The sequence below is a fragment of the Cornus florida genome, unplaced genomic scaffold (assembly GCF_030987335.1).
Source record: "Cornus florida cultivar Cherokee Brave unplaced genomic scaffold, ASM3098733v1 CherokeeBrave_3.0.0_Hap2_Chr11, whole genome shotgun sequence".
Lineage (NCBI taxonomy): Eukaryota > Viridiplantae > Streptophyta > Magnoliopsida > Cornales > Cornaceae > Cornus > Cornus florida.
This window is the reverse complement of record NW_026775581.1, coordinates 108,122,109-108,410,466: the sequence shown is the minus strand read 5'-3', so window position 1 is coordinate 108,410,466 and position 288,358 is coordinate 108,122,109. Positions and strand designations below refer to the sequence as shown.

Sequence of the window (288,358 nt, the reverse complement as noted above, 5' to 3'; positions counted from 1 at the left end):
CTCTAATATGTGGAGCAACATCCCCTCTGATCTCCTAGCAAATGTCTTCTCCTTCCTCCCGCCAGACTCTTTAGCACGTGCCAGGTCAGTTTGCCGCTTTTGGCACACGTGTGCCGACATTTATACCTCATACCCAGCCCCACCGGGGAGGCGGCGCCACCCAGCTTGGTTCATAGCCCTGCCCACGCGCAGCCGTGGACTCTTTTGCTATGCTTACAATCCGATCAGCGACAATTGGCACGTGCTCTCTCTCGAATTTGTTCCTGGCACGGTCCGGCCTATTGCTCAAATTGCTGGCCTCGTGCTCTTTAGACCCACAAGCACCACAGCCCTCCAATTAGCCATATGCAACCCTTTTACTAGGCAATACAGGCCCCTCCCAATCCTAAATATCACAAGGACCAATCCTGTTGTGGGCGTGATTGAGTTGGACCCGGCCCAACATGGTCCAATTCCTTACTTTAGGGTCTATGTGGCCGGAGGGACGTCTGAAGCGCCAAGTGGAGGAGCATCATACGAGCCCACATTGGAAATGTACGATTCGCAGCATGACACGTGGCAAATGATCGGATCCATGCCGGTGGAGTTCGCGGTGAGGCTAACGGTCTGGACCCCCAATGAGAGTGTGTACTCCAATGGGGTCCTATATTGGGTGACCTCGGCCCGGGCCTACACCGTAATGGGCTTTGAGATTGGGACAAACAAGTGGACCGAAGTGAGCGTGCCATTGGCGGACCTGCTCGAGTTTGCCACGTTGGTACTGAGAAATGGGAAGTTGACACTTGTCGGTGGCACGAGTGGTAGAGATGCGTGCATATGGCAGCTTGGTGATGGTGACACTTGGAGGTTAATTGACAAGGTGCCAGTTGAATTAGGGTTGAGATTTTTATGTGGGAAGGGGAGCTGGGGTAACACAAAATGTGTGGGTATTGATGGGGTAGTGTGTTTGTATAGAGTCCTTGGGTCAGGAATGATTCTTTGGAGAGAAGCAGTTGATAAAGGCAAGTGGGAATGGTTTTGGGTTGAAGGGTGTTTTTCCATGAAAGGCAAACAAGTTCAAAGTTTTCCAATCAAAGGAGTGCTTCTTCACCCAAATCTCTCCCCTTCATGTATTCTTAATTAATGCCACAAAGTTTCACTTGTTTTCCAACTCCATGCTATGAAAATTACATTTATGGACATGCCAGCCACAACAAATTTGAACAATCAATTAAGTTGATTATTGGAGCATCAAACAATAATTGAGATACATATCATCCAATGTTACAAAATATTCAAGATTGGATATTCCCACTTTTTTCACTTCCTGAGAGGAAGTGTGAATCAACAATTACATTTTCTTCTTACATTACAAATTATTAAATTATATGGATGAACAAGAACAACAATTTAGACAGTGAAAAAACAGTTGAGTGAGGCCAATACTGTTAGTGTTGCTATGTCAATCATATTGGACCATCAGTATGTTGTTTAACAATAATTCAGTTAGCAGTGAGCTCCTCCATCAAGCCCTAATGATGATGGGCAAATGAAAATATTAGAATTATTCAACAGATACATATAGTGTGAATTGAACATAAAAGTTAAAGATTTACTACCACCTGAGAGATGTATGGCTCGGCATCAGTTCGCCGGAGAAAGAGAATCGCATAGCGAGTAAGTACGGCATTCTGATCACTGAGCGCCACATGACCAATATCATCAAGGACTCTCACCTTGATATAGGGATCTTTGGGTGGCACCATATCCTTGCAAATGCACACGGAGACTTGACAATTTAGTTGTTTGGTCAAAAATACCAAATCATGCATAATAGTTGAGAATTTTGATATGATCCAGATTTATTTAACCAGGTTTTACAATACATGAAGTAAAAATGATTACCCAGTTCAATCCTGATATATCAAATGTGATAGGAAGGGGGTGACTGTTACCATATTCGAGTTCATTTTCTCAATGCTTGGTGGACTAAGCTTTTACCACCGCACAAAGCAATGGCAACCTATTCCATTATACTAACTAATGCACAAAATACATGTTCATATACCTAATAACACATAGTTAGCAATTTTCAACTTATTCTGAATACTTCTTCAATGGAAACACATGCTTGTTATTTAATCTAACACGCATTGGTTTACCAATGGGCCAATGGTATAACACCCTACCATCAAAGAGGAGGGGAAGGTTTCGAGCCCTGGCATGGGCAATGTGTGTGAATACTTTACCTAATAAAAAATAAATAAACATCCATTGGTTTCCATGGCCCATCCCCTCTCCCAATTGAATTTTTTCCACTTGATTAAAACCTCACAATTCCAAATTCCTAAACTAATGAAATTTGCAAATGTCAAAAATACAATGCATTCAGGAACTATCCTGTCTCACATATATTCACAAGCAAGAGTAGAGTGACTACCTGAACTGTTCCTTTTAAAAAGAACAGCAAATAGGGGGAAAATTAAAAACCATGTCAACCTTGTGAAAGGCTGACGTTCAGATGTAAACCTTCTAGCAAAGTTGAATAACGTGGAAGAGAGTGAAAAAGACAATTACCAAGGCCAGATCAAGATCCATTTCTGATCCATATGATTTTATTGTTCCAGAATGATTCTTGGAATATTCTTTTTCTGAGCTGCTGAGCTTCTCTTGAATTTCTTCAGGAAGTGGAGGTTCAATTGTCCATCCCAAACTTCGGATAACTTCTGCTCTATTAGACCTAATACCTCAAAGAAAGAGCCATATAAACTGATTTAAGATGATGTTTCCAGACAAAAGTACAAGCTATGAAATTTACTCAAGGAAACAATAATTTAGTAGGTGGATAGATAATTACACATAAGCCATAAGGCAGCGCTTATTGCGGACTAAAGAAAGGTGATGGATGAGTGCCCCAAAGTGGTCTGCATTTCTAGCTGTTTGGTTGTCTGATCCCCCTTCTTGAACTTTGCTATCATTATATCAAGTTAATAAGTCACGAAAGAAGTGATAACATTCAATGAAGCCTGGCAATTATAACCTATGTTACATGGACTCTTGAAGTAGGTGAAGTATCCGTGTCGGACACACATTACACGGACATGGGTATGGGATATGCGTAACACTTTTGGTTGGACATGCACCTATAAAGTATATCTTATAATTCAATGTTATTTTATTATTGTTTCAAATTGAGTGGAACGCTGATATTGGACATCATGCTAAATAAAGACATTATTTTGGTCTAAAAAATAGAATAAAAATATTAAATAGTATGAATATTTAGTAGTGTCCCTGTGTCCTTTTGTCTTCGGATTTGAATTTTGATACATCTGACGCTTGGATATGGACCCACACCCGACACACGTACCCAAGTCCATGTAACATAGATTATAACCTCTATACATATACACGCATACTTACATAAATACATATATACACAGACCCAGGATAGAAATAATGGCAAACTAAACTTCTATACCACCAACCCCAGGCAATTAGGCATCGTGAGTTGGGTAACACTCAAGTCATGCTAATATTTTGTTAGACACTGTTTACCTTCAGAGAAAATGAAAAGAAAGAACAAAATATTGGACTTAGTATTTATACAGGAAAGTCTTTGCCTGATCATTCAGGAGTGAAAAAAAAAAAATTCAACCAATCAAGTATGGGTTTCACAACAAATGCACGAGGCTACATGTCTTAAGAAAATATGTAATAAAACGGCAATGCTTCATAGATTGAACCAATTACCATGTTTGGCATTGCACTATCTGGCATTAGTGAATGGTCAAAACTGAACCATAAGTGACTGCACAAAATTAAATCATTACTGTCTTTTCATGTGCCTCATGATTTTTGCCTTCTTGGTAGGGACTTCCCAAGTTTAGCATTGTGGCAAAGGTAACATATATGAAGAGAGCCATTAAGGGTCATACCTAGTGCTTCGTTGGGAAAGGTACACAAGAAATACACGTAATCTTTGGCATTATTTGCACAAGGTAGATGCTCTCAAAATTCAATCCTACAATCTCACATTTGATATAGCCCAAGAGAGATTAGATTGTCAAGTTAATGCTATAAAAATAGTACCTCAGTTGGGGTAATGTCACTGCTAGAAGCTAAAACATCAATCTTACTCAAAAGTATTTCCCAAAAGGTATGAAAATGGCAATTTTTTTTTCCCCCCAGAAAATGGCAGTTTAACAGCTGGGCTTGTTTATGCAAATTTTGGTATTGTAGTTCTCATGCTTGATAATTATTTTTATGGGGTTTTAAATTGAAGACTTCTGTAAAGGGCCTAGCTAGTATTTATTTTATATATATAAAGAAAAACAAAGAACAGCCAAGGCTTAGGAAGCATACAGCAAATAACAACAAAGAGGTTACCTCAGCAGGGCTTGCAGCTGAAGGAAATGAAAATTACATTCTTCAATTGCTTGAGCAAACAGGTTGGTCTACAAGAGCAGAGAATCTAAAATCAAATAACAAGATTTGATGCACCTCAACAATGATAGACAAAAGCTTAACTACCCAAGTTCAATAATCATGTGCTTTCTATTTGTCTCTACAATTTAATGAGCACAATTTGATGCGGTTTCTCTCTTAACGACACTAAAATATTCTATTCTGTACAAAAATCGAAGAAAATAAACAAACCCACCAGATGTGTTTCTGGGTGATGCACTGTGGAAGGAAGACATTCTATCATGTTCAACCACCTCATCATTCTCATTACCCACAAATAAATTCAGATAAACCAATAAAATAAAAATAAAAATAACCAACAATGCAGGGTAAGCTAATATCACTATATCAAACTGTAACAGGCGGACGACTAACATTGAAAGCAGCCAGTTGCCCAGGTTCACTGCTCGAAAGTTCTTTTACCAACTCACACGCCTTCTTCCCATACATCTCCTAAAAGGTCGCCTTTCTTAGACAGCTGCAATCACATAAAACAAACAGATGAACCACAATAATACACAATATTTAAAAAATAACAAAAAGCACATACAGATGCATAATGTAAGCATTATTCAGGACTCCTTAGATTGGGAACTGTATATTGCAAAGGAGCATGGATCTGACAAAATTGCAAACAAAGAAGAAGAAAATGTTAAGATGTCAATGCAAATAACTAGATCAGAAAGTGATTTTAAAGGGTGACTGAGAAAGTGGAAAAAACTGGGAGAACAGAAACTAATATCTTATGCTGGTCAATCGGGAGTTTTGGCAGGTTCTGCATGATGGGAAATGCAGAACCTGATAAATATTGTACGCCTTAGCCCAACTTCGCAGATCCAACTTCCCGAAGGTGGTGATTTGAGGGCTTGTTCCCGACCCGAGTTTTTTGGGGGTAATTTTTGTATATTTCGCGCTCATTATGTTGCCCTAGTGTGAGGATATTTATTCATTTCGAACTCTGTATTTGGTGTCGTTTTCTCACATAATGAAATCCCTGCAACCCGGTGGACGTAATGCTAAATTTTGGGGTGAACCACGTAAAATCTGTGTTATTGCTTGTGTGTTTGATCTGTGTTCTGTTAATTTTTGCAACACCGCGAAAGTGTCAAAAATTAATCCCAAAAAGTGACAATGAAACTAGTACTATTGGCCCATTGGGTGTTGTCTTTTAATTTTTGTAATTTGCTTTGTCCCGAAGTAGAGTGAAAGTTTATCTCAGTAGGAAGACCCAGAGGGGGGGTGAGTAGGTCTAGTTTGCTTGTTTGATTGATTTTAAATTATTTTCAAATATTAATAAAGTTAGCACACAATAAAAAAAATAAAAATAGAGAAAAGTAAAAGTGATAGGCGAATCAAACTACGAAGACTAGTTGTATCAGGCGAACCAATTCACTATATTTGAAAACTAGTACAATGAGTTCCAGTGTTTTTGGAACTACTCTCACAAGTCATTGATTCTCAAGTGCCTTTGGAATTGCCTGCCATTGCTTTAACTCCTAATAGTGTGCTCCAACTCTAGTGCCTTTGGAATTACACAAAACGGTGCAAAGATTTAAATGAAGTCCACTGCTCTAATCTAACTAAATAACTCCGTAGCAAAGCTGACGATACCACCGATCTGATATAGAACACCATACTAACACTCAATGTAAATGTGTCTGCTCAAATCAAAGAAATAAATCTCACAAAAAACTTAGCTTGGTTTTCTCAAAACCAGCAAAATTCTCAATAGAAGCCCAAGACAAGTTGAAAAAATTACTAAAATTTGGATTGCTTTGTTAAATAACGGTGAACAAATTTGCATATTTAAATGGAACATTTTCATGTATCACACAACATGCTATATAACATTTTGTGTGTTGTCTCTGAATTAAAAGATATTAAACATTACATTGTTAAGTGAGTTCAACCTCATGATTTATGCTATACATGAGCTAGACATTAGCAACTGGCTATTCCACTTATTCTCCACACATACCCACTGAAAAGTCCACACTACCACTATGCATTTTATGGGCATAGAGTACACCGTTAGTAGTCTTGAGTGGCTTTTAGCTTGGAGGTAGTACATGATTCAAATGATAACACGTGTTGTATCCATGCTTTAACCAATGTTCTCAACTTAATTTATTGACAGTTACACAACCAGCATGTTTAAATAATACAAACTGAATAAAGTAAAGAGGTGTAACCAGTATGTTTTAATAATACAAACTAAAAAAGTAAAGAAGTGTATCAAGATCATATTATATGAGCACAGGTCAAATATCAGAGGCTAGTGCTGGCCATTCCATTATACATTCAAGATTATATCTTAGATCATATAATGTACATGTCACCGTGTCTAAGTTTGTACAATGAAATACCTTCATGATTTAAAAAAACAAGTCATGGACAGTAACTAGAAAGGATGGCCAATTTCAAAATGGATATACAAGTTCTAAAGAAATTACTCGTCTTTCTTAAGTGAGCTTGAACTTATAATGTTAGGTAGAGGAGTCTTCCTAACATTTCAGTGAGTTTTATAATTATTTTAGAAATGATAATGAAACATTATTCCATATGAAAATTCTGCTCACAAGGCATTTCAAAAACAGTGATCATTAAACAAAGATATCCAAAGATGGTGATCAATGGCTGTTTAACTTGTATGCATCTAATAGTGCCTTACTTACCTCATTTTCCTATTAATCATCTTACTAGGATAGGCCACACATTTTGAATACTTGTTATTTAAATTTGGTGAGATGCTAGTATATAAATCCTCGGAGTTTCAGTACGGCAAAATTGTCCTTTTGAGAGTTCCTTTATAACCCTCAAATTCTGTATGCTTAGATTTAGATGGCTTGGCTTCCCTTTAACTTCAAATGCTAATACACCTCTGACAATTGGTTAGTGATTTGGGTAAGAAAGAGAATAGTACTTTAGAATGGCAAGGCATGTGATTTTCTCGTTTGTAGTAATATAGTTAAGTATATAGAATTAATCAACTCCATTGTCATGCCAAAACAGTAACTGGAAATGCAATTATCAATGTCAATTTACATTAATAACTAGGAATTTATTTATCAAAAAAATAATAATAATAACTAGGAATTATCAATTCCTGAACAAAAGTTCAAGAAGAAAGAAGAGACAGACTGCTTACCAGTTACGACTAGTAAATGAACAAGTTAATCCCACGAACAATCCAAGCAGCACAAAGTTCGCCGGATGACACGAGTGATAGTATACAACGAGCACAAAACTGCAACATATTCAACCCCAAATAAAAGCAACTTAAAAATATGCATAGCAATTAAAATTAAAAATTAAAAAAAAAAAAAAAAAAAAAAAAAAAAAAAAAAAAAAACTCCCAAAACTTTTGCCCAGAATCTAACTGAGATGTATACACCAGAAAATCAAAATGGTAGCAATGTAGCCCTATCAACTGGCATGTCACCTAAATTAGTCAACTTGCATCAATTTAATGAGTTACAAATACTTCTCAATTTCAAACCCCCAATTGAAGGTATCAAACCCTAAATTCCAGTTTGAATCTAAACCCTAACTCATATACACATACACATATAAATAAAAGCATATATAGTATATGCATAAACACACATTTACATGTATAGATAAATAAATACATAAATGTTACTGTATTGAGGCATGAAAGAGGAATAAACAGCCTAATTGAGGAAAGAGACTAAGAAATATTGAGAAATGAACCTGAGTAACTGTGACCAAAGGAAAGAGAGAGACTAAGCAACGAGCGGTCGTTCCAAAATTCTGTGACCGTGAACTAGCCCTGTAGATCCAGTAAAATAGAGACCGCGACTGTGACGGGAATCAGTTTGACGGTGAGAGGTTCGACGGAGACACAGGTAGAGAGACAAAGGAGTGTGCCGCTGAGGGTTCACCGCCTTGAATATGATAGAGAACCAGAGAGGAAAATAAACACTAAAGCAAGGCCGTGTTACCTTTCAAAATTAGGGGCGCGAATGGGCTTTTACAGTGGCGGGAATGTTTGGTTGCAATGAAATATGAGCCGGCAATATTTCAAATCAAATTATTGAATTACTTATAATTGGGTAAAGTCCATCTGATAATTAAGGAGGCACGTGATCCATGTGCCTTGGTCAAAATTTAGAATACCATATATACCCTTATGAGAGTTTTAGAACAATATTGACCATTATATATAATTATATATATATTCATCTTATATATACATTCGAACCAGAAAACCCCAAATTAGAAACTAACCTTCAAAGCACCAAATTCTAAGCTCCTATTGGGATGCTAAGAATATATTTAGAAAAGGAAAGTTGAAAATTTGATTGGGTTGTGATTTTCTTCTTTTGTTTTTTCTATGCAAGGTTGGATTAGTTTTTGAGAGTTTATGATCTTATATACATACATATATTATATATACACACACAAACACAAAGAATCTACTTAACCAGGGAAAAAAAAAAGAATTGGGTGCGTTTGTGATCTTATATACATACATATATTATATATATATACACACACAAACACATACCAAATTCTTTTAACTTCCCTTTTCTTTCTCTACAAAAACCCAATTGTAATCACACACAGAATCAATACACAAATATTCATACACAATAAGGGGTTGCCGGTCATGTATCAATTCAGAATCTTCAACGTCGGGAAAGGTCCGGCCCAAATTCGAAGAAACAGAGGAGCAAGATGAACAAGAAGAGGAGCAACCCCTCGTCGCCACTGGCCTCCACCGCGGTCCACAAGCCACAAATCAATCTGAATTCCTACCCTAGTTCACTGCCAGACTACTTTAATCGATCTTTTTAAGCTTTCTTCTTCTACCAACACTTTATAATTTGGCATTTTTCAGGGGAGGATTGTTGGTCGAATTAAAAACGAAGCTATGAACAGATAAAGGCGTAGATATGGAAAAAAGTAACAGGAGCCAACTCAATGAAAATCGAACTGTAAGAGAGAGGGAGAGAGAAAATAAGTCGTGTTGCTTGAATTTTTGTTTTTATCTTTACAAAATAGTGAGTACATCCATTAGGTTGCGCATTTTATGAAAATTGAAAATGATAAAATAATTATAAAATGGATTTAGGACTAGGAAGTTAATTATATTATATAAAAAATTATAATAAATGGGGCTAATTCTATAAAACTCTGCTTTTAAATTTTGATTATAAACTCTCAATTTATTTCAGAAAACTCTCCTATATTTTAAAAAGTGATCAAATTATTTTAACATTCCTGTCCGATCCGTTAATTCAGCTATGGTCAAATTTAAAATTATTTTTTTAAAAATTATAAAAATATCCTTTAATTATATTTTTAACCCTCCCTCTCTCTCTCTAAATTATTTTTAGTTTTAAAATTAACATTAAATAATAAAATTAAATTTGTTATTTTACATCGGGGTTAACGAGTAAGACATAGGTATTAGAATAATTTGATCACTTTTTAAAATATAAGGAAGTTTCTGAAATTGGAAGTTTATTATCAAAATTTTAAAGTAACAAAAGTTTATGAAATTAGCCTTAATAAATAATTTGATTTGATCCGATACAATCTTAAAAAATCTCAAACTGTAAGGTCGGGTTTGATTTTCTAATCCACCGTTTTTTTTCAAACCCTGCTTGCTAGGCTGCTACCACCACCAGCCGAAAAGCAGAAATGATTTTGTCCAGGTTTTTTTAATTTATACCCATTATTTTTCTAATTGGCTCATCATGATGCTGATGATATATGATGATGAAAATATTGACATTGAACAAATTGATCTTTGATTATGTCTATTGACTTTTATTAAATTAAAAAGTCAATAATGGATGGCTGGTAATAATTGGAGGAGTCAGATTCCTAAAGTTTCATGATCGTTGACTGCTTGTCACTGAGAAATTACTGTACTATTGCAGACCACCATTTATTTTGTTTCTCGCAACAATTGTGCCTAGTTCAATGCAAGTGTTGCTTGAAAAACCAGTCATATGATTTGTCCACTTATTTTCTCCGGTTAAACCATTCTTGATATGTAAATGAAAGAAGTATTAAGAAATTAAATACAATTTGAAGTTACGTTGTATATGAGGTAAAACAAAAAAAACAAAAAAAAAATATCATTGTATTTGGTCCAAATTCCAATTAATATGAATGAAAATTTAAATTATTTTTTTTTTTTTTTAATTCTAAATTTAAAGTGTTGATTTCGCATTACTAAATAGCATTTTTCAAACTGAACCTAAATAAACTCAAACACTTGACTTTTTCCCGGACTAACGTCCATTAGTGCGTGTTTGTTCCAATCGGATACACAAGGGCCTCGTGGCCCGTGAGTGTGCTCGAAAGTCTACATTTGGTTACAAACTTACAAATTACAACATCTATTATTATTAAAAAAAAAAACATGTATTAAAATAAGGTGGGATTGTGCCAAGGAGGACCGAAGCAGGTCAGAAGAAACGTGGGTCAAGTACCAACTCAGTGACTCACATGCAAAACAAAACACCAGTCAAGCCATAACTCGGTGACTCACCACAAACAAAACAAAACACAAGTCAGTCAGGTAACAAAAATAAAAAAATAAAATATTTATCTCTAAGGGTTCTATAAATTAAACATCTACTATCAATAAACATGTCATATTAATTTTAAGCATTTTATAAATGATAAAATTACTAACAATTTTTGTTTTCCAAAAAAGGTATTTCCAAAAATTTTATGCGTGATTTAATTAAATAAAAATTTATATTTTGTGTCCATCGTACAACATCAGCTCTTGAATCTTGAAGATTGAACAATAGAATTTAACAGTTAATATTGTGAGGTGGTCGATTGCATTTATTAGTACTTGTTAGCTGATAAATTATGGGCCGCTACATATCAACATTATTATTGTTAAAAATAAAATAAATAAAAATATTATTATTACTCATTTTGTCACATATTGAATGACATTATAAGTTTAGACGAGGACATGCAATTAATTCATTATTTCTCTATAAGATTATTAAGTTATCAATTTATGTTTAAATACGTATGTGTATGTGTATGTGTATGTGTATGTGTATGTTTTAGGACAAAATTATTAGAGTTTGTGGTTAGTTGTCAGAAGGAATGGAGGGATAGAAAGATTCGAACATGAAATACTAGGAGTAACTAACTATTTAGATAACATATTTGTTTAAATATGTAGATTATAAAGTTATAATATTTTAAAATTTTAAAAAATAATTATGAAAAGACAATATATTTTGCTTTCACTTTTCATAACTAATTCGAGACAATGGAACTACTAATGTGGTATTATTATTATTAGCATGGTACTACTAATATGGTAGTATTATTATTGTCCTCCTCCAACAAAAAGAAAAAAATTTTAAAAAGTAAAAGAAAGATTGACTCAGCCTTTGTTACTCTTATCTTCCAAGCTCTTTCCATGTATAATATAAAATATACAGCGAAAAGTCTACACAACAATAAAAAGGGTAATCGCATTACACATAAAGTTCATAAAGACTGCGGATCCCTAGAGGAAGATCTAGAGAGAGAGAGAGAGTTTTAGAGAGAGAAGGTGATGGCCGGACTACAGAGATCTACATCATCATTCAGGAGGCAAGGCTCATCAGGCCTGGTGTGGGATGATAAGCTTCTGGCCGCTGAAGTGAAGAAAGCAGAACAAGAGAAACAACAACGACGACAAGAAGAAGAAGAACAGAAAAAAGAGGCCAAGCCTTCCACAACCGTCGGATCAATCAGCACACTGGATCGGAGCCGATCCAACGGTGGGGAACGCGCGTTCCGCACCGACAAGGTGTCGCCGGCGATCGAGCCGCCGTCTCCGAAGGTTTCCGCATGTGGGTTTTGCAGTGCTTTTGGGAAACCAGACAAGACCCGTCGTCGACCCAAATCCGGCAGGCGCAGAACATGATAAGTCGGAGTTTTTACGTTGCCGGAGGTGGAATTTACAGGTGACCACGTGTACGGAGATTCGTGGTCATTGACCGTGATACGTGAATTAGCTGTAACTGTTTGTTAATGGGTTATTTTTAAGTTCTCTCAAAGAATTTTGAATCTAAGAACAAACCATTAACGTTTTCTGTTTTTATTGTTTTTATGTCCATGATTTTTTTGTTCCTGAGGAGATTTTAGAGATAGAGATGGTTTTGTGGAAGTAATTTTATGTGTTAATTTGGTTTTTTTGGGTTCTTGAGGAGAATTTGTTGTACAAAAGAAAATCTAATCTCCATTCTGAAACTCTCTATTTCATGATTATGCAATAAGAAATTTGTATTTACCATCTAGACAAATAAATCCTATAAATTTCCTTCATATGACTAATAAGTCTTTCTTTTTAGGATTAATTACAATATCATCTTGCTGACAATTATACACAATTTAGTTGTTATTTAAACGAAACACCCCTTAGGTTTTATAAAGCAAACAAACACACTCAAACTTGGTGAATTGACATTATTGTCTCTTGATGCATTCAATTATCAATTTATCCAATACAATTTTTCTTTTTATTAACCAAAATACCCTACTAATAAACCAAAGCCACCACCATCCACTCCTAAATGAACCCACCACCACACTATCACACTCCACAATGCACAGAACCTACCGTCAATGTTCAAGATTCTTGCCGTCTTTGCTCACCGGACATAACATCCTCAGTCGAACCTGTCTTCCTCCTTATCGGACTCTTCTTTGCACAGCCGTTCTGCCGCCACCAGATCTTCCTCTCTAGCCGTCTTAATTTGCTAGCCAGAATCCGAGCTCTTTGGATAAACTACTCAAAACTTCATGAATTCGAAGAATTAAACTGAGAACAAGTTTCAAAATACATTCATGCATTCAATATATATATATATATTAGGAAAAGGCAAATGCGATATAAAATTTTTATAACTTATAAAATTTTTGTTTTCATATTGATTAATAAAAATTTATTTTATATTAATAAATAAATACTGAAATATTTTGAAATTGGTGATAGGGTTTAAGTTTCGTAAATTAATAAATTTTTTTATTTTTTATTAAATAATAATTTTTTATTTTAATAATGAAATATTTGAGTTTTGCAAAGTAACAAATTTTTTTAGGTAATTTGTAATTTGAATTTTATTAGATAATTTGAAATTTAGTATAATTTTTAATTTACACTAGAAATTCAATTATATTAATTTTTAATTAAATTTTAAAATAGAAATTCAATTATACTAATTATACATTAGATTGAAATTGATATAAAATTTTATTATACGGAGTTTGTGGTTTTTGGAAGACCCTAAGTTATATTTTATTTTATTTAAATATGTAATTTGTGGTACAATTTTATAGAAATTATTTTATTTTATTTAGATATATCTTTGTAAAATTAGATTTTCTTTTATTAAAAAATTCATAAAAAATAGATAATACAAGGGTTATATACTTATATGTGATAGAATTCTCTTTTTGTATTAATTAATAAATATTTTTTATATTAAAAAATAAATACTGAAATGTTTAATTTTTTTAACATTTATATTTTATTTATATGTATTATTATATTATTATGTATTTCCTTTAAATATATCCTTCTCTAATGTGATAGAGTTATAGAAATTGTTTTGTTTTCTTTAAATATATCCTTCTTTAATTAGATTTTATTTTATTTAAAAACTCATAATAAATAGATAAATACAGGTTATATGTTTTATAAAAACTATTTAAATATAACCTTATCTAATGTGATAGAGTTTCACTGCAAATAAAATAGGTAATTTGTGATAGAATTTTATATAAATTATTTATTTTCTTTAAATATATATATCCTTGTCTAATTAGATTTTTTATTTATTAAAAACCTCATAATAAAAGATAATTTGTGGTAGAGTTTTAGAAAAATTATTTTATTTTTTATACCAATTAATAATTCTTGTCTAGTTATATTATATTTTATTAAAAAATTCATAATAAATACATAAATAGGTAATTTATATTAGAATTTTATATAAACCCTTTAAAAAAAATATTTTATTTTATTTACATATATCGTTGTCTAATTAGATTTCCTTTATCCAAAAACTCACAATAAATAGATAAAAACAAGTTATATGTGATATAGTTTTAAAGAAAATAAAATAGATAATTTGTGATAGAGCTTTATAGAAATTATTATATTTTCTGAAAATCTATTTATAATAAATAAATAAATAGGTAATTTGTGTTACAGTTTAATAGAAATTCTTTAAAAAACACTTTTTATATCAATTAATAAATATTTTTTTATATTAATAATTCTTGTCTAATTGGATTTCCTTTTATTAAAAAACTCATAATAAATGGATAAATAGGCAATTTGTGTTAGAGTTTTATAGAAACTCTTTTCAAACCTCTTTTTATATTAATTAATAAATATTTTTTTTTATCTTAATAATGCTTGTCTAATTACATTTTATTTTATTAAAAAAACTTATAATAAATAGATAAATAGGTAATTGTGATATAGTTTTATAGAAACTCTTTTAAAAACTCTTTTTATATCAATTAATAAATAATAATTTGTATTAATAATATTTGTCTAATTAGATCTCCTTTTTTTAAAAAATAGTTAATAAATATATAAATAGAAAATTTGAGTTAAAATTTTATAGAAACTCTTTAAATATTATATCTTTGTCTACTGTGATAGAGTTTTATTGAAAATAAAATTTATGATTTGTGATAGAGTTTTATAAAAATTATTTTATTTTCTTTAAATATATCCTTGTTTAATTAGATTTAATTTTATTAAGAAACTCATAATAAAAGTTAATTTGTGGTAGAGTTTTAGAAAAATTGTTGTATTTTAAATATCAATAAATAAATATTTTTTATATTAATAATTCTAGTCTAATTAGATTTTATTTTATTAAAAAATTCATATTAACAAATAGATAAATAAACTAACTTAAATTTTATTAGATATCTTTTAGAGTTTGATAGACATTTTTTTATTTTTATAAAAACTCTTTGCATATCAATTAATAAATATTTTTTATATAAATAAATGAATACTGAAATACTCAAACTCTTTGCACATTTATTATTTTATTTTCTTTAAATATATCCTTGTCTAATTAAATTTAATTTTATTAAGACACTCATAATAAAAGTTAATTTGTGGTAGAGTTTTAGAAAAATTTATTTTATTTTATATATCAATTAATAAGTATTTTTTATATTAATAAATCTTGTCTAATTCAATTTTCTTTTATTAAAAAATTCATAATAATAAATAGATAAATAGGTTAATTTAAATTTTATTAGATAGATTTTGGAGTTTGATAGAGCTTTTTTAAAAAAAAAAATTAAAAAAAAATACTTTTCATATCAATTAATAAATATATATTTTTATAAATAGATACTTAAATACTGAAACTCTTTGCACATTTAATAGTTGTATAGATAAAATCTTTTTTACATTAATTAATAAATATTTTTTTATGTAATTATATAAATACCGAAACACTTTGGTAGATCTTCTGTATTTTACTCTGAAAATTAGATTTTTTTTTTATTAAAAAATTGTGATTTGTAATACGTGTTAGAGTATTATAGAAAATATTTTTAAACTCTTTTTACATGAATTAATAAATATTTTTATATTTTAATAATTCCTACCTAATTAGATTAGCTTTTATTAAAAAAAAAAACTCATAATAAAAGGTAATTTGTGGTAGAATTTTAGAAATTTTATTTTATTTTTTATATTAATTAAAAATATTTTTTATATTAATAATTCTTGTCTGCTTAGATTTTCTTTTATTAAAAAACACATAATAAATAAATAGTTAGTTTGTGTTAGAGTTTAATATAAACTCTTTTAAAAACTCTTTTATATCAATTAATAAATATTTTTTATTTTAATAATTATTGTCTAATTACATTTATTTCGTTAAAAAACTAATAATAAATAGATAAATAGGTAATTTGTGTTACGGTTTTTTAAAAACTCTTTTAAAACCTCTTTTTATATCAGTTAATAAATAATTTTTTATATTAATAATAGTTGTTTAATTAGGTTTCTTTTTATTAAAAAACTCATAATAAATAGATAAACCGGTAATTTGTGTTCGAGTTTTATAGAAAATCTGTTGATAGAGTTTTATGGAAAATAAAATGGATAATTTGTAATAAAGTTTTATAGAAATTATTTAATTTTCTATAAATATAAACTTGTCTAATTAGATTTAATTTTATTAAGAAATTCATAGTAGAGTTAAATAAAAATTGTTTTCTTTTATATATCAATTAATAAATATTTTTATATTAATAATTCTTGTCTAATTAGATTTATTTTATTAAAAAATTGATAATAATAAATAGATAAATAGGTTAACTTAAATTTTATTATGTAGATTTTAGTGTTTTATCGTATTATTTAATAAATATTTTTTTTACATAAATAAATAAATATTGAAACTTTTTACTCATAATTGATAAAAACTCTTTCTATATCAGTTAATAAATATTTTTTTATATAAATATTGAAATACTCAAACTCTTTGATAGAGCTTCTGTATTTTACTCTGGAATTTAACTCTTTTTATATCAATTAATAAATATTTTTTTATATAAATAAATAAATACTGAAATTCTTTCGCAGAACTTCTGTATTTTACTCTGGAATTATAGATTTATAAAATTCTCAATTTCTGTACCCCTTCCTCCTTCCTCCATGTCTCTATATATAGGCTTATTTGATGAATAAGATAATGACATGTGTCATTTTCTGATAATAACATAATCATAACTGGGCCGGGCCGGTTATATTGTGATAATTATCCATAAAAAATAACAAAAAATAAGAGTTTTATATAGAATATGATTGATTTTATTAGGTAATTTTTAAATTTTTATAAAAACTATAATTATCTATTAAAAAAACTAAAAATAAGAGTTTTATATATAATTTGATTGATTTTATTAGGTAATTTTTAGATTTTTATAAAAACTATAATTATCCATTAAAAAAAACTAAAAATAAGTGTTTTATATAGAATGTGATTGGTTTTATTAGGTAATTAGAGTTTATTTTATTAAAATACTTGTAATAAATAAATACATAGGTAATTTGTGTTAAAGTTTAATATAAACTCTTTTAAAAACTCTTTTTCATATTAATTAATAAATATTTTTTATTTTAATAATTATTCTCTAATTAGATTTACTTTTAGTAAAAAAAACTCAAAATAAATAGATAAATAAGTAATTTGTGTTTTAAAAACCTCATTTTGTATCAGTTAATAAATAATTTTTTATATTAATAATACTTGTCTAATTAGGTTTCCTTTTATTAAAAAACCCATGATAAATTGGTAATTTGTATTAGAGTTTTATACAAACTCTTTAAATATATCTTTGTTGATAGAGTTTTATTGATAATAAAATAGGTAATTTGTAATAGAGTTTTATTGAATTTATTTTATTTTCTTCAAATATATACTTGTCTAATTAGTTTTAATTTTATTAAGATACTCATAATAAAAGCTAATTTGTGTTAGAGTTTTATAAAATTATTTTATTTTATATATCAATTAATAAATATTTTTTATATTAATAAATCTTGTCTAATTAGATTTTCTTTTATTAAAAATGGATAATAGTAAATAGATAAATAGGTTAATTTAAATTTTATTATGTAGATTTTACTGTTTTATAATTTTTTTTTAGTAAAAACTCTTTTCATATCATTTAATAAATATTTTTTTATATAAATAAATAATAAAACTCTTTACACATCTAATAATAATATAAATAAAAACTCTTTTTATATAAATAAATATATAATGAAAACTCTTGACAGAGCTTTTGTATTTTACTTTGAAATTTAACTCAATTAATAATTTTTTTTTATATATAAATAAATAAATACTAAAACTCCTTGGCAGAGCTTTTGTATTTTACTCTGGAATTCTGAATTTTTAGAATTCTCAATTTATACCTCTTCCTCCTTCCTCCATACCTCTATTTATAGGCTTATTGGATGAATAGGATGATAACATATATCCTTTTCTGATGATGACATATGTCATTTTCTGATAATGACATAATCATAATTAGGCCGGGCCGGTTATATTGTGATAATTATCTATAAAAAAATAACTACAAATAAGAGTTTTATATAGAATGTGATTGATTTTATTAGGTAATTTTTAGAGTTTTATAGAAACTATAATTATCCATAAAAAATAACTAAAAAAAAGAGTTTTATATAGAATGTGATTGATTTTATTAGGTAATTTTTAAAGTTTTATAGAAACTATTTTTACAAAAACTATTTTTATATCAATTAATAAATTTTTTTTTATATATATAAATAAGTACTGAAACACTTTGCACATTTAATATATATATATATATATCCCACAAAATCACACATTAACAGAACTGGAAAATGAACCAAATAAAATCGAAGGATTAATTGATGAAAACCCAAAACCCAAAAAAAAAAAAAATCAAAGATGGATGGATCAAAGCTCTGTTTTCTCCAACTTAAATTCGAGCTCTCGTTGCCACTGGATCGCCTTTTTGCCGTCTTCCGTGAGCGGAAGAGATAGCCAGAGCACACCTTGATTGAGCTCCGCCTTGATTTAGTCCATATCGCACAGCAATGGACACCCCGAAATGGTGCCATTGTAGAGGTTTCCTTCGTACCATGCTTGGGTTCGTTCTTACACTTTATGGCAAACACTACATCTTTTTTCTTGTCGACCCAAAGATCCAAATCCTTTGATCCTAAACCAAGCAGGTCAAGCCTGATCCAATAGGACTCCTCTCTCACCAGTTTAATTTCGTATGGCTGCATCGGCCCAATCTCATCATCACTCGCTCCTATATAAATCAATCAACACAATCAATCACACATATATATATGTACTGTATATGAATATATATCTATGTCTATAGATTGTAAAGGAAACAGTAATAATTTTACACAGATCATACTGGTTCGAAGAGGAATAGTATGAGAATATTTATGCAACCTTGTTGTTTGGAGCTGAGGCCGGCGTGGGACTCCGAATCGGAGTCGGAACTGCTTTTCCGAACAGGGTCTGTGCAAAGTGAACGAGAAACGAAGGGAGTGACCATCGGAGGTGAGAGATGTCGGCGGAGGAGTTTCGTCAGGCCAATGGCGGTGGTGAGAATCGGATTTGGCTTTGGAATCGCTCGCAGAAAGAGAGACGGTGTGAAGTGAACGAGCGGTGAATGGAGCGACGTCCATATGAGGAGAGCGCTGTGAGGGTAGGAGCTTCGTCAGATCAACGGCGCTGGGGACATAGGAGTTGGCTACGGAAGCGCTTGCCGGAAAAGAGAAGACGCTGTGAAGTGAACGAGTAGGGAAAGTGACACAGTCCGCTGCTATCACTCCATCTCAGCCGACCTCACCGAAGCCCCAAGCTCACCGCCGTGAGTCATTCATGGCCAAATCAGCCGACTTCCCCACAGCCGTACTGAGCCCATCACTGTCCCGCCGCACGTCCACCGCTGTTCCGTGCTCTTTGCCGCGAATTGTCCATAGCCGATTCCAACCAGTCGTCGCTCACCGCCACAAGATAAGGAGAGGGTTTTTATTGGAAACCCTAAATAGTGAGTGATGACAGGTGTGGGTGAAATCAAATGGGTGTTTTTCTTAGGTTGTCTTGGATTAGGTGACGGTGATTGAAAAATGGGGAGGAAGGAGGCGGTGAGATCGTGGAAGGGTGGAACTTACGGTGGTGTAGAGATAATGGGAGGCGAGATATAATGGTGTATATATATAAGGGCAAAAGTTGACTTTTCATGAACTCTGATATTTTATCATAAAAATGAATTAAACATTGAAGGGCAATCTCGTCTTTTACAATGTTTTAAGGGCTTTTTTGGAACAAAATTTTCACAGAGGGTGTCTTTGTTTAAAAAATGACTAAGTTGTATATGACCGTCAATATGGCAAACCTTAGGGGGTGTCGTTGTAATTAACCCTTCTTTTTAATTAGGGGGTTACAAAAAAACTCATGTAACCGTGAAAATCAAATCGAAGCATGGGCTTCAGTTCTGAAAATCTGGAACCGTGGGTTATGGTTCCCATTTTAGACTCGTGAGAACTGTCAAAACCAGAACTGTATATATATATATATATATATATATATATATATATATATATATATATATTCCACCTTACATAATACAAATACATACGCATGTGCAATTATTACATAACATGCGGTCTACCGGTCCAAAAAAACTCAAAAACTCTCACGTTTCCCATCTAAACCTAAATCTAACCTCTCAATGCTCTCATCTTGTGGTACCCCCGGATTTTCAGATGCGGGTTGGCCAGGCCCATGCCCGATTACCCGAGGATATTAAACCAATTAGCAGTTAACCGAACACAGAATACAATTAAGGAAACATGAATAAATAAAAATTTGCTGAAAAGAAACTAGACTGATAAACCAAAAACTGAAACCTCAGAATAAAATTAAATTAATAAAAAATTATTCTAATACATCCAAATTCTCCATTTCTAATACAACTTGGGAATCCATCTGGTGGACTCCTAATAAAATCATCACTGAGAAATGAACCACCGAAAAAGAATCCAATGCTAAACCATGCAGGAACCGCCTACGTCGTCGGAAGAATGAGAAGTTGTCTTTGCTCAGCACGAACAAGATCTAAGACCTGGAACCGTCCGTTACCTGAAAAAATAATAGTGGGTCAGGCCCACGAACAAGTTCTATCCTAACTACAATCCAAATAGAGACTCGATACGCAGATACATCCTAGATGTCTCAAACATATCTATATAGTCCGTAAATAGATATATATATATATATATATATATATATATATATATATATATATATTTCCACACTATAGGACTCTCACTAACTATGCTGAGGGTCTCAACGTGAATACTCATAAATGTGAAAAAAAAAATGCAAGGCAATCAAGTGTCTGTTCAACTTATTTGATTAACCATATATTCTATGAATTATAACTTTTTGCTTTATATATTTTTTTTTAGGTACATTTTTTTTTTTGCATTATATTTAATTGCATTGTCTCCATCACTTCCTATTTTGCATCTAATTATTGAATGCGGAATAATTGAATATTTCTTTTGGATTGAATGCTGAATTTTTGTTCACAATAGATCTTCTATTTGTGTGTTATTGATAATTTTTTTTTTTAAGTAGTTGCTCAAATTCTTGACTGAATTTTATTTTGAGATAATTTTAAATTTGTATTTAATTAACATTATTAAAAATGGATCATTTCCCTATTTTTCTTAAGGGGAACATTTCAATAATTTCAAAGCTTGAGATGTCTTCCACAAACTTAATCTTATTTTAAGGAAGGGGACCATGAGCTTTGATTTTTTATTTATTAAAATTTTTTTTTCGGGGTGAATAGAGATATCTAGTCTTCTGGCTCACTATGGGCTTGTTTATGGATACTTGGTGTGCTTGAGTAATTGACATTGCTCTCTCTTCAGTGGTAACAGATTAATTAAATGGGTTATTTGTAAAAAATAAGTCAATTTAATATTATGTTGATTGCTAGTGGTATCCTAAAAATGGAACAAATATTTGTCTAACCTAGTTTTGTTTGAAGAGAGAGAGAGAGAGATACAGAAGGAAAGGGAAAAAGAAAAAGATGTTTATAGACTCTAGAGCTTTATAGATTTGTTAAGAGAGAGAAAGAGAGGGTGGGTGTATTCGAGTGCGATGGGTGGTGGAAGATGGGAATAATCACGGGGGAGTAAAGTGGTTGTATAAGTTATTCGATATTTTGAATTAAAGGGGATAAAAAAAAAATAATGGCAAAGTTGTCTTTTCAAATATTTTTTACGGTGTCAATGACGAAAAAGTGAAATTGGACTTAAGTGATAGTAATTTTCGAAAGATATTTCAATATGATATTTGGTCAAACCTAAAGTGGTGTCAGTGAAATTAACCTTTAATTTATTTATAATAAATTAACCCTTAATTTATTTATAATTTTTATACTAAGGGTTGGTATAAAATTAATTAGAAAATAAAATTATGCTATTATTATAATGATTTTTATATCATATATACCATTATTTCACTACTTTGTCATAATAGTATTTATATTATTTTTAAGATTGTAGATTTGTATTACAAATGTATCCCAAATAATAAATTTTTTATTTATTTATGGACACGTATATGAAGTGTCGGACATGCATTTAAGGAGTGTCCGAGTAGTGTCGGTGTGTACGACTCCTTCTTTAAAGTATTCCTACTTCTTAAATTTATATACACACATATAAAATAGGATTTATTAAGCTTAAATTTATCTATCTTTTAATGAGAAAAAAGTAGAACTGTAATTTTCCTATGAATTTTCCAACTAAATGAACAAAATACACTGCTCTAAAAATCTGGAACCGGGTGGAGCATTTATGGCCTTATCTCTACCACTCTTGACAACAATGCCACATAAGAAATTATAAACTTAAATTACTAATTACTAAACTCAAATAACAATGGAATCAAACTTGTAACTTATCCAACTCGTTCCACATTTAATATTTTCAACTGTGATGATATATTTTCATTGTTCGATTCAGTCCCAAGTACTCAGCACTGCTTGGAGCTCCAAAGCTTGATTTGATGACTTGCTTCTCAAATCCATCAACAAACAATTTGGTCTTTTGCTCATATCTTTACCTTCTCTATTAGAAAAATTATACTCTTCGCGAGAAGAGAATGTGATTTAAATCTCATCTAAATTCATTTAAGAAGCGTCATCACTCTATTTGATCTCTCCCTGTCAAGTCACTCCAGGTAACGCATGTGTCCAAGTATCTAACACCATGCCACTCCAGATGAAGTATCTGTGCTAAGAGAAACTCATTTTCCCGTTGGTAGACTGCAAACTAAGCACACGAGGGAATGATGGGATTATAATTTATAAAGGAGTAAAAGGAGGACAGAGTACCCTTAATGCTTTTACAATTTTGGTCTAACCCCTCTCAACGGATGGTTTAAGTTTTTTTTTTTTTTTTTTTTTTTTTGATAAAAGATGGTTTAAGTTTTTTTTGACGCTTTTGAAGTTTCAAAAATGTGCATCGACACTTATTTACCTTATGAAATTACCTTTAAACTCATTGACTTGTCAACAACTCTATTTAATTTATAAAATTACAAATTTAACCTCCTAACTAAATTTAATGCATCAAAAGAATTTTTTCATTTATTATATACATATAGATATAGTTTATATATAACAATACTTATAGTACCGTAACCACCACCATATCATAGAAAAAAAAAAAATAATAATAATAATATTATTATTTTTTTAAAAAACCAAATAACTGTACATTACTATTAACCACCACAATAGAAAGAAAGAAAGAAAAAAATTAAATTAAAAATAGCTGGCCAACCCACACTTATAACCAGTAACAACCCATAAATTAATTAATGAAAGAATCCGAAACACATTTATGAGTATAAAATTTTATGAATGTGCCAAATATGAGGGCAAGAATCTCTGCAGTAAAAATTCCTGCCGTAATAATGCGATAGTTAACAAAGGACATCTTACGGGGTCGTTTTGTATATAATGAACGGACCATAGTTGCGTGTAAATACTGTATCTTTTGTATAAATGCATGGGGCCTACCAAAAAGGCCTTGATTGGGTGTTGAAGTTCTCGGACATGTTATTTATTGGAAAACAGAAGACGTCCATCGCATTTTCGGGGGAGCCGTAATTGGTGGTCAGAAGCATGTAAAAAGCGAATAGAGGGTGCAATGCATGTCCTCAAAGTCCAATTATGATCAGATTTAGACAAAATTTGATCAACTTAGATCGAGCACAGTTCATTTTTTTTTACATACCGTATAAAAAAAACCTTGCACCTTTTTTTGAAATAGCCAGAGCAATTTTACGATTTCATTAAGACTCGCCATCTAATCATCCACGTACATCTGTGTGTAAGAAACCAATGTTTTATTTAGGTTAAAAAAAAATCATCTAAAAATCAAGTTAATATATGGTTAGATTCGGGTTAAATTACTTATAAGCTTAACAAATTCTAAAACTTAATGTAGATATCTAAAAAATTACTATTAAAAAAAGTATTAATATAGAATAAATTAAAATTTAAACAAAAAACAGTTGAAAAGAAAACAATGATTATAATTTAAAATATAAATATAATTATAAAAAAAAAATTGAATTCGGATCGGCTCAGTGACTCAGACTGTGGGTCTTAAATGTAAAAATTAAGAAGACGAAATAAAACTAAATTAATAATGCGTCCAAAAAGTCTAAACTTAATTAAAAATCTGGTAAAAAAGTCTAAACCAAATTCCTAAATAGAGATATATCTCCACAAACCAAAAAGCAAAATGATAGAACATGGGTAAGCTTAGATCTTCCAGTGTTTCTTTTCACTCAATTTGTATGAGCATTTGTACGATTTATGGTATATTTTTGTCATCAAATCTCATCACTGTGCAAGGATTTGATTCTTTGCTTCAGCTCCCACGATCTGGGGCTTCTAGAGACCGACCCAGATCAAAGAAAGCTCTCTATGTCGATGATTTTGGTGCAAAAGGCGATGGGTTCAGTGATGACACTAAGGTACAACAAACCCAACAAGTTATGAGAGTAATCGTTCTACTTCACTGTTCTGTATCTGTTGTATCTATACATGTGTGTGTTGCAGTGTGTGCGCGTTTCATTCCTCAGCTGTTTATTATGTTTGTTTTTGATAATATATGTGATGGTATAGCTGCTTTATCTGGATGCATCACGAATTGGACAATGTTAATGGGTGATTTTGTAATGCATGTCATATTTTTCCTTTCTTTTTTCTTTAATTTTTTCTTGCAAGTACTAATGTGTGTTATAGAAAAGGTAAGTTAATTGATATCCAGAATTTTTGAACTTCGATATAATTAATTTCACCATCATGTGTATGTATGAAAATTACATTCTTGGAAATATCATGTTTTGGAATTCCGTAAGTACTCGTTAGTCGTTAAGGGTTGATGAGAATTATTTCCAAGCTTTGATAAGTTTTGAGTGTGAAGGAACATTAAGAATTGTGGAAATGCAAATTGGATAAAAAAAATGATATATATATATATAAATATGTATTCCCCTTTTTGTCCTATATGGTGTATATCCCCCAACAACCCAAAAAAAAAAAAAGGGTCAATTCATTTGATTATCAGTCTAATATTAATTCTATGAAGGAAAATTCATCAAATAAAATAAATTGAGGCCACCCCATGTGGCACATGAGTATATTCTTCAAAAGATTTGGAAGACAGAGGAATACAAAGGAAGATTTTTAATCTTAAACTGTTTTGATTTCGAATGGTTAGAGGTTGCTAAGAGTAAAATTCGGGAAGTAGAACCGATTGTATGGGAAATACTTCAGTAAGTTATGCAGGGGCATCCTACTCTTCATAGATTGTTTTTCCTTTTCTTTCTTTCTTTTCTGCTACCCAAATGAAGATATTAAAGCTTCTAGCATTTTCTTTTTTCTTCGAATTAAGACCTGTTGATGTTCCATGAGTACTAACTCAGTTATGACCAAATAAGTACTCGTGTAAATCTTTTCTATTTGTTACCATTTGAGTGAGATAAGTTTTGTGAACATCTTTATGGGAACAAGGCAGGCACCATGATCATGTATATGTTCACTAACTGAGAAACTTACTGAAAAAAGAAAACAGTCTCCTGATATCATTGTGCTTCAATGCATTCAGGCTTTTGCAGATGCTTGGAAGACAGCCTGTTCTTTCTCTTCACGGTCAAAAATCGTGGTTCCATTGGGAAGCACCTATCTGGTCCGACCAACTAATTTTGCCGGGCCTTGCCGATCGAGGGTTACTCTGAGGGTATGGGACAAGCATTAACAGTTGCTCATAACTCTATTGACAGCACACTTTTACTTAATAATTGATCTTTCCTTCTTTTATACAATCTGTAAAATTATTGCATTTAAGTCACTTTCCTATTGCATTTTTGTAGATCTCTGGTACTATTGTTGCTCCCAAAGATCCTAGTTATTGGGATGGTTTGAATCCAAGAAAATGGCTCTATTTCCATGGGGTGAACCACCTCACAGTAGAAGGTGGAGGAACTGTTAACGGGATGGGGCAGGAGTGGTGGGCTCATTCTTGCAAGATCAATAGAACAAATGTATTTCTATCTTCCATCCATGTACATATATATTCATGTTACTAAGAATTTTTCCCTCTCATTCTGATATCTAAAATTGGCTTCAAACCTTTATCTTGGCAGCCATGTCATCATGCTCCAACGGTCAGTGCTGTTTTCTCCTTGGATCCATGTAGTTAATTTCATAAATTTTATTTATCTCATAGTCTTCTGTGTTATGATCCTAATGCTATCACTTCTAGGAATGGTTCTCGGTCATAATATGGTACATATGGTAAATTTGTTACATTGCAGGCTGTTACTTTTCATAGATGCAATTATTTGAAAGTCAGGAATCTTTTGATGGTAGATAGTCAACAAATGAACATGGCATTCACTAATTGTGTTAGGGTTGCGGCATCCCGTCTCAGAGTAGTAGCACCTGCAGTTAGTCCTAATACTGACGGGATCCACATAAGCTCATGCAATCGCGTTGAAGTCAAAGGCAGCATTATCAGAACAGGTTGGTTGTCGATAAACGTGTTTAATATTTTCTGTTCTTACTCTTCCTATCAATTAAAATCATATACTAAATGTATTTTATACTTTGTTTTTTGGCTGGAAAGTGGGAGGGTTTCATAAAGCATAAATCAAGAATTGTTTACGAGTTTATGAAAGGCTCATACTCCTGCAATGTGCATAATGGAATTTGGACAAAACATGATACACTTACAAACCACTATTTAGTGGTCCAAATAAATTGTGTCTGATTTCTTTCCTTAATTTTCTCATTACAAGACAAAACATAGAAAGTTAGGAAAGAAAATACTTTTAGGAGAAAAATAAGAGGAAGGGATTGACATGTTTGTGGCGCAGTTTGTGTTATGCTTTTTATGTAAGTTCCAGAAAGTAAATAAATGTATTTAAGAATTTTAGTGATACTAACCATCATTATTCATCTATTTGTTAAATGAAAATTCCATTCTCACACTGCGAAGTTTGGACTTTGTAGTATACTAGCCTACCACCATTTTACCACATCATGTGCTGCATTTTGTTTGTGTTTCTTTTGCTTAAAAGAATTATCCAAGTATTCAAAAAACGCAATGCTGCATCGGGGAAGAAAGGAATTCATATATCTAGCTATTATTGTTAACTTCTGTCAATGCATATCAAACATTTGATTCCTAAAGATATTACTGCAAGTTTGCCTCTAATTTAACCTAGGGATTAAAATTGGTTGAGTTGATTGGGGATGCATGTATTGATGGTGATACAAAGTTACCTCAGCCTGAACCTGGATTTATTTTCCAAGCTTGGCAATTTGTTAAACAAACCTAGCCTAATGAAAAAGTAAAAAATTTAGGGGCATTTGGATTTCTTTGGAAGTTAGGACTCATGGGTGGGTTTGAGGAAGGGAATTAATATTTCTTGAAATTTATAAGATTCCATGTGAGGAAGGTAGAGTGGGTGCATTTGCAGTAAGTTAGTCTAAGGTTGTAATTCTGAAGGTGAGATTCTCAGATCTCATTCGGGGTATGTATGATAAGGATTTTAGGGTGTTGGAATGATTGAGGTGATCAGAGAGTGAGTTATGTTGAATATTAGGTTCTATAATGGAGGTTCAAACTGGGACTGTTAGGAAATTTAGTCATGTTATTGACTTCAAGGTGTTGTGTGTGTTTTTGATAATTTCCGTGAACAAGACGTGGTTGTAATGTTTGAGTCATTTTATGTATGAGTCAATCAGTTGGTCTGCTGATCAAAATGATTTTCATGTGATGTGTCAAAAAATAAGTTAATGAGGATCGCATGAAAATTTCATGGCGAATGCATGGTGTGTACATTCGATGGTCTTGATCAACTTGGTCACACATTCCACTGAATTCTGTGTCCTTACCCCAGGGGATGACTGCATTTCTATAGTTGGCAATTCTTCGAGGATTCGCATCCAAAATATTGCATGTGGACCGGGCCATGGTATAAGGTAACAATATGTTTCACCTTCGTTGGATTATTATCATCTATATCAAATTCTTCACTAATTATAATCTATATTTGGTAGTATTGGAAGCTTGGGAAAATCAAAATCTTTAGTTCAAGTGCATGATATAAATGTAAATGGAGCATATCTGTCCAATACTGATAATGGGGTGAGGATCAAAACGTGGCAGGTAATCTTCTTCATGACTTTATCTCTCTGAGCACGTGCGTGCCCGGACTAAATGCTACTCAATAAGCCTCTTTCCCAACTATTTTGAACTGTTTATCCGAATTCTTAATCATTCATTTTCCTTATACATACAAGTGAGTTTATCGTTACCAAACCCTTTTTAATGTCTTCATCAGGGAGGCAGTGGTTTTACTACCAATATAACTTTTCAGAATGTGTGGATGAAAAATGTCTCCAATCCAATTATAATAGACCAGTATTACTGTGATTCGCGGCGGCCATGTGAAAACAAGGTATGGGACTTTTTGTGCTCTAGGTGGATAAAATTTATTGGCTTTTCTCTTGTATTGGTGGTTGTGTATCAAGTGTTTGGTGGAAGGTGGTTAGATTGTCTTTGGTGCAACAGAATCAATAATTGCTTTTAGGAATCCCCATTTCTGTCTGTTTGAAGGACAAGGAAATAATTACTTTTCACAGTAAATGTTTAACTTCATCTATTGAAGGAAAATGGCTCTCGCTCCTTCAAGAGAACTGAGACTTAACATCCCATAATATTCATAGCAGATAGCACCAGCCCATGTAGGCACATCGAAACAATCTGAATAAATAAAAGTCCTGTGCCAATATTTTTTAAAATTTATACCGCGTGCAGATTTGTCAGTAAAGTTGTCCAAATTGAACATTTAATAATATATGTTACTGCAATGGAAATTTTAACATCCATTGTCCTATGATAATGCAGACTCTAGCTGTTAGAGTTGAGAGTATATCGTTCATTGGCATCAAAGGAACTTCAGCAACAGAGGAAGCAGTAAGATTTGCTTGCAGTGACAGCTTCCCTTGTAAAAGATTATATTTAGAAGACATTCATCTTGAATCATACTCTGGGGGAATTACAAGATCTTTTTGTTGGCAAGCCAGTGGTTCAACTTCGGGTTTGATATATCCCCCTCATTGTTTCTCTAATGATGAAAACTTCATCAGGCAGAAAGTTTTCTCTAGCTCTGTTCTTCAGTCCATTTGAAGATTCTTCATGGTTGCTATTTATATTTGGAAAAACCAAGTTCCCGGAGCACGTCCGCTGCAGCTATAGTGCAGGGCTTGACCTCCAATGGTGACCGTGTATAATTGAGTACAACTAAACGAAAAAAATCATCAAAATTATAGTATTGGGTTGTATTTTATTGTTGTATATAGTTTCACGTGTATATTGATTGCAGATTGTGGGTGTTTATGGATGTGTATAAGTGTGTATATATTGGATGTTAAACTATACTTCTATGCGGGTATGCAACCAATTAATTCCGTGTACAGCATTTAAAAACAATAAACCTTGGTTTTGTTTTACCTGGTATTCTACAATAAGCACTTCATGTCTCTAACTGCAGAGAGAGTAATCAGATTGAAACTAACAGAGCTGCTAAACTTCTTAAACATCTATTGCTTCTTACCAAGGATTGATATGCTTACACTCTCAGTACAGTTTGATTATTCTTCCATTTGTAAGATGAGATGATGACAAGGTTGGCTGCAAGTACACTTACCAGTGACTGGTATGCTTATCTGCCCGAGCAATGAGCAAAAATGTCACACACAACTTATAATCAAACTTGAAGAGAAATAAAGGGAAACTGCATATTGTGAAAAAAAATTATCTCGATAATCATTTATGAAGTTGGTAGTAGTACATCATCATACTCAAATTTGGATGTCATTACTAAGAAGAACTAGTATGTATTGGAAAATGAAGCTCAATGTCGAATAAATTCAAAACAACACTCCATGTAATGCAGCTTAATTGCTTGAAAACATCTGCAATGTTTAAACATCTGTCATCCGCAAGAACTGGTGGAATATCCTAAAATGAATGCAAATCTTCCGGTAATTTAGGGAGGAAAAATCCCAAATTAACAAAATACCCAATTGCTGCCGGAAGCAATTTCAAGCTTTTGTTCCATTGCATCTCGAGCACCTTTCTAGAGGTTTATGACTGATAAATCTTATTTAAGACCATCAGCTACTGAACACCCAGGTTGGGACACCCAGTGGCAAGAGGCAAACCCAAGTTCTCAACGGTCCTGAATGTTCTTGGGGTCATCTTGTCAACATAGAGAGTTCCATCCAGATGATCACACTCGTGCTGTAAAATGCGAGCCTGCCATCCTGAAGCATTAATTTTAATGGACTGGCCATAACGATCCAAACCTGTTACCTCGACCTCTAGGTATCTTTCCACCACTGCTCTGAATCCATCAACACTGCACAATACATGACAATATTAAGATGATCATAAACTTTCTCAATAATTTGCAAGTTGTCAACATCATGATCAAGATTTGAACCTAAGTTTTAAATGCTTGAAGATTGTGTTCACAGTTCTAGTCATTACCAATCCACTTCATTTTAGACAGCAAAACTCCATCCTTACCCTTACTGGAGAGGGAGAGGGAGAGGAGGGGGGTGGTGGTGGAACCTTCATAACTCTTGTCCTCCGGCACCGTTAGGGGGAAAAAAGAAGGGACGGTTACGAATATGTAGAATGATTTGGAGTTTTTACAGAGTGGAACCATGCAGTACAAGATAGGAGAGAGATAGAGAACGAGGCCTTCTTCAAGCAAGACAAGCTCAAATTTCCAATAATTTCTTTTTGGTTTCTACCAGAATGTAATTGATACATGAAAAGATATGAATGCATGGTCATGAAATAAAAGAAATAGTTCAAAGAAGTAAGCTTTTACTCAAAAATTACAATAAGAAGTTCACTATCTCAAAATCTTTTCTTTGAATAACTGGTATATGTTTCATTATTATATGGAACATAAATCTATTACAAGTATGGTGGCAACAGAGTAGGAGTTAATATTACTGTGTTTTGTATCTCTGCCAAGCATTCAAGGACAACAAAAACCAAATGGAAATGATATCATATGCCTCAATTTTTCTAGATCATCCGATACCACAATCCATTCTTTAAAAATGGAACCAGTAACTAAGTCATGGAGTCGTTACAAGAATTCAAAAATGATAATATGTACAGGGAATAATACAAAATCATTTGAAATGCTATGTAAGGTAAAACAAGACAACTTTACTTGAGGGCAGTGCAAATGCCCCTTAAGTCAATTTTACTAAAAATAATTGAACACAAAGCTCCTCCACGAGAGCATCAATATTAGTCATACCATTTTTGTATTAAGGGCATTTTTAGTTCATAATTTAGGTCGTTTACAATCTATACATGCATTGTGCATCCAAATTAAAGAAAATGTGTTAGGCTGTTGTTGTAGAGCTCCTCCCGTCTTGTTAGCTTCACTTCATTTAGCAAACATTTTTTAGGGTAAGATTGAATTGCACCTGAACCAGTAAAATGAATTGCGATAAGCCCTACATCCACCGGTCAAACCCAATTTCTATGACAGTTGTTTAGGACCGTACATTAAAACTATATGACCTAATTTGTTTTCTCCAAGATTTAAAAGTTCCATCTAACAAAGTAAATCTAGCACATGGAAAAGCAACATTGGACAGCCAATTACACGATTTCAGTACCAATACACTTCTGTTGCTTACTACTTGGAAAGTGGAAATGTGATTGAACGCAGTCAATCTGCTCATTGATCATTTCATGAAACATCAATCTCATATTAAGTTACTGTTAAAAGAAAATGTAAAACTTTGTTGGGCAAACTACATACATATTTACTACATATGTAATGATAATAATTGTACTTGAGTTGATCGCATTATCTAGTTTCTACTCTCTAGTGATCTTCCATGTAAATGAGCATAGACAAGTGGTAAACAACGGAGGTACAACACATTCGTGACATAATAAAGGAATCCAACATCAAGAACAATTGCATGTGTCTTACCTTAAGCACCCTTCAAAAAATAGTGCACTTTTGTTACCCTTCTTTTTAAGCTTTGGATTCAGAATAACCTGCATTCGAAAAACAACAGATATGGTAATATTAGAACAAAATCTTTTGTTCTTAAAAGATGAGATGTATCATTTTGATGTTCTATTTCTCCGCATCTCAACATACCAAAAGATCAAAAGGACGCCGATCCTGTGCATTAGTCTCTTCCTTTGGTGCATAGCTAATATATTCTTTTGTGTCTTCCAGAACAATTATCTGTTACAGGTTGTAAGAGCAAACAGTTATCAAAGATGTTGAATTATTATTACTTTTCAAATTGGCGTTTGTTAATATTGTGCAATGCAGGATAGTTGGTCAAATTTACTTGGGGAAAAACACTTCGCAATCAAGTAAGATCACCATTAGCATCATGACAAGCATTTGCTACTAAGAAATCCAAGAGAACTTTGTAAATAAATGAAATGAGGACTTAGAAAGAGTGAGATTATTCTTATTTATTTCTTAACCAAAATTTAAATGGAGCTATATATATATATATATATAGATACATTGCTCACTTTGTAGTTTGTAAATAAATGAAATTAGGACTCAGAAAGAGTGACATTATCCTTATTTATTTCTTACTCAATTTAAATGGAGCAACAAAAAAAAAAAAAAAAAAAAAAGTATTTTTGATACATTGCTAATTATAAAAAATGTATGTATGTATATGTAACATCTGTTTCTTTCAAGATGAAACACACCTTCAATGGGATTCCAATTTGAGGAGCAGCAAGACCTACCCCAGGTGCCTTCCTCATTACCATCACCATATCATCTATGATCTTCTGAATCCTCTCCGACCCAATTTCATCAGGTGAGACATCTCGGGCCGGCTCGTGAAGAACCGGGTCGCCGGCTTTCACAATCTCCGGCAAGATTTGCTTCTTCTCTCCCAAACCCAGAAGCCAACCGGCCCGAGCAGTTGAAGAAGAACTGTGACTTCTTCTGGTACTGAAGTCAAGAGTGTAGGCGGGTTTCGGGTAAGAAATCTGGGGTTTGAAGATGGGTTTTCGAGTTTGATGGAATTTGATTACTGGGGTTGTCCAAAATGGCGGATTTGTGACGGTTCTGTAGCATTTTCCGGCGAGAGGTACCGGAAAGAGACGAGTTGTGAACCGTTGAACGCCCTCCATCGCCCACCATGTCCTGTTTCTGTACTGAAAGATATAATCAGAAAGACAATACCAAATTACGAGACTGCCACTTTGCCATTCGGAGTGTTTACACCTAGAAAGGAATTTTTTAAAAGAAGTTTTGATGATAGAAAAACGAAATTTTGAAGTAATTTTTTAATTATTTACTGTATAATATTTGTCTACCAAATTAAAATAAAAGATCCGACGAAAAAAACAATTAAAATAAAAGAAATTCTGATTTTTCTACCAAATTAAAATAAAAGATCCGAAAAAAAAAAAATTTAAAATTAAAGAAATTCTGATTTTTTATTTGAAAGCGGTACTCCGGAGTCCGAACCGCTTTGCATATTATTCGTGTAAGTAGTTTTCAAAATGTTTTAATTGTATTGACATTTAAAACAAAGAACAGGAGGTGCCCATTTTTTATAAAATAAAACAATAAACAAAATCCTCATTATTTAATACCACGATGAATCAGGATTCTCTCTATCTCCGGTAATTTATTTCCTCATTTTTAAAAGTGAGAGTGCATCCAACATTTTTCTACGGTGTATTTTAATATTTTTTTATGATGAATTTTAAGCACGATTGACATGATAATTTCTAGGTCACTTATTTTAAAACGGAGTAAATGGGATACTATTTCAGTGGAGGTGATTTTCCACCACCATTCACAGTGCCACCGCCATGTCTTCTATATGTAGAAGTATGTGACATTGTAAACCCAATACTCTGAGAGTTACATCTTGTTAGAAAAGAAGAGAATCTAAAATTAATGAAGAGCTCCACAAGACCTCTCTATCAACAAAGAGAAATGGGTAATGGTTCCACAGAGAAGAGTGCTACACCCACCATTGAACTGAAAGAAAAGAAAACAAGAACAGGGAAAAAACACACACACAGAGCTCATGCTTGTGCTGAAATTGCACCCGATGCTAGTTTCACTCGTGAACATGACATAACCATCTCTCCAGCAATTGGGATAACGGGGAGGTTGTCACAGTTGCATATCTCAACCATGAAGCTGTCCGGATCATGGAAGAACAGTTGATCGACGTAGATCCCGCCTTCCTCTACCTGTTGCCTTAGGTAATCGATTCCCATTTCCTTCAGCTTCTTCTCCACTGCAGCAACGCTTTCACACTGTAAACACAAAGAATGGATTTAACTAGTATATATAAATATTCCTTGGTGGGGGCATATTGTTTGTATGGATCTATATATCATATCAAGTTTACCAAAAGATCCCCCAATTAGGTCAGCCAACTAGCACTCTTCTTTCATGTTATAAAAACAGGATGTCCATCATCATGATTCGCCTAATAGCATCCATTTCATTTTCATAATGACAAATTTTCTAACTTATGATGGCTAAGGTTTGAATTTTAATGGCTTAGGAATCATAGATCCATTTTGTTTATAGTAACAACAAAATAAAACATAAAAATGAGTGAAACCTCCCCCTCAACCCCATCCAGAGTGAACTACGTTGCGAAAATGTAGCTTCTCGATCTCTCCCCTATAAGAGTGGACTGCACCCTAGAACCGTAAGTTTTGGATTGTGAATGTGCTCGTTCTTTGAACACATGCACTTTTCACTTAATTTGTAAGACAAGGTTTTGAGAAGCTACGTCCACTATCACCAAAAGGAACTCTAATTAGTGCTACAACAATTAAAATTGTGAATTCATGCTAAACAAGGAGACAAATCGAGAAATCCTCTCAAGGATGATGATGAACAAGTGATTTCCACTCTGTGCACACCAGAAAACCCATTCCTACTCAGAATAAAGCTATTTGTGCCTTGATGAGGTGATTTTCACTATGCCCAAATCCACCAAAAAAAAAAACTACGCGTTCTTTAATCAGAATAAAACAATTAATTGTGCCTAGTCGATGGCAAAACCAACACAAAGAGGTTTATTCCTTTTTTATTTCCTCTCCAAAATTGATAGCTTTATTTTTTTAGCAACGAATACATTTCATTAAATTCAAGACTCAAGAGTCTCTATTTGGTTTAGTTTAGTAAATAAAGACTTTAGTCAGTTGGAAAAGGCACGCCCTTATTCTTTTTAGCATGTGTTGAAATTCATTTTGTCCTCATTCAACTATGAGCAATAAAATTGGGACAGATCTAAAAATTCATACGAATAGGGCAAATTTATATAGAAGAGTGTAATAATTTCAAAATTTTATAGATATAAATATAAAAAAGTACAAATTTAAGGGGTAAAGCCCACGGTACATCCGTGACTGATTAAAATATATTGCAAATTAAGGGTTTTATATAAATATTTAGGCATGTGTTATATAGCATTTAACATTTTAAATTTAGAATGGATAGTATTAATTAATTTGACATAGGAACTACCTTACCTGGAAAGATATATGATTGTCTTTGGGATTGATTTTACTTTTCTTTGGCATGTTTTCTGGTTCCTCTGATTGCAATAGATGTATTCCAATTCCATAGCTAAATAGCCTGCGCATAACAATTGAAATAAAAATAAACAAAAAATGTCAGCAAGAAAGAAAAAAAAAATTAGACTTTAGTTTTTTCAATTTTAATCCATTAATTGAGAGTGGGTTTTTCTTTACTTGAAACGATTTGTATGAATTTACCATGCTCCATTGAAATCGAAAGAGCCAGGTCTCCTCACCGGAACAAACCCAAGAACATTCTTGTAGAAATCAATGGACTTCTCAAGTGATGTGCAAACTAGCGAGACGTGGTTCAAGGATGTCAGGTGCAATGGGTTTCCCGTGTTTTCTTTCATTTTCTCGAGAAAATGAAAATGAATCCAAACAGGAGGAATGAGCTGATGGAAAAAAAAAACAAACAAGAAAAGTGGGTTTAATTAGTTTCTGAGATAAAGATTGTGTAGTCTGTAGAGATCAAAGGAAAGGATAACGTTGGATCAGGGAGAGAGAGTAAAGAGAGAGAGAATCGTTGAGGTACTCACGGTAGACCATACGTTGGAGGCAGCATAGCACACTAGTCACCCTCTCTCAGTAAACGAATTTTGAAGGCTCTGTTTGGCCGCCACGTGTGCTTCACATTCTCCAGAGCTTTTACACGTAGCTTCCTCAACAGTTACGTAAGCTATGTTTTGGTCGCCACGTGTGCTTCAGATTTTCCAGAGCTTTTACACGTAAGCTACTCTTTATGACATTTATTATGATTTATTATTTATTTATTTATTATATCTAAACAATTTTCGTATTTAAATTATTAACACAGAGTCGAAATAAGAGCCGTATCGCCACAAAATGTAAAAGGAACTTCTATTTAGAAAATTTTTAAGACTTAATTCAACACATCTAATACTCCTTTTTTCAACACATCTAATACTCCCTTTTTCTATTTTCCATCTCCGTACCACAAGAAGCAAACACAAGTGAAAGTGTGTGAATCATAAATCCAAGGAGTCTCACTTGTATGGTAAAAATGTTTTGAAGGGTTTGGTGCAGTAAAATTAAAGTTTGTCCACTCACCCATATTATCATTTTTTTTTTCTTTTTCTTTTTTATAATTAGGGTGCTTGATTAATTCATGGAATTCGTGTAAGAAATTTGAATTATTTTTGAAGATATAATTTTTAAGAAAATTTAATAATCAAAGAGTTCGAACGGTTTACCGACTAACGGGCTCATGTTGTAATTAAAATATTATTTACAATTTGCACAGACGATAATTCGATGCTACAAATCTTTTCCAAATAAGTGAACCCATTTGGTTAAGTTACCATTGGTTTTATGGTATCTAAGTTGCTAAAATTAAAATTTGACATTTTTGTTAGTGTTTTTTTTTTTTTTTTAAAAAAAAAATCTTACACTGCCAAGTGATGAGTCCAAAAATCTATAATGGTATAAAATCGATGAAGATCAAAACTGTTAAGCTCAAAACCGTCTGTAACGTAAAGATCCTGAATCTCTCAAATGGTAGTAGTTATTAGAACACTCTCTCGAACCAAAACCACACCACTCCATTTCTTCCAATCCCTTCATCCTCTTCTCTCTCTACCCAACAACGCCGATACCCGTCTTCTCTCTCCTCTACTCCCTCTCTCTTCTCATCTCCCCCCAACTCACCATCGCCTTTCCAGACACACCTTCTCATCTCATGCACTCTCTTCTCCACCCCCACCCCAACCCCCACCTCCAGACCCAAACCCACCTTCTTCACCACAACTCGTCAATGACCTCTGTCGTGTACTCAGCGACTTCCGAAACCCCCAACACGACATCGAATCGGCTCTCACTTCGTTCTCATCCAGAATATCCACCGATTTGGTTCAACAAGTCTTGAAAAGGTGTAAAAATCTCGGGTTCTCAGCTCACAGATTCTTTCTCTGGGCTCGGAGATTTCCGGGTTTTGAACACACAAGAGAAAGTTATCACATTCTTGTAGATATCTTAGGAAGTAGCAAACAGTTCCCATTGATTTGGGATTTCCTTGTAGAGATGAGAGACACTCGATGTTGTGAAATTAGCCCTAAAATTTTTTGGATTGTTTTCCGAGCATATAGTAGAGCTAACTTTCCAGCTGATGCCATTCGGGCTTTTGATAAGATGATTGATTTTGGTATTGAACCGGGTATTGATGATCTTGATCAGCTTCTATATGTACTGTGTAAAAGGAAACATGTGAAGCATGCCCAACAGTTCTTTGATAGAATTAAGTTCGAATTTGCGCCGAGTGTCAAAAGTTACAGCATATTGATGAGAGGGTGGGGCGACATTGGCGATTCCGGCCAGGCACTTAAGTTATTCGATGAAATGCTCGAACGAGGATGCTCGGTGGATGTGCTTGCTTATAATAGTATGCTGGACTGTTTATGCAAAGGTGGGAATGTTGATGAAGCCTATACGTTGTTCAGAGAGATGGGGTTTAAGGGACTTGAGCCAGATGCTTATACTTATTCGATCTTCATTCGTGCTTTTTGTGAAGCAAATAATATTCATTCTGTCTTTAGGGTTCTTGACAGAATGAAAAGATACAATCTTGTGCCCAATGTTTTTACGTATAACTGTATTATCAAAAAACTATGTAAGAATGATAGGGTGGAGGAGGCTTACCAACTTTTAGATGAGATGATTGAGAGGGGAGTGAGACCAGATGTATGGAGTTACAATGCAATACAAGCTTTCCATTGCGATCATTCTGAAGTTAATATGGCCCTTCGGTTGATTTCAAGAATGGACAAAGATTCTTGCCTGCCGGATCTGCATACATATAATATGGTGCTCAAAATGCTGATCAAGATAGGGAGGTTTGATAGAGTCATCAAAGTATGGGAGAGTATGGAGGAGAGGGGTTTTTATCCTTCGGTTTCAACGTATGCTGTCATGGTCCATGGTCTTTGTAAGAAGAAAGGTAAATTAGAGGATGCATGTAAATATTTTGAGATGATGATTGATGATGGGATACCACCATATTCTTGCACGTGTGAGTTGTTGAGGAATCGACTTATAGGGTTTGGCTTTTCAGAGCAGACACATATACTTGCAGATAAGATGGGGCGAAGCACTTCTTGTTCAATACAACAGCTGTCAGACTTAATGAGGGGTAATAGTTCCAATCGGACTCGAACAACTGAAGAACAAAGTTCAGAAGAGAGTGATGAGTAAAGAGCTATCAATGCCCACATTAATTGGATTTGTGATTGATATTGCCATTTTGATTGTGAGAAAGCTCTTAAGGTGTTGTGTGGTATTTTCCTTACCCCTTATCCTAATTGTTTCTTTGCAACAGATTTATTGACACTATTGTTTGCTGACATTAGCTATTGCATGTTATACATCTTAAACTTGTTGTATACAAGCTTGAAAGGAATAGAATAATATAATTTAATAACCCAAGTTTCTGGAAATTATCGTGTTGTTTCTCTGATTTTTATAGAGTTGACCGACTACAAAATGTGCTTCTTTTGACTTTGAAGGACACATCTCTGTGACAAAATTCTGCAATTGATATTGATTTGTTTTTCAAATTGCACAACCCAGATTTGTAGGCCTCATGGAGCTTAGTTTTAGTAGCTAATTGATCAATAAGAAGGGTGGTACAGAATTGTAGAATCATGATAGAAATCACCATAGGATAGTTGGATCACCATGGAATGCTTCCTAGGTTCACATTCAGTTATATAATTTGTTCATTTTCTTGTGAAACTTGAAAAACTTTGCACAGTGGCTGCTTTTGGACTCTTTTTAAAAAAATACCAACAAAAACGAACTACTGGAACTTTATCTTAATTATTTTTCTTCTTTTTTTTGTCCCTTTTCTTTTTCTCCAGTTTGTTAGTGGGTGATATCTGGTTTTTGAAACTTAAAGTTGCATGAAAATTTTGAATACCTCATTCAGCTCTCCTACTGTTATTTGATTTCACACTTCCACTCTAGTGCAGCTTCCATGGGATTCACTTGCACATTAGCTTTTTTGCATTTTCTGCATTTCGTATTAGTTTTCATGAGCCCTTGCTGGACCATGATGCTCAAAGCTTTCCAGGGGAGTAATGTTAAAGATGGATTTAAACTGGGCTTTAACTGTCTTTACAGGATTGAAGACACCTAAAAACTCAAGCTACTAGCATGGAGATTAAATCCCAGAGAAAGAGATATTGAGAATACAGATCCCAAGGTTACAGAGCACAGGGAATTACTAGACATACCCTAACATGCGATTCATTTAGGGGACCTGGGGATGATGTGAACTCTTTGTAATCTGATATCTTAAAAAACGACATTTTGTCTGGGTCAGTCAGTGGAAGCAGGAGAGGTTTTCTCTTTCTTCTTTTTCCCTTCTTTTTTTGTATTAAAGTAGAGGAAGATATGATTCTTTGGTGAATGCAAGAGGTGATATTATGAAAAACCCAGAACACTGGTAGGGGTGAGCAGGTTTTTTTAGCTATTTATATGTGTGATCTTTTATGCCCATGTGGATTTGATTGAGGTCTTGTGCGTTGATTTAAAAAAAAAAACAGCATTTGTAGATGTGTTTCTAGAACTCTCTCAATCAAATTCAAGAATCTGCCAGATTTTTTTACTGCCAGACATTTGGTCACTAAATTTAGTAAAAGTGTGAAATTTAGTTGGTTCGCTGAAGCTATAAATTTATAGGATTTTCTTGTTGCTGATCATTTTATGTGTGACAGTTCAGAGATTCAGTGCTTGGTCGATGTATTCTGGAATGATCTAGGGTTTTTTTTTTTTTTTTTGTACTGTATTTGGAGCTCAAAAGGAATGAAATAGGGAAAGTAGTTGTTACCTCGGTTGGTATTATTAATGAAGTTACTGGTTTTGAAGTGCTCTGAGTTTGTTTCAGAGAAGTTCTATGAGAGAACACAGACGTGAATAGTCAATGTATGATATTTATATCTAAATGTGATAGATACACCTATAGACACACATCTACACAATGTTGATCTCAGTTTCTGTAGCTGTTATGGTTGTGTTCTGTTTCAGTAAATTTAATTTGAACAGATGTTTCAAATTGATTTTAGATGTGTCTATATACATTTCTATAGAAACATATACACACTTGCATAATGTTGGATTTTGTTTGGTAACATTTTTCCTCAAAATCTGTGTGAAAAAAGGCCCAGTGTTCGCTTATGTAGTTAGGTGAGCTGTTCTTTTGTCTCTGTGTCGATTCACCAAACGCTTTCAACAGTAGACACTCCGCGTTGATTTCTAAAGCGATTGGTCATTGATTCCGACATTTGGTTTGGTACTTTGTTGATGTTAAATAAAAGAACTCTTCTACCATTTGAAATTAATATTATGAGGAACTGACGTGATTGAATGAACCCTGTTGAGCTAATGGAATCGTTTTATTGTTTTAAAAAAAGTGATATTCCTAATGAGGAATTGAAGCGATTTGAATACTTTGAGCTAATGGAATCTTTTTATTGATTTATATAAATAAAAAAAGTAATAAGAATATATTTTTTTTCTTGCTGACGCTAACAGTAATGACCTCGGTTTCATCTGCGAAGGGACACCCACTCACCTATAAAGGGGAGGCAGGGGCAGTAAGCATTTGCAGTAGTAAGGCATTCCTCAGGAGGCTTAGGGAGTCTGGGCTGCTAAGGAGAGAGGCTACGAAGGTATGTTGTCGATTCAGCGACTTAAGACACGAGTTCAATTGCAATAGTAGGTATTCTTCGGGAGACTTGGGGGGTCTGGGCTGCCAAGGAGATTGCTTTTGGATCGAGAGGCTACGAAGCCATGTTGTCGATTCAACGACTAAGGACACGAGCTCACACACAGTGGGTGAGTTGTCTTCCTCATGGACTTGCTCTTTTGTACTTTCATCGTTACCTTAAGAAAAGAGATGGATCAAAAGGGATGACCTCGAGTTTCAGGAGAACCATCTAAATTGGTTGTTAAGGAATTATTATTATTACTGTTCCCCCAAGACACTTCATCATCTAACTAAATTGATTTTGCAGTATAACCATGTAGTAATAATCTATTTTACAAAACTCAGAAATAGAAAGAGGTGATAATCACCTACTCTGTTATAGCTGGAAAGACAAAAATAATGAGCTTAGTATTAGCATCTTCATCTTTACATGTGAAAAGGAAAATCTGCAAAGAGCAATGAAGAAAACAGTGTATGTTCAGCTTGATTTCTATTTTGTTTATGCAAAAATAATCATAATAATAAATAAATAAAAATCAGTTACTACACTGATACGATTGTTGTATCATATCTTGACGGGTTTTTAAAATTTAGAAAATGAGAAGTGATGAGTTGGTTATTACTTATTAGTTCATACTGTGGCTGTTTTTATTTTATTTTATTTTTTTAATTCAATATAATTCTTTTTTTTCAAATCCTATCCCAAAAAACATTAATGAGTTAGACACAAAGCATAGAAATTATATCAAATGGTCAATTAAATTTTACTTTTATTTTAAAATTCAAGCTGCCAACAATCACCAACGGGAAGATTGACATTATTCAACTTCATCTAAAAATAAATAAATAAATAAAATCCATTTAAAAGGGGTGAAAAGGGGGAAAAAAAACCACATTTTGTGCGTTAGAAGCATGAAAAAGAGCTTTTGGACCTTCAAACATTCGAGCAAATCTTCTCTTTTCAATATCTTTAGACATAATTTGGAATTTCTCCAAGTACTAACAAACAGGAAAAAGAATATACAGAATAAGTAATGTTATCTATCAACCAATAAGTATAGACTTCCATAGCAGGCAACAAGTACACACTTACAGTCTCGAAAACTTGGAAACAAGAGACACTGTTCCATAAGACCAATAAAGAGCACTTTCACCTTATAAATCACTTTCTTTTACACTGCAGCACAAAACATGAAATTGTACAGAGTTTCACAATCACACTAATGTAAAATGAAAATTAAAAAAGAAAGGGAAAAAAAAATTATATATTGAAGTACACACCTCTGAAGTAAAGTATTTTAACTTTGGCATCCTGAAAAAATTAAGGTGGTATAACAGCATGAATTTGTTGCACTTGAACGGAATCTCACCACCTGCACGAACAAATTAAACAGATATTAACCCACAATCCCAAGCAGCCATTTAGTCTAGAATCAATAACATACCGTGTGGTATAATTCACCCACCTTAACTTATCAAAGAATTGTGGTAACTGAAAGGCAACGCCAAATTAAGTTTTACTATGTGACATGTGACCAAAAATGACTGTCTGGACCATTTCTGATCAGCAATCAACAGCTCTACTGCCTTTGAAGTATCAAGAGAGCACAAAAAGTTGATTTCTCAAAGCAGCCCCCGCGTAAGATCTCAATCAGCTGTTAGGCTAATGAAAGAAAGATTTCTCTGGTTTAGGAGACCAAAAATAAGTTACTTGAGTTTTTCCTTTTGTCCTACTTTGCTGACACTTCGAAACCATTTATGTCTTGGTTATGAGACTTGTAGTCTTCAACCAAAGTATGCAAAATCTGTGTAGCCTCAGAAATTACTTGTGGTAGGTACTGGTCTAACACCAATGAGTACTTTACAGCCACATTGAGCTCTGGCTCATTTAAATTGCATGATATAATGGTCTTCCATTCCTTTGATCTTCCTTCCAAGCAAATACCATGTAGCAGTGCAGCAAAAGTAACTGAATCTGAAAGACAGCCCTTTCTCGCTGTCTTATCACTAAACTGCAAAGCGGTTTTGAGCATTTTATATTCGCAAAGGCAAACAAGGATAGAATTGTATGCAGCAATCCTTGGAATCCATCCATCTGATATCATCCTTCTGAAAAAATCGAGGAATATAGACTTCTGCTCATGAGACTCATTCCCCTTCTTGCATATTGCACTTGGTGCATTATTTGAGAATCCATTTATGAGATAATTAAAGGTAACATCGTTAGGAATGCATTTGTTCATCAGCATTTGTTCAAAAAAGGATGCCGCTTTTGTGAGTTTACCCTCCTTACAAAAGTTCCCAATTAGTATACTGTGAGTTACAACATTAGGCACCAGACCACAAGATTGCATCCCTCTAAAGATTTTTTCGGCTCTGCTGGAGTATCCCCTGCGGCAAAACCCATTAATCAGAGAGGTATATGTGACAACATTTGGATTGCATCTCCGTCTTATCATTTGGCTAAACATTCTTAAAGCACCATCCAAGTTATGCTGTTTTACATATCCATCTATAATGGTGGAATAAGTAAATTCATCAGGCGAAATCCGCCCTTTTATCATTCTATTAAAGCATGACACTGCATCATTCATCATTCCAAATTTGCAGTAGCCCTTAATCATGGCATTGTACCCCACAACACCGAGATCCATACCCTTTTCAACAGCAAGACCAAATAATTTCTTTGCTTCATCAAACTCACCATTTCTGATGAAACCATCTATTAGAGTGGTATAAATGAAGGCATCAGGTAGCATATTCTGGTCAAGCATCTCGGCAAGCAGCTGCTTAGCAGCAGAAAGCTTCCCCTTCTTGCAAAGTCCACTCATCAAAACATTGAAAATGGCTGCATCAGGCAATACTCCCCTCTCCACCATTTTATCACGAACTGTCAACGCAACATCAACCGCACCTGCAGTAACAAGCCCATGGACAAAAGCTCCATAAGTAACCAGATCAGGTTTATATCCTCTTTCTGTCATCTCAATGAGCATATCTGAGGCTCTCACATATTCCCCTTGTGTGCAATAGACATGCAGAATAGGAGTATAACTAAATTTATTTGGCTTCAATGCTCTCCTTGTTGCCTGCTGCAGAAGCTGTTCTGCTTCGTGAACTTTACCATCCCTGCACAAACCATAAATCAATATGTTATATGTCACAATATCTGGGTCACAACCATTTTCAATCATCTTTCTTAAGGTCTCCACAGCCTTCACCGCACAACCATGCCTATGTCGAGCATCAATAATGTTATTATAAATTTGAACATTTAAAGTTAAACCCCTTGAATTCATTTCCAGCAAAAGTCTATCAATTGCCTCAAAATTTCCTTCCTTGCAGAACCCATTTATCATAGCCCCGTAGGTCTCCACTGCAGGCAAAAACCCCTTCAGTTTCAACTCTTTAAAAACCCCATGTGCCCTTTCAACATCGCCTTTCTTGCAATACCCATCAATAAGTGTATTGTAGAAAACAATATTGGGTATGCAACCATTTCCCCACCTATTCTCAATCAACTTTCTACCTTCCTCAACCCTCCCTTCCTTGCACAAACCTCTCAGCATTATACAAGTACTATAGTTATCGACACAACCATTGTCTGTGCCATCGTCTCTTTCAACCATTTCTTCATACATGGAAAGTGCAAGTTGAGTTCGACCATCCTTTATTAGCGCACTAAGCAAAGAATTGCAAGCAAACACATTTGGGACGAAATTGTACGTTTTAACAGCAAAGAAATACAATTGAAGAGCTTTATCAACCAACCCAGAATCAGAATATGCTCGAATTATAGCATTCAGAGCCTCATCGGTCGGTGGTTTCTCTTCAACTTTCATATTCTCCAACATGGTTTCAATCTCCGAAAACACTCTTGACTTCGCCAATAACTTCAGAAGAGAAGAATAAGCAAACCCATCTATAGAACAACCACATGGTCGTTGAGAGACCCAATCAAAGAATTTTAAACCCAAATGGACGTCGTGAATTCTATCAAACACCAAATGAGCAATGTCAGATGCGACAACTTCCTCTTCGGATAGTCGGGTTTCGAGGGTTTCCTCCCATTGATTGTGGGTTCTGAGAATTTCACAAACTTCGTCGACCAATTTCTTGACGTGGGTTTTGACAAGAAAGTTTGGAGAAGAATTGGGTTTGGGACTGTGGAGAGGTTTTATGCGAGAGAAGATGGTCTTCGACATGAGAGAAAACCCAGCGAGAGAAGGTGAGTTGGGGCTTTAGTCATCTGCAACTTAGCAATTGCTGAAAGAGTTTGTATACATTTTATTGAAAAACAAGCTCGAAACTTGTATGAAGTTAAACCCCCACAAAAACAAAACACGTACTATGAAGTTAAAAGCCTTCCGCCAAATTGAGTGAAAACAGTAGCTCACAGTTCAGAAATGAAAAGAGTAAAATGACAAGAGTGCCCTTGGATACAATGTGATGGGCCAAGTCGTTTCGTGGTCCCGCCAAAGTTCATATAAGGGAGAATCGGGTTCGGCTCCTCCTTTGTTGGGTCACTTTTTGGTGGTGAATTTTCACATTTTAAGTGTGGTCGGACCTTTTATGTTTAATCCAAGTTCAAGTGAATGGTCTAGTTTTTAATTCAAATATCACTGATGCTTCCTTTGGTAGAAGAGAAAAAAATGAATAGAAGGGATAGGATAGGAGGGATGGACTTGAATAAAGAATGACTTTCTTTTTATTTTTTATTTGATTGAATGAAATAAATTGTGAAAATAATTAAAGATGTGAAAAAAAACAGAAAAAATGAAATAGAAGGGATAGGATAGGATAGGAGGGATGGATTTGAATAAAGAACGACTTTCTTTTTATTTTTTATTTGATAGAATGAAATGAATAGTGTAAACAATTAAAGATGTGAAAGATATATATATATATTTATTTTTTTATTTTTGCTTGGTTGAAACTAATTATAAGTGTGATTTAACAAAGTAATTTTGTTAATTATATTTCATATTTATGGAGCAATTTTTATTTATTTCTCTCTTCCGCAGGAGAAAATGCGGACCAAGAGGAATGCTTGATTCCTTCCTCTCTTCATGGTAAGACCTTCCTTTCTTCCATTTTCGTCAATCCTTCTATCTTTCCTTCCAACCAAACAAAATATAAATTTTAGAAATTCGGATCTAATCAACTTCTGAAATCTAATTACATCTTGAGAGACCATTCTGTGTGTGTGGAAAATCTACAATCAATGTAAAATCACTGTTAAGGTAAAAAGTTGCACTTGAAGGCAAGGGTGTCTCTTATACACGCTCAAGAGAGATTAAAACTGGAGCAGTTTTTCTCTAAACAAGCAAATCAATACCGCGAATTTCAAAATTTTGTTGTGTAAACAGATTCCGTCCCTCACTCTGGAAGAATCTTGTACAAAGTACTAAACTTGAGAAGAGCTCATGCAATGCTGACGCTTCCAAAACAAATGCATTTCCACTAAAAGTTTTCGACTTCACAGGAGTTCTAGCATTACTTCAGGCTGCAGTCCCTCAATCAGATGTAAAATTGATTACCGTCACCATACCTTGTGAATTGCAGTTGACAAAACATCAGCAGCAACCCAAAACAAATGCCATCTTCCAGCTTCGGGTTATAGGAAAATCTGAGCTATTACTCATATGCCCCATCTTATCCAGATTGAACAGCACCCTGAATCAAAATAAGAAATTTAGTACAAGCTTCACTTATAGGGAACATAATACTTAGAGAAGTCAACCAAGTTTATTGAGCACTTGGCACAATGAATTATGTTCATTGCAATACAGACAATATCTTGTTGATCCCATACAGCAATGGTTCCAGATATAATTAAATTTGGAACCGGTTCTGGCAACCTGCAGAGTCATTCGTTCACGAGGTCTTTAAAGATCAAAGATGTGCTCCACCATTTTATCTTTTGTCATAACAAACACGGCCTGAGTTACAATTTGTGAAATTAACCACTCCCACTCCCACTCCCCAACAGCTTGATGACAAATTAGCAATATGGATTGTGTTAATGTGGAATATGAGAGACATCTCTATGCACCATTCAAGTCTATCACATCAACAGACATAAAATGAAATTAGAGATAAATGTGAGTTATGCGCAATGCAGCATCAATTTGTCAATTACATGAAATGAGAACCTTTAGCACAAGCATTTAATGGAAGAGTCAAGTTCTCAAATGAAATGTCACCTAAAAAAGCAAGTGAGATATTGTGATATTATTGAGTTAACATCAACCAAAAGGTCCAGAACATTAAGAAAATTACATCACTGCTCATGCACACAGCAACCGTGCATTACTGCTTTATGAGCAGAGCATGTTATTGATTTAAGCTTGCCTCCTTTTATGTCCAAGTCTGACTTTCTTGCTCAAGCTTTGTTTGAACAAGCTAATGGATCACATCAATCAGCCCACATTTTATAGAATCCAACAAATATGATTAAAACTCAAGAATAATTCAACGGGTTAATACTATGGGTGCTTTCTTAAATCAAGTTGGTTTCTCGATTGGAGTGGAGCCAAAGCTTTAGTTTTTGCCTTTTTGGCTTCTAAAGAGGATAGGTTTCCATAACCAAGCAATTTCTACCACATCAATCATCCTTGACTTGTTGGAAAGTAGCATGACCTGTTACCGATCATCAGCGACCTAATTCTGTAGTAATGCCTTTCAATAATAATAATTTATCAAATGTGGGCATGATATATGTGGAAGCTCCCTTACAAAAGAATTAGAGCCTCTCTATAGGCCAATCAGGAGGCTTATGACTTCTTCAAAACTTATAAAATACAAAACAGTTTTCTCTCACACCATTCGGTTGGTTGTTTCCTTAATCTGCTAAATAAACCATGGTCCTAATGGCATTTAACAAATTTTCATCAAACAGACCTACACTAAGTTCCAGAGGAATTCCATGAAGTGGCTATAATTGTCACCCAAGGATGGCTAGTAACAGTGACTTGATACCTTCAGTCGTACTTCCAGAAAGCAATGCAGTTGTGTTGTTATTTAAAAATGGAAACAGACCAACCGTACAAAATCAACACACAAATACAATGGCAGCAAATTTTTTAAAGGATAGGACATGAAAAATTGACAATTAAAATATTTACTTTTATGCATTCATACTATAAACAAAAAACAGCAAAAGATTACAATAAATAAAACTATATCCTCTTTTTACCACTACGATTATTGAATTTTTTTTACTATAATCTTAAGCAATAGTACACAATTTAAAAAAGCCTTTTCCCACCTATATGGAATTAACTACATGAATTTTGTTTTGCCATTCCTCTCTATAGTCAAAACCTCACTACATGTTATCGTTCATATCCTTACTAACATATGCCATTTTGGTTCCCCCCCTATCCTTGCACCGTTGTGAACATCACTTCTTCTTTAGGGTGCATTTTATCTAATAGAAATTTGACCCATTTGCCTATGCTTCTAATAAAAAGCATAACTTTTCTTATTACTCAATTTTGAAAAATCTTATACTGGATTGTAATAACCACAGCCCGCGGGCAAATTTTTGGTAAAATCAGTTCACATTTATTACATAAAACATTCATAAAACACATGCACATGTGGTAAAATAAGTTTCATTTGTTACATGAAATATTGGTAACCACAACCAATCCAATTGGAAGACACCCACTCCACATATTGCTTACTCTTTGAAGAAGCCCAGCCTAAACCTTATTTGTGTGTCCTCTCCTTTTGGTATTAATTTCTCATCTCAAAGTCCATACAAGTCTAATATGCCCCACTTAGTCATTGTCTTTCCAAGTAATATACTCACATTATAAGAAAAAGTAGAGGCTGTCACTTGGTGCAATGATTAAAGTCGACTGTCACAGGTAGGAACCTGATTCGAGTTTGAGATCATTCCCTTTACAGATAAAACGAAAGGTTAGGTTACTACTCAGTTTAAACCTCTAAACATTGAGAACCTGGTAATGATCTTTGGTTTTCCTAAGAAAGGCGGTCCCTATTTCGTGCACTCCTTTAATAGATACTACATGTTAGGCATCCCAAAAAATAATCTTATAAGCATATGATGCTAACCTGGTTTAGCAAGAGTATGAAGGTATTCCTTTGTCCGCAACAAATATTGGTCCAACCACAAAAACTGTCACCATGTCAAAATATTCAGCTTCAATTTGGAGAATCAAGTATCCAATACTATAATAGAATCTAACTACTTAAATCTAATCTCAGCCCTTTGTAAGGCCATACATTTTTTTTTCTTTTTTTTTTTTCTTTTTTGACCTTGGCAAGAAACTCACACACCCATTTTGCCCCTACGAGGACTTAAACCCTTGCCCTTCCACTGTGGAAGTACCATAGTTGCCTTCGAACCATCCATAACATCCTCAAAGCATTGTTCAAAATTCACTTGAATTCAGTTTCAAAATTCTGCCAAGAAGCAAACTTTGTAATTCAGTTTAACAAGACCACTTTGAATCAAGTTTCCTAACAGTTAATCTCAGCCCTTTGCAAAGCTATCCATAATAACAACAAACAAAGCCTTTTCCCAACTACCTGGTCTACTACATGGATCATATTTTTCCATTCTGCTATATCCAAGGCCATATACTCAGTCATACTACATGTTATCAAATTTCTGTTCTCTTTCAAGTCATCCGTTATAACCGCAAACCATTGTTCATAGTTTCACTAAATTCAATTTCAAAATTTTACCAAGAAGCAAAATTAGTTGCACACTTCCTAGCAAAGATACGCAATCAAAACAACCACCTGCATCAAGGGTTTAACACCACTTTTTTTTTTTTTTTTGATAAGTTAAGACCACTTTGAATATAGCCATATACTACACCTAATCGGAAACTTGTTGCTTAATTCTCCATTCATGTTTAGTTCATTCAGTTTTTCTTTATAGACCATTTATTTTCATAGTGACTTACTTTGCCACATTTATAATACTTGGGAATTCTCTTTTTACCTTTATAAACACACAGAGCCGTGCGCACGTAATAAACACACACCTGTATCCCAAGTGAGACTTCATTCCTACACGTTCCATAGGGTGACAGGAGATACGCCTCAAGTCAACAGCTGGCAGTCTAAATGTATTTCATATATGATATATGGAGTCTATAAATATTTAGACCAAGAAGTTATTTTCAACATATATGGTTGATTTCACTTTTATCCTTTGTGTTCTCCTCCATCAAACCTAAGATGCTCAATTCGCAGGATAGAAGAGCAAGCTTCCCTCTGATCTGTGATTTTGGCTATTACAGTGATTTCAAGAAATCAACAAAATCTCGCCCAACTATTTGGGGTTCGCTTATATATACATATGTATTTTTAAGTTTTTAGGCAGTGAGATGCTGTGGACTAAAACTCACTGTTCTTGCACTATTGCTCTTGCTCTGCATTTAAGCATCCTAGCAGGAAAACCCCTTGCCAAATTATTAATGCACTCACGTAACTGGACCCTTCTGAAACACTTGCAAGTACGCCCAAATTTCAAGGAATAAACCAAACAATTCTTAAGTACCCTATGATTCTACAGTACTTGCCTATTCTCCCAAGGGGTTCGCTATAGATAAATATAGCTAGCCTCCGTCCAGGAAATGCTTAGAGACCTATGTGTAAGGGCAAAATCCAAAGAGAGCACAACTAAAAACAGAATGCATGTAAAAAACATGAAAACTACACCTAAATTTCATTCCTTTTATCGAGCATAATGATGCAAATCGGGCTTTAATGAGTTCTAATATGCAACGCCAAGCAATTCCGCTTTCTCAGTCCGAGAAGTGCATTGTTGGAACTGGGTTGGAACGCCAAGCGGCTCTAGATTCAGGGTGTTTATTTTACAATAATTATCAGATTAACAACACAAACACAAAATTTATTCACAAAACTAAGACATCACTGTTCTGTCCTCATTTTCATTTATACAAGCTGTATATATTTCGTTATGCTTGATACGTTAAGAATCATTATAATGCCTGTAACCTCTTTCAAATTCTTGGGCCCCATTCTACAATGCAATCCCTTATGCATTGATAGAACCATTGATTTAAACAAATATTATAAATGGGCAACACTTACCAGGAAGTATAAATGACAAAAATTATATAACACTTAACCGCAACATTTTCACATCTCATCCAACATCAAATTACTATCTTGATTTTGAGAAAGTAAAATATATCTGCCTGTGTCTTTTGATATAATTACTTTTCGTATTATTTTTTGCAGATGGAAGAAAAAGGATTAAGTAAATACGCGATGTTTAATATCTTTATTACTTACATGGATTTATTGGATTGTCTTGGGACATTTTCTTGTAAATAAGTAGCATCATGCATATACTTCATGCTTTAGAAGTTCCTGCTAAGTGAAACCCTGCCTCTACACTATGATTTATTCCAAACTCCAATTTGGTACAAATCAATATTTTTCACCCTTTAATAACATTAGATACGAGGAGGATCAGTTAAAGCGGGCAAGTTGTCATTGTACCTACTACCATAACCCAGTGGCTTTTGTCATTGTCAACTGACCTATACAATTTTAAAAATATCATACATGTTTAAACTCTCAGTCTCAAATGCTAGCTTATAAATCATAAAAACGTCCTTTTGACACTAGACACAAAAATTACAATCTAAATTCTTACAGCTGTAATGTAATCAGTAACTTGCTAAAACTAAACATAAATGATCAAACAGTTTAAAAAATTACCAATTGATTAACATTTAGCAAGAGAGAATTTGCTTTCTTTCCATTGACCATTCCGTTCTGCTCCACCAATCTGAAAACAATGAACGCATGCTAAATCTCAGAAATAACCTTCCACCTTATCAAACTTAGAACTCAAAGGGAGTTGCTAATATAGTAAGAAGGGAAGATTGTCACACACACACACACACACACACACACAAAGTCACTGCACAAAAACTTACAAGAACATTGGTGAGTACTATCCATTTAGAACTTTCTTTTGATCTGGATCTTTATTGAGACAGTACAACAAATTTACTGAGCAGAAGAGGACATGCTTTGAGTAAAAAGAATAGCAGCTCGCGTTGAGTTGCCACGTTAGTAATTCACTATCCTTGCTTTTCAACCCAGCATTCTATTTCACTTGCTTTTTGATCTAGCATTCTATTTCACTTCCCCGACAATATGGATTGCAAGGCACCCAATTGATCTGCAGAAAAAGGAGGTTTTCTTTTTCGTGCCAAAGTCATTATAAACCTAGCCTCTGCAAGCTTCCCATTCTTCTGCAAGCCTTCAAGTAGCGTATGGATAGTATCTACATTCGTAAACCAATTTTTTTTCATGCTGTCTTTACACATTGTATATGCAATACCAAACTCACCTCCTTTACAGAGATAATGAATCATGGTCTGATAAATCTTGATGTTGGGCTTGTAACCTTTATCATGTAAAGATGAATAAACCCATTGGGCCATTTCAAGAAAACCACCGCGGCAAAAGGCTTTGATCACCAAATTATATGTAACCTCGTCAGGAGTTATACGCTTATTCTTCATCATTTGCATTAAACTATTAGCATGCCATGCTCTTCCCTTGTTCGCTAAGAACTGTATCCTAGCATTGAAGGTTGCAAGGTTGGGTGAACAGCCCCTAAGCAGCATAAGGTTCCACAATCCATTACCAATCTCACATCGATTTTTCTTATAAAATGCCGATATTAGTGTTGTATACGTAAAAACATCTGGTTTTATTCCCACCTTCTCCATCTCTACCATTACCAAATAAGCTTTATCGAGTATATCCATTTCACAAAATGCCTTGATAAGGATATTAACTGAAAATATATCTAATTCAATGTCGAACTTAGATGGAACCTCCCTGATAAACAATTCAATTTCTTCTAAATCACGGGTTTGTGTCAATACCTTCAGTGCAGCATTAAATGATTTAACGGTCCTGCGGCAACCATTTAAGTGCATATCACAGAAAGTATCGATAGCATGTTTAGTCATTCCAGCCTTCCCATACAACATTATAATCCGAATAATGAAGCCTTCACGCCGACCCTGCGGAAGTGTCTTTTGGTGCTCTAGTAGGTTCTCTATGTAATCAAATCTACGTGCCCCAGCTAATCGAGAAACAGTGTCCTCAAATGCAAACCGGTTTTCAATGACAAGCCTATTGTGGGCATTAGCCTTGAACAGCTGAAACAGCTTTTCGGGGTCTCTCTCAGCCTTTAGCTTAATAAGTGCAGGTTCCTCTAAAGTAGTGGGTTTTTGAATGCGATTCGGAATAACACCAGAGGTAGTGGTAGTGGCAGTGGCAGTGCTAGCAATGCTGTTATCAGCAGATACAATGGCTGAGGCGACCTGGGTTGCGGTACCAAATCTGCGAATTAGGCGCAGAGATAGCATGTTCTGGTACTTGTCTCAAAAAGAAACATACCCACCGACTAAATCAACGTTTTTGACCAAAATAACAAAAAATCTTCAATACACATGACGAAAATTGAATAACCCAGTAATCAACAGAATTGAAGCAGACGTAGATCAAAATGTGAGGCACCAACCTACTGTTTCAATCGAATGAAAATGAAACCCTAGAATGGACCCACCAGAAATGATGAACGTAAAACCCTAATAAGGGTTCGTATTTCCGGTTCCGGATAGAGGTATTATGAATGCTTCATCTATGATCTTGTGAATTTGCCACTACTGTTTCTAACTATTATAGAGAAAGGAGATGAGATTACCGTGTGAGGAAGGAGCTCATTTGGATGCACATCCCCATGTATGTGTATACTTCTCTGTCTGTGTGTTTTGGCCCTCTAAAGAGTCTTCAGACTACATAAACACCAAGCCGGTGGGGGTGGCGGAGGTGTTTGGGTTGGATTGGTATTTAGGTTTTTTGGTTTAAATGTGTGTGGGCTGTTTTAACCTCCTGTACTACTTGGTCGCACCATAAGCAACTATGAACTGCTCAAATATGTACATTGTGGAAGGGAAATTTTTTCACAAGACCATTGTGAAAGGGAAGTGGGTCCCCTACTCTTCTCCTTTGTTTTATCTTTTTTATTTTATTTTATTTTATTTTATTTTTATATCCCAATAAATTAAGAATCGGACACTTGACCACAGACGGATAGGGAAGCTAGATGCTCCATTAGTTAGGTCATTAGACAAATGTCAATTGCGTTCACATTCGCCAAACAACGTCATTTTGGTACATAAATATAAAATCGACCCCGAGTCTCGTATTTCCATGTTGTGTATCCAAATGGCATAGTTCTAATCCGATATTATATATATACATTCCTTTTTCCTAACCTTATTCTTCATTCACAGAAATGTATCAAATAAAATTCTGATTTTAATGTTGACACGTTACCTTTAAATTTTTTATTTTTTTTTTGGGTAAATGACATGTTACATTATTGCTATATATTACTATAATATTTTGAAAACAAGAAATGTACTTAGGTAATAGAGGAAAATTTAGATAAATTCATAAAAGTTGCGAGACTTGATTTAGGCTAAACATAGTTATCATTTAGGGTGTGTTTGGTGTGGTTGATTTGGAGGGATAGGGAGAGAAAAGAAAATAAAGGATAGTGTGAGAATGTGTTTGGGTGGGTTTAGTGGAGAGAAAAGAGATAATAGGGAGAGATCCCTCCTTATCCCTTATATGCTCTCTCCCAATTTGAGAAGATAGGGAGAGGGATGATAGCGGAGTAAGTTATAAATTATTAATACTAAAAGTATCCTTTACAAATCAACATACAGAAAAGTAATTTCATTTATGTCCCAATTATATAATTATAGTTATGATCATTGTTTATATTACAGATCCTCTACAGTGTGGTTTAGGTTGAGGAAAAGTTTCAGATTTAAAAATTTTAGGATGGGAAGGGAGTGAGTCGGATAAGTATAACAAATACAACAAAAATAAACTTTTCACATGCTCATAAAAAAGGTTAAAGACTGCTGTTATCTTCAACCATGTTGAATGGTTCATCTTAGCCTTGTGATACTTTTTCTTTTTTAATTGTACTCTTTTAAACTTTCAGTGATTCACATGAAGTATTAGCCTCTTCTTTCATCATTATTATTTTTTTCCGTTTTAAGCTAGAAGAATTTATGCTCCTCTTTAACATTGGATACTTTGCAGAGTCCATAAATTGCCTAGAGCAAGCTGTAAATCAGTTTCTCGAAATTGGGAGGCTTAATATGTCTGCAAGATAATACAAGGTACTATCCATACTTGTTTGTGAGTAAATATTGTTTTACTTGATACAATAATAGAAAACCTTATTACCTACTCATATTGTGTTATATTTGGGATCTCTAATCTATCAAATTCTTGGTTGGGTTCTCTAGATTTTAGAATCCTGTATTTGAACAAAATTTCCTTTAATGTCACCCTTGTTTGCCATAATTTTAATTTGCATATGTATCGATGTTTGACTCTTGCAAATTATGATTATGTAGAATACACTTGTATGATCGTTGCTCAAGATGATACAATAAAAGTTGTGAAAAATGATGACGTGGAATACTTACTTCATGTGCAGGAAATTACTGAATTATATGAGGTTGAACAGAACCTTGAGTAGGCTGTTGTTTATTTTGAGAAGGCAGCGAATGAATGAGTCCCACCTAATTTTGTTTTCATCTATTATTTTTATTTTTTATTTTTGTTTTTACTCATGGCATTGAACTATAAAAAAGAAATAAGATTTTGGAAATGGATAGTATATGAAGTAGTTATGAAAGGATAGGATAGTAATTTGGTCACTATATTTTCTTTTCTTTTCTTCCATCTATCTTATCTAAACAAGAATAACTATCATTTCATTTCTTTTCTCCCCTATCTATCCAAACACGAATAAACATTATTTCTTTTCTCTCCTATCTATCCAAACACGAATAAAAATTATTACTATCATTTCTTTTCTTTTCTCTTCTAACTAATACTATCGTTTCTTTTCTTTTCTCCCCTATTTATCCAAACACACCCTTAAACTTACTCTGTAAAACAAAACCATGTATATAGTGCACCCTAATTGTACTTATGGCTTTAATATATTCATTCAAGACAAACACTAATGCTATTTTTGGGTACATGAAATATGATTTTCAAAGTTATAATTGAATGCTTTTTTTTTTTGGCAAGAAAAACAGTCATACGATAATTACAAAAACACGACCATAAACACCGTTCAAATGCAAACAAATCAAGAAACAATAAAAGAAAAAAACTGAAAAACAAGCCTTCGATTTATTGAGTAACAAGACAAAACACACCAGCGGACCACCCAGGGAGAAGAGCAGCAACGGGAGTGACCCAAAGGTCAGGCCATCATCAAGGCAATAGCTCCAAGGCTGCATCAACAAGGCACCGCCGACTAGGGAAAAACCACCCAAACCCCGCACAAAAAGGCGAGGACACCAAAACCCGACATAGATCAAAGATCTAGCCGGAGACAAAACAACAAATCCACCCTATCGAGCCAGAAGTAAGCCAAACAAGAACAGATTTAACAAAACAATAGCAAAACGATATGAAACCCACCCACTGAGCGAACTTAATGTACCACGTCTAGTTTATTTAGCAGTGGGAGGAAAGGATCGGCGCCTCCCCACTCACGTAGGAGGGAGTGGGGAGCAGAAGAGAGGAAACCAAAGGAGAGGCGGCTGAGGGTTAGAGAGAAGCCAGAGAAAAAGGTTAATATAATTAGGTTAATATAATTGAATGCTTATCAGTTCAAAGGTTAATATAATTTTTCTCCAATTTCTAATTTTAATGTGTAATTTCCATGCCACCAAACAAAACATAAAAAACACAGAGCTCACCTATCGATCTAATAACACTGAACAATGGAATTCTACCAAAAAAAAAAAAATGGAAGAGAAATATTTGACACAGAAGACTCGGTAGTATAATTGTTGAAATTCAATGCGAATTGTAAATTACTTTACTTACAAGCTAATTTGTAACTCATTCAATTTGCTCGTATTTTATTTTTAAGTAAAACATAATGTTGCAATTCTAATTAATAAACACAAGTCAAAGAAATATTCCTTCTATAATTAAACTTCACCTCATCCTATATGGTGTAAATAGAACTTCATTTTAAATTCAATTGCATTTCCAATTTAAAGAATTTGGTTTCAAACAATACACGTTTCAATAGCTTATATGGTGTAACGTGTTGTACTTGCAATCCAAAGGATTTTTAAGGCGTATCCGGATAACCACGTCTTCTTAATGCCACTCTCTGTTACCTGGTCACTATCACACACCAACTGTAATGTGTATCATATGGTGTGTTTGGATGTAAAATATATATATTATGAAATTTTTTTTGAGGGGGGCGCCATTGAAGATTAAAAATTGTTGGAGAAAAATATTTTTAGAATGAAAAAACTGATATGATAAAAAAAAACGATCAACTATTAACTGCAAATTCTCATTTCTTTTCTCTCTTTCTCCATCGAAGGCCCTCCTACGACACTAAGAAAAAACGCACACTAGTTTTGACCTAATGAGCTTCCTAGGAAAAGGTGCATATAGCTCCAATAAGCTAAACATTGAAGAAATCATGTGATCAAGTTCATAACATAAACAGGTCTGTGGTTAATAAGTAACCATGTCAACAATCCCAGTGACAGCAATTGAGTCATTTTCATCTATTCAAAACGAACTATTCCTTGGACAAAAATGTAGAAAGGATGACAAAAGCCACCAAGAGAATAGCAGCTGTTGCTAACAATGACCATTTTTTGTCCCACCGGCACCTTCAACTTCATTCATCAATCCTTCGAAGTAATCACGAGCAAACCCAAAGCCCCAATAAGTATATACTGTAGGAAAGGAAATTAAACAATCAATTTTTTGTAAGAACATTTCAAAACTTAAAACACATTTAATACTACTGATGATCAAAATGGGTAAATGGTAGATGACACAATAAAATTCGATTTCAAATGCCAACAAAGTATTCTGGAGAAGCTGACCTTTATAATAGGCTTTTCAGTCATGATAATTGTCACCCATCCAACATAAGGTAAGAACCTGGAAATGGAAAAAAGAAATGGAGTCATGCTCTAATTTTTCTATTTAAACATGCTAGAACTAATAAATTATAAAAACATTTATGATCCATGAATTCAATAATTATTAGGAATCTCACTGTGAGCAGATAATGGAATTCGCAAATTTTCTTCTGCCTTAAACCTAGTGCTGGGCCAATATTTGAGGTATAGAACCAACATGAGAAATAAAATATTACCCACAAGTCCATAATGTAACTGGCTAGCCAGATACAAATGAATTTCCTTTGGCTTCGCATGAAGATAAAATTGTTTGTGGCAATTTACAAGGCACTCAAAGTAGCCGCTCTATTCCTCAAAGCATTAAAAACTAAAAATATTTTCATTGCACAGAATACAATCCCAGTGAAGTTTCAACTTCTATTACCATCAATTTGCAAAGGATCTTCTATTTGTACTCCATTTCCTAGGGATGCATTTGATCCATGAGTTGTCAAGGAATTGCCCAAAGTAGAAGAAAATGAATTGGAACTACTTTGTTCCAAAGAATCTTAAAGTGGTTAGAACACTTGTAAGTTAAACCATGCTACGGTGTTTTCATAATATGGATTTGTCTTAACTCTTAAAGATGTTTCATTCATGTTAGATAGGTGCATATGTAGCAGATAAAAAGAAGGTCAACACTGGAGAATTACCCCACAGCTCTGCCCATGATATGGTGTCGCTGAAGCCAGAGTTGTCCATGAGCATACAAAAGTCGGTCATCCCCATAATTGTTATCCCCTGGGAAAATAAGCAATTTATAGATTTGTAGGTTAATGGGTAACAGCAGACGGTCAACTTAGAAAGTGCCCAATTTTTATATCACGAGAATGATAAAAAAACAGTAAATACAGATAAAAATAATGCAGAGTAACAATATATGTTATCATAATGACAATACAATCCGGCCTTTTGTCTTAAATTCTCATATGACTTCCCAGACAATTTCCCCAATCAAGAACACAAATCATCATAAGAGGCACCATTCGCATTCTGGAGTACAAATTTGTTATCAATAAGCTAGTACCTTTTGTGAGGACATCAACTTCGCCAGTATCTTGCCGTTCATGAACCTGAAAATAACAATTAACTATTAGAATTTGCATTGCTACACCAAGTCAATTAAAAGAATTTGAATAACAACTATATCAACAAAAATCAATCCATTATTTTCAATTCAAACTTTGCTAGCATCTCTGTAATTTTTTGTTTATCTACAAATCCTGTTCAAATTTGGTAATAGAGTAAAAGAAGTCCTGGAGAGATTTCTCATAACTTGGGAAGTGGGATGAGAAGTAACCATCTTCTGAACTATTCTGGGATGGGAAGTGAGAAGTGGTGATGTGATATCTAAAAACATTTCCTTGACTCAAAAATGTTGAGTTTTTCCTGTGAATAATAGAGTAAAAAAAATCGTGGAGGAATTTTATTCTGGTAAGGGGGATAACTGGATAAGAAGCAAATATTCTTGATGTGATGCCTAGGAAGCTTGCCTTCACTCAAAACATATCGTGGAGTTTTCTGGGAAATTTAATAGCTACTGGTATATTTCATCTGAACAGTAAGCTTTCTTCAAGAGGAATTGAAGCAACAGTAGAATCTATTAAAGTTCCCATAGCATTTCCCAGGATACAAGAAAAAGTAACCGAACCAGATGATTGGAGTTACTTTTGTTGGGAGATCACCATCTAGAGGTTGAGAGTCGGGTAATTAAAGAATCCTCAGATCTTTAAAACAACTGATACTCCATAGAAGTTTGATTTATCGAACACGGTACATTCAAAATTTTAGTTACTTCTCAATTGATTACAAGTCAACCAGTTCTGAATATCTTAATCAGGTGGAGAAGAATGCATATCAAAAGGTTGACATATATTCACTTGCAATATTCTCAAAAGTTGGTGAGAAGATCCTAGACACCAATTAACAAATTCATTCCTTCTAAAACACAAGAATTATAATCAAACTCACCAGGAGTACTGAAGATGGTAACTAATTAAGAGAAAAGGTAGTAGTGATGCAATCACACCTTCACAAGTGAACTTTTCCATAATACTAGTGAATTTAATGAAAAAAGAAAATGCACATTCTTATCTTTTTTATTCAAAAAACGCATTCAAATTTAAGAATGGGCCACATGATCTCTGAATGAGGACAAGGATTTTGCATCCCAAGATGTTTATACATATATAAGGTGTCCAACTGACAAAACCCAAAATCTGAATATGGCATGCAGCATTTTGAAGTGTTGTTTACTTGTGTGAAAGAATGGAGTTATGTCTCTAATAGAATAATATTCAAGCTAAATGGGGCTCTCCATGAAACATATACAACAGCAAGTGAAGTATCAAGTATCCTGTAACTCATGGCTCCAATAGTTAGAGTGAGTTATGCCCTAAAATAGATTGAGGGGGGATGAATAAATCTTATTCAATTTTTAACTAATAATAACTGCTTTTTAAATTCTAGCAAATATATATTTTAAACACAGCAAAATAAAGTATTCAAAGTATAAAAAACAAAGATAAATAACAAAGCGACCACACATAAACACATGATTTTTACATGAAAAATCCCGACGGGAAAAAACCACAGACCCAATCTAGACAAATTTAATCCACTAATTAGAAGAAAGATTTACAACTAGGTTAACCAGACTCTAACACAAGGATCCCCAAATACCTCTTATCCAGACTCACTAAGGGAATCCTATTGATCCCCATTGTTGCTAGTCAACAAATCCGCTCCTCACCCAACCCACTCTTTCACCCATGCTTTGACGTCCATGACCAGTAACATTCGGTAGTCTGTCATTTAGTGTTGATAACGATTCAGACTCCACATTTTGGATAATAACTTGCTTGATACTAAATGATGAAAAGAAAACTATGCAATCTATGTGCCTACTGCCTAGATGGTCTCTACAAACAAATCTCTTTAAATGTTCATGTAAAACCATATGGAGCAAGAGCATACCCTAGACCAACTATTACTCCATATTCATAGCCAATATAAAATTCCTATATAAAAATGAAAACAAAATCTTTTAGAATTCTGATTTTAGAGAGTTTCCAAATCAGTTTTCTTCTGATCGATTGAGCTCAAAGTTCGATTGATCGAACTTGTTCTAGTGGCCTTCAAGCAATACGCTCTCCAAGTTCGAACGATCAAACCTAGGCAAGTAAGTTCTGATCGATCGAAATCTCAGACGCAGTTCTATAGGATTATAATTATTTATTTATTTATTCCCCAGTAAGTTATTAGGATTTTAATATTCAAAAACAGTTTAATACATTCTTAAACTCTCAACTTCAAAGATCATGACATGCAGTTTGACAACCCTAACATGTTCCACGAAATAGATGAATGCATGTGAACCTTAATTTGGTAAGTTGGAATTTCAAGAATGAATTAACCTTTTTTACCTTTTTGATCTTTAAACACATTGTTTCCATAGTACATGGATCTCAAGTAAATTCTAATCTAAATAACTGAACCAACTTTTGAAACTCACATCAATAGATCATAAAATATTAAGAAATCAATGCATCGCGTATCCCTGGCATAATCCACTGGTTATTCTGAACATACAAAATAAATTCAAAATTATTTATTTGAGTCAAAACATCACCTATAAGGAGAAGAGTTAAACATATTATACATACTTCCATTTATTTGGCTCATACACTCGCACGTGCACGCACGCACTTCACAAGTGTATGGGTAAACAAGAATTACTTATGATCACATTTATTTTAACCATAAATAAAGCCAAAACAAAAGGTAATTTTCATGATTCTAATGCATTATAATATATAGGAGGGAAAAGGGAAAAGGTCTGTCACTTATGTTTACCTTTATTACTCGATGGACGATTGGAATTTCACGACCCTGAACAAAAAGAGATCATATTAACAAAATTAGTAGAAGAACAAAAGTGTCAGGTGCGTAACAAACACACATACACCAATAACACAAATAAATGTATATATCTACCAATTTATGCACACATGCAGAAAGAATTAAACGTGACACAAAAGACAGATAAGTAAACATCTATACAAGAAAAATGAAAAGCAAAAAAAGAAAAATTTGAAGACTATAATAAATCAGAATCCACAACAAAGATAAGATAATAGGTTTAATCTACCCAACCCAAAACAAATATTTCATAGAAAGAACATTTTTACAAAAAGATAAACTATTTGGAGCCATAGACTTCAATTGGAAAGTTAAATAGAGATAACTTATATTGAGGAATATATTTCAATTGAAAAATGAAATGATTCTTCAAATTAAAATAATATCATTACTTCAAAATGAGTTAAACGCTTATTTCAAACTCGTGTTATATGAGAGCGTTATTTTCTCTAAAAAATAAAATTATATTATTAAATATTTAGTTGTGTCTATGTCCTTCTATTTGAAGATTTGATCAATCCAACAGCTGGACAGATACCCGCACCCGTGACAAGTACCTAAGTCCAAGTACATAAACTTAACTAGTTCCAATATGTTAAGGAATTTGTTGTGTAAAGTTTTAAAGACTTACTTTTTTATTTGTTCTTCTCTGTTAGTAAGAAAAAGACAGCCACGTCCCTACCGGGACTTGAACCCTGCACTCTCCTTTGGGGGTGACAAGTAATCCCACCAAGCTAACAGATGGTTCGGTAAGCCAAAAGACTAAATCTAAGTCTTTTTGTTACACTTGAAAGGTAGTCAACTAGGTAAAGACATAAGCTCTAATACAATCACCCTACCCACTAGCTAAGGAGTAGCTCCACAGGAGTGAAATGTAGAAACCTTTACAAGCTTCTTTATAAAGAAGTAATTAACTCTATTAAACTAGTTCGTAGCTCAATCATGTACAATTAGCTACATTTAACTTTGTTTCAAATTCCCTTTATCTAGCACCATTGAGATTTTCTCATTAACTTGAGGCCTTTCCAGTCGGGTTGCAGTCAACTTGAAAAAATAAGCACGAACACACTAGCTATCATATTGCAAGATGCAGACATTATTGCTTACTATTCTTCCTTTTTTAAGTCCGTTTACACAACTAAATTTTATATAGATGATATTCATTGATGATTGAAAAAAAGACTAGATGTTAACAGAAAAAAGTTTAATCTACTTACAACAGAAATCATAACACAATGTCAACCTGAAGCATTCTATCTACCATAAAAATGGATTAAGACTTACCAAAAGAAAAGCAAAAAAAAAAAAAAAAAAAAGCCAAAGTGTACAACTTTCTTTTAAGACAGTGTGTCCCCCTAACCCAGTACACCTTGTAGCTGGGGTAAAACCTACAAGGCTAAAAGCTCCAAAGTACACAATTTACTAAAAAGAAATACCAAAACCTTCTAGCTGCTCTTCAAAATAACTCTCTTACCCAAAAAAACAAAAATTGTGGATGCTATTACAGACATCAAGATATTGGAACATGTTTAAGTGATGGACAAAACCACCATGATTTTTTAAAAGCTTCTACTAAATAGATCATGTTTACCCTCTATGAAGCAGTGGGTGTGAACGGCAATTTGTCAAGCTCTGGTTGGCCTGGTTTTAGGCTCTGTGGCATGAAGTTAAATCTAACCAACCATTTTGTTTATTGGGCTATTGAATTAGGGTATGGTCAACGGAATAATTTTAAAATTGCTAGCCCTACAAAAGTGGATACTTAAATCTTGATATTGCAAAAGGCTTAAACATCGACTCTTTGAAAACGTTTTTCATTACAAAGTTTTAGATGTCCCAATCTGCCAATCAACAGGAAGACCTTCATCAAAAAGTAATAAAGATGATAAAAAGGTAGTGAACTTATGATGTTGCAATGCGTTTCCAGAACTTATCTTCATTAACAGGTGATGTTACAAGTTTGAAAGTGCAGGGTGAACAAGAGTGCTGAGACCAGCATAAACCAAAAAAAAAAATTAAGTAATGTCCATTAGGGCTCTAAAAGCTAGGGGTTTACAAAATGATTAATTCCATAGCCAATCCGGAAAAAAGTGATATTTCTCCATGCAAAATATTGCATACAAGATAAATCATCCAAAACACTAAGCTTCTCATTAATCCATTCACAACACAATTAAAAACATATGCAAAACCAAGGGGAAGCTCTTTCCCATGTTACAGAAATTCAAATTGTGCTCCAAATAAAATAAATGAGACAAGTTAGAATGAATGTTCAGACATGCCTATCACTGAATATGAATACAACTAAATCGAAACAAACGAGGGAAGATAAATGAAATGAGAAAGAAATCTTACATCAACATTAAACACGACAATTTCCCCTGCACGAATAGGATCTTTGCTCATGTGCAAGAATAATATGTCACCCTGCGGAAGAAATTCGTGGATATCATTTAATTAAGGAATACGTAGTGCCAAAAGAAGAAATTTGAAGAGAAACATGCAACTATACTATAAAATACTTCACTGCAAAAGAACCTTCTTTTGCCCTAATTCTCTACAATAAAATTTTGTGAGATGCAGTAGGTTATTTTATTTTCAAGCACCATGCCAATGATGGCTAGCATATTATTTTTGGCTCTGAATCAATTATTAGTGAGAACTACTTTACTCCACCTATGTTTTGCGCCATTTTAAAGTACCATAGCAGGAAGGATTGATTCAATTGAAAGAACAGAAAAGATGCACCCACTTAAATTTCATTATAGGTGGCAACAAAATTCTTTTTAAACATACTTTAAATTTTGCTTACCAATTGGCAAGATGCAAAACATCTCCCACCTACATGATCAATAACGATATAAAAACAATAACTATACACAAAAATACAAACAAGAAGCATTTTACTGTTCCACACATACACTGAATGTTGATTTTGTATAGTGCTCCAAGGGCAATCAAAGCCAACATACCATAAATGGATCTTTGAGAAACTACAGATGCTGCATTTTTTGTTGTTATTATTATACCTTTTGCAGTAGCCAGTACCTGAGTTTTCAGTAGATTCCATTCATCAAACAGAGTAATCATGCATCCGCTAGTTTTCACCTTGGTGATGTCTAAGAATATTAAATATATCATGGATATATTAGAGTTTTGTTAATAATGTTAGAAATTGTTAGGCCAATAAGACTAAGTGGGCAAATTTCGTAGAATAAAACTTACTTAATGTATTTTTGTTTTGATTTCTAGTTAGATAGAAATATGTTAAAAGTGAGTTTAGTGTTAGTCATTTCTGAAGTCAAAGATCAAGCAACAAGAAAGGACAAATTGGTAATATTTGTCAAGAAGGATATAAAGCTTTTCTTACCCGCTTGAAGCCAGGTTCCATGCTTCCAGAAAGAACAACTACAACAGGAGATTCACTGCCAGTAATGCACATCAAAGCCTTCCATATTATTAGTGCAGATGTCACTATCATACCTGAAGCAGAAACCAAAAAAGATTACTTATTTAGATAGAATGACAAACCATGACAACATGATCATTATTCACGACTACAGATTTTACAACAAAAGTAAACCCATTTGTATAACAAATATTTTCCTTCAACTTAATAAAAAATAATTTCTCAATTGTTAAAGTGGAGGCAAGACACGAAATGAACCAAATTAAGAACCACAAACCCCTTGATCTCATATCAACAACCACAGGACCAGTAGACAAGGAAGAAAAAGCTGCGTCTTTCTTTCCAGCCGCCATACGGCTTCTATCTAAATGGTAAAGCATTAACCTTTAAAATTAATAAGTATATACGAGATAATTGGTGCATGGAATTAATCATACAAAATTTCAAATCTTATTTGCCAGGGGAAAAATATTTATCTAACTTTTTTTCTTAGTTAGTACTCACACACACATCGTCTCCACTGAGGTTTGAACCCCTAACCTCTCTTTAGGAAGTAGGGGCTTGGTACCGCCTACCTTAATGTAATCTAACTCACTGAAAAGAAAAAGGAAAATAAAAAGAAACTACATCCTACCATAAAATGAAAGAAGCCAACCATTCAAACAAAGTGCACCATAAACTATACTCGACTTCACAATAGAATAAGCAGCACCTGTTCAAGTACACATCTAAACTTTCACATTGCTTTCAAATCTTCATTACCAACAAAAACCAGTGCTGGATTTAAATCTTTCATTTCAGTTCTTTTTGGCAGTCATTGACCAAGCTTTTTCATCTATTCTTCTTTATTTTTTGCATTTCTTTCAGAAATTTTTTCCAGTTATCCACTCTAAAAAGCACCAGACAATCTGCTAACTCGACCTTAGAAAGTCAATCATGAAATATCAAAATAGCATTCAACTATAGTAAAATTTTTCTAAAAAAATAAAGAAAATGAAACTAAAATTTGAGTATTGCACATTTCATTATGTGGACCCCAAGATAACAAAACCTTCACTCAATTTAGATTTTTAGCCTAAGAATAACTGTCGGGCATGGTTAATTTAAGCTATTATTTTCTGTAATCCAAAGTTCAAAACTTTATTTGATTTATTTTTTTCTTCAGGTCCTTTACAACCATACCACTAGAATGCGCTAGTCAATGATTTAGTATATAAAGAGTGCCTCTTTTTGTATAAAGTGTGTGAATTTTCATAAACTACCAAATGACAGAACTTTTGATCTGATCAAAGCTTAGGCCTGAGAGAAATTAAGGGCAGTACAGAATACTAAATCCCCATGTACTTAAACAAGTGAAAACTTATTAGAATACATTAAACTCTTGAATCTGTCATGGAGAAGGGTCGAGATATATAATAAATCATATATATATACATATATATATATAGATATCATACATACATAGAGATATAGAGAGTGGTAGGGTTTAGAGAAGACACGCACCGAGGCTGACGGCCTGTGTGAGGACCTGTCTGATCTGAAGAGATTTGATGGAATCGACGGACTCCGCTATCCAACCCATTTTTCGGCTTCTCCTCCTCCTCGGACTGGATTCCACCACTTCTTCTATTGGACTGAAACCCTCCGGAGCTTCAAGCCGTTTCACTTTTCCCTTCACTTTTTGTGTCTAAATTGCACTTTGACCCTTACTTAACGTTGTCCGCTGAGTTACAAGCCCACCCTATCCAGCTCGGCTTTCACTTTTAATTTTGACCCAACATGAATAATTGGTGTTGTAATTTGTTCCTAAGATAAGCATGGTCAAAATAAAATTAAAAAAAAAAAAACGTTCTTTCTTGCAATGATGTACTTTCTTCACTTTTATTACCAATGATTTAGCATAAGGTTAAAAATTAAAATGAGACGTGTTTATTTTGTATTTTAAATATAATAGAGGAATTTATTTTAATAGATTTTAATTGTAAAATGAACACATGCAGAGAAGCGGGGATTTAGGTTCAAGTAAAAAATTCAGAGAAAAAAAGAAGTAAAAAAACAGAAAAAGATAAAAATTTAAAGAAGTAGAAGGGGAAAAAATGAAAGAATTTAGTAGGAAAAAAATTAGAGTTTATTTTAAGAAGGAGAAATTAACTGTTTTTAAGAAATTTAAAGAGAGAATCACTGAAAATTAATAGATAATTTTAGAAACTAGTAATTTTAAGGGGGCATTAACTTAAAATTTTCATATGTTTGTATTTTTTTTTTTAACCATATATATTTAATGGACACTAGCCCCTGAACACATGCAGAAGAGGAAGTTACATGTGGTCCGAGATAAGGAGACAAGTATTATTCATATAATAAACAACTTCATTTAAAAAATAATAATAATAATCCTCTTGCTCAAATGTAATAACTATTAAAGAATATAAAATTTCACTTAAACCGTATGATTGAAAAGATTTTAAATATCTAATTTGCTCTTGCTTTGAGTATCAAAGAACAAATTTAAATTTTAACCAAAAAAGAACAAATTTAAATAATTTTTATAGGCCAATTACTTAGACTTGTAAAAGTCCATGTTTTGTATTTATATATATATATTGAAACTATAAAGACTTTAAGTTATTGAAAGGAAAAAATATATAAAACTAAAAATAAAATTATTATCATAGAACAAAGTTTAACATTAAACCTTAAACCATGGATGGGTTTGGTGCATTTAGGGATCTAGTCGAGCCCAATGCAATATCATAATTCCGCGAGCTCCAACCCAACCTACCCTCCAAGTAAAACTCAACTAGAGTATATTTTTTTTTGAGACTCGGTTGAACTTGGAGTTGATTGTGTGAGGTTTACATTGATATGTACCGACCCAGAGTTTAGAAGGCCCATTAGTCCGGTTGCAGAATGACCCGTCAGGCCCAAAGCTCTATTAAACCACCTCCAGGCCCAACCCCTTCAACGTGCTTAAAGGGTCCTCCATTCATTGAGGCCCAAAGAAAAAACCAGATGAAGATAGGCCCAGTTTTGAGAGTTTTGAAAGAGGCAAATGTGCACTTCTATAAATATAAATTAGAGAGATGGAAAAAGGCCGATTGTGCGGAGTGCAAGAATATACTTTCCTAAAATAGAGAGTAATTTCTTGCATTTTCAATGTTCAATGTTCAATTTGTTTAAACTCAGTTAAGCTTGGATTGGACTAGAGTCAACTAATATATCAATTGATTGTTTGTATTAATATTAAAATAGATTGGCGTTTGATTGCGCTCCATTTGCTTGACACCTCTACACGAAAAGAACTGGAATTGAAGCCAAACTAAAAGTTTCAATATAATCGAAATCTGCAACAAAGAGAGAAAAAAAAAATGCATAAGTTTATTCAAATATTGAATTGTGCTCGAAACATATTTGAATTTGGTCTGTCCAAATTGCAATGCATTTATACTCTTCTAGGAAATAAGAAGAGTATGATCAAGAGGAGCTTCAAACCAAATTATACAACGATTTTTTTTTTTTTTTTTGGGTAAATCCATGTTTCCATTGTACAAAGAATTTGCCTTTCAATTATTTATTTATTTTTTAGTTTGGTAACTGAGAGACAGACGCATTCATAATTGTTCATAGGTATGACTTGTTTTAGCATTCTTTGTTAGCTTTTTTTATATCCCAGTTGTAAGACAAAATTGTATATGATGCTAAATTTTAGGGTAAATACAATAACCCCTAAGATCTCCGGCAATGGTAAATTGACTTTATTATTCTTTGATATAAAATTAATATTTTAGTTGACTTAAATACCCTTAGATCATATCCTAACCCAAACCTCTCTCCAACCTTAACCGGAACAAGCCTAACAAGTATAACCCATCCGAGAACCCTCTATCTCTTTCTCTCTGTATACACACGCATACACACGTGTGTGTATATTTGTAACCAATTAGCTAGGCCTAACAGTATCAGTCTCTTATTTTCAAAGAGAAATCTCAATAGAGACATGTGCATAAGTACCAACTATGAAAACAAAATGTAAATTATTTGTAATTATTTTAATTAATTTTATGTAAATGGTATACTTTAACTTTAAAAATATTATTACATAACTTTTTTTTATTTCCAAATCGTCTTTTTAAGGCTATGCCCTCGTAAAAGGCCTTATCAACAATCTCAGCACCATCATCTGAGAAGTCAAGGCTTCCTAATTTTGGATCCACGAGCTCAGCACTCACACAATAGATTCCTATGCTATTCTATTATATTTTAGGCTATATATGGAAAAATTGTATATTAGAGAGAATTCTATCACCCTGTGACTTCAATTTGGGAACAAATTATTTTTCCCCCACAAGAAATAAAAAATAAAAAAGATATCCATATGAAGTTTAATAAAATAACAATGAATTTGATTTATTTCAATGAATAAATCAAAATACTTTGTACATTTTTAAAAAATAAAACCACATGAGACTTGAACCCTTAGGCCACTGACCCGTTGGTATTTCTAACCATTTTAATTGATCATAACATTTAGCAAAATCCTCTTTATACGCATACTGTTTAAAATACATACCAATAGATTAAATTTTAGAGAGCACCAATTGTAATTTGTTTCTGAAACAATTGAAATATGTCTCAAATAGTTAATATGGAAGAGAGTAGTAGATTTTTCTAAGAATAAATAGTCATAAGAGAGTAAAAATCCTTGCTAAAGGGGAATAAATATAGTTAATGTTGCTATTTATTATTTATAAATGATAATTTATAATTATGATCTAATTTTAGTATTTCTAACCGTCTATTTTATCTTTTATTTATTTTCCATTTTACAATGTTTCACATAAGTGAATAGTTACAACAAATCTAAATTAATCACTAACTTAAATCACAACCATCATTTTAAATTTTTAGGATAAGAAATTTATGAAAATTATAATTTATTAACATTTTATGATATTGAATTTCAATGCATTTACTATCAAACAAAGTAAAATACAAATTATCTTTTTCTTTTAATAAACACCAAAACGTGAACATAATGTTAAAACAAGTGTTTAAATTGAAAAAAGGTCTCTAACTCATAAATATTCATATGTAAAATAACTAAAATTACAATCTAAACACTGAAAAAGAACTCAAACACGGACTACGTAGATGGATAAAAAGTAACCTTTAAAAATTCAATTACTTCGACTTTTAAAAATTCAACTACTCCTGTGATGAGTCATCTCTATTGGAAATTAAAAAATAGACTCGTAGAAAGAGAAATAATGTGACTTTTGGATGAGTCTAATTTTTTGAAATTGATTTACAAAAATGAGAAAGAAGCTTGGAGCATTAGATATTTTATAAATCATGAATACAATAATCATTTAATAATGTTGTGTATCAAATACTGCGAATGTAATACTTTAATCTACAAAATTTTGAGAAATTAAGCAAAAGTACAGTTGTAAAGGAACATAATTCATCAGTTGTAAAGGAACATAATTCATTAGTTAACCAATTAATTGGCCACCAAATTTGATCCTACTAAGTATCTTGAAAATAGCCTTGGAGAAGAACATATAAAAATTTTAGATTAATTCAAAAATCATTTCCAAAGTGTGGCACTTCATTCACAAGAACTTAAACATACCTTTCCAAGAAGTATAATTTTGAGATTTGATTTGATGCACACAAACCAAAGATGTGTTCCCTTTAAAATGGTTTAAAGTTGTCTGTGAAAGAAGAAAACCTAACATTTGTGGAAATCAAGAGACTCTTTTAGATTTGAAACTCTTTTAAGGTATTTTAGAGTGATGCAACTCTTTAATAATACAACTCTGATAAATACACCTCTTTAATAATACAACTAACGAAAAGGTACGTGAATTAATTAATGCACATGTTTTAATAAAACATAGAAAGTCTATTTTTTTAATAATAAAATTTTAAATAATTAAAAGTGTTGAAATCCTAAAAGACGTAACGGTTAGAAATAAAAATGATTTGTAACCCTAGTTGACAATATAAGAAACTCTTCATGAATGAAAATAACTTAAAATATATAAACTACGTATTTATTTTAGATTGGGAGTCTAAAGTATCTTAAAAGGTGTGGCGTTTAGGAATATAAAACGTAAACTGAAATGTCACAAGTCACGTAATAATATTTTTTTAAAATTAAATTAAGTGTTTTAAAATGTATATAAATATTATAAATTGAATACACTGTTATAGGTAGGGATGGCAACAGGGCGGGTTTGGAGTGGGGTTTCCTAAATCCCGCCTCGCCCCTTTTAATTTTTGTCAAGTCTATGCCCGTCTCGAGACTCGCGACGGGTTAGATTTTCATGTCCAGCCCCACCCCGTTGGGAAATACTGTGCCCCTGTGCCCGCCCCATTAACAATTTTTTTTCTCCCACTTTTTGGAACTTAAGTTCTTGCTATTTAAATGTGAAAAGCCTAGGAATGGCCCAACATAAATGAAATTATGTATCCCAACAAAAATAAAAAAAATAACATGCACATTACATAATTCAAAGAACATAATAAACAAAAATAAAAATTTAATACAACCAAATGACAAGAAGTTCTAAGCTCCAACTTTCACCATAACCAAAACAAAAGCAAATTTAATACCAAGTTTACATCACAAATTAAGATTGTAAGAGATAATTAACTGGGTAAGCGGCTAAAATAAGTTATTGATATTATATATATATATATTAAATATAGTTTACATCACAAATTAAGATTGTAAGAGATAATTAACTGGGTAAGCCGCTAAAATAAGTTATTGATATTATATATATATATATATATATATATATATATATGCTTAGCGAGGCGGGGCCCCTAGGATATGTATACTGAACCATTACCCGCCCCGTGACCCGAGACGGGTATAAAATTTGTATCAATGCCCGCCCCAACGGTATAAAAAGTGTTCCCATATTAGTTATTAACGGGGCGGGACCCCAGCGGGACGGTAAAAATTGACATCCCTAATTATAAGGTATATATAGATATATCACCACCACCAATCACCCCCAGTCCCCACAACAAATACCATCGCGCGCCACCGCATCATCATTATACCTTAGCCGCCGCCACATCATCATCACACCTCAATCGCCATAACCACCACCCCATTATCATCGTCATCATCAATATCCTCATCTACGCACATCACCACCCCCAGTTCTCGACCCAGTTCATATCAGCAACTTTTCCACCCAATTCACACAGGCAAATTCAACGATCACCAATCGAAGAGACCATCAGTTCATGTAAGCCTCTATCATTGTTGACCAAACAGACAAAGTTTGAAAGACCCAAATTGATGTACTGTTCAGGCAAACTTTGAGCTTAAATCGGAAGGACTCAGACGGAATGGCGAGGAAATTTTGTTTTGTGATCGACGGGAAAGGATTCTAATCAGACGGTGGAGGCGAAAACCTTTTGAATAAATAGTCAGTTGAGATGGGTCCCGTGGTCAAAGTACTCGGTGACGGAAATGGCACTACTCGAACGGCGGAGGTGATGATTGTAATACCCCTAATTTTAAAAGGATAGTCTCGGTATTTAGTTATTTATTTTTATTGTATTTTTTTTAATTGTTTAATTGATTATTTGACTAATTGTTTATGTGTTTAATTGAATTAAGTGTTACTTGATTAATTGGCTACTTATCTATGTGTTATTTGTATTTTGTCTAGGTGTTATTTGTATTATTTGTTTAATTAGATTGTGTGCTTAAATGATGTATTTGATTAATTGTAATTAATTGTAAATTAAATGATTAAATGTTTTATTTTATTTTATTTTATGGTTATGGTTAGTGGTAATGGGCTAACTAATTGGGTCCCATGAACTACTTGGATAGGAGGTTAGATGGGTATGGATAATTACCCATGGATAGTTGTATATGTATATATATATAAATATATATGTATATACATATATATAAAAAGGAAAGTAATTTATTAATATTATAGTAACTTTAGTATTAATAAATAATCTGATGTATATATTTTATATATTTATATAATAAGGATATACATATATTTTATACGTAACATGTTTGAAGTTACCTTTTTAATATTATGGTAACTTTAGTATAAATAAATAATCTGATGTATATATTTTATTTATTTAATGAGGATACAGATAGATTATATACGTAACATATTTTAAGTTACTTTTTAATATTATGGTAACTTTCGTATAAATAAATAATCTGATGTATATATTTTATTTATTTAATGAGGATATAGATAGATTATATACGTAACATATTTTAAGTTACCTTTTAATATTATGGTAACTTTAGTATTAATAAATAATCTAATGTATATATTTTATTTAATTAATAAGGATATACATAGATTATATACGTAACACATTTTAAGTTACCTTTTTAATATTTTCATTTTTTATTTTTCTTTATTAAGTTGACTTGGATTGGAAAAAGGAATAGGGTTATTATTTAGCCTATAAATATACAACTATAGGTTGAAAAAGGAGTGAAAATATATCACGTAATATATTCTAGAGAGAGAGAGTTAGAGAGAGAAGGAGAAAGAGGAAGGAATGAGAAGAAAACCCTTTAGAGAGAAGATCAAGGAATAAGAAGTTTAACTTTCAATCCGAAAGTTTAAGGCAAGTTCTTCTTCTATCTCTTTCCCTTTGATTCGTGTTTCTGTACATGCCTAGGAAATTCCAGGATTTATTAAACACATAAAATTAAATAATTATTCATGTTTAATTGGATTAAAGTATAGGTTTTTATGAAATTGGTTCATATCTGTTCTTGTGTTATAAATTAAAAAATGCATGATTTTGATTTGATTTCTGGTGTGAATTTTTACATGTTTGAATTATGTATTTTTCATATCTGTGGAATGATGGAACGTAGAAACATGCCTAGGATTCTTGAACATTAAATAAGGACTAGGTTTGGGTTTAAATAAATTTAAATACACTCAATCATAACGATACTTGCTATTTAAATGTTTAAACAAACGAATGGATTTAATCTTTTAAAATGCTTTAGCAATTGAGATTAAATGTGTAGGATGAATTGGATATAGAGAATGCTTATTTGACGATATAATAAAATATCATCATGTATAAGATTCAGTTTGTGTAGGACATATGATATAGGAGTTTAAATAAATAATAAGTCATTCATATTATGTGATAACTTGATATCATATTATCATAGTTATTTCTGAAATGTTTGATGTATTTCTTTAATTATTACATCAATTGTTGGATTGTGTGGTTTAATGCACCGGTATGGGACGGTGGCATTCTAGGGACGGATTAACTTATCAGTTAAGTCCTACCTATTTTATATAAGGGAATGGATTAACTAAAATGTTAAGTCCTACTTATATTTAAGTCAGGTCAGCTGAACAAGTTGAATGATTTATAGAGGATTAATTTATTATATAAGGGAATGGATTAACTAAAATGTTAAGTCCTACTTATATTCAAGTCAGGTCAGCTGAACAAGTTGAATGACTTATGGAAGATTAATTTATACTGGATAGGATGGTTACTAGATTTTATATATATAAGTATGGTGCCATGATATGAGCTTGAGTCTCAGAATCAGTGGTTAGGGTGCGTATATCGCCAGGGATGTGTAGTTAGATATAGTGTAGTTGTATACCCTGGTAGGTCTAGGTACTCATACCCACTATATATGCGTTTTGCATGTTGCCTACTATTCAGGTTGAGACAACCCTATAGTCTAGTGAGGTTCCTTTAGTGTGTATATATATATATATACGGACTACTAGTTACTGTTGGATTGACTAGGATGTATACGTGTATTAGATCTCTGCTTGGACTGTAGTAGAGTAGAACTTGTTTGTGGGCCTGACCCACCATTATTTTTCAGGTGTTCGTCACGAGTAGAGGTTGTTCGTGCTGAGCGGGGATCAGTCTACTTCATTCTTCCGATGCTACATAGGAGTTCCTTTATTATTTAGTTTCCTATTTTAGATTACTGTCATTTGTTTAGTTTGGATTTTCTAGGAGTCCACACAGTATGAATTCCCGAGTTGTATTTTGGAGGATCAGTTGTATCAAAAGAGTTTATTAATTAATGGAAATATATTATGAGGTTTATTATTAGATTATCATTTTAGTTTCTTGTCAGTATTTTATTTATTCTTCTTTATTCTTTTGGTACTCTGTGTTCGTTTATTATCAATTTGTTTTGATATCCTCGGGTATTCGGGCGTGGGCTTGGCCAACCCGCATTCGGAAATTCGGGGGTATCACAGTTGGTATCAGAGCACTCCAGGTTCAAGTGTCCTTAGGAGTGTCTTTCGTTATGTGACTTCCGCGTTGCGTCTCTTAAAACTTAGAGCCCGTATTAGGATTCGTTGTACTTTATTTACGGTTTGTTAGAATGAGCTGATGTCAATTATATTCTGTAGTCATAGAATGGTTGGCACTAGAAAAATGATGGGTTCAAGGCGAAAGCGATAAAGACCCAAAGGAGTAAAGGAGAAAGTTATCAATTTCATTGCCAGAAGGCAGAGTTAGGGATCGATGGTTTAGGTTCATTTGGCGTTACTTTAAAAGTATAAGCCAATGAAGGATTTAGGTGTACGTGATAGGTCGCCGCATATCGGGGCCAATACGACTTCAGTTGATCTCAAAAAGGAGACAAGTGAGGAGTAGGAGCCGAAGAGGATCCTAATGGAGGAGATTTATGTGCATCCAATACAGAGGGTACTAAATCTTGAAGATAGATGATCGCGCGAGGTGATTTGAATTGCTAGTAGTATGGTGAATGTTATTAATAGAATTGGAGTTGATCAATCTACAAATAATAAAGCTTTCTTATCATCTCTAAAATAGGTATATAAGAAATATTGTTCAGGAGTTTGGGGATCGAATGTGTTCTTATCAAAATGAAATACATAATTTTTAAATCACAAACAAGAGGGCATTGGTATTATGTTGTGACATTCTAATCACTTTATAAAGCCAAGTTAGACAGTTTACATTCCGCATATAAGAAGGATGAGGGTTAAGCCCTTGGTATTTGCTTAGGCAAACATTTGTGTTTATAAGCTATGTTTTAAAGGATATGTTTCGAGATTGGATGATTATTTATGAAACTATTAAAGGAAATTTTGAAACAATCTAATAAGGTTGATTTCAAAGGAGACTTTCTTTTCTAGAAAGAACGATGTCCTAAGTAGGAGTATATTTTATTTTATTGTGTTTATCATAAGTGTTTTATATATATATATATATATATATTTTTTGTTAATTACTCGGGATTTGGTATGTGGTTTAGTTGGGGACACAAGTGTGTGATCAGCCAACTATTGTTTTAATAACATGGAATAATAGCGCTATTAGCGCTATTTACGCTAGATTTGTGAGCGTACGGTAGTAGGATTTGGTAAATACACATAAATCTAGCCAATCTATTGGACATAGACATGTGTCATTATGGTGTGTTTTGGGATGGAATAATTAAACCATCATTACGAATCAAACAATTTAGAACGATTAGTTTGATATACTTTACGTTAGGTATGGATTCGTAACATATTACAACGCCATGATATTGGTGGTTGTTAATGTTTCGGTATGCATGAGGTAGTGGTAAATAAAGATCACTGTAACGCCATAATGATTTATCAGAGGTGCTGGATTTGCTGAACATCTTCTTGAAATTTTCAGAAGTTGTTATCAAGTCGGAAGGTGAATTTAGTACTGGATTAAGTACTTATTGGAATGACACCGAGTGAGGATAGGAGACTGAATAAATATTCATCAGTAAATTCTTAATCAAAAATTTATTCAAGAGGGTGTGTCATTAGGGGGAATTTGCCGGTGTTGCACATGGAGGAGGAAACTAAGTCTCTTAATTTCCATAAATAATATGGAATTATTATTTTTTTTTAGTCATTTGCAACAATTAGCTATTGCAAGGAAACTGATGACTTAAGTAGAGGATGGAAAGATTTCATATTCTTTTGAAGTTAGAAGAAGAAGTCGGATTATCATTAACTTGTCTTAAAGAAGCAGGGTGTGTCAAAGACAAGATGGTGAGACCAAATACTTATATAAAGATGAGGTGCAGGGTATGTATGGAAAGGTCTTAGTTTGTTGACTTTTGTTGAGTTAAGTCATAGTTGACTATTGATAAATGGAATTACCAATGGACTTTCAATATTGGTAAGTTTATCATAACTTAGTGGTAGAGAGATTTAGTTGCAAAATTTGCTTTTGAAGATACTCCAATTTAAACAATAGGTACAAACGAAAGCTGGTGGTACCGGACTAAAGGTACTTTCTGTAGACAAATTTGATGGAGGATGCAAGGATTGAGTTTCACAACTCTTAGTTCTTTATTCACCCTGGTAGAAACATGATGCTTCACAATATGAAGTAGATGTTTGGAGGACAGGCAGGAGGAGGAATATAATGTTTTTTCTCTAAGTCTAATATTTATTAGATAATAGAGATGGACCATCAGAGATCACTGGATTTTTGCAGCTATTTTCTATACTGAAGTGGAAATGACAGAGCATTTTCACAGATTTAGTTGAGGGATTGCTGATTTGATGCAAGGGTCAGGATTCTGGATGGGATATTGGTTGACTGATAAAATTAAATCAGTTTCACTTTGTCTATTTTGATCAAGCTGGTAAGATATCAGTTCATACGAATAGAACGGATCATGAGATGGCTTAGATGGATGCAAAGTGTGAATCATCAAGTTTCGTCTGTTGGAAGTGAAGATGGAAGTGGATGCTCTCAACAAACGATAGAATATTTAAATTTGTCGGTTAGTTGTTAAGTTATCAGATACATTTATAGCATGTGTAATAATAACACTTGTTATTACTAAGGTAATTTAGGAGGTCAACTTTAAATATCAGAGCTGACCCTAGAGAAGGTGTTACCTTACTCAGATGGAGTTTAAGGTACTGGAGAAGGATTTAGTAGTTTCTGTAGATAGTGTTATGACAGTCGGACGACTGAGCTGGAAAGTTTATAATTTTTCTCGGTATGCTCAGATGGTTAGAAGGACATCATGACATCAAATGTCGGTTTTGGTGAACAGATACAAATAAGGATGCATATATAATTGCCCTAAGTGTCAAACCTGCTACAAATGTGGAAAGTTGATCATCGGATATTATAGGAATCTTTAGCCACTGCCTATAACAAATATAGAAGTTGAATTAAATAGGAGTGACGGTCGGTGGGAAAGATTGACATTGATTTGGAATTTCAATTTTTCAAATGGAATCCGAGTGGTGGATTGAGAAAGATCGCTTGAGGACATAAATTTGAGTGATGCTTATTTTAGAAATTCATAGTAGTTCTATAGTTCAGTGATAGTGATGTTATAGCATGTGGATGTCCATATTACTGGATGCAAAGTGCTATTTCGGAGGAGCTTTATGAAGATTTTAGAGAAGTAGCTCTACTTCATATATATAGACGGAGGAATTAATCGAGAGATTAAATTAAACCATAAAGGATATGTTTGAGGCGTATATCCTAGATTTTCATGGACAGTTGGAAGTGTTTACTTCACTTGTCAGAATTTTGTCTGTGATATTGTTGGCATAAGGAGATTAGTGTGACAACTTTGGAAGTTTTGTATCTTTCACAATGTATACCTCTCATTTGTTGGTTGGAAATGGAAGTAAGGGTTGTACAATTAGACCTCGACTTCATTTAAAAATATGTTGAAAATAGATACTTCCCTTTATATTGAACTGCGCGCGGTTGGGAAACAACAGTAGGATGTTGTAAATAGTTGAACTCGTATACTAGAGTTTTTCTATCAGGGAGTAGTTTACTCGTTCTGTTTTCTATGTAGGAAGAAGGCGATTTTTGGAGAAAGGTAAATTTTACTTATTACATTGACTTTTAGAAAATTGTGTTTTGCAATTGAGGCAGTCGCCTCTGAATTAGCGTTACCAAATTATTAGCTCTGGGTGCATAGGAGTTTGTGCGTATATTCTATGGCACTTGGAGGTATGTAGATCATTCCCTTGTCGACATGGGAGGATTACGTTGTTATTTGATACAACCTACGCATCGTATGATTATTGTGTTTCTTAAAATATAGGAACCCTGTCTACCACTTGGTATATTGGAGTTAAGTGGAGCCCTTATAGTGAGGTTGCGTCTACTTGGGAATAGAAGGATATTTTTCGCTCACAGTTTCCAAGCATAATGGAAGAATAATGGAAAGAAGTAAGGGCGAATTCCGAGGACGGAATTCCTTTTGTTAGGGGGGAAGAATGTAATACCCCTAATTTTAAAAGGATAGTCTCGGTATTTAGTTATTTATTTTTATTGTATTTTTTTTAATTGTTTAATTGATTATTTGACTAATTGTTTATGTGTTTAATTGAATTAAGTGTTACTTGATTAATTGGCTACTTATCTATGTGTTATTTGTATTTTGTCTAGGTGTTATTTGTATTATTTGTTTAATTAGATTGTGTGCTTAAATAATGTATTTGATTAATTGTAATTAATTGTAAATTAAATGATTAAATGTTTTATTTTATTTTATTTTATGGTTATGGTTAGTGGTAATGGGCTAACTAATTAGGTCCCATGAACTACTTGGATAGGAGGTTGGATGGGTATGGATAATTACCCATGGATAGTTGTATATGTATATATATAAATATATATGTATATACATATATATAAAAAGGAAAGTAATTTTTTAATATTATAGTAACTTTAGTATTAATAAATAATCTGATGTATATATTTTATATATTTATATAATAAGGATATACATATATTTTATACGTAACATGTTTGAAGTTACCTTTTTAATATTATGGTAACTTTAGTATAAATAAATAATCTGATGTATATATTTTATTTATTTAATGAGGATACAGATATATTATATACGTAACATATTTTAAGTTACTTTTTAATATTATGGTAACTTTAGTATAAATAAATAATCTGATGTATATATTTTATTTATTTAATGAGGATATAGATAGATTATATACGTAACATATTTTAAGTTACCTTTTAATATTATGGTAACTTTAGTATTAATAAATAATCTAATGTATATATTTTATTTAATTAATAAGGATATACATAAATTATATACGTAACATATTTTAAGTTACCTTTTTAATATTTTCATTTTTTATTTTTCTTTATTAAGTTGACTTGGATTGGAAAAAGGAATAGGGTTATTATTTAGCCTATAAATATACAACTATAGGTTGAAAAAGGAGTGAAAATATATCACGTAATATATTCTATAGAGAGAGGGTTAGAGAGAGAAGGAGAAAGAGGAAGGAATGAGAAGAAAACCCTTTAGAGAGAAGATCAAGGAAGAAGAAGTTTAACTTTCAATCCGAAAGTTTAAGGCAAGTTCTTCTTCTATCTCTTTCCCTTTGATTCGTGTTTCTGTACATGCCTAGGAAATTCCAGGATTTATTAAACACATAAAATTAAATAATTATGCATGTTTAATTGGATTAAAGTATAGGTTTTTATGAAATTGGTTCATATCTGTTCTTGTGTTATAAATTAAAAAATGCATGATTTTGATTTGATTTCTGGTGTGAATTTTTACATGTTTGAATTATGTATTTTTCATATCTGTGGAATGATGGAACGTAGAAACATGCCTAGGATTCTTGAACATTAAATAAGGACTAAGTTTGGGTTTAAATAAATTTAAATACACTCAATCATAACGATACTTGCTATTTAAATGTTTAAACAAACGAATGGATTTAATCTTTTAAAATGCTTTAGCAATTGAGATTAAATGTGTAGGATGAATTGGATATAGAGAATGCTTATTTGACGATATAATAAAATATCATCATGTATAAGATTCAGTTTGTGTAGGACATATGATATAGGAGCTTAAATAAATAATAAGTCATTCATATTATGTGATAACTTGATATCATATTATCATAGTTATTTCTGAAATGTTTGATGTATTTCTTTAATTATTACATCAATTGTTGGATTGTGTGGTTTAATGCACCGGTATGGGACGGTGGCATTCTAGGGACGGATTAACTTATCAGTTAAGTCCTACCTATTTTATATAAGGGAATGGATTAACTAAAATGTTAAGTCCTACTTATATTTAAGTCAGGTCAGCTGAACAAGTTGAATGATTTATAGAGGATTAATTTATTATATAAGGGAATGGATTAACTAAAATGTTAAGTCCTACTTATATTCAAGTCAGGTCAGCTGAACAAGTTGAATGACTTATGGAAGATTAATTTATACTGGATAGGATGGTTACTAGATTTTATATATATAAGTATGGTGCCATGATATGAGCTTGAGTGTCAGAATCAGTGGTTAGGGTGCGTATATCGCTAGAGATGTGTAGCTAGATATAGTGTAGTTGTGTACCCTGGTAGGTCTAGGTACTCATGCCCACTATATGTGCGTTTTGCATGTTACCTACTATTCAGGTTGAGACAACCCTATAGTCTAGTGAGGTTCCTTTAGTGTGTATATATATATATACGGACTACTAGTTACTGTTGGATTGACTAGGATGTATACGTGTATCGGATCTCTGCTTGGACTGTAGTAGAGTAGAACTTGTTTGTGGGCCTGACCCACCATTATTTTTCAGGTGTTCGTCACGAGTAGAGTTTGTTCGTGTTGAGCGGGGATCAGTCTACTTCATTCTTCCGATGCTACATAGGAGTTCCTTTATTATTCAGTTTCCTGTTTTAGATTACTGTCATTTGTTTAGTTTGGATTTTCTAGGAGTCCACACAGTATGGATTCCTGAGTTGTATTTTGGAGGATCAGTTGTATCAAAAGAGTTTATTAATTAATGGAAATATATTATGAGGTTTATTATTAGATTATCATTTTAGTTTCTTGTCAGCATTTTATTTATTCTTCTTTATTCTTTTGGTACTCTGTGTTCGTTTATTATCAATTTGTTTTGATATCCTCGGGTATTCGGGCGTGGGCATGGCCAACCCGCATTCAAAAATTCGGGGGTATCACAATGACCATATATCGGACGGCAGAGGCAACAAGGTTCAGATGAGTATGCTCCAATAAGCGTCACCTGCAAGGCTGAGGAGGTAGCAGTGGTAGAGCTCCTATTCGGCTCTTTTTCGGTGCGCATCTCTAATTCACGATTCTCTTTTTCTTACTTTATCGGCAGTTTTAGATGGGCGGTATTGATGGAGGGGAAAATAAATGGTGGCAATTGTAGAGCTCTTCATCAGCGTTTTCTTCGGTGGGTAGTGGTTGCAGTGATTGTGACTGGTGTGTGGTTATGTGTGTGTGTGTATATATATATATATAAGGGTAAAGTACAGCCACACCCCCCTGAGGTTTGGCAAAAGGACATTCAGAGGAAACTTATCTGTTTTTTAGACAAAGACAGCCACTAAAGGTTCAAAAATGGACAAAGACACCCATTTACATGAAAATTTGACTAAATTACTCTTTGACCTTTTAGGAGACTTTTTCAACTTTACAATTTAATAAATTAGACCAATCTACCCTCATGAATAATTTATGCATAAAAAAAAGTAAAAAAAATAAAACTTTATATTGTTTACCTTTTTTTTTTTTTTTTTAATTTACTTTATAAATGTCCCAACTTCTTGAAAATGTAAACGTCTAAAATGATTTTTTGATTCAATACATATATTTCAAATAAATTATATTTTGTTATTACTTCTTTTTTTTTTCTTTTTTTTTTTTAAATTAAGATGCTTAATTCTTTCATCTAAAAAAATTAAACCAATCTTTTTTCCTTAAAAATAAAAAATATGGTACCAGTATAACTTTATGCATCTTAAATTATATATTAAATATTATGCATTTCCTAACATAAAAGGAAAAAAAATAATAATAAAAAAACAAATGGAAAAAAAAAAAAGGTATGCATAAAGTTAAGATGGTACCTGTTTGAAATAATGTATTGGATCAAAAAATCATTTTAGACGTATTAATTTTTAAGAAGTTGGGACATTTATAAAGTAAATAACAAAAAAAAAAAAAAAAAAAAGTGAACAATATAAATTTTTTTTTTATGCATAAATTGTTCATGAAGGTAGATTAATCCAATTTATTAAATTGTAAAGTTAAAAAAATCTCATAAACGGTCAAAGGGTAATTTAGTCAATTTTTCATGTAAAGGGGTGTCTTTGTCAATTTTTGAACTTTCAGGTGGTATCTTTGTCAAAAAAACAGATAAATTTCCTCTAAGTGTCCTTTTGCAAAACCTCAGGGGGTGTGACTGTACTTTACCCTAAGAAAGATTAAAAAGGTAATTTAATTATTTAATTATTTTAATATTTTACAATTAAAATTAATAAAAGAGTTAAGGTTATATTTTAAGATTCTGTTTTGATTACAAATCTCACAATGAAATGTCATTGTCAACAAATAAAACAACTTGTATATGTTCGTTCTTATCTCAAATGTAACGACGAGATATATGTCATTGGCCTCTGGTCTCATCTCATACATGTTAAATACATTGAAAAGAGTGCACTTTTGTTTTCAAAGTTTATTATGAAAATATTGGAAAATGTTAAGTCATTGCTTCATAACTTTCGCATCGGGTGTTGGAATTTCATATCTTTTCTGCCCGGACTCAGAATCAGACGATTCTTGAGTCTAATTTTGTTCATTTTTCGTTGTTTTTCCAATGGTGTGTACGGTGGCACCCTTTTCAGTGAGAAATGACCATTTTGCCCTTACTTAGTTCATCTCTTTTCGGGTTAGGCATTCTTGCTTCATTTGCTTGGCTCATTTGAGTTCCGTGGCTTCATGGAAAGTCATTTTGGGGCCCTAGGGATAACGTACATCTCTTGAGGTCATTTGGTTTCTTTCGCTTCCGCATTTCGGGTCCATTATCAGGTCAACTTCCGGTTCATCACTAACGCACCGGGTTGAGAAATCCGGGTCGTTACACCAAACTTAAGGTATGTTATTGTACTTTACCTTAATTTTTAGAGAAAAGTGCAAAAAACCTCTCTGAACTATTTAAGAATCAGCAATTAACCCCCTGAACTACTAAAATTGCAACTAACCCCCTAAACTATGCATTTTTGTTGCAGATAGCCCCATCCGTCACTGTTCTGGTCGGATTTCACCGTTAAAGTGATCACGTGATGGTCATATGACATACACTATAATTGTAATGACATTAATGCCCTCGTGACCTTGAAAAAACACTAATACCCCTTATTTAAAATATTAAATCCACATCCCTTTCATACACCCCAAACACACCTTATACTGTTGATCTTCTTCAGAATATGGCCTGAATGAAAAAAAAAAAAAAAAACGGGACTCAGCAGATGAATATAGCTCTCATCTCCTCTCTCCCTTCCTCTGTGTATATATATACATACATATATATATATATACATACATATATATATATAGCTCATGTTCTTGTATGGATTGTTTGGACAATGGTAAATTTTCAGATCAACAAATTTTGCTTCCCCCAGCAATTTGATATAGGTAATGTAGAAATTTGAGCTTTCAATCTCTATGTTTCAAGAAAAAACAGAGCAACCCAATATACCCACGCCGTCATCGCTTCTTATCCACAGCCACCGCCATCACACCGACGCCAACAACAGCCGCCGCCTTTCCCCAATAACCACAGTTGCCGCATCTCCCCAACAACCACAACCGCAGCCATCTCCAAGCTTTTCCCCAAGCCCATCCTCTACGTACCGCCGTTAGCACCCATCATCGTCGTCGCCAGTCGCACAACCTAATCGTCGGCACCGTCAATCGCCAATCGATGGCCTAAGCGTACAACCCAATCGCCGTTCACACAACCCGTTTTCAACTGCTAACTTCTCTGGACCAAACCTATTTCCCAAAATTCCCAAAAATACTAACTCCATATAACTCGCTGTTTGTCGTCATACTCCAGAAAAATCGACTCGTTGCCACTCAACCCAAATCTATCTCTCTTCTCTCTGTGCACATATATATATATATATATATGCGTGTGTGTGAGTTTGAGTCCTTGCATACTTTTGGGGGAGACAAAAAAAAAAAAACCGAACCCATCTCTCTCTTCCCTCTGCGCGCATATGTATATTCGTGTCCGACTGGTTGTGAGTTTGAGTTGGATTTCAGTGAGCTGCAACGCGAGTTCACCATCATAGCCCGCTGCTCACCACCCCAAGCTCTCCACGGCCGAGCCAACAGCTAAGCTCTCCACAACCAGTCGATTCTTGCCTGCCGTCTATCTCCACCAACCTCGCCGGTCAGAGCTCCACCATCTGAGCTCTCTGTCATCGTCTCCACCAGCTGATTTCTCCACAGTCAAGCCGAGCATGAATAGAGATCAAAATTCGCAAAACCCATTGCACAAATTACTAGAATTACCAGGATTTGAATCAATAGTTTCACTCAAAAACCATAACCCATTATTATGTGACTTGAGAAGTAGACTAAGAGATCAAAAGGGCCAAATGGGTTGGGGATGATTGACGATAAGGGTTTGAATTTTGGGGGATCTTGGGATTCGTTCTCGGATGATGATGATGTGATGAGGATTTGGATGTCAGAGGCATTGCGGAGTTTTTGGAGGAATTGACGACAGTGGCCGCATGGGGCGGCGGAGATGGCTATGTAGAGGAGGCGGGGCTCGCTGTGGTTAAGAGATGGTGGCGGCGGCTGTGGTTGAGGAGAAGTGGTGGCGACAACTATGGTTCAGATGTGGTGGCGGTATAAGCGGGGAGACGATGGCTGCGACGGCGGTGGGCGTCAGAGGAAAGGGATGGGGAAGGAAGGTTTCTGTGGATGCTAGCCCGTTCTTTTTTCTTTTTTTCTTTTTCTGAAGAGAAGGTTGGCATATTTTGATTGGTTTATAGCATAACTCTCAAAACGATATAGTTTTAAATAAGGGTAGATTTGTCTTTAAATGTTTCCGACCAAGTCACCTACCGAAATGTAATAAATCAATAGTTTAAGGGGTTTCTTGCCATAAAATCATAATTCAGAGAGATTTTTGTAATTCAAGGGAATTAGTTGCAAAACCTCAATAGCTCAAGGAGATTTTTTTTTGCACTTTTCTCTAATTTTTATATTACATGTGGTTCTCTCCAAACTCAATCTGAGGTTAATATTAAGAGGAGGACTCACTTACCTACATTGCACCCTTTGGGACCAAACGGACGTTAACTTTTCAGTAACTACACCGTTTCTCTCTCCTCATCTGCATTAATTGTCGATTCCCACAACAATCGCTCAATGGCACTGTTAACCCAATTGTTGATTGCTCTAATCTCAAACTTGTATACCTCTACGGCAATGACTTCCCGGCGGTATTAAATCAACGATAGCTTCTCTTGGCCGATTGCCCCGATTAGGCCTCTCTAACAACAATCTCAAATGCCCAGTCCCCAACGAAATCGTCTTCTTTTTCGTCTTCTAATTCTAAGTCTCTAACAGACCGATCTTTTGGAGTCCCTTGAGTGGTCTCAAATTGTGGATTGTCTCAGAGTTGTCTCTTTTCTGTACCGCCGGAAGTTTTCAAGAGAAAATCGGAAATTTTACAGAAACCCGATCTGAACCGATGATTGAACCGTCTGTATCCAGACTACCATCACCATGTTTCCCTCACCGTACCCGACAAAACCCAAAAGCAAGAGGCCGAGACCAAACAGTTGTGTGTGGTGTTTCTGCTCGTCATTTCTGACCGAGTTTTGGTCCTCGCTGTCATCTTCTTCTTCCACTCTTTGTCTACTTTTGGTGAACCTAGTTCATAACATTAACGTGTTCTACGGCTTGGTAGACCGGCGGCGAAGAAACACAAAAAAGAATCTGATGGCGGATTCCGACGAGGGAATTAGGGTATGAAAGTTTACGTTAATGTCTGTTTGGAATCGGAGGAGAGAGAGAGCAACAGTGTCTTTGGTGGGTGTAGAGAGAGAAAGTTAGAGGACAAGGAGAAAGAAACGGTGACGTCCATTTGGTCTGTGCAGTGTAGGTAAATCAACTCGTCGATCTTTACGTGTCTTCATATTAACCCTTAGATTTAGTTTGTGTTCTTCATCTTGAAGGTTAAAGAATCAAGTCAATAAATAATATCTATTTTGACATTGTTTGTATGCAGGGAAAGGACAGACTTATTCGAGTAGGGACAGGTGTCCTGGCGAAGATGCTATTATTATTATTATTATTATTATTATTAGGGTTAGGTGTAAAAAAAACTCCCCTCATAATATATAAAATGTGTAATTATTTCTTATTATTTAAAAAATCCTTCTACTTTGAACAAATCGTAATTTTAACAGTAAAATTACTAAATTAATCTTACTTTATCATTAACAAAAAACCAAACAAAAAAAAGAAGACAAAATGTCAAAAGTAACTTTAAATTCATGTTTTCAATATTCTTCGTCTGCCCTAACATAACAATACTCTGTATAATTATACATACTCCATAAAATAAACCCACTGCTTAACTATTCACCCACCAGCCTTATCTTTTATTCCATATCCGTAAATAAATCCAACTATCTATAAAAGATTGAGATAATAATGCTTAACTAGTAAAAAATTAATGACATTTTGTATTCGTGCTTAAAGTTAAAATTTGAAAAAAGAGCATGCAAGCGTAAAAAATTGCAAATAAAAAATAAACAAGTCCACACAAATGAAAATACTTATAAAATTGATCCAAACTTCCTAACATTGCTTTGACATGGCCTCATCTAAATACAATAAATAATTTTCTATCTAATTTCCTCTCTATTTTTTTTATGATTTCTACCTCTTAATTTTTTCTCTTGATCTTTTTGAAAAGATTGGAATTGGATTGCAGATTTTTTTGATCGAGTCAAGTAACATCTTCCCGATTATGCTCTCTAGCTCTCTATTAATACTATGAAATTTTTTGGGGTTTGCTGATTCCAGGTGCTCTGTTTTAGAGAGAGATACTTAGTATCAATAGCACAGAGAAATTTTAGAGAGAAAAAAAAAAAAAAAAAAAAAAAAAATTAGAGAGAGAGATTATATTAAATTTAGAGAGATATATTATATTTTCTTATATAAGGAGAGTTCTAGGAATGGAAGGAAAATATATGGAAATTATAGAATTAGAATAGAATATTTGCAAGAAAGATCATGTATGTGTGTGTGTGTGTGTATATATATATATTGAAATAAATAATATTAAAAAAAAAAATTAGAAATGATGTACAATGCCAGAATCTCACTTGACATAACAAAAAAAATATAGTATCATAAAAAAATAAAAAATAAAAATGATATTTTCTTGGGAACAAATTGCTAAACAAGAACCTCAAATATGGTAAGTAAAATTATGAAAAGTAGAGAGTGTCTATATGAGATATCGACAAAGATAAGTGAAATTAATCCAATAAAAAGAAAAAGAAGAAGTTTCGGTCTTCCAAAGTGGCACATGCATTCCCACGTTTCCCATGCAATAAACTTAATTTCATATTAATGTAGAGACATAGACGGGCTTTACGTACGAATGCAAAAATAATAGAGTGAGAACGAATGGGGTTAGTTGACTAACAATTCTCATCCCCTCATTTTTAAAGCATTTAAATCGAATTTTGTGAGAGATCAACAACTTGTTGTGACAAATTAATTACAAACACATTATTAAATAAATTCAAGCATTTAGATCAAATTTTGTGGGCGACTAGAATCATCACATTTGCTGGCATTCAAGCACGAGTTTTGACCAAAATTGTAGCGGCAGATACAATCCATTTACATCTCTCTAGTACCAAAGTTGATCTTCTTCTGGAAATTATTTATTAGCTTTAATGAGAGATTTTATATGTAGGAAGACCATTCATATATGTTGGGGTTTGCTAAACAAGTACCATATGATAATTTAAAAGAAGTGATTCCAACTTGGTTAATGTCAACTTGAAAAGATGTGATTCCGACTTGGTTAATTAATGTCAAGGAAAAAGATGCAGGAATTAGTTTAAAGTCAATTATTTTATTGTCACGGTCAATCTCATAATAATTATCATATGGTACTTGTTTAGCAAACCCCAACATATATAAATGATCTTCCTACATAAAAAAACTCTCGTTACAGCTAATAAATAATTTCTAAAAGAAGATCAACTTTGGTCCCAGAGAGATGTAAATGGATTGTATTTGCAGCTACAATTTTGGTCAAAACTCGTGCTCAATTTAAGTCTGATTTAAAATTTGATGACTCTTGAACGGTAATATTAAGTGACACTTAAATTTTGGTCAAAACTCGTGCCCAACCCGCACCCTAAAGTAAACTTGCCTCATGGAGTGTCACCTGACCTCAATTACTTAACCCGCATTAATTCTCAATTTAATTTCCATAATGTTATCCATATACACGTGGATATTGTATTATAATATGATCAATATATATATATGTATATATATATTTGAACGGTAATATGATCATAATGGTTATACACACACATTTGTATAAAGAATCAAGACATATATGAATAGAGAATAGTCACGTGACCATCCAAGCTTAAGTTAATTTTTTTGAGGAAGGAAGGAAAGCATAACCTATGGAGTAGTAATGTTGGACGAAAAAAAATCTTACAAAAACAATCAAACTTGGTTCTTTACATGCCAAAAGTACAAAAGACACGTACATATGCCAAGAACTGTGATCTGCAATCCATTTTCACCGTCCCTTTAATTTCATGGCTCACAAGTCCTAACGTAGTTTTCTAGCCAACCTTGGCCTTATGTGATTCTAGTCTAATGTCACAATCCTTAATCACCTCACAGAGTGAATTATAGGAGGATCCATCTTTCTTCAAAGCTTTCTCTGCACTGTATTTTAGTTCTTTCACTCTCTCTCTCATCAGCTTCCCTTCTTTGCACTCCATCACAGTCCTCACCATCCTCTCTATCTCCTCCCTTCCCACCACCTTCTTTGTCGGCAGCACCCTCGGCCGGACCGCCACGCCAAGCTCCTCCGTCAGCAAAGCAGCATTCAGTCTCTGCTCAGCATAGAGTGGCCATGCAATCATAGGCACCCCATGGACTATGCTCTCCAAACTTGAATTCCAACCGCAGTGCGATACAAACCCCCCTACTGATGGATGGCTCAGGATCTCCACTTGGGGGGCCCAAAGTGGGACCACAACTCCCACTTTGTGGGTCCTGTTCAAAAACCCATCCGGCAGATAGTCAATGGTATTATCGGAAATATCGCTTCTTGATTTGAAAAACGACGCATCCGTACTACCCTCGATGGGTTCGCGCACTACCCAAACAAATCTCTGTCTGCTCAGTTCCAAACCCCAAGCCAGCTCAGTCATTTGCTGAGCCGACAACGTCCCCCCACTCCCAAACGAAACATATATCACTGACTCACTGGGTTGCAAGTCGAGCCACTTCAACAACTCGCTCCGCGAACCGGAACATTCGACCGGCCTCCTCAACGGCCCAACCGGATAAACCGGTACCTTAACAACCGACCGGAGGGTTTCATCTTCTCTTAAAGATCTGAGCGTTGTAGGCTCCAGATCATCCCACGTGTTCACCAAAATCCCATCGGACAGCGAGTACTCAAATCCAATCCGGACGTGCTCATGATACGTCTGATCATTCCGGTCCAGCATGGGGTCAACAACATCTTCCGGTCGGACCGGCCTGCAACCGGGAAGTCTCAGCGGTTCGGTCTGATCAACATACTCACCCGTCACCTCCTTATCGAGTACGTGACAGTAGCAAGCGAAAGCGACGAACCACGCAGTGCTGGGGACGTATACGTACTTGGGCATGTTGAACTCGTCGGCGATCTCTAAAGACTCGGTTCCGAAGAGGTCGACGACGAGGGCGTGGGGCCGGCTGTTCATGGAGGAGATGGCGGAGCGGATGGCCGGGCGAGCCTCCCGCATCATCACTGCAAGCTGGGTGACGACTGTGGCGGCGGGGTCTAATAGGCCGGAGATGTCGACTGGAGGTAGGTGAAGGATGCGGAGAGATTTGGGGGCGGTGGGGAGGTTGAGAAGCTGAGATTGTGGTGGTGGTGACGAATGGGTTGTGACGACGAGAATAGTGACGTTGGCATCGTGGTGGGTGACCAGGCGTTCGCCTAGCATGAGAACGGGGATGAGGTGGCCCATGCCGGGGCTTGATAGTATAGCAAAATGGAGCTTGCTATCCATAGTTGAAACTATGTGAGAGAGATGAATGTAGAGATGATTTTTTTTTTTTTTAGCAGAATGTAGAGATGAGTTTACTGTCTTGAGCTTTTGTAAAAAACTACTTATAAATAAGTGTGTGTATAGTATATTATATTTATTTTTTGGAATATTCATTTGGCATTCGTAGTAGCCCCGATGGATACAACGGCCAGTGTACCATGCGGGTTAGATTTTTTTAGTTAAGAACAATTTTCTATCACCAATTTTCTATCTCCAGAAAATTAAAAAATAGAAGTAGAAAGTAACGTACTGAATATTCATCATGTTATTAATATTTCCAGTTTGATAAGATTTCCGTTGAATTTGTTTGTTTGGTTTATAATAATGTAGTACTCTATGTATATATATATATATATATATATATATATGGTTAGATTATTTTAGTTAAGAACAATTTTCTATCACCAATTTTCTATCTCCAGAAAATTAAAAAATAGAAGTAGAAAGTAACGTACTGAAAATTCATCATGTTGTTATTAATATTTCCAGTTTGATAAGATTTCCGTTGAATTTGTTTGTTTGGTTTATAATAATGTAGAACTCTATGTGTGTATATATATATGGGTATAATTATAAGGTGGGTGGAAGAAGCTAGTGATACTAAATGAGTCAGTACGAGTCTACGTGGCTGTCTATGCGTTAAATATAATGAGCCTTATTTTAAAATATAAAGTAATTAAATATTTAGAAAGTACTATCTTTTTAATATTTTTACAAATAAATATAAAAAATCCTATCATTGTATTAGGATTTCATCTTAATATTCTTTATTGGCAATTAAAGTTTGAATCACTGTGAAACTTTAATATATGTATATATATAATTAAATTGTGTATCTTTCATTATATATATATATATATGTATGTATGTATGTATGTGTGGAGGGAAAAAAACTCCCCCCAATAAAAAACGCACACGTTACCACTATCCATATCTACATTCCAAGGACATATAAGGCCCATCATGCTCAAACCCAAATTGAGGGTATTTACAGCCCAAGACCATTGTTATTTATCTTCCAACTTCCATCAAGGCCGAATCAAGAAGTCATCAGCCAAGCTTATGACTATTTAACATCCGGCCTGTTACTCAAGCCCAGCCGGATCAAAATATATCCAGCCCAAGAATGCACAAGTCCTACCAGTCGAAGGATTTACTGTAGAAGGAAAACTCTGAGATAGGAAGTTCTGTATAAGGCAAGTTTTATGTATGGAAAATTCGACAATGGAAAGAACTTTATTAGAAAAGAATGTTTATATAGAAAGAATTGGAGGGCAAGCAACGTGAGTCCTACCATAATTTTGCAATCTTTTGTATATAAATAGAGGCTAAGACCTCCAATAAAAGGATCAAGCAATTCTACGCTTCTCTATATACTGTTCTTGTTTATTTTCATTGTTCGTTGAGTGAGTTGTTTTATTTTTCTCAATCATTATTGGTTGAGCAAAATTCTGCACCTACACTTTGGCGCCGTCTGTGGGAACCGTATAAAAATATATTCCCACTTGCTCTTCAAATTAAATCCTTTAGTCGTGTCTGGAATGTCAAACGGAGAGTCAGCAATGAATCAACAGATAGAATTGATGCAAAAGATGCGAGAAGAGTTCTTGCACCAATTTGAGACACTCCGGCAAGCAAACGATACGAGTGTCGCCCAGATAGCTGCGCTTCAGCAGCAGACTCATACGCTGCACACGGCCATGGCTAGGCTAACGCCACAACCACCACCAGGCGATGCTGCGGCACCACCCCCCACCCGGAATTTACCTCCGGTTCACGAGCCTCCAGCCAACGAGACACCACCCAACGGGACTCGACCTAATGAGGTTCAGCAAAAGCAAGGGACGAGGTCCGAGGTGGTTGCTTCGGATAATCTCCCGCATCGCACACAGGACAAACAGGCCGAGTCCAGCCATAGGCTTACGGTATGGTCTAATGGCGTTCCAGATGGCGCACGCGTACAAGATGCCTTCGACGAAAAGAAGCTCTTGAGAGTTCAGACACCAGCTGAGATGGCTAGAGAGCACAAGAACTCCTTGGTCAAGACCCCCTTTACTGACGAGGTGTACCTTGTGGAGAGGCCGAAGAAGTTCACTATGCCATCCTTCACCCAGTTTGATGGGGCAGGAGACCCCTCTCGGCATCTCGATCATTATGCGCAAAAGATGGCACTGGATGATCATAACGATCCGTGGATGTGTAAGGTTTTTCCTACCAGTGTAACCGGAGCAGCGTTAGAATGGTTCAAGAATAGGCCACACAAGTCTATCTCTGACTATGAGACCTGATGCACTATGTTCTTAGCCTAGTATTGCGGAAATAAGAAGCAGAAGAAAAGTATCGCCAGCCTTTTCACCATAAGGCAAAGGAAGGGAGAAACTCTGCAAGATTTTTTATCCAGGTTTAACATGGAGGCCTCGGAGATAGCAGATTGCCACCCTGCCACGGCAATCGAAACATTTAAGTTGGCAATGATCCAGGGAACCAAGTTTCACACATCCTTGGTCAAATATTCCCCCCCGGATATGCAAACTTTGAACGTTAGGGCACAAATCTACATTCGGTTGGAGGAAAACGTAGCCTACCGTGCACAGCACGCTACCCTCGTCACAGTAGAAAACAAGTCTCGAGAGAAAGCTGCGAGCACAAGGATGCAGAAGGTTCCTCATACCGCCACACAAGTCACCCAAGCGTCTGAGAAAAGGCGAAGGACAGAGGACAGGCTTACCCCACTCCGTACTACCTTAGCGCGCCTATTCCAAGAGAATAAGACGGGGTTCGCAACTCCTCAGCCCATGAAACAACCCTTGGAGCAGAGGGACAAAAGCAAACATTGTGCCTACCATAGAGATTATGGGCATACCACCAATGACTGCAGGTCCCTACAGCGACAGGTAGAAAGCATGATAGCGAGAGGAGAAGTGGTGGAGTATCTCGCTACGAAGGAGCACGTAAAACCTCGGGAGGTTAACCCTTGACGGGTAGAGGGTGGTCAGGTAAAGGTTATCCATGCTATACACGGAAGGTCAGAGGATGATGAAGAGTCTGAAGAGTTGTACAGATCCAGGCTGAGAGAGGCTCATAAGTTACGAAGATTGTCCTCTGTAAACACGGTTGCACCAGGCAGCATCAACATTGGATTCGGTAACAATGATTTCAAGAGTCCAGCGCCCGCATGAGGACCCCTTGGTCATCAGCCTCCTGGTAGCGAATTATATGATCAGGAGAGTGCTGATAGATCCGGGAAGTAGCGCCAACATCATTACAAAAACAGCTTTTGATCAGTTGGGGGTTTCACCATCGTCCATCAGGCCAACTTCCAGCCCCCTAATGGGATTTGATGGTACTAAGGTGAATCCGCTTGGGGTGATCGATCTATCCGTTACTGCAGCAAAGAGGACTCTGAAGGAGAACTTTGTCGTGACAGAGATTCACCCATCTTATAACCTCATTATGGGGAGAGGTTGGATCCATCGTATGAACGGAGTCCACTCTACCCTTCATCAAGTAATGAGGTGTTTATCCCCAGATGGCAGGGAAGTCATCGACCTCTGGGGAGACCAGGTGGCTGCAAAAGAATGTTACATGCTAACGCTACATGAAGCAAAAAAGGCGTCGAAATCACCTCAGTTAGAGGCGAATCCCAAAGGCGCAATCAAATAGCAGTTACAAAATCCTCTGCCCAAGTATCTCAAGGCAGAGGAAGAAGCCGAGGCTAAAGCACCTACCGAGGAGTCCCTCGAAGCTATAGAGGTAGTCCTCGGAGACCCTCAGAAGGTCACCTACATTGGCTCATCTTGCACAGCCGAAGAGAAGGAAGCAGTGATCAGGGTCATTCGGGGCAATTCAGATGTCTTTGCCTGGGATCACTCGGACATGGTGGGGATCGATCCTATGGTCTCATGCCATAGTTTGAGGGTTAACCCAAAATTCAGGCCGGTCAAGCAGAGGCACCGACGGTTCGCACCTGAACGGAATCGCATAATAGCCGAGGAAGTAAATAAGCTATTACAAGCAGGATTCATTCGAGAGGTGCAGTACCCACAGTGGCTCTCAAATGTAGTAGTCGTTCAAAAGAAGAATGGGAAATGGAGGGTATGCGTAGATTATACCAACCTTAACAAAGCTTGCCCAAAAGATAGCTTCCCTCTGCCCAAAATTGATCAAATGGTGGATGCTACGACAGGTTATGAGAGGCTCACATTCCTCGATGCATACTCCGGCTACAATCAGATTCCCATGAATCCTGAAGATGAGGAGAAAACCGCTTTCATTACAGAGACGGGCACTTACTGCTACAGAGTGATGCCCTTCGGCCTAAAGAATGCCGGAGCCACCTACCAGCGACTTGTCAATAAAATTTTCAATAATCTGCTGGGGAACACAGTTGAAGCCTATATCGATGATATGGTGGTCAAGAGTATACTGAAAGAGGACCACCCGAAGCACCTCCAGGAAGTCTTTGATACTCTCAAAAGGTACAGTATGAAGCTGAACCCCACTAAGTGCTCCTTCGCCGTCTCATCAGGACAGTTCCTCGGGCACGTCGTAAATAAAAGAGGAATAGAAGTAAGCCCAGCTCAGGCAAAGGCACTCATACAGAACCAGGAGCCAAAAACCCGCAGGGAAGTGCAAGTTCTAACCGGCCGAATTGCGGCTCTCAGCCGGTTCATATCCTGATTATCTGATAAGTATAAACCTTTCTTTGATGCTATTCGATCCAAAAACAAAGATATGTGGGGACCTCAGCAGCAGGAAGCTCTCAATCAATTAAAAAGCTACATGACGAAACCCCCGATCCTTTCTGCTCCAACGCCCGGAGACACTCTCATCCTGTACTTAGCAATATCAGCTATAGCAACGAGCGCAGTGTTGATCAAAGAAGGAGGCAAGTTTCAGCACCCAATCTTTTACACAAGCAAAACGATGACGGATGCCGAGACACGGTACAGCAAGACGGAAAAGGTAATCCTGGCGTTAATTTATGCCAAGAGGAAACTTCGACATTACTTCGAGTCTCACAGCATAGTGGTACTCACAAATCACCCTATACGAGCTATCCTAGCTAAACCAGACCTGTCTGGTCGAATTACAAAATGGGCTATTGAACTTAGCTCTTTTGACATCACCTATGCACCGAAGGTATCTCACAAGGGGCAGTCAGTAGCGGATTTCTTACTAGAGTACGAAGATCAACCTGAGGAACCGACACTTCAAGAGCCATACTAGGAGTTACGGGTTGATGGCTCTTCCAACCGGAAAAGGGCAGGGGCCGGGATTGACATCACAACACCCGAGGGTACCAAGCTGCAGCAGTCAATTTTGCTAGATTTCCCATCTACTAATAACGAGGCCGAGTATGAGGCGTTGCTCGCCGGACTTCGGCTAGCTAAACAGCTACAGGTACGGTGTTTAAAAGTTTTTAGTGACTCACAACTTGTGATCAATCAAGTGACAGGGCAATATTCTCCCAAGGAGGAACGTATGAAGTCGTACAAAGATGCTGTGGAGAGTGCTATCCGGGAGTTCGATCAAATCGAGTTCCATCAGGTACCACGAGATGAAAATGCCGAAGCAGATCGATTGGCCGCAGCCGCATCATCTTCAGATGAAGAGTTGATTCGGCTTGTTCCAATCGATGTTCTCGAAGAACCCGGCATTAATCCCCGGCAAAAGGTGATGGTGATCCCGGAAGTACCACGCGAGCCCTGCTGGATTGATCCAATCGAGGCCTACCTCAAGGAAGGAGTTCTCCCGAATCAGAAAGCTGAGGCAAGGAAGCTTAGGCTTACCGCGGCTAAGTACGCAATCATCAATAACCAGTTGTACCGAAGGTCATTCTCCGGTCCCTATCTCAAGTGTTTAACCCCTACTGAGGCTCTCACAATTTTAAAACAAGTTCATGAAGGAGATTGTGGAAACCACTCCAGAGGAAGATCCCTTGCACACAAAATTCTAACCCAAGGTTATTTCTGGCCATACTTGGCTCGGAATGTCGAGGAATACTCAAGAAGATGTGACAAGTGTCAGCGCCATGGTCCAATAAAGCACCAACCTGCCGAAGGTTTGCACGCCATGGCTAATCCATGGCCGTTCGCCCAATGGGGGATTGATATAGTAGGACCATTACCCAAAACCATGGAAAAAAAGGAGCATGTGCTTCTGGCTACGGATTACTTCACCAAGTGGGTGGAAGCTGAAGCCTTCTCTAGCGTCACCCACGAAGAAGTAAAGCATTTCATTTGGAGCAACATTATTTGCCGGTTTGGGGTACCAAAAGTCATCGTAATGGACAATGGTAAGAACCTCGATAACAGAAGTACAAGGAAGTTCTTTAGCGAACATGGAATCCTGCAAAAATTGGCTGCAGTTAGTCATCCACAAGGCAATGGGCAAGCTGAAATAACTAATCGCACGATATTCGGGTGCTTAAAGAAAAAATTGGAGAAATTGAAGACAAAGTGGTACGAGAATCTCCCTCAAGTGCTTTGGGCCTATCGAACCACTCCAAGACGACCCACGGGAGAAAGCCCGTTTGCTATGGCATATGGATCCGAAGCTGTCATTCCTACCGAGTCCATAATCCCAACCCTTCGGACATCCTTGGTTCTGGAGGGGAACAATGAGCAACAACTCGAACATAGCCTTGATCTGGTGGACGAAAGGAGAGATGCAACAGCAATTCGTCTCGCGGCATACCAACAGCAGGTGTGTAACAGTTATAACAAACGCGTCAGATTCAGGAGCTTTGTGGTAGGCGATTGGGTTTTGAAGCAGGAGACAGCTCATGTAAAGAAACTGGAACCTAATTGGACCGGACCTTACAGGGTTACCGAAGTAGTGGGGAAAGGGGCATATCGTTTAGCCGAAGCTGGCGGACGTCCCATTGCGCGTCTTTGGAACGCAATACACCTGAAAAGGTATTTCCATTAGTTAAGTTTGTCCATTTTGCTACAACTTCTTCACAAATAAAGCTGCGTATGTCCACAGTCAGCCAAGCTTTTCTTTATTTTGCTTCTATATTCAGTACAACTTTCCTCTATTTTTGTTTCTTTTTATAAAAATGGGGGGCCATACTATGCATGGCATTCGTCGTCTGATTTTTTCCAAAAAAAACAAAAAACAAAGGAAATAAAAAGCAATAAAACATGAGTTATGGCCTGTGCTTAAACCTTTCTATCCCACATTGACAAAAAAGTATGTGCCACATTCTGTTATATATGGGAATATTCAAATAATTAATCACGGTGTAAGGAGGGCCCACTGGTATTTAAGGCTGTCAAGCTCAATACCAAAGGCATTCCTTACACCGACCTTTTTGACAAAATTTAGTCTATGTCCCACATCGGATAGAAATAGAAAAGAAATGCGGTTCATATATGCGTGGTCCACAACATTTGGTTGCCAAGAAGGGAGTATCAGTGGAGGAGGCAGGTCTCCAAAGTCAACAAATGGAAAACTTCACAGCCACTGTTACTCGTTTTCTTGGCCTCTTATCATTTTTGAGTCCTCGGCCTCATGATAAGTGGTTTGAGGAAACATATAAAACAAACCTCCCCTCAGGCTCAACGCCGGGGAGTAGTTCATTCGCCTCGGACCTTGAGTGTCCGGCTCGGCACAACCTCCCCTCTGGCTCAGCGCCAAGGAGTGATTCATTTAAACCTCCCCTCAGGCTCAGCGCCGGGGAGTAGTTCATTCGCCTCGGACCTTGAGTGTCCGGCTCGGCACAACCTCCCCTCAGGCTTAGCGCCGGGGAGTAATCCAGTTAACCTCCCCTCAGGCTCAGCGCCGGGGAGTAGTTCATTCGCCTCAGACCTTGAGTGTCCGGCTCGGCACAACCTCCCCTCTGGCTCAGCGCCGGGGAGTGATTCATTTAAACCTCCCCTCAGGCTTAGCGCCGGGGAGTAGTTCATTCACCTCGGACCTTGAGTGTCCGGCTCGGCACAACCTCCCCTCTGGCTCAGCGCAGGGGAGTGATTCATTTAAACCTCCCTTCAGGCTCAGCGCCGGGGGGTAGTTCATTCGCCTCGGACCCTAGGTGTCTAGCTCGACAAAAATCTCGCCTCGGACCCTAGGTGTTCGGCTCGGCGAAAATCTCGCCTCGGACCCTAAGTGTCCGACTCGGCAAAACCTCCCCTCCGGCTCCACGCCAGGGAATGTAGAATTCGCCTCGGATCCTAAGTGTCCGAGACAGATTTGGACCCTAAGTGTCTTATTCAGCAATATTCCTCCACACTCAGTGCCGAGGAATAATTCGCTTTAGACCTCTGGTACCCGGATCAGAGCTCTTTCCTCCGGACTCCAAGTGTTTAATACCCTGTGGATGCGGATATATCATAAGTTCATCATGATCCACCCCACATCAGGAACACACGAGAAGGAAAGAGTATGTATACGTCTACTGCAGGCAAGGAGGGTTCATTTAACAGTTAAATCATTGTCCATATGAATCATCCTGCGATATCAACTAAAAATGTTAAAAGGATCTCCTTCTTCCTACCATCCTTGCATTTTCGCGGATAGCATAAATCCGAAGCATAAAGACAATGTTTATTGTTTAAACACATTACCAGTCAGAGAAATATGAACAGTAACAAGAGCATACAGCAAAAACAAGTCAGGTAAGCCTAAAACAAAAAGTTATATTCATTATCCCAAACAGGCTGTTCATAAAAACAAAATACATGGTTCTACTTCCTCTTCGGATCGAAGGGAGTAGATTCAAAAGCATCCACTACATTAGGACTTGAGGTAGGAGGAGTTGAAGCCGCAGGAGCAAGGGAGCTAGGAGTACCCTTCAGGTGTGCCTTCACCATCTCGGCAAAGCGGATTTCAGCTTCCAAAGCCTCTGGCCCTTCATCGTATAGGAAGTGCACCCCCACCTGCTTGTCAAAGGCGTCCGGATCCATCGTCTTAGGGCCTGAGCCCTGATTATAGCCAGACCGGAACGCTTTAGCACTAGCCAGGTGTGCCAGACAAGATTTGCTTCCCCGCATTTGCTTCCCCGCCTTGAAGCAAGTAGTAAGAGCCTCGGTCAGGAGTTGAACTTCGGCCTGAAGAGAATCCACCTTAGCCTCAGAGGCTGACAACTGCCTCTTATACGCATCGTTGGCTTCAGAAGCTATCTTCAGATTGGTAGAGGCAGTAGTAGCTCTCTTCTCTGCATTGTCAAGATCCTTTTCCAGCTTCTTGATGGAGAGGGATTGAGCTTCAGCAGTGGCGCAGAGGGCCATGGTGTGGTATAGACTCTGTTTAACATGGGAGCAAATATAAGCATAAGTAGAAGCATAAGCGAGCAAGAGTAACATAATTCTGAAAGGAGCAATGCGAACCTCTACGGCCCGGACCGGGGCAGAGGGGAGTAGTTGTTCCAACCCCATTTGGCTGATGGCTTCCTCGTCCTTTGGGAGCCACATTCCTCGAGCCACCGCCAGTGCAGCTGAAGGGTCTGTAATCACAGAATCCCCTGAGTGCAGGACTGACCTGTCAGCCCTGGTGAAGGAAGGAGTCCAAGGAACCCCAGTCTCAGCCAGAATAAAGGCCCGAACTTCATCTTCAGGTTCGGCCTCTCCAGTTTTTTTCCCTCTGCTCTTAGAAGTTACCTTGCCCTTGCCAGAGGATGAAGGGTTGAGGCGAGATTTCTTCATTGGTGGTTCCTCAACCTCCACCTCATCCTCAGTTAATCTAATAACAACCAAGGGTTGGGTGTCTTCGGCTTTCTTTTTTAAAGCCTCAGCCCTCCGTATCTCCTCCTCAGTCATGGGGAAACTGTCAAAGGATGGTAGAGACATATCCATGAGGTCTGCAGCAACAGCACTGGAGGCAATATCCTTGAGGTTTGAAGAAGTTAGCAGGTCCTCGATAGGCGAGGGGTCACTCCAGACTCGTTCCTCAAGAAAAGAAAGTCTGTTCCTTGCCGCGGAGGATGGGAATGTAGCTAAAAAAACACCAAGAAACTCATAAGTATGACGAAACATTAAGACTTGGCAAGGAAAACAGCCAGAACACTTGGTATGAAGGGAGGTTAAGTATTCTATACCTAATTTCCCGAACTTGCGCGGGATGGGGAGCGTAATTGATTGGGACACGAACCATTTTCCTTTAACTATAACCATCCTTTCTTTCCACTTCTTTTCGGATGAAGGAAGGTTCGTGCATATCCTTTGATGAAGGGGAGAGGTAAAAAAGAAGCGACCAGGCTCGGTCCCATGCTTAGATATATTGTAAGTAAGCAGAAGGTCGGCAAGGGTCAAATCCAGAGCCTTTAATTTTCGGCGCACCAACAGGGCCGAAAGGATGCGAAAGAAATTAGGGTTTACCTGAAGGGGGGCAAGACCCAGCTTATTAAACACTAAATGATAGAAGGGATGAAGAGGGAATCGGAGGGCGTTAAGATGCCCCACCGAAAGAAGCAACTCATCCTCCTCAATTCCCTCGCCGGAGGTAAAATCGGCACCCTCGGGATATTCTACAATTTCTACTCCCTCGGGAATATCAAATTCTTCCATTACCGAAGCAATAGAGAACTTGATGCGGCGAATAGAGATGATTGCTTTCTTCTCTTCATGAGTAAGAACATAATCAGAGCCTGAGGTAGATGTCTCGGTTGGAAGAGGGGAAGTACCTAATGGATTCGACAAAGGGCGATCTGTAGAAACCCTAAGAGGGGGAGCCCTAATGCGAACGGGGGAAGATGAAGGTGTGGATTCAGAATCCCCAAGGTCTATACGTTCGGGAGTAGATGAAGTACTCATAATGAAAGATTGAAGAGAAAGATGCGAGACTAACCTGACAAAGCGATGGAATGAAGAACGCAGAAGTGCAGCAAGGGCGAATGTAACTCTTGCAAAATCTTGTATGACGGAGTAATAATGAAAGACCTCGAACCGTTTCTGAAGCAAAGTAAAAAACCGGTTTCAATTCCCTCTTTAATAGGAGCCGTCGCTCAATTAAAAACGAAATTTGGGACAAAGTGTGGAGGGAAAAAAACTCCCCCCAATAAAAAGCGCACACGTTACCACTACCCATATCTACATTCCAAGGACATATAAGGCCCATCATGCTCAAGCCCAAATTGAGGGTATTTACAGCCCAAGACCATTGTTATTTATCCTCCAACTTCCATCAAGGCCGAATCAAGAAGTCATCAGCCCAGCTTATGACTATTTAACATCCGGCCTGTTACTTAAGCCCAGCCGGATCAAAATATATCCAGCCTAAGAATGCACAAGTCCTACCAGTCGAAGAATTTACTGTAGAAGGAAAACTCTAAGATAGGAAGTTCTGTACAAGGCAAGTTCTATGTATGGAAAATTCGACAATGGAAAGAACTCTATTAGAAAAGAATGTTTATATAGAAAGAATTGGAGGGCAAGCAACGCGAGTCGTACCATAATTTTGCAATCTTTTGTATATAAATAGAGGCTAAGACCTCCAATAAAAGGATCAAGCAATTCTACGCTTCTCTATATACTGTTCTTGTTTATTTTCATTGTTCGTTGAGTGAGTTGTTTTATTTTTCTCAATCATTATTGGTTGAGCGAAATTCTGCACCTACAGTATGTATGTATAAGATTGTTATACGAATGAAAGGATATGAATTTAAAGAAGAAAAATTGAAAAGCATTGCAGCCTTTGGCAGCATAAATTGTATAAATAAAATTCTTATAATCCAGTACAATTAAAACAAAGAAGAAGATGAAAAATATTTAGCTGTACAATATAAAACTGAAAAGATAAAAAAAGAGAAAGACATTTCATTTATGAAAACAAACGAGTGGTAATGATTTTCATTTAAGTTTGAAATTTTAGAATAACAACGTCGTATTTGTATGTCAATCGGTTTAAGTCGTGAATTATATTATTTTTGGGGTTATGCCATTAATGAAAGCACCCAATCAATTAATATCCAATGAGTCAACTAATGCTGGCCGCTTAGGGAAGTTAATTGGATGTTTTTGTTTTTGTTTTTTTTTTATTTTTATTACCAACAGAACTAAGGGTAATCACTACAATCCTTCTCATTTGTTTAGTGATTACCCTCATTTATTTACCAAGCCTTCTCCATACAACAGCAGCCCGCAAAACACACGGCTTCAGCAGCAAGGACTGAGGTTGCTGGGAACAACTTCACAACCACCACCTTAAGCATCACCCCCATTATGATCTCGAAAAACAATCCCACCAACTGCGAGGCCACCGGATGAGCTAAATGCCGCATTCACATTACACTTAATAAGAGGAAAAGAGGGAGCAGTCCAGGAGCACAACTTAGAAGCACTTAACTGGATGTTGATTGCCTCATTTGGACGTAAAAATGATATTCTTTTGAGTGCCGTTGTATTGTTTTGGAGCACGGACTCAAGGGATGCTTCGTTGGGTTCCATACCTGGCGCACAGTCTAATGCCATGTTTTGTCAAATCCCAATTATAAATCATTGGGTAAAGTGCAAAAAAAACCCCCGAACTATCAGGCAATTGTAAAAAACCCCCTTGATTTAACAAATGCCCCCCTGAACTATTTAAAAGTTGCAGATGAGGACAACAGTACCATTTCCGGTGCTGGAAAAATGAGATTACCAAACTACCCTTTAGTGTTACGGTGTCGTTTGGTTTAGATTTTGTATTATGTTGTTTATGTGTCAAAAAAATCTAAAGAACCAATCAGAAGCTGACAACACAATGCAACCTTATCATCTTATCACTTATCATCACCTAACCACCACTCAATTTAGCGCCAAACAATGTCTGTATACAGCGGGAAACAAACAGCTCTTGTACAACTCTGAAACAGACCTTACACTTTACGATCCATACATCTTGTATTCTAGTGCACTGAAGACGACTCTGAAATAGTCCTTTTGTAGCTGTAATACCCAGTCGTTTAGCTATCTGGCGCAAGGGGTAAATACTTATGAACTTAATAATTGATTTTGGTTTTTAATCTTTAAAAATTGGGTTTTATTTTGGTCTTTATTCGTTAATTTTGAGTTTAATTTTGGTCTTTATTCTTTAATATTGGTTCTGATTTGATCTTTACGCCTTAATATTGGGTTAGATTGGGTTTGATTTTGGTATTGATGCTTTAATATTAGGTTTGATTTTGGTCTTAAATCAATAATATTACACTGTATAAACCTTTGTTGGTCTGTAATGGCAGTTTCTTACCTTCAATGTGTGTCTATGTGTACTTCTGTAGCTGATATATGTATATATATATATATATATATATATATATATATATATATATATATTGTTCTGAGTTTGTTTTTTGCTTTGTCTGTGATAATGTTCGGTAGTGACAGATTTTATAACTTTTATATGTTGGTCAGAGAACTTTTATGCGTGGATCATATATGCTTTTCAGATTTTATGTGATATTGAATAGTACCATTTGTTTGTTTGTAACTATAATGAACTTTATGTCAGGGGTGTGATAACAATGTGTGTCTTCTTATGTTAGATTCCTTTGATGCGATTATTTGTGGTCCTTTATTCTTTTTCAAATATCCAACCAAGGTTCAGTTATGTATAGAAATTGTTAGTGTATGTATATTCCTTTTAGAGTGGTTGTTGAGTGGTCCCTTTTGTATTGGATATGTTGACTAACCCCTTTTGTATTGATTATTTTGTAGAAATTCTTATGTTAGATTCCCTTGATGCGATTGTTGTGGTCCTTTATTCTTTTTCAAATATCCAACCAAGATTCAGTTATGTGAAGTAATTGTTAGTGTATTTATATTCCTTTTAGACTGGTTGTTGAGTGGTCCCTTTTGTATTGAATATGTTGACTAGCCCCTTTTGTATTTTGTACAAAAGTGTCCTTTGTTTGGTACAGGTTTTTCTGCTAAAATTCTCTCTCTTACTTTATAATGAAGCATGAAAAGTGTGAAACTTTTTTTTTATTGATTATGACTGTGCATACTTCCTATTGACATTACCATTATAATTGCAACATAATTGACTTAAATATTACTAAGTAAATAATTTTTTTGTAGATGGGTATATTATATTGCATTAGGTTAAACCATGGGGGTGTGTTTGAGAAAACACCCCATATGGCTTATGTAAGAGGGAAGATATCTTATTTTGACAATGTAGATCCAGACAAAATGTCTTGCATTGAGGTGCAAGATATGGCAGACCAACTTGGGTATGGGAAGATTACTGAGGCTTATTACAAAATGCCTAATGCTGAAGAATTGAAAGAACTAAGGTCTGATGTTGAAGTGTTGAAGATGTTTGAATCTCATGAGGCATATAAGGAAGTCAATGAAATTAATATGTACATTGTTGCACCACAGTTAATGGGAAAAGAGATCTATGTAGAACATCTTGAAGAAAACAATAACAGCCATGTAGATGCTACAATTATTGATTCAGAGATTGACATGCCTTTTGAAGCTGCAAGTGATGATGATGACATTGATGAAGCATATATGGATTTTGCTGAAGTGGAATCTGTATATGGTTTAATTGATGAGTTGAGAAGCTTACCTGGTTCAAATGATGAGATTGACAATGTTATTCATTCCATCCCTAATAGTTGGGAATTTTTGCCTTCAAGGGATCTGGGAAAAATACCTCTACAAATTGGCATGAGGTTTGCATCAGCTGCAGACTTTAGGCTTGCACTTAAGGACCATGTACTTAAGGAAAAGTTGGATATCAGGTTCAGTAGAAATGATGGTGATAGAGTCTCAGCAGTGTGCAAGAATGGTTGTGGCTGGAGGGTATATGCTAGTAAACCAAGTAATGAGAATTGTTTCATAATCAAAACATTGAGCCTGGAATAAAACAATTGCTTGTGGAGTCACAATAGTCAACAAGCTACATCTACATATCTAGCAAATAAGTACTTGGAACAAGTGAGATTGAATCCAAACATGGGGTATGAGTCTCTAAAGAGAACCATTGCAGCTGATTATGACATTGATGTCTCCAAACATAAGGCACGCAGGGCAAAGAAAAGGGCATTAAGCATTATTGAGGGTAATGAAGCTGAACAATATTCCAAGTTGAGGGATTACTGTGCATTGATTCAAAGAACCAATCCTGGAAGTCGTGCAACAATAGGTGTTGATCCCATGTCATATGATAATGAGATAAAAACTTTCCAAAGGATCTTCATTTGTTATGTTGCAATGAAGAAGGGATTTAGAAATGGTTGTAGACCATTCCTTGGAGTGATGGGTGCTTTTTAAAAGGATCTTTTGGTGGTCACCTATTGTCAGCTGTAGCTTGTGATGGAAATGATCAAATGTTCCCTGTTGCATTTGCAGTTGTAGAAGCTGAAACGAAAGACTCTTGGGCATGGTTTATGACAGAGCTAATGGAAGCTGTGGGACCTCATTTTGACATCACTTTCATGTCAGACAGACAAAAAGTAAGTTGTGTGGTACTTCAATTTTTTAAATTGCAGTTCGAAATTTTTTTAAGTTATTCTTTGAGGTTACTTGAATTTTTTTTTTCAATATGAATTTACATTACTTACAGTTTGAAGTTACTTTAATTTTTTTCAATACCAGTTTACATTACTTACACTTTGAAGTGACTTAAATTTTTGTACACTTAGGAGGTAGGTTACTTTATTTTTTTATTTTTTTATTTATTTTTTTCCAATATCACTTTACATTACTTACTGAAGTTAATTTTTTTTTTTTTTTTTTTTTTTTTTTTTTTTTTTTCAGGGGTTGGTAGATAGTTTTGACACCATCTTATATGGGGCTGAACATAGGATTTGTGTGAGACACCTCTTTGAAAATTTGAAGCTCAAATATAAGGGACAAGCATTGAAAAATGAGATATGGGAAGCAGCACAATCATATACAGAAGTGGATTTTCAGTTTCATATGAATAAGATCAGAGAGATGAATGAAGAAGCTTATCAATGGCTGAATAGAGTGCCACCAAGGGTATGGACAAGGTCTAGTTTTGGTTTTCATTGTAAATGCCCTTTGGTGATAAACAACATGTGTGAGTCTTGGAATGCAGTGATTCTTCCTACAAGAGACAAACCTATACTCTACATGTTGGAATGGATTTGAAAGCATCTCATGATGAGATTCCAAAATAAGAGAGATTTCATGAATTCAAAGGCTAGGTTATTATGTCCAGAAATTCAAAAAGAAATAGATAAAAGGAAAAGATGTGCAAGGTTTTGTAAGGTACGCTATGCTGGTTACCATAAATATGAGGTGGAATGCAGAGGAGTTAGTGATGCAGTGGACATTGGGAATAACACATGCACTTGTAAGGTATGGGAAGTTAGTGGCATCCCTTGCAATTATGCTATTGCATGTATGTTTGTAAGAAGAGATCCTGTTGAGATATATGTTGATCCATACTATCACAGGGAGACTTATTTGAAGGCGTATGCAGATTTGATACATCCCATTCCTATGAGATGACTCTTAAATTCAAAACCCACTGACCCTTTGGAACCTCCAACCTATAGGAAACCCACTGGTAGACCTAAAAAGGCAAGGAATAAAAAGAATGATGAGGCAAGTACTTCAACCAAACTGACTTGGTCAAGGGAAACTTTGAAATGTTCAAAATGCAATGAGTGTGGCCACAATACAAGAACATGCAAAGTGAATGAGCCAATAGTGGTTGAGCAACTTCCACCAAAAAGGGGAGGAAGACCACCATTAACTAATAGAGGAACTGTTTATGGTAGAAGAAGTGGAAGGGTTGGTAGAAGGGGTGCAAGGGGTGGTTCAGATACACATTGGGTGCAGCCAACTCAGTATGAAGAGGTAAATATTGTTAAGATGTAGCTAAGTTAATTTTTAAATGTAATTTATTATGTGTGCTACTTATAAAAATATATATAAAAAAATAAATTATTATGTGTGCTAACTCATTTTGTATTTGCAGGTTACAAACATTGCATTTTCTCACTATGGTGAGTCACAAGAATCAGTGCAAGTAAGGGGTGGTGCTTCAATGTATGCAAGAGGTGGTGCTTCAAGGCAGACAAGAGGTGGTACTTCAAGGCAGCCAAGAAATGGTTCATTTCATGCAAGAGGTGGACATGTTGTGTGGCCAAGAGGTGGTGGTGGTGGGCATACAGTGCAGCTATGGGGTGGGCCTTCAGTGGAAGTTAGACAATCTCAAGAGGTAAATGAATTAAATTATTATTGTCAAAGGTGTTGATACTTGGCATTAATACTAATTTAAACTCTTATTAAACATTACAGGTTCACAACATTCCATTTTCTCAGTTGGTTGACACACAAGCATCATCATCTAAGTATACTGACTAACTATCTTATTATGTATAATGACTGACTATGTTAGTGCCTATTTTCCAAGTATGACACTTATTTCATAATTGCAGGTCATTGATGAATGATGAGGGAAGTGAGTATGCTTGTTGGTGAATAGGAAGTTGTTAGGTGTCAAGGGTTTTTGATGTTGTGATGCAGTATTTTGGTTGCTATAATTCAGTATTTTGGTTACTGTTATCCAGTATTTAGGTTGCTATGATGAAGCATTTTGGTTGCTTTGCTGCAGTATTTTGGTTGCTATGATGCAGTTTTTGGTTGCTATCATCCAGTATTTAGGTTGATATGATGAAGTATTTAGGTTGCTATGTTGCAATATTTTGGTTGGTGTCAAGAACATGCAGTATTTAGATTGCTATGGCTTGTTATCTTAAGGCTACCAAGCATTTTTTTGGCTAAAAGGTTCTTTTACAATTGTTGTGATGCAATCTTAGGGCATTTTGGTTCTACAAACTAATTTAGTCTTCATATTTTGGTATTGTAATGTAACTGTGCTCAGGATGCACCTTTCAATGACTTAGTGTGCTCAGGAGGCACCTTTTAATGACTATGTATGCAACCTCTATGTATGCAACCTTTATATGCAATCTTTTAATGACTTTATTAGTATCTTCTATGTACTATTATTGATGATGGAATATATGACCAATTTGCAGGATGATTTTGCAAATCATGATGTATTTAGAGCTTCTGAACTGAAACAACACAATGCACACACTAAAACACAATTGTAGGAACAAAACCAACTTTTATTACTACATAGTCAATAATACAACATCAAATTTGCTACTTTCCCTTATACATGAGTTAGCCCGAACACATACTACTACACCCTATACATCAACTCCAAAAGCACCAAGCACCATACCAAACATCAACTCCTCCAAGAAAACCAAAACAATCTCTGGGATATTGATTGTAGACAGAACCTCACCTCTTTAGCATCACCGCAATAATCAACACCACAACAGATAACAAGAAAAACAAAATGCTCCCAATAAATAGTAAGGAAGCAACTACATTGATTATCGATAGTCCTATTCCTACAACTATTTCTCGTGGTGGTGGTGTTGTTTGTGGTGGTGGTGGTGGTCCTTCTTCTGATAGTGGCCCTACTTGTGATGCTTGTGGATTAGACCATTCCCATAGTCCGCAAACTCTATTTGCACATTTGTAATATATCCTCCCCGGATTAGTCTCAGAATCCGAAATGAATACAGTAGCCTTTCTTCCACATTTGCATTTCATATTGTACAAAACCCTTCGATTTGCAGACGTGGATGGGTCGGACATTGAAGTCATCTTACACAAGAGGAAGAAAACCTGTATACAAAAATATTCAAACAGAAAGAGAACAAAACCTGTAAAGAGAAAATAAATTTGCAACATACCTCAACAACGTAACAGAGCTTATACCAAACCAGTATAGAAAGGTGAGATTAAGAAAGCTTGAACAAAGGTAAACAACTCTTTCGTTTCTCACTGTATATTGAACAAATTCCACATATAGAGTGAAAACTACACAGAGGAGGATAGATCAAGAAAGCTTAAACACAGCTCAACACCACCTTCGTTTCTATCACTTTAAATCGAAGAAAGTTCACCTATATTCAGATTCAAAACTAGAGTTTGTGGGTAACTTACACTACTTTGCTTTGTGAACCTTCACCACCTTGCAGATAATCAAAATCGAACCACTTTATACATAGAACGAGAGAAACCGATTTGCAATACAAAGGCTTCAGGGTTCCAAATGCCAAACAGAAGTCTGAATTGGGGATAAATCCAAGCATAATATATTATAATACTGATGCAACGTCTCAAAACTAATACTTTTTAAACAAAAAAATTCGGCATAACCTCCCCTAAAAATAAGCCTATCACAACCTGTTTAATTGCATTTTTAACCTGTTACGGCTCAAATTCCGAATTCACGGCAATAGTAGATGATAATACACAATCAAATGACCTCGATAATACCTCAAACTAGTATTACTCTCCCCATGCATCAATAAGGTTTACATGTTATCAAATTCACATCCAAATTATCATCAAATACCTTAATTACATTACATAACAAAGTTTTACAAAATATACATATACACCTTCACACTTTTAGTGCTTTGCAAAAATAATGGGAGATATACAAAAGACACAAAAGTGAGCTTCTAGTATCGCTCAAGCTTGAGGTGGGTTGTCGTTCACTGGTTCTTTTCCAAGACCTGAAAAAAATGTATAAATAGTAGGGTGAGCTATATGCTCAGTAGGTGACACTTAAGACACAAATCTTGTGTCCTTGTGAATTCAAGCAAAGCATAGGCCAATGGGAGATAGGGATCATACAATGTAGGGGATCAAATACAACATACAATTCTAAATAATGTAATGCAATGCAATGAAATGCAATGCATGTCAATGACACTCCCCATTTTCATTCTCAAAACCATCACTTTCAAACGTTAATACAGCCCGCCCTTTGGTAACCCCGCCGCGACACGAAAGGAGGATTGGCTAGTGTCCCTGACCCTTGGTAACCCCGCGGCGTCATTATGGGGCCCAGCTAGCTCAACCACGCTAGGGCGACTCCCTAGTCCCCTCTAGGCTATATTAACCTCCGGCCCGTTGGTAACCCCGCAGCGACCAGGTTTCGCATAAAACCATTTTATCAAAAACACTTCCCTGAAATTCTCCATATTTATTTCAAGAACAATTTCTCCCATTTCATACAAACCCAATGGTATGTGCATGTATATATGTTCCATACATTCAATGTCATGGCATTTAAAATTTTCCATCATAAAATTAAACATTCAACATGTTCAACATCTCCCAAGTAATTATTAACACATTAAGATACAACAAAATACATTTAAGCATGTGCATGTATATATATATATGAGCTTAACATCATGAATTGGGAAATTTGGCGCAATTTAAATAAGTATACTCTCATACATCAATTTCAGCATGCTAGCACATAGTAAACATAGGAAATCAACAACTAAATATAATTTGCACATGAACCAACCATATTCAAGATCGTGAAAAACCCTCTAGACATCATTAATACCATCATAGATATAATTAACTCTAAATTAAGCATATTTAATACAACATGGAGGTAAAATTCACAATAGAACAAGACTAGAGTGGATTAAGATGCCCCTACCTCAAAATAGGCAAAACCCTAGATATGGGTTTAAATTTTCGAGTTCCAAAGAAGGCTCAAAACTGGAAATTGCTTGCATCAACGCGTAGAGCTCGTCACACTCGTCGTTTTGTCTCAAACGACACCTAAATCCGGCAAGTAATGAAGATGGAATCAAATATTGAAGTTGAAACCATAAAAAGAAAAAAAAAAAAAAATCCAGAGAGCTTCTGGAATGAAAGAGAACGTGATGCGCAGAGAAGAAGAAAAAGGTAATAATATTGGCTTACAAATCATGTGGGCCCCAGAGGTGAATTAAAATTTTATTTAACTTTAACATATATATATATATATATATATATATATATATATATATACATAAAGTTAAAAACATTACATTCTCCCTAACTTTAAAAGATTTCGTCCCCGAAATCAAGACATACCTGAGGAAGAAAACAACGCTGGATACTTGGAGCGAACCTCCTGTTCAAGCTCCCAAGTAGCCTCCTCGACTCCGTGGTGTCTCCAAAGGACTTTCACCATTGGTATCGTCTTGTTCCTCAACACATTCTGTTGTGTGTCAAGAATCTAAACTGGTCCTTCCTCGTACGAAACATCCTCATCAATGTCCACATCTACCCAACTCAAAATGTGAGATGGATCTGGTTCGTACTTCCGTAACATCGATACATGGAAAACATTGTGGACCCTATCCAACTGTGGTGGCAAAGCAAGCCTGTAGGCAACCTCTCCTACTTGGTCCAAAATCTCAAACGGTCCAATAAATCGTGGCGATAACTTGCCACTTTTCCCGAATTTCATCAATCCCTTCCGTGGAAAAACTCGTAGAAAAACGTGGTCTCCCACCTCAAAGGATAACGGTCGTCTTTGCTTATCCGCATGGCTCTTCTGTCGGCTCTGAGCTGTAAGTAACATCTGTCTTATCAACTTAATCTTCTTAGTAGTCTCGAGTACAATGTCGGGTCCTAAGGCGGCTGTCTCACCTACCTCAGTCCAACAAACAGGAGACCTACAAGGTCTACCATACAACGCCTCAAATGGAGCCATCTGGATGCTCGCTTGATAACTGTTGTTGTAGGCAAACTCAATGAGTGGAAGGTGATCCTCCCAACTATCACCCAAGTCAAGTACACATGCCCGAAGCATATCCTCCAAAATCTGGATAGTACGCTCTGACTGACCGTCCGTCTGTGGATGGAATGCCGTACTAAGATGCAACGTTGAACCAAACGCTGCTTGAAGACCTTCCTAGAACTTCGAAGTGAACTTGGCATCCCTATCTGAAACAATGGTTACTGGAACTCCTTGTAACCTTACAATCTCATTCACATAAAGAACACCAAGCTTCTCTGCATCATCTGTTGCCTTAATAGGCAAAAAGTGAGCCGTCTTGGTCAATCTGTCAATGATGACCCATGCGGCCTCATTGCCGCTTCTTAACCTTGGAAAACCTGTCACAAAATCCATAGCAATATGCTCCCATTTCCATTGCGCTACAGGTAATGGTTGCAACAAACCTGCTGGCCTCTGATGCTCGGCCTTCACCTGCTAACAGGTAAGGCATCTAGCCACAAATTGTGCAACATCATTCTTTATCCCGCTCCACCAATACTGACGTCTTAAATTGTGATACATCTTGGTACCACCTGGATGAATTGCAAAGCGGGAAGTGTGAAACTCCCGTAGGACATCCTCACGACAAACTGTGGGAACCACCAACAAACCCCTGAACCGTAGACCCCCATCTGCATGCAAGGCCCAATCTTTCACTGTCTCACCACTAGAGATCAAAGCGTGGATGGCATCTAAGTCCGGGTCCTGTCTCTGTGACTCAATCACTCGTACAACAAGAGTAGGCCGAGCCACAAGACTAAATAAGAATGCCGATTCACTGCAAGCATCATTATCACAACACTGTAATCCCATCTCTGCCAGATCTTCAAGCATCTTCCACTTTCGAATAGCTAAACTGGCCAAAGTTCCATGAGATTTTCGGCTTAAAGCATCAGCTACAACATTTGCCTTGCCCGGATGATACTGCAAATCAAAGTTGTAATCTTCCAAGTATTCAACCCATCGCCTCTGTCTGTTGTTCAAGTCCTTTTGGGAGAAAAGGTACTTGAAACTTTTGTGATCTGAAAATACCTCGAATCTCTCACCATACAAGTAATGTCTCCAACACTTCAAGGCAAACATAACTGCCGCTAACTCCAGATCATGAGTAGGGTAGTTAAGCTCGTGAGTCTTCAACTGTCGAGACCCATAAGCCACTACTCTACCATCTTGCATCAACACACATCCCAACCCGTCACGTGAAGCATCACAATAGATCACATAACCCAAGCCTCGCTCAGGTATCACCAACACTGGAGCTGTAGTCAATCTCGTCTTCAACTCCTGAAAAGATGAATCACAGGCCTCATTCCAGACAAACCTGACCCCTTTCCGGGTCAAACGGGTCATAGGAGCTGCTAAACGGGAGAAATCCTTCACAAATCTCCGATAGTAACCCGCTAAACCAAGGAAACTGCGGATCTCAAACACATTCTTGGGTCGCTCCCAAGTCAAAACTGCTTCAACCTTTGATGGATCAACTGATACTCCACCTTCTGAAACAACATGCCCCAAAAACTTCACCTCCTGTAGCCAAAACTCACATTTCTCGTATTTGGCATACAATCGATGCTCCCGCAAAATCTGTAAAACAATACTCAAATAGACCTCGTGATCTTCCCGAGTCCGTGAGTACACAAGAATGTCATCCACGAAAACTACCACAAACTGGTCCAAGTAATCGTGAAAGACGCGGTTCATCAAGTCCATGAATGCCGCTGGCGCATTAGTCAAGCCAAAAAGCATAACAAGAAACTCATAGTGTCCATACCGTGTACGGAATGCTGTCTTTGGGATATCCTCATCCCTAACCCGCAACTGATAATAGCCAGACCTCAAGTCAATCTTCGAGAAACAGCTGGCTCCCCTCAACTGATCAAATAAATCATCTATCCTTCGCAAAGGATACTTGTTCTTGATGGTGGCATGATTCAACTTCCGGTAATCAATGCACAACCTCAAAGATCCATCTTTCTTCTTCGCAAACAAGACCGGTGCGCCCCACGGTGACACACTCGGTCGGATGAAACCTTTCATCCTCAAATCATCAAGCTGCCTCTTCAATTCTTCCAATTCAACTGGTGCCATACGATATGGTGCCATAGAAATCGGCGCGGTACTTGGCATTAACTCAATAGAGAACTCCACTTCTCGGTGTGGAGGCAACTCTGTCAAATCTTCTGGAAAAACATCCAAGAAGTCACAAACAATCGCCGGATAAACTTCTCCCACGACATCATCTTCTTCAGCTAGAAGACTAGCTAAGAAATAATCACCATGACTTCGTCCACGAACTCCATAAAATGATGAAATGTGGGAATCACTCCGATCTCCCACGAAAAAGAAACAGTCTCCCTCGGGAGTGCAAATTGTAACTCTTCCTCTGTAACAGTCGATCGTGGCATGAAATGAAGCCAACCAATCCATCCCGAGAATGACATCAAAGCTAGTCATCTCCAGGAGGATAAGGTCAAACACAAAGGTCCGCCCGGCTATCACAATGGAGCAATCCCGCACAACTCGGCTCAATGACACTGAAACCCCAACTGGCGTATCAACACATAACGCCCGATCCATGAAACTAACCTCTAACCCCGATGCAAGTGCAAATGGTGATGAAATGAAAGAATGAGATGCACCAGAGTCAAACAAAACACGGGCCCAACAACCAAACACTGGAAATATACCTCGAAGAACTGACAGTCCAGAAGATGCATCGGTCTGTGCCAGTGCAAAAACACGTCCCTGTGGTACCTGTGCCTGAGGACTGCCAACCTGAACACCTGACTGCTGCACTGACATAGTAGGAGTATCCCTCCTAACTGACCGTGAACCCTGTAAAGACATAGCAGGCTGTGGTGGTGGCGGTATGAAACCTGACTGAACTGTAGCCGACTGAGACGGCCTCTGTCGTGACCCTCTGCCACTAATGGTGCCTGCTCTCTGACTCGGACAGTCTCGAATCAAATGGCCCTGCTGGCCACACCCATAACAAGCTCTCGGAGCTGAAGAAACTGAAGACGATCTCATAGGGCAACTGGACTTTTAATGTCCGGGCTGCTGACACTGATAACAAACAACTGCACTCCTGTCAGATCCAGCTGGCATAGGAGTGGTAGGAGCAGATCTTGTAGACTGTTGCCCCTGAAACTGAGATGGACTGCCCCTGTTCCTTTTCCAAGAAGATCCCTCTAAGGGTGGCCCTGCACCCCTCTTTTGCTTCAATTGCTCTCTTCTTGCATCTTTCTCTTTATTGTCAGCCTCCAGCATCAAAGCCCTTTCCACTGCTTCAAAATAAACCTTAATGAACTGTGCCGTGATCAATGGCCTCATCAGATCATTAAGACCGGAAATAAACTTCCGAGTCTTATTAGCTTCATCTCTCACCACTTCTGGAGCAAAACGGGATAGTGAGGTGAACTTGTTCTCATACTCCGCCACTGACATGTTCCCTTGAATAAGATTATGAAACTGGTCTTGTAACTCCCATCTTTTGGAAAGCGGAAAGTACTTCTCATAAAACAGTTCCTTGAACCTGTCCCAACTCATCTCTTCAATCTTGTACTGGTTGGTGATCGACTTCCACCAAACCTTGGCATCCATAGCAAACTTGTAAGTTGCTAGGATGATCTTCAAGTGATCCTCTGTCACATCCATTGAGGTTAGTTGGGTTTCAACTTGATCCATGTAGTTGTCGGCTACCATTGGGTCCGCACCGCCCTCAAACATAAGCGGCATCAGCTGAGAAAACCCCTTAATGATCTTGAGACGCTTCTGAGCTGGCGTCTCCTCAACTTGAACTGTAGGTTGTGGTGCCGACTGCGACTGAGCAGCAATCGTTGCCCTCACGATATTTTGCAACAAACGATTAAACTCCAGTGCCACAGAACCTTCACCCACTTCTATGGGTACGGGTGTTTCAACATTCTCTCTTCTTGGGGGAACAGCTCTTGGGGGAATCAAGTCCCTAAGAAGCATGCTCTTATCAACTGGCTCCACCGGATTGGAGCTAGAGCTCTCACCAACATCGCCCCTTGTTGGCCTAGGGCCAACTTCTCTAAGTTCCTCACGCCGTGACACCGTGCTATAAAACGAGAAAACGATTCAGAAACATGACACTAAGGTCCACTGTGGACGACTCAACAAGAATTAATACCGTACAACACTTAGCATGCAAGACTATACAAGAAACATTTTAACATAAACAAGTAAGCAAGTAAGCACATAGGCAGTTAAGCATGCTCATTTAAATAAGATACCACGTAGCAAGTAGTTAAGTAAGCAACACAAACAACATTCCATGCGACTCTATGTAGGCCTCTCCCCGTCGTCCTAAAGGTTTTCGAACCTTTACTCTGATACCAAATTTGTAACGTCTCAAAACTAATACTTTTTAAACAAAAAAATTCGGCATAACTTCCCCTAAAAATAGGCCTATCACAACCTGTTTAATTGCATTTTTAACCTGTCACGGCTCAAATTCCGAATTCACGGCAATAGTAGATGATAATACACAATCAAATGACCTCGATAATACCTCAAACTAGTATTACTCTCCCCATGCATCAATAAGGTTTACATGTTATCAAATTCACATCCAAATTATCATCAAATACCTTAATTACATTACATAACAAAGTTTTACAAAATATACATATACACCTTCACACTTTTAGTGCTTTGCAAAAATAATGGGAGATATACAAAAGACACAAAAGTGAGCTTCTAGTATCGCTCAAGCTTGAGGTGGGTTGTCGTTCACCGGTTCTTTTCCAAGACCTGAAAAAAATGTATAAATAGTAGGGTGAGCTATGTGCTCAGTAGGTGACACTTAAGATACAAATCTTGTGTCCTTGTGAATTCAAGCAAAGCATAGGCCAATGGGAGATAGGGATCATACAATGTAGGGGATCAAATACAACATACAATTCAATTTCAATTATAAACAATGCAATGCAATGCAATGAAATGCAATGCATGTCAATGACACTCCCCATTTTCATTCTCAAAACCATCACTTTCAAACGTTAATACAGCCCACCCTTTGGTAACCCCGCCGCGACACAAAAGGAGGATTGGCTAGTGTCCCTGACCCTTGGTAACCCCGCGGCGTCATTATGGGGCCCAGCTAGGGCGACTCCCTAGTCCCCTCTAGGCTATATTAACCTCCGGCCCGTTGGTAACCCCGCAGCGACCGGGTTTCGCATAAAACCATTTTATCAAAAACACTTTCCTGAAATTCCCCATATTTATTTCAAGAACAATTTCTCCCATTTCATGCAAACCCAATGGTATGTGCATGTATATATATTCCACACATTCAATGTCATGGCATTTAAAATTTTCCATCATAAAATTAAACATTCAACATGTTCAACATCTCCCAAGTAATTATTAACACATTAAGATACAACAAAATACATTTAAGCATGTGCATGTATATATATATATGAGCTTAACATCATGAATTGGGAAATTTGGTGCAATTTAAATAAGCATACTCTCATACATCAATTTCAGCATGCTAGTACATAGTAAACATAGGAAATCAACAACTAAATATAATTTGCACATGAACCAACCATATTCAAGATCGTGAAAAACCCTCTAGACATCATTAATACCATCATAGATATAATTAACTCTAAATTAAGCATATTTAATACAACATGGAGGTAAAATTCACAATAGAACAAGACTAGAGTGGATTAAGATGCCCCTACCTTAAAATAGGCAAAACCCTAGAAATGGGTTTAAATTTTCGAGTTCCAAAGAAGGCTCAAAACTGGAAATTGCTTGCATCAACGCGTAGAGCTCGTCATACTCGTCGTTTTGCCTCAAACGGCACCTAAATCCGGCAAGTAATGAAGATGGAATCAAAGATTGAAGTTGAAACCATAAAAAGAAAAGAAAAAAAAACCAGAGAGCTTCTGGAATGAGAGAAAACGTGATGCGCAGAGAAGAAGAAAAAGGTAATAATATTGGCTTACAAATCATGTGGGCCCCACAGGTGAATTAAAATTTTATTTAACTTTAACATATATATATATATATATATATATATATATATATATATATATATATACACATAAAGTTAAAAACATTACAACTGATAAGGGCAATTTTGTCATTTTCATATTTTTGGCATGTCACGTCAGCAACATATGCATATTTAACGGTAACAAATGGCCAGAAGGCTACAAGTGGGTCATTTTTGCAAAAAACAAAATAGTTCAGGGGGTTAATTGTTCAAAAAATTGTTCAGGGGGGTTTTTAGGGAGAGAGAGTATAGTCCAGGGGGGTTTTTTGCACTTTACCCTAAATCATTTGCCCTCACTGGCACACTGCTCCTGCATTTACTTTTTTTCTTATCATTGTCAGATATAACCCGTTATTCATTAATCTTATCATTGTCGGATACAACACGTTGCACATTAATCGAATTCCATTTTTTAACTGTTTAATAAAAATTATGCAAAACTGATTTTTTTTTTTAAAAAAACCTTGTACTGTTACAAATAAATAAATAAAACTCTTTGAACTATTTCGGATTTCAAATCAATCATTCGTCTATACAAAGCGTTGCAAAAAAGGACTCGCTTGATCACCGAACCACATTATTATTATTATTATTATTATTATTATTATTATTATTATTTATTTTTGACTCCTAGAAGGTCAAAATTACCAAAATACCCCCACTTATTAATTTGTATTAAAGTTATAAAATATCACAATTGTACCATACTCATAATATCCTTTAGGACCATCTTGCAACTAACCAAAAGTTCAGTATTTTATTTTAACAATTTTGCCTAATAATAATAAACAACAACAATAATAATAATAGTAGTGGTGGTAGTAATAATAATAATAAATTAAAATAACTACAAAAATAAATTGCTTGAGTAGTTCATATCAAAAATAATAATAATAATAATAATAATAACAATAATAACTAATAATAGTAGTAGTAGTAGTTTCAATAAAATAATAACAAAAATAAATTGCTTGATTAGTTATTTGTAGAATTTATATACTTACAAACAGTTTATGGAATCTCATAAATTATCAAATAAATATTTCAAATAATAATAATAAGATCTAATAATGTTAGTAGTGGTGGGTGGTAGGAATAATAATAATACAGTAATAATTTAAAATAAGTTCAAAAATAAATTGCATAATTCAGGATTTGATTTGCAATCCGAGATGGTTCAGGGGGTTATTTTTCACTTTCTTGATAGTTCAGGGGAATTTTTTTGCACTTTTCCTGGGGTATAATAGTCATTCAAAAGCGTAATTTAAGCATTACTTGAAAATACACAGGTGTGCTGAAAAATATGATTTGGCAATTGAGATGGTCCTTTTTGCAACATTTTGTATAGATAAGGGGTTGATTTGCAACCCGAGATAGTCCAGAGTTATTTTTCATATTTGTAATAATACATATTTTTTTTTTACACTTTTGCTTACAATTTACCCAAAAACTAATGCCGGGGATGAATTCTTGTTATTCATAATTTATATGTTCCATTTATCGTAATTTCCTGCTTGTCAATTAATTGAATGAGCTCATAACCATTTTTTTTTTCCTTTTATTTTCTCCCTTGTTCAAATTTTTTACTCTCTCCATCCCAAAAAAAAAAAAAGAGTGTTCATGTTTTCATTTTTATTCATCCCAAAATATGTCTCATTTGAAACGTTAATATATTATCAATTTAACCTTCTTACGTTAAAAATATAAAAAATAAACACTGAGATCCCATTAGAAATAAAATTAGTAACTCATTCAACACTAATACAATTAAAAAATATTCTTTAGAAAAGTTAAATTTTTGAAAAACGAATACTTTTTTTGAAACAGAAAGAGTATTTGGTGGAAAATTTTGCTAAGGAGATAGCATAACATAATTTTGACTTAGCTCCCTAAACAAGGCATGCGAATGTGCATGTTTGTATAACACTGTTCATGTTGAGGAATTTGGAGGGGAGAGATGGTAATTGGAGATTTATCTGTATATAGTACGTATTTTTCATAAGGAACCTTTTGAGAATTAAAAGAGTTTTTTTTTTTTTTTTTAAGCTTTTGACTTGGTGTATAAGCAGGGGGACTTAGATCCTCTAAGTTAAAATTCCTCTAATTTTTATATAATAACATGCGTCTTTAAAATATATCTACGACCTATTTTAAACCATATCAGTTAATTTAATAAAATTTACAAAACTACGTAAAAACCTTTACGAAGACGTAAATATCTCTGTCCGGTAGGATCTATCATCTTTTCTCTAAAAAAAGATTGCTCCCTCTCTCTCTTTTATGAAATAATAGTATTGGCTTGGATGAAGAAAGTGGTTTGATTAAAGAAACTTGAATAGTAGTTTTAAAATTTAATACTATACAGAGTGTTTGATTAGATGAATTTTGTAAAATTTACAAAAAAATTCACATTTACCCAGGAATATATTCATTATTTTGAAATACTAAATATTTAGTTGGTAATAATTAGATGCATTTTTATACAGATTCAGATTTAAACTGAAGTATAAATAGTTAAGGTATTTTAAAAAAAATTTATCTTAAAACGGTGCACTTTCTTAACTTTTATTAAATTAGTTGAAGTGATTTAACATAAGCCGTAGATATATCTTAAATAACACATGTCATTATATAAAAAATTGATTTTAATTTGGAGGATCCAAGTCCAAAGGCAGTTGAAGAATCAATTACATATGGATTTCAAATTTCACATGATCCTTGGTTACCAGGGAAAAAGAATTTTAACGTGTCATCTCTTCCATCTGGTAATGATATTCAATTGATGGGAGATCTTATAGACGGACACATTAGACGTTGGAAGTGAGATTTGGTTTTAAATTTATTCACCCCACAGACGGTTAAAGAATTCTCCAAATTCCCATCTCTTTTGAAGATGCTCAGGACATAAAGATTTGGGGACTGACTACTGTGGGAAATTTTCAGTTAAGAGTGCTTATTTTTTAGCTTTAGATGTGTTGAAAATTTCAAATTCTTTTGCATCATCAGGGGAGGGTTGTAGCTATTCATCTCAGTTGGAAAAAAATTGGAAAGAGATTTAGCGTTTGCAAACTATCAGGAAGGTGCAGTTCTTTATATGGCAATGTGTCCACGAAAAAATTGCCGTCAATTGCAACTTAAAAAAAAGAAAAATTATAGCAGAGGTTATGTGTAAGATATATGGGATAACAGAGGAAACAGTGGACCATCTCCTGTGTTGCTGCATTTTGCTCAAAGGGTGTGAAAATTAAGCCCTTTGCGGTTGGATTTTTCAAAGTCCAATTTGACAATTTGGCAGATGAGATGGCTTGCTTTGGTTGAACTATGAAAGAATGATGATTGTTCTATGGAATGCGCAAATCTAGCAGCATACATTTACTGGCATTTGTGGAAAAACATAAACAACTTCATTTTCTCGTTCAAAATGGTGGATCCTCAAACTCTGGTTGAAAAGGCCGTTTTTAACTATTATGAATTTTCTAGAGTTTTCTTCCTAATGATTTTGTCAAAGTTAATGTTGACGCAACTTCCAGTTCTTCTTCAAAATCATGTGGGGGTGGCTATATTGCTAGAAATCATGAAGGGCGTGTTCTTAGTTTGGGCTCTTGGCTATTTCAAGATGTTTCCTCACTAGTGGTAGCTGAAGGTCTATCACTCCGAGCGATAATACAAGTTTGTTTACAATGGGGCCGGCCTAAAATTATTTTTGAAGGGGATTGTCAAACAATTATGAAGTTGTGCTCATCAAAAGAAGTTTTGGCCACGATTGTTCGCAATATCAAGGTTCTTCTTCAGCATGGAGAAGATTTTTCATTGAATCGAGTTCCACGATATTGTAATAGAGTGGCTCATGAAATATGTAAATGGTCTTTTCTTTTTAAATTTTTTGAGTCTGTATGGTCATCGGTTCCGGCTTCCGTTGGAGAAGTTTTGCTGATGATTTGTGTTAGATTTTTCTGTTTCTTTGTTCTGGTTGCCTTGGGATAAAAAATAAAAAAAAAAAATTATCTTTTTGCCTTTGGCATACAAATTGCTGGGGATTTGCAGAATATATTAATTTCATTTAATAAGAGTAATTACGCAGAGAGAGAGGTTTATGAGTTTACACGTGGTCCCTCTAACAACGCATGAAAAGGAGAGACGAAACTTCTTATTTACCCCGAAGAATTGAGAGTAGTGGAGACATTTATTAATTGTAGTACTAGGTTGGAACTGAGTGACTGAGCTGGAAGGGAGGTAACTCTGTCCACTCGCTCATCCTCCAAGCTATCTCATCGTTCATGGCGCTCCTCGTCCCTGCAGCTGCTGGGTGCGCACGACTGAGCGTGTCACTCCCGGCGCACGTTAGAGGTCACCGCCCTCTGGTCACCAGATTCACTACTCTCGCCACCCTATCACCTGCAACTCGTGGAGGCGAGGCGGTGGATTGGGCGGAGGCAACATCGAGCTTCTTCCAAGGAGACTCTAGACCCATCATGTTATTCGACGGTACATCATATTTATTACTCTATTTATGTCATTTAGATACTGTATCTACTTTTGCTATCAGTATACACATACATACATATTGTTTCAATCACATCCGAGAAATTTAATTTCTAAGGATTAACATAGAATCTCCAAACCCTAACTGCTCGTTGCAGGAACATACGAAACGTAAAGTTAGGGTTTCATTTTGATCTTTGAGGTTATGTTTGATTGAGGGTTTTGGAAACGGATTTTGAAGCCAAAAAGGATTAATTTTACAAAACTCAGTTTTGGGTAGGTAAAATGTGCTGAGGAATTTCCAATTCTCTTAAATAGTGATAGGGATTCTTTTGGTTTATGGATTTCTAATTTTAAGAACTGAAAATTTTAGAATATAGTGACCAGATACCGTAAATTTATTAAAAAAAATGGATTGCCCCCAAAATTTGGAGTCAAATGCTCATGAGTGAGCATACAAGGATAATTTTTTTCAAAAAACTTAGGTGCTCCCATACTGCACATATGCATTAGTTTCTAACTTAGAGTGAGTAAATTCTTCTTGGGACAATTTATTATTTATTGTGCAACTCAGATTCTTTAAAATGTCTTCTTATTGAATAATTTTTACTTAGTTGTTTTTAGTCCCTGCAAATGGATCATATTGTGGATTCCCATGACTAACTTCACATTTTTGCTTTTTCTGATAGGTGTATGCAACTTGTGTAATGGAGGTGTGAAGTTCGTTCGTGATAATGATCGAAATAGGTCTATACTCCTATTTGTTTTATTATTTTCTCGTATAGATTCATTTGATGATCAACTCTTCCATAACATCCAACTATACAATTTTCCCTTTTGCATTATTTTTTTCTTTCTGCTCACATTGTTCTTAGATGAAATATCAACGCCAGACACTAATAAATCATTAAATATTTGTATCTTTGGAAGATAGTTCTGCAACAGATTTTACAATGTAAGTATGCAACTAAGGATTGAAAAAGATACGGGGGAAAAACTTCAAATTACATGGTCCAAAAATAAAGTAGATAATTTTTGCTCAATTATTATTTTCTTCATGATGCTAATCTCATACAGTTAGAGTGCTTGTTAATCCTGTCTTCAGTTATGTAGCTTAAGGAAATTTTGAAAAATAAGTTTTTTCAACATGTTCCAATATTTAGCAATAACTACCAGAAGAATGCGGCGATACCTATATCTAGAAGAGGAAAATGTTTTCTAGAGTTCACTTCTGAAGACATCATTGTGCAGATTGTTGATGGAAACAAAAGCGATTTTGAAACTTATTTCCAGATATTTTCCGTGTCATTTTTCATAAAATCATCCATTCAAGAGAAAAAAGAACTCACCTTTGAATGATTTGGTTATTCATTTGTCTCAGGAGAAGACTCTAGCTTTTAATCCATCCGAATCAGCCTTAAGACACCTTTGATCTTCACCTTATGACCTAAGCAATAAACTAATAGACTTTTAGTTGGTGAAGATTAGATTTTGAGAAACTCTCAAAGTCCTCTCTAGTGTGCTAAAGAGAATGATACATAAAAAAAAAACTTTAATTAATCTCTCTATATGTGATTATCATATATATAGAACGGTACTTGGGTTAGAGGTGGAGATCAATAGGATCTCTTACTTCTAGCTCCAATTGTATTTAGGAATCCGGAGTTACTCTTAATTCCTTTACCTAGTTAATTAAAGAAATACCCATTATCCTTTTGTAACTGCACCTTACTATTAGGAAAATGATCTCAATGCCCTATCCTACTAAAAATTTGGTGATAAGCCCCTCCACTAACTAATGTCCATATGTAGCCCAAGAGAAATTAAATATTGTTCCACCTATAACATATTTACATCTTATATTCCTTGAGCACCCCAATTCAAACTTTATGATAATTGAAAATTTCTTTTCACAAGAATTTTTCAAAATAAATAATTCTGTACATACTAATAGAAAATTGTTTTAGCAATCCCATGTGTCTTCTAGTTATATTCCTTGGAGTCAACTACTTTGATGATCAAGTACTAACCTCCTGAGACAAAACACCATGTCTTACAGAAGTAAAGTGTGTTACAGTCTTCCAAATGAAGTTTTCAACTTTATCACCCCTCCAAACAATCCAAGCTAAGGGAAACCAATGTCTTAGATCTCTCCATACATGAACCCCTCTATGTACCCAAGTCACCTATATTATAACTTGAGGACATGCACACAGATCAATAACCAATGTATGAGATATGGTTTTAACTAATGAATTAAAATTGCTATATGCATGAGAATATCATGAAATTTTGCTTTTAGGGCATATAATCGCAACGAGTTCTTGCTTTGGTATATCGGAGGAAAAAAAAAAAAAATTTTGGATGCCTCGGTCTTCTTGTTCATTCTTCGGTATATCAAAAAAGAAAAAAAAAAAAAAAAAAAAAAAATTTTTGGAAGCCTCGGTCTTCTTGTTCTTGCTTTGGTATATCGGAGAAAAAAAAATATATATATTTTGGATGCCTCGGTCTTCTTGTTCATTCTTCGGTATATCAAAAAAGAAAAAAAAAAAATTTTGGATGCCTCGGTCTTCTTATTCATGCTTCGGTATATCGGAGAAAAAAAAAAAAAAAAATTTTTTTGGATGCCTCGGTCTTCTTCTTCATGCTTCGGTATAACAGCAAATAAACAATATGAGATTATAAGAAGATTGCTAGTTAAGCCCATAAAATAGTTTAGACCAAAGAAAGGATGTATTTCTGACTTTGTATATTCAACTTTACCATCGATAATGCTTTTTTAACATGTTTGAAGTTCTATTGTTTTCTTCGAAATCAATTCCTTCTTTCAATTATGCTTGTTATTAATTGTCAGAAGCATAAGGTTTGAAGCTCTACAGAGTGAAGCGGGCATGAAACTACTAAGGAGAAGTGGAAGAGCTCCTGATGATATTTCAAGTGTTGTACTTGTTGAAAAGGAAAGGTATGTGTAGAACAAGGTTCCATGGTTGTGACTAGGTGAATTGTAATTAAATTTTGAGAAAGGTGGCCTAATGCAGTTATCATCCTTAAAGTTTCTTTAAGTTAAGAACATTGTTATAGGGTAATGAACGTTATATGGAAAATTTATCTAGATTGACATAACACATTCTTTTTCTCTTTCATTTAGAAACCAAATAACTCCTATAATCTTAAATTTCTAGTACACCAGTTGCATATTCCATGTGCAACTTTTAGATAAATTGTTAAATACAAATGCATTTTCCTTTTCTTTAATACTCAGTCAATGGCAGAGAACAGGAAATAAATAAATAAATAATGACAGCTCCTTATTGTATCATAGAAAGATTGGAGTTGATGTTGTAACATCTGAGCAAAACAAATGAGCCATTGATTGTTGGAAAGAGGAAAAACGACAACAATTTTGACGCCAAAGGTTCCAAATTTCTGCTCTCCTTCATCTTCTTGAGTCTTGACATTGAACATGAGCTGCCAATATATCAAAGATTTACTTAGGAGGAAAACTTTAGAGATTTTTTTTTTAGTTGGTATTCACACACGCTTGTCTCTTTTGAAACTTGAACCCCTGACCTCCCTTTGGGACGTAAGAGGCTGATACCGCAAGGCCATTGCCCGTTGGTTTTAGATATATATATATATATATATATATATATATATATATATTTGTAAAATGTATCCAATAGGAGTGCATGAGATAAAATATTTTGAACTACAGGTCATATATTAAGTCCGAAGCTGTACTAAAGATCATGGAATACATAAACTTACCCTTCCCCCAGCTGGCATTCTTTCTTCAGTTTGTACCACTGTAAGTCATTCCTTTCTGTTATTATTATATTTTGCTACTAATGGAACCAAACCATAAATTGATCTGTAATTGCATTGTTTTTGTTATTGATGGTTGCAGTTTTATACGTGATTTTGTATATGACAATGTTGCAAATAATCGTTACACAATTTTTGGTCGCTCGGAGTCATGTGAGATATAGTACACCCAACACAGTGCTCTTTTGACGTTTATGTATGGGAAACTTCAGAGCCGAGAAGTTTTGATGTTGTATTGTTGTAAGTAGAAATATGTACAAAAATAATTGTAGTTGGTATATACAAATCATTCCCTAAAGTTGAAACTTGAAACAGAGTTTAAATTATAAGAATGAATATATTAATTAGATACAATATAAAAGGGTGATATAATGGAAGGAAATTAGCTACAAAGAAATACAATAATATGGAAGTACCAGTTGCTATGTTACTGTGAAGGACTTGGATGTTGGTCGAGCGGGAGATGTCAATTTTATCTGTATTGGGACTTATTCTAGGGGCACTAATGTGGAGGTTGGAGGTGATTGCACCATTCCATTCCAATGATGTATGCAGATGTGGTTATTCTCACTGTTCATATGTGTATATGGAGGGCAAGGTTGTTCCATCCACTAAAATGGAGTGCCCGGCATTTCAATAACGTTTTGATGTGTATATTATTTGTGTCTATCTATATACTTGGCATCCAAGACTACAAATAAAACGACTAATTAGAGAGACCTTTTTCTTGATAGAAATCATTAGTGATATAATTAGACATTACCCGTGACCTAATTAGTAGAGCGCGCTAGCTCCCAATGTGGATTTTAACTTTGATTCAAATGGAGTTCATTTACAACATTTTTATTGTCACAAGCCCTCTTTGTGACAACTGACAAGACAACATCTCCCAGACCCATCAAAGCCTTGATCCATATCACCTCCCTAAACTCCACAAACCCCTGTTTAGTTTTTCTTAAATAGAGCCCAAACGCTATTTCATTTGAAAGATTGCAATGAAGCAATTAGTTCATATTTACCTCAAACATGTATTCTTATGTGTAGTGAATAGTGATGCATTAACTTTCAAAAAAAAAAGAGAAAAGAATACTGATGCATTTATAATATTGTGTTGAATATTTTAAAAATAATTTAAGGTTAATAAGCATATTTTTTTATTTATTATTTGTAAAATAAGTCAAATATTTTTTTCGTTATCAAACAATGTATTAATTTTTTAATAAATGAAATCTACATATTTATGCACATAAAAAAAAAATAAAAAAAAATAAAAAAACAGTTTTTAAACAATGCCCAAATTATGAACTTTGTTTTTTTTTCAATCACTTGTATCATACATCTCAACTTTCTTATTTCAGTTACAAGAATAGGGCATTGTTATTTCTTTTTTAACTCCTAGCATTTACATAATATAATTGTGCTTGATAATCAGACTATAAAAATATTTCTTTTAATTTATTTGAGATTCGTTCACTACATAGAACACGAGTAGCCATTTTGTCTGACCTGCTCTGATTGTATTGGATCATCATTTTTAAAATAAATAAAATATTTTTATATTGCGTGAAGTACAAAAAAGTCCCTGTAATTTCAAAAGTGTATAAATAACACCCCTCAGGATCAAATCACATTCATGTAGTATGTAAAGTGAAGATATAAGGACTTCTGACGTTAAAAAATAAAAATAAAAAACAACAACCCTCTCTTTAATGCCAAAACTACCCTTTGTGTCTTCCGAATTTGCCCCCCTCTCAATTCTTGTATATTAACCCATTTCTCTCTCTCTCTACATCTGTCAAAGAGCCCATCCATCTTATACTTCTTCCAATATGCTATCTAAATAGATGATGAATTCATATTCAAACTATTAGAGCTATTTGAAAATTCAAGAAGTTGTTTCAGTTTAATTTAATTTAATATTATTATATCAGTTGACAGAAAACCATCACTGGATTTGTTTGAAGAAAAAGAAAAAAAAAATTGTTTTTTAGATATAACTGAAAAAAAAAATTGTTCTTTAGATATAAATATATGATGCATTAACCAGTTGACAGAAAATCCTAATGGTTCACTTAAATTCTCATTTGAATTAACTTCAGTTGGAAGAATGAACTCTTAAAACAAGAAGTTTAACCCAAAAAAAATAAAAAATGCAGAAGGTGTAGTTTATAATAGCTCAATTAAATTTTAAGTCAGCACAAAATTTTCCAAATTAATCGATCAATCCCAAAATAGACAATTCTTGAGCCAAATGGAAATAAATAACCAAAAGACTACAGATAAATTTAGTGCTTTTACTATGTCATAATGAAATTTCAAATGCAAATCATCATAAACACCCGTACAAATGATGTTTTGTTTTTTAGGCTTTCCTTTTACACCAGTGAAGATTGTACGTTTTCACCATTTCAAAATAAATAAATAAATAAATCTTGCCCTTCTCTATCTTTTTATCTTTATTTTTTCTTTTTATTTTTGTTGGCTATCCTTTTCCCTTGTACACATTAGTAAAGATTTTAGAATGTCACCAACTATTAAAATCTCTGTTTTTTTCTTTCTTCAAACATCACTTATGGTTTCTTTATATAACTCTTCATGTGTAGTTGCTGCCATTCTCTTTTCTTTTTTTTTTTTTTTTTTTTTTTTTTTTTGCCTTTCCTCGTCTATTGTTTCCATTCTTTACTTGCAGTAGGTCTCTCATTTATGAAATTTGCTGTCTGCTTTAACTTTTTAGATTGGCTGCAGTCTATACATGTGGATAGGTTTATGGGCAGAGCTTATGCACCTGCTTGGACGGTCTACGAACAATGGTAAATTGTTTCTATAATTACTCCTACATGATTAATAGTTGATAATTCAATTGGTATATATTATGTGTGTATTTTTACCCTTGATAGATGACCCTAGACTGGAGATCGAAGAACAAAAGTATTTTATTATCTGTTTTACTTTTAATTGTAATACCCAGAGTTCCTGGTGACGTTTGTTGAAAGAGTTGGTAATCGATCAGATAATTCGCAATAAATATTTCACTTTCTTTGTTAATTAATATGAGGTGATTCTTGAGTTTTTGTTAGTTTATGGCATGGTTATCAAAATCGCGATTCTGAGTCGTAAAATCGCACTCAAAATCGAGTCAAATCGCAGCAGAATCGCTCAATTGGTAGAATCGGGGGTAAAATCGGTAGAATCGTAAAATCGGAGGTAGAATCGTACGATTCTACACGATTCTATAAAATTGGTTATTTGGGCCTTTAATTTTGGGCTTTTTTATTTTTTGGTTGGTTTAGTTACAAAATAAAAGAGGCTTGGCCCAAGTATAGTATACAAAGTTAAATATTTATTCTATAAAATATAAATTATTTTTCATTAGTGGTAGAAAAAGATATATATATATATATATATATATATGTGTGTGTGTGTGTGTGTATGTATATATATCAATTATTTTTACCATGCATGTGGATGTTCCATAATATATTTTTGTGTTTAATTATAAAAAATTAAAATGATCAATTATATCTCAATGATGCATACTCATGACTAACAGGTTTAGGCAAATTTTAGTTTCATGATCAATATTTTCATTTGACTAATTTTTTTTGAAGGTTTATCATATATATTAAAAAATAAAAATAATTTAAAAACTTAAAAGACTTGCCGGATATGCCAGCCAAGGTATAATCTTGTAGTCTAAACTGATAATATAATGAGATCGAGCTAACACGTGATTCATTAATTTTATTGTGCTAACTCTTGATTTATTTCATACTTGTGACTAATAAGGTCACATATACCGTAACACTTGGATTGGTGGATAAAAAGGTCTTTTTATTTCTTCACTTTTCAAAGAAAAAAAAAAAAAAAAAAAAAAAAAAAAAAAAAGAAAGGAAATTGCATAAAGTTAAAAAAAAAAAAAAATTACTTTCTAACATTGGAGATGGATGAGTAAAGATTTGAGATTTGTAAACTCATATTATTTTGAACTACATTCTCTTTTATTTATATTCGGACTTTAAAATATTGTTAGGATTTGAGATTTGTGAACTCATGGATACGTACTATTGTATGTTTTGGCCTCATTTTTGTTATATTTTATGAATCTTATTATTTAAGAAGTTAGTTTCAATTGTTTTTTTACAATTTGATAGAATCTTACGATTCACGATCCGATTCTACGATTCCGATTCTACGGAGCCCAAAACGATTCTGCATAGAATTTTGATTTTAACAACTTGATTTATGGTCGACTGTTTGACGATTATTTGCCTTGATGCACCTTATATGAGCTGCATATTCTATTTTTTAGTACTGACTTATGGCAAAGACCCTTTAAAGTTTTCTTTTTTGTGGGTGAGATTTGATTGTTTGTTGTTGTCTTTTACGTAGTGAACGAGTACTATCTAGACTTAAAAGCTTGATTAATTATTCTCTACATGTCTGCTTAAAAGCACTATTATGTATGTCTTTACTCTTTACCTTGGATATCTACTGCTGTTGATACACATTATATATATGTTGATGATGGATTCTGCGCAACCCGGATCTGATCTAACTTCCTGGACATAGAGAAGAAAAGGTGATCCTACAAGCACCGGTGTGTTACCGATGGAGTAGGCTCCGACGAATAAGTTAGTGTGCGAACTAATCTCTTAAGAGAAATCAAGAACTTGAGTTAGGGTTTTTTGCGTACCTCCAAACGTTGATTACCCCGCCTTTTTTATAGGGCTTAGGTTAAGATGTCACGTAGAATTACCTTATTGTAATCTGTAGACTTAATCCTCATCGTAATCTGCAGAGCCTATTTCAATAGTGCGTTAATTTAGCAATCTTCCCTTAATTATGGATATTTAAATTATACATCCATCAGTTGTTCCTCGTTTCGGAGGATTGCTTGTCAAACCACCGGAACGTTAATTCCAAAATATCACACAATAATATATAGTTAGAATTGCAGAGCCTTGTCCATTAGCTTGACTTATATTGTCATTTCGCGAATACAGTCGGGGGTCATAGTATCACATTGGCAGCTCGTATATGTGGCAAGCTCGTATATTTGTCGTATATTGGCAAGCTTGTATATTTGTCGTAGTGCCACATTGGCAGCTCGTATATGTGGCAAGCTGCCATGCTGGTAGTCTACCATTATGTGGCAAGCTGCCATGCCATGCTGCCGTGGCAAGCTGTCCTGCTGGCATGCTGCCGTTATTTGGCAGGTTGCCCTGCTGGCATGCTGCCTTTATTTGGCAAGCTGTTATGCTAGCATGCTGCCGTTATTTGGCAAGCTGCCCTGCCAGCATGCTGCCGTTATTTGGCAAGCTGCCCTGTTGACATACTGCCTTTATTTGGCAAGCTGTCATGCTGGCATGCTGTCGTTATTTGGCAAGCTACCCTGCTGGCATGCTGCCTTTATTTGGCAGGCATGCTGCTTTTATTTGGCGAGCTGTCTTGCTGGCATACTGCCTTTATTTGGCAAGCTGCCCTGCTGGCATGCTGCCTTTATTTGGCAAGCTGCCCTGCTGGCATGCTGCCTTTATTTGGTAAGCTGCCTTGCTGGCATACTGCCTTTATTTGGCAAGCTGCCCTGCTGGCATGCTGCCGTTATTTTATACTTGATTTTATTGACATCTTTAGTCGGCTCGTCCCTTTAATAAGGAAAGTAGATTAAGACGAGTTTCACGTAGCTCGTAATAAGGTAAGTAGATGAATACGAGCTTCACTCAGCTCACTCTTTAACAGGGGAAGTAGATTACTATGAGCTTCACCCAGCTCACCTTTTAACGAGGGAAGTAGATTACTATGAGCTTTCACTCATCGGGGAAGTAGATTACTATGAGCTTCACCCAGCTCACCTTTTAACGAGGGAAGTAGATTACTATGAGCTTCACTCATCTCACTCTTTAACAAGGGAAGTAGATTAATACGAGCTTCACCCAGGTCACCCTTTAACAGGGGAAGTAGATTAATACGAGCTTCACCCAGGTCACCCTTTAACAGGGGAAGTAGATTACTATGAGCTTCACTCAGCTCACCCTTTAACGAGGGAAGTAGTTAACCCCTCATCTTTTTACGAGGGAAGTAGATTACTATGAGCTTCACTCATCTCACCCTTTAACAAGGGAAGTAGATTAATATGAGTTTCACCCAGGTCACCCTTTAACAGGGGAAGTAGATTAATATGAGCTTCACTCAGCTCACCCTTTAACAAGGGAAGTAGTTAACCCCTCATCTTTTTTCGAGGGAAGAAGATGAAGCTGACCCTTCATTCTTTTAAGGGGGAAAGAGGTGTGGTCTTGACATGGGAGTCATCTCCTCTGATGGTTGTCTCGGGATGTTGGCAAATCGTTGACACTTGTCGCACTTTTTAACGAAGTCAAGTGCATCTTTCTGCATAGTGGGCCAATAGTATCCTAGTCGGATGGCTTTGTTAGCAAGTGACCTACCCCCAGCATGGTTTCCAAAAACTCCTAGGTGGATCTCCCTTAAAATGTAGTCAGCTTCCTCGCTAGAAACGCATCGTAAATACGGCATGGAGAAGTTTCTCTTGTAAAGCACCACTTTGATAAGCGTATACCTAGCTGCCCGCATCTTGACCTTTCGAGCTTCTGCTCGGTCTGTTGGTAGCACCCCATCCTTGATATATCTGATGATAGGATCTGCCCATTCCACACTCAATATCGCTTGTTGTACTTCAATTTGTCTCTCCTGAGATATAGATGGTTCTTCCAAATATTCCAGTGGTATATTCTTATTGATCTCAGGTTCAATGCAGTAGCTAGCCGGGCTAAAGTGTCTGCTTTCCCATTCTCTTCTCGTGGTATTTGATGAATTGAGAATCTTTGGAAGTGATTCTTTAATTCCTTCACCTTTTGTAGGTAACTCTTCATCTTCTCGTCTCGTGCCTCATATTCCGCTTGAACTTGTCCAGCGACCAGCTCGGAGTCGGTGTACATATTTAATTGCTCAACCCCTAGGGCATTTGCCACTTTTAATCCTGCTACCAAGGCTTCGTACTCTGCTTTGTTGTTGGTTGCTTTGAAACCAAACCGAAGTGCGTACTGTATACTTTTTCCCTCTGGGGAGACAAGAACAAGCCCGGCTCCACTAACCTGAACATTAGATGACCCATCCACGAACAAGTCCCAGACTACTTCTGGGCCCATCTGCTCACTTAAACCTGGTTCTGTCGAAAATTGGGGTTGTTTCTCCTCTTCTGGAGGGGTAAACTCAGCTAAGAAATGAGCCAACACCTGAGCCTTTACTGCTGTTCTTGGCTTATACTGAATATCGAACTCTTCTAACTCTACTGACCACTTCATCAGTCGACCAGAGCTTTCTGGCTTGTATAGGACCTGTCGAAGGGGTTGATCTGTTAGGACCATTATCGTATGTGCTTGAAAGTATGGTCTCAGTTTCCTGGCGGACACAATTAAAGCAAAGGCCAACTGTTCCATCTTTGGATATCTTTCCTCCGCACCCCTAAGTGCTCTGCTCACGAAGTATACTGACCTTTGGACCCCTTCTTCTTCTCGTATCAGAGCTGAACTGACAGCTGTCGTGGAGACTGCAAGGTATATGTATAGTTCCTCTCCCGGTATGGTTCGAGACACTAGTGGGGGAGAACTAAGGTATTGCTTTAGTTCTTTGAACGCCTACTTACACTCTGGGGTCCATTCCAACGCCTTCCTTAGCACACGAAAGAAAGGTAGACACCTGTCAGTTGATCGAGAGATTAGCCTACTCAAGGCAGCAATCTTCCCTGTTAGTCATTGTAGATCCTTGGTTGATCTTGGCGATCTCATGTCAATGACTGCTCGGATCTTCTCTGGATTGGCCTCAATTCCTCTTCTGCTCACCATATATCCTAAAAACTTTCCTGAGGAAACCCCAAAGGCACACTTGCTGGGGTTGAGTTTCATTTTATGCCTCCTAAGTACCTCGAAGGTCTCCTGCAGGTCAGTCAAATGGTCTTCAGCTTTTAAGCTTTTCACCAACATGTCATCAACATATACCTCCATGTTTCTACCAATTTGATGCTTAAACATTGCATTCACTAGCCTTTGGTATGTTGCACCAGCGTTCTTGAGCCCAAACGGCATTACTTTGTAACAGTACAAACCTCTATCAGTGATGAAGGCCATTTTTTCTTTATCTGAGGTGTACATAGATATCTGGTTGTATCCAAAATATGCATCCATGAAACTTAATAGTTCGTGTCCAGCCGTTCCCTCAACGAGCATATCGATTCTTGGGAGAGGAAAGCTGTCATTCGGGCAAGCTTTGTTAAGGTCGGTGAAATCCACACATAGCCTCCACTTTCCATTTGCCTTCTTCACTAAGACCACATTTTCCAGCCAGTCGTGGTAGTACACCTCGTGAATAAAGTCGACTTTTAAGAGCTTTTTCACCTCTTCTGATATAGCCTGATTCCTTTCTGGAACGAAAGTCCTCCTCTTTTGTCTGACAGGTTTAAAGTCAGGATTTACATTTAAGCAGTGCTCCATGATAGTGGGGTCTATACCCGGCATGTCTTCATGCAAATACGTCTCGATTCTTCCTGAGGAATTGAGTAAGTTCATCTTTGATACCTGGGGGGAGTAAAGACCCTATACTCACTTTTTTCTCGGGCTCACCATCACCAAGGATGACCTCTTCTAGCTCTTCTGTAGGTTCCGCTCTATGAAAGTCTGGTCTATCTTTCCCTTCCAGCCCTTCAATCGTAAATGCCTCTTGCGATTTTGTTTTTTGAGAGAGGCGACATAACATTCGCGAGCTATTGTTTGGTCCCCTCTTAGCTCTCCCATACCATATTCAGTTGGGAAACGCATCAGGAGATGGTAAGTGGACGTGATTGATTTCATGGCATTCAATGTTATCCTCCCCAGGATAAAATTATATGATGATGGGCAATCCACCACTACAAAGTCCACCATTACAGTGACCTGCTTTGGATTGGCTCCTGCAGTAACTGGAAGGGTAACTGCCCCTAATGGATATACTTTGTCGCCTGAAAATCCCACCAGTGGTGACTTCATGGGTCGGAGCTTCTCTCGGCCAATTTTCAATTTCTCGTACGCCCTAAGAAATAGTATGTCAGCCGAGCTACCATTGTCTATCAGTATTCGTCGAACAGTAAAATTAGCAACGACCATGGAAACTACCAGAGGGTCATCATGGGGCTGGTGAATTCCCTTGTCATCTTCTTCAGAAAAGGTTATGACCGGCTCCTCAACTCGAGGTAATGTTGGAGGACTTGTCATTCCAACTTCATTCACCTCTAAAAAACTCCGAATTCTCCTAGCATGAGCCCTCCGAGCCGAACTTGTCTCACCACCACCAGCGAAGCCACCCGATATAACTTTGATCTCACCCATTGGTTGATGTTGAGGAGGGCGATCATCTCGGCCCTCCCGGGCTGGGTTGGAGCCTCCTTTTCCATTTCTAGTTGTGAATTTGCGTAAATGACCTTTACGAACAAGGTTCTCGATCTGGTTTTTGAGGTCGAAACAATCTTCTGTGTTATGTCCATGGTCCCGGTGAAACCTACAGTATTTACCTAGAGACCTCTTTGTTGGATCAGCTTTTAGCTTTGGCGGCCATTTCAATGATGTGTTATCTTGAATCTGCAGAAAGACTGGCTCTACAGATGTATTTAGGGGGTATAGTTATTATACCTGCCTGGGCTCACTGGGCGGCAAGACGATCTGTCAGCCTAGTTGTTTGAGAATTTCTTGTACTTCGATTCCTTTTCCTCCCTAGTGTTAGGTGTTGGCCTCTTCTTCTCCGACCTCTTATCTTTACCATCTTTGTTTTTTCGTGCATTCATAGCATCCTCAGCGTTCATGTGCTTCCACGCTCTAACCATCAACTTTGTCATGCTTGTAGGGGCTTCTTTTGATAAGGAAAATAGGAACTTAGAAGTCTGTAGTCCTCCCATAAAGGCTGTGAAGGCAACCTTGTCGTCCACCTCTTCTACCTGCAGCATATCAACGTTAAAACGACTTATGTAACCACGGAGAGGCTTTCCCTTCTGCTATTTCACATTCAATAAGTGTGTTGCTGTCTCCTATGCCTCTGCCCAGCGATGAAGTGTCCAATGAATTGTTTGCTCAACTCATTAAAGATTTCAATGGAGCCTGGCTTTAATTTATTGAACCAAAGACGAGCCCAACCCTTTAGTGTGGTAGGGAAAGCCCTGCACATAATCTCATCCGGCACAACTTGCAAATACATAAGAGCTTTGTAGGTCTCTAAATGATCGAGAGGGTCCCGCGTCCCATCGAAGCTCTCAAGAGTTGGCATCTTAAATTTGCTAGGTGGAGGACAACTCATAACATAACAGCGAGGCTAAATGTTAGGTTGGTCTTCTGTACCAGATCGTTCACTGTGGCCTGGCCCTTCCCTTTCATTGCTAGCATGACGTCTTTGACCCTAGTTCTCAGATCTTGCATCTACAGATTGAAATAAGTGACGTCTTCAATCTTGTCACCAACACAACCAGAGGTACCTGCACGGAGCCTGGTATAATTCCGTTCAAGAGACCGATGGTGATGGCTGCTCTGTTGACCCCCTATTTGACTAAGCTCAGCGTCGTTGTCAATCCTACGGGAGTCATTATTGGGTACTTCATTATTCTCCACCTCATTAAGGTCGGCTAAGCGTTGTAGAATCATTGAATTTTTCTGGACTAATTGGTTCATTCCCTTATTTAAGGTTTAAACCTATTGTTCCAACGCTGTGACGCGTTCCTGATCGTTTGGGACGGCGGGGGGTTACCTCGTCGAGTCCCTTTGATCAGAAGTTTGCAACGCTTCGTATTCGCCAGCAACCAGACCAGATCGCAATCGAACCATACTTTATTTAGAGAACTAAAATCGTTCCCACAGACGGCGCCAACTGTTGATGATGGATTCTGCGCAACCCGGATGTGATCTAACTTCCTGGACAGAGAGAAGAAAAGGTGATCCTACAAGCACCGGTGTGTTACCGGTGGAGTAGGCTCCGACGAATAAGTCAGTGTGCGAACTAATCTCTTAAGAGAAATCAAGAACTTGAGTTAGGGTTTTTTGCATACCTCCAAACGTTGATTACCCCGCTTTTTTTATAGAGCTTAGGTTAAGATGTCACGTAGAATTACCTTATTGTAATCTGTAGACTTAATCATTATCGTAATCTTTAATCCTTATCACAATCTTTAATCCTTATCGTAATCTGTAAAGCCTATCTCAATCTGTAATCATTATCGTAATCTGTAGAGCCTATCTCAATAGTGCGTTAATTTAGCAATCTTCCCTTAATTATGGATATTTAAATTATACATCCATCAATATATATATAATAAATACAAGGACTGACTTGGGAATCATCCGCCACACCATCTCCAATTGCTCCACCAATATTTTAGCCGTTAACTGAAGATATTTTGCAGATTCATTGGGTTAGGCTTTTTCTGTGGGCCAAAGGCCTTCTTGGGCTTGTATGCCTTTTATTAGGCTATTCGGGCCTTCAGCCTATCATGTAATTTATTTTTTTTAATATAATTTGCTTAATCTTTCAAAAAAAAAAAGAAAAAAAAAAGGGATAAACATTCACACTAAAAACACTGTTGATCTGTTCCACGGCTTGATCCCAACATAAATATGCTTAAAACTAAGAATATGGTAATATGGGAGCCAGGAAACCCTAGTAAATAAAAAATGTCTATAGCAAGCTGAACATTATTTACTTCTCTATTTATTTCTTTTTTTCATAAAATTCAATATATGCATTAGTAAAAGTAAATAATATTACATGAACACAGAATATAATATTAAAGTAACAGAAAAAAAAAAAAAAAAAAAAAAATATCTCTGTAATTTTGAAACAAGCAGATGCTAATACACACTCCATTATTTTTTGGCTCACTTGAATCTCTCTGTTCTACAACAAAAACAGAGTGAGCAGAGAACTATAGAAAAACAAAGACTTGATGTGATTTGCAGAAATTCAGTGTATCTTTGTGAACAAATTTATCAAGCATAATAATAAATGGAATGTTTAATAAAATCGCATGAGTTTTGATTCATGTGGACAAATTGAAGACCTGCCATTTAAAGCAATTAACACAATATCTGAGTGACTAAAATTCATTAAAATGTCAGTTATTTACCGCAGAAAGACTGCAAATCCATATTGGGAAGGGTGTCCTGCAGGCCGCAGCTAGTTCTAAGGCCACCATTGACTCCTATGGTTGAGTGATATATATATATATCCACACGGAAAAAAAAATGGAAATATATATATATCTTTTACAATCGAAAACATAAGATTGAATGTGACGCCATAAATTCATATGATAGATAAATTGGCAGTATGATGGCATCAAAGAAAACAAAGAGGTTGATTAGTGATAGTAGTAGAATATATTGAGGAAATTTTATTCAAAATGAGAGGGATTCGGTTTGTGGTTGTAATAAATCATGATATCAAAGAAATAAAATGAAATTTATATTCTTAATTAATTAGTGATAGTAGTAGAAAAAAAAAATTATGACACTAGTGGATTTTTCAATGATAGAGAATGATCAACAAGATATAGCTTGATTCATAGTTCGTGATACAATAGATATTGTGTTTGGAGGATTTGATATTTTTCCGAGATTACTGGCCTAACAACAGATATAATGAAATCCAAAAACATAAATCTGTATTAATAAAAATGATTAAACATCAATTTCATAAAATTTGCAAGCTAACAAGATCCATTTCAGCTTTCTAAGCTCGAAGCCACCACCACAACCAACAAGAAGTGACAAAGGTCCACTATGGCAGTAGGCATTTCACAGCAGGTTTAGTATGCGTAGCTCTTCCATGAGCATTGAAGCAGCTTGCATAAACTGGCCTCCCTTGAACTGCAGGTTTTATATAAACGCGGTCAAGTACAATGTTGGTGCACGCAGCACTCTGACTGCAACTCAAATCTATCGCCTTGTCCGACGCTGATGTGCCACTAATTCCAGTATACGATATGTCACTCAGCTTAAGCGCGGATGTCTTGATCACCATTGTAAACCAGAGATGAAAAACAAATTATAATGTTAGTATTTGTAAAAGTGAGTCACGGTTTCAAAACATGACATTTATTATGGGACGGAGAGAGTACTACTTTTCTCAATTGGACATTAAAATTGTACAGTCTTACATGGTTTTGGCAATTGACTCGACTAGGACAGTAATATTGGTCAATTATGATGGGGCTATTAGCTGCAATGAACTTGATATTCTGGAATGAGATCTTCCTGGCATATCCACTCCCTCCCTGCAGAACAAGTAGGCATATATATATATATATATAACTTCGAAACTTATGTATATAAACAAAAATTATATAAATCATATGAAAAAATGCAAGTGGTTAGTTAATTATTCCCAATTTGAATCATATACCTGCCAAGTCTTAATCCTTACTCCAGTTAAAGTTCCTTTGATTGTACAATTCCGAACATGTACATCTTCCACCACGTCGTACCCTCCATTCCCCAAGGCTCCAATGCTACACTCAATACACATTTCTTTTCATAAACTAACATTCTAAGCATTGTAAATGTAAAATCCAAGAAAAGGGATTGAAAAACTGCATATTTTAGTCATTTTGGTCCCCCAAATTACTGTGATTCACTTGTACTGAGTTGTTGCATTTATATTTGAAGTTGTGATCAGAAACACACACACACATAGTAATACTACTAACCTAATACCATGGCCTGGTCCACAATAAACACCAGTGATGTTGATATTCGATGAGCCCCCACCAATGGCAATGCAGTCGTCGCCTAAGGTTAATGTCGAAAAGTAGCAAGAATGACATAGCACATACATAATAATGCAGAAAAAAAAAAGATATATAGGAGAGTGGAGAGAATGTGAAGAAAATACCAGTTCCTATGTTAAGATTACGAATTTGGACATTTTTTGAACCGGAGATGTCAATGCCATCAGTGTTGGGGCTTGTTTCGGGGGCAAGTATCCGAAGGTTAGATATGATTGCACCAGTGCAGGAGGTAAGTATTATATGGACTCTTGGGCTGTTGAGATGTGTTAGTCCATTGAGCCGAAGATTGTTACATCTATAAAATGTTAGTGCCTGTACATAACAAAACATAACAAATATGAGCATTTCACTAGTGATAAACATTCTTAATGCTCTGTTTGGTCATCAAAAATGGCTTTCACTTACAGTTGGTGCCTTGCAATTTTGACCCTGATCACATATAGCAATATATAAGAGAGCTTGCACAAATAATGCGTGAGACATTTAAATAAAACAATGTAAGCAACATTGTAGCAGTGAATTACATTCTGTAAGCAAGGCTGTGGCCACCAAACAGAGCCTCTGCCATCAATGTGTCCTTGTCCACTGACAGTAAGCCCATTGACATTAGAGAAGGCCAGCCACCTGTTAGTCGCCTTACCATTCCATGCCGATTTTTGGTTAGGTGCAACTATGTTTCCTGAAACCTGCAGGAGAATTTCATCATTATAAATCTCCACTAATTGGTTGAATTTATTCTTCATTTACTTAGGGTATGCTATTGTTGGCCTCTTTAAGATTATGGCCTCAAGGTGTTCTTGTGACATCCAATTTTTTAATGAAGCAACATATATATAAATTGAAAGGAGCTACAATAACTTCCTGATCACCATACAGATTAGCATTAATATATATATAGTACCTGGACATGGATTTTGAAGGACTTGCATGGACCACTGAATGTTACAGGGTTCAACAGGAATGACTTCTTGGCTGGTATAATGAGAATAGGCCTGCTTGTTTGAACTTGGCAAACTGCTTTCCATGCCTTGATAAATGCCTATACATATTATGCATTGTAATTTATACATATTAATTCAGAGTATGATTTGAAATGGCACAAATTATGTTACAAAAAAACTCTTCAAAAACCCTTCTAGGAGCGATTTTCGCATGACCAATAAAAAAAACATTTTGGCATAGATTTTGTGACTTCTGTTTTAATTGATGGACTAACAAAAGAAACATTGCAAGAACAAGTTGAAGTAACAACATTTACCAAGAGGAGTGCCTTTATTCAAGGTTTTCAAGGTCAAGGATGCAAAGCTTTTCAGAAAATTTCAAATTCTTTTGAACACACACACAGACACACACATACAGAGACAGGCAGACAGAGAGAGAGAGAGATACAGACTTGAGAATCATCAGTTTTTCCATTTCCAACTGCTCCATACTCGATGACATTGAAATATCCTGAGGGTGTCGTGGTGCTCAAACCGGACGACACCATGGACAAAATCAAGAATATGATCAAATAATCCTGCATAAGAGACATCCCCAACCATGAGAACATATCATATTACCATACACTATTGTCACACACACACGCACATATATATAATCTTTTGTGGAGTACTCTATATATTAACTCTTTCAGAAGATGTATTAAACGGTAGCAAAACATAAATCATTAGCTACTATCACCCCAAAATTAAGATAATTAACTAATCACCCTCCAATTATAAACTCTGCTTAATTCTGTTTATTGTAATAATAAATGCTCATAACATAAAAACCTCACCATTCTATCAAACATGGAAATTAAGCAAGCATCGATACAACAAAATAACAGCTTTAATTATATGTTTCCTTTAGTTCCCTCTTGACATCTTCCTTTTATAAGCACCGATGATCGAAATTAAGTATTGAATTGGCATATTCTTGTGATCTAATAACTTGTTTTAGAAGTTCATTATAATTCTTTTTACATAAAATGATCATTTGAAGTCCCTGTACGTAGTATTTTGTATTTGAATGTGCATGGTTTGATTAATTAAATAAGTTGCATGTTAGCATAATCTCAGCATGAAGTAACTTGCTATGTAAGTCCCTTCTTAATTACTTAAATGTAAATATGTACTGATCGATCATAATAAATTCACAATGTCAAGTACGTACTATGGATATATCACATGGTTGAGAAACCTTCATTCTAAACGTAAAACAAGAGTTGGAAACACATGGCGGGAAAAAAGAAAATAATTTTTTTTTTTTTTCACATTGGATCTATAACCCATATATGTTTTGATCATGATGATTATTGATTAATTAAGAACCCTTTGAACACAATCAACCTTGCTTCTCTTGGTTTTAGCTTCTAAGGCTATATATATATATGTAAGGAAGCTAACAATACAAGGAATAAATTGAAAAATCAAATAGTGGTTTCCATCGGATTATATATATTATAATACATGTCTCTCTTTTGGTGTATATAACTATATTTTGCCTTCAATTTGACCCTAAAACCGATCTTGCACATGGACAGGACCATTATATATATAGCTATACATGTGCTAGTTTCTATACTGGTACTCAATTCTTTTAGCCAATCGGAAAGTCACACGTGGCACTATGTGGCAAATTTCAATCAGACAAATTTATGGCCATAGCAGAAGAAGTTTTTTCAAACTTTATCGATCAGACACATTTATGGCCTATATATCGAATTGTTAGAGAAAACTACCAGCAACTGCTTGGGGTCATATATAAAATATAGGGTTCAACATCAATCCAAGAAAGCCGATCATCCTCTACGTCTAATTAATGTTAATGAGATCGTACGTAGTTCGGTACTAAGTCAAATTTTGTACGTAATTTGTAAGGATATGAAACATTTAGATGGTATGTGAATTATTGCATAAGCAATATAAAGATACGTAAAAATAAAGAGAAACTGCACAAAAGAGAGATATACTCGTTTATGGAAAATGATTCTTTGGCCGATTACTTAAAGGATACGTTTGACTGGTATAGAATTGGAGTTTTAGTACTGGAATTGGTGGAATTGGAAATAAGTAACTCAGAAAATTGAATCAATTCTTTTTTTAATTTCAAAGTTCTAATTCCATGCCGTCGAATACAGCCAAAGTGAATTGTCTTACTTACAAGTTTTGATTGGTCATGTATGTAAAATATAAGGAAGTCCATTTTTTTATATTTGGTAAATATAACCAATCAAAACAATTAGGTCAGACATTTCACTTTGAGAGTTTGGTCCAAGTATCACTACTCCTTATTTATTGATCACTATAGGACATAATTATAACAATATTAGTAATTGATTTTAATAATTCTTATCTGTATCTCTTTGCATAATTATAAGACAAGGCAGCTAGCTAGGGTTGATCAAGTTAATTAATTGATTTAATGATGCAAGAGGAGACATGACTTGGGGTGAACTCATCCTGCAGCATTTCCATAGTCATGGTTGCAGCTGGAAATGAGTTGCTGGTCAGGCGTTGCCGGTGCTAATTCCATACTGTCCAACACTATTCTGGTGCAGGGAACAGCTTCGCTACAATTTAGATTGATAGCAATTTTGCTCATCGATGTCCCAATTGTCCCTTAATACCGTACATCGCTTATTTCAACTCCTGTTTGCTGCTAACATATATATATATATATAAATAATTAATGCAGAGATAAGACTGCGTACATTTAATTCTCGTAAATCAACATTACAAACAAATATGAAGAAAACTAACATATATGTCACACTATATGACATGTTGTCATACCGTTGGTTTGCACGCATTCCTGGCATCGCAATAGTATTGATCAATAATTATTGGATTTTTCACTTGAGTGAAGTTTAAATGCTTGAAGAATGAAGATGATCCCTAGTGCGTAACCTCTCCCAACCAAAGTACCCAAACAAGTAGCGATAAGTATTACTATTATTAGTTGGTTTTTCCTTTAACTAATTAATAAGCATTATTGGTCCTTCGGCCCAAAATAAGTGTTATGTTTCTCATTTTTTATCAGTTCCAAAATAATAGTTTATTTTTCTTTTTCAAACAATATATTTCACATATTTACATATATGTCCTTTAAATTTAAAATTTCAAACTTAGAATATTCAAAACTTAAAAGGACAAACTAGTAATTTTTTAGACAAACAATGCATGTCACATGTTTCCTTAAAAATTTCTATTGCCCATGAGCAACACTTAAATTGAGATGGAGAGAGTATATATTTAAATCAACTACATTAAATTAATTTGAGAAAAATATATAATTGATTGAGTCTTCTTTCATATATATATGGTTCGAACCTGCCATGTCTTGATCCGTACCCCATTGGTGGTTTTGAAAAAGTTAACCCCATTGACCGTAATGTTCTTCACTTGTACTTCATTTCCATTCCTCCCTGAGCTTCCCATGCTACAACCACAGAAGCCCCAAAATGATAGGGTTTTGATATTCATTTTAACATTAATTAGGAATTTTTTTTTTTTTGTCGGTCTTCTTTTTTTTTTTTTTTTTTTTTTAATTAATTACGAATGAATGTATACTATGTTTGGCCGAATGCTTTGAATTTGATATTGGAAGAAGTTTAATTCAATTTTTTTCAAATTTCAAATTCAAGGCAGTAGTGATTTTTATAGAGGGTATCCAGATCTGAAAATATAAATGACTTGCCTTACACTGTGGCCTGGTCCACAGTTCACATTTGTGATGTGTATATCTGAGGTGTGGTCTCCTATGGATATACAATCATCACCTGTTTAGTCACAGTCAAAAAAATATATTTAAGGAATACCATTTTTAAAAAAGTAAAGTGTAATAAAAATTCCTTGAACTATGTTTGAATTTATAAATAATCTCCTTAAATTATATTTTGTGCATAATGTAACGACCCGAACCCGGAGGTCCGAACCGTTAGCCGGCTCCTTGCCTGAATCCGAGGTCATCTACGTCAAACTTATCATTTCTAACGTCAAAACATCCTACGTGGGATCAAACTAAGTTCTCCCAAAGGCTTGGAACATAACCCAAGAGTCAAGAGTAGGATGATAAGGAAAGAAGAGCAGAACAAATCCAACAGGTGCACTTCAGTCGACCGAAGTGGAGCTTCGGTTGGCCGAAGCAGGCCCTCAAGAACCGGTCGACCGATACTCTTCTTCGGTCGACCGAAGGTGAGATACTGAGAGCAAGAGGATGGTTCGGTCGATCGAACCCTATTTCGGTCGACCGAAATAGGAGATCCCGAGAGTTGCAATTAGTTCGGTCAATCGATGAGCCATTTTGGTCGACCGAAATGATTCCTTCGAGTCCTGATCCTGCAATTGACCTGCTGCACTTGGAAAATGAACTGAAATGGTTGAGGGAAACTTTAAAATGACCCGGACCTGAACTAAACCATCAATTATAAACATTCAACGTTCATGAACTAATGTGCCATTATATAATCACCTTACAACATCACTTGCTACAATTACATGGAGACATACACAACGATTGCATTAGTTTCATTTACACCAAATAAGGGATAAAATTCATCATTTAAGTTACAAGGCCATGAATGTTAACTTAGTACATTTCCAAAACAATAGACATACAAAATAATGGCCTAAGTACAAAATAGCAAGATGAAGAGCTTCCAATACTCCATCAATTTTGTGGTGGATTATCATCTGCCAACTCTTTGCCATGACCTGAAAAATGTCAATATGTGGGGTGAGCAATTTGCTCAGTAGGTGACACCTAAGACATGCCTCTTGTGTCCCCGTGAATCCAAACATAAAATAGAGCAATGGGAATGGGGATCATACAATGTCGGAACAATGTCACATAACAATCAATCTCAAGTGTACACAATATAATGCAATGGGAGTGCAATGCATGTCGATGTCGCTCCCTATTTTCACATTCAAAATCATCGCTTTCAAACTGTTAATATAACCCGCCCTTTGGTGACCCCGCAGTGACACAAGAGAAGGATTGGCTAGTGTCCCTGACCCTTGGTACCCCCGCGGCATCATTATGGGGCCAATCTAGCTCAACCACGCTAAGGCAATTTCCCTAGTTCATTCTAGGCTATATTAACCTTTTAACCCTTTGGTACCCCTGCGGCCACCGGGTTTTCATAAAACACTTTAATTAAAAACTTCTTCCCAAAATTCCCTTTTTATCAATTCAAAACGATTTCCTTCCATGCAAACCCAATGATGTGTATGCGTGTCTCATACTTTCAATTTCAATAATACTAAGATATTTCTCACAACATAGTTTAGCATGTTTTCATACATCATTTATAGCATGTTAACAATATAATAGAAATAAGAACTCAATATATAAGCATGTTTTTCATAAAATCTAATTAACACCATCCACACACATTCACATACACTCAATCAAGTCATTTTAAACTATAATCAAAGCAATTAAACATGCTAAGGCACAATTCAAGTATATTAACTCACTAAGGCACAAGAACTTCATGGATTAAGAACCTAACCTTGATTTGGTGCAAAACCCTCAAATGGGTCAAGAAATTCGAAATCCCTATGGAGGCTCAAAGCTGAAATTGTTGGTACTCACGCGTAAAGCTCATCTTGCTCTCCGTTTTGCCTCAAACGACACTCCAAAATTCCAAGTATTGAAGATGGAATCAAGATTCAAAGTTTGATGCAAAAATGAAAAAGAAAATGAGATGAACAAGAGAGTGAGAGAGAGACTAGCGGGGAGAGAAAAAGTGAGGCCATGTGTGGTCTCTAGACGACTAAAAATATGAGTGGTGGGTCCCACCACCAACATTTTCTTTTATCTTTTTTCTTTTTGTTTCAAAATTACACCACACATTTAAATACATGCACCACCAAGTAAATGCCACTTAATTCACATAAAATAAAATATGTGAAATGCAAATGGACCCAACTAAAATCCCGTACGAAAAACATGAAAAGACATAAATGCCCTCGCGGCGACGAAATTTCAGAAAAATGAAAAATGCTAAAATTGGAAACATCACACATAAAATCTCCTAAACTATCTCATTTTGTTGCAACATATATTCATTAAATGACCATAATGCCCCTTCTTATTAAATTACATTTATTTTTTTTCTAAATAAATTACGAAAAAATTCATACTAATTTGATGAGATATTTTTCATTAAATTTGCATAAATTTACCTTTAATTTTTTTAATTAATTATTTAAATAAAAAATTAATTAATTTTAAAATCTTTAATGAATATATTACATGAAAAGAAGGTATTTTTTTCAAAAGTATTTTATTAATTTTTCATCAATATATTGTATAAAAAAATAATATTTTTTTACTATAAAAATGTTTAAATTGGTTATAATACGTAGTTTTAATAATAAGTTAATCAATTTAGAAATGGTAGTTACAAATCTATTTATCTATTTTTTTTTTTTTCATTTTTGTGATAAATTGATACTAATAATAAAATTAGGGTAAATAGTATAATTAATATGATGTGATAGTACAATTCAAAACAAAGATGTTAACGACTCTGTTTATTTCATGAAAGTAAAATGAGCCCCAACTGTTCTTTTATTACAACATCATTTAGGCTCCGCGTAAAATATTTTATTCGAAATTTTTTTTTTTTTTTTCAAGTGAAATATTTCTTTTATTTTTAATTTTCGGTATTTGGGAAAGGTCTAGGTCGAGGTTGAGATCGAATCCATCGGGTGGGGCGTAAAAAATTGATGAATAAATTATTTTTGTTAGGTTTTAATGTTTTTTTTCTTCGTAAATATTTTACAATAACCAAACATCAGAAAACACAGAAAATATTTACTGAAAAGTATTTTACACTTATTAAAATACTTAGGTGTTGTTTGATTATTTAATTCAGCGCTTAATTTTAAACGGATTAAGCTTTTATCCAATTAAGTGCGTTTGATAACGAAATTTGAATATCACTTAAAACGGTAAGCACCACTTAAAATGAGGTAAAATTTTAAGTAACTGACATATCACTTATCACTTAATGCTGAACACTCAAAATTCAAAAAAATATCAAAAAGTATTTATTTTTTAATTACCACTTAAAAACTTCAGCAATTAAAATACAGTCCTTAAAATTTTAAGTTTTATCAAACAGCACCTTAATGAAAATTATTTGAATCAATTGGATGGATCAATTATTTGAAGCAATGGTTTGAAATGATTCTTTTAGGTTTGATATGAATAAACTATAGTTGTCTAACAATTCTACAATAATGAAAATTAAATGATTTTAATTAGTGACTTTAAATAGGAAAAAAATAAAATTAACAGTGCCAATGTTTGTCCCGTCAACAGACAATCCAACGGAGCTTGAAATGTGACTTTAAAAAGGAGATTTTGTGATCAGGAATTTGAAGTTGACATAGGTGCTTCCAGATACAAGAATGTGAGTTTGAGGGCTATTTATAATTGAAATGTTACTCATACAAAATTGGTTACACTCTATAAAACTGAGTGCCTGCATAACATGGTATGCAAGCTTATACAATTTGTGACACTATTTGAGTGCATAACATGGTATGCAAGCTTATACAATTTGTGACACTATTTGAGTGTGTGTGTGTGTGTGTGTGAATATGTATATATATATATATACATATATATATGGAGACGTCAAAAAAAATTGTGGTACTTACAGTTGGTGCAAGCTTGTTACATCCCTCTGATAAAACATGAAATAATGAAAATTGAAGGTACCAAAATTACTAGGTATCAAAAGGGTATTTGAAAAAAAAAAAAAAAATTGTACCTGATGTGGATGATAACTGCATGATACATCCCACCAACCCTTACCACGTCCATCAATCATACCTGACCCACTTAAATTGAGTCCAATCACGCCCTGAAATATCAGCAATCGTCCCTTATTCTTTCCCTTTCATGCATCAGGACTTTCAGGAGCTACAATTGTACCGGATAGCTGTAACAAATTAAGTGTCAGTCATCCACGCTATTGATTGAGAACGAACCATTACAATTGATGATCGGTTTTTTGTGCGACTGCAATTACCAATTTATCAGTGCCCAACAAAGACGCTGAGTTAGTAATGTGTTTAAATTAGTAATGAACACATCAGTCGATAATAATATTGAGTAAGTATCTCAGCAATGTGTTTAAATTAGGAATGAACGCATCAGTCGGTAATAATATTGATTGAGTATCAATTTTGAGTGTTAATTTGATCTCGTTACCAAAAAGTTGATATGTTTGGACTTGCAAGGGCCAGCAAAGGTTATGAGACGCACTAAAAATGTGTTTCCATGTGGAACATTCATTGTTGCCCTCCCCATCTCTGCATTACATGTGGCATTCCAAGCCCTTACAAATGCCTACAAAGCGCAGAAGCATTAGAATTTGAGAGCTAGTCTCATTCATTTGAGGATAAAAATAAATAATAATAATTATTATTATAAATAAAATAAATAAAAAGGAATAATTGAGAACAATTACTGGTGTATCATTTGTGATTCCATCACCAACCGCTCCATAATCTAGAACATCAAATGTAACAGAACTAGTACTGTAACGACCCGAATTCGAGGGTCCGAATCGCTAATCGGATCCTTACCGAACTCGAAGTCAACTAAGGATACTACTATCATTTCCTATGTCAATACATAATATACGTATCATCCCAGGGTTTATAAAATAATAATAAGATTATAGTTACAAGGTATGTCAAAACGGTCTACTAACCCATTGAACCTTGTGGAGGAGTGTCGTCCGCCACTTTCCTTCCATGTCCTGAAAAATGATAAATATAAAGGGTGGACAAATTGCTCAGTAGGTCGAACCTTGTGGAGGAGCGCCATCCACCATTTCCCTTCCATGTCCTGAAAAATGATAAATATAATGGGTGAGCAAATTGTTCAGTAGGTGGTGCCTAAGACACACCTCTTGTGACCCCGTGAATCCACACAATGAGTAAAAAAAAACGGATCATACCATACCAGGGTAAACATAGCAACAAATTTGACAATCCAAGTCATAATTAAATTATGCCGTGCAATAGGATGCAATGTCACTCCCCAATTTTACCAAAACCATTTCTGCCATCATTTCCAAACCGTTAATACAATCCGTCCCATGGCAACTCCATGGCGGCACAAGAGAAGGATTGGCTAACTGTCACTGACCACAAGGCAAGCTCTAGGGTGTCATTTGGGGCCCAGTTAACTCAACCACGCTAGGGCAGTCTTCCTAATTCTCTCTAGATCACATTAACGCCACGGACCCATAAGCAATCTTCTAGGCGACTAGGTTTTTCGCAGAACTTTCCATCAAAACCTTTCCCATAGTATTCTCTTTTATTTTTTTCAAAAACAAATTTTCATTTCAACTCAAATTTTTCTCCTTTTCATGTCCAATGTCATGCATGAATGCATCATACCTTTCCCTATCATGTCAATATCAATTTCCACATATTTTATATACATTATTCTTGCATACAAAATAAAGTAAAATAAACTAATTAACTCAAAAGTTTCAACAAAAATCGAACTCAAATTCATAATATATAACATTTTAGGCATATAAGGAATTTAAACTTAGCATGCTTTTTCATATAATTTCAATTAAAACACGTTCATAGCACTAATATCTCATATAAGAATACAACTAGCATGATTATTACACATAGCCCATATAACCACAAGCAAAATTATATAATTAAGACATGGTGGAGTCAAATAATAGAGAAATAATTCACCGAAATCAAAGATTGCATGCATTAGATACCCCTACCTCCAATTAAGCAAAAATCTCCAATTTCATCTCAAACCCTAGGATTTAGAGATTCTCCAAATTGGTGGCCAAATGGAGATTGGCTCCGATCAAATTGTAGACCTCGTCGTGCTCTTCGTAGAGCCGCAAACGGTTTCCAAAAATTCCAATTGATGAGGGAAGAATCAAGATTTGAAGTTTGAAGTAAAAGAAAAGAAAAATGGTGAGAAATGAGACCAGAATGTGGTCTCTAATTCTTTTTTAAAACTAAGGTGGGTCCCACCAATTTCTTATTTTATTTTCCTTTTTCTTTTATTCACATTTTACACTACATATACATATACCCACATTAAATAATTTTTATCACCTTATATAACACATTAAATAAAATTAAATATGATGTAAATGAACCCAAATAAAATCCCCACACACGACAATTCCAGTAACAGGTCCCACAAGGAATCGTCCAGTCCGAAAAATGAAAAAATATAAAAATGAACACCCTTACATTTCAAAAAGTCCTAAACTCAATGAAATGCCCCAAATAACTCTCAGACACAACCGGCACACTCTACAGTGTCGGGTACGAAAAACGACAAAAGACGAAAATGCTCTTACAACGACAAAAATTTCAAAAAATTTGGAAAATGGTGAAATTCATAAACATGACAAGTACTTTTGGCTTCATTGCAAATCAATATTGCCAAAAGCAGGCTCAAAACAAGTATGCACCTCAGATCCTGTATAAAGAATTAAACATTGGCAATATCTAGAAATTAAATTAAATATCTATATCTATACATAAAAGAACTACCAAGATAAAAGAATTACAAATTTGAGTGCAATTATGAGTGCCCATTCTCTTACCATTGTATGTAAAAAAATGATTCTTGTTTCGCAGTTGGGTGATTTTGATGGCAAAAGGAAGAAATATTCATAGTGATAATGTTAATTTAATTCTTAGATGTTTCGTATTCAGTTCTGTTGATAACATGTGATCAGAATCCGTCAATGCAATTTTGGAACTTAATTAAGCAAATTAAATATCACATCTGCTTTTGGCTTTGGGTTTGACTGTAGTTATTAGTGTATCTGGAAATATTAAGCAAGAAAATCAGTACTAGATCGATTGGCATTAAACAACAGCGCAACATGGAAAATTCGAGATTTCTATTCCTTCCCTATCTTGAATAAATAATGTACAAGTGCATTGAAGACAATTTACACTCGTTTTTTTGGGCAAGTATTCACAATCTACTTTTGAATCTTGTAAATGCACTTATGTTGGTTGGAACAACTAATGCTGGTCGTACTAGACAAATCTTCGCAAATAATGAAGCTCCTAGCGTTTTGAAAACTTTGGGAGTAACTCACAATACCAGAGCAATGTTGGTGTGTATGTTTTGTTCAAAATTGGCGTGTGTGTTTTAATAGCCTTCTGTGCAAATGAAGGTTAGGTTGCTCCATTATGATTGAAAAGTTGGTATTATGTATACCTAGTGTTTTTTTTTTTTTGGGTAATTAAGTGTGCCAATTAGTTTGGAAATTATAAATCATCATTAATGGCTTAGTCATACAATTGACTACACCATAATTTCAATTTTTTTTGGGGCAAATAAATTTTATTTGGAGATTGAACAACAAAATTTTCCAATGTAACAAGGGTAGCAGTGACATTGTCCATTGAGAGGGTACAAGGGTCTAAAAATTAAGACCTGTTTGGTTTGTAAATCTGAAATAACTATAAAAACAATTCTCTAAAAAAAAAAATTTTACAAGTGAACCAAACTAAAAATTTTGTATAATTTTCTATTCTCAAATTTACAAATCAAGGATGCCCTTAATTGTTGAATATAACCCAAGACACTGCAGCAACAGAGCGTCACGAGGCTTTTACCCTGAGTGAAGAAGAAGAGTGGTAGTCATTGGGCCCCTTGAATTTAGGATTGAAAAAAATATTAGGTCAAAATTGAATTAAATTTGTTTTCATTCCAAATCCAATGCATTGAGGACTTTGCATCCGCAAGTCATTTGATGGTCAAAAAGAAAGTAAATTTTTGCATCAAATTTTTGCATCAATACGAAGTTTTACCATTTTCCGTGCAACCAAACACCTGAAATTGTGAAAATTACATTTTTTTTTTTTTTTTTTTTTCTGAAAAACGACTTTCGTTAAAACAAAGGAGGCTTAAATATTAAAATCCTACGTTCCTAACCAGAGAAGAAACAAAACGCCATCCTAAAGTGCCAGCAAAATTTCAATAAACTACCACACATATTACAATATAATTCAGCTATTAGTTTTCCCCAAAACATCCATCAGTTGGAACTCTAATAAATAATAGTGCTTAATAGCTTAAAAACGCAAGTAAATACTGAATCTCTGTGTTATCCCTAACAGCTGCCTTCAAAAGACCCACCCCGAACATTGCCACTATTAACGGAAAGATTGTAAACACCTCCTGAGAACCTTTTCCACCCATGCTTCTTGGAAGATTATATGGAACATTTTCCTTCTCCATCACGATGGCACTACAAAATAGAGAACTCGCAGTAAGACCATGATATAATAATACATCAGATTACCCTAAACAGCACTAAATCCTTAAAGTTGAGAAATACAAATGACATTACTTCAAAGATTAAAGTAAATAAAATGGCATAACAAACAATCTAAAATAATTTTAAGTCCTAAAACAGAACAGAGGAAAATGGACTAAAAAATAAATAAATAAGACTGCCAGTCCACAAGCTAGCAGAAAAATCATTGAATAGTAAGACACGTACTATATGTAGAAGTATCAATTTGCTCCGGAAGCTCCTTTATATCCACCTCAAACCTCTCTTGAACCTGTAATAATTTATTAATCCAAGATTAATAGAATAAATGGGATATCAACAGAACAAGTGACCAAATGTGGAGATGTTGATCAGGAATGTTTGAACTTCATTGTCCAGTGTAATTAAAGTGGTCAAGTCACCTGGTTAAGAACATCAGAGTCCGAAGCAGAAGAGACAAATGTAATTGCAAGCCCTTTAGTCCCGAACCTACCAGCTCTTCCCACCTGTCCAGAATTAGAAACCCCAGGAGAACGCAAGTTATTCAACTGTGGTTTTGAGCACCATATATCAGCAGCCCCTCCTATTATAGTCAAACATAAATGGTACATACCCTGTGGAGATAAGTGTCAGCTGAATCTGGCATGTCATAATTGATAACAATGTTGACTCGCTCAATGTCAATTCCCCTTCCAACCAAATCGGTTGCCACTAGAATTCTTTTATGACCCTCCTTGAAACCCTTGTACCGTGTCAACCTGGAAAAAGAGACGACAATGATAATCAGATATCACCAAAATCTTTGCCATTAAGCAGTAGAAAATATGAAAAGACCACTAAGAAGCATGGTCACTTCTATTGAGGTATCTTTTCAATTTCAGACACATGTAAATGCCGAAACTTGTAACATTCACAACCCTCATGAAGTGTCAATGATTTCAAAATTGAATTTCATTACTTTCAGCATTACACCCATCCCAGATACACAACCAAATGATTTAGGTAGCTCAAAACAAGTCTTGAAAAGAACTTTAACCAACACTATTCAGAACAAGACAAATTACAAAAACACCCCGCAGAGCCAACCTTACTTCCATCGCCACCACAATTCAAGCATCCATGAACTTTTTCTTAATTTGGAGCATATACATATAATTATAATGACAAAAACAATATGCATGGTAAAAATAATCCTAATGAGATTAACTTGTTTAGCCTCACCTTCCGCATTATGCAACTCGTAGTATAAAAATCAAAATTAATCAATAATCTATGGTTGAATTATATACTTCCATGTTATGCATTCTTAGTATAAAATAAAATAAAATTTATTAATATTTTTTAGTTGCAATAGATAAATGATCTTCAAAGCACTCTTCTATGTCATCCTTTGGGCTCTGATGCCGTTTAGGAACTCTTTTCAATTCAAATATCACCCATTAGGCTCGTATACCCTTTAGGATCTACCATAGACTAACAGCCTTCCTTTAGGCTCATATAACCTTTAGGATCTACCATCGACTAACAGCCCTCCTTTAGGCTCATATGTCCTTGAGGATCTACCTTTGATTCACATCTCTCCTTTTAGGCTTGTATGTCCTTTTAGGACCTTCCTTCGACTCACATCTCACCTTTTAGCCTCCTATGCCATATAGAACTCCACTTGGGACTCGGATGTCCTCATCCCTCTCTCTTAGGACTCGTATGTCCCCTATTCCACTAGAACTCATAAGTTCACAAATCATTAGCCCGAACGACATTTGACCACGCTATTCACAACGCATCCTCTAAATTCGGTCACACCACTCCAAATCTTCCATCCATTGTTTAGATTGTCATAATCGCACTAAGTTCAACCTAATTCTCACCATGAAATGCATGACTGAACTGGCCAGTGGCCTAGCGGTATCAGCCTCTTACTTCCCAAAAGAAGGTCAGGGGTTCAAGTCTCAGGAAAGACAAGTGTGTGTGAGTACCAACTAGGAAAAAAGAAATGCATAACTGAGGTACATAGGCAACTCGGGTAGGTCCAAGGTTTGGTCATGCCAAACTCATATTTTCTATGTTCCACACACCCTTCCATCCTAGTGACGCCTATTGAGGGCAGAGACCCCTTTCGTTGATGAATTGGTCTCACCTCTAGGCAATGTCACATTTACAAGCAATATGGAAGTATGGGTGTCTAAGGGTGCCCAACACCTTCCCCTAAAATAACCAAAAACTATTGTGTTTTCTTACCCATAGTTTCAATAATTAAAATTTTTTTTAAAAATCTTCAAATGCACACACATATATATGTATATAGTATCGTATTAAGTGAAGATGGCAAACAAAAAACAGTCAGGATTAGATCATCAAGTGACCATCAATGGAATCATAGAGAGATTGAACTTGGTTGACAGAGAGAAGGGTATCCAGATCAATGTTTTTAATAAAGTCGGCGTCAAAGTTCTTGAGTCGATGTCAGCGGCGTTCTTGACACCGGAGTTTGGGGTTATGACGTGCTTCTTGAAGTACTGCATGACCTTGGACAAGATCTTGCTCTTCACATTCAACATAGGAAAGTGATTGCCATCATTGCAATCCTCGAACACAAAGTCCTACAAGAAGTAGGCTGAGACCCCAAGCTCTAGCGCAAGAATGCCACCAATTATGAACTCAATAACTTTTGTTTATATATGTAAGATTGTATTAAAAAGCAATCAAATGGGGAACACATCTAGAAGAAGCTACACAAGGACCAAATAGGGCCCTAAGAACCCAAAGTACCCCAAAAAGAAATTCAACCTGCTTTAAAGATTTACAAATTACAATATCTCCCAAAGACCCAACAAAAAAAAAAGCGCATGATAGAACTTCAGAGCCCCAATACAAGATTCCTCCCAGTCAAAAGATCTTCTATTCTTCTCCCTCCATAAGTACCATCAAACACATAAGAACGCGACCCTCCAAAAGTCACGAGCATACGTCATCTCCAAGCTTCAATCAAGCTCTCGAGGACCGATGCATGACCCATTGAACCCAAAAAAAAAAACCAAGATAGATCCCAGTTGTCCCGGGCCATAGAGTAGTGAAACAAAAGATAATCAACAAACTCTCCATCTCTTTTGCACATACAACACCAATTGACAACAAACAATGGACTTTTCCTTAGATTATCTCATGTCAAGATCCGCCTCAACACCATTGTCCAAACGAAGAAGGCCACCTTGAGGAGAGACTTAGATAGCCAAACAACTTTCCACAAGAAGCTAGGCCCCAAAGCATCCAAAATACGCCTATAAAGAGAGTGCACGTCAAACCTCCCTGAGAAGAGGGTACCCAAACAAGATCTCCTAACAGTACAACTCCTCTAATAAACCAAGAACGTCGTCCAGCTCCCAAACCTGGAAATGTCTCAAAGCGCACATCCCAAGTCATCCTCCCACTATTAAGCTGATAACAGTCAGCAACCAAGGTGTGTCTATCAAAAGCAATTGTGAAGAGCCTAGGAAAAGAACACGCGAGCGGACAATCACCACACCAAGTCTCCTGGAATCTAATATGTTTCAAAAAAATCATCCCAGCCCTTCCGGATGAATTTGCAAACACTTGCACATTGCAAGGGAGCACCAACCACCGCTCCCCTCCCCAAAACGGCTAGTGATGAGACTCCATAGCCTATAATGTTAAGCACCAAAACTCCACAACCATTGCCCCATAAGAGCCTTATAATAGGCACTAGCCTCCTAATCCCCAAACCACCCATTTGGAGCATCCTACATGGTGAGCTCAAAAACTTCAATGCCAACTTCATCAAAAACATCGATCTGGATATCTTTCACTCTCTCACCCAAGTTTGGTCTTGTTTCTTGTTCGCCATCTTCACTTAATACAATACTATGTCCATGTATATATTGTTTGTGTATTTGAAGATTTCTTTTTATTTTTTTAAATAATGAAACTATAGATGAGCAAAAACAATGTATTGCAACCGAATAACTAGAATTGTTATAATGTGATAGTAATTTGAAACAAGGGGATTATATTCAGGGATAAGTAGGATTTCGTTTGCGACATTAATTTAAATTAACATGACATTGTTGAATATACAAGATAACTTGGGGAGTATATATATATATACATATTGGTGGTGTTATTATATTTGTTTCATTGCATGAATTCAATCCAATGTAATGTATATTTTTGGAGCGATACTAAATTTGTCAAGTCACAACATTGCAGCAATTAGTTACAGCCTCCTTATATCATGGTGGGACTCAAGTCACTCAACACACATATACTATATCTAATAGGCACACACATTACTCAACACTACGACTGGACGCAGCCTCTTACTCACAATGTTATGACTCGGGCGGAAATATGGGCTTACTTAAAAAATATACAATACACACACAAAGAGAGAACCCGTCTTCACATTCCTATTTGACGGGATTCCTTTGATGGATTAATCTGGAAACAGCGGAATGAGACATGTATAGTAACGAAGATGATAAGGGGTTTGGACCTCATTAAATATTGTAATAAATTTATATACCATCATATCCATTGCCATCTCCATATCCGTTTTTCTTTTCCTTAGCATGATACGACGAGTTGACCTAAAAACGGTTAGACATAATGGTAAGGTTCTGCCAACAATCCCTTAGTATTATAATGGCATTAAAATTGTTTCCTAAATCATCAAGCCCCCTTATGCCCCATTGAAAGAAACCCTCAACCTCACTTACAAAAGAGGTGGTACCACTTAACCTAAAGCATTGGAATTGTTTCCTAAAGTTAAAGAACAATTCTCATATAACAACCAGCTTTAGTTCATTGGAAATTAATGAAAATCTAGAAGTGTGAACAGTGTTTCTATTATCCTCCCATATTGGTGATAACAAGGTGTATCTACATTCATAGAAGTTTTATTTCCTATAACAAGGATAGTGAAGCATGTCTGTTGACTATAACTACCACAAATTCCGAGTAATCTCCGTAGCCAAAACCTTTAAAAGCACACAAATGCACATGCACACACTTAAACAAGCATATGCGTAAATGTGTATGCACATACTAATATTGAATAATAATTTTTCACAACCAACATAGTTTCCCAGCATCAATAGTAGTCAAAATATTAGAAAATAATTGTGCACAACAGAGCACACTGCCATTAAAACAGCCTTCTAAAGAATGAAGAGTCCTTTGTTGGAAGCTCTATTAGGATTGGGTATTGTGGAAAATAAATTATGTTCTGTTGAGACAAGAGAATCAATTAATTCGGTTTTGCAAGGAAACTATAGTTTTGGAGTCACTTTAGTGGTCTAACCACTTTATGTGCAATTTCCGTGGAAATTATTTTAGAGGGGGCATAAATTACTAGGTTTGCATGCATAATTCAATATCCACCAACTCCATTAAGATCATTAGATTCATTACAAGCCCTTTAACATACTTTAAAACCATAATGAACCAATTCTATTTATTGACATCAAACATCTCAACACAAGGTAAAATCTAAGTAGATTAAAATTAAAATTAAAATTAAAATAACAGAATAGTTCATTTATAGAATAGTATGAACACAGCATGCTACATTAGCACAACAGTAACAACATTTAAAATTAAAGTGAAGGAATTCTCAAGCATATGAAATTCATTGAGTTAGCCAAATCAACAGTGCATTCGTTAGACTCATTGCATTCAGTTCAAACCAATTATAATTGAAACAATTCATAACACACAGCACAAAAACTGTCAAAACAAAATTAAAGAGTTTTTTTTTTCCTTTTTTTTTGGGCTCTATCAACTAAGGTGGTCAGCTAAAGTGATGCATACTATCCTTTCAAGATGTAAATCAAATACCTTCCAAATATGCATTTACAAAACACCTAGATTATTAACATATATTATATTACCATAAAAATACCATAAATAATTAAAATCACACTTCACACATGTACTGCAATTCATATATTTACCAGATAACGAACAGGATTAAACCATATGACCTATCAAATATGATCATAAAAGACAATTAAAATAGAAAGGGAACCCCCCCCCCCCCCCCCCCCCCGGAACCCCAAAAAAAAAAAACACACACACACACACATCTGAGGCCTTAATATGCATAATGCACCGACTAAAATAGCCTCACCTCTAATAGGTTGAGGCAACAGAACCTTGACAAGATAGGGCCTTTTGGGGGCCTAGACGAGCACTGAACAACCATATATGAACTTAATTAAACATCAAACTGATCAAGCATTACTGAGTGGAACTGTGGAATTAGAGTTATAGGGAAAAACCTTTCTTCCTGGGACATTCCAGAATGTATGCAGATGGAAGGGAAGTTGCACTCCACAAGTAGCTTGTTCAGCTCAGCTGCTCTGCTGACGCTTTTGACAAAAATGACAACTTGGTTGAAATCCAAGGCATCAAGTAGATCATTAAGCTTGCGGTTTTTCTCCAGCTCACTCAATTTAATGTAATGCTGAAAAATAATACCAATAGTGAATGAGCACAAAACACAAATTTAAATAATTTAAATCACAATTTGATAACTACAAGGTACCTGTACGAGACCATGAAGAGTCAACTTGGCCTCATCATCCACATAAATCTCCATAGGCTGAAAAAGACAGAGGTTAAGGATACCACATAATGAATGAAAACGGGAAGACAAAGCATTAAACAATCGATAATTTTAGGTTCTGATCCTTTTGAAAGATGACACAAGGGATCAACTTCTCTACTGATTGTCAGAGTTAACACTATGATTGTATCGAATCTAATATTAGCAATTCAGTATTGTAAATATAATATGACATGTATTATCATACAGTACTGCACATTTTTCTTTTCTACAGCATAAGAAATTTCGAGTTCTTTAGATAAACTGAAGAAAATAATAAATTATAAATACATGAAAAATACATAAATATTCATAAATGAAATTTACTACAAGAAAAAAAAGGGCATCTTGGTGTCATACCCATGTTGGTTAAACAAATCTATGATCCTATAATAGAGTAGAACTGTAGAATCCTTGTGAAATTTCTACATTGTCACAGGAATTTTGGTTCCCAATTCGACTTCCAATTATACCAATCCAAATGTACAGATTCAAACTTTATTTTATTTTATTTTTATTCAATTTTTTTATAAGCTGGGACCCAAGACCCAAATAACATCCCTTTTTTATTATAAGTCGAATAGCATTCCAAAATGACAGAAACACCCACAATTTTCTTATTATTTTTTACTTCAAAACGATTATTGTAGTCTGATTTAAATTAATCAACCACTTTACCAACTAAATTGGGCCATTTGATTACTCACATTGACTACAGCGGATGAAGGGGACAATTTTGCTTTATAAACATTGATTCAATCCATCAACTTCAATATTTCTCTATATATATGTTATGTTTTCCCCTGCAGTCTATTACATAACCTTCCATGGACAAGTGGCACAGGTATTTCTTTTTTCATATAGAAGTTAATTTTTTTCAAAGAATGTAGAATTATTAATAAATGATAATTCACTATTATATTTAATCTTTAACACACAGCTTTGCAACTTTTTTATTATTATTTTTTTTTGTGTGTTTGTGCATGAGGATTAATATGACCAAAATAATTAGGAAACACTTTGAGAACTTTATATATTCCATATGTTAAGTATTAGTTCTTTTATTATCTTTCATAAGTGGTATGCCTGTCTATGGAAATTCTTCATATGCACATATATTATTACAATCATTTTTTTATAGCATAATATATTACAATTATGTACCCAACCCTAAGGGCACCAAGGACAAAAGAAGGATAATGATTTTAACAACATGGTTTTATATCCAAATTCAAGATTGGAAACAGGTAATTCAAGAGATGACACACATTAATATTATGAATACATAGATGTTTTCTAATGTTTGTTCCAAATTCAAATTGCAAGGGCAATAGAGTATTACATCTTGCATAAACTTCTTGCAAACTGGACGGATCTCCTTGCTGAGTGTAGCTGAAAACATCATGACCTGCTTTTCATGTGGTGTCATCTTGAAAATCTCCTGCACATCTCTCCTCATGTCTGTTGAAAACAAAAGCATAACAAATTATAGGAATATACACAATATATACATATAACAAAAAATTATGTAGGATAAATTTTGTAAAAAATCCTAAAACAAATTAAACAAAACTTACCAAGGGATTCGAGCATTTTGTCACACTCATCCAGGATAAAATGCCTCACGTTCTTTAATCCAAGGTCTTTATCTCTTGCAAGAGCCAATATTCTTCCAGGTGTTCCAACGACAATATGTGGGCACTCATTCTTCAGTAAATCCTTGTGAATCTTGATATTGACACCACCATAGAAGACAGCGACCTTTATATCAGGCAAATACGTACTGAACCTCTCAAATTCATGACAGATCTGCAGAAGCAAAGAAACAATCAGTTAGGAACTAGAATTGCATTCTTGGAAACATAAAACCCAGTTATATGTGGCATAAGCAAGCATGAGAATGATAAAGCTTTCAACAGTCATAATTCGAAATAAACATCAAGATATTCAAGACATACCTGGTAAGCTAACTCTCTTGTGTGGCAAAGTACAAGAGCAGCAACTTGACCGGGAACAGGATCAATCTGCTGTAGACTAGATAGAACAAACACAGCAGTTTTCCCCATTCCAGACTTTGCTTGACAGATGACATCCATTCCTAAGATAGCTTGAGGTATGCACTCGTGTTGCACTGATGAAGAAGCAAACAAAATCGGAGCGGACGAATCCTCAGTAAGTATAAATTACCTTCCAGATCCTTTTAATGGAAAGGTTTACCAAACCAGTTTTCTTGCCGAAATCATGAATAGAAATAGTGATTACCTGCAGAGTACAAATAAGGTTTGAAAGAAAATTAAGAGAACGCACAAGCATAAACGTGCCACAAAGACTCGTAAAATATAAGTTGTGAAACATCATAAAGACAGACATGAAACGCAACCTGTCCTTGAATGACCAACAGAAAAACAACTAACAAGCCCATAATGATTAAACTTCAGCCGACAAATTTAAAAGAGATCGCATCTTTCAACACCCACTTTTGGCAGGCTCTGCAACCATCCACTGCCACAGAACATGCCCCAAACCAGTGTCCCCTTTTCAGATCAATAGCTTGAAACTATGTAAAATAATACTACGACATATATATTATACATATACATATATGCATCTAAAAAATAAACATGTTTTCACAGACTGAAGAATGGAAAAGTAACCCTAAATGAAATAGCCAAGAAAGAGATGATGGACCCAGGTCACCCAGACTGTATTGTAATATCCAAAGACAGACAAAAAAAAAAAAAAAAAAATAGAGAATTTTGTCAGTATTTGAAGTGTTTTGGCCTGCTAGGCCAATATGCCAAAAAATTGGAAGTCAAATACGAATTCTGAAGTTGAACATAGGCAAAATAATATATCCAGATTTTTCATTAGCAGAACATTGCTCAAAATTAGATCAAATGCAAGGTCATTAGGTTTCAACAATAAGAGAACTTCTTATACATGAAATAAAGTGATTAACCAGTATACTTTGTGCCTACCAAGGGATTTTGAATGATTATACAAGCATAACAAAGTCCTCAAGCAAAGCTAATAATTTACATGACACAAGCTAGTAGAACCAAAAGAAAATGTAAAATTAGAATTTTGCCTTCCGAAGGATGTTCAAATCCTGAATCTACAATGGCTCGAAGAAGTTCTGGTTTCAACAGGAAGTCTCTGAATCCCGAACTGTGAATTCCAACATAGCCCCTATATCACCCAAAACAAAAGAGTAAAATAAACAAATATGTTAGTTGACCTATCAACAGGAAGACTACAGAATTGAAGAAACTCAAAACAAATAAGAAAGTTAGTTATCAGGAAGACTACAAGATTGAAGAAATGTAAAATAAATAAGAAAATTAATGTAAAATGAGGACCTCCAACAGGAACAGCATTTGCAAATATTCAGCAGTACGCATAGAAAACAAAGAGAAACACGCAACTCTTTTCGAAGTTAAATGCAGCTAAAAAACCTTTCCTAGTACAGTCCATATTTGTTGGAGGCTCTTTTAATCTTAGGTTAGTAAATGTTACCACGTCCAACCAATCACAACCGTCCATCCTTGTGGGTCCTAGACAAGTCGGACCTCTTAAAGATAAATGTTAATTTAACACCCATTCTAAATGGACGAGGAGCCAATTCAACCCAAATGTTTGGCCGAAGGGAATAGAAAGTGGTGGTCCAATTTGAGATAGTAGCATTGTTAGGATTAAGAAAGAAGAATATATGGTTGTATCCAGCTAATTAAACAGAACATGAAGTCTCTACAAGAAATGTCCATGACCAACCAACTAAAGAAGAATACCAATCAAATTAACTTATATTCAAAGAAAGAAGAATCAAACAAAAGGAGCAGCAGGTGAGGTTTAAAAAACAAATCATTCAATTACTCCAGAAATTCGGACGTGCTCCACAGCACATCCATTATAGGAAATTTACATACAATCAGTGCACCATACAAATTCGAGGAAGCTTCCAAAACTAATCATATGCAACCATCCGCTTCAACTACGACTGCTAACAATGACCAACAGCTCGATGAACCAACCCAAGCAAATCTAATTTACTCCAGAAACAACTAAAATCGCCAATCAAATATAATAAAAAACAAATTGTAATACCTCGTTTGGTTCCTAAAATAACACAAGCAGAAAAAACAAAAAAATAAAAAAAACAATGATCTCCAATAAACCCATGCTATTAAAAGTCCAATCAACTAAGCCTATTACGAACCTTTCTGAAGAACAACCATTCAAGTAAGCCTGATATTTTTTACCAAATTGATGCAAATTCATTGTAGTTTTTCACAAATAAACCAAATATAGTTATGAAACTCCATTTTCCTTTTTCTATAGCTTACAAATTAACAAAAGGATAACTAAAAACTGAACAAAAAGAAAAGAATTACAAATCAACAAGGCAGGCAGTCGTACAAATTAAAATTCTAATAAATCCTTTAAATAATGGGAGAGAAGAAGATTTAAACTATCTACATATTGATGCTGGAAGAGTTAGCAAGAGAGAAGGAACAATGAAGAAGCAATTATCCATTTAACAGGAGCCATAAAACAAAGATGGTACTCACTTTTATCAATTAATGTTGTTTTTTGGGAAAAAAAATTAAACCCGTGCTTCCTGCTGATGAGTTAGAGGGCAGCTTCTCCAAGTAGGTTAGGTGAAACCAAACCCACAGCCCCAAAACGAGTTCAATGGCAAGGAAATTGCCTTTACAAAAGATTCTAACACCCCCCCCCCCCCCCCCCCCCCCAACATCATGGCTTTTGAAGCCGATTCCTTTAAAGGAATAGCACTCCGTCGTCGTCTACCGCTAATTCATAGCTTCCATTTCCTTGGTCGACTCTTCAATCAGGATGTTTGATAAAACAATTTAGATATCACTTAAGGAAGTAAGGTTTCACATTAAATGGCTAAATTTTAAATTAGAGAGATTTTAATTAACGTGCTCAGTGAAAATATTTTTTTAAATTTAATATAAACAGACAAACATGCCATTGAAATAATAAATCCCACAAAACAAACATGCCTCATGTTGTTTTTTAGCTAAACCTTGAAGACATGAAAGGTGATTTCTAGAATCATTTTAAGAGTTTATACCATCAAGAAACCAAGAAATTCATATATGATGCTAACAATAACGAAGGGATCATACAAAACTACAAGCAGAGAGGGGTGGGGTACTGTAATAGTTGAATGAAATAATATAGAACAGATGCCTGGGAAAGAGATAAATGAAGCCCTAGATTGGCCTTCCCTCCAACACATTTTTGTCTTTGTACTAATCAAAAAAATTTAATTTAAGAAATCATGATCCACACAATTTTCCATATTTAGTAAATATGGCACTAAACATGTTAGAACATTTAGCGCCAAACAACTGTAACATTCAGCTCTAACATATTAGTAAATTCAGTACTTAAATATACTTGCTTTTCACTTTTATCAATGAGAAATTGGTAAAAAATTAAATACCAGCCGTATTTGGCTCATTAAATATAGGGTTTTGTTCTCATACGTCCAAAACAATAGTAATACGGTAACACCAACATCCAAAGACTATTTTTTTTTTTCCTTTTCCTAGTATTCGCTGCAGCAAAATCGAGAATAATCATAGAAACGAATATATGAGATAAATGTATAACAAGTGACCCAAAATAAGCTAAGCCAGTGTTTGTAGCAAAGGAAACTGTGCAAAGAAAAAAAAAATTACAAAAACAAAAAAAACAAAACAAAACAAAAAAAAATACTCCGTATTACATACAGAAACAATCAAATTCTATAAGGTTTTAAGGGTTTCTTCGTTGGTTCTTAAGAACCCTTAAACTCAAATATTCTAACTCGGGTAAATATAAAGAAGACTAAACAAGGGCTCCAAGTATTAATTTCTATCGTGTCCACTCAGATTTCTAACCAGGCAAACAACTATTAAAAAGATGAAGGAAATACTTTTTGGCAGAATCGCCAGTGGCTTTCGCATTGTTAGAGTCGGGAGCTTTTTCGTCTTCCTCCTCGTAGTCGATGAGCTCTTCCTCGTAAGCATCGTTGTCCTTTACTTCACCCATGATCCTGCAACACTCACGTATTCGTATTTTTAGGGTTTAGACCAAAGTTTAGCGTTTTGAGTTTGCTGAGAAAATAGAATAGTTCAGAGACGTATGCGTACCTTGAGCTTAAATGGGAGAGATGAAGTGAAGTTACTGAATCTGCGGAAGCAAAATTGAAAATAAAGAAGAGAGGCAGAGAGAGACCCACGGATCTAGGGTTAGGGGACACTGAAATAATAGAGGCAGAGTTAGGGTTACGAACTTACGATTCCGACTGGGACAGGGTATAGGAAACGAGGAATTTTGGAAGTACAATATTACCCTCGTACGCCCATAATTTTTTATTATTATTATTATTATTATTTACACTCATGGGTTGCATGTAAAAAAAAAAAAAAAAAAAAAAAACACACCAATGCACAAAATTCCACTAGAATTGGTACTTCCAAAAATTACTGTAAAATATTGTTACCAAATAGTTCAATTGCGGTTTGAGGTCAAAAGAAAATCAAACCAAACCAAATTAACCTTTACATATAATACAATATTTTTTATTTTTATGGATATATAATATAACTTGTCATATTAGGAGTACCACGACACATAGGATAATATATATATATATATATATATAATATTTCATCAGATTAATTTGAATATATATAAATATTTATATATAAGAAAGTGCAAAACCATTAAACGAAATTGAACCGATCATTTTCAATTTGATGTTTGGTTTTAAAATTTATCTCATAATTGGACCAAATTGAACCATGTGCATTCTTAATTCCCTGTAAATTTTGTAGGCATGAGCTACACTAGGAGCCGAACGAGATCCCTCGTGGGTTATCTTTTTGACTTGTGTTTAAGGCTCCGCCAATAAGAAGGTTCAAAATTTTAAAATTTTCTTATATTAAGTTGTATTATAATTATTTTTTAATATTGTTAAACTCTAATAAATATAAAAAAATTATATTAGGCCTTAAAGATTTATATCGAGACCCCTCGTGGATTATCTTTTTAACTTGTGTTTAAGGCTCCGCCAATAAGAAGGTTCAAAATTTTAAAAAAAATTTATATTAAGTTGTATTATAATTATTTCTTAATATTGTTAAACTCTAATAAATATAAAAAAATTATATTAGGCCTCAAAGATTTATATCTTAAAATAGCTTCTTCTTCTTCTTCTTCTTATTCTTTTTTTTTTTTTCTATCACACTAGTTTCGATTTTATATTAGGCCTCAAATATTTATATCTTAAAATAACTTCTTTTTTTCTCTTTTCTCTCTCTTCTCGTTCATTCTGATTTTATATTAGGCCTCAAATATTTATATCCTAAAATAACTTCTTCTTTTTTTTTCTCTTCTCTCTCATCAACTCCCCTAGAAAGGGCCCTTCGGGACCTACCCTAGGCTACAAAACTGGGAATGTTGTCTCTCATCATTTGTTTCGTTGAACTCCAAGTGATACATAAATTTAATATTGGGCCCCAAAGATTGATTTATATCCTTATATGACTTTTTTTCCCCTCCATCTTTCTACTCTCATTCACGTTTTATAATAAATCCTAACAAACATAGAAATTTAATATTGGGCCAAAAAATTGTATCATTAAATAATTTTTTTCCCCTATTTCTTTCGCTCTCATTCACGTTTTTTACACCAACCCTTAAAACAGTTTTGGGAAAGTTACACCAACATTAAAATATTAAATATCTATTTAATGTTGTTGTTTGGGAAATTGGCTAAAACTTTCCATGTTCTTTTTATTTTTATGTTTTATCTTCTTACTTTCAGCAAGTGTTCTCCTCCCCTAGTTTATAGTTATTATGAATGTATTTTTATTCTATTGAAAAATTTGTAGAAGTATTGGATTTGGGTTTTCTAAATCAACTTCAATGGTTTTTTTCATTAATTATTTTTTAATTTTATTAACTTTTGTTGTCATAAATTTGTGTGTATATATATTTGTATATTTTGTTTTTGAGTTGTGGCTAATTTTATTTATATTGTCGAAAAAACCACTTTATATTTTTCGCCTAAGGCTCTAAATTAGATTGAGCCACCTCTGGCATCAGTGTTACTATATTATTGCATATGTGATATATTACGTGTTATATCATAATATGTTGCAATGTTAATTTAATAGTGCACAAAATGGGTAAGGTCAATTAGGAACAAGAGTGACACATCATAATATGTTGCAATGTTAATTTAATAGTGCACAAAATGGGTAAGGTCAATTAGGAACAAGAGTGACAAATATATACACCAATTGACATGTGGTCCAATGGTATTACCTCCTCTTTCTATGATCCTCAAAGAGAAAGAAAGTGGGATTGGAGTATGAATGTGCACAAAAAGACGTGACTAGGTATATTACTTGCCATAAAATAAAAAAATAATAAAAAAAAAAACACAATATTTCAGACGCCATGGTTTGCTTATATTAGTATCTTTAAAATTGTTGTCATCACCCATTTAATTACTTACAAAATTAGAATAAACCATACTTACTTTCCCAATAGTTAAGATTTATTACACTTACCCTCCTATATTTTTGAATTATTATAATTACCTCTTTTTATATATGTGTGTGACAAAATAACTTGGGTCATTTTTTAGTAGTCAAATATAGCCTTCCAAATTAGGGTCTCTCTCTTTTATGCGGGGCAAAGATTTTCAAAAGCATTCGTAGTTGCATCAGAACTTTCAATCTAAAATATTAACGAAAATAAGCAATGAAACATTCTCTCACAAATATTAAAAGCATTGGCCTCGAGGCACTGGCGATTACAAGTCACTTTTCTCAAGTAATTAAAATGTCTCCCAAAAAATGAAAATGTCATACAACAGTAAGTTTGTAACAGAAAATTTTAATTCCAGTAATATGCATACAAGCATTGTATTCTAATAGTATTTCCTCACTTTTAAAGGCAAAGTTTGGACAAAAAGTTAATGTGTGAATGTATTTCTTGCTAACGAAGAAAAAAAAAATCTCCATGGATGCGTGAAGTTCTAATCAACACAACCAATCCAAGACAACCAATCCAAGGTTGGAATTCTGGAAAATCCCATAAATATGATTGGATTTTGCAAGAGAATTTTTTTCATTGACATGCCATCAGTGACCAATCAAATTCAGCACATCGTAACAGAAAAAAAAAGAAAGAAAAAAAGAATCCTCCAAAAAGATTTTACAGTCATTGCATAGCCAGGCAAAACATAAAAAAAGGCAATTCAATTCTACAGGTACAAACAGTACAGGAATATAGAGAGATTCATGGAGGTTTACAATGCTACTCCATTTCCCAATCCACCCCCACCCCTAACAACAAACGGCCACCAACTGCTAGAATCAAAATGCTATTTGAGCATTGCTGACTCCTGTCTTCGTAGATCTGATATGTTGACAAGCTTCCGGTTCAGAAGTCAGTCGGAGGTTTCACCCTTACGAGTCTTTTGATTCTCTCTTTGTCTGTATTCTCAAGCAAACCCTACAAAATAAAAAAGGCGAAACAGCATAAGCATGAATTCATTTGACAAAAATGTGAAACAAAAAACAAAAAATTCCTAGCTTGCTACGGCAGCCATTGTCCAAAACATGATCTCAACAGTTCAGCTCTGCTTATGATCTGAGGAGCCACAACAGGGAACAGAAATGCTAGCTCATTGCGATAGAAATAAAGCAAAACTATCTATTAACCAGATTGCCATTCTTATTCAATACGATGCGCATGACTCTTTTATTCACTACCAGCACAGCGGAAAGGTAAATATTACAGATGTGTGGGGGTCCTACTTCATTCTAAGCTTTGAGAGTGTGTTTACAGTCCAATTACACGGTGGCAAAAGGTGCCCCCAGTGAGATTATATAATCAGAGGCATCTACTGTTAGTGCATGGATAGGTGGCTTGGAGTTGTGCTGGTTTCTCAATTATATTATACAGATAACTTGATCAATATTTCAAAGAGACCAAAAGAAGTACTAGAAAGATTCTGAACTCAGATTGGTTAAAAAAATATTATATCCAAAAATTATTGATGCATCCCCTCACCGTCCAAACAATTTCATCCAGACACAAGCAAATCTTCCCATACTTATCCAGAAAAAGGCGCTCAGTTGGTGGTTTCCCGCATACATCTTTCACAGCCGTGGTTATAACAAAAATTGCTTCCGCCACTTCAAAGAAATTAACCACATTAGAATAAAAATCAAGTACTGGAACAAGCACGTAAAGTTCTCAATACCTATCTATCACTACAACTGCCAATCTGTAGCCAATCACAGCAGGCCACACCAAAGTCACTACCATTATCATTGAAAAAGGGAGTTATCATACTAGATTTTTTTTTTTTTTTGGCTGTGGAAAGGTGTTCCCACCCTTCCATATCAAATGCTTGCAGTGATGTGTTGCTCTACACAACAGGTGAGAAGCTACAAAAATTGTTGAGGACCAAAACCCTCACCTAATATAGCATGTGGGCATCCTTATGTCAAGACACAGGAAGTATTCCCATTGATCCGCAATTGATTCCACAAGAATATTCATTAATGAGATCTAGCTCCCTAGTCCCACAATGAATATGCACCATATTTTTTACATGGGCAAATTTTAATGATTTCTCTCCATCTTTCCATATCTTTATCTCAAAACTGGAAAGAATCCAAATGATATATACTTACAGGCAAGTTCATCATACTCATCTTTTCCAACAAGATAAATGCTGACGTCTCCGAGAACTGTGTAAACAATATAAACTGATCTGGAAAAATAAACAATAAATCAACCCAAGTGCATATGTCAGAAATAATGTAAGATCCTAAGAAGCTTATAATTCATAGATTTGTTAAAAAAAATTTAAATTTAATGTGGGGAATAATATTCCATTAATATAAGCTGTGGGATGCCTTACAATAAGTTCATCTTCTAAGTCAAAAATAGTTTAGGGTTCTAGCTATAACTTCTAAAGATTTCTGTGTAAAATTAAAATACAGAAGCACCATTTTAGGTGGTAACTCCTCCACTTCCCAAGGTGGAAGGTTAAGGGTTCAAGAAAGCTCGAGGAGATAACAAGTGCAAACCCATCATGAGCTGCTTTAAATCCCACAAACCCCAGTTCATTGGTCAGTCCCTCCCCACTATTACAACTGGATTTCTGCATTTAGCAATTAGGTTAACCCCCTCAATAACAAAGACTTAGGCCTGATTGTGTGGTTCCTACTGCTAGAAGTCATCATGAAAACCAACTCAGACCTCTGACCCATACTTAGAAAGTATACTAAAGGAACTGCCGTCTACTATTTTATTCTTTACTCTCCACTTAATAAGCCAATGAGAGGTATAAGGACGCTCTTACCAGAGGGTACACTAGAGGTTGGCCGACCAAGTAATTTTGCATATGCTAGACCTTAACCCCATCCTTTAAGATTTTCCCACATAGGATTGAGTGGGTAATATTCTTACTTGTGTGGAATTGACATGTATCACATGTAAATATTTGTCACATGACATGCAAATGTGTACAGTACATAAGGCATGCACTTCCTATATGAATCCCAGTATGACATATGAGATGTCTGCTAAAATGTAATAATAGATTTCTGCTTCAAACGATATGGATGCTTACATGTATTTATGTGCTCAAAGGTTGTAAGGGACTCGGCTTTCTTTCTTTCTGAATCCCCAACTACAAGCTGAGAAGAGTGGGAATGAAACTGCTCTTATACAATCCAAAAATGCCAAGTCAGCGGATTCCCACACGTTATGCACCCATTCGCCACTCAATGAAACTCTCCAAGCAATGATCTTCATTCGAACCATTTAGTTCTTACTCTTACTTAAAGAAGCCTCCACCCTTGCTCGACTCGACCACCTCGTGGCAATGACAAGACTTTATCATGTGTGCCTACGTGATTGCGTGCACTTGCTGGATAACATGTTATGATACATGCTTATGTTTAATACAATGTGGATGCAAATTTTTCATGCCATGTGGATACTCAGATGTTATAGGTGGAATTTTATATGATAAGTGATGTGAGCAATCAAGTGACACATAATGTGACAGTAGCATGGTGTGCTGTAGATGCTTGTATTATAAAATATATTGGATGTGTATAACGGGAACGTTTGTGTGAATATTTGTTTACTATGTTTGTTACCTATTGTACTTATGAGTTATGGCCATATGATGTGGATGCTTGTATATCACTTTGTCTCCTTAGGGTTAGGTTCACAATACCTTCTTTTCTTACATCATTTTAGTCCCAGGTCATATACTCTCTCTTCATGGTCTCAAGTCCTTTTGCACAACGTTAGGCCCTTAAAAGTCCTTTCCACTTTAATTCATTTCCCCAAAGAAAAGAAGAATTCCTAAATGGGGCATAATTCACATAATAAGGTATTGCCGAACACTTTCGAGTTTCATTCTCAATGCTCGTGTATAAAAATATGTTGTTCCCCATTTGTATCACAAATTTGAAATGATTGAGTTAAAACATCAGAATATTTGACTATGGTGTTTTCTGAACTAATCCAGTGACTAAGTTAGCCTATTAGTTGTCTTTTATCTTTGCGTCTTTAGAGTCTTATCAAGTCTAATCTTTGTTGAGATGATTTCATGAGTTATGAACTCGAGTCTGGTTTTTTTCTGAGTCAAGTCCATCAGAGTCAAATATATGCAGTCTCGGATTGGTAGTGAGTTCAAATATTATTAGCTCTTTTCAGGATATTTTCAGCAAAAAAGTGACTACCTTAATTTGAATTCTTTCACTCCATCCAATGTAATGAACCCTAACTATTGCAGAAAGATAAGTTCCATAAAATCATAGAGAGATTTATTCTCTTTAACAAAGAGCATCTCAAAATAGGATTCATGCAGCTGACCCCAAATAGTTAGAAAAATGCTATCGTTTAAGGGATTTTGAGTCTCTCTTACTTTCTCAGACCAAACTCAAGCCAAACATATTGCCCTGATAAATAAATCCTTTTAAGGCTTTGCTTGCTAAAAAAAAAATATCCATTAGAATTGAGCCTTTACAGTTGCATCTTCTTAATGAAAAACAGAAGAGCCGGATCCATCAAAGAATATCATGATCCCTTATGAAGAACTATAACATCCACCAGAAGACAAGTATGAAGCATATCATTAAAAACATAATCAGGACTAAACATCATCAAATAGAAGAAAAGGACACTATTTTTTAAAATTATTTTTTATAAGTAAAAGTGTATTAGAAAGCGTTCAAAAGGGGAACGCATCCCAAGAGCTATACAAATACAGAAACCAAAAAAGGAGTCCTGTGGACCCAAAGAACCCAAAAAGTCCACGATTTCATCTAAAGAAAAAGACACTATTTAATCAGGACATGTCGCAGGACTTGACTAACTGTTAAAACTATGTCCAGCATCCAAACAAGAAACACTCCAAAGGACATTCCCTGGTCCTCCTGATCTTAGTCCTCCAATAGAACTTCCAAATAAAGAAAGAAAACAACTTAATGGTGTAGCATACATAAAAGATGTTCAAATCAGCAGAGGGACAATACACATGCATAAAAGATGTTCAAATCAGTAGAGGGACAATACATACTTGTGGCAAGCAACAAGAAGCTCTTCATTTTTTACTCCTTTGAGATTTTCCGATCCCAGTTTAACTAAAAAAGATCGCCAATGAAGCCGTTCCTCAGCTGGAACTCCATTGAAACTGCGATACAAAAAGAACAGTAACTGAATGATTCAATCTTGTAATACATCAGAGAAATTGAACTCATCGGTCACTTTTCGTGAGCTGCTACAGCAAACCGTCATGAGTGCAACCAAAAAAAATAATTGTTAATTGCCTTGGTGGCTGCAGCTGATGCGTTAATTAATCCCTCGATTAAGGGAACATTTTTCCGTTGCAGGTCACCAACTAGAACCATAGCATATTCTATCATACAGTGAGAGTTTGCTGCATCATCTGACATATGTGCTATGAATAAATTACTAAAATACCACCTTTTCAGATTTGATGGCAGCAGCCATTTGTGTGGTAATATAGTGTGCCACAATTGCTGACAAGGAAAAAGGGAGAAACATGCAACAGATGGGAGCTGAACTCTAGGGTTAATGACAGCTTCTGACCCCATTTCAAAGAGCTTAATGCCATATGATTTCCTTCTCTGAGGAAATTCCATTGCTTATTAAATGGAGAACTAAAGGGCGGGAGAGAAGAAAAAATAGAATTTGAAATCGCGAGACATGCCTACAACACATCCTACATAATGAAACTAATAAATTGGAGCCCTAGATGCACAAAAGAAAGCACTATCTCCTACGGTCAAAATCTTTACAACATCAGTGGCCTCTCTCGAAGCATTAGAAGTAATATATAGTGATCTGGAATACCAACAACGCATAAGATTATGCTGGTCCTCTTTCCTCAAATAAAATCTCGACTCCAATAAAACTCAGGTAAGACATTGAATGCCTCTAGCCACTAGTTAATTTTATCCGTAACAGTATAGCTAAGAAAAAAGGAAATTTAACATATCACATCAAACAGGGGAATTTGCAGTTAGGAGTGGTTGATGTTCCTTCTCAGCAGCATTGTTCTAATGATTCCTTTTCCGGGACGGACTTTGATCAAGCTGAAGTGGATTTAATGGAACCTCTGGCAGTCGTGCGGCCAGATTGTTTGGAGACAACCAGTGATCTGGGTATGGAATGGGTTATTGAGAATATTGGAGCAGTAAGTGAAGCTTTGGGTGTTTCTGCAGAAGGTTATGAGGAACAAACCTTGTCTATTCTTCACGAAATGCAGGAAATGGTAGTACTGAACCAAATCGTAACACAAAAGAAGTCAAAGTCAGAAATTCACAGCGGAAAGGCAAACAGGAAGTGACGAATCTGATTTCTTGTGTTAATTATAACGGGAAGAATGGGACGACCAAAGAAAGGGGAAGAACCAGAAGTGGTAAACGGGGAGGAGGAGGAGAATTGATTGTTTTTGGTTCTTAATGAAGCTACGACTTATAACATGGAATGTTCGTGGTCTTAATGATCCAAAAAGAAGAAGAGTTGTCAAGGTAGCTTTGAGGAAGTGGAGTGCTCAAGTCGTTTGTTTACAGGAAACTAAGGTGGCTGATATTACTGTTGAGATTGTCAGGAGTCTTTGGGGAGGTAAGTTTGTGGACTGGGAAGTGTTAAATGCAACAGGCACTTCAGGTCGCATTCTTTGCATATGGGATCGAAGATGGTTGTCAAGTCTGAATTGTTGGAAGGGTATTTTCTCTGTGTCTTGTATGTTTCAGATGGAGGAAGACAATTTCAGGTGGGTGTTTTCAGGTGTTTATGGGTCTGTTACTAATAGTGATAAGCCAGTCCAGTGGGAAGAACTTTGCTATGTTAAGGATTTATGGTCTTTGCCTTGGTGCTTCGGTGGGGATTTTAATTCTGTTAGATCCCCATTTGAGAGGTCCACAGGGGCAGGTGGTCTTCAGAAATGACCATGTTTTCATAATTCATTGACAGTAATTTCCTTATTGACTTACCATTGGAAGGAGCGGCCTTTACTTGGTCTAATAGTAGGGAACTGGTTACTTTTTCCCGGTTGGATAGATTTCTGATTTCTGGGGCTTGGGAAGAGCATTTCCCGGATGTCTCTCAAGCTGTGTTGGTTAGAGTCACATCTGATCAAGTGCCGCTTGTTTTAGATTGTGGTGGCTTGAGTTCTAGACACACTCCTTTCCGTTTTGAAAACATGTGGCTTAGATTCGAGGACTTTCAAGGGAAGGTTCAGTCTTGGTGGGAGAAAGCGAATTTCACAGGCTTTGCTAGTTATGTGTTAGCTAGAAAGTTTCAGTTTCTTAAAACTGAGTTAAAGAGGTGGAATAAAGAAGTGTTTGGGAATCTTGTTTGGAAGAAGAATAGAGTTCTTGCTGTTATTACTGAGCTTGATCGTCTTGATGAGGCGGGACAAAGTGGGGATTTACGCTTTAAAAGAGCCTCTTGCCAAGCGGTTTTTGCTGAGATTACTCTTATGGAGGAGATTTCGTGGCGCCAGAAGTCTCGGGCTTTGTGGTTAAAAGTTGGGGATCGTAATACAAAATTCTTTCATAGACTTGCCAATGCTCATAGAAGATGTAATCACATCGGACGTATCCGGGTCAATGGTTCTGAATTGTGGAGGGAGGACGAGGTGCGCGGGGGAATCGCCTCTTTTTATCAGCAGCTCTACACTGAGACTTTGGATTGGAGACCTACTCTTGATGGTCTTCCATTTAATTTCTGCGCTGGATAGTGATAGAATTGAGATTCCATTCACGGAGGAGGAAGTGCTTAAGGCACTTTCTAGTTGTAACGGGGACAAAGCTCTAAGGCGAGATGGGTTCACTATGCGTTTTCTTAAGGAGAGTTGGGAGGTGGTGCGAGCTGAGGTAATGGGCACCTTTCAGGATTTTTATTCTCATGGCACATTTGAGAAATCTCTGAACGCATCTTTTATTGGTCTCATTCCCAAGAAGGGCGGTGCCTCTAATATTAAGGACTTTCGGCCAATTAGTTTAATTGGATGTTTGTATAAGCTTATTGCCAAGGTTCTTGTTTCCAAGATGAGTAATGTTTTGGATGGTCTCATTTCAGAATCACATAATACTTTTGTTGGTGGGAGGCAGATTTTAGATTCTGTTCCTATTGCCGAGGAATGTGTTGACTCTAGATTAAGAAGTGGCGTTCCTGGCGTTTTGTGTAAGCTTGATATTGAGAAAGCTTATGATCATGTTAATTGGAAGTTTATTCTATATCTGCTTCGGAAGATGGGGTTTGGTGATAGGTGGATAAAATGGATTGAAACTTGTATCTCATCAGTTATGTTTTCTGTGCTCGTGAATGGTTCACCTACGGGTTTTTTTGCTAGCTCGCGTGGTCTGCGTCAAGGAGATCCATTATCGTCTTTTCTTTTCCTCATTGTCATGGAAGGTCTGAGCAGGTTAATGAGAAAAGCGGAAAATTTGGGTTATATCAGGGAGTTCACAGTTGGCAGAGACGTTGAACATCAGATGCAGATTTCCCATTTATTATTTGCTGATGATACTTTGGTATTTTGTGATGCTGAAGTTTCTCAACTCAGATATCTGTGTTGCACTCTCGCTTGCTTCCAAGCAGTTTCTAGGTTAAAGATTAATGTCGGAAAAACTGTGCTTGTCCCAATGGGGGATGTTCCAGATATTTCCTCCTTAGCTGCTGTCCTAGGGTGTAGAGTTGGTTCTTTTCCTCTTCCTTACTTAGGATTGCCTTTGGGAGTTTCCTCTACATGAGTTGCGAATTGGGATCCAGTGATTAATAGATATGAGAAAAGATTAGTAGGATGGAAAAAGCAGTATCTATCTAAGGGAGGAAAAGTCACACTCATTAAGAGCACTCTCTCATCCCTTCCTACCTATTTTTTATCTTTATTTCAAATTCCATGCTTTATTGCTGAAAGGATTGAAAAAATTCAGAGGGATTTTCTCTGGGGTGGAAGGGGAGAGGAGTTTAAGTATCATCTTGTTAATTGGGATCAAGTCTGCCAACCGTTGAGGTTAGGCGGGTTAGGCATTCGAAAAATCGTTCCTTTTAATCGTGCTCTCTTGGGAAAGTGGCTATGGAGATTTGGAAGGGAACGCCATCGTCAGTGAAGAAGAGTTGTCTCGTGTCGTTTTGGTGAGGAGAGTAGGGGCTGGTCATCTCTTCCAATCACCATTACGGGAGGCGTTGGTGTGTGGAAATTCATTCGGAAGGGTTGGGATGTTTTCTCCACACATATTAGATTCAAAGTTCGTGATGGCGGACATGTTCGTTTTTGGGAGGACCTTTGGTGCGGCGATCAGTTCCTATCTCACTCCTTTCCTAGACTTTATAGTATTGCAGCCAATAAGCATGTTTACGTGATTGATTGTTATCAACTTGATAACAATGGAGTTACGTGGGATGTGCGGTTTAGGCGGCTCTTTAAGGATTAGGAAATGGAGGAAGCTTGTGTTTTTTTGGATATGTTGAATAGACAAGGATATTGGCAGAGGGTGTGATGATATTTTGTGGGTTCCTTTAGCTCATGGTCGGTATGGTGTCCGCTCTATGTTCTTCTGTTTGTCCAATTTCGTTGGTCTTAAGTTCCCTAAGAAGTCTGTTTGGAGCTCTAAAGCTCCTCTTCGAATGGCATTCTTCGTTTGGACTGCCACATTGGGGAAGATTTTGACATTGGACAATTTGAGAAAGAGAGGCAACATCATTGTTAATTGGTGTTGTTTATGTAAAGCTGATAGTGAATCCGTGGATCACATTCTTTTGCATTGTCCTGTGGCATATGATTGTTGGAGTTTTATTTTTAGCATGTTTGGCGTTTTTTGGGTAATGCCTAAACACTCCTCTCAATTGATTAACGTTTGGAAAAGGTGTCCTGTCAAAGAACAAGCTCGTGATTATTGGAAGATTGTTCCACATCGTGTCTGGTGGTGATTGTGGCGTGAGAGGAATAACAGATCCTTTGAAGGAAAAGAATCGTCTTTAGCTAATTTTAAAATTCATATTCTTCGTTCTTTGTTCTGTTATGTAAGAGGAAATACATGCTTCTCGATTGATGATTTCTTTGATCTCTTGGATTCTATTGGTCCTTAGACCTTTTTTCTTGTATTAGGGACGCATTCCCCTTTTGAACGTTTTTCTAATATATTTTTACTTATAAAAAAAAAACATATCATATCAACAATAGCATGTACAGATTTTTTCGAAGATGGGCTTTTATTTTCTAATTCAAAATAAATCACTTTAAACCACCAGGAAAGACATTTTGAAAGTGACGCTTGCAAAGAAACAAGGACCATGTTCATCACACCCAAACATATACAGACACAGACAGGCAGAGACACACACACACACACACATAGAGAGAGAGAGAGAGATGTTGACCTTAAGGATTCCATCCAAGGATAATCTAGAGGTTTTGATGATAACAAACCATTAATGATGTTTAAGGACTAATGTTTACATTGAGTGTTATATAGATTATTCACATTCAAAAGATAACCTCAATGAAGAGCACGAAAGATCATTCCAAGTATTCCATTACTCAAGATCACATCTATGGATAACAAAGGAGACAAAGAAGACATGAAGTTGCAAGGAACCAAATGTAAAGTCCATCCAAAGACAACTTGGACATCAATGATTAAGAAAGCAACTTAAAGAAAGGAAGAAAGCAAGAATACCTCAAAGCCTAAAAGATCATGAACAAAGCTTGAAGAAAGGGGTAGATAGCTTGGTGAGTGCAACTTAAATTGTAAAGTTATTTTTGAAGTAACTTCATTTGAAAACTCATCTCTATAGGAACATGCATATCATATCATCATTCATATGCTCCTATATCCATTAGCAATAGACTATGCACTTCATTCATATATAATTGCACATGGAGTCTTTGCTAACGAGTGAGTTAGTTCAAGCTTGCATAAGCTTTGAAAGAACTCATCACTTGTGCTAGAAAAGTTAAGACCATGCACTTTATCATATAATTCATATTGGTCAACAATTAAGGCATGAGAAGCCTTCATTACTATGAGTTGGTAACGGACATTAGGACCCTAGAATGCGCGTCATGAAAAACTGTGTTTTTGACTAAGTGTGAAAAATGGATTTTTAAAATAATAATTATTTCAAAATAATTTTTCCCGGTAATAACTCTTTATACTTTAACTAGCCTAACCTGATTTTATCATAATTTTTGACCAAGTCTACATTAGTCTACACAAGGATTCGTTTTTACCAAAACAGTCAGAAATCCAAATTTGTACTAAAACTGAATTTCTACATTTTGATTTAGTTGGATTTCAATTTTCTAGTATTTTTTATTGAATCCAAATGGGGGGTACTTCCTTATTTACATTGTAAACTTAAAGTAAATGGACATATAAATTAAAGTAAAGACAACATTTCAATGAAAATAAGGTCTGTGCAGATGTCCTGTAGAGCACTGTCTAATCTGTTAACTTAGAACATTTTCTGAAGCATCAGTTCTATTTCGGTCTACCGAAATACAAAACCAACTCACTTCGGTCTACCGAAACAGAGATACTGAGGATGAAGCATCGGTTCTATTTTGGTCTACCGAAATAGAGCACCAAATCACTTCGGTCTACCAAAACAAAGATGCTGAGAATGGTGAAACCATTTCGGTTGACCGAAACAGGAAGGGTGTTACTTCGGTCTACCGAACCAAGAGTACTGAGAGTGATGAACCAAGCTTAAAACCATTTAAAACGACCGAAACACAAGGGTGTTTCATCTCGGTCGACTGAACCAGCGCAAATTCAAACTCAAACGGCTATTTCACCTAGAACTGAGTGCCCAACAACTATATTGTATATCAGATGTCTATAAATAGAGTTGGGGTTTTCTGGTTTCGAGTTGAGGCTTTTAAAAGGAACTTCTACAAAGTTTTTGCTCTAGTTCCTCCCTCTCCTTGTGGAGCTTTTGCTCTAGTAGTCCATACAAGGAATCACCATTGAAATATATTGCATATCATTCATGTGATTCATCTTGCAAACTTAGAGTTGAGCTTTCATTTGATTATTTCATTTGTAACTCTAAGTATGAGAGCTTTGATTTGTATATTTGTCTATTTGAGAGACATTCATTGTGAGCTTCATTATATATCCATTCTTGAGAGAAGAAGACCAAGAGGTGCTCTTGGCAAGGGAAAGCTTGTTTAAGCTTTTGTAAGGGTTTTCTTTCTCAACCCGTAAAAAAAAGAAGGTGTCTCTCTAATGAGAGGATTTGGTAGAGCTCTCCACCCACAAGAGTGAGCAATGGTTCCTTCTTAGCCATCAAAAGAAGGAGAAGCAAGATGGCTTCATTACAAGGTCGGTTCTTCACCCGCAAGCAAGAACATGTAAAGGTTTGCTCTCCACCCGTAAGGAGGAGCCATAATGGAATCCTTGAGAGGTTTTCTCAAGGCATGGACGTAGGCCGAGGTTGTGCCGAACCATGTACATCGCGTGTCCTTTGGTTTGCAATTTCTCTAACTCTTACTCTCTTTATTTCCTTAACATTTTCCATTTCATAATCTTAATACTTTATTTATGAATGCTATGAGATGGACATGTTAATTTGAATATATGAGGAGGATGGGATGAATGCTTGGAGTAGGTTGATTGTTTGATTGATTTTAGCTTAGAGTATATGTTTTTTATTAGCCTTTTATATAACTAAAATTATGTTGCACACCAAGTGTTTGACAAAATGCATATTCAACACATCCTTCACATTTAGAGTTTATAAGCATACCAAGTGTTTGATATATTTGTTGTAAACTCTATAATAATGTGTTTCGTGACTTTTGCACCTTGAATATTACTCACATCAATATTGTGCAAATGCTAGTTCTAAATGGTTAATTGAAATTGAATGCATTGAAGCTAGAAAGAATTCATTTGTTAAAGCAACCACTCAAGTGTAGTAAGATCATTGCTTTGCATTATACACATTATGCAATTTCTACACTACAACTCACTAGAAGAGCATTCACCACAAAGAATCATATATGGCTCCAAACTAAAGAGACAAGTAAAAGAAGCTTAGAGTAGCTAAACCGAAAAAAAATTCAGTTGGAGCTGTCAACAACATATTGCTAGTTGATTGGGTGGAGATGAATTCATGAAGAGAAGTGCAACCCTCATACACATTCAAGTTTAAAATCTGCACATAGTTGAATCTGGGAGATAGGGCTACCATTTGTTTTATGGTTTGAATGCAAGAGAGGCTTAATAATATCTTCCAGAATTGATTGTTTACCTCTAAGCATTGATTCAATTGACTAAGTTTCAATTATTAGTTATAGTGTGTATTACTTGGGTACTGAGATATTATATCTTTAGGATGTTTTTCCCTAATTTATTTTTGCACTTTTTTTCATGTATTTTTTCTACTAAGGTGATATATTTAGTTGTAATGGCTTTTTACTTCAAACGCAATTCTGTTACTATATTTTTTATTTAGCAATTATGTCATTCTGGTTCTTCTTGCATCTTGTTTCCCTCTAGCTGCTTTATTTTACTTCAATTTCTAGCTATTCTGTTATTTCATTTTATTTTATTTTTCGATAAGTAAGATTTTTATAGAATGAATTAACTATATAGAATGAAATAACTGTACAAGCTAGCTATGAGTAGTCAAGCAAGTAGCATGAAGCTGCTGAAACGATATGCAGATTTTCTCTAACAATTTGAAGATGAACAAGGGCGGAACCAGGAATTTGATTCAAGAGGGGCATATTCGACACGATAAAAAAAAATTTCTAAATAAGCAAGGCAAGAAATAAAATTTTAAGAAAAAACAATAACAATAACAAAAAGATGAAAATAAAAATAAATAAGTAAGATAACTATGAACTATGAAGGAAAACCAAATTAGGGTTTGATAGAAGAAAGAGAATAAAAATTTATTTAAAGAGAATAATAAATAAATAATGAATAGTAGAGTACAAAGGAAAAGAAAAAAAGAATTAGAGAATTATTTTTAAAAAGATAATTTTAGGGGGGGCATAATGTAAAAATATACATATATTCATATAAATAAAACAAATTCAATGGGCCAGCATTGGGCCCGCCCACGGGGTCTGGGCCCATGCTGGCTCCACCCCTGAAGATATGTACTCCCTCCGTCCCCAAAATAGTGTCGCTTTTGGGGAATCGTGATAGTTCAATTTGTGAGAGTCACAGTTCTCCAAAAGTGACACTTTTTATGGGACAGAGGAAGTATATTTTTACATTATGCCCCCCCTAAAATTATCTTTTTTAAAATAATTCTCTAATCTTCTGATGTCTTTGTTGTCTTCCAAAAGTATATTTTCAGTTATCCGACCAAATATTGCAACTTTGGCTGGTAAAAATTACGAAAGGTGGCGAGGAAAGAGAGCATTTTTCCTTCTTTCATTGAAAATGACTTATGCCCAAGTCTTGTTTCTCCAAGATAAAAGATGCTGAAAATGGTTTGGTGAGAACTACTTTTGTTTTAATCATATACTCATTGGAATAGGTTAATAAGTACACGACGTGATAAATGATTGTGAATAGAAAAATAATAATAAGAGTTGTGGGACACTATTAAACTAGTCTATACAATTAAGAGGTCTGTATTAAGCAGTTTTTGGCTTCTAATTATGTGTGCTTCGGAATGGAAAACACGAGTTCAATCTTCGAGTAAGCATGAGAATTAGAATAATAGCTTATAGCAAATGATATCGTGACCATTGGAAGGATATATAAACATACATATATATTAATTTATTTATTTATATGCAACACACTGGACCGTCATGGTCCCATGGAGAGGGTGAGATTAACTTCTCGACACTTCTATAACCAATACTTCACTAGGAGTGCAAGATTGCTCTTGATGGACCAATCAATTTTGGTGAAGAAGTGAGGTCGTTTCCTATAGCTTTGACAGGCTTGATCTGGAACACGGCAAGCTTTAGAACTTCATCTCCAATATCAAAATTATTCTTTCTTCATAACTCAGTTCACCAAGTTCTCTAAAGTATGCTTCTACTGTATAATGGTTCAAGTCCAAGCGACACCATTATCTATCCACATGACTGCACTAACTTGCAGATATTCTTATTTTCTTCTTTGCTCAACAAAAAACAAAAACAAAAAAATGAAACAAGTAGGAATTGTTGAAATAATGTTTAAAATTAATTTGGTGTTACCAGTTCAAATTCTTTATAAACAACATTATAATTTTGATTCAATTTACATCTAGTTTTTTTTTTTTTTTTTTTTTTTTTTTAACATTCAATATATTGAATTTAGTTCATTTAAACTAAATTTCATTAACTTTATGGTGCTTTACAACATCCTTGACAATCCTACAAATTGAACTAACATCATGTACAAAAAAGGCCATTCTAATAATTTCCACTGGATATTACAGAAATGACTCCAATTAGTAATTTCTGTAGAAAAATGCGTGAATTCAAACAAGAAAAAGGCATATATATGCATATGCGATCGAAAATAGATTAAACTCGTTTGAAGTCCAATGAATCCACTAGGACAATTAAAAATCAGAATTTTAGAATAATTATATTGAGCAGATCTGCTAGAAGTAGTGAATATTGATCAAATCAAGGGGAGATCTTTGGCTTACCGTTCGACTAGGATGCTGCCCTCGAAGTTGGCGATCACGACGGCCAGTAGCATCTTAGGGCTCCGAAATTTGCTCGAATACAGTAGATGGTGAATCCGAAAATTGCTCGAATATTATTAGTATTAGCATTTTTGCTTTTTGCTTTACATTGTGTCTTTATTTTATTTTATTTATCGTGAGAAACTCGTGCACTTCTGTCCGTGCGTAGACTGAAACATCCCAATTTTGACCTTACCAAAAAAACAAAAAAAAAAAGGACCTATTGACTTTTTCATACATTGTTAAAACTTGAAAAACTTGAAATTGTTAAGTACAGGGCTGTTTGGGAAGTGTTGTGTAATGGTACCGGACCGTCACAATAGCTCATTTTGAGTGTACAACATGTTTGGCCTGTCTTATTTTATTTTTAACAGTAACAAAATACTTTCAAAACAAATTCATTATTTGACCCAAAAGCTGGAACAAAATTTGGTGTTCTATGTTGATTTGGTGTTCTATGTTGTTCTAGACCCATTTTTTTACTACAGGCTCTACAGCTGGGGTTATAATAAATTTTTTTTTAGGGCAAATCATTTCAGCCTCCCAAATGCCTCCATCTCTACTCTGCAAATCCATTTTTGGGGCAAATCATTTAAGCCTCCCAATTGCCCTAGTCTCTCTCTCTCTCTCCAACTGCAAACTACAAAATCTACAAAAATTAGAAGTTCAAAACTCGCTTCCATCTCTATTCTCGTTCTCAACTCTGAACTTGCCCTCTCTCTCTCTCCTCTCTCTCTGTGCAATTGCAAACTACAAAATCTACAAGAATTAGAAGTTCAAAACCCATATATTTCAGTTTATGTATCTCTCAACTTAAAATCTCTCTCCCTCCCTCTCTCATCTCTCTCTCTAAATCTCAATCTCTCTCTAGAATCTCTTCACCTTTTCTCTCTAATTTATGTCGTTGACAGAGTCTGCTTTTTAGGGCTTTGTTCTCCTCTTGTTATTTGTGAAGTCTCAGGTAATGTGTGTTCTTTGAGCTGTTCCAAAGAGAGCTTGGTTTCTTTTTTTTTTACCTCTGATTTCTACACTCTCTAGGCCGATTTTGAAAATTTTCAAGTGAAAGTAAATGTTTTTAACTTAATTTCTTTACCAATCTTCGAAATGATATTTTATTTTTGTTTTTTTTGTTTTTGTTTTTGTTTTTGTTTTCTTGTTGATTTGTGGATTTTAAGCTTAAACTCAGCTTAATTTTCTGTTGATTTGCAGAATAGTCCAGTTCTGTTTAATGGCAGTAGCTTCTCTATAATTTAGGTAATATTTTCCCTAAAATTTAGTTTTATGTATCTGTCTGCAAGAATCAAAAGTTCAAAACCTATTTCCTATATCAAAACCTCCGTATCGGCATATCATTTCAGATTGTTCAAAAAATCAAAACCCATATCTTTCAGTTTCCATCGGCCGCTGTTCCAGTTCTAGTTCGCCGTTCGTAAGCTTCAGCCGCTCTCTCAATTCTCAAGCTTGCCCTCCCTTTTTCTTTCTACAACTGCTAACCTGTGTGTATGAGTTTTGCTTTAATTTTTTTTCTAAATCAACTAATCAAGCTCTATAATTCTTGTTTTGTAAACTAATCAAGCTTTGTAATTAATTTATTTTAATCATCCAAAAAAAAAATTAATTTCTATTTCAAAATTCTCACTCCAAATTTTCGTCCCAAACATATTTTGTTCTCATTTCAGAACGCCACATTACAAAACACTTGTTCTGTTATGGGCTAAAACAAAACACTACAAAACACATCACTTTCCAAACGGCCCATAAATTTTGTTAAATGATTTTGTTCGTTTGATAAAATTAAAAATTAATATGTAAATAAATTTATACGTCCCAACAACAAGTGATATCTGATTCAAAAGTTTGAGCTGCACCTAAGTCACACAACGCTTCTCGGTTACGTTTTGAACGCGTTCTCATTTTCATTTCTACTCTCAGTGATTTACATTTTGCTATTTTTGCGCTATCTCTCTCACTTTATGTGACTTAGGTTGAGATAAGCTCCCCGCCTAAACTTGCATCGCCCTTGTTGTGATTAAGCCACCCTACCTACCCGGATGGTTGACCCGGACCCCTCTTGGTGTGAACGCTTGGTGTGGCACCAAATTAAGAAATGGGTCAGACTATGATACCAACTATAATAAGGTGGGTGCTTCGCAATCCCATCTAGAAGTTTAAGTTATTAAGTTTGAAGCACGGACACCCCTCCTAGGGGTCCCGTACCAGTGTCCATAAATTATTTTTTATTAGACACGGAATGGACACGACTAGGACACGCGGAGACATGTATATGACATGGCAGGGTATAATTTGTAATTTTTTTTAAGAAAAATGGGGTACCTAATGTAATTTTAGAAGTTTAACTCTTTTGACTCTTTTGTCTGAGATTTTGAACTTCACTTTTTAATTAAATTTTATGATTCCATTATGTTTATTTTTCTATTTGATCATTGTAACGGCCCATTCTACCACATGGTATAATATTATCCGCTCTGGGCCTGAGCTCACACAGTTTTGTTCTTGGGCTTTACCCCAAAAGGCCTCATATCAATTAGAGTGACACACACATATATAAGCACTTTCCCTTTCCTTTTCCCAGGCAATGTGGGATTGTGCACCCGTAACTTGCCAGTGTGGTAACCTGTCAGTATCTCGCACCCGCCCACGGCACACCCGTCTATAGGGTTATCACAATCCACCCCCTTTGGAGGCCCAACGTCCTCGTCGGCACACTTCCGACTGGGTCAGGTTCTGATACCATTTCTAACGACCTACTTCACCACATGGTATGATATTGTCCGCTTTGGGCCTGAACCCGCACGGTTTTACTCTTGGGCTTTACTCCAAATTGCCTTATACCAATTGGAATGACACACCTACATATAAGCACTTCACCTTTCCCTTTCCCAGTGTACCCGTAACAATTGATGTAAGATTGTGTACCCGTATCTCGCCAGTGTAGTAGCCTATCAGTGTCCTGCACCCACCCACGACACACTCGCCTACAGGGTCATGGCAATCCACCCCCCTTAGAGGTCCGACGTCCCTGTCGGCACACTTCTGGTTGGGTCAGGCTCTGATACCATTTGTAACGACCCACTTCACCACATGGTATGATATTATCCGCTTTGGACCTGAGCCCGCACGGTTTTGCTTTTGGGCATTACCCAAAAAGACCTCATACCAATTTGAGTGACACACCAACATATAACCATTTCACCTTTCCTTTTCCCGAGTTATGTGGGATTGTGCACCCGTAACTCTCCAGTGTGGTAGCCTGTCAGTGTCTCGCATCCGCCCACGGCACACCCGTCCACAGGGTTATCACAATCATTCATCTCAGTACTGGAATTAAATAAACTTTTAGACCGTAACAAGAAAAACAGAGAGAAATCAGAACAATTATATTTGTGAATGTGTGTAAAATGTAAACTGTAAAGTTGTTGATAACTTTGGTTTGTTCTTAATTAATTGAAGTATTTATTTTATTACAGTATTTTTTTGGGGGATGTTAAATTTATGGTATTGTGGATTTTGAATATATAATTATATATATATTATTTTATAGGCGTATTCCCGCCATATCCGTGTCCTATTTTTTAAAATTTGCCATGTTGCCATATCCGTGTCGTATCGTATGTACCCGTGTCCGTATCTGTGCTTCATATGGTGGGGCTAACACTTAACCCATCTACACCCATTCGTTTTTCTATTCAGATCCGATATAAGACAAGTCTCATTTGTAACACTATAACGGGTGGACATTTGCCTACTAATCCAAAAGGGTAAACTATTGAATAGTGTTGTATAACCACCCATTTATACTTATTTTACTTATCATTCAGATCCAATGTGTGACGCCTCTAGCATTTTCCCCTACCCAAACTCGCAATGCCCTCGTTGCTGTTGAACCATCCTGCCTATCTGAAGTGACAACCTAAACACTTCCGTGACGTGTGCTTGGCGTGATACCGAATTAATAGCTGGATCTGATTCTGATACCAACTGTAACGAATAGGCGCTTACCTGCTAACCCAAAAGCTTAAGTTATTGGGCAGTGTTGCATACCCGCCCATTTATATTTATTTTACTTTTCATTCAGATCCGACGTGAGACACTTTTAACACTATCTATTAAGATGATAATTTGTCAAGTATCCATTAATCTCAACCTCACCCAACTCTCAATGGGATGGATTTTGGAAGGCTTGAGTAGAGTTTGCAAGTAAATGGGATAAAGTAGTTATAAAACCCGCAAACGGGGTTTGGAAAGGAAACTCCCAAACCGTCTCATCCTATCCATCCTGATGATTAGAGTTATAACTCGGGCGGGTTGGGTAGGTTAAAGGTACAACTTGAGCCTAACTCAACATATAATATGTTCAATTGGAGCCCAACCTTAACTCTACCTCCAACCATAACTACTCAATTCGGTTTAACCCATCATTCTTTTAAACTTGAGTTTACAACTTGGACTTAGATTCGGGTTAGAAAGTATGGTTAATTTGAGTTACCCACGTGCACAATGAACTTTAATATGATATTGAATTTGTTTAAAATTAAATTACTCATAGAAAAAAAAAAAAAAAAAAAAAACTTATTGCAAATTTATAAATTAAAAAATTATCCTAAACCTTAACATATAATAAATTAAGATTAAATAAAAGAAGTTGAAAATAAAAAAGGGGATCACAATTGAATATTATAGATAATGTATTTAAAATTATATATATATATATATATGGAGGGAAAAAACTCCCTCCAATAAGAAGCGTACACGTCATCACTACACATATCTACATTCCAAGGACATATAAGGCCCGTTATGCTTAAGCCCAAATTGAGTGTATTTTTAGCCCAAGACCATTGTTATTTGTCTTCCAACCTCCATCAAGGCCGAATCAAGAGGTCATCAGCCCAACTTGTTAATATTTAACATCCGGTCCGTTACTCAAGCCCAGCCGTATCAAAGTATGTTCAGCCCAATTATTCAAGAATGCACAAGTCCTACCAGTTGAAGGATTTACCGTAGAAGGAAAATTCTGAGATAGGAAGTTCTGTACAAGGCAAGTTCTATGTATGGAAAATTAGACAATGGAAAGAACTCTATTAGTAAAGAATGTTTATATAGAAAGAATTGGAGGACAAGCAAGGCGAGTCCTACCATAATTTTACAATCTTTTGTATATAAATAGAGGCTTAGACCTCCAATAGAGGGATAAAGCAATTCTACGCTTCGACATATATTGTTCTTATTTATTTTTACTATTGATTGAGTGAGTTGTTCTATTTTTCTTAATCATTATTGGTTGAGCGAAATTTTGCACCTACACTTTGGCGCCGTCTATGGGAATCTGATAAAAATATACTCCCACTTGTTCTTCAAATCAAATCCTTAGTCGTATCTGGAATGTCAAACGGAGAGTCAGCAATGAATCAACAGATAGAATTGATGCAAAAGATGCGAGAGGAGTTCTTGCACCAATTTGAGACACTCCAGCAAGCAAACGATACGAGTGTCGCCCAGATAGCTGCGCTTCAGCAGCAAACTCATACCCTGCACACGGCAATGGCCAGGCTAATGCCACAACCACCACCAGGCGATGCTGCAGCACCACCCCCCACCCAGAATTTACCTCCAGTTCACGAGCCTCCGCCCAATGGGACACCAGCCAACGGGGCTCGACCTAATGAGGTTCAGCAACAGCAAGGGACAAGGTCCGAGGCGGTTGCTTCGGATAATCTCCCGCGTCGCACACAGGACGAACAGGCCGAGTCCAACCATAGGCTTACAGTATGGTCCAATGGCGTTCCAGATGGCGCACTCGTATAAGATGCCTTCGACGAAAAGAAGCTATTAAGAGTTCAGACCCCAGCCGAGATGGCTAGAGAGCACAAGAACTCCTTGGTCAAGACCCCCTTTACTGACGATGTGTACCTTGTGGAGAGACCAAGGAAGTTCACTATACTATCCTTCACCCAATTCGATGGGGCAGGAGACCCCTCTCGGCATCTCAATCATTATGCGCAAAAGACGGCACTGGACGATCATAACGATCCGTGGATGTGTAAGGTTTTTCCTACCAGTTTAACCGGAGCAGCATTAGAATGGTTCAGGAACAGGCCACACAAGTCTATCCCTGATTATGAGACCTTATGCACTATGTTCTTAGCCCAGTATTGCGAAAATAAGAAGCAGAAGAAAAGTATCGCCAGCCTTCTCACCATAAGGCAAAGGAAGGGAGAAACTCTGCAAGATTTCTTATCCAGGTTTAACATGGAAGCCTCGAAGATAGCAGATTGCCACCCTGCCACGGCAATCGAAACATTTAAGTTGGCAATGATCCAGGGAACCAAGTTTCACACATCCTTGATCAAATATTCCCCCCCGGATATGCAGACTTTGAACGCTCTACATTCGGTTGGAGGAAAACGTAGCCCACCGTGCACAGCACGCTACCCTCGTCACAGTGGAAAACAAGTCTCGAGAGAAAGCTGCAAGCACAAGGATGCAGAAGGTTCCTCATGCTGCCACACAAGTCACCCAAGCGCCTGAGAAGAGGCAAATGACAGAGGACAGGCTTACCCCTCTCCGTACTACCTTAGCGCGCCTATTCCAAGAGAATAAGACGAGGTTCGCAACTCCTCAGCCCATGAAACAACCCTTGGAGCAGAGGGACAAAAACAAACATTGTGCCTACCATAGAGACTATGGGCATACCACCAATGACTGCAGGTCCCTTCAGCGACATGTAGAAAGCATGATAGCGAAAGGAGAGTTGGTGGAGTATCTCGCCACGAAGGAGTACGTAAAACCTCGGGAGGTTAACCCTCGACGGGTAGAGGGCGGTCAGATAAAGGTTATCCATGCCATACACGGAAGGTCAGAGGATGATGAAGAGTCTGAAGAGTTGTACAGATCCAGGCTGAGAGAGGCTTATAAGTTACGAAGATTGTCTTCGGTAAACACGGTTGCACCAGGCAGCATCAACATTGGATTCGGTAACAATGATCTGTCTAGAGTCCAGCGCCCGCATGAGGACCCCTTGGTCATTAGCCTCCTAGTAGCGAATTATATGATCAGGAGGGTGCTGATAGATCCGGGAAGTAGCGCCAACATCATTACAAAAGCAGCCTTCGATCAGCTGGGGGTTTCACCATCGTCCATCAGGCCAACTTCCAGCCCCCTAATGGGATTTGATAGTACTAAAGTGAATCCGCTTGGGGTGATCGATCTATCCGTTACTGCAGCAAAGAGGACTTTGAAGGAGAACTTTGTTGTGACGGAGATTCATCCATCTTATAACCTCATAATGGGGAGAGGTTGGATCCATCGTATGAACGGAGTCCCCTCTACCCTTCATCAAGTAATGAGGTGTTTATCCCCAGATGGCAGAGAGGTCATCGACCTCTGGGGAGACCAGGTTGCTGCAAAAGAATGTTACATGCTAACGCTATATGAAGCAAAGAAGGCGTCGAAATCACCTTAGCCAGAGGCGAATCCCAAAGACGCAATCAAATAGCAGTTACAGTACCCTCTGCCCAAGTATCTCAAGGCAGAGGAAGAAGCCGAGGCTGAAGCACCTACCGAAGAGTCCCTCGAAGCTTTAGAGGTAGTCCTCGGAGACCTTCAGAAGGTCACCTACATTAGCTCATCTTGCACAGCCGAAGAGAAGGAAGCATTGATCAGGGTCATTCGGTGCAATTCGGATGTCTTTGCCTGGGATCACTCGGACATGGTGGGGATCGATCATACGGTCTCCTGCCATAGTTTGAGGGTTAACCCAGAATTCAGGCCAGTCAAGCAGAGGCACCGACAGTTCGCACCTGAACGGAATCGCATAATAGCCGAGGAAGTAAATAAACTATTACAAGCAGGATTCATTCGAGAGGTGCAATACCCACAATGGCTCTCAAATGTAGTAGTTGTTCAAAAGAAGAATGGGAAATGGAGGGTATGCATAGATTATACCAACCTTAACAAAGCTTGCCCAAAAAATAGCTTCCCTCTGCCCAAGATTGATCAAATGGTGGATGCTACGACAGGTTATGAGAGGTTCACATTCCTCGATGCATACTCCGGCTATAATCAGATTCCTATGAATCCTGAAGATGAGGAGAAAACCGCTTTCATCACAGAGACGGGCACTTACTGCTACAGAGTGATGCCCTTCGGCCTAAAGAACGCCGGAGCCAGCTACCAGCGACTTGTCAATAAAATTTTCAATAATCTACTGGGGAATACAATTAAAGCCTATATCGATGACATTGTGGTCAAAAGTATACGGAAAGAGGATCACCCGAAGCACCTCCAGGAGGTCTTTGATACTCTTAAGAGGTACAATATGAAGCTGAACCCCACCAAGTGCTCCTTCGCCGTCTCTTCAGGACAGTTCCTTGGGCACATTGTAAATAAAAGAGGAATAGAAGTAAGCCCAGCTCAGGCAAAGGCACTCATACAGAACCAAGAGCCAAAACCCGCAAGGAAGTGCAAGTTCTAACTGGCCGAGTTGAGGCCCTCAGCCGGTTCATATCCCGATTATCTGATAAGTATAAACCTTTCTTTGATGCTATTCGATCCAAAAACAAAGATATGTGGGAACCTCAGCAGCAGGAAGCTCTCAATCAATTGAAAAGCTACATGACAAAACCCCCAATCCTTTCTGCTCCAACGCCCGGAGACACTCTCATCCTATACTTGGCAGTATCAGCTATAGCAACAAGCGCAGTGTTGATCAAAGAAGGAGGCAAGATTCAGCATCCAATCTTTTACACAAGCAAAACGATGACGGATGCTGAGACACGGTACAGCAAGACGGAGAAGATAATCCTGACGTTAATTTATGCCAAGAGGAAACTTCGACATTACTTCGAATCTCACAGCATAGTGGTACTTACAAACCACCCTATACGGGCAATCCTAGCTAAACCAGACTTGTCTGGTAGAATTACAAAATGGGCTATTGAACTTAGCTCTTTTGATATCACCTATGCACCAAAGGTATCTCACAAGGGGCAGTCAGTAGCGGATTTCCTACTGGAATATGAAGATCAATCTGAGGAGCCGACACTTCAAGAGTCGTACTGGGAGTTACGGGTTGATGGCTCTTCCAACCAGAAAAGAGCAGGGCCCGGGATTGACATTACAACACCCGAGGGTACCAAGCTGCAGCAGTCAATTTGGCTAGATTTCCCAGCTACTAATAACGAGGCCGAGTATGAGGCGTTGCTTGCCGGACTTCGGTTAGCTCAACAGCTACAGGTACGGTGCTTAAAAGTTTTTAGTGACTCACAGCTTGTGATCAATTAAGTGACAGGGCACTATTATCCCAAGGAGGAACGTACGAAGTCATACAAAGATGCTGTAGAGAATGCCATCCGGGAGTTCGATCAAATCGAATTCCATCAGGTACCACGAGATGAAAATGCCGAAGCAGATCGATTGGCCGCAGCCGCATCATCTTCAGACGAAGAGTTGATTCGGCTTGTTCCAATCGATGTCCTCGAAGAACCTAGCATTAATCCCCGGCAAGAGGTGATGGTGATCCCGGAAGTTCCACGCGAGCCATGCTGGATTGATCCAATTGAGGCCTACCTCAAGGAGGGAGTTCTCCCAAATCAAAAAGCTGAGGCAAGGAAGCTTAGGCTTACCGCGGCTAAATACTCAATCATCAATAACCAGTTATACCGAAGGTCATTCTCCGGTCCTTATCTCAGGTGTTGAACCCCTACTGAGGCCTCACAATTCTAAAATAAATTCATGAAGGAGATTGTGGAAATCACTCGGGAGGAAGATCCCTGGCACACAAAATTCTAACCTAAGGCTATTTTTGGCCATACTTGGCTCGGAATGCCGAAGAATACTCAAGAAGATGTGACAAGTGTCAGCGCCATGGTCCAATAAAGCATCAACCTGCCGAAGGTTTGCACGCCATGGCTAATCCATGGGCGTTCGCCCAATGGGAGATTGATGTAGTAGGACCGTTACCCAAAACCGTAGAAAAAAATGAGCATGTGCTTCTGGCTACGGATTACTTCACTAAGTGGGTGGAAGCTGAAGCCTTCTCTAGCGTCACCCACGAAGAAGTAAAGCATTTCATTTGGAGCAACATTATTTGCCGGTTTGGGGTACCAAAAGTCATCGTAATGGACAATGGTAAGAACCTCGATAACAGAAGTACAAGAAAGTTCTTTAACGAACATGGAATCCTGCAAAAATTGGCTGCAGTTAGTCATCCACAAGGCAATGGGCAAGCTGAAATAACTAATCGCACGATATTTGGGTGCTTAAAGAAAAAATTAGAGAAATTGAAGACAAAATGGTACGAGAATCTCCCCCAAGTGCTCTGGGCCTATCGAACCACTCCAAGACGACCCACGGGAGAAAGCCCATTTGCTATGGCATATGGATCCGAAGTTGTCATTCCTACCGAGTCAATAATCCCAACCCTTCGGACATCCTTGGTACTGGAAGGGAACAATGAGCAACAACTCGAACATAGCCTTGATCTTGTGGACGAGAAGAGAAATGCCGCAGCAATTCGGCTCGCGGCATACCAACAGCAGGTGTGTAACAGTTATAACAAGCGTGTCCGGTACCGTAGGTTTTTGGTAGGCGATTGGGTTTTGAAGCAAGAGACAGCTCATGTAAAGAAACTGGAACCTAATTGGACCGGACCCTACAGGGTTACCGAAGTAGTGGGGAAAGGAGCATATCGTTTGGCCGAAGCTGACGGACGTCCCATTGCGCGTCCTTGGAACGCAATACACCTTAAAAGGTATTTCCATTAGATAAGTTTGTCAATTTTGCTACAAATTCTTTACAAATAAGGCTGAGTACGTCCACAGTTAGCCAAACTTTTCTTTATTTTGCTTCTATATTCAGTACAATTCTACTCTATTTATTTCTTTCTATAAAAATGGGGACCATACTACTGATTATGCAACTTTTATGCATGCGTCGCATTAGGCAATTTTTATGCATGCCAAGTCGCACTATGCAATTTTTATGCAAAGCAATGTTAGAAGCAAGCTGTTAAAAAGCATTCGTCACAATGATTTTTAAGAAAAAAACATGAGTTATGGCCTATGGTTAAAACTTTCTATCCCACATCGGATAGAAATAGAAAAAAAATGCGGTTAATATATGCGTAGTCCACTACATTTGGTTGCCAAGAAGGGAGTATCAATGGAGGAGGAAAGTCTCCAAAGTCAACAAATAGGAAACTTCACAGCCACTGTTACTCACTTTCTTGGCCTCTTATCATTTTTGAATCATCGGCCTCATGATAAGTTGTTTGAGAAAAAAAATATAAACAAACTTCCCCTCAGGCTCAGCGCCGGGGAGTAGTTCATTCGCCTCGGACCCTAATTGTCCGGCTCGGCAAAAATCTCGCCTCGGACCCTAAGTGTCCGGCTCGGCAAAACCTCCCTTCAGGCTCCGCGCCAGGGAGTATTTAATTCGCCTCGGATCTAAGTGTCCGAGAATAGCTTCGGACCCTAAGTGTCTTATTCAGCAATATTCCTCCACGACTCAGTGCCAAGGAACAATTCACCTCGGATCCTAAGTGTCCGAGACAGCTTCGGACCCTAAGTGTCCTATTCAACAATATTCCTCCACACTCAGTGCCGAGGAACAATTCGCCTTGGATCCTAAGTGTGAGACAGCTCCGGACCCTAAATGTCCTATTCAGCAATATTCCTCCACACTCAGTGCAGAGGAACAATTCGCCTCGGATCCTAAGTGTCCGAGACAGCTCCGGACCCTAAGTGTCCTATTCAGCAATATTCCTCCACACTCAGTGCCGAGGAACAATTCGCCTTAGATCCTAAGTGTCCGAGACAGCTTCGGACCCTAAGTGTCCTATTTAGCAATATTCCTCCACGACTCAGTGCCGAGGAACAATTCGCCTCGGATCCTAAGTGTCCGAGACAGCTTTGGACCCTAAGTGTCCTATTCAGCAATATTCCTCCACACTCAGTGCCGAGGAACAATTCGCTTCAGACCTCTGGTGGCCGGATCAGAACTTTTTCCTCCGGACTCCAAGTGTTTAACACCCTGTGGATATGGATATATCATAAGTTCATCATGATCCACCCCACATCAGGAACACACGAGAAAGAAAGAGTATGTATACGTTTACTACAGGCAAGTCAAAGGCAAGAAGAGTTCACTTAACAGTTAGATCATTGTCCATATGAATCATCCTGAGATATCAATCAAACTGTCAAAAGGATCTCCTTCTTCCCATCATCCTTACTTTTTTTCGGATAGCATAAATCCGAAGCATAAAGACAATGTGTTTTGTTTGTCATAAAAACATTACCAGTCAGAAAAGTATGAACAATATCAAAAACATACAGCAAAAACAAATCAGGTATTAAAAGCCTAAAAATTATATTTATTATCCTAAATATACTGTCAATAAAATACATGGTTCTACTTCCTCTTCGGATTGAAGGGAGTAGATTCAAAAGCATCCACTACAGTAGGACTTGGGGTAGGAGGAATTGAAGCCGCAGGGGCAGAAGAGCTAGGAGTACCCTTCAGGTGCGCCTTCACCATCTCGGCAAAGCGGATTTTAGCTTCCAAAGCCTGTGGCCCTTCATCATATGGGAAGTGCATCCCCACCTGCTTGTCAAAAGCGTTCGGATCCATTGTCCTAGGGCCTGAGCCCTGATTATAACCAGACCGGAAAGCTTTAGCACTAGCCAGGTGTGCCAGACAGGAGTAGCGCCCCTGCATTTGCTTCCCCGCCTTGAAGCAAGTAGTAAGAGCCTCGGTCAAGCGTTGAATTTCGGCCTGAAGAGAATCCACCTTAGCCTCAGAGGCAGCCAACTGCCTCTTATACACATCCTTGGCTTCAGAAGCTATCTTCAGATTGGTAGAGGCAGTGGTGGCTCTCTTCTCTGCATTGTCAAGATCCTTCTCCAGCTTCTTGATGGAGAGGGATTGGGCTTCAGCAGTGGCGCAGAGGGCCATGGTGTGGTATAGACCCTGTATAACAGAGGAACATATATGAGTATAAACGGAAACATAAGTAAGCAAGAGTGACATAATTCTGAAGGAGCAATACAAACCTCTATGGCCCGGACCGGGGCAGAGGGGAGTAGCTGTTCCAATCCCATTTGGCTGATGGCTCCCTCATCCTTTGGGAGCCACATTCCTCGGGCCACAGCCAGTGCAGCTGAAGGGTCTGTGATCACAGAATCCTCTGAATGCAGGACTGACTTGTCAGCCCTGGTGAAGGAAGGAGTCCAAGGAGCCCCAGTTTCAGCCAGAACATATGCCCTGACTTCATCTTCAGGTTCGGCCTCTCCAGCCTTTTTCCCTCTGCTTTTAGAAGGGACCTTGCCCTTGCCAGAGGATGGGGGGTTAGGGCGAGATTTCTTCATTGGTGGTTCCTCAGCCTCCACCTCACCCTTAGTAGACCTAATAACGACCAAGGGTTGGGCATCTTCGGCTTGCTTTTTTAAAGTCTCAGCCCTCCGTATCTCTTCCTCAGTCATGGGGAAACTATCAAAGGATGGTAGAGACAGATCCATGAGGTCTGCAGCAACAGCACTGGAGGCAATATCCTTGAGGTTTGAAGAAGTTAGCAGGTCCTCGATAGGCGAGGGGTCACTCCAGACTCGTTCCTCAAGAAAAGAAAGTCTGTTCCTTACTGCGGAGGATGGGAATGTAGTTGAAAAAACACCAAGAAACTCATAAGTACGGCGAAACATTAAGACTTGGCAAAGAAAACAGCCAGAACACTTGGTATGAAAGGAGGTTAAGTATTCTATACCTAATTTCCCGAACTTGCGCGGGATGGGGAGCGTAATTGATTGGGGCACGAACCATTTTCCTTTAACTATATAACCATCATTTCTTTCCACTTCTTCTCGGATGAAGGAAGGTTCGTGCATATCCTCTGATGAAGGGGAGAGGTAAAAAAGAAGCGACCAGGCTCGGTCCCATGCTTAGATATATTATAAGTAAGCAGAAGGTCGGCAAAGGTCAAATCCAGAGCCTCTAATTTCCGGCGCACCAACAGTGCCGAAAGGATGCGAAAGAAATTATGATTTGCCTGAAGGGGGGCAAGACCTAATTTGTTGAAAACTAAATGATAAAAGGGGTGAAGAGGGAACCGGAGGGCGCTAAGATGCCCGACCGAAAGAAGCAACTCACTCTCTTCAATTCCCTCACCGGAGGTAAAATCGGCACCCTCGGGATATTCTACAATTTCTACTCCCTCAGGAATATCAAATTCTTCCATTACCGAAGCAACAGAGAACTTGATGCGGCGAATAGAGATGATTGCTTTCCTCTCTTCATGAGAAAGAACATTATCAGAGCCTGAGGTGGATGTCTCGGCTGGAAGGGGGGAAGTACCTAATTGATTCAACGAAATACGGTCTGTAGAAACCCTAGGAGGGGGAACCCTAATGCGAACGGGGGAAGATGAAGGTGTGGATTCAGAATCCCCAATGTCTATACGCTCGTGAGTAGATGAAGTACTCATAATGAAAGATTGAAGAGAAAGATGCGGGAAAAAACTAACCTGACAAGGCGATGGAATGAAGAACGCAGGAGTGCAGCTAAGGCGAATGTAACTCTTGCAAAATCTTGTACGACGGAGTAATAATGAAATTCCTCGAACCGTCTCTGAAGCAAAGTAAAAAACCGGTTCCAATTCCCTCTTTAATAGGAGCCGTCGCCCAATTAAAAATGAAATTTGGGGCAAAGTGTGGAGGGAAAAAACTCCCTCCAATAAGAAGCGTACACGTCATCACTACACATATCTACATTCCAAGGACATGTAAGGTCCGTCATGCTCAAGCCCAAATTGAGTGTATTTTTAGCCCAAGACCATTGTTATTTGTCTTCCAACCTCCATCAAGGCCGAATCAAGAGGTCATCATCCCAACTTGTTAATATTTAACATCCGATCCGTTACTCAAGCCCAGCCAGATCAAAGTATGTTCAGCCCAATTATTCAAGAATGCACAAGTCCTACCAGTTGAAGGATTTACCGTAGAAGGAAAACTCTGAGATAGGAAGTTCTGTACAAGGCAAGTTCTATGTATGGAAAATTAGACAATGGAAAGAACTCTATTACTAAAGAATGTTTATATAGAAAGAATTGGAGGACAAGCAAGGCGAGTCATACCATAATTTTACAATCTTTTGTATATAAATAGAGGCTTAGACCTCCAATAGAGGGATAAAGCAATTCTACGCTTCGACATATATTGTTCTTGTTTATTTTTACTACTGATTGAGTGAGTTGTTCTATTTTTCTTAATCATTATTGGTTGAGCGAAATTTTGCACCTACAATATATATATATATAAATAATATTAGAAATCGGATTCGGGTTGCTAGCACCACAACCCAAGCCCATTCCGGATTGAGATTTTTCAACTCAAGTCCAATCCTACTTGTAAAAATGATTGCCCAAGCCCGCAAAAAATTGAGTTGTGTTCGGGTTGCCCAATTAAAGTTACAACCATATATATATTTATTTACTAAAAATATAAGTTATCCTTCTTTTATTTATTATTTAAAAAAAAACTATATCCATTTTTTTTAGGGCAACACGGCACTTGTTTCATAATGATTCATCAAATGTGCTATACATTTTTTTTTTTTTTTTTTTTTTTGGGTAAATAAATGTGCTATATGCTTAAGAGTAGTGTTATTGCGAGAGCGCTCTCACAAAAAAATTAAAAAGCTCGCACTTATAAGCCACGCAATTAATTAAGAAAGAATCATTTGTTTTTTCTCTCTTCTCTCCATATTCCCTCTTACTATCTCTTGGTTAACCCTCAACCAATTTGCCTGACATATTAGATTCCCGTAAGTTAGACTTTAGCTATCATATTCGCGACACTATTTCATTATATTTTTTCGCATTTTTGAGCTTCGGAATAACCTAATCCCAAAAAATTTATGTGTTATTTAATTATATTTTGTTTTTTTTTCTATTTTTATGTTTTTGAGCTTTGGAATAGTCTCATCCTAAAAAATTTGTGTTCAAATTAAGAGAGAGCAATAGACAGATTGGTTAAGGGTTTATGAAGAGAGAGAAGGAGAGAACGAAGGGAGAGAAAAAAAAAAGCTTGTTTTGTTTACTTAATTGCAAAGTATTATTTCTTAATTAATTCTTTCTCAAAATTTCTAAAAATATGAATTGTGTGACTTATAAGCACGAGTTTTTTTAGATTTTCTACTCTAATCTCTATACTTAATTATACATAAAAAAAAGCCCGAAAAAAAAAAAAAAAAATTCTAAGATGGAGCAATGCCGGGTCAAATACGAAATGACAGGGTGGTGATGGGGCTTCTTCCTAAAAGAGGACAAGGATGGCGATGGACTCTCGGTCATTTTGCTTTTTGAGGACTAATGGTGAACCAAACGTTATTCCTATGCTTCGTTCGAGAAAGGCCAGAATGCTCAAATAAACTTTTCATAGGAAAATAATTGAGCAGCCGAAACTACTCAACAGATCGAAAAAAAAAAATAGCTGAAGGAACAAGTTTCTTCTAGTCCTTATTAATGAGTCCCACTTTAGTGCGTCTAAAAATGCAGCAAAAAAATAGATTCAGGTTAATTTTGATTCACAAACTAATGCATTATATATCTACCTTCTGTGGATCGATGGACAGAAACTCACGAGCCTTCAGAGGCAAATGATCTCCTCCACAGTTGATCATACAAAGCATAAACGACACCGTCGGATACAGGCCAGTCTCACTCAGTCCACCAGGGATAGTGACAGCATCAGGTATGGATCCAGCTGTCAGCCTCAGGAACTTATGTTATTTACAGTTGACTTTTCTTGTTCTGTGCCAGCTGTCTTCATCAGATTTCTTAACTTCTTTGGATGTTTTTATTTTATTTTATTTTATTTTTATTATTATTATTATTATTTAATGTTGTTGCTGGCCCTAGTACATTTATTTATTTATTTATTTTATCTATAAGAAGTTTTGTAGCTTTTTTACTCTTTAACCCAAAAAAGAAAATAACAACAATAATAAATAAATAATTCACAATAATAATTCTATCTACCACCTTCGTGATAATAAAGTGGTTGGAACTTAGAAGTTGATTATTGGTACTGCCCTTTAAATTATAAATAATAATAATAATAAAATAATTATGGGTACATATATATATCATTTCTTTCTTCTTCTTTTTTTAATAAAAAAATCTGTCATATCAAATAACTCACCTAGTCGAATGCAGTGTGGACTCTTGAATTTTAGATCTTCAGCTTTAAACTATTAAGATACCACCAGACTAGATAATGATTATCAGTGTTATGATTTGAGACTTGAGAGCATGATCAATTCTATTGTACGTAGGTACCCACTGGCCTTTTATGAGAGTATACAGTTCCAATATCAGAACTCTGCAAGACAAGCTTTTCTCATCTCAGCTGATGATACACCAAATATATGAAACTAGAAACAAGAACTTGAAACCCTAACCCTAACCCTAACCCTAACCGAAATATATATTAACTCTTCATAGTTTCTGATATAACTAACGCATTCCCTTCTCGGAAAGCGATATATGGATCAAGTTTAACAGAATACTTTGAACTTGTTGGACCATATTTAGACAATTTTGGTCCCAGCATAAATGCACATTAGTAGGGCTTGGTTGAACACAGTTTCACTCAACACGCAGAGCCTTTCAATAATTTTTATGAAAGATGAAGCTACCTAACTCCATTACTAGCGAATTAAATCTCCATCAAATGCCATTCTTTTTTTCCCACCTAACTACTCCAGAATTAAACGATTTGAGCTCAATAAATTGGCAATTTAATGTAACTCTCATTCATTGGAGATGAAGAATTGATGATCATCAAACCTACCACTTTGGCTGTCCCCACTACTAGTTATTTTAGTCTTTATGATCATGTAGATGTATAATTCAAGTGCCTTAATGTAGAGATAGACTAATTCAACCTCCACCACATGGCCATTGTGCTCCCAAAACAGGAACTTTCCAGTGAAAGCTTGAAAGCTCCAAATACATTTTACCATAGATACATATAACCTTCAAATGTATCATCATATTTAATTGCCTAGATGTTTTTGAAAAATATCAGACCTGAAGTGTGTATATATATACACACACACAAATATATATGCATGGAATTTTACATGTTCAGTAATATTACAATAGAATTTCATTGCAACAAATAATTCTCTTTCTCACCTACACAGTATAAAAATAAAAATAAAAAATAAATAAAATAAACCTACATATATAGTTAATTAAAAGAAATCATTAAAATATCTGTTTTGTATTTATTACTAATTTTATTAAGAGAAGGCCATTTTAAGCTAGATAAATCTTCACATGGAGAAATGGAAAGAAGAAAAACTACAGATTTTTTTTTTTTTTTTTTGTTGGGTGAGAATATGAAATAATGCAAGCAGTTTGCATCATCTCCTTTCGTACGAATTTAGTGTTGTTTTCAATAATTTGGCGGCTTTTTCCATTGTAAACATCAAATTTATTATGTTTGAAAATGCTTCAATAGTCATAATCATGCTCTCCATGATTGAACTACGATGATTTGATTGTTCGTTTATTTTTAGCTAAGACTGCTTCCTAAAAGGGGATTAAGGTGTCTTTATCAGTGTAATCATTGTTTGTCACATTTGTGTTTTCATGTTGGCATCAGTACAGTACGTACTACAATTAGGAACATTGCGATTGATCTATACATGAGAACCACCTAATTAAAGATTCCAACTAAAATCATGAAATGATGGATCTTTCATTATCTCAACTGAAGTGAGGAATTATATTGTACTTGTGTTAAAAATTTCCAGTAGTTCATATATTGTCAAACTCCATTAGTCTTTAATAACCAATACCTTCATTACATCAATAGAACTTCATATATAGATACACACACACACACATGCATATTATACCTAGGAATATTAATGATACACGTATGTGCAAAAAAACTTAATTATGCAGGAAGTTTTTGAATAAAAAATATATATTATACAGTAAGTTCTTACTAGCTGTATAGCACACTTTGACACTGCTCTCCTTTCTCTTCTTATGTCCATATAGCAAAGGAACCATCTTTAATTTATTTTCCTATTAATTAATTCTTAAGAAATTTTTACTACTTCAACTAGAAAGGTTTTTCAGCTCCCACGTAAAGATAAAGAAAAAAAGCAAGAAACAAATAGGAGGCTTGCAAGAGTTTTGAGTTTCAAAAATATCATGTGCATGTGACATGTGTATCTTTCATTCTTTTGGTTCTTGTTTCTATTTGAGTTGAGCCCCTTAGCTGGACTCCCCCCAATAAAGAGGCAATTGATACCAATCACCTGGCTAGTAAAAGCAAGAATATATATATATGTATCTAACACCGAATCCAATCCAAAAATGAAGGTAGATAGTTAGGGCAAGAGTTAATGGAACTCAGTTCATTTATTTTCACTCCAGTTAATTCATCAATATATACCCTTGTAAGGAACTGTTATTTCAACAACCTAAAAAAGGCTTCGTCTACATGTGATACAATCTCCCCTAATAATATTACCCTTCAAGAAAAAACTTCCCTAATATTGTTAATTAGATTATTAGATGTATCTTCTATTCAAAATATTGTTTAATTAGTTTGCAATATCATGTTATTCCTACCTTAAAATTTGGACTATATATATGTTTTCACCGGTGATGACATACATTATATTGCATATGTGGTACATTCTTATTGTGACACGTTATATTTGATTGTCAATAAAAAAATACTGAAAAGAAAAATAAATAGAAGAAGAATGGCCCATTTCATCTTTGGTTGACTTCATTATCTTTTATATTGTATTGGTTGGGTAAGTCTAGCTCATTAGTGAAGATCTAAGTATTGTCATAAAATTTTTGTTGCCAGGGAACTCAACCTAACACATTCCACAAAATATATATCAGTAGTTGAGCTAAGAAGACTATAATATTGCATATATATGTAAATCCTCTTGAAATTTTATTAATATTTCTTCTTTAACATAGAACATAAGAGACAACCAACTTAATTTATATATGTATATTTGATTGTCAATAAAAAAATAATGTTGAAAAGAAAAATAAATGGAAGAAGAATGGCCCATTTCACCTTTGGTTGGCTTCATTATCTTTTAAATTGTATTGATCATAATGTGTCATATGTGATAGCTCATTAGTGAGGACCCAAGTATCGTCCTGAAATTTTTGTTGCGAGAGAAACTCAACCTAACACATTCGGCAAAATATATATTAGTACTTGGAAGACTTTAATATTGCATATATATGTAAATCCTCTTGAAATTTTATTAATATATCTTTTTTAACATAGAACATAAGAGACAACCGACTGAATTTATATATGTATATATAGAAGGAGGCTTGTAATTTTGTAATAAATGAAATGTATATTTGAGGGTAACATTTACAACCCTCAAGTAGTACAGCGTTGCACTACTTTGTAAAATTTGACTCGATGCGCGCAGTGAAAAGGACAGCACATGGAATCTCCCTAGTCCAGGGTGAGAATCGATCACCATGTGTGAATATTCTAGAGCTCTATCATTAATTCCCATTTAGAAGTTCCTCAATCATTTGCAGTGCCATCTTTTCTTCTTCATCCATCCCATTTTTCACAACCACTTCCCGCCCTGACGACGACGAAGACGACGCTGCTGCTTGCGCTTCCACCGGCGCTTCTTCCTTCAGCTCCTCCGCAGGCAGTACTACTACTTGTTCGTTGATCTTCTTCCCCAGCTCCACCGTCATCACCCAGTTCGAGTCGGAGCTTTCCCCTGCTCGCTTCTGCCATACTCCGATGTGGGAGCTCTGTGTGTCCAGCCTTAGGCAGGTGAGAGATGGTGATGGATTTTTACAACACTTGCGGAGCTTTGCACTGAGGATGTTTGAAAGAGCAGTCTTGGATGATGATGGGGTGGAGCTTTCGACACCGGCCTGAACCCCGGTCGCCGGGAAGTTTGTTTTTGCATTCCGGCCACTCATCAGTATCGCCGCCTCATCGTAGGCTCTAGCTGCCTCCTCCGCTGTCTCGAAAGTCCCTAGCCACACCCTTCTCTTCCTGTGACAGAGCCGGAAAACAGAAAAAATAAAAAATTAAGGACAATGTAGTACGGAAAGATAAATTGGATAAGATTAATTAGTCAGATTTAACCAAAATCTCCCAATCCAAACACAGGGACAGGGAGTTAGGGGGAGTGATCAGTCCCATCCCCGCCACATTCCTCAACGTGCAATATTATAAGTAACATGAAGTAGAAATACAGCATGTATTATATATATATATATATATATATATATATTTCTAGCTAGTTTGCTCGTGCGTGTATGCATATTCATAGATATAGAGAGAGAGTACAGTAGAGGGTGGCGAATCTCAGAAACCCAAGAGCCCCAGTGGCGTTGCCTGACGCCTCTGAACTTCTTTGACTGTACCATGATTGTCAGAGAGAGAAAGACTAGAGCTGAAAATACGGGAGGTGTTTGATCAGGAACTCCTGATGAGAATGGAAATATAAGGGGGTGAATTACATATGTAGGACTACATTTATAACTGTTGTCGGTGAGTTAGTACAGCTTTTTGAGTCTTCTCTAGTTAGTTACCCACTTACCCTTTTGCTTGTGGTCCTTGACTGCATGTATCCTCGGTCCATGTGACCCACCCACGGAGCCCTTGAGGAGTGGTGACCCACCCATGGAGCCCTTGAGGTAACTCCCTCCCCCAAGCCACCCTTGAATCTTGACCCTCCTCTCTCTCTCTCTATATATATATACATACACACGTGTGTGTATTAATATATTGCATTTGGTAGAATGGCAGCCTGGCCGGTGTATGGTGATAAAATAATGGCGGCGACCATTTTTGTGCGACTGTACCGCGCGCACTACGAGAACAAGGAATAGATGGAAGAGATGAATAAAAAGGCCCGCACTAGCCCATGTTAGAAAATAGAAGCCCATAACCACAAATGCCTTTCTTTATTGCGCCTTTTTTGGGCTAGACCCAATCCGATTTCTTAGTTTGTCCAAGAATCAACTTTTTCCAATCCATTAAATATTTAGTCGATCAATCTAGTTACTGCAATAAAGTCCAATTTAATCATAGTAATTAAGATGGAATTTAAGAGAGAGAAGATTAAATGATTTAGAGAGGGAGAATTGTGGAGGAGGAGAGGGCTGTGGATATTCTAGGGAAGTGTATTTTCTTAGAATGTCAGGAGAAAAGGAGCAAAATAAGGCATTGGTTCTTGCTTTTAGTTGGGTGGGATTTGGGCGGGCTAAGATTAGCATGTACCAAAATCTAAGGCTCTAACACCTTAGTTTGTGTCAAGTCTAAGTCTTGAAAAACCTATCGCTTCTCAGCCCGCGTCATACTGTGCGAGTTTCATAGGTTTTTTGATTTCTTGAATCATCCTAGAGTTTAATAATCTATTAACAAATAAACATTAAAAGAAAATAAAATTTTACGTTTACCTACCTAAACCTTTAAAATGTGTAAAAAAATAAACTTTCTTATGGCATAGCATGATCTCATATGATAAATCAATGATTGATTATACTATAAATAATCTTATAAACTATTCTTATATTTTCGAGTTCTTTTGGTTTTTTTTTATTTTTTATTTTTTGAGTTTCTAAGACTTTTGTCTAAATACCGTCAAAAAAAAATTCGTTCGGCCTGTTTAAACTCAATCCTATCTCACAATCTCAAGTACCTCACACATTCCCGTAAAACTTTGGGGGTGATAATTGGGTTACTGGGGTTTGTCCCACGTTTTGAAAAATTATTAGATGATCTTGATCTATTTAATATTTGGTAGACTACTCTAATTAAAGTTAACGGTGGGATTTATTTGTAATATAGTAAAACACTCGTGGTTTCTGTTTTTTTTCAATCCGAAAAGTCTGAATTTAATTAGTCAAGAGTAACTTTGAAGGATGAATTTTTTTTTATGAATAAATCTGCTTATTGGTAGTGCCAAGAGGAAGTGTGATACCAATTGAGTAGAATAAAAATATAATAATACCAAATTTTATTATTATTTTTTTTAAAAAGAGAAGGATGTGGAAAATTGTATTAGTATACGAATTAAATTATTGAGTTGTAATAAAACTATGGAAAGAGTAATATAACAAAGATTGATGACTAATTTGGTGAGCTTCACAAAGGATAAAAAAAAGTTCCCAAACAAGCAATAAAGATGATCCAGTTAAAATATATAAACACGAAAATTAGAGTTCGTTGATACCAAATACCATTGAATATTCTATATAAACAGATTCTTATGTTATTATATAAATAATAGAATTGAATTTGAGTGGACAACATAAATGCAAGCTAGAATAATGAATATATTAAAAGTGATATTCTATATAACCATTATTAAACCAGCTAATGTACATGAAATAGGGTGTTGGCTTTAAAAAAAAAAAATAGAAAAAAAAATCATGTAATGGAAATATGAATGTTGGAATAGAATATATATGTACAACAATAAAAAAGAAAAGAAAAGAAAATTTACGAGACTAAAAACATAACACTTAAGCGTTAGAGCACTAACTGTTTACCAAATTTTACCAAAAGCTGAACATAATTTTGGCGCATTAATCAATAGGTAAAATATGAGAAATTCTTAAGATAATATACACAATTATATTACATTATATATTTTTAGTAAATAATTTATTTATGCATTTCTTTTAAGACAATAGTAGATTCTAGTGACTGTTGATGTGGTCCAACTACAAATATACAAATAATTAATAATCATAAAATTATAAAAATAATTAAAAAAAATAATAATTTTTTTAAAAAATTAAATTCAGTCACCCTTTCAATTTTGTTATTTATCATTTTTTTATTTATTAATTTCCTAATTTTGTAATTACGAACCAGTATTAAAATCTTGTACTTTATTTTACTTTTATTATATTTTTGTCGATTAATCTCAATCATAAAAATAAAAAATTCACGCACCCCACGACCAGTGTATCTTTGTTCACTTTGCGAGCGCGAGTGCGTGAGGATTTGCGCGTGACTTTAGCCTTTAGGTGGTGACCGACCTGACCTCGTTCCCCTCTCTTGCCTCCTCCATCCATCGTACATCGTCATTCGTCGTACAACACCATTGGACACACAAATACACACACACACACACATATATATATTATTCTCAACAATCAAAAATCTCCGATCGCTGTTTTTAGCTATGACCCTTGTTGATTGAATCCTCCTCGGTCGTACTTAATCATCTTCCTCTTCAATTAAGGTTTGCGTTTTGCTTGTTCTTTAATTTTTGGATTGAGAGACCAACTCCAATTAGGGTTTCCTAAGTTTTCAACTTGATTCCCCAATTTGGGTTCTTTCCAATAGTTCGTTCCTAGTGTGCTTTCTGTTCCGTTAGCTTATGTGACGAATTTGGGGCCACAACGTATTATCATCACTGCAAGTTTTGGTGGAGGACCCAATTGTGTAGTACTGGTAGCATTGGCCCAACGCAAATTAGTTAACCTTCAATCTCTTGCTGTAGTGCACAGCCTCAGGTAATTCAATTTCCGCTAGCAAATTTTTGAGTAGTTTTACTGATTTTCATTGGGAATTTTTTCCTTCTTTTTTGTTGTTTTATTGCAATTTGAGATATATGGTGCATTATCCATGTTTGATCGTGGCATTATTTATTTTTGTGATTATATTCTGCATTTCTTTTGTCAATCGTTTGGACTCAAAATGTTATTTTCTGGTGTTGGGTATTCTTCATAAATTAATTTGGCTCCTTTAAATTCTGCACAATGTTTGAAATGGTTATGTTGGTTGCATATCACTGGTTGGAAGTGAGAAATTCTACTTGGTATCTGAAAATACTGATTGTTGCGAGATGTCATGTGGGTATGATGGTCGGTGGGTCATTATGAGACTATTTTCTAATGTCTTTTTTGGTTCCTACTCATCCAACTCTTCTCTTCTTTGTAATCTTTAAAATTTGTTCTCCCCATTCCTTCTCCACCTGTGGTGGTGTTTAACCATTTGATTAGTTCTTCCCCACACGCTACCTTACTTATCCAAGTGTCGATGAGCTGAATGAGTGTACTTGGTCATGTGCAGTGTTGTTAAAGGCGCACCTAGGCTCCAGGCGTAGTTCTAGCGCCTGTTGTCATCCTAGGCTCACTGATGTTTACTAGGCGCGCGCCTGGGTTGCACCTCGTCCTATTTGTCAGGCGCGCCTCGCTGTTTTTTGTTTTTTTAAAATGATTATTCTATCTCTTAAGCCAAAAAGGGTACTTTTGGCAACTTAATAAACAAATAATAAAGTCTTAAGCATGTGAGAGAAGGATCTTTTGTTCAAAAGAATAAACAAATAAGAAAGTTCAAGACCGAACATAGAAAGAGTAAGACTGTGAGACGAACGACAAAGCTCTAGTGGTAGTGACGAACGATGAAGCTATGTCAGTTCTTTCTTCTTCTTCTCTCTCCTCTCTTCTCATCTTTGTTTACTTATTTCTGTCCTTCTAGTTCTCTTCTCTGCCTTTTTTTTTTTTTGGGCTCTATTTTTTTCTCCTTTTTCTTCTTTAACACTTTCTCTCTCTTCTCATCTACTTCTCTCTCTTCATCTACTTCTTTTGTCTCTGCGTCTTTTTTTTTGGCTCTATTATTTTTTTTCTTTTCTTGTTAACAGTTTTTTTAATAGATTTATTTCTTTTTGTACTCTGTTTTGCCTTTTAGAATATTGATATGACTTGTGAGATATGAATGCTATTATGGTAGTTTAAAATTTCAATTGTGCACCTCACTTCAGTCAGGCGTGCGCCTTGCCGTGCGCCTCGCGCCTAGGCTCCAAAGGACCTCTAGCACCTTGGTGCACCTTGAGCCTTTAATAACACTGGTCGTGTGAGAAACCTCAAAACTCATGTGCATAGATTCTTGGGCTGACCTCACTGCTTGACTTCATCACGCATCTGTAGCATATTATTTCTCATAAATGTTATTTTCCAATCTCAAGTTGTGGAATCGTACCATTTTGAAGATCTTTGCTCCTTTGATCTATCCTTTGTGGTTACCTTAATTCCTGTCATGCGGTGTGCTAAAGCTCGACTCTGTTAGAAGACAACACAAAGTTAGCAGGTTGATCTGACTTTAATTGTGTTTCTGTCGTAATCGTGTAGTCGGGTTTGGAGAACCGTTTTGTCCGATCTGACCAGTTTAAATTTGTTTGTTAAAACTGTATAAAGGAATTATTTATAAATTATGCAGGCATATTTTACAATTCATAATTGGTGAAACTCTAATTCATAAATGTTCAAGCCATCTACATGTTTTTAACTTTAATTTTTTAGTTTGGGTTCATGCTTGATATTTGCATTTAGTATTCAAGAAAAGAAAATATTAAATAGGTTATTATACGAGTCATGTCCTGTCATGTCATAGATTACATGAGTTACAGGTTACACGACACATTCTGAACTATTTTTTAAACAAATGATTCAAGTCATATTGTGTTTCCTGTTAAAAAGGTGGGTCATCCCATAACAGGAGTTCTTGACATGAATAATAAGAGGATTTGTGTTCAGTTTAAGATATATACCTGAATTTCTTGTATCAACATGACATGAACATGACTTTTTAACAAGAATTGTCACTTTTACCGTCATGTGTCATAAGGCAGCAAGTTGTGGTCACATTTTTTATGGATTGAACAGTTTTGGCAACCACTCTTGGGATTTGTTCTATCTTGAAGTGTGAAAATGCATAATAATTGATGATGGATTCGTTGGTGAACCTTTTGAAATTTCCCAGTTCTAACTTTTTATTGTATTTTCACAAATTCTGGTAATACTGGTATGAAATTTGAGAGTGATATTTGAAACGTTAGTTGAAATTTATTTAAAACATCACTTTTAATCCGTGTTCAGTTTTTTGCTGCAGCCAATATCACTTGTGTAGTGGCTACCCATCTTTAAATCTCATAACCTTAGGAATTATGCCAATTTTACCATGACTACCCTCATTGACATTGCCATTGCCATTGCCACTGCTGCCACACCACCATCATAATTGGAACCACCAGTATAGTACCATTATCACTATCAGTGTCGTAATTTGATCCACATACATCGTTTAGAAATTTAAATTTAGTGGAAAAGAGAAAAATTGACTTAAATTTTGAGGGAAGTGAAATACCAATGGAAGGTGTGTGTGTGTTTTGTGGTGTGAATTATATAGAGAGAGTACTATTTTTCCCTTTTATTGAGCTTAAGATTTTAATTAAGTTGCCTTTATTATCATTTGGCATGATAACAATGTAACAAAACTATATATCCACAAATATATATATATATATATATATATATAGAGTACTAATCTCTTGCTCCCTATGGAGCAAGAAAAATCTTTCGCACTTTTTATAGTGACCATTAGATTAAATCTAATTATCACATTCCAAACCCACTTATATGCTTTCCTTTTAATATAAAACCACTATCATTATTTCTACTTTCCAAATTTAATATTTACCAATACAATTAATTATAACAATAAAAGGTAAGTACTAAAAAAATCCTTAATTCACAATAAGAGATTCAAGGAAAAATATAAAATCTTGATTTGTATCCAAGGACCAATTAAAAATTGAAATATTGGATTATGGAAATTTCGAAGCAATTTGAATTGGATTATACTTCCAATTGAATGAGTATAAGGAAAGGATCCATGGATGAAGATAGAAAAATAGATTTCTAATCGTAACAAAATCTCCAATTTTTGAAAAATTTGAAACAAAATTGCTATTAAACAATGACTTTTGGCCTGAATGACCCATAATTGACTATCCTTTACCAAGGTTATTTTTATTGAACATTAAATATTCCTAGTATAATAAACATTTAAAGTCATGTAAAATGTTGTATCCACATAGTTCATTTCTGATCACATGATTTATCACAAATTGATGGACTTTTCATAATTTATTTCAAGAATATTGTATTTCTTGTTCTTAATTTTTTGAAATGAATCCTTAAACTCCAATTTCAGATGAGCTTTGGACATCTAACTTTTTTTAAATTTAGTTATCTTACAGGTGACTTGAGTTTGTGATCTTTTTGTGGGATTATTTGGATAGTGGACGGAGTTGCCATGTTTGTTTCTGCCTTTCCCTTCCTTTAACATTACTCTTGAAATGGATCATATTACCATTCTTCAATGTTGTATAGTGGTCTTTGCTGCACATTACTAAACCATCGTAATCGGTTTTCTCTCTGTGTTACTTCAACCATCTCACAAATGGGTTTATATATATTTTTATCCTTTTTGTTTAGCATATGTGTATATTTGTAATGAGTAAGGCATAATTTTCAATCTGCAAATACTCATAATTTTCATAAAGCACATATAGAAGTTGAGACAAATTCTTTTCCAAAATAGATTCATCCAATGTTATGCTCCATCATGTCAAAGGCGACACTTGCGTTCTTATTCTTTCTTTTCTTTTCACTTTTAGTAACTCATATCATCGGACCACATTGATAACAAAGCATTTGCTTCTTACTAACTTGTATAAAACTTATGCTTGAAGTGATGAGAAGACACATAAAAGTAGGCTTGCACGCATAAATCCTCTTTCTTTCATCTTTAACAATCTTATGGACTCTACATTACCCACGAGAGGAGCGAGTTGCAGACTCGAGACCCAATCACATTGTTTTTCTCACATGGAAACTGAAGAAAGAGACTTCTACAAATGACCTCCATCTAACTCTGTGCACTACTTATTTTTTAATGTTTCTTTACTCTCGTGTCTATATTGTTTAAATAAACAATATAATAAAATATAGTAGGTGTATGACAAGTAACCTTTGGAATGTGTGATGGTTTTGTACCACCAAAGGCTGTAGCCTGGTGGTACTTCCTCACCTTTCCAAGTAGAAGGTTAAGGGTTCAAGTCCCCATAGGGGGCAAAGTGGGTGTGAGTTTCTTGCCAATTGGAAAAAATAAAGTGATGGTTTTGTTGTTTGAGATCTGAACCGTAATGACCATTAAATTTCCAATATAATGACAAATGTGTTTGTACTTTGTATATAGCTTTATTAATTTGGTAGTGTACGTGAATGTTCAAGTGAGACGTGTTTGCATGAATAAGGAGAATATAACAGCCTTTTAGGCATTAAAGTGGAGAAAAAGGCTGCTGAATGGACCCCTCATCTGTGCTCCATGGCAGGTATAATACCCACAATGGTTTCTTCCACTGCTACCAACCTACTTTCATATACAAGGTGACTTGTCGCGTCATCAATTTCTCTTTTGACTTGTAGCTCTTTTGACTTGTATAAGGCGTGGAACACACTTTTATATAAGTCTTAATACTCACATATAATTTATATTGTCAATTTGCACTTGTTGTCATGTTTGTTTTTTAATATAATACATTTTTAATAAGCTGTATTTTTTTCATAGTATATATAGTTTACGAAAATACTGGTCTTAAAAAAGTAAAGGAATGTTTTTCTTGAGTGTAGTAGAGCCTACTAAAAAGCGTGTGTATAAGGGTTTTATGTGCACTTAATTGAATGCATCTTGCATGGGATAAAATAAGGATTCATGGCTAAAAAAGTAACTTGGTAAAATTGGCGTACTCAATTTGAGAGCTTGACTATCATCATATACAAGATGAAAATTACAAATCTGGAAAGCCAATAAAATCATATCAGAATAAAGAGAATAAAATCAAATCAGAATAAAAATAAAATCCCTAAACATTAGCCTATAATGAAGACCCAATAAATCTGCCACAATCATTGAGTCAACTTATAGATATGATTTCCAACACTCCCCCTCAAGCTGGAGCAAATATGTTGACCAAGCCCAGCTTGACTATGGAAGACTGGAGAAGAGAAGGTCTAACAGACTTTGTGAACACATCTGTAGTCTGTTCTGAAGAGGGAACAAAAATAGGATTAATGATACCTGATCGAACCTTCTCTCGAATAAAGTGAATGTCTACCTCAATATGTTTCGACCTTTCATGTAAAACAGAATCGGAAGCAAGCATAACGGCTGATTTATTGTCACAAAACAGCCTTCAAGAACCTTTCTCTACAAGACCCAACTCTCCCAAAATTGATTGAAGCCAAAGGAGCTCACAAGTACCTTGAGCCATAGCTCGGTATTTAGCTTCAACAGAGGATCTGGAGACAACAGCCTGCGTCTTACTCTTCTATGATATGAGATGATTACAATAGAAAGTACAGAAGCCAGAGGTATAACGTCTATCTATCTTACATCCAGCATCGTCTACATCAGTAAATCATGAGAGTCCAGACTGATTTCCTGAGGCATAGAACAGACCAAGACCAGGGCACGACTTAAGATACCTCAAAATATGGTAGACTGCATCCATATGAGCTGAACGAGGGGCATGCATGAATTGACTAACTACACTAACAACAAATGTCAAATCGGGCCTTGTGTTAGTCAAGTAGATAAGACGACTTACTAAACGTTGATACACGGACGGATTTGGAAGTAATTCCCCTGACTCAACAGAGAGTTTGAGATTGGGATCCATAGGAGTGGAAGCGGGTCGACACCCAAGCATGCCAGTATCTTAAAGAAGATCCAAAACATATTTCCTGTGAGATAAAGAAATTCCACGACAGGATCTAGCAACCTCAATTCCCAGAAAATATCAAAGAGAACCTAAGTCCTTCACATCAAAGGACTTTTGAAGATGAAGTTTCGCCTGATGAAGCATCACGACCTATGATAATGATATCATCCACATATACCAATAACATAATGCAATGACAATCATAGCGACGTCGAATAAAGCAAGTATGGTCTAAGTGGCAGCGCACAAAGCCCATGGATAGAACAACATCGCTGAAATGACTAAACCACGCTGTAGGAGATTGCTTCAGACCATAAAGAGACTTCCGCAGCCGACAGACTTTCCCAGCATACTCCCCCTCAGCTCGAAATCCAGGGGGTGGATCCATATATATAGTCTTAAGTAAGTCTCCATTAAAAAATGCATTTTTGACATCTAACTGATGCAGAGGCTAAGAATGGGCAGCAGACAAGGAGATAAGCAGTCGCACAGACGTCAATGACAACTTTGCCACAGGAGCAAAGGTAGCACCAAAGTCTTTACCCGGAATCTGAGTAAAGCCTTTTGCCACCAACTGAGTCTTTTACCGATCAATAGAACCATCGACTAAGTACTTCACATTAAAGAACCATTTGCAGCCAACCGTTTTCTCCCCAGCAGGTAAAGTAACATGTTCCCATGTATTATTATGTTGTAAAACATCCATTTCTGTTGTCATAGCAGACACCCAATTGGGATCCTGGAGGGCCTCTGAGGGCCTTTGACATTGATCGAGGAATAGAAACGGTCCCAATCTTGCCCAGGAAGGATTTATATGTACCTGAAAGACCATCATAGAAGACATATTGGGAAATAGGGTGGTTAGTGCTACTAGAGAATACAAACCAATTAGGAGGGTGACAATCACGGGTAGGATAATGGGATGTATGCTCATGAATGGTAGGAGCCACAGGAGAAGAAGAGTTATCTGGACCTGGTTCTGAAGATGATTCTGGCAAGGGAGGTTGAGTGCGATGGCGACGAGAGTAGACCTGCAAAGGTGGAGGGGAATCCTGCATGGATGGAGAGGGATATTCCAGGACAGTGTGATTTTCAAAGAGAGGAACATGACGGGCAATAGGAGAAATCTCCTTCTCCAAACCATAAGAGAGAGGATCTTGTATCACAGAATTAGTACGATAAAAAAGAACAGTTTCATGAAATGTCACATCAAGAGAATGATATATATGTTTGGCCACAGGATCATAACAACGATAACCCTTTGACATAGCAGAATACCCCAAGAATATACACCTAATAGATTTATCATCAAGTTTATGACGAGAAGGACTACGGTTATGAACAAAACAAGTACAACCGAAAACGCGAGGTAGAAGGTGAAACAATGTATAATCAGGCTGGAGAATCTGAAGTGGGGCCTTACGACCCAAAACTCGACTGGGAGTACGATTAATTAGAACAGCCATATGCCAATAGAATTTAGGCACATGCATACCACTTAGAAGACATCGGACCATAGACATAAGATGACGGTTTTTGCGTTCAGTCACGCCATTTTGCTCAGTAGTGTAGGGGCAAGTGAGTTGATGTAAAATCCCATTTTTGTTAAGTTCAGTACAGAACTCATTCGAAACATATTCATGTCCATTATCAGAACGAATATTACGGACAACAGTGTTATATTGGGTTTTGATCATTTGAAGAAACTGGGTAAATAAAAGAAACACATCAGATTTCTTTTTCAATAAATAAACCCAAGTACAACGAGAATAATTATCAATAAATGTCACATAATATCGATGCCCAGAGAAAGCAGTAACTGGGGAAGGGCCCAGACATCAGAATGAATAAGATCAAACATACTAGGAGCACGGCTCATATGAGAAATATAGCTAGTTCTAGTATGTTTAGAAAGCTCACAAACTTCACATTGAAACTTATGGTCCTTACATGCTTTATTTAACGAAGGAAACAATAAACATAGATACTGAAAGTTTACATACCCCAAACGTAGATGCCATAGACTAAAAGTGCGAAAAAAAAATCATAAACACTAGAAGTAGGTAGGACAGAAGCTTGAAGATTCGTTCCTGGTGGTTCCCCAAAGTAGTAAAGCCCATAACGCTCATAACCCCCGCCAAAAATCCTCTTTGAACAAAGGTCCTGCAACAAACAGTGATCTGGTAAGAATATAACTGCACATTGGAGGTTTTTTGCAAGCCGGCTAGCAGATAAAAGGTTAAAGGCAAATTTAGGTACATGAAGGACAGATGAAAGAGTAATATCAGAAGACAGACAAACATTACCCTTACTGTGAATGTAAGATGTAGAGCCATCCACAAGATACACAGATTGGGTAACAGGTATGACATTGGAAGAAAAAACTGATAACTCACCAATCATGTGATCATTGCCCCAAAATCTAGAACCTAAGTGGGCTGCTTGGCCTTAATATGAAATGCAGGATGAGTACCTGTAGCAATAGTGGCAATGGGAGCAGTTGAAGGAGCACCAACTCTAGAAGCAAGGGAGCCAAGCTGGTCCTGGATCTGCCCAATTTGAGACTGAAGCTGGCTCAGTGCAGGAAATACAGTAGATCCACTAGTAGTAGCATGAGTCTCTGCAATAGCAGCAGTACGAGAAGAACCAGTTCCAGATTAACGGTTCCTAGAAAATTTCTGCTTCAGTTCAGGTTGAAGTTTGAAGCAACGAGCCTTAACATGTCCAACCCCTCCGCAATGGTGACAAATAATCTGACTTCCAGAAGCACGTGATCCAAAGTTGGCTGCAAAAGCCATACTATCCCCAGCAGGCTCAGACACTGGTAGAGGAATAAGTTAGGGCTGAATTAAACGGTGCCTGCATGCTTTACCATCAACAGTAGCAAAGGCTTCCAACAGGGATGGCATTGGTGATGCATTCAAGATCTGAGACTTTAGTGGTTCAAATTCTGGGCGTAATCTCATAAAAAACTGATAGGTATGCTGACGATCAAGACGTTTGACAAGAAGAGAGGCTACCTCGGAAGGAAATTCACTGAGAGGCTCATATTGAGCTAGTTCCTCCCAACTAAATCTCAAATACCTAAAGTAATCAGTTACAGACAAATTCAGGCCTTCCTGCGAGGCCTTAGCAATATCTTGGTATAATTATAAAATATGAGCATCATTCCTAGAATGAGCATACATTTGATTCAAAGTAATCCACAAGTCATTAACAGAGTCATAAAACATGAATATATTATAAATGCGTTCCTCCATAGAATTAAACATCCATCCTAAAATGGTGCAATTGTCCATATCCCACTAAGCATATTTAGGGTCTTTAATATCTGGCATATTTTTAGTACCAAAATTCTACCCTGATTTGCCTTTTCCACCGACATAGAGGGGGAGGGAACGAGCCCAGGATGCAAAATTACAGCCATTCAACAGCACACTAGTAACTCGTTGAGCCAGTGTGTGTTGTGCCGAAGAGAGAGTTTCTTTATTATTACTTGAATCAACCATAATATTAAATAGAACAATTCAACAGATCACCAATAATTTCAAACAAAGGAGGAATAAACCTGATTTTGATCAAACCAAGAAGCAGGAGAAATGGCGATCTGATCCGAAAATGCTGCCGAATATCCCGGCAGCCCCAAAAAATTACAAACACGTCTTCTGACCCTTGGTGCATGAAAGAGACTAAGGGAATACCCCTACAGGGGTCGAACCTAGAGGAGATTGGCTCCCCCTAGGACTGTCGCAACAGCGGCTTGAAGAAGAGAGAGGGTTTGTGAAGAAAAGGAAAAAAGAAATAGGGAAGGGGCTGTGACGAGATAGAGAGAGAGAGATTAAAAGAGGCGGTGAAAGAGAGAGAGAGAAAGGGGGGGGGGGGGGGGGGAGGCGTAGGTTAGAGGCTTTGATACCAAAAAGTAACTTGGTAAAATTGGCGTACTCAATTTGAGAGCCTGACTATCATTATATATAAGAGGAAAATTACAAATATGGAAAGAGAATAAAATCAAATAAGAATAAAGAGAATAAAATCAAATTAGAATAAAAATAAAATCCCTAAACATTAGCCTATAATGAAGACCCAATAAATCTGCCACAATCATTGAGTCAACTTATTGATGTGATTTCCAGCAGCTAAGTTAACAACCAGGGGCTCTTGTTGGAGTGTTGGCTTGCCTTTAACAGCTCTAATGGTCCAAAAGACTTCAGCAGGAGTCTTGTAGATAACCTAGTGAATTTTCAATGGTAATGTATCGTAATGCACGGTACTAAAAAAAGAATAATAGGATTCTATAATTCGGATCATGATGCCCGATCTCCTGGGTGTTGATTATATTATCTTGCTCTATTTAATTTAATGATCAATTCGATTTGATGTTTCAGTAGACTTACCAAAATTGAATCTCCTCAATCTCCTGAATTGACATTCAATTGCTTATGACTATCTTGTAATGTTCTATGAACTCCTGTCAAGTCTAATTACCTTAACTGATCTTTGTCATTGTAATTATATTGCATGTGTGCTCTAGATGTTTCAAGGTTCGAGAAGTGGGGAAAGAGAAGATGGATGTAACTAATTTTTTGTGTATTGTGTGATCATTTATACTTGAATCAGTTAGTTCTCCTTTATATTTATACTTATTGTTTCCTCTTAATTTAGTGCTTTCATTCGCCTTGTACTCATCATCATCATCCTTGCTTTCATTCTCCTTCTTGCACTACATTATGTAAATTATTTATGCTCTGCCATTTTTCTCCATTAACATATATTTCTTTACTCCTGTTCAAAATTTGTGAATTGTCTTTGCATAAATCCTTGTCCAGTTGTGGTAGCCCCCAATGCCCAATTATAAATAGCAATCATAAAGTTGTCACTAACTGAATTGAAAGTTGATAGGCTTTTGTCCTTCTACCAGGTATAAGGCATATAGCGTCAAATTATACATCATGAAGGAACTTATTACATCTAACATGTGTTGATGAATGTGCATTATTGCAGGTGATTTAACGGGATATTCATTTAGAAGGTGGACTTCTGATTTTTTGGGTTATGCAGCAGTTGGGATTCAGTAGCCTTGAAGGTAAAAATGAATGTACAGGCACATGTGTCCGGACAGATACCAGGGCAGGTACCTAATCATGATACACTCAATATGGAGCCTGCACGCAGATTTATGCAAGATAAGATGTAAGACTGGTACTTATATTTTGTATTTATTATAGTTTTCTAGGTTTCTGTGTTAACTAAAATGAGTCCGTGACTGTAAAGCTCAAACTGCCAAATGTGGGAACACGGGTTTTGTCTTGGTGCAGCCACTTTGCACAGATTATATCAATGTTGAGTTTGTTATTAGTGGCATTTGAGTGTGTACACACATATGGAGAAGGTGGGGCCGGGTCTGAAAATGATTTTCTTGCTCCTGTTAGGACCACATTCTAAATTTGGAATGCGGTCAATAGGCACTTAAAAGATCAATAATAAATACATGCAATTTGAGGATGAACTCTTCACATGATGCTATTGAATACCAGTTGACCTATTGTTTTGGGAATGTAAACAAGCAATGGCGGGTTACTCAAGTTTAGCATGTAAAATTTATGAGCTCCAAAATGAGGCTCGACCTTGTCTTGTTTCTCTAGATCTGGAGCAATCTTTTACTTGGGTTAGTTGATTTTTTAGCTTGAGCGGCTTGGTTTTTAATTTAGGAATTCATTTGCTTATCAACTCAGTTAGCCAAGCTCAATAAATTGAGGAGCTCACAATAGGATATTGACCCAAGCTTGAGTAGTTTGTTTTTATAGTGTATGTTCATTAGCTTATCAAGTTGGGTGTTAACGTAGCTCATTTAATTGTTAAAATTTAAAATATGATCAGGCTTGGCTCATTTTTGTAACAAGCATTCTTAAGCTAGAATCTAACTAGACGAACAAGCCAAGCTCAAGTAGCTTTGTTCCTCTTATTCTCATACCTCCCTCCCTCTCTCTCATTTTCCTCCTTTTGGAAAGAAACTAGTTCCTTCTCTTTTTCCCCTCAAGAAAGGATAAAAAGATGCTTCTTTTATGTTGCAACCTGAGCTGCAGTCCAATCTCTGGATGAAGAAAAAGAGGGAACATACTACTGATGATGATTATATGCATCTTATGCATATACAAGTTGATTATGATTTATTATAATACAAGTCATTGCATAAAAGTATAAATGTTTATCTTCTTACTGCATTCTTTTTGATAAGTAACTTCTACTCCAATTTTTTTGAGCAAGAAATGAAGTTCTCTTGCGTAAGGTATATATTCTCATCTTTCTGTCTTTTATCACATACTTTTGGCATGGCAGAGGAGCCTTACTACTGTTATATTTCTTCTTCTTCTTCTTCATCTCCTCTTTACTATTATTGTTTATCTTAACTAACATGTTTTTATTTATTAACATGTTTATTGGAACCAATTACTTTTTAAACATGCATGGCACGTCTAGGAGCTTTTTCTACATTACTGAGTGCTTATCAAGCTTTGCAATCTCCCTTTCTGCAGCTATGAATATCTTTCGCAGCGGCTGCAACATCCTTACGGAATACCACTAAAGAGAGTAATGGATATTGTAAGACGCTTAGAGGAGGGTCTATTTAGGGCTGCCCACTCAGAGGTCAGTTTTACTTCTGTTTTTACCTTATACAATTGTGCTTGTGACATATATCTTGATCACTATGTTGGGTGAAGTTGTTCCTGTTACAGTAGCGATGTGTTTGGTTGCACAGAATTGGAATTTATTTCAAATATGGAATCGGAAATTAATGGATCATTAGTCCACATGTTTGGAATTTCATTGTTAATCGAGTCTGGTATTCATTTGAAATTTAATCCATAATCCAAACTTTCTTGTTTGGTTAAATTACTCATTGGCAATTGAAATTCACAACAATTAGTGTCTGAAGAAGAAAGAGATACACAAGGGTGCACATGGTTCAGCTTGGTTCGATTTACAAGGTAGACCATAAACCAATCCTTAGAAATTTCGTAGATACTATCTCAGTAGTTGCCTTTGGGGTTGATAGTATAAAAGTTTGTCTAGGCATTCTTCTGTACGCCCCCAAGCCATGTTCAATGCATCTGAACTGTATTGTTTTCGGTACGTAATCCAAACCAGTTCATAGAAACTACATTTCTGAGAAGACCTTCATCTAACATTTCGGATGCAAATGGGAACGGCATGAGTTTCAACCTTTTACAGCCTATAACCAACCATTATCAAAGATCAAATTGAGACAAGGCTAAATCTACATCATAAGAAGCAAAGTTCTGGGGATTTTAAGTACCTGAATAGGCAACAGCAGCTCCAAATCCATTGACAAATTGAATTAAAATAACCAGGTAACGTGTGACTCTTGCTCAAAAGACAGATCGAACACGTTTGAAAACTTCTCACAGAACGGTCTAACTTGATTTTAACGACAAAAGAATAAATAAAGTCCCAAAAATTGTGACAGTCAGAATTGAGTTATTGGCTCATCCCACCCTGCTGCATTCATGAGTCGTTTGTTCAACTGTTCCTCAGAGGAAATGGGAGAAACTCTGGATACAACACACGCATCTCAAGTAGGATAGATATTTGAGTATATATATAGCAGTTTCCTTTGGCTTGGTGTAGCAGTCACGGCATGCTTGTTGTCAGATTCACTGTCTGCTTGTCGTTGCACTCAGGACTGGCATGTTGTCACAGTCATGATCATCGGTGTTGAGGTAGGCATGGAAGTTTTAATGGAGGCTTAGAAGGATGAAGAATGTGATGCTCAATGCATCGGGCTTCATTTTTAAGCAATTCCTTTCCAATTTGGAATTAGAAGTCCAACATTTACTTCGGAATTGTGATTGTAAAATTGAGTGGTTTCAAATTCTAATTGAACTCCAAATCCAAACTTAATCTGGGCAACCAAACAGTAGATTTGGAATTTGGACCTCTATCTAGTTCCAGTCCAAGACCCGAGTTCCATCCAACAAAAATACTCTTAAGCATAGAACAGTAAGTGCTTTGCCTTTTTTCTTCTTCTTCCCTTTTTTGCCTTCTTGGAAGGGCTGGTTTTTTTTTTTTTTTTTTTTTGGGTTTTTGGGTTTGGGGGGGGGGGGATTATTTTCAACAAGAAAGTTTCCTCTGCGTTGTTGGACTGTGTTTTGGATTATGATGGATAAAACCTTAAACTTAATGACTACATTCGACTACAGCAGCAGTTCCGATATTTTACTGCAAACTGTTGATTCTTTAACTACTTAAATTCTAGATCTGCAGGACATGGCCCCACTATTGTTTGATAATGTGTTGAAAACGGACATGTGTTGACCTGTGTTGGCACATGATCTGAGACTTATGGATTAATATCCTGTGATGAGGAGTAATAAGAATGAATGAAATAAGAGTAGTGATAATAATGGGAGGAGGGCTGTGTGTGTGTAGAGAGAGAGAGAGAGAGAGATTAGAAATTGCCATACCCGTTGCTGGAGACGAGAAAAAGATCTGCTGTGTCATGGTGCCCAAACAACACTAAGGATCACCAATTCATTGGATAAATGACGCAATGGTTTCTAAACAATCCCTCTGCTGAGTTTAAACTTAGATGAAGCTCTTTATTTTGAAATTCTTTGCATATTCACACTAATTCTTTGATGAATACACATGGAATGACAAATTTGATCTAATTATATCTACAGTGACAATGAAGAAGGCTTACCTAAATTCAGAACACATGTAAAAACAAATCAATACATAAACAGTGACCCCTTGTCTTGTTTATTAGGACTTGCTGTGTCAGACACCCCATGTTCACAAGTCGTAATATAAATGAATTTTACTGCGTATATATGTATATATATTTTAAAATTTTGACAAGCACTTTCTTGCATTCTTAGGAGGATTATAAGAACCTGGAAACCTTAGAGAATCGATTACATGGTTTGATCAAGCGCCTACCTTTGAGTAATCACAACCAACAATATTCACAACTGGTTAGTTCTTCCTCTCCTGTGGGTACAATGATACCGACTCCTGGTATGCCTCACAGTGGGAACTCGAGCTTGATGGTTACATCATCTGTGGATACTTCCATAATTGCTGCCACTGGATATAATAGCATAGCTTCCACGAATGTGAGCACTGGAAACTTGTTGCAAACTTCCAATGGGCCTCCTGTTGGCATTCATGGTGGTTCCTTCAATTCATCAGATGGTACTTAAAACTCTTATGATCTTATGAGTGAGTAATGCTATTGATTTCTGTTTCTTTACTCTAGTGTAACATAATCCACTTCTGCAGGATCTCTATCTAATGGATATCAACAGCCAGCCTCCAATTTTTCCATCAGTTCCAGTGGAAACAACATGATGCCAGCAATGGGTGCACAAAGAATGACTAGCCAAATGATCCCCACTCCTGGATTTAATAGTAATAACAATAAGTCTCATATGAAATTGGAATCTTCTAAAAATGATGGGGGGTTTTCAACTGTTGAATCTGCAATGGTGTCACAACCACTTCAGCAAAAGCAGCATTTTGGTGGTCAAAACAGCCGTATACTGCACAACCTTGGCAGCCATATGGGCGGTGGAATTAGGTCTGGTTTGCAACAGAAATCTTATGGATATCTAAATGGGGCTTTAAATGGTGGGTTAGGGATGATGGGAAGCAATTTGCAACTTGTGAATGGTCCAGGAACTTCTGAGGGTTATCTGACGGAAACACCGTATGGCAATTCACTCAAACCTTTGCAACAAAATTACAACCAACATCATCAACCAGCAATGCAAGGTACTAATTCTCTCATTATTATATACCTTGTGAGGTCTGATATGCACACTTCTAGAAAATGTGGAAGAAGTATATTTTCGTTGTTGTTGCCTATTAAAGCGTTCTTACTGTAAAAAAATTATCTGGCAGGTGATGGATATGGGATGAGCAATGCTGATTCTTCTGCTTCTGGAAACTTATATGGTCCTGTTAACTCTGCTGGATCAATGATGAATAATCAGAATTTGAATCCAGTAAGCTTTCAGGCTGCATCCAAGACCAACTCTCCTTTGGTGACTAATCAGTCAAATTTGCAAACAAGTCAAAAGGCTGCACATTTAATAAAGCCTGAACCAGTCGATCAATCAGAAAAGACAAATTTCCAATCTTCACAGTCTTTGCATGAGAATCTCTCACAATCTCATAAACAGCAATCTCATCAGTTACAACCACCACAATTTGTTCAACATCAAGGCCAACAAAAACAGCAAAGTCACCAGCAGCAGCTTTTGTCAAGGAATGATGCTTTTAGTCAGTCTCAGATGTCATCTGATCTAGGCGGTCAAGTACTGCACGATTATGGAATGGAGCAACATGATGAAGCTCTGCAATCACAAGTTTCTGAACAGTTCCAACTCTTTGACTTGCAGAACAAATCTCAGCAGAACTCGGCTGAAGTTCATTCTGGAGGTACTCAGTTGCTCTCTCTTCCTTCAGGCCAACAGGATATTTGCTCATCAATAAATCAAACTTCAAGACAAATGCAAAAATTGTTGAATCCACATCAATTGGTTGCTGACTCCCAAAATAAATATGGTTGTGTTTCTGTTGGAGGACAATCAGAGGCAGTGCTTCAGGGTCAATGGCAACCTAAATCTCAAGATAGGTCACACATATCAGGGAAGTTGTCACTTGAGCAGTACATCCAAGAGGAATTTCGTCATAGAATAATTGGGCAAGATGAAGCTCAGCGCAATAATGCATCTTCAGAAGGGTCCATCACTTGTCAAACTGTTACTACTAGAGCAGCAGATCCCCCACATTCAAGTGCACCTACCTGTAGATCTACTCATCCAAACCGTGAAAAGCAGTTCAGGAATCAGAAAAGGTGGCTGTTGTTCTTGCGGCATGCTCGTCGATGTGCAGCTCCAGAAGGGAAATGCCAAGAAACTAATTGTGTAACTGTTCAAAAACTGTGGAGGCATTTGGACCGATGCAATGTATCTCAATGCCCATATCCTCGTTGCCACCATACCAAGATATTACTTAATCATCACCAACATTGTAGGGACCAAGTTTGCCCTGTTTGTGTTCCTGTCAGAAATTATATGCAAACGAAACTGAAGCCACGTGGTAATCTAGATTCTAGTTCTGGTTTAGCATGTTCAATCAATCAATTGACTTCAAAGCCGAGTCTATCAGTTGTTGAAACTTCAGAAGATTTGAAACCTTCTTTGAAACGCTTGAAGATTGAACAGTTGTGTGAATCTCTTATTCCTGAGAGTGAAAATTCCGCTGTATCAATTACCGCCATTAGCGAACCTCATGTTCCCCAGAATGTGCAATATGAGGAATACCAGCATGGTCACACTTGCTTGCCAATGAAATCTGAGGTCACAGAAGTGAAGATGGATATTCCTGCAAGTTTCATGCAAGGTAGTGAGATGAAGATGGATGGTACCTGCAACGTGAGGCCTGATGATGAACCTATTATATTGAATGACCCCACTGGTTCTGTTAAGCAAGAGAGTTTTAAGTTTGAGAGAGAGAGGGACCATGCTAAACAGGAAAATGTGACATTGCCTGCAGCCGAAAATGCGGCTGGAACCAAGTCTGGGAAGCCAAAAATAAAGGGAGTGTCAATGACTGAACTGTTCACTCCAGAGCAAGTCAGGGAGCATATCAGAGGTCTCAGGCAGTGGGTAGGCCAGGTCAGTCTAATGATTCTATTACTTTTTCTTAAGGTCAATCGGTTATATTACTGTTGCTGAACTGGAAATTGACTTGTATATGAGGTACACTTGGGTTGCATTGTGGCACCATGGAAAAAGGATTTGCATGAACTTGACTTTCTAAATTGTTCTTAGAGAAAATCAGTACAGGTTTTTGGGAAAAAGATAAAGTAGGTTTGTCTTAGATGTTTCGTGGAAATTCAATGTAAAGAGGCCACATTTTTTCCCATTAAGTTTTCACCATTACTCTACCCTAATGGTTCCTTTCTTAAAAAGGAAGGAAGAGCGGTGAAGGGAAAATAGGAAGGAAGAAACAAACTTCATTGGTTTGGTAGAGAGGAGACAACGAGGGAAGAGAGAAGAGGATGGATGAATCATCCTTCCTGCTTTACAAATTTTTATCCCTCCAAATATGGATTGAAGAGGGGAAGGAAAAGAAGCAAGACTGCTATGGAAATTTTAAATTACAATACCACCCTTCATAATTATTAGATAAACCCAACATTTGCAATCTCTCTCCTCCCTTCTTTCTTAACAAACAAAATAAGGTGTTACCTCCTTCCCTTCTCCTTCATCCAACCAAACAAAATGAAGGAAGGACACTATCCTTTCCCTAGGGATGTCTCATCCATCCCTTCTTCCTTTCCTTCTATCCAATTTTCTTCCTTCCTACCAAATGGAGCATAAGATGAACCCAATTTGCAGTCGCACATTATGTAATAAAGTCCTCAACGTAATACAGCTTTAAGTGATTTATTAGTTGGAACTAGATAGGACATATGCCCCATATATGCTATTGGAACTTTGGAAGCATTATATGAGACATTGGTCTTCGATGTTGCTTGTAGATCACTTGTACTATAGCAATATTACCTTTTCTCATACATTTTCTTGCCACAGTTTTGGTGAACTTAAGCAATTTGATTTGAATTGTACAACTAGACCACGGTACAATCATTCTAGATACTAATCTGGCGGTCCAAAACTTTCCTCTGATTTTTTCCCTTGTTTTCGTCTGTTGCAAGCAATATTCAGAAGAAATGAACTGGAACCTAAGAGGATAATGCTTTGTGGTGAAAAGGGTCTAAAGGCTATAACACGTCAAGTGATATACATGAACAGGAAATAAGCAGTAAAGTGCCATTAACTTTTATATTTTATATTAAAGAACTTCTGAAAATGAAAAAAAGGGAAGTAGTGTATTTCACAGGCAAATGTTTCACTTATTTTGTTATCTGCTCTTGTATTACTCTCTTAGTTATGAAATGTAGTATAAAGGTTTCTCGATCAGATCATGTTTTGGACTATGCTATATTTACTCCTTAAAAGTACGTGAAGTACCCATGTTGGTCACAATATTTGGACATGGGTGGTGCATGTGTCTGACACATGGTTGGATATGCACCTAAAAAGCATATCCAATAATTCATTCTTATTAAATTATTGATTTATTCAGGGAAAAAAAATTATTGATTTAAAATGAGTGAAATACCTTTGTTGTATTAAGAATGTCAATTTGGCTTACCCTGCAACTAATGGGAAAGGTTTGATTCGATTTTAAATCAGGTTAGGAGCATGTTTGAGAATGAGAGTTAAAATCCGCTTCACGCTTAATCCTCCATTTTTTATTTTTTATTTTTTTAATTATTTTTTGATAAGGTTTTAGTTTTAAAAATATATGTAAATAGATAATATTTGATTTTTTTTTTTGTTGATTTGTAATCATAAAGTTAGCGAAAAAATTATGATTATTATAAAAAAAAAATTATTTTTACTTACTTTTTTTCCCTAAAAAGTTCTATCTTGCGTTTGTTTAGGGTGGTATCTAGTTATTTAAAGGAACAAGTGCAGAAAACACCCTTAAAGTATACTCCGCGTAGCACTTTTATTCCCTATTTGAAAAAGTGTGCAAAAAACACCCCTAATCTTTTCAAATTGTGCAAAAATACCCCTAAATCAGAAATTTGACATAAATTAGTGCTGTAATATCCGTTTTACCCTTTTAATCTTCCGAAAATGCCCAAGGGGTTATATATGCTACTAATGTCATAGTATAGGGGTGTTATGTGCACACTGCCTTATATATATATATTTTTGAAACTTTTTTCTCTATATATATATCTCTAAACTCTTTTTTTTTTTTGAAACTTTGAGAATTTGTAGAGCAAGGATTTGAATTTTTTTAGATTTTAGTTTATTGTTTTCTACTATTTTATTTTATTTTATTATTATTATTTTTTATTTATTTTTTTCCCCGTACAACAATGTTAAAAAAAAAAAAAAAAAAAATCCCAATATCAGTGTGCACTGGTTTTCGGAGTTTGAAGCTGAAATGTTTTCTTTAGTTTGCACTTTATTTTTGTTTTTTATTTTTTATTTTTTATTTTTATCTTTACTTTTCTTTTATACTTTTATTTTTATGTTTACTTGTCCATTGTCGGCGTTCTTTAATAGTGTCCTTTTCGGTCATTTTACAAAATTATTTATTTTTTATCTATTTTATAAAATGGTTAAGTAAAGGTAATTTAGTCAACTTAGGGTTTAAATTTGTCAACGGGGTGTATTTGCACCAAATTGAAAATTTAGGGGTGTTTTTTGCACGTGAGGGGTGTCCAATTGTGTCATTTTCGGTCATTTTACAAAATTATTTATTTTTATATATTTTATAAAATGGTTCAGTAAGGGTAATTTAGTCAACTTACGGTTTAAATTTGCCAGAGGGACCTATTTGTACCAAATTGAAACTTTATGGGTGTTTTTTGCACGTGAAGGGTGTGATATGCACTGTAGGCATACTTTAGGGGAGTTTTCTGCACTTGACCCTTATTTAAAGTATGCATAGTGGGGCGTCCCAAACCCGCAACGGCGTGAGTTTGGGAATTGATTTTCCTTCGTGGAATGGGTTTGAGATAGGGACACTTGGTACCATTTTCTCCTTGTTGACATCCCTATGTATACTCTATTGCATAAAAAGGAATTGTTACTCTAGAAAATAATAAATAAAAAAACCTTAACAATATGAAGCAATGTTCATGTGTCCTTTTTGGAGGTTTGATACATCTGACGGTTAGGCACATATCCACACCCGAGACACAATACACAAGTCCATGTAACATAGCCTACATATGTTTTGGTGAGCAATGTATCATATACGGGTTGTCTTTTCACATAGCTTAGTGATCTAAGGTTGAAAGCCAAATATATAGTGTTTTTCATGGTAGGGTTCAGTTATGGAAATATATGCACTGCATGTACGGTGATTGAAATTTCAGGAGATTGGGCTGAGGTGGAAACAAAGCTAGCCTTTGGTTGGGTAGAGAGCAGCAGTATTGGGAGAACCTGGAGAATTCAATGTAGTCATAGGATCTTTACCCAATGGCGATCAAAACCCAACTGGCGCATAATTGAAAAGATATAGTTCCATTCGACCCTGTCATGGCTTTAGACATGTCCACCTTTATCCCCATGTTGTGCACCTCGCTGCCTCTCTTCGTTAAAGGTGGTGCATAAGCTCATGGGCCACCGGTGGTACTAATGCATCTGTCATAGAGATGTGACTAAGTGAGTTGTTAGATCATAGGAGAATATTTTTTTGGTGAAGTGCGGTGAGCATAAGAATTAATAATCATATATATGTTCCAATGAACACATGGCATCTTTAAGGCCCGCCAGGCAGTGTAAAGCACATAGAAAACTCACCTTGGTTACCTTTTGATTTCAACCATCAAGCCATAAACCTGTAGGATCATAGAATAGAGTGCCGCTCAGTCCTCAGGTCACACGCCATGGCTGCTCACTGGGCTTGGGGGGCTTTTCGGCTCTGCCCCAGAACAAATAGGCATAGCAAGTGTCAAGTTGTATGCATATCAAGGCGGTTTTGTTAGGGTGAGGAGATGAAGAACAAGGTAGTGGAAACAATTGGAGGGATAGCTGAATCAATCTAGCGTGGTCTAATGGCGCAATCTGGTTGCTAACTGGTGTGCGCATAGCCGTTTTGGGGCAGAAGAAGTAGCAATTGCTACGGGAGTCAATATAGATGCAACTACAATTGTGTTGGCATTTGGATCCAAGGAGGCACCATTTGCAGTGCATGTAATGGGACCTTGTGAAAATGAAGGGCAGAATAGGAATAATCATGGTTCACTGACGAAAGTGTGTCTAGGATAGGTTTCTGGTTTTGTTCCAACTTTGCCAGTTGGTGCATCACCTGCGGTGGTAGTGTAGTGAAAATTAGGGAAGGGGCAACAGGAGTGCCTGAGGATTCAGAGTCAAATTATCTCATTTTTCAACTAAGCTCAACTCAACAAAATCATTTTCCCAACTATTTGGGGTTGGTTATATAAACATTTTTCTGAGCCCTCAGTTTAACCTCACTTTTATTCTTCGCTTAATGTTTTTTGCTACACTATGTTATCTGCCTAGTTTGCAGCCATGTCATGAAATGTTAAAATGATTTTCAGTTCCAGCTACAGCTTGCACAATAAGGTGCTAAAATGGTAGCCCATCAACTGAATAGGTTTTGTCAGCTGTGGAATTAACTGATATATAATTTGTTCAGATTATTAAGGTAAAACACGAAATGATCATGGCCCTTTTCTAATACCTATTAATCAACACATGGATATTGGTATTTTAATTCACTCAGTCAAGGACATTTCTACATCTTGAAGTTCCGTGCTTTCTTCTGAAGGCAAGGCTTGAATCTCTTGAATGATTTTTCATCTTTTGAGTATTACACATCTTTTTGCCCGGGTATGGATGAGCTGACGAGACATTCATGATGGGATTTCATGGTGTATGTTATTTACTAATAATATCGTTTTCCTTGATGGAACTAAAGGAGTTAGTGCTAAATTGGAGGTTTGGAGGGAAGCTCCAGAAATAAAAGAATTTGAGATAGTAGGAATCTAACTGAGTATTTGGAGTGTAACTTTAGCATAAATAGAAACACAAATCAGGATATAGTGAAGGTTGAGGATCAAGAGGTTCTAAAAAGTGAGTGTTTCCGCTTTTTAGACTCAATTATTTACAATGAAGGATACATTAGAAATAATGTAAATCACATAAATCAAGGTAGGATGAGGTAAATGGAGGAACGGGTTTAGAATATTGTGTGATCAGCGTATCCCTCTTAGATTAATATGGAAATTGTACAATAAAACTATTAGCCAGCCGTTCTTTTTGAGGACAGAATGTTGGACAACTAAGAAACAAACATACGCATAATTTGCATGAAGTGTGGCAGAAATGCAAATGTCGATATTGACGCTGTGATCTGGACTCAAATACGTGCCTTGGGTGCAGGTATGTATGCAAGCGTTGGCTGTATCAAGTTCCCATAGAGAAGGATACAAAGACACTGTTAAATATTTATGTTATTCAATATTTTCTTTTTATTCTCTTGAGTAAAATACCATTTTTTTTTACATAACTGTGTTCAAAATAGGCACTTAACTAGTTTTGGGCAATAATATAATTAAATTGAATTATTGGATATGCTTTTTAGGTACATGTTCAATTAAATGTGTCAACGCATATTCCATGCCCTTGTCCTAGAGTAGTATTTTTGAGAAGTTCATGTAACATAATATGGAAGTGCGGCAAGACAAGAAATGAGAAAAATAAGAGAAAATCGATTAACATGGTTATGACATGTGCAAATAAGACTACCAAGTAGGGCTGCAATTGAGCCGAGCCAAGCCGAGTAGTGGGCTGTTTGAGCTCGGCTCGATCTGCAGCAGGAGCGTTCGAGCTCGGCTCGAGCTTGAATCAAGCCTCGGCTTCAGTGTTTGAACTCAGCTTAGCTGTGTTTGCCAAAAACTCGAGCTCGGCTCGAAATTCGTTTGTATATATATATATATACACACACATACACATATATGAAACGCACGAAAACTGAAGGTGTGGGCAAATCGAGAAAGAGAGAAAGGCGAACCTTCAAGGGCTACAGGAAGCCTTATGAACCGACCCACCCGGAGACAGCCGCACTTCACATCGATCTTCTCTCAACAATACTCCATCTTTGTATATGTTATGCATATATACACATATCTTCATATCGATCTCCATCAAAAGAAAAGATAAGAGAGCTAATCATTCACTGGTTCGGTGTTGATAGAGTATTGTTAATAGGTCGCCAACAATCCTTGTTTTTCAGTTGCCGACGATGTGAGATTTGAGAGCTTTGGCTTGATGGTGGCTTTCGTCTGTAAGAGAGATGTCCATGGTGATTGACGGCAAGGGTTTTGTTTGGAAAGGGGCTAAATATGGTGACTGAGGTAGGGCTAAAAATATATAGATATGATGGGCAGCTTGAGAGTGTCTTAAGATATTGGGTATTTGAAAGGGGTGAGGTTTGGATTGGGCCTAATAAAAGTGTGAGATTATTAAACACTTAATTGGACCTTTGGTATGTTGGGCTAAACACATATTATATTTTATATAATTGTATTATATATATATATATATATATATTTACGAGCTCAAAATGAGTACCTAAGCAAGCCTGTTCACGAACTAACGAGCCGAGCATGGAGGTGTTTGAGATTGGCTCATTTAATAAACGAGCCCAATTATTATGTTTGAGCTCGGTTCGTTTACTAAGCAAACGAACACGAACCGAGCTCAAATCGAGCCGAGCCGAGCCCGAGCTGTTCGCGAACGGCTCAGCTCGTTTGCAGCTCCAGCTAAAAGATTTTTTTGACTGAGGCTATGGCAGAGCATAATGAAAAATAGGATTAATGTAACCGACTCCAAGTTGTTTGGAAAAAGCTTTGTTGAGTTGATCAATATTTTGGTTCTTCTTAAAAAACAAAATTTGCATTCAACTGACAAGGCTTCTACCATCTTGCTGTAAACCTGTATGACACTGTGCGCCTTTATTTTTTGGACTATCTAATCCACATTTATTTGGTGGATTCCTATAGTTTAGTAATGGTAATATGGTTTTCAGTCATGGCATTTAGTTGGCAATGAGGCGCTAGTCTGCTGCTAAAACTAGATTATGTTTCACCCATATGCCAAGCATACCTTTTTTTCTTTGTTGGTGGATGTGGATGATGGTTGTCTTTTGTTCTTTCCTACTATATTTTATGCCTTTGTTTGATGATGAGATTCTTTATTTATGTTTTTCCATTTGATAGAGTAAAGCGAAGGCAGAAAAAAATCAAGCAATGGAGCGTTCGATGAGTGAGAACTCTTGTCAACTGTGTGCAGTGGAGAAGCTCACCTTTGAACCGCCACCTCTATATTGCACGCCATGTGGTGCTCGCATTAAAAGAAACGCAATGTATTACACTATAGGAGCTGGTGATACACGGCACTATTTCTGCATCCCTTGCTATAATGAATCCCGTGGAGACACCATTACAGCTGATGGGAGCCTTATTTCAAAGGCAAGACTGGAGAAAAAGAAAAATGATGAGGAGACAGAAGAATGGGTATGTTGCATCCTTTTTTTATTTATTATTTATTTATTTTTATTTTTTTATAATTTATAATTTATGATGGTGTTTACAAATGCCTTGATGTATCCAAGCTTTGATGCTTTATGCTTTATGCAGTGGGTTCAATGTGATAAGTGCGAAGCTTGGCAACATCAAATCTGTACATTGTTCAATGGTCGTAGGAATGATGGTGGGCAAGCTGAATATACTTGTCCTAACTGTTATATGGTAGAGGTTGAAAGAGGAGAGCGTACGCCCTTACCACAGAGTGCTGTTCTTGGAGCGAAAGATCTGCCTAGAACAATCCTCAGTGACCACATAGAGCAGCGATTATTTAGGCGTCTGAAACAGGAAAGACACGAGAGGGCAAGGCTTCAAGGGAAAAGTTTTGATGAGGTGATTCATTTGGCTTCCGTGTCTTGCTACTTGCTATACCGGATGATAATTGAATTTTTGCAGTGAAATATGCTACAAACATGAAATTTGTTTTCTGAAGAATGTGCATGTGAATGCTGCTTTCCTTTATTTCAACAATTGAATGAGGGAACCCCTTATAAGATGCTCAAGAAATTCACCAGAGTTGAATGATTTTTTCCCCATAAATGCAAATGGTTGATTGACAGTTCTGATAGGGATCGAAGTATTTTTCTACCAAAATTTTAAAGTCAAAATACCGTTGTGCAAGTAAATAGCCTGAATTTTTAAGCTTAGCAACTTGATTTCCTACTGAAGAAATATAGTCTAATAGGCATACTCAGTGTGAATTTGTTGCCATGGGATTCCAAATACTAACCTTTCGTCAGTTGCGATGTAGCTGATGGAGTTACTTTGTAGCATATGTAATGCTAGCTTTAGTTATACTTTAGAATTCATTATTGAGAAATTCAGTTTGGCGATTTTACAATTTCAACACTTTCAGTATAGTCCCTAAACAAAATTGAGTGTGTCCATGAGCTTGAATTTTGGCTCTTTAATGTTTGTTTTCTCTGACATGATACACCCACAAGTGATTGTTTTCTCCAGTAATTTATGTGTACTTGTTTTTTATTGCTTATTACCGATCCTCTTAACTTTTAAATTATTGCACGTAATGTGCAGGTTGACTTTTTCTGTCTTGGTCATTTATCTATGTTATTTGTTCTATACTGTGCAATTCAGACTGCCAGTCCACACCAAGTGCTTATCATTGTTGATATTGCCAGGTTCCTGGAGCAGAAGCGCTTGTAGTTAGAGTTGTATCGTCAGTTGACAAAAAGTTGGAAGTGAAGCAGCGATTTCTTGAAATTTTTCAAGAAGATAATTACCCAACAGAATTTTCATATAAATCCAAGGTAGGCCAGATGTACAATGATATCATGTGTTTAATATGTTCCCACTAAACAAGAAGGAAAAAAGAAAAAGAAAAAGAAAAAAAAGTGAAAAAAAAGAGAAATTTTTTTGCTGTACTAGAGTCTATATCACCAGTGACCACTTCAAGGTAAGAGCTAAAAATTTGCTTCTTCCAGGTAGTATTGTTGTTTCAGAAAATTGAAGGTGTAGAAGTATGCCTATTTGGCATGTATGTTCAAGAATTCGGATCAGAATGTGAACAGCCAAATCACCGCCGTGTTTATCTCTCATATCTGGATTCTGTTAAGTATTTCAGGCCTGAGATCAAAGCTGTGACCGGAGAAGCTCTCCGTACATTTGTTTACCATGAAATTTTGGTAATTTCCTAATATCAGTTGTTCTCATTATATATTCTAGCTAAATAATTCATCTAATACATTAATACAATATAATAATAATTAATCATTGTTATTACGAGTATTTGAATAACCTTCTTAATTTATATTGATTCTTTTTCCAGATTGGATACCTAGAATATTGCAAGAAACGCGGTTTCACAAGTTGCTATATATGGGCTTGCCCTCCACTGAAGGGTGAAGATTATATTTTATATTGCCATCCAGAAATTCAGAAAACACCCAAGTCTGATAAACTCAGGGAGTGGTGAGATTAGTGAACTTTACGTATATAATTATTTCATTATAAATCTTGATCTTATCCTCCTTTTTTCCGGAATTTATCTTATCCTTGTTTATGATTCTCTTTGACATTAATTTTTTTTCTGTTTCAGGTATCTATCAATGTTAAGAAAAGCTGCAAAGGAAAATATAGTAGTTGACCTCACTAATTTATACGACCATTTCTTTGTATCTAGTGGTGAGTGTAAGGCTAAGGTAACTGCAGCTCGGCTGCCATATTTTGATGGAGACTACTGGCCTGGTGCTGCGGAGGATATAATTTATCAGCTTCGTCAAGAAGAAGATGGCAGAAAACAGCATAAGAAAGGAACATTCAAGAAGACCATAACAAAAAGGGCTTTAAAAGCATCTGGTCAATCTGATCTTTCTGGAAATGCATCAAAAGATCTGCTGCTAATGCACAAAGTAATTCTAACATTTAATATCTCTATTAAACTCTATCCTGAATATATATTTTTATCATTTTCTCCAAGTCATCAATTTATTGTCAGCTTAAAAATCTCTTGACAAGAATGGTGATGCAATGTAGCTGTCATCATCTTCGTCATCATATGTTAGATTCCTAAAAAATGTGCAGCACCTGTGACAGACACATGACACTCGACCATTGATTCGGGAAATGCGTCCAACACTTATGGTTGGACATGTACCTAACAAACATATGCAGTAATTCAACTTTGTTATATAATTGTACGTGGAATTATTTTATATTATTCTTTTTGTTACATTATTACTTCTAATTTGTTGAAGTGTATATTACAAATACCATCATTTTGCTATAGAAAATAAAAGAAGAATATGGAATAATATGAAATTCAGCTTCTCTCCATATCCTTGAGTATTTAATAAACCTGATGCTTCGACACACCTGCATTCAGTCGATGAACCCAAGTCTGTTAACATAGGTTATCATCACCACGTCATCATAATAAGACAATATCATCATTCTTGGTGTGTGATGATGTCTTACTCTCAGTAAGATAGTTGATATGTTGTTACTTAATAAACGGATTGTAGAATCTTATACATGTTGTCTGAGTATTTTATTTTTCCTGATCTTTTGTTTATTATATGACATTGGACAGTTGTATGTTTGGAGGTGTTGTTACCATTAGCTGTTTGATTGAGTGGTCCTTCCTATCATCCTTAAGGAATAGGTGCAGGATTCCAGTCCTGTTTGGGATGTAGATGTGTGTCTTACTTAAGGAAAATAGAAAAAAAGAAAAAATTGGTTGGTGATGTTATTCTTTTGTCCTTACATGCTATCCGTCTTCTCCAGCTCGGTGAAACAATTTCCCCAATGAAGGAAGATTTTATCATGGTTCACTTGCAGCATGCATGCACTCATTGCTGTATTCTAATGGTTTCTGGAAAACGTTGGGTTTGTAACCAGTGCAAAAATTTTCAGCTTTGTGACAAGTAAGAACTCTACAATCTTTACCAATATTTCTACTTTGCAGGCTTGTCCTTCTTTGTGCTGCTATGTTAAGTTCTTTGGCAGGAGTTCATTCAGATATATTATGTTTTCTAACTGCTAGCTAGTTTGTACCATAAAACCAATGAGCCTTTGTCTGAAGTATTAGAAAGATAAATGTTGTTGATGAAGAAATTTGAGGCAAAGTTATGTAAATTTCAGTAAATGAGTTGATGTTGATGTCGATATGAATGAAAAATATTTAAATCTGTTAAATTCTGTAATGATACATCAATAAACAATAAGATGTTTGGCAGAATTAAGAAATAAATGAATAAACAAAGAATATGTTTTTTTTTTTTTCTTTTCTTTTTTGATAATTTAAAACTAACCAGACTTACAAATTGCATGAATTCAAATGGGACGAAATGTAATTTAATTGATTGAGATACAAATGTGAACACCGATATGTTGCCTTAAATGCAAGAAGTACATTTCAGGCCAGTACTAGTTTCTCTCAGTTGCGATTGGTTGATATCAGTGGAAGTTAATTGTTTGTCAACATATGTTACAATTTTCATGTGGGATCTTAATCGAATACTTTCAGTCATCCTAGTTTTTCATGTGGGATCTTAATCGAATACTTTCAGTCATCCTAGTTTTGGTGGTCTTTGTTACATTTTTAAAAATTCAGTGGTTAAATTATCAGAGTGTTTATTCTGGATCATCAGTGTATGGCTCTTGAAAGATGCTATCTTGTTTTTTCTATATTGGTTTGCTTAATGACTCCTATGTGTATTTTGGTATTTATGCTTATACCCTTACAGGTGTTATGAAACAGAACAAAAAATTGAAGAGAGAGAGAGACATCCTATCAATCAAAGGGACAAGCACATACTATATCCAGTAAGGTTTTTTGTCCATGAGTTTTCTTATTTCTCCACTTAATGATTGCTTTTAGTCATACATGAAGCTTAATTTATTTACTTTAGTGGACCACTTTATTCTCCTGATTAAGAAGTGAGATAAATTAATTCTGCAGCTTGAAATCAATGACGTATCTGTAGATACCAAGGACACAGATGAGATTCTTGAGAGTGAATTCTTTGATACTAGACAGGCATTTCTGAGTCTCTGTCAGGGTAACCATTACCAATATGATACTCTACGCCGAGCTAAACATTCCTCAATGATGGTTCTTTACCATCTTCACAATCCCACTGCTCCTGCATTTGTGACTACATGTAATGTTTGTCATCTTGATATTGAAACTGGTCAAGGTTGGCGCTGTGAGATTTGCCCTGATTATGATGTATGTAATGGTTGTTATCAAAAGGATGGGGGAGTTGATCATCCTCATAATTTGACTAACCATCCATCCATAGCTGATCGTGATGCACAGAATAAAGAAGCTAGGCAAATGAGAGTTTTGCAGGTATGTTGGTCTCTCTTATTTGTTATTCCATAGCCTTTGTAATCTTCACTTATGTCTTCTGTCATTTTTTTGTCACTTGATAGTACTATTGGTTTTTTCCCCCTCTCGACATTTCCTATCTTGCATCTTTTCAGCATAAAGTTCTTAATAAAATTCAAGGTCCTTTCTGCAAATCGTGGAATTTGTAATCCTGCTGTATTTTTTTTTTTGTTGGCAAGTAAAAATTTTATTGACCAAAAGGGAATAGTTGTTTCATATTGATGCTCAACACTTGGCCCCTGGATAGGGGAATGACCGTCTTAGGTACAAAAAAGACGACCAAAATACAGAAATAGACAACGGGGACAAATTACAGCTTCCAAATATGCCCGAAGGGTGGATTAGACAGGCACAAAACAGCGAAGGACCGGACCCAAGATGTCTAGAAAATAGATGATGTATAGGCTGGGACACATTGCATTTACAAATTAGATAACTCAAAAGTGAAGTTGAAAATGTCATATGCTTCCAGTGAAGTTTTTCTATTTACTTGACGAAATGCTTTTTCCTCGTGAAGAGGTAGGGGGAGAGAGAGAGGGAGGGTAGGAAACTGGAATTGTACGTCACAGTGCTTGAAAGATAATTTTGGAGTTAAATTTGGTTTTGCTTTTTTCTGGTAGACTTTCATGACCTGAGAAGGATGGCAAACTTATGAATAGTTTCGCATAACATAATGTGGATATATTTTCTTCTGATTGTTGTTCTCACAATTCTCTCGTCAGTATCTCCTGTGATTGTCCTCTCTCAAATCCTTTAATTATATTATTAAAAAAATTATGAAAGTTGCATATGGAAATATTTATAAAAGGAAATAATGGTATATTGCTCAAGCCTCACACAATTTGGTTATTTGATGTTACAGCTTAGGAAAATGCTTGATCTTTTGGTGCATGCATCTCAATGTCGTTCTCCGAATTGCCAATATCCAAATTGTCGTAAGGTGAAGGGGCTTTTTCGACATGGGATTCATTGCAAAACACGTGCTTCTGGAGGTTGTGTTCTTTGTAAGAAGATGTGGTATATCCTTCAGCTTCATGCTCGAGCTTGCAAAGAATCTGAATGCAATGTACCACGTTGCAGGTTTGTTTGTACAAAACTTATCTTGCTTCATCGATATAACTTTTCGTTGTTTGTGCGACTTCCCATCATCAGGATTGTCTCATAAATTAGTATAAATGATATTTCTCAGAGATCTGAAAGAACATTTGAGGAGGCTGCAACAGCAAGCTGATTCCCGGCGAAGGGCGGCGGTGATGGAGATGATGAGGCAGCGAGCTGCCGAGGTTGCTGGCAGTTCTGGATAAACAAATTGTATATATTGGTTATGGACGTTTTGGAGAGACATGATATTGACAGAGGGAGAGATTATAGTTTCTAATGACTGGTAACAGAGGCGAACCAGGCAGCTAGAGCACAAGTCCTGTCAGAATGTTTGAGGGGTAGCGAAGGAAATTGCAGCATGTTGGTTAAGAATCAACGGCAGATTACAATTCTTTCATTTTTTTTTTTTTTTTCGTTCGCAAAAGTTCTCCTCAAGGAAGACAAGATCAGAGATGCCCTTATATTCAGCAACCCCTACGTCCTTGGGAGAGAAGGGGCACTGGTGTTTTTTCTGTTGCCCAATTGGGTGATTCTTTTGATTTTATTTTCTTCATTCAGTGCTGTTTGGGGTGGCTGAGTGTACTATAGTGTCCCAGTCTGTCTGTAAAATGTTTTCTTTTCGATGAAATTAAATAGGTCAGTTTTTCAAGTTCCATTTCTTTTATTGTTTTTCCTCCTTAAATATTGGCCATTTTGTAGATTATTTAAAGATGGAATAAATAATTAGCATTTCTGCGAAGTACGTACACACTTTTGCTCAAGTCCGGGTTTGAACCCCTCCCTTCTTCTTTGCTGCGAACATTATGTTGCAGCTAGTCAAACATTTAGCTGAGTCAAACATTCAGAGGGAGTATTAGTTTTTCGAATTTTCAAGGTTCAACTGTTTGAATTTTGTCATCATTTTAGCTCTTTTTTTAGTGGGTCAAGTACCAAAAAAATTGCAATAAACCTTTTTATATTTTTCAAATTGAACAAGTGAGGACAATATTTTAATTTGAAGACTGAAATACTTAAAATGTCTTTTTTTATAAGGCGAACTTAAAATAAAAAGAAAAAATAAATAAATAAATAAACAAGGGCATTTTTTAAAATTTTTATAAAACCCCTCAAAATTTTATTATTTTTATTTATTAAAAAAAAAAGTCTAAAATTCCCTTAAGGGTATTTTGGGATTTAAAAAAAAAAAAAAATGGTCAAAATTGTTGACCAAGGGTCAATTTCTTACAAAATTTCAAAATACAGAGATTTATATGCACACTTTTTAAAATTAGAGTATTTTTTGCACATTTTTTATATAACCGGAATTTTTTAGCACATATTTCTCATCTCAACTTATTAATTTTAATATCACTTTCTTTAGTATTACACTTTTCTTTAGAAACTTTACCATCAAACAAAATAAAGAGCTATTGCGTGGAGTGTGGCTGATTTGAAAGGAATTAGTCCCACAATTTGCATGCATCAGATTCATTTGGAGGAAGATTCTCGAACATCTTGGGAATTCCTATGAAGATTGAATCCTAATATGAAGGAGGTAGTTTTGAAGAAAGTTGTGAAATTGGTAGATGCGGAAATAATTTATCTCATATCAGATAGCATCACATTCACATCCCAACACCAAAAAGCCTAAGAATGTGGTTATCGTGGCTTAAATAGAAGCCTTGAACCGTAGGTTCAATCAAATCTTATCATCTGGCTTTGCTCCTGCTGCTAATCCACAAACTGCCTTGCCAAAGGAAGTTTGTTACATCTGTGTTAATTCTAACCATTTTGCTGACGCTTGCCCTATGCTGGGACAATCATCTGAGATCCTACAGGAGCAAGTGAATGCTGAGAGGGATGATTGGAAGCCTTCTATATTTAACGGCTAGTAGGCCGGACATTATGTTTAGCATGTATTTATGGTTAGGCAACTTAAAATTAGGTTATTTTATTTTTTTTTTTTTTTTTTTGGCAATTAGCACATCCATCCATTTTGTCCCTCGACACCATTAACCGTTTATTTTGAAAAATTAGGAAGATATGGCCTAATACTAGATTTAAAGATGAATTAGAGGCTTCATCCATTATTTCAAACAATAATGGATATACGATAAGATTTTTATGTTCGTTGCAAATGGGTGAATTATCTTTCATCAAATTATCCTTTTACCTCCGCTGGTTATTTATTTTAAATCCCTGTTGACACCCTTTTGATTCTAGTTGAAGTTGACTTGCACTTTAGCTCCATTAATCAAGCAAATATCATCAGCAAATAGCAGATATTTTGTTATATCTGTACACCTTTAAAATAGAAATTATGTCTTTGTTATTAACAAATTCTATTTGAGTTTTTCTCATAGAAGAAGAAGTTCTCAGGACAGTTTCTAAAATATTGGTTAAATCTTCATGAAAAGACAAGCCACCTAAGCAATAAGGCTGATGCATAATGTATGTTCATCATCAGTAACCATTTTGTTTGCATTCCTTTGTGCCTGTAAATCTAATATACAGCATTCAACAAGAATATAACTGGTCTACAAGGCAAAAGATCATCCTAATCATGTTTGAGCTAAAACATGGTTCACTTGAAACATGCAGCCTATAATCTGAAATTTTCTCAGATATTTAGGTCGTAATGGTGGCGTCTCAAGCCGTCAACATCCAACTGTCATTGTGAAATTTTCTCAGGCAGGAAAAGGTAACGGAAGCGGGAGTCGAAGGGAAGAATACCACAATTGCAAGAACCAAGGAGGCTTTGCCGCCTCTTCGACATGCATTGTTCAACAAAGGCAGCCTGATGGGGTGGAAGGTATTGTGATATCCATACAGCCAGTTTGGCATCATCCACAAAGCCTTTAGCATAGCAGTGTAGCATTTTGGGCACCAATAGCTTTCCTTTGCTGCTCACCCCTACTGAAGCTCGAATGAAGTCTTCCTGAGCTTCTTGCAGCTCTTCCCTCACATTCTCAGCTGTGTAAATCCTTATCTGCAATTGCCGTGTCATAAATCAGTTGCATCCATGAGAGAAGAAATTTTTTATCTGCAAATTGTCTTAGAAAAAAATCCTTAAATATAAAATCAAAAGGTGCTCAAATTTACCGCGGGTGACGAGTACATTCCGCAGCTGAGAGCAAAAGCTACAAGTGGTTCAAATTTATCAACCGAATAATTTCTTTGCTCCTCCGATACTTTCAGCTTGTGCAGGGCAAGTATCAAAGCCTAATATCATACGGCAATCTTAATTAGCAGATCGAGTAGAAGAAAATGATGAGAAATAGATAAATAAGAGAGTTATCATAATTTAACAAGTCAGAAACCAGGTTCATACAATTTGTGGTCTATGCACTGGTGGTTTCATCTTCAATATTACATACTCAATAACAGCTGCACTAAAAGAATGCCCCCCAACAGTATACGCAGCCTGGAAACAATAAACACCACAAAAATAGATAATGGAGTAAAAAAACATTGATAACATCATTTTAATTTGATGTTTACCTACATATAAACAATAATAACCTCAAGATTTGTATTTTCAGATAGCGTAGAACATGGCACACTTCCCGAACACCAAATTTTTCCTATTTGCTTCCAATACTTTTCTTATATGTAGAAATAACATAAAAATAAATTAAATATTATTAGATAGTGTTTCTAATTAACCGATCATTGTTATTTGATCTGAACCCGTTAAAAAAAAGTCATCATATAGAATTGTTGGTTGTCGTGAACATTAAGAGAAATCTCTAATTTAATTTAATTTAATTTTTTAATTGGACCTTAGAAATAGAATAGTCGGCTCAAGTCCCCTACAAAAAGTTCCATTGCAAGTCGCTTTCTATCACATCATTCCAAACAAAGATTTACCATTTGTTTTCTATTTCATCACTCCAAATGAAGCTTTACCATACAATTCTTTAAGTTCGAAATGTTTCAATCACTGAAACATGAATAGTCATTAGTTCAGTGGCACACAGTAACCTATACTTCTTCCTTTTCTGTTTAGAAAAATGGATTTTTTTTTTTTTTCTCTTTATTTTTCCCAGGAGAAAACAAGAATCCAATTTAACTCCACATCTTATTGCCTAAATGTAATTTTTTTTAAAAAAAAATTAAAGTAAAATGTTAGGCCCGTTTACAAACGCTTTCACTTTCTTACTTTTGCTTTCTTCAAAAGTAAAATCATAATTTTCATTTCTAAAGCTGAAATATAAAGTAAAATTATGTTTACTAATTTTTTATGCTTTCAATATTTTCAAAGCAAGAAATTAGAAAGCAAGTTTAATAATTATAATTTTGATTTTGCTTTATATTTGACAATCAATGTTATATATATATATATATATCATCACTGCTGCAATTGATGCCGGGAATAGACCGCCACCAGCCACCAAGAGATTGGGACGAAGATAACAAAATTTCAGATCTGCCTCCCCCCAACCCCATCTCAGTCTCTCTCATCACCCTCCTCTTCGTCTCTCTCTCCCACCTCACCCCACAAAATTTCAGTTCTGCCTCACCACAAACCCACCTCACCCCAATCCCATCTCAGTCTCTCTCATCACCCTCCTCTTCGTCTCTCTCTCTCACCTCACCCCAAAAAATTTCAGGTCTGCCTCACCACAAACCCACCTCACCCCAACCCCATCTCAGCCTCTCTCATCACCCTCCTCTTCGTTTCTCTCTCTCACCTCACCCCACAAGACCCCAAAACCTGGTTCCTCACTCTCCCCACCACTCTCCGCCACCACTACTCCACCGGTCGAACCATCAAGGTCCAGACCACCCCCAAATCACCCCCAATTGAAGTCTTCGCCATTTAAGATGGACCCATCAAATCCAATAACATACTCATTGTACATGGGTTAGGTTGTGGTTCTTACTCTTCGCAAAATTGTCGAGTATCTGGGCCTCAAAAGGGCTCCACGCCGTCGCTTTCACTTCTACCAGGTTCTGGGTTTTCCGATAAGTCGACGGTTATGGTTTTTTCTTTTCTTTCTTTTTTTTTTTTTTTTTTTTTTTTTTTTGGGACTGGTTGAAGTTAATTTGGGTATACTGTTGATAGGTTTTGATGTGTATGAGAGAGGAGAGAGATGGTCGTGGTAGAGGCTATGGTGGGAGGAGGTGGCAGAGGCGATGACAATGGTGGGGAGGAGGTGGGTGGAGGAGATGGTGGTGAGAGATAGTTAGAATTTTTTATTTTTTTATTATAAACAGTGCTACAGTAGAGGAAGTAATTTTCGTAAACAGTGTAGAAAATTGAGAAAGTAAGGATTTCTCACTTTCTCTTCTCTTCACAAAATTAGAAAGTACTTTCTTAAAGTAAAAAAGTAAAAGTATTTTATTAAACATGATCTTTACTTTTGATTCTCAATTTTAGGAATTGAAAGTAAAAATCAGAAATTATTCCTGTTACTAAACAGGCCCTAAGGAAATGGTGATATCACATTGCTAACTTGTATCCCTATGTTGTTTTGGCATGATTGATTCTAATATAGAATGTCTCGGAGGAAAATTTAGAACATGAGAATTGAACCATATTATGCATTATTAACAACTCCTTTAAAGAAAAAAGAAAAAGAAAACTCCTCTTGCATTTTGAAAATGCCTCTAACCATTTGAAGATTTAATTCACATAAGCTTATCCGTGTTTCATCGAGATTGAGCCACTAGATCTAAGATATGCTGAACAGAAACCATGAATGAAAAATACCGTAATAAGAAATGAAGTCAATTAGAATAACATGATTATAAATAGGAAAAAAAAAGAAAAGAAAAAGAAGAGAGAACGGACTCTGACATTATGTTTATTTTGTATATATTCTTAACATTAGTATTGATCATGGTGGCATGATACTTATATTTATACAGTTGTATATTGAAGTATGTGAGAGTGACACTATTTGAGTGATGAACTTGTTGAGCTTTGAGGTCACTGCTTTATTTATAATTTCAAGTAACTGATTGCTAGTAAAAGTTGTCTGTGAAGACTTAGATTACTATAGAGATTTGAATTAAGAGTAATCTGCATTGAGTGATTGATGGGAATCAGATGTAAATATGCATTGAAGTTCTTTTTCTTTTTTCCCGGTAAGGAATATACATTGAAGTTGAGATATTTGGTAATAGTTTTGGGTATCTAACCATAGAGTTATTGGCATGGGTTGAGTTAATTAGATTTACGATATGCTTGCTTAGTTAATGCATTGGAATACGATTTCCCAGTTCACGGCTTCACGCAATTCGAATTTGGGGTGTGATAAGTTGCCACTTGGACTAGATTCCCAAGAGAACATCCATCGAAATCCATCCCCACTCTACCAACTGATAGAGACTTGACTCGTATAACCTCCTGATGACCTTTTTTGATGAACAAACCAAGGTCTGGTCCTCGTATTGATGCCCAATGGCATCTTATCAAACTCTTTAGTCATCAAGACTCAATGATAAATCTACCCCTCAAATAATCCAGTGTGTAATGCTTCTGAAAGATTTTATAATTCCTTCACATTAATGCAGACAAATCAGCACATGAGTAGCAGAAAGTCTAACAATACTCCTACAAGGGTGACCACTCAAGCACCTGATGCCCAGAAGCAGGGGGCAGCAACAATACTTTCATCATTCATCTTGGCCTTAAAAGGTACTAAAAAAAGGCATGACAAACATCACCTCCAAGACTACTCTAGTGAGCAATTTATAATCTGGAACTACCTTGTAAAACTACAAAGCAAAAAGTGAAGGAAGCACTGAATGCCAGAAATCAAACCTTTTGCATCAACGAAAAGAGCTTTAAGTCACTTCTTGGGACTCCGTATGCAAGATAAGCCTGTTCACAGTCCAGAAAACCAAATGAAGTTTGTTAATTCTCCTTCTACTTGCACTTTAAATAGGGCAAAGCTATTAGTAGTCCACCTAAGGCTGTGTTTGGAATAATCATTCTAGAATGACTTCCAATTAGTTATTGATGTCTCATCTTCTCCAACTTCAACTTATTTACAAGGTGCAGCTTTATAACAATTCCTACTTCTACAGGAACACAAATATTACAAGCTTCTAGTTTAATTTAATGGTAGGCTTTAGTTTGCTAAGAATAGAGTCATTGTCATCCCCTCTCTTTTTTTCAACATCTTCAACAAAGATTTCCTACTTTCTCATGTTCCCCTATGCATCTCTTAATGCAATTGTGTAATAAAGAAGTCATCCCTTTTAAACACACCTAATTAACTTGTTTCACTCCAAACCATGGGTGAATGACTCAAAAGCAGAGTTCAAGAAGATAAATGTGAAGTGCCAATTGGGCTACCCTTTATAAAACTCCACCTTTTACATGTGTTGTACTTAAAAAGCATTACTGGCACTTCACTTTCACCTTTATACTTTGCAATACTAGTGAATAAATTTTAAAATGGATTTATGGAAACCACAAGTAGAGTGCCAACAGGGCTGCCCTCTATAATTGATCAAAGAACTACGGAAGTTGATCCAAGCTACACTATTGAAAAGTTTAATCTCACCAAAATAAAATCTAAAAACTAGAAATTGAGAAACTCACATGCATTATCAGGGCATTATACACATTGATCCAGAAAGCCAACTTCTCATTGCAGTTCAAGTGGATAGGATGTACTTTGGCCAGCTGATCAACAAGTGTTCTGTTCTCCACATGGTAACACCAAAACAGCATTCAATCAGCACTAGTTCCGCTTAACAGCTTGTCCTCTCATAAGAAAATTAGAAAGTAAAATAAACAAACATATGGTAAATTTTGACACAATAGACACATTTCCCTTTCCCTTTTCCCACCTTCAGAACAAAAAAGAACGGTCAAGGAAAACCCCAACACTCAAAAAAACAATTGCCACTTTTACATTTACAGAAAATTTACTCCCGGTCAACATCCTTTGGTTAACTTTAAATAGCAGTATGAAGGGATGTAACAGCGTAATTTCTGAAGAATCTCCAAGCACTTGAATCATATGAAAATTACTATATTCAGCCTCATATATCGAAACTCATATGAGTTCAATGGGGAACTTGCATGGGTTCCCATTGGTTCAAAATTAAGAACCACTACCTGAGCAAGACAAAAATGGACATTTAAACAAGTACTTATAAAATAAAGAGGAAACGAGAGCAGCTTGGTGGCGCAATTTTAAAAAATTGCTTACCTATCAAAAAAATGTTGAGAAGAACAAACATAAAAGTGAGAAAATAATAAACGTTAAGTGCGTGGATTTCAGTGAAGAAAACTGCCTACGGCGATTGTTGTACAAAAATCTTTCTGTATCAGAGTTGTTTATGCTATTATTGAGATGTAATTCTAACAGCAACTTTCTGAAAATTTAGAAAACATCTTGGCCATTTTCTTTGACCAACAAATGCACAAGAAACATCAAAAAGTAGCGGCTGAATGAATTCTTACCTGAACCTACGTAATGCCCCTGCAGCATATTCTAGTTGATTCTTTCCAACTGACATCCAAGAAACCTCAGTTGCTAATCTATAGCTTCCGATATCTGCCCAACTTAATTTACCACGCACTCTATAGGGATCACAAGTACTTTCTGTTGCCAACACCTCAGGGTTACACTGTAAATCAAATTGTGGACTCTGCACCCATGATGGAATTACTGAGCGTTCAGATGATGACCACACCGACAAATTCAAAAGATGTCCTCTGGGAGACAATGATGAGCAGTGGTTCCCCAGGGCAGAGGACTTTGATGGCATAGCAGAATCTGCCAAAGAGACGAAGATTTTTTTCATGCATCGAACCATCTCTTCTGATAATTGATTAGGATGATACCAGAGGCCATTAGGTTGCACCTCTTTAATAAGCTTCGGAACATCTACAGGATGACAACATTCGGTATCCATTTTCATGGACACTTCTTTCTCATGGAGAAGCACAACTTCGTCAACTGCATTCTGATTCAAGTTATCAATATTAAATTCCTACAATGACAGTACCCATTAAAAGGTCCTGTTATAATTAGAACATGTATTCATGCAAGCCTTAAGGAGATCCAAAACGATGGATGAGCATTGTATCAACCAAGCCTTTTCCCCAATTTCAAGACATGTATAATCCTCATAATACATCTTTAGTGGCACTTAAATATATACATTAGATTTCTACTACAAATAACAATTAAGTATGTATAATTCTCATTATTCATCTTTAGTGGAACTTGAATATACATTCAATTTCTACTATATTTCCCCCACCACTCTCACACCAAGAAGAAAGAGAAAAAAAATATATATATATATATAAGCAGAAAATGGCCACCACAGACATTCATTTTTATTTTGTGCATGATATTAAAGACGCGCTTAATACATAGAGAAAACAAACACCAAATGATATCTTTCTCTGCAAATACACATCTAAGTATTTCAACAAAATCGAAAAAAAATTCATGAAATTATTGAGTTTGGTTTCCCTTTAAAATAAGAAAACGTTAATGGCATCAGCAAAATCTAAAACCAAGACACTAAAGCTCAGGAATTATCTTAAAATTAGAGAGTTCCGTGAAGGGAAAATGGAGAACATGCCTTTATTTGAGGAGGAGGAAGAAGAAGAACCAATACATAGAAAATGAATGCATGACACACTTATCATAATAATAATAATGACAACAACACTAATAATTATAACCAAATTACTATTGTCTCTTTGCAGGCACTGCATAAGATTGCCACATCAGTCAAGAAAAAACTGGTGTTTGTTAAATCAACTTTGTTGAATACAAAAATGATGCTTGTTATAATCCTGATGGTTAGAGTGAGTAAAAAAGAATATATACCGGTGCTTTCATTATATCAGAGAAAATAAATAGCGACTGGGAAGATGAATGTCTCCAACGATATTCTAAAAGTCTCCGTTCATTTCTTTCCTGACTAAGCTGGAAATGCAACGAGATCAACTCATGTTCAAGTTCTGAGACAGCAGACTCCAATAGTGCAATATTGGACAAGAGATCCTGAGCCTGTACAATGATGACAACCAATTAACATATTTTTCAACTGAATCAATTATCAAAAGAAATCATTATCAGACAATCCTAGAGAAAAGAAAACAGAAGGTAAAGATTGAGTGAAAAAATTAATAATGATTGAGAAGGGATTGCACAGTCCTGCTGAAAGGACAAAGTTGATTCATAATTGACAATTTCAACTTATTCCAACTTCGAAAGAAAAAAAAAAAATAGAAAGAGTTATAGGTTCTATAATGAATGTTTGATAATACCAAAATCCAGCTCTAGTTTTTTGTTTTCCCCCTCTTTTGGAGCCTGGGCTCTGAGCATGGACGTGCACCTTAAAATCATGAAGCATGAGTTGGGCAGGTTCATCAAAAGTAGCAAAGCAATGCTTCCTTACAAAGTTCAAGGAACTAGGGCCCATATGTAAGTAAATATAAATTCTTAAGGACATTAACAAGTAGTTTGTGCAATTATAATGGAAAGTGAAATAAAGCCAGCTTTTACAGCCTTGAAGGCCTTCAGTTGCCAATTCACTCTCATTCAAGCTTGCTTTGACTTCAACCAGTTTCCCTGAGTCGCTTATCACATCTTGTGTAACACTTGTATTATCCCTTGGGGCTTTACCAAATAGAGATCGACATCCACGGTCTATTCATGACGAGTACAGTCCCCACGAGTCGTCAGCACATCTCTTACAACACCAACTAAACTACTAGCCAACCCAGTTGGTTCACTTGTCTAGCGATTACTTCTTGATTAAATCATCTACCCATTGTAATGGTGCATTCTGCTTCTGATCAGACACCCATTTCACCACTAGGAGCGAATTTGTACCCATTAGTCATTTTGGCTGAAATCAAAGATGCCTATACAAGAGAGTTTCCCAAGGTTGCCATGGGATGTTTCAGTCACTGTGGCCATTAAGTATATAGTGTCAACAACAAAGTCAAAATATGGGGTCTCATTAATCGAGGTTTTAGAGGGGGACTAAAGTAACCTTCCACATAATCCCTGTACTGTCAATCAAACTCAAGGTGCTGTGCCCAGTTTGAGGATTGAGCATAGTGCCACGTAGGATGCCGTGTAGGTTACACATTCTAGGTGGACCCTTTTTATCAAAGGTGACACAAGTAACGTGGAGACCCATGTACCCACAAGATGGAAAGCCAAATTAACCAGGAATTAAAAAGAAGACCAAAAATATACTCATTATTTCTAGTAATCTGAATTAAACTGATTTAGTGACTACTGAGGAATGATGAAATGGGTTTTAATAATGATAAACTGCAGTGCTCATTCATATATAAGCATATCTAGTAATTAATTCCAAGAGTTAAACAAAAAAAAAAAAACTTACATGATAAGGCAAGAATGATGAGCTCGATAATTCCAAAGCATTTTTCTCTATGGCATTTTCCAGAATGGCATGCATTTCTATTTCTTCTTGCAGCTGCTGCTCTAATCTTTCTACCTACAGCAAAGGACTTCCATTAGGTGGCAATCAGTAAATATGTAATGTCAAAAAGCTTTCTTTGTTAAAGTAAGACGCGTCTAAAAGTTAACTAAAGCTAATATCCTTGACCAAAAAGCCATCCAACTCTTACAAATGAATAAATAATAAAACTTCCAATAATATGCACAAACAAACCATAAGCTTCCACCTTAGGGAAAGTAATCCTACACCTTTCTCAATACTGATCATTAGATAACAACACTTGCAAAATTCGATATTCAAAGCCAACCTTACCTCTATGCTAAATTATCACCTTCAAAGTAAGGATGTATTTAAATTGTAGATTCACAACCAAGCTATCTACACAAGTTCACTAATAATACAACAATTATACCCGCGTGTATGAAACCATGTCATCTGTATTATTTAAACAAAGCTACCAAAAGATTCCAAATCCTATCTCTGGAGGCTTCTCTAAATGGATACTTTTGGACATCTTCATCATTCTAAGCATTTTCATACAAGAATAATTGTCAAAAGTATAATCCTCACCCTCAAACCATGAAGGCCACATGAAATAATGTTGGGAAATTATTACGCAACCACGAACCCACCTTCTCCAGTAATCAGAGTACCTTTCAACTCTTTAACAGAAGCAACAATTTTTTAGAAGTCTTAAGCATTTTTCAAGTACCACTTGAACAGCTTCCTAATCTTTGCCAGCCACCATTCTTCAATAAAATCAAAAGTGACAAGAATCCTAATGAAAGTTGTCTTGTTCTTAGGAGAACGTTTAGAAGCAAAGAGACCGTTAACCAAGATATGAATTATGATAGGCTAGAATCATGGATGACTTACCATTTTTGTGTTTGTATACATATCTTGAACAATCTTTATCATTTGTATAATAATTTGTTTTCTTTATAAAACCCACCAAATCATATATCTTGGGACACTACCATATGCTTTTTCTAGGTCTAAAAAAACAAGATATAGAGTTTTTTTGCTTACTCCTACACTCTTCAACTAATTGCCTTATTAAGTATTTAGCTTCCATAACTTATATTAGCAGAGGATATAAAAACAATCTATTACATTAGCAGGGCACATACCTTGGGTTAAGGATTAAGTTAGTTAAAACCTGTGTGCATTTTTCTTTTTATGAATCCAGTTTCGCAAGATCCACTAGCACATCTTGCTTTCTTAATATATGCAAAACTCCAGAGTTTTTGCCCAAGACTCTGTAACTTGGATTCCACTATAACTACCACCAACAAACCTAAATGATTCTAAAGGTGAAATTTGAAATGCAACATACAACCATATATCTCAAATCTAAAAGGAAAGAAAGTTACGGATCACTCTTACAAGTCTTAATGTATATCAAAGTTCTGACTCACGATGCAAAGTAGACAACAAAAAATGATAGACATAATACTATGCCATAGTGGAGCTTTCAAGTAGGAGAGATGCTTACATCCTGTTGAAGTTGGAATCTGTCAATATATACACCATTGCTTTTATCGGACAATCCTAAAGCTCCAATATTATTGCTAACCTGAAATTAATAAATCAAATATTCACCTTTAATTAAAAGATGACATCTGATGAGAACCTAAAAAAGAGAAGCTTGGGTGTGAACACTTTATAGTATGGTAAAATAAACAGTTTAAAATAATCATTCGGAAACTGATCAATTGAGAATAACAATGACTATGTTCTGTAGCAAAACAAGCTCAAACCCTTTGATTAGGGAACAAAACCCCTGATCGAATTAAAACAATAAGAAATACAAGCCTTCACCCATGTAATATGGACTGCCAGATCAGAATCTAACATGATGCTTAAGGGTAAACATAATAAGAACCTACCACCAAGGGTTGTAGCCTAGTGGTATTTCCTCACCTTCCAAAATAGAAGTCTAAGGTTAAAGTTCCCATGGGAGCAAAGTGGGTGTGTTTCACTCTACTAGTTTGGAACATGTGGAGAAACAGTAATCATCTTTTACATCAATGAGAAGGAATAGAAGCCTGTCAAATAGTTAGAGGAGTGATCCGGGAAGTTCTAGATTCCAAAGGGTAAATTTATCTGACATCCATTCTCTAACTGATGAACAATAATTGGAATTCATGGATTGGGATATGATTTAATGGTTGGAATATGAATGAGAGGCCGTATGTAGGAGATGGTGTTCTACTGTACTATATATGGTTCTGGGCAGCTCTGGGGATACTGAAGACTGTGCATTGGAATTTCTAAGTTTGTGGAAAATTCCGTGATAAGAATTGATATGATGAGAGGACTAATCAGCAAATGAGAAGCAGGAGGATAAAGGAAGGAAATTGACAGTGGAGTTGCAAAGCTGTATTTGGTGTATTGGTGTCCTCTTGTTTGTAGAATTCCCTTTGTATAGTGAGGGGATGCCCTTACGGTGCTCTAAGAGAAAGGAGGTGCGCTGGTGTTATAAAATTAAAGAAAATGCTAAGAAGATTAATACCCAAAATGGAATGATAGAACTTTAGAACTAAGTCATAAAATTCACATATCAAGCACAAGGAAGAAGATAAGTCGATGAAAAAATAATACAGTGTGGGCAATTTAGTGGGATAAATTCATGAAAATATTTAGAAAACACAAGAACTAATTTTGCACATCTTACTCACAAATTATATATATATATATATATATATATATATATGTGTGTGTGTGTGCTATTCAAAAGGGTGTCGACAGATTAGGCATGCCCACAGCTACTAACCTCTGAGGAGGAGGATGGTTCACTCAGAATTCCATATGGTTTATCTAAGTACTTTTCTGAATAACAAGAACATGTAGAAGAGTGTGAGCATTTGTAAAGCGAATCACTCCTGCACAAAATACAAGGCAAAAGATTAAAGGGTTAGGAAGGAATCAACTGTACAAGTCCTAATTTACATAATTAAACAAAGAAGAGAAGGTAAAAAAGAGCAGAGACAAGAATGGAAAACACTCACTACCTTAAGGCAGGAGGATGCAGCACTGTTGAGTCACACATAGTGCTGTAAAGTCATGGGCTTTTGATGCTTACAAAAGCACACATGCAGAATCTTGTACAAGCAGCGTTGATTGCCCCAGTCTCAGTGTCCTCATAAACAACTTCTAATCAACATAAAAATTGCAGTTTGTGTTTGGAGGGGAAGAAAAAATCCAAGAAACAAAAAACACAATGAAATCAAAATGGTATCAAGCTGCAGATTCAATTTGAAAACCTGAGACAAAATAATTGGAAGAGAAGATATAAATGAGATGTGGAACTAGAATGAGGCACTGTTACACATGTGTATAGATAAGGACAAATTTATGAATGAACAGGTACCAGTCATTTTCATCAAACATTCAGAAAGAAAGACATTTCAGCCAATTTGTATCTATTACATATATATATATATATATATATATATATATATATTAGAAATATAGAAAGAAAAGAAAAATAAAAAGAAAAAGTTATTAATGAACAGATACCAGTCATTTTCATCAAATATTCGGAAAGAAAGACCTTTCAGCCAATTTGTAACTATCTGTTAAATATATATATATATATATAGAAAGAAAAGAAAAAGAAAAAGAAAATGTTATGAATGAACAGATACCAGTCAAGCCCCTTTGAGCCAATTTGTAAACTATTTATTAACACACACACACACATATATATATATATATATATATATATATAAAGAAAAAAAAAAAAACCAAACAAAGTCATGAATGAACAGATACCAGTCATTTTCAGCAAACATTCAGAAAGAAAGCCCTTTTGAGCCAATCTGTAACTATATATATATATATATATAAAGAAAAAAGGTCAAAAAATAAAAAATAAAAAATAAAAAATAAAAAATAAAAAAACTTACTTTTTAAATATGGGTTTGAACAGAAATTGAGAAAAGGAAAAGGTAGGAGAAAAAGAGGACATGATTGAGGATGCATCCAAGTAAACTGAATGTACAAACCACAGACAGAAAAGAAAGAACTTACGTTTCTACTACAGAGTTCAAGGAAAGCGGTAAATTGGGAAGGTCATTAAGAAATGATTGCTTCTAAAAAGGGATGGGACCTCCAAATTAAGGATTGTAAAGAAAAGGTTTTTAGAGAGAGAAATGACCCCACCAACACCCATAATACATACCATTAACAACAAAGTTTATCTAACCTTTGCAATTTTTGCACCTCCAAATCCAATACAGTACAAAGAAAGAAAGGAATTTGCAGAGATTCAAAGTTTGAATTACCCACCCCATTTTTACCTGGGTTTGAAGGAAGGACCAAAGATGATTCCAAACCAAAAACCGAACCGGGTTTGATTAGAGAGTGGTTTTTGAAAAAAAACAAATTGTCGGAAATTCAAACAAGGTGGTTTTTTACTTGTTCCACACTAGAGAGAGAGAGAGATGTGGTGGGGGGAAGTAAACAAGAAAGAGGAATAAAAAAAGGTGTGAAAGGGAGAGGGGGGTGTGCTATCATCAGCTATGCGGTCTATACAAAGCATTTCTTGTGGGGTTGTAACGTTTAATCATCAACAAAAATAGAAAGGAAAAAGAAAAAACCAAAAAGGTCGTTTAGGGTCAGTTTGACAACTTTGAGTCTGTATTTTTAGATTAAAATCTTAAAACTCCTTCAATTTTTTAAATCGTGCATAAAATTAATTTATAAGTTTCCTGAATTAATAAAATTTATTAAGTTACCTTAAATTTTGACATTCCTATTTAATATTAAATTAAAAATTATAATTATTATTTTAAAATTAAAAAATATCCTTTTATAATAATATTATTTAATGTTAGATGAGTTGTTATTTTAGTAACGACCAACAATTCATTTATTGCCTAGAATATTATTTTTGTAATTTTAAAATAATAATTATAAATTTTAATTTAATATTAAACAGTAAGGTCAGTGAGGAGTTTGAGGTAACTTAATAAGTTTTATGAGTTTGGAAATTTTATACACGATTTTGAAAGTTGAGGGAGCTTTTATGACTTTAACCCCTATTTTTTTTTTTTTTTTTGTTTCAAACTAGAAACAATATTTTTTTTTTTTTTTTTTTTCCTGAAGTGTGTTTACTAGTGATTAGAATTTGAAAATATGCTTGGTAACGAAAAATTTACTGCAAGATTTTTGGAAGCATGAATATGAAAATATGTTTGTTAAAAATTTATGCAAAATTGGAAAAACAAAAAATGGGCGGTTAAAAAAAGTTCATTCAGAGGGTTTTTTTTGGTATTGTTTTGGATTTGGACCTTTTTTCGGACAATAAACATGGTACTACTCAAATTGTAACAAAAATTATCAAATAGTGTTTTGCTTCCTTATAATAAAATACCCACATCGTACAAGAGACAAATCCATCGTCAAACAGGTCTTGAGAAATATCAATTTGGTATTTTCGGTTTGGACTCTTGCAACAAACGACATCTATTCAAAACCTGACAAAAAAAAAATTACCAAACCCTATTTCGATATTTTGGTAAACAAAAACAGTTGTTAAAGCGAATTTACCTTTTTTTTTTTTTTTTGAAAATTAAAGCGCTTTTACTTGGTATTATAGAGGCATGTGGTTTTTGATTTTCCAGTTGGAGCAACTTTATTGCTGTATCACTGGAAAATGCAGATAGAAGAAATGACTCCAATGTGTACTCCATAATTAAGACCATATGCAGAAAAGGACGGATCTACCCCATTCCTCATAATTGCTTACCACTTACTAGAGAGGGGGCAGTGTTAAATTTCGCCATTTTACCAAAATCTCCTCCTTCGGCCTAGAAAGAGAATCACCATCAACAACTTGATAAGACTAATAATTGTACTAGTACTATGCACTCATATACTTTATGATATAGGGATACCTGTTTCCAGAGCAAAAATTATAATAATAAAAAAAGTCACCAGTTAGCTCATTGGCTTTGATAACACTAATAATTATACTAATATTCACTCATATTTTTACTTTTTTATTTTTTATTTTTAATTCTTCCAAAATATTATGGAGAAGTTAATAATCAATAAATAGTGTGAGAGTGAACATTGACACAATGCTTAAGTCAAATTTCGATACCTTTTTAATTTGAAAAGAAAAATTATAATTTGAACAACACCATCGCACCTCCTTTCTTTGTTTTAGTCAGCGAAATAGTGTCTTTCTTACAATCAGTCGACAAAGTCAACGCAGGTGATAGAGGAATGATGTTTGACCACTATTGCAATTTCCAACAGAGACTATTTTACATCATTTTGTCTTGAGAGTTCCATACAAGGATAAACATTGCTCCCTTATTTTATTCTTTTATCTAATTTTCAAATTTGTAAAAAGGACAGAGACAAACTTATAACAAAATATTTCTTATTTGAAATTTAATATTGATCTCAGTATAATAATTTTACTATTGACCCAATATTTAAAAGACTCTCCGCTTCGCCCCTGAATACACGTTGCTCTCACTATTGGTCCCCAAAAACAAATTTTATAAGAAAAAAAATTGGAGTGGATGGAAATATTGTTTATTAGATTTCTTTATTATTATTCTTTTACCGAGAAAATATTATTTTTTGAGGTCTTTTAACACAAGGAAATGTATTTGTAAAATATAATAATATAAAATTAATATGAAAATTGATACTTTATATTTTAATGACATTTCATAATATTTTTGTCATTTCATATCAAAATATAAGGTTTATTGATGTCTTTTAATACAAGAAAATGACAACTTAATTATTTTAAAATTTTTTATTATCAGTAAGGGTATGTTGAACACACACATCAAATCTCAGGAAGATAAAAATAATAAAAATCAAACATTTTACTTGTATATAATTTATCCAAACCTCGTGAAAAGTTAATATAATCAAACGCTTTAACTCATGTGAGAAAGTAAGAGAAATTATTATAGTCATATTAGAAGATAGATCCCAGTTCAAATAATAAAAGAGGAAATATATATGATTTTTTCTCAAAAAAAAAAAAAAAAAATTATGCAATGAAAATTTCTATACTTGGCATGATGAAAAAATAATAATAATAATAATTAATTATTTAATTACATTATTAAATTCAGGTACTTAAGGACAAGAGAGAGATTACAAAAAATGACCCGTATCTTAGAGACGACTTATTCAATCCCAAATACAGATGTGTTCTTGATGTGATTGACCAAATTTTGTAAATTAAACTACCTATCTGACACAAAATATTATACACACATACATAAACACACACATAAAATAAAGAAGTTGGTGCTTTATTGTTGGTTTATGCAGAGAAGTTAGCAGTGATAAAAAGGATACTTTAATGCTTAGTCGCAAAACCACTATCGTAAACGACGCCCGCATAAACTCCAACCCCATTCTATTTTATCACATTTCTGCTCCCACTCCCATACTTTAAAATAAAAATACTAACAACTATTTTTGAATCTGCATAATTTTCACACACTCTCTCTCTCTCTCACACACACATAATTTAAATAAAAATACTGACAACAAAACAGCCGTCTGCAAAATTTTCCACCTCTCTCTCTCTCTCTCTCACACACACACACATAAAAATACTAACCAAACCGCCGTCTGCATCTGCAGAATTTACCTGTTCTCTCTCTCTCTCTCTCTCTCAAAACTTTGATGTGGACTTGGCCTTGGGAGCATTTGTCAAGCAGTGAAAATTTCCCAAAATATTCACTCAAATATTATATAGTGTGTGAAAAGCATGGGGAACTTGAAATGACAAATTTGTCCTCCACCATCCTACTGCCCTGGCACTCTTAATCTATTCGAAGTATTATTCTAAGAGCGAATTCAACAAAAGAAGTACAAAATCGACAAAATTTAAGTCACATGGAATGAAAAGTGCGCGCTTGAAGAGTAAGAACTACACATGTTGAGAAAGATTGCCTTGACTTAGGTATTATGTAGGGTGGTGCTTCATCTTGAAGCCATGAGTGTTGTCTAAATCCCAATAGTGAATTGGTGACTTTCATAGTTTCATACAAAAATAATAATAGGGACAAGTGCAAAAAACACTTCTAAAGTATAATTCGCGTAGTACTTTTATCCCTTATTTAAAAAAAATGTGCAAAAAATACTCTTAATATTTTCACATTGTGCAAATATCTCAGCTGACATAAATTAGTGCTGTAATACCCATCTTGCCCCTTTTACTCTTCCGAAAATACCCAAAGGGATATATATGCTACTAATCTCATGGAATAGGGATGTTATGTGTACATTGCTATATATATATATATATATATATATATATATATATAAACTTTTTTCTCTATATATATCTCTAAACATTTTTTTAAAAAACTTTGAAAATTTGTCAAACTAAGGATTTGAATTTTTTAAGATTTCAGTATACAATCAACTAATTTTTTTTTTTTTTCTTTATTTATTTTTTTTCACACCAACACAGTTAAAAAAAAAAAAAATAGAATTTTTTTCCAATATTAGTGTACACTGATTTTCAGAGTTTGAAATAGATTTGTTTTCTTTAATTTACACTTTATTTTCGTTTTTTATTTTTTATTTTTTATTTTTACTTTTCTTTTATACTTTTATTTTTATTTTATATTTTTATCTTTACTTGTCCATTTTCGGTGTCCTCCAATAGTCCATTTTCGATCATTTTATAAAATTATTTATTTTTATATATTTTATAAAATGATTCAGTAAGGATAATTTAGTTAACTTAGGATTTAAACTTGTCAGAGGAACCTATTTGCACTAAATTGAAACTTTATGGGTATTTTTTTGCACGTGAGGGTCATCCTCCAATAGTGTTCTTTTCAGTCATTTTACAAAAATATTTATTTTATATATTTTATAAAATGGTTTAATAAAGATAATTTAGTTAACTTAGGGTTTAAATTTGTCAGAGTATCTATTTCCCTCAAATTAAAACTTTATGAGTGTTTTTTTGCATGTGAAGAGTGTGATATGCAATATAAGTATGCTTTACGGGTACTTTCTACGCTTGACCCAAAATAATATGCAACCTCTGTTGGAGGAGGTAAGAATTCAAGATTTATACCAAGGAATATATCAAAAAGATCTATCCTTCTGGATAGACACAAGCTACTCAACCCAATTCTGCAGGTGTTGTCGAATATAATATTCAACTAAACAAAAAGTATAGTTACCAAAAAAAAAAAATTGAATAATGCAATAGGAATTTCCAAGGAAACAAAAAGTAAAATTACCTTTGCGAGTGTAACACAATATGATGCCATCCTCTCATTTTTCCACTTTCTTTTTAAAATATCTACTCACCTGGCTCCTGTTTTATATGAAAAGTAGAAGGCCCTGCTCCATTAATAGCCCCTCCACTGGTGGTGGTTGCATCTCCACGATACACATCCATGCCTGTTGCTTCATCCACAATCCACTCATCCATTGGGTCAATTTCTTCAATCACCATACCATCAATAAGACCCAACTTGAAGTTCCGCAACTGCGTATTATAATTAACAAATATCAGATCAGTCAATCGTTCTTGCTCGATACGATTCCTTCCATTTGTGAGCAGCTTCTCGGCTAACGTCCTCTTGAGCCCATATTTTGAAGCACCATCACATGTCTGGCTTTGCACTCGAATGGCCACTCTCTGCAGTTCAGGACATTCTCCTCCATAGTTGGACCACCATTCGGCTGCAGACAAATTTTAGAGGATACAAAATCAAAGTCTTAATTTAGAGATGAATCAAACTAGATAAAGATGTAAACAATTAAGAGGACACGATAGATTTCTGTAACCTGGAGAAACATTCAATCGTTGATCAATGGCATTTCCTTCACCAAAGGCACCCTTAGCCTTTCGATACTCATCAATTTGTAGCATAACCAGATCCTGAACGTGTTTATCTTCCACCATATGGACAATGGTGCACAATAGGCCACTGGAAACCTCAACATCAACGGAGAAATCACTTGAATAAGTAAGAACTGGGTTCAAATAGTAACCAGCACAATGAAGAGGACTGTGGAGATGCTGGTTCCAAATCTCATCAATTACTTCCCAGAACGGCATGTACTTCGCTTCCTTGTTCCTAAATCCCTCTTTAATTGTTTCCTTAGCTTGATCCATTGTTTCATATATTAAACAAAGTTTTGGCTTGTCATCCTCATTGATTAATTCCAAAACACGCACCAGTGGGATCGTTGCCTTCAAAACCATAGTGGCTCCAGACCAGAAAGAGCTGCCTGCCACTAAATTAGCTACTCTTTTCCCCTCTATGCTAGAAGCCCAGATTGACGTATTCCACTTAGAAGAAACACACATTTTCTTAAGGTTCGCCTTCTCTACCATGATATTCTCTAGAGTCAAGAAGGGCATCGCTGACCTAATCTTGGAGGGCATAACTAGGTCACAACCACGAGTATGATATCTTAGAAGCTCTAAAACTGCGGCATGACCGTAAAGGAATTTTGTAATGATTTTGGCGTCCTCCAATACCCCTTTAATAAGATCCATGGCTCCAATTTTTTCTAACATCAGTGCTATGCAATGTGATGCACCCACTGTCCAAAAGACTGCCCTGTGTTTTTCCATAAATTGCTTACCTGCTGCCTCCATCCAGGCTGATACAGAATATGTAATGATTTGTACCACATTCTCAACCCCAATCTCCCCAATAACTTCATCAAGAAACAACTGGAAGGCATCAACATCTCCAACATAGGCTGAAATATCAAATGACCGTAGATAAATAGGGCCTTGTGGGCAATCTGCTAAAACATTGATCAGGTTTTGCCCCTTCCCATCGATCCATCCGTCCAATATCACACTGCACCCAGTCCTTTTCCATGAATCCCTGATCTCCTTCACATACTGTTGCATCTCTTTTACTTCTTCCTGAAGGATCCACCCTTTCAACCCCTGAGGAGTGGGGATCTTACATCCAGCTTTACCACAAGCTAGGGTGGCGTTAATCATTTTCTGGAAGCTAAGAGATTTTGCAACACTAAAATTAATTCCAGATTCATAAAAGAATCTACCAATGCATTTTTGAGCTTCCCGTGACAACGGATCTTCTATTGCATTGGTGGCTCTTAGGGAACCTATTTTTCGCTTAGAAGAAGAAACGGATTCCATCTCACTGTTTTTTGATGTACAGTTCACATTAGCCCGCTTTTTGCTCCCACACCCATCTGTTTGAGTGGTTTCCAACGTATTACCATCATCATTTGAGTGAGGAGACCAATTCCTCTTCAAAAGAAGATTTGGGTGGCAGAACTCCCCAACTTCCTTGCTCAAGTTTTCTCGTTTTGATTCAAGTAGTTTGTTTCTCATTAGTTCCTTCACATCTGCACGAACTTCCACACAAGGAGATACATCTCCTTTTACCCATCCTAAATGGTAACGAAGGCGGTTGAAACCACTCATAACTTTACCACAATAATTGCATCTAACTCTTCCCTTTTGCCCATCAAGAGTCATTCCGTGATCATGAACATCAATGGAGACTTGATTCGCAGCCATTTTTATTAATCGGATCCGGAAATGCTAAATAGGTGGTAATCAGTCCTAAGGTAGAGAATGTATTGCAAAACTGGCCAATCACCTTTTCTTTCCTTTTGCTTTTACCTTTTCTTTCATCCCCAAGGGTTATTGCTCCTCAAAAAGTAATATTATAACCAACTCCATACTGATCGAGATTAAACTATTTGTAGTAATGTGAGTTAACACTTGAACTAGCCAAGAATCAGGAAAAGCCCATGACTGATTCAAGCATTTCCAACAAGGTAGGACTGCAAACAGCTGTGTGCTCTAGAATTTGGTCCTGAAAAATCAAATGCTACCACTGAGCAATATGTTTCACCATGGTAATAGAACCAGAATGTCTACAACATAAAAAACACAGGTTTACACAGAGCAGTTCAACCATAGTCCACCAAATTCAACCGTTGACATCATAAATAATTTAAATATGGAAGAAAAAAGGCACTATAAGTAATGTATTTCAAAAATAAAAAATCGCAATAAACACAACAGAGGAAAATCTACAATATGACAACTGTGATCTTAATGAAAAAAAAAATGCATATCTAGTTTTGAATGCATTACAATGATAAATGCATTCCTTATACATACTAACATAATAAATTTTCTAAACTCTCCTGTTCCAAGATGCAAATTATAATCAATCGCATGGGTTGCAATCACATGCACTTCGGAACTACTGTTTCAAAATGTTTTCAACAAATTAAAGAGCTTTGACAAATTAATCCAAAATCCTACACTAGGAACTCAAAGTAAAACTATTGTGTGTGCAAATCACAACTAGTTCATCAGAAAGAAGGCAAAATAACAAGAGGTCGACAACAACAAACAAAGCCTTGTCCCAACTACTTGGGGCCGGCTACATGCCATTCTGCTCTATTTATGGTCATAACCTCAGTCAAACCACATTTTATCATATCCTTACTAACTCTACCCATGTTAATTTTGGCATTCCCCTTCGCCTAACATTACCCTCAATGTGGACCATGCACTCTTCCTAAGTGGCACACTTAAAGGTTTTTCTATACACATCCAAACCATCTTAATCAATTTTCTCTCATTTTTATCTCCAATTGGTGCTACTTCAATGAAGCAAATAGAGTAAACAAAAGTCTTTTATTCAATAGCAAGAAAAACTAGAATTACTCCAATCACCATTGGATCACCATTGGAGCCTAGATTTCTAAAAAAAAATTGGGAAAAGCCTTAAGAGAAGTGAATAATCTGAAAATATCTCAAAATTATATTGATTTAAGATTTGTTACAACAGAGAGAGAGAGAGAGTTGTCCCCTTATATAATATAACTACTAATGACTCCTGATTTCTCCTGGAATGCCTTTTGGAAAACCCACACACCATTAATAACATTTTACAACTTCCCTAGGCTAACAATTAGTATTTCCAGAACTTAATTAATACTTTATAGAAAAAAAGGATAAATCTTGAATTCATTGAACAACAAGATACTTTTCGAGGCACCTTTCTTTATTTGCATCATTCAACCATCCCAGGAATGTGCTCACTCTAAGGTCTTCTCTGCACATGTCCAAAATAAGAAGAGGACCATTACAAAATATACACAAAAGGATGACATGAGAGCGTATTGGTGACTTGGAAGAACACCTAATTGTACTCCAAGACAAATTTAGAACAGGCTGGAATTTATATAGAAATAAAATAGAATAAAATAAAATAAAAAAGATCTTTAATGGGATCAAATCCCAGATAATTGCTATCACCAGAATATATCATATTTTCTTTCTTTAAAAAATAATCTAGAAGAATGCATTATGAAACCAAAGGAGACCAAAATGGTAGGGCATGTTACCAAGATTAATCGTCTAGTTTAATCCTTGAGTAACATCTTGCTCCTAAAGTAACTTCCCTTTCAAATAGCCTCCTAAACTTTTTTTTCTTTTTTTCTTTTTTTTTTTTTTTTTTCATTTTATGATAACTTAATGCCCTCCTTAATTACTTTTCTGATTGGGTATCCCTTTTAAAAAGCTACATAAAGGATTAAAAGCTTCTCCTTTTAAGGAAGGAATTGAAATAGAGTAAACAAAAAGAGGATGATCAGCCCCTAAGGTGCATCTAGGTTGTGACAAGGCATACATTCTCTAGTTGCGACATCCACAAAACGTAAAATTAACAGACAAAACTCTTCTGGTTCAGGTCAGATGAGCTGTCTCAGCACATACATGACGCCAAGCAAGTGAACAAGAAAAGGGTAAGTAGTACTTTATACAAAGTTTGGGACCTTATCATTGATTTGAGTTTTAATTTATAATCCTCCTATAGGTAAGTTTACTTTTGAATCTGTTAGACATAGATTATAAGGGTAATTAATGGACTGTATAATAGGTCAATGTATGCTACTGAATCTATAAATGCGGCTTTTAGCAGGTACAGAATACTCTTTTTACTGAAAGTTCAAACAATTTCTCCCTTTATCTAACACTTAAAACCAGCAACCCAAACCCATATAAATTTAATTAATAATAATAATAATGAAATCAAGTTAATGATCAGCGTTTAGTGTTTACAGTGCCTGGAACAACTCAGGAATGAACCTAATATGCACTTAATTGCATCCCATTAATTTATCTGACCAAGCCCACATCAACCCTTACCTTTCTTCCTCACCTTCTCGCCTTTAGTTTAACACAAATTATAAAATTAGTTGGTGTATAGAATTTTCAGTGAAACCTATTTTCTGAAATTCTTACAGTCTATCACTTGTAAACCAAACCAATTCCATCCCTTTCATCAACAACTCCTACAATCTGTCTTCCCCCTTTTTTTAAGTCATAAACCTACAGCACTACAGAACATTAGCCACCATAAGACCAAACCATAGAAGGTATTCTCCAATTTTACTAAAGCTATTGTGTATCACTACGACAGTAAGCTTACCCTTTTCATCATTTATCATTTTCCACCCACTTATTTTTCCTACATTTGTACTGCTCAAAGAACCAAACGTTACCCTAAACCACTGCCTTTTATGACCCAAAAAAAAAAATTTGAGTACTGACAAAAGGTAACTTACTCTTTCTTCTTAAGGAGCTGTCCTCCATTTTCTTGCATTACCACAAATTTTACTAAGAAACTTAAAGGCACCAAAGCCTCCAGCTAAAATGAAATGATGAAGCATGACGTCTCTACCACCTTACAAATTGAAAACAATGCCTTATGTTTCAGTAGTGACTAAACCAAAAAGGTCAAGATGCCGGAATTTTTGCAAGATCTAAGGAAAATGTATATTTTGACCAGCTGCCATGCATAAATGATATCCTTCTTCATCTTAAAAAACCAAAACCTTATTTCAGTCATATTTTAAAGGATTTGCATTCGAGTGATCACATAAGTTTCTGGATACAGTGATGGGATTGGGCATAGTGGCATACTAATTGCATAGGACAACCGAGTGTCCACCAAGGGGCTTTTACTTTGAAATTACTGTTTCCGATATGTTGATGGGATTGGGACTCATTATATTGAGTTTCTACCAACATTAGGATGTGCATGTTATTTTGATTATGTAGAGATTTTCAAAAGGATGGGCTCCTTCCTATTAACAATCACTGATAGTTCTTGTAGGTAATGAATTTTGAAGCACAGGATTTTCAATATAGATAAGATTCTACCCGTAGTGTATGGATTTGAAACATATGGTTTTAAATATTGATTAAAAAATAAGTTATTCAACCATCTACTACATGTAATCTTCATAATGCTCTAGAAAGGTCAACTGATTCAAATAATTTGAATTGCAAGGTTTCAATCAATCATTATCTCATGAACAAACTACAACTTTGCTTCAAGATGTGGTATCCATACACACGGAAAAAAAAAAAAAAAAAAGCTTTTACACATGATTACACACTCTAAGGAACCAGGCACGCAGGTGATGCAAATCGTTTCTCCCATTCCATTATATTAAAATAAGATTTCTTGATGCTCACAATAAAGAAACTGCTGTTAAATAGTATAAAACAAGCACACATAAAACAAAACCAAAACTGAAAGCCAAATGTTTTCATTCTACTGTGGAGGATGGGTGGGCATAACACTGCATGATAAAGCCTTTGTCAGTATGTATTTCACAGCCGAACTTACTGCATGAATCCATACATTGAACTTTCCCACATTGAACCTTCTATTATAGCTTCCTCATGACATTGAATCACATAAATTCCCACAGTAAGATTAAAAAAGCCCAAATACTAGGTAATAATCGATCCATTGTTTACTTTATGAAGGCTGAAAATTCAAAGAACTGGGATTCTATCAAGATCATTATTTCAACTAAAAATTGATGACACAGGATACATTTAAGAATGCTAATTTGGAAATAATCAATGACTTGACCAAAAGACATTAAGGATTTCTCATGGAACAAATAGGCTCTAATCAGATCAGAGTGAATCAGGTTTTCTACTCTTCTTTGTTTTTCTTTTATTTGCATTACCTTTCTTTATCACTGATTTAGAATTAAGCATGAGAAACTAAGAAACTATTAAATTGTCAAGGAGAGTAAAATTAAAGTCATGTGAGGCAGTTCATTTCCTTCTAAAGGCAGCATGCATTGAATATTTCCCTAAACAAATTTTTTTTTTTTCATTCAAAATAATGGTGTGGCCTTCGTGACGCATGAAAGAACTACAAAAGTTGGACACATACATATGAGTAAAAGTTTTGAAATTATTTATTTATTGGTAGAATTTTTTTTTTTACTGCAATACTCAGAAGAGCTGAGAAAAAGAGGAGGCAGGTGAAGGGAAAGGAAGAAGAAAGATTGAGGGAAAAAGAAAAGGAGATTTTTAAGGAACAGGAGATAAGGCAGATAAATTTCAAGGACCATAGCAACTTGACGGAAATTTTTTCTCTGAGATCACAATCAGAGCACGCGCGCACACATACATATATATATATATATATATATAGTGTAGCCATTCAAACAGATTCAAGAGATCAAACAACAATAAGAAACATTTTAATAATTGAACTAAATCGGAAATGGAGAAAAGAAAAACATAAAGATGAAAAGGAAGACAGCGGCTTTACCTTGTCAGACAGTGGGGTAAGGTAACAACTAACCATGAAGTAGAATAGAAGCAAAGAAGAAGAGGGGGCTTGTCTCAGCACTGTTGATTTAGGTTGCCATATGTATTTATATCATCAGCTATGACAGAAATAAAATTGCATCCAACTCATTGGATAGAGATGACGTTTACTATTATGATGACAAATATGATGCCCATTCTTCACTATGTGTGTGTGCATGTGTCAGAGTCAGCCTGTGGGCAAATGAACTAGTACTGGCAGTGGTGGTGGTAAGATGCGATAGAGTAATAATGTTCCATATGTTTTTGTAAATTATATGTGTTGTGTATATATAGCAAATGTTACCCTTTTTAGAATCATCCATCAAAAGATCCAAATCTGCAATGGTTTGAATACATATGCATCTACCATATAGAGAACCAAAGCCAAGACACGAATTCAAGACCCCAAAACAACATGTGTGAGAACAAATCTAGGAGAGAGTATAATTTACATTACCGCATTGATTGCACAATCTGTTTGTAAGTATTCTCTCCTCATCCCTCCAAGACCCAAATCGCTGCTTTTACGATCAACACAACTAGATGCAAAGAGAAAAGGCCAGAAAGAAAAAGGGCATCACTAACTGTAATAGTCTAGGTGGAGATCAAATGCGCATAGAGGGTCTCTGGTGATGTGGTCGTTCTTGGATGTTGCTAGGTTGCCCCATTTGTTTCAAGGCGGAACTGTAAGATTTGCAAACACTTATCGAGGGCATTCGATTTTTCTGGATACCGATTCGGTTGGAAGAAGAAAAGAGGACCTTCGATCGTGTTTGGTGGGTAAGTTCGACAAGGATGTGGGTGATAGGGCTTAAATCGCGGCTTGGGCTTCTCGTGTTTGGAAGGTTTCCTCCGGTGTTGTGGTTTCTCCTCTGCCAGATTCTTTGTTGCTTTTTCATTTCCCATCTTCGACAGAGGCTTCTCCTGTGCTCAAAGAAGGTCGCCGTGTTCGGGGGGCGGCCACATTACGAGTGGAATCTTGGAGTTTTAGGGTGGGGTGTTCTGAGGTGTTGAAAGGTAAGGGCTGAAGATTGTGACGCTGTATGGTCTCCCTCTTCATCTTTGGAGTCATTCCCTGTTTGTGACGGTCGGTGATTTGTGCGATGGATTCGTTTGGGTGGATGCTGATGAAGCAATTGACGCTGAAAGGGTTCGCATCACAATGTCTGATGGAAAGGTTTGTCCTCCTTTTGTTTTCATTCACGATGACCGGTTTTGTTACAAAGTGAAGGTGTGGGAAGAGGAGCCTCCTGACCTTGTGTCGACGACGGATAGTTTGGAAGGAGGAGATGGTTCACCCCTACTGAAGGAGACAGAATGGTTAAGGTGGGACTCTATGGGGAAGAAGGGTCTGGCTGAGTTTCGGAGATGGGAGGAATGGAGGGATGATCTATAGATGCGCAATTCGGAATGTTTTAGAAGACTTTTCACTTTGAGAAGGAAATAAGGCTCTTCGGATGGGCCTGATCGTCGCCGGCAAGAGGGATCCCGGGAAAGGCACAAGGGTGGAGGTCTCATCGGGCTTGGCCGTCTAGCATTCGCGCAGATGTGGAAATGGGGGCGTCACCGTGGTGTTTCTCATGTCAATCAAGCGTGTGGGAGGGGGAGCCTTGACGCGCAGAGGGCTTGGCCGTTCAAAGTGGAAGACAGCTGCATCCCCTTTTATTTCAAAATCTTGGGCTCCGAAAGATGTGAAGGCCTCTTATGGGGTTAAGTCTATGGTTGGGCCTAATAATGGGCTGGTGGTTAGAGCTTCTGGATCGAACTCCCTCTCTTCTTATGGGCCTGTGGTTGACAAGTCTGGTTTGAAGGATATGGGCAAATTGTCATCTTGTGGGTGAAGCGGCCCACCCATCAAATGTTGTTTGTCATGGTCAAGGACCTGTTGATTTAGGCTGTGAAATGAAGGGAGGACTGGGTTCTTCCAATGCTTTTTCTGGGCAGTGTTGGGCAACCGCTTTGGGCATTTGTGTGATGTTATGGAAGGCGTTGTCTATCATCCGTCCGGTGATTTACCTGAAAGATCTAGAAGAGGTCGGCGTCCTAAGGGGCTTGTGTAGGGACATCGTATGCAGAAGAAAGTGTTATTTCCCCCTTTTCGCAAAAAATGGTCTAGAAAGGAAAAACAGAAGTGGATTCCGTGTTCGCAGCTCGACTTTGGTTCGGGTATATCTTTTTTTTTTTCGTATGATCATTCTCCTTCTCTTCCTTCTTCTTCCTCTTCTCACCCTTGTGGGGTGTCACAAAGGAGCTTGGGGCTAAAAATTTGAGTGGTGTCTTCTATTTCAAAATGCTTGTCTCCGGTTTTTGAAAGGGAGCCAGTGCCTGTTTATGAGAAAAGGCATGGTGGAGACAGTGGTTTGAGATGGGATCCTCTCGGTTTTGTGATGTTAGCAGTGATGGAATTACTGTGTGTGTGGGCCAGGATGTCAAGATCAAGATTGATGATGTTTCAGCTGCTGTGCTTTTGAACGACTTGAGGGCTCATCTTGTTTCGAAGGGTTCTCATATTAAGCAGAATGATCTTTTGGCAGATGAGGTGTTTGGGACCACGCTCTCTAACTACTCTCCATCCTTGTCATCTGTTGAGAATGGGGAGGATGGGTCGTGTTCCTCTGTTCACGGGGATTTGGGTATGGTTTTGTGGAACGGATGCGAGTCTGATTTTGATTTGCTTACCCCTTTGGCTGTTGTTAGACCGGATAGGATTTTTGCGGAAGGGACGGGGTTTGATGCAGGGTTGGCTGATTTGGAGGATGATTAGGTGAGGGAAAAGGGAGTTGAGATTGGTTCCCTTTTGGGTGTTTCTTTTGAGGATCGAATGGAGGAGGCGACAAGTTTATTCATTGATGTTCTTAATGCTCAGTTTGCTGATTGAATGGGTAGTATGGGGAGTATCCCAGTGGAGAGAGAGGAGAGCGGGGATCCGAGCCCCTTGACTCTCGTTACTTATGAAAGGAGGAGGAGGGGGGCTAAGGAGAGGGCTAGTGGAAGGAGGGGTGAGACCGTCAACTCTACTATTTCCCTATGAAGCTACAAATTCTTTCATAGAATGTCCGGAGTCTCAATGATCCGGCTAGAAGAAAAGTGGTGAAATCGATGATTCGGAAAGCATGTGGTCATTTGTATGTCTGCAAGAAACCAAGATTGCCTCAGTGACGGATGTGATTGTTCGAAGTTTGTGGGGAGGGAGATTTGTGGAGTGGTTTGCTTTGGATGCGATTGGCTCTTTGGGTGGTATCCTGATTTTGTGGGATAATCGGTGGATCTCTTTGTTGGACTCTCAGGTTGGGCTTTTCTCGGCGTCCTGTGTTCTGTCTATGGTGGAGGATGGTTTTCGTTGGGTTTTTTCTGGAGTCTATGGGCCTTCGGAGGATTGTGTTTGTCATTTGCTCTGGGAGGAGTTGGGAGAGATTTGTAGGCGATGGTCACTGCCTTGGTGTATTGGGGGGGATTTCAATGTTGTGCGTTCCTTTTTTGAGAGGTCGACAGGGGGCAGGTGGACGGCTGATATGATGTCCTTCTCAGAGTTTATTGATGCCTTTTGTTTGTTTGATTTGCCTTTGGTGGGTGGGCCTTTCACTTGGTCCAGTGGTCGTTTTCCTCCTACTCTTTCTAATCTTGATAGATTCCTGTTGTCGAGTAATTGGGAGGAGAAGTTTTCTGATGTTGTTCAGGCCACATTGGCTCGGCCTTTGTCTGATCATGTTCCGTTGATGCTGGATTGTGGGGGGCTGCGTAGCAGAAGATCCCCTTTCAGATTTAAGAATATGTGGCTTCGGGCTGAGGGTTTTCTGGAGCAAGTCCGATCCTGGTGCACTGGGTATGGAGTGGTTGGCACTCCTAGTTATTCTTTGGCAGGCAAGATGCGTTTTTTGAAGAATGATCTCAAAGTTTGGAACAAAGAGGTTTTTGGTAATTTGGCCTGGAGGAAGAATCGGATTCTCTCTGAGATTGCTGATATTGATAAGATGGAGAGTCAGGGTCTTTTGACGGTTCCATTGAAGCTTAGAAGGGTGGAGTGTCAGGTTTGCTGAGATCGCTGTGATGGAGGAGATTTCTTGGAGACAGAAGTCTAGAGCTTTGTGGCTCAAGGAAGGTAACAATAACACTAAATTATTTCATAGACTTGCCAATGCTCACAGAAGGGGCAATCACATTGGGAGGATTCGGGTGGATGGGGTGTTGTTCAGTAAAAAGGAGGAGATTTGTAAGGGTTTTTCTGATTACTTTTCGAAGTTGTTCACTGAATCAGCTGGTTGGTGACCTTTGTTTGATGGGCTTCACTTTGACTCTATTTCGAGTGAGGACTGCTCTGTTTTGGAAGAGCCATTTTCAGAAGAGGAAGTTTTCTCTGCTTTGAAGAGATGTAATGGGGATAAAGCCCCTGGTCCTGATGGTTTTTCTATGAGATTCCTTTTGGAGTGTTGGGAGGTGGTCCGTGAGGAGGTGATGGGCTCTTTTCACGCTTTCTATGTTCAGGGCTCTTTTAAGAAAAGTTTGAATGTCACTTTTATTGCTCTTATCCCGAAGAAGGGGAAGGCAATGGATGTTAGGGATTTCCGCCCTATTAGTTTGGTGGGATGTTTTTACAAGTTGATTGCGAAAGTCTTGGCTTCTAGGTTGAGGAAGGTTATGGATGGTGTCATTTCTGACTCTCAGAATGCCTTTGTGGGAGGTCGTCAGATTTTGGATTCAATTCTTATTGCAAGTGAATGTGTTGATTCCCGTTTGAATAACGGAGTCCCGGGCGTTCTTTGCAAGCTGGATATTGAAAAGGCGTATGACCATGTCAGTTGGAGCTTCCTTCTCTACTTATTGGAGAGGATGGGGTTTGGTGGGCGTTGGAGGAGATGTATTCTTTTTTGCATTTCTAGCACTCGGTTCTCTGTCCTTGTGAATGGAGCTCCGACTGGTTTTTTCTCTAGCTCGAGGGGCTTGAGATAAAGGGATCCGCTTTCTCCTTTCTTGTTCCTTTTTGTGATGGAGGCTCTTAGCAGATTGCTGAAGAGGGCTGTGGAGTTGGGTTTTTTGAGAGGTTTTCGGGTGGGCAGGGATATTGCTAGTCAACTGGACATTTCCCATTTGACGTTTGCGGATGATACTCTAGTGCTTTGTGATGCGGACGCGTCCCAGTTGAGATATTTGAGATGCGTTTTGATTTGGTTTCAAGTTGTTTCTGGTCTTAAGGTGAATGTTGGCAAGAGCCTTCTTGTGCCTAGTGGGGATGTCCCTGAGATTGAGATGTTAGCTCAGATCCTGGGATGTTGCATTGGCTCTTTTCCCATTTCTTACTTAGGATTGCCTTTATGAGCCCCTTCGAGATGTGTGGGGAGCTGGGATCCGGTTGTGGATAGATTCGAGAGGAGGTTGGCGGGTTAGAAAAAGCAGTACCTTTCCAAGGGGAGTCGAGTTACTCTGATTAAGAGCACCCTTTCTAGCCTTCTTACTTATTTCATCTCTCTATTTCAGATTCCCTCTTCAATGGCGGAGAGAATTGAGAGATTGCAGTGCAACTTTCTTTTTTTTGGGGGGGGGGGGGGGGAGGGGAGGAGTTCAAGTATCATCTGGTTCGGTGGGATCATGTGTGCTGTCCAATTCGGTGTGGAGGCTTAGGGTTAAGGAGGTTGTTGCCTTTCAATAAGGCTCTCCTTGGTAAATGGCTCTGGAGGTTTGGAATTGAAAGGCATTGGCTTTGGAGGAGAGTTATCGCGAGTAAGTTTGGGGAAAGCAGTGGTGGGTGGTGCTTTCTTGTGTTGCGTGGTCCAAGGGGGTTGGGGGTTTGGACTTATATTCGGAGGGGTTGGGATGATTTCTGCAAGCATGTTCGTTTTCGGATCAAGGATGGTAGGAGGATCAGTTTTTGGAAGGATCTTTGGTGTGGGGAGCTTCCTCTTGCTCTCACTTTCCCACGGCATTATAGGATTGCTTCTCACCGACAGGCCATGGTGGTTGACTGTTATCACCTTGATAACGGGAGACTGACTTGGGATGTTCAGTTCAGGAGGCACTTTTAGGATTGGGAGATCGAGGATATTTCTCGTTTTTTGGAGCTTCTGTATAGCCAGGTGATCACTTTTGGGGAGTCGGATGGTTGGTTCTGGGTTCCTAACTCGCAGGGTCATTTCAAGGTTAGGTCCTTTTTCGGGTGCCTTTCGATTGTTCCCAAAGACCCTTTCCCCTGGAAGTCTATTTGGTGTTCTAAGGCTCCCCTCAAGGTCGCCTTTTTATCTTGGACTTCCGTCCTAGGTAAGATTTTAACTCAAGATAATTTGAGAAGGAGAAATCAGGTGGTGGTCAATCATAGTTATATGTGCTTGTGTGATGAGGAGACAGTTAATGACTTCCTTTTACATTGCAGCATGGCCAGAGACTGCTGGGATTTGATGCTTGGATTATTTGGGGTCCATTGGGCTATGCCTTGTTCCTCTAGAGGGTTGATTGAGGCTTGGAGAGGCGTCTCTGTTGGGGCTTTCATTCAGGATGCTTGGAGGGCTACGCCTCTTTGTATTTGGTGGTGTATTTGGCTAGAGAGAAATAGGAGATATTTTGATGGAAAAAAGAAGTCTGGCTCTATGCTTAAGTTCTCTATTATTTCTACTCTTTTTTTTTTGGGTTTCAGGGAGAGATTATAGATCTACGGAAGAGATTATTGTTTTTTTGGCCTCTTTGAAGGTCAAAGGCACCCTTTGGCCCCTTTGTTTCTTTGGGCTCCGCTCCCCTTTTTAGCGTTTTTAATAAAATCTTACTTATCAAAAAAAAAAAAGATTACACCCTTTTTGAGACCTCTGACACGTGCTGGACAGATGAGTCTCAGATGCCTATTGCCACCTTAAGCCCCACCCCGACCACAAACACACGCTTCCGTAAACACGACTTTCCTACTACTACCATCTGAGTAGCACCCGTATCACCCAATCAGGATACCCCACATTACGGCATAAATATTGCCCTAATTGACATCACTCAACTAATCTCTCCCTCCTCGCACGCAGGAGAGACAGAAAAGAGATGGAGTGACAGAATTGTCCCTCACATGATTATGGATTGATGATGACGACTATGATGATGCTGAGGCTTCCTCAATCTGACATACACAGAAAGTGTACCGAAAAAAGAAAAAGAAAATTATAAAAATAAAATAAAAATAAAAATAAAAAAGAAGAAGAAGAAAAAGAGAGACAGAGACAGAGAGAGAAGAATTGATAGGTCATTGAATACAAGGGTACAACCAATTGTGAGGGCACATCCAAGTCTGGCCGGCCTGTGGTCAAGTGAAGAAGGAAAAAGAAATATTAATAGTGGTTTTGGAAAGTTCATAGTAAATGCTTTTTGCCGAATGCCTTTAACGTTAATTAATTTTTGTTAGTTAACAAGTTCAATTTTTTTACCAAAGCATTAATGCAACCAATGGCCACATTTAAAATTGCTGAATCCTCCCAAAATTTTCTCCAATTAGTTTATGTTTCTTGGTTTGGAAAATTAAAAGAAAAGGAAGAGGTCATACTTTTCCATCCAAACATCCAATTTTGCCACCAGTCAGGCAACTTTGTTTCTCTTTTCTAAATTATTTAATTCTAGTAGTTGACTAGTCTAAAACAACAAATACTTAAAGCCATGACAACCCATAATTTGCTTGTTCCACTTGATTCTGAGAGGGATGGAATTGTAAAAGAGTAATGCGACGGAAGTAGAATTCTCAGTAGGTGATTTGCTCCTTAAGTTGCTTACCTTTCAAATAGGCTCCATAGCTTTTAAAAAAGTAAAAATAAAAATAAATCAAATGGCCTCAATTTTTACTTTCTAATGAACTGGACTCTTTGGGAAGCAATGTATAGGAATGTAAGTTTCTCCTTTAAAGGAAGGAATTGAAATAGAGAAAATAAAGAAAAAGGATATTTTAGCTCCAAAGGTTCATATAGGTTGTGAAAGGGCATATTTTTTCTTGTTAATATTGTACAAAGCCCAAAATTAAGAGGCAAAATTCTTCCTGATCTAGACAGGTGAGATGCCTTGGCCTACCTAATGCCAAGAATAAGAACAAGAAAAAGGCAAGTGCAAGAGCAAATGGGACCTTAAGTAATCATGTATTGTATAATTTCAGTCTTCATTTTACGTTTCGATTGCTTAATCTACTTCTTGGTAATAGTTCTATTTTGAAGCACAGGGTCATAGATATTTATGAAATTTGTTCCATAGGCTAGAGGTTTGAATCATATGTCAATATGTCACTAAATGCTAGATATTAGTGACATAACAAATGGATTATACCACCTCTTTCCTGTGATCTTCATAATGCTCGAAATGGATAAAAGAGTTCAAATAATTTGACAACCATGATCTCAGTTGAGTAGACTCTACAACTTTGCTTCAAGATGTGGTCTCCTCAATGAGTAGGAAATTCCCATTCAAATTCCAATATTTCCAAAGAAGATCAGGTATGATTAGGCTAAGATTGCTCCTTGATTCTCACTATGAAGAATTTGTCTTAATTAGCATGAGACGATTGCACAAAATAGACAAATAAAAAAAAGCACCGCCTTCCAAGTTTGAAGGACGGGTGGGTATTGTTAGAAAATTTAAATATTTAAGTTACACCCTTTCTAATAGCTTAACCTTTGGGGTAAATGGTGGTTAACATGGTATCAGAGTAAGCTAGGTTTTGAGTTCAAAGTACCGTCACCTTGTTAATTAAAATAAAAAACATGTTGGACCAAAAGAATGCCACACGTGAGGAAAATGTGTGGTGATTAATAGGTAGAACATTGTGCGAAAAAACATCTTTCAATAAGTGTTTTAGAGCCCAACTTCTAAAAATTAAGTTCACATATTAAAGTTCCATGCGTTTCTCACATTAAACCACCCATATCATTGCTTTGCCTTGACATAAAACCACATTATTTTTCATAGGAAAATTAGAAATTTTCTATACCTGGTAAAAGATTCGTGACATTCGTCTATGATTTACTTCTACCAATTTCAAAATCCAAAGGCTAGAAATGGGAATCTATCAAAATCATTATTTTAAAAAATATATATAGGTGACGTATGACTTAATTAAGACTATTAATGACTTAATAAAAAAGCATACAAGTTTTTTCGTGAAGCAAATAGGTTCTAATTACACCGAGGCGGTTAAGTTTGATAATATTATAGCATAGGTGAAACATTCTCATAATCCTTTCCTTGCCTTGATTCCAATCAAATGGGGTGTTTCTCTTTCAATTCTTTCATATACCAAGTTATACATTTTCTTATATCCATTTTTTAATATATTTTCTTGTTACCTCATTGACACTCACCTATTGTTTCAAGAAGGGCTTTTTTAAACATGCATATATAAATATATATTATAGGTACATCTACTAGTCAACGTTATATATATGTGCATACCACCTAAGCTTTCTTTATCTTATTATATCACTATAGGTGATACTCCAACTTTCTTACTCCTCTTAGCCTCTAGAATAACATGAAATTCATGTGAGGAATGTTATTACCCTAGAGAAAGCATTCATGGAAGATTTCCACCTAAAGAGCGGTCATTTAAAGCACTTTTGTACTTCTTTATGTTAGATTTTGTGAATGAAAATTGTTTCATTAGTCATCAACTGATGCCTTGTACTGAACATGTGTGATCACTGGGTGGTTGTGGGATGAAAAGATGCAACTCAAAATCAATAGACATAACCTATTCAATATGAACCATTGCAATCTATTGCAGTGGGTGTGTCTAGTGAAGATCAGACACATATAAATGGTTGTGTCCAGTGATGAAAAGACACATATAAATGGTTGTATCCAGTGATGAAGAAACATACCCAATCCAAAAAGGCACTTCTATTTCTATACATACCTCCTTCGGTTGCCATTTGCAATTCGTTCAAGTCTTTGATTTATTCTCTCCCTCTCTAGACTTAAACCTAACCCAAGACCATAATATAATTTCACTGAGTCATTTTAAAATTGGTCCGAGCAATTTAATTTGAGTTGGACCGATTTCATCATTTTTATAATATAGATGCATTTTTTGAGTCAAAGAAAGTATTACACAGAGGAGGTTCGCCGTATCCACGAGTTTGTAGTGATGCTACTGGTGAATGTAGACCGTTATATCCTGGGAGACAAATGCCACAGAGTCTTTCAGCACTATGCGGGACGTAAATTGTCTTAAGGACATAGTATCTAATACTAGCCTCGGTCTCGGTTATTTATTTATTTATTATTATTTTATTGCTTTAATTTGCATGTTTAATTAAATATCAAGTTGCATATTTAATTAATTATTTTTTAGCAAATTATTAATTATCTCATGGCATGCTAGTAACTCAGTATTAGTTATATCTTAAATGTCATTTGAAGCATATTTACCAACAATTTACTAGGCCTTTGCTGTTGTAATGAGAAAAGGCATTTTTATCACTATAGTTGTCACAAATTTGTTGTTAATAAAAAACATGTTTGATGTTTGTTGATATATTATATAAAGTACTTTTCACAATTAAAGTACTTTTTAATTTGTTTGGTAAATATTGTGTAAAGCACTTTATTAACTAATTTTACAATAATGCCTTTGAATGGAGTGTTATTATATTTGTAAAAGTATAATTTTTTAAAAGAAGGAATTATTTTTAGAAAAAATAAAAATGAATAAAATTGTCCCGTGAAAAACAGCTACCTACGATATAACAACTCTTGTCATAGAGATTTTAACTTTATTCGAAATCTCTACTATAAATAAAAAAGAAAGAAAAAGTGCTTAATTTTTTCAAAATAAATGCGTTTCCAAGTGGGTTCAACAGCCATGCATCCCAACCGCGCCATTAAAATTATGGTGTTCTTACCCGAAAGAATTGAAAACACCAACACAAAGTAAGTGGGTGAAAGCATTTAAAGTTATTAGCTTTTATATAATTTTCTTAAAGGAACACTTTTTTTTTTTAAATCTCTATTGAACGAGAGAGACTATAAGAGGAGGTTAAAGGACTTGTAATTTCAGAGGGCATGTCAACATGAGAGACAAAATACCATTCTGGGATCACATTTACAATACAATACAGAGATAACAAACTCTATAAACATAATAATAATACATTAGAGGGAAAAAAAGGCAGAGGCTTTACCTTGAGAGATTATGCGGTCAGGTACTGCAGTGCTCCTTAAGAAAATGAAAGTACATACGCTGTCACACACTAATAGTAGTCACTGGAACTTAGACGACGACCAAGTCCTGTCTCTTCTTTAGCGGCGGCGGCCGTGACGGCGGCGGCAGCTTTTGTGGTGATTGAAAAGCGATAGAAAGGTAAAGAACCAGTTTTCTCGAGAGCTCCGCTTGCTGGACCGTCAAAACTCGTAATCAGTTTTCTCGAGAGCTCCGCTTCCTTTTTTTTTTTTTGCCCTTTCTCGTCTTTTCTTTCCTAGGGTCTGGTTAGACGGAAAATACTAATGGAAAGTTAAAGTGAAAATGAAAATGAGAGTGAAAGATAGGAAAAAGAAATCGAGTTCCATCGTCCATTTGGTTAGCTAAGATTTTTTTTCATGAAAATTAGAAGAAAATATTATTTTGTGAGTTTGGAAAGCATTAAAGTGAAAAGAAGGAGATTACAGTTACCAAAATTATCTTTTTAATTATAAGATTATTTTGTACTCTTTTGAGATCTTGCTCTATTTTTTGAATTATGAACAAAATTAAAATTTTAAGTTCAAAATGAACCAATGAATTTGATATTTAATAATTTTATATATGTGATTATGAGTACAAGTTTAATTTATAAAAAATTTTGTTCCAAAAAATATTTAGGAAAAATGATTGAAGTTAATATATATACTTTTAGTCATAAAAAAAAAAAAAAATGTTGAGCCTAAACAAAATACAATGCAATGCTTCAACTAAATTAGTTTGATACATCTAATATATGTAGAATTAAAATTAAATTAGTTTGCTACGTCTAATTACTTAGAATCCTAAAGTCGAGAAAAGTTTATGTATAAAAAAGTACAATTAAATTGTAAATTGTACGCGTAGAGACACTATTAATTTAAGCAGAGTGTTGGGTGAAAAATTAGAATTAGATATATATATCACTCTAAACCATTATTAATTATGGAAAGAAAAAAATAGAATAAAATTTTAATTTTGTATGCACGTGTAAAATTATATACAATCAAAATAGTATTACATTATTATATAAGCAATTTACAATAAACAATAAAAGGGAATTAATCTATTAATGAAGTTTGTAAAGAAATTGACATGGACATAATAGGAAACTAAAATATGAAGGTGTCACTTTTATGGGAAAGTAAAATTTTCCTGTATTTTTTGTAAGAAACATTTTGAGAAAAATTAAACGGTTGCGAGAAAATTACTTGTTAAAAATTTTCTGTTTCACGTTAACTAAACTGCTAACAAATTTAAAAATATTCTGTTTCTTTTCGTATCAACTTCATACTAACCAAACGAGGGTCGTAATGCTAACCCCCGCTTTGACGTCACGCACTTGTTCCTCCTTCGTTCCATTGTTACCACTTCCAATAGACAAACATATTGAAATGACATAATTGCCCCTGGCGCGAAGATCTTTTGACGGTGCAGAGACTCCTCTCCTCTCCGAAGTCAAATGATAAAGGAGACTGAGGAGGCCCGAAGTGGCATGGGCCGGATATGACTTGCAAACGCGACATCTGGTCCGTACAGATGGGTCAGGCCCATAGAAAGACACTGCCATATGGGCCGAACGCGAATTAGCCCATCAAAGATGACCAGAACTCATAGAGGAACGGGCCTAGATCCAGCAGTCCATCGACATTTGTAAATATCTATAAATAGGAGAAGTAATGAGTAGAAGGGGGGAGATATTTTTTGGGGTTGAAATGCAAGAGTTCTAGAGAAAGAAAGAGAGGAGGAATCTCTTGCATCTTCAATTGGCGCCGTCTGTGGGAATCGTGGAAGATTGATTGATCATTGATTAATATCGCGTGGATTCAGACCAATCCGAGGGAACGAAACTCGATCTTTGGGAGTTGGATCCAGATCTGAGCGATTGTGACCTACTCTGGAGGAATTTTAGTTCATGTTGCTTTGGCAGAAGTGGCTTCAGATCTACGCAACAACGAGTTGTTCGATTGTGGCAGGATCTGACGGATTTAGAATTCGGACAATTCAGATCTCGTCAACCATGAGCATAATTCGGAGAATTCGAAACCAGATCTGAAAAATTCCCACTCACGAAGCTCGGATCTACTCACGAACTTGAGATTAATGCCTTTACTCCGTTCAGGAATAATGATAGGTGAAAGCTCCAATCCGATGGAGGCTGTCCAGCAAACAAAGCTTGAGGAGTTGATGAACTTGATCGAGGCTCTCAAAAAAGAGAATGCAGAATTGAAAGCTGGAATGTAACATCAGCAAATACCCGTGGTTTCGCGTCCACTTCCGGCCGGTGAAGGAGGTGTTCAATCTAATATCGCGCATCAAGGCGAGCAGGACGAGAACAATCAGTCAGCTCTCTACCGTGATGAAAGGAGGATGGATGATTTGCCGCCAAATGCTCGTCGAGTTGAGGATTACGAAGGATCGACTCACGTTGATCCGCGACATGAGCAGATCAAACAGAACGAAGCCATGACCTTCGATCCGCATCGGGAAAGGTTCAACCGAGAGGAGGTGATAGAGGTTGATCGCCGCCAAGTTGCGTCGCCTTGGCAAAGAGAGCTCATAGAGGAACGGTCGTTCGATCCGTCCTACCGGCCCTCCATGGCTACAATCACTCATCGCGGTTCAGAGAGCAGAACCGTAGCTCACAGGGCTACCACTGGGCGCCAAAGAGAGAATGAAGCACTCCGATCCGCGGCTCGGACGGTTGATTCACCATTCACTGACGAGATCCTGAATGCCCCGCATCCAAGGAAGTTTGCTATGCCAGTCTTTATTCTGTTTGACGGAACAACCGATTCGATCGATCATGTGTACCATATCCAGTTGAAGATGGCCCTGAATACGGAAAACGACGCTTTAATGTGCAAATGTTTCCCTACAAGCCTAGTTGGACCGGCGCTCAGCTGGTTCAAGAACTTGCCTAGAAGCTCCATTACTAGCTTCCGAGACCTGTGCGATCGGTTCATAAGCCAGTACTATGGGAACAAGCGTCCGCCAAAGGACATCTCAAGCCTATTCACAATGAGACAGCACAAAGATGAACGTCTCCCGGCTTTTCTCACCAGGTTTAATCTCACTAAGAGTATGGTGATCGAATGCCACCCTTCTACAGCGGTTCAAGCCTTCAAGTTAGCCATGACACGTGGCACTCCGTTCCATACCAGTCTGGTAGTGAATACGCCGACGACTATGGATGAACTCAATGAAAGAGCCGACGGCTTTGTGCGCCTAGAAGAAGAGGAGGCAGCCAATGCTCAGACAGCGTCGCTCGTGTCGACTGAGGAAAAGTCCAAGGCAAAGATCAGGCAGAAGCAGGCTCAGCCGCAGCGTCAGACCTCCTGGAAGGTAGAAAAGAGGTCCAGGGAGGAAGAGCTGATCACTCCGCTGAAGGTCACTCTGGTGAGGCTATATCAGAAGAACAAAGATAAGTTTTATCCACCACTGCCAATTAGGCAACCCCTCGAACAGAGGGATCAGACTAAACATTGTGCTTTCCATTCCAATTTCGGTCATCAGACTAATGAATGCAGGAATTTGAGAAGGCAAGTGGAGATGTTGATAGCTAGAGGGGAGTTCGCGAGTTATGTTCAAGGCTCGGCGACAGAGCAGAATCGACCGATGGAACAAGTAAAAATGAGTCATAAACAAAGCTCCCACAGTTCACAACCAGTTCGTATAATCAATGTTATCCACGGTCGACCTGAGCCCAGCGAAGATTCAGATGAGCTACTCCGAGCGCGCCTACGGCAGGCGCAGATGAAGAAAAGGGTCAGTAGTGTGAATACTCTACACCAGCAGATCACATCGATACAGATAAAGTTCGACAGGACAGACCTGCAGCGTGTTCAAATCCCCCATGAAGACCCGTTGGTAGTCAGTTTGACAGTGGCGGACTGCCTGGTGCGCAGAGTTTTGATCAATCCCGGGAACAGTGCGAATGTCATGCCGAGGGACACATTTGATCGGCTAGAGATTAAACCAGAGAGGCTCAAGCCCACTGGAAATCCCCTGTTAGGATTCGATGGCAAGAGGGTGGAGCCCGTCGGAATGGTGGAAGTAGAAGTTCAAGCTGCAGAACGAACTCTTATGGAAACTTTTGTGGTTGTGGAGATTCACCCCTCGTACAATCTCCTGATGGGAAGAGGATGGATTCACAGAGTCCAAGGTGTACCCTCAACTTTGCATCAGGTCATGAGGTGCCTCGGACCCGATGGAAAGAAGGTGATAGACATTCGTGGGGATCAGGTTGCAGCCAAAGAGTGTTATTCCGTCACACTAAAGTATGCTGGGAAAGGGAAGGCGCCCGTCCGATCGGCAAGCCCCAGATAGCAATTACAGGAACCTCCGCCCAAGCAGAACAGGGTGGGGGAGTTAGTCGACTTGACCGAAGAGCCCCTTCTGGATGTGCAGATCGATCAGTCCAGGCCAGAGCGAACTACCAGAGTAGGAATAAGACTGACCAGGGAAGAGCAGCAAGAGCTAGTTGACTTCTTGTCTCACAATGCCAATGTATTTGCATGGAGTCACCTAGACATGCCTGGAATTAATCCCTCCGTATCCTGTCATTCTTTGAATGTCAATCCCAATTTCAAACCAGTAAAACAGAAGCAACGAAGATTTGCTCCAGAACGCAACCAAATCATAGCCGAGGAAGTTGATAGGCTGCTTGATGCGGGATTTATCAGAGAAGTACACTACCCTGATTGGTTGTCCAACGTCGTTGTCGTGCAGAAGAAGAATGGGAAATGGCGAGTATGCATTGATTTCACCAATTTGAACAAAGCCTGTCCGAAGGATAGCTTCCCGCTGCCAAAGATTGATCAAATGGTGGATGCCACCACCGGGTATGAGCGTTTAACCTTTCTGGACGCTTATTCAGGTTATAATCAGATCCCTATGGACCCGGCAGATGAAGAAAAAACTTCTTTTGTAACCGAGCGAGGGACATACTGCTACAAAGTTATGCCTTTCGGACTAAAGAACGCGGGAGCAACTTATCAAAGACTTGTTAGCAAAATTTTCAAGGATCAGATAGGAAAGATTGTGGAAGCCTATATTGATGATATGGTGGTAAAGAGTAGGAAGAAAGATGATCATCTGAAACATCTGCAAGATATATTTGATGTGCTGAGGCGATATGGGATGAGGCTCAATCCAACCAAGTGCTCGTTCGGTGTGAGTTCGGGTCAGTTTTTGGGACACGTGGTCAACCGCAGAGGCATCAAAGTTAGCCCCGCTCAAGCAGAGGCTTTGATTAAGAATGCCGAGCCAAAGACGATCAGAGAGGTGCAAGCCCTCACAGGACGAATAGCTGCATTAAGTCGATTCATTTCTAAGTTGTCAGACCGCTGCAAGCCGTTCTTTGACACGATTCGGAGTCATGGAAGACATGTCTGGGGGGATGAGCAACGACAAGCATTGACCCATTTGAAGGAATATATGCAGAATCCACCAGTCCTGTCAGCCCCGGATCCAGAAGAAAAGTTGTATCTTGGAGTATCTAGTGTTGCGACAAGTGCCGTTTTGATTCGTTGCAAGGAAGGGGTGCAACACCCGGTATTTTATGTCAGTAAAACAATGACCGAGGCAGAACAAAAATACTCGAAGGCCGAACGGTCACTACTTGCACTTGTAAACGCAAAAAGAAAGTTGAGGCATTATTTCGAATCCCACCCTATAACTGTTCTAACAACTTTTCCAATCAGAGTGCTTATGCACAAGCCAGAACTCTCGGGCAGAATGACAAAGTGGGCCATAGAGTTAAGTTCATTTGACATAACATATGAGCCGAGAACAGCTGTCAAAGGACAAGCGGTAGCCGATTTTCTGCTAGAATGTGACTCTGAGGATACGGAAGAAGACCTTAGGTGCGGCGCTTGGAAACTTTATGTAGATGGCTCCTCTAACCAGATGGGGGCTGGAATTGGGGTTAAACTGCAAACCCCAGAGGGTACTTCTTTGAGTCAAGCACTCAGACTTGAGTTCCGAGCCACCAATAATGAAGCGGAATACGAGGCGTTGCTGAATAGGTTAAAGTTGGCCAGAGAGCTACAGGTCAGAAGTTTGACTGTTTATAGTGACTCACAGTTGATTGTTCGGCAGGTAAATGGTGAGTACGCGACCAAGGATGATATGATGGAGGCATATCGTTCTGCCGTTCTGCATAAAGCCAAGGACTTTACAAAGATTGAATTCATACAGTTACCGAGGGAACAGAACGCAGATGCGGACCGGTTAACATGTAGTGCTTCGAGTTCTGGTGAAACATTGGCGAGGGTGATTCCAATAGGAATATTGACCCAGCCATCTATTTTCGAAGAACCTTTGGACTCTGACCCTTGGCAAGTCAATGTCATACCGTATGAACCGAGTTGGATTGACCCCATCATCACTTATATTCGAGATGGCGTTTTGCCTATGCAAAGGGATGAAGCTAGGAAAATAAAAAAGAATGCTGCAAAATACGCCATCGTGCATAACCAGCTGTACAGAAGGTCCTACTCTGGCCCATACTTGAAGTGTGTCACCCCCGCAGAGTCGCAGCAGGTATTGCGAGCTATTCATGAAGGCGTATGTGGCAATCATTCTGGGGGCAGATCGTTAGCGCATAAAGCAATGACACAAGGGTATTTCTGGCCGAACATGTCAAGAGATGCGGAGGAGTTCTCTCGAAGGTGCGATAAATGCCAACGATATGGACCATTGATCCACCAACCACCTGAGGAATTGCACGTAATGGCCTCGCCATGGCCTTTCG

General features: G+C 36.2%; 20 protein-coding genes, 1 long non-coding RNA gene and 1 pseudogene across 33 annotated transcripts in view; 6 read left to right on the top strand and 16 right to left on the bottom strand.

The window, feature by feature from the left end:
- LOC132283919 (protein UNUSUAL FLORAL ORGANS-like) overlaps positions 1-1,150 on the top strand; it is a 1,317-nt gene extending 167 nt beyond the window's left edge. Inside the window, exon 1 of the mRNA XM_059785962.1 lies at positions 1-1,150. This exon is cut by the window's left edge and continues 167 nt beyond it. Coding sequence (XP_059641945.1) covers positions 1-1,123 — 1,123 coding nt within the window. The 3' untranslated portion in view covers positions 1,124-1,150.
- A 43-nt stretch (positions 1,151-1,193) lies between these two features.
- On the bottom strand, positions 1,194-9,454 carry LOC132283920 (uncharacterized). Of its 2 annotated transcripts, none has more exons than XM_059785963.1 (8): positions 8,161-9,454; positions 7,595-7,693; positions 4,822-4,924; positions 4,369-4,436; positions 2,837-2,950; positions 2,557-2,719; positions 1,602-1,748; positions 1,194-1,511 (listed from the first exon to the last, which is right to left on the bottom strand). In XM_059785963.1, exons 3-8 carry the CDS (start codon positions 4,894-4,896, stop codon positions 1,482-1,484), a joined length of 597 nt encoding a protein of 198 aa, XP_059641946.1. In that variant the 5' UTR covers positions 4,897-4,924; positions 7,595-7,693; positions 8,161-9,454; the 3' UTR covers positions 1,194-1,481. The 2 variants fall into 2 exon arrangements, with proteins under 2 accessions (XP_059641946.1, XP_059641947.1); XM_059785964.1 differs by having other exon boundaries at positions 9,060-9,454.
- A 2,457-nt stretch (positions 9,455-11,911) lies between these two features.
- LOC132285930 (uncharacterized protein At1g15400-like) lies at positions 11,912-12,617 on the top strand. Its single transcript, XM_059788167.1, has one exon. It carries the CDS (start codon positions 12,017-12,019, stop codon positions 12,368-12,370), a length of 354 nt encoding a protein of 117 aa, XP_059644150.1. The 5' UTR covers positions 11,912-12,016; the 3' UTR covers positions 12,371-12,617.
- A 12,203-nt stretch (positions 12,618-24,820) lies between these two features.
- LOC132284644 (probable polygalacturonase At1g80170) lies at positions 24,821-30,167 on the top strand. Its single transcript, XM_059786769.1, has 9 exons — positions 24,821-25,082; positions 26,219-26,350; positions 26,484-26,654; positions 26,757-26,777; positions 26,928-27,135; positions 28,518-28,599; positions 28,678-28,786; positions 28,962-29,078; positions 29,528-30,167. Exons 1-9 carry the CDS (start codon positions 24,858-24,860, stop codon positions 29,807-29,809), a joined length of 1,347 nt encoding a protein of 448 aa, XP_059642752.1. The 5' UTR covers positions 24,821-24,857; the 3' UTR covers positions 29,810-30,167.
- Positions 30,168-30,423: 256 nt separating this feature from the next.
- On the bottom strand, positions 30,424-34,489 carry LOC132284646 (peptide deformylase 1A, chloroplastic). The gene is made up of 4 exons (XM_059786770.1): positions 33,410-34,489; positions 32,832-32,921; positions 32,658-32,725; positions 30,424-31,043 (listed from the first exon to the last, which is right to left on the bottom strand). Exons 1-4 carry the CDS (start codon positions 33,839-33,841, stop codon positions 30,803-30,805), a joined length of 831 nt encoding a protein of 276 aa, XP_059642753.1. The 5' UTR covers positions 33,842-34,489; the 3' UTR covers positions 30,424-30,802.
- Positions 34,490-34,620: 131 nt separating this feature from the next.
- On the bottom strand, positions 34,621-36,864 carry LOC132284647 (glyoxylase I 4). Of its 2 annotated transcripts, XM_059786772.1 has the most exons (4): positions 36,808-36,864; positions 36,467-36,663; positions 36,221-36,326; positions 34,621-34,987 (listed from the first exon to the last, which is right to left on the bottom strand). In XM_059786772.1, the coding sequence occupies exons 2-4, from the start codon at positions 36,619-36,621 to the stop codon at positions 34,751-34,753; spliced, it is 498 nt and encodes a 165-aa protein (XP_059642755.1). In that variant the 5' UTR covers positions 36,622-36,663; positions 36,808-36,864; the 3' UTR covers positions 34,621-34,750. The 2 variants fall into 2 exon arrangements, with proteins under 2 accessions (XP_059642755.1, XP_059642754.1); XM_059786771.1 differs by having other exon boundaries at positions 36,467-36,832.
- Positions 36,865-37,731: 867 nt separating this feature from the next.
- LOC132284643 (pentatricopeptide repeat-containing protein At1g52640, mitochondrial) lies at positions 37,732-40,754 on the top strand. 2 transcript variants are annotated; one of them, XM_059786768.1, is made up of 2 exons: positions 37,732-39,547; positions 40,403-40,754. In XM_059786768.1, exon 1 carries the CDS (start codon positions 37,784-37,786, stop codon positions 39,473-39,475), a length of 1,692 nt encoding a protein of 563 aa, XP_059642751.1. In that variant the 5' UTR covers positions 37,732-37,783; the 3' UTR covers positions 39,476-39,547; positions 40,403-40,754. The 2 variants fall into 2 exon arrangements, with proteins under 2 accessions (XP_059642751.1, XP_059642750.1); XM_059786767.1 differs by having other exon boundaries at positions 37,732-39,557.
- Positions 40,755-41,199: 445 nt separating this feature from the next.
- LOC132284642 (pentatricopeptide repeat-containing protein At1g52620) lies at positions 41,200-46,348 on the bottom strand. Of its 2 annotated transcripts, XM_059786766.1 has the most exons (4): positions 43,457-46,348; positions 43,272-43,363; positions 43,084-43,167; positions 41,200-42,436 (listed from the first exon to the last, which is right to left on the bottom strand). In XM_059786766.1, the coding sequence occupies exon 1, from the start codon at positions 46,193-46,195 to the stop codon at positions 43,721-43,723; it is 2,475 nt and encodes an 824-aa protein (XP_059642749.1). In that variant the 5' UTR covers positions 46,196-46,348; the 3' UTR covers positions 41,200-42,436; positions 43,084-43,167; positions 43,272-43,363; positions 43,457-43,720. The 2 variants fall into 2 exon arrangements, with proteins under 2 accessions (XP_059642749.1, XP_059642748.1); XM_059786765.1 differs by lacking the exon at positions 41,200-42,436 and having other exon boundaries at positions 42,582-43,167.
- An 849-nt stretch (positions 46,349-47,197) lies between these two features.
- Positions 47,198-55,072, bottom strand: LOC132283874 (pentatricopeptide repeat-containing protein At1g80150, mitochondrial). 2 transcript variants are annotated; one of them, XM_059785910.1, is made up of 4 exons: positions 52,949-55,072; positions 52,728-52,797; positions 50,076-50,139; positions 47,198-47,666 (listed from the first exon to the last, which is right to left on the bottom strand). In XM_059785910.1, the coding sequence occupies exon 1, from the start codon at positions 54,398-54,400 to the stop codon at positions 53,156-53,158; it is 1,245 nt and encodes a 414-aa protein (XP_059641893.1). In that variant the 5' UTR covers positions 54,401-55,072; the 3' UTR covers positions 47,198-47,666; positions 50,076-50,139; positions 52,728-52,797; positions 52,949-53,155. The 2 variants fall into 2 exon arrangements, with proteins under 2 accessions (XP_059641893.1, XP_059641892.1); XM_059785909.1 differs by lacking the exon at positions 50,076-50,139.
- Positions 55,073-58,556: 3,484 nt separating this feature from the next.
- On the bottom strand, positions 58,557-68,115 carry LOC132283491 (uncharacterized). Its single transcript, XM_059785437.1, has 8 exons — positions 67,914-68,115; positions 66,372-66,484; positions 65,357-65,428; positions 62,936-62,971; positions 60,108-60,153; positions 59,734-59,821; positions 59,003-59,060; positions 58,557-58,849 (listed from the first exon to the last, which is right to left on the bottom strand). The coding sequence occupies exons 1-8, from the start codon at positions 67,990-67,992 to the stop codon at positions 58,799-58,801; spliced, it is 543 nt and encodes a 180-aa protein (XP_059641420.1). The 5' UTR covers positions 67,993-68,115; the 3' UTR covers positions 58,557-58,798.
- Positions 68,116-91,147: 23,032 nt separating this feature from the next.
- On the bottom strand, positions 91,148-92,868 carry LOC132281817 (anthocyanidin 3-O-glucosyltransferase 5-like). Its single transcript, XM_059783485.1, has one exon. It carries the CDS (start codon positions 92,747-92,749, stop codon positions 91,148-91,150), a length of 1,602 nt encoding a protein of 533 aa, XP_059639468.1. The 5' UTR covers positions 92,750-92,868.
- A 19,023-nt stretch (positions 92,869-111,891) lies between these two features.
- LOC132284860 (uncharacterized) lies at positions 111,892-113,372 on the bottom strand. Its single transcript, XR_009472383.1, has 2 exons — positions 113,096-113,372; positions 111,892-112,148 (listed from the first exon to the last, which is right to left on the bottom strand). It is a non-coding gene; the product is annotated as an uncharacterized LOC132284860 (long non-coding RNA).
- An 11,050-nt stretch (positions 113,373-124,422) lies between these two features.
- LOC132287179 (DCC family protein At1g52590, chloroplastic) lies at positions 124,423-131,600 on the top strand. 3 transcript variants are annotated; one of them, XM_059789710.1, is made up of 6 exons: positions 124,423-124,733; positions 125,420-125,477; positions 127,585-127,692; positions 128,446-128,538; positions 131,290-131,365; positions 131,453-131,600. In XM_059789710.1, the coding sequence occupies exons 1-5, from the start codon at positions 124,526-124,528 to the stop codon at positions 131,315-131,317; spliced, it is 495 nt and encodes a 164-aa protein (XP_059645693.1). In that variant the 5' UTR covers positions 124,423-124,525; the 3' UTR covers positions 131,318-131,365; positions 131,453-131,600. The 3 variants fall into 3 exon arrangements, with proteins under 3 accessions (XP_059645693.1, XP_059645692.1, XP_059645691.1); XM_059789709.1 differs by having other exon boundaries at positions 131,290-131,600; XM_059789708.1 differs by lacking the exons at positions 131,290-131,365; positions 131,453-131,600 and adding an exon at positions 128,638-129,272 and having other exon boundaries at positions 124,424-124,733.
- Positions 131,601-137,209: 5,609 nt separating this feature from the next.
- LOC132281816 (uncharacterized) lies at positions 137,210-140,772 on the bottom strand. Its single transcript, XM_059783484.1, has 5 exons — positions 140,704-140,772; positions 140,460-140,474; positions 138,929-139,006; positions 138,357-138,531; positions 137,210-138,195 (listed from the first exon to the last, which is right to left on the bottom strand). The coding sequence occupies exons 1-5, from the start codon at positions 140,770-140,772 to the stop codon at positions 137,210-137,212; spliced, it is 1,323 nt and encodes a 440-aa protein (XP_059639467.1).
- A 584-nt stretch (positions 140,773-141,356) lies between these two features.
- Positions 141,357-143,899, bottom strand: LOC132281815 (probable polygalacturonase At3g15720). The gene is made up of 9 exons (XM_059783483.1): positions 143,759-143,899; positions 143,267-143,404; positions 142,890-143,051; positions 142,771-142,794; positions 142,470-142,677; positions 142,285-142,366; positions 141,981-142,086; positions 141,736-141,852; positions 141,357-141,587 (listed from the first exon to the last, which is right to left on the bottom strand). Exons 1-9 carry the CDS (start codon positions 143,897-143,899, stop codon positions 141,357-141,359), a joined length of 1,209 nt encoding a protein of 402 aa, XP_059639466.1.
- A 1,907-nt stretch (positions 143,900-145,806) lies between these two features.
- Positions 145,807-155,637, bottom strand: LOC132281814 (probable polygalacturonase At1g80170; annotated as a pseudogene).
- LOC132281024 (DEAD-box ATP-dependent RNA helicase 15) lies at positions 155,353-168,608 on the bottom strand. The gene is made up of 12 exons (XM_059782766.1): positions 168,461-168,608; positions 168,244-168,363; positions 165,385-165,485; positions 164,255-164,427; positions 163,874-164,105; positions 163,639-163,757; positions 162,237-162,293; positions 161,971-162,155; positions 156,288-156,432; positions 156,097-156,180; positions 155,903-155,966; positions 155,353-155,647 (listed from the first exon to the last, which is right to left on the bottom strand). Exons 2-12 carry the CDS (start codon positions 168,357-168,359, stop codon positions 155,637-155,639), a joined length of 1,287 nt encoding a protein of 428 aa, XP_059638749.1. The 5' UTR covers positions 168,360-168,363; positions 168,461-168,608; the 3' UTR covers positions 155,353-155,636.
- A 2,787-nt stretch (positions 168,609-171,395) lies between these two features.
- Positions 171,396-186,672, bottom strand: LOC132282800 (uncharacterized). The gene is made up of 5 exons (XM_059784587.1): positions 186,513-186,672; positions 175,939-176,052; positions 173,030-173,109; positions 172,401-172,525; positions 171,396-171,839 (listed from the first exon to the last, which is right to left on the bottom strand). The coding sequence occupies exons 1-5, from the start codon at positions 186,563-186,565 to the stop codon at positions 171,768-171,770; spliced, it is 444 nt and encodes a 147-aa protein (XP_059640570.1). The 5' UTR covers positions 186,566-186,672; the 3' UTR covers positions 171,396-171,767.
- A 20,195-nt stretch (positions 186,673-206,867) lies between these two features.
- LOC132284556 (ethylene-responsive transcription factor WIN1-like) lies at positions 206,868-208,082 on the bottom strand. Its single transcript, XM_059786666.1, has 2 exons — positions 207,950-208,082; positions 206,868-207,652 (listed from the first exon to the last, which is right to left on the bottom strand). The coding sequence occupies exons 1-2, from the start codon at positions 208,027-208,029 to the stop codon at positions 207,139-207,141; spliced, it is 594 nt and encodes a 197-aa protein (XP_059642649.1). The 5' UTR covers positions 208,030-208,082; the 3' UTR covers positions 206,868-207,138.
- A 2,528-nt stretch (positions 208,083-210,610) lies between these two features.
- On the top strand, positions 210,611-243,023 carry LOC132285166 (histone acetyltransferase HAC1-like). The gene is made up of 18 exons (XM_059787331.1): positions 210,611-210,860; positions 210,996-211,134; positions 222,189-222,377; positions 223,721-223,832; positions 226,088-226,403; positions 226,491-226,982; positions 227,112-228,892; positions 236,056-236,352; positions 236,476-236,754; positions 237,561-237,689; positions 237,864-238,064; positions 238,208-238,350; positions 238,478-238,790; positions 239,665-239,804; positions 240,627-240,705; positions 240,842-241,234; positions 242,136-242,353; positions 242,463-243,023. Exons 3-18 carry the CDS (start codon positions 222,277-222,279, stop codon positions 242,575-242,577), a joined length of 5,109 nt encoding a protein of 1,702 aa, XP_059643314.1. The 5' UTR covers positions 210,611-210,860; positions 210,996-211,134; positions 222,189-222,276; the 3' UTR covers positions 242,578-243,023.
- A 1,635-nt stretch (positions 243,024-244,658) lies between these two features.
- Positions 244,659-258,249, bottom strand: LOC132282439 (uncharacterized). 4 transcript variants are annotated; one of them, XM_059784114.1, is made up of 12 exons: positions 258,085-258,249; positions 256,795-256,936; positions 256,557-256,665; positions 255,276-255,356; positions 253,703-253,816; positions 252,169-252,351; positions 250,782-251,287; positions 249,912-250,011; positions 249,126-249,185; positions 245,685-245,777; positions 245,456-245,575; positions 244,659-245,342 (listed from the first exon to the last, which is right to left on the bottom strand). In XM_059784114.1, exons 2-12 carry the CDS (start codon positions 256,830-256,832, stop codon positions 245,025-245,027), a joined length of 1,722 nt encoding a protein of 573 aa, XP_059640097.1. In that variant the 5' UTR covers positions 256,833-256,936; positions 258,085-258,249; the 3' UTR covers positions 244,659-245,024. The 4 variants fall into 4 exon arrangements, with proteins under 4 accessions (XP_059640097.1, XP_059640096.1, XP_059640098.1 ...); XM_059784113.1 differs by lacking the exon at positions 258,085-258,249 and having other exon boundaries at positions 256,795-257,120; XM_059784115.1 differs by lacking the exon at positions 258,085-258,249 and having other exon boundaries at positions 256,792-257,118.
- Positions 258,250-262,835: 4,586 nt separating this feature from the next.
- LOC132282933 (uncharacterized) lies at positions 262,836-281,888 on the bottom strand. Of its 3 annotated transcripts, none has more exons than XM_059784777.1 (4): positions 281,567-281,888; positions 280,495-280,560; positions 263,588-265,614; positions 262,836-263,482 (listed from the first exon to the last, which is right to left on the bottom strand). In XM_059784777.1, exons 3-4 carry the CDS (start codon positions 265,311-265,313, stop codon positions 263,097-263,099), a joined length of 2,112 nt encoding a protein of 703 aa, XP_059640760.1. In that variant the 5' UTR covers positions 265,314-265,614; positions 280,495-280,560; positions 281,567-281,888; the 3' UTR covers positions 262,836-263,096. The 3 variants fall into 3 exon arrangements, with proteins under 3 accessions (XP_059640760.1, XP_059640759.1, XP_059640758.1); XM_059784776.1 differs by lacking the exon at positions 280,495-280,560 and adding an exon at positions 266,815-266,871; XM_059784775.1 differs by lacking the exon at positions 280,495-280,560.
- Positions 281,889-288,358: the final 6,470 nt, after the last annotated feature.

What these genes read in the sequence shown, in the direction of transcription:
- LOC132284643 (XM_059786768.1), top strand. Translation starts at nt 37,784, where the DNA reads ATGGTAGTAGTTATTAGAACACTCTCTCGAACCAAAACCACACCACTC.
- LOC132283874 (XM_059785910.1), bottom strand. Translation starts at nt 54,400, where the DNA reads ATGCTATCTCTGCGCCTAATTCGCAGATTTGGTACCGCAACCCAGGTC.
- LOC132284646 (XM_059786770.1), bottom strand. Translation starts at nt 33,841, where the DNA reads ATGGAGGGCGTTCAACGGTTCACAACTCGTCTCTTTCCGGTACCTCTC. An exon ending in AAATTGGAATCCCATTGAAG is followed by an intron (nt 32,922 to 33,409) that starts GTGTGTTTCATC and finishes AACCTGTAACAG; the next exon opens with ATAATTGTTCTGGAAGACAC. An exon ending in GGCGTCCTTTTGATCTTTTG is followed by an intron (nt 32,726 to 32,831) that starts GTATGTTGAGAT and finishes TTTCGAATGCAG; the next exon opens with GTTATTCTGAATCCAAAGCT.
- LOC132283491 (XM_059785437.1), bottom strand. Translation starts at nt 67,992, where the DNA reads ATGGGTTGGATAGCGGAGTCCGTCGATTCCATCAAATCTCTTCAGATC. An exon ending in TCGTCCATCGAGTAATAAAG is followed by an intron (nt 60,154 to 62,935) that starts GTAAACATAAGT and finishes TGTTATTTTCAG; the next exon opens with GTTCATGAACGGCAAGATAC. An exon ending in CTGAAAAGCCTATTATAAAG is followed by an intron (nt 58,850 to 59,002) that starts GTCAGCTTCTCC and finishes CCTTTCCTACAG; the next exon opens with TATATACTTATTGGGGCTTT.
- LOC132284644 (XM_059786769.1), top strand. Translation starts at nt 24,858, where the DNA reads ATGGGTAAGCTTAGATCTTCCAGTGTTTCTTTTCACTCAATTTGTATG. An exon ending in GGACCGGGCCATGGTATAAG is followed by an intron (nt 28,600 to 28,677) that starts GTAACAATATGT and finishes TATATTTGGTAG; the next exon opens with TATTGGAAGCTTGGGAAAAT. An exon ending in TGAGGATCAAAACGTGGCAG is followed by an intron (nt 28,787 to 28,961) that starts GTAATCTTCTTC and finishes TGTCTTCATCAG; the next exon opens with GGAGGCAGTGGTTTTACTAC.
- LOC132283920 (XM_059785963.1), bottom strand. Translation starts at nt 4,896, where the DNA reads ATGTATGGGAAGAAGGCGTGTGAGTTGGTAAAAGAACTTTCGAGCAGT. An exon ending in GGCAACTGGCTGCTTTCAAT is followed by an intron (nt 4,437 to 4,821) that starts GTTAGTCGTCCG and finishes CTGCTCTTGTAG; the next exon opens with ACCAACCTGTTTGCTCAAGC. An exon ending in TGGATCTTGATCTGGCCTTG is followed by an intron (nt 1,749 to 2,556) that starts GTAATTGTCTTT and finishes TGCATTTGCAAG; the next exon opens with GATATGGTGCCACCCAAAGA.
- LOC132282933 (XM_059784777.1), bottom strand. Translation starts at nt 265,313, where the DNA reads ATGGCTGCGAATCAAGTCTCCATTGATGTTCATGATCACGGAATGACT. An exon ending in ACGATTGAATGTTTCTCCAG is followed by an intron (nt 263,483 to 263,587) that starts GTTACAGAAATC and finishes ATTTGTCTGCAG; the next exon opens with CCGAATGGTGGTCCAACTAT.
- LOC132284647 (XM_059786772.1), bottom strand. Translation starts at nt 36,621, where the DNA reads ATGAAAGAAAACACGGGAAACCCATTGCACCTGACATCCTTGAACCAC. An exon ending in TTCGATTTCAATGGAGCATG is followed by an intron (nt 36,327 to 36,466) that starts GTAAATTCATAC and finishes TGTTATGCGCAG; the next exon opens with GCTATTTAGCTATGGAATTG. An exon ending in ACAATCATATATCTTTCCAG is followed by an intron (nt 34,988 to 36,220) that starts GTAAGGTAGTTC and finishes TTGTGTTTACAG; the next exon opens with TGTGAAAGCGTTGCTGCAGT.
- LOC132285930 (XM_059788167.1), top strand. Translation starts at nt 12,017, where the DNA reads ATGGCCGGACTACAGAGATCTACATCATCATTCAGGAGGCAAGGCTCA.
- LOC132284642 (XM_059786766.1), bottom strand. Translation starts at nt 46,195, where the DNA reads ATGTCGAAGACCATCTTCTCTCGCATAAAACCTCTCCACAGTCCCAAA.
- LOC132281817 (XM_059783485.1), bottom strand. Translation starts at nt 92,749, where the DNA reads ATGAATATTCCAAAAAATAAATATAATATACTATACACACACTTATTT.
- LOC132281024 (XM_059782766.1), bottom strand. Translation starts at nt 168,359, where the DNA reads ATGGGTGAAGTAAAGGACAACGATGCTTACGAGGAAGAGCTCATCGAC. An exon ending in GGAATGTCCCAGGAAGAAAG is followed by an intron (nt 156,433 to 161,970) that starts GTTTTTCCCTAT and finishes CTCTTTTTCCAG; the next exon opens with GTTGACACGGTACAAGGGTT. An exon ending in ACTCTGATGTTCTTAACCAG is followed by an intron (nt 155,967 to 156,096) that starts GTGACTTGACCA and finishes AAATTATTACAG; the next exon opens with GTTCAAGAGAGGTTTGAGGT.
- LOC132281816 (XM_059783484.1), bottom strand. Translation starts at nt 140,772, where the DNA reads ATGGTGGCCTTAGAACTAGCTGCGGCCTGCAGGACACCCTTCCCAATA. An exon ending in AGGCCACAGTGAACGATCTG is followed by an intron (nt 138,532 to 138,928) that starts GTACAGAAGACC and finishes GATATGCTGCAG; the next exon opens with GTAGAAGAGGTGGACGACAA. An exon ending in TGCACGAAAAAACAAAGATG is followed by an intron (nt 138,196 to 138,356) that starts GTAAAGATAAGA and finishes ATACATCTGTAG; the next exon opens with AGCCAGTCTTTCTGCAGATT.
- LOC132285166 (XM_059787331.1), top strand. Translation starts at nt 222,277, where the DNA reads ATGAATGTACAGGCACATGTGTCCGGACAGATACCAGGGCAGGTACCT. An exon ending in AGATTTATGCAAGATAAGAT is followed by an intron (nt 222,378 to 223,720) that starts GTAAGACTGGTA and finishes CCCTTTCTGCAG; the next exon opens with CTATGAATATCTTTCGCAGC. An exon ending in TCTGATAAACTCAGGGAGTG is followed by an intron (nt 238,351 to 238,477) that starts GTGAGATTAGTG and finishes TTTCTGTTTCAG; the next exon opens with GTATCTATCAATGTTAAGAA.
- LOC132282800 (XM_059784587.1), bottom strand. Translation starts at nt 186,565, where the DNA reads ATGCTACTGGCCGTCGTGATCGCCAACTTCGAGGGCAGCATCCTAGTC. An exon ending in GGCAGCATCCTAGTCGAACG is followed by an intron (nt 176,053 to 186,512) that starts GTAAGCCAAAGA and finishes TTTGTATCGCAG; the next exon opens with TTTCAATGGAGTTCCAGCTG. An exon ending in TGAGTATGATGAACTTGCCT is followed by an intron (nt 172,526 to 173,029) that starts GTAAGTATATAT and finishes ATTTCTTTGAAG; the next exon opens with TGGCGGAAGCAATTTTTGTT.
- LOC132284556 (XM_059786666.1), bottom strand. Translation starts at nt 208,029, where the DNA reads ATGGTACAGTCAAAGAAGTTCAGAGGCGTCAGGCAACGCCACTGGGGC. An exon ending in GAGATTCGCCACCCTCTACT is followed by an intron (nt 207,653 to 207,949) that starts GTACTCTCTCTC and finishes GCTCTGTCACAG; the next exon opens with GAAGAGAAGGGTGTGGCTAG.
- LOC132282439 (XM_059784114.1), bottom strand. Translation starts at nt 256,832, where the DNA reads ATGTGTGACTCAACAGTGCTGCATCCTCCTGCCTTAAG. An exon ending in CTGCATCCTCCTGCCTTAAG is followed by an intron (nt 256,666 to 256,794) that starts GTAGTGAGTGTT and finishes TATTTTGTGCAG; the next exon opens with GAGTGATTCGCTTTACAAAT. An exon ending in GAATGTACTCGTCACCCGCG is followed by an intron (nt 245,343 to 245,455) that starts GTAAATTTGAGC and finishes CGGCAATTGCAG; the next exon opens with ATAAGGATTTACACAGCTGA.
- LOC132281815 (XM_059783483.1), bottom strand. Translation starts at nt 143,899, where the DNA reads ATGTCTCTTATGCAGGATTATTTGATCATATTCTTGATTTTGTCCATG. An exon ending in GGACCAGGCCATGGTATTAG is followed by an intron (nt 142,087 to 142,284) that starts GTTAGTAGTATT and finishes TATTGAGTGTAG; the next exon opens with CATTGGAGCCTTGGGGAATG. An exon ending in TAAGGATTAAGACTTGGCAG is followed by an intron (nt 141,853 to 141,980) that starts GTATATGATTCA and finishes CTTGTTCTGCAG; the next exon opens with GGAGGGAGTGGATATGCCAG.
- LOC132287179 (XM_059789708.1), top strand. Translation starts at nt 124,526, where the DNA reads ATGGCGCTCCTCGTCCCTGCAGCTGCTGGGTGCGCACGACTGAGCGTG. An exon ending in ACCCATCATGTTATTCGACG is followed by an intron (nt 124,734 to 125,419) that starts GTACATCATATT and finishes TTTTTCTGATAG; the next exon opens with GTGTATGCAACTTGTGTAAT. An exon ending in CGTGATAATGATCGAAATAG is followed by an intron (nt 125,478 to 127,584) that starts GTCTATACTCCT and finishes ATTAATTGTCAG; the next exon opens with AAGCATAAGGTTTGAAGCTC.